General features: G+C 43.7%; 1 protein-coding gene across 2 annotated transcripts; it reads left to right on the top strand.

Annotated features, from left to right (window-relative positions):
- The first annotated feature begins 35879 nt into the window (after positions 1-35879).
- On the top strand, positions 35880-235953 carry pik3cb (phosphatidylinositol-4,5-bisphosphate 3-kinase, catalytic subunit beta). Of its 2 annotated transcripts, none has more exons than XM_078563678.1 (23): positions 35880-36231; positions 139260-139446; positions 142442-142670; positions 144374-144597; positions 148188-148370; positions 153155-153322; positions 155145-155234; positions 163601-163846; positions 165653-165749; positions 165868-165998; positions 170748-170801; positions 173627-173815; positions 191111-191232; positions 192664-192807; positions 198434-198533; positions 207224-207402; positions 207998-208107; positions 219309-219387; positions 223217-223384; positions 226194-226317; positions 227672-227817; positions 229319-229451; positions 232069-235953. In XM_078563678.1, the coding sequence occupies exons 2-23, from the start codon at positions 139294-139296 to the stop codon at positions 232204-232206; spliced, it is 3207 nt and encodes a 1068-aa protein (XP_078419804.1). In that variant the 5' UTR covers positions 35880-36231; positions 139260-139293; the 3' UTR covers positions 232207-235953. The 2 variants fall into 2 exon arrangements, with proteins under 2 accessions (XP_078419804.1, XP_078419805.1); XM_078563679.1 differs by lacking the exon at positions 35880-36231 and adding an exon at positions 36520-36733.
- Positions 235954-288358: the final 52405 nt, after the last annotated feature.

Consider the following 288358-nt stretch of genomic DNA (forward strand, 5'->3'; position numbering starts at 1 on the left):
TGCAACTTTAAAAGTATCTGATCCTTTCTCCGCTTTCAGCATCTGACCCCTTCAGGAGCACAGCGTCACTGGTCACAGATTGGGGGGCCAGCCCCACCTTAAAGGTGCTGAGCGCACACAGAGAGAATGACGGCTGCCCATAACATTCTGGCAGCAATATCAAGCACCATCGAGGCGCAGACATCAGTAATGTGTCCAGTGAGTGTGAGGCTGAACCATCACTTTGGTCTGAAGGCTGCACAAAGCACAGGGAAGAGGCCCTGGACTGGGACACCTGGCTTTATCTTGTGCAGAAAGGTTTCACACCTGAGTAACACAAATACTGCTCATCAGAACAAGGAGCCATAGGCAGGGAGACATTCTTGGGAGTTTATTGACAATAGTAAACAGTATCTGCAAGTGATTAATACCCGTACCCAGGCTGTGCAACTAATTCTCTTTAACTTTCCTAACCCTGCTGCACGTCTTGGTGCTCCCCGGCCATCCAGGAAGAGGGGATTCGGATGGGCCGGACACCCCCAGAGTCACCTGGATGGATGGCCCCGGAGTGTGCACCTGCTGATCCTCCTCCCTATTGGTGCCCAAAAGGCTGACTCCTTGAGGAGAAGGGGTAACTTGAGTGAGATCGAGCTGCCCAGCACCCCTCTCACGTACACACTGTTGGAGGCCAACTATGGCATCAGCAATGGAGTTGAGCCCACACAGCAGTGCAGGAGCAACGTCCTGGACCAAGTTCTCCATGGCGATGGTCATCCTACCAGTGTTGACCCTCGGTGCATTGGCATGCCGGTGCGATCTCCTCAGCCTGAAGGCGGATGGACTCCTTGAAATCTGACGAGTGCAGTGGACATCCCTTCCTGATGTTCCCAAGCTCGCTTTTGCAGCTCCAGCAACTGTGACATGACTGGGTCCAGATGCTCGTCATCTGATTCGGACTCAGCAAATTTCTGGCCTCCAACAGTCCTCTGAGTGCTGTACACTCTGCTGCAGATCAGATAGTGCAATTTGATCACCAGATTGAGATCCCGAGGCTACTGTGAAGCAAGTCCCACTGAGGTGCGTGTCTCCATGCTGGTGGAGGGTGTGGGCAAGTGCTGTGATGGGACTTTAAGGAGGGTGCCTCCAGATTCCTCTTCAGAGGTTTCTTTGGGGCTTGATTGGAGGCCCTGTGTTGGCTGAAAGCATGGGGAGATAATTATTGCATGGCAGTGGCCTGTGAAACAGGACACATCAGTGGTTGTCTAGTGGATGTTGCACTGCTGGATCCTCACTTAGTAGACCACTGCCGACCTCACCGTCAGCACAGAAATGGTCTAGGTAACTGTCGGCCAGCTGCATGACTCTGATTTCAAAGTCCATGAGGACCTTGATTTCAGGCATTCCTCCACCAGTCTGCGACCTCTCCCTCTTGTTGTGTGCTAGCTTATCATGCATGAATAGAGATGGAGAGAGTGTAAGCAGGCTGCCTGCCAGGCCAGATGATAAGTACGCCTGGCATGTGTGGGTGGTGAGTGGTCCCAGGAATGAGGTGAGGACAATGAAGGTGTGTGTGAGGGAGTGAATGGTGATGTCCCTTGAACTGGCAGTGAGTGAGGGCCCTGTGGATGTGTGATGGGTTTGTGAGTGTGTGAGTTGAGAGTGATGAGAAGAGTGACTTACCCTGGCAGAACAGAGGAGATCATTCATCCTCTTGCGGCACTGAGTGGCTGCCCTCTTTTGAAGGGCGTTGGCGCCGACCACCACTGCCACCACCTCCCAAGCCTGCTTGGTCATGCCGCTGCCTGTCCTGTGGCCAGAGCTGGGGTAGAGGACATCGCGGTAAGCCTCCACGGCATTGAAAAGGCGTTCCAGTCATTGAACCTGGGGGCTGCAGTCTTTTTGCCTTTCATAGACAGCTTCCCTGCAGCAGTCCTGGGCTGGAAGCACTGAGAGGCGTGCGTGAGGCTGGACTTTAAATATGGCACCCACCATGATGAAGCAGCGAAGTGATGACGTGGTGGGCGAAATGAGAGCCTGGCCACCATAGAAACAGTGTTTCTCAGGAACGCATAATTAATGCGGCAGGTTTGGGGCGATATGGTGTGAAAAGGGGAGGTGATTGCATTGTGGCATTGTCACTGGACTAGTAATCCAGAGACCCAGGGTAATTCTCTGGGGACCTGGGTTCAAATTCTGCCACGGAAGATGATGGAATTTGAATTCAATAAAAAACCTGGAATTAAAAATCTAATGCTGACCATTGTAGATTGTCGTAAAGACCCATCTGTTTCACTAATGCCCTTTAGGGAAGGAAATTTGCCATTCTTACCTGGTTTGGCCTACAGACCCACAGCAATGTGGTTGACTCTTACATGCCCTCTGAAATGGCCTAGCAAGCCACTCAGTCCTCCTTACTAACATCTGGGGGCCAGTGCCAAAATTGGGAGACATGTCTCACAGACTAGTCAAGGAACAGCCTAATATAGTCATCCTCATGGAATCATACTTTACAGATAATGTCCCAGACACTACCATCACCAGAGGTGGCTATAGAGTGAGGAGGGAGTTGCCCTGAGAGTCCTCAATATCGGCTTCGGACCCCATGAAGCCTCTTGGCATCAGGTCAAACATGGACAAGGAAACCTCCTGCTAACTACAATGTACTGCACCCCTTCAGCTGATGAATCAGTGCTCCTCCATGTTGAACACCACTGGAAGCACTGAGGGTGGCAAGAGCGCAGAATGTACTCTGAGTGGGGGACTTTGTGGTAGTCTGATGTGTAATATACCTTTAAGAAGAATGTTATAATAGAAGATCACATGATCTTATTACCAATGACAGAGTAGTATGGGCTACCTCAGTAGTCTGTAGTCAGTAGTAACTAGTCTAGAGTAAGAGTCTGTAATGTGGAGACAGGATTTAAGTTATAAGTACACAAGTATAGCTGCTGAGTTCCTTTGTAAATAAATACAATATGTCCTACATAAGAACTGTCTGCTGACCTGCTCTGTCTATGTTACCAACTCAGTCGTCAGGAAACAAGTGTGCAACCCAGATCCATTAGTCCAACTAAACTAGTGACCAGGATCCAACAAACTGGTAACGAGGTGAAAAAAGCAAGAAAAAGCAAAAAAGGACAAGAAAAAAGCAAAAGAAAAGCGAGGAAGGAAATCAAGTGAACTGAAATCCTTGCACGGTAATTTTAAATAGAGTTTCCGTCCTAATCGTCGAAGCAGTCCCTTTGAAGCATGCTGCAGTTTGGAAGAATTGATCCTTTCAACCCAACGGTGGATGATTGGTCTCATTATGCTGAACGTCTCGCGTTCTTTTTCCAAGCTAATCACATTGCGGGGGAGGAGAAGAGGAGAGCGATCCTCTTGTCCACATGTGGGAGTAAGACTTACAGATTGATCCGAAGTTTAATGGGACCCAGTCTCCTGGATTCAAAAAATTTTGATGATTAGTGAACCTTGTGAAGAATCATTACCAGCCCAAGCCCTCGGTAACGATACAATGGTTCAAATTTAACTCAAGAAATAGAGCCCCAGGGGAGACAGTTGCTTGTTATGTGGCAAGTCTATAACAGTTAACAGAATATTGCGAGTTTGGTACATTTATAAATGAAATGCTTAGAGATTGTTTGGTGTGCGGTATAAGTGAAGACGTGATTCAGAAGAGATTACAGGCTGAAACAAAGTTGGATTTTCAGAAGGCGCAGGAAATAGCACTGGCTATGGAAGGTGCAGTGAGAAACTCACAAGCCATACAGGGAGCGCAAAATGGCATTGTCCTCCATGTAGGGCAGGGAGCCCCAGCCAAAAAGGGCACAAAAATGTACAGCACTGATGAGCAGCGGGAAGCAGCCACAGCTTTCAGACAAATAAAAAGAAATGACTTAGCAGCAAAATCATGGAAAAATGGTAACAGAGGTGGAAACTTGTAATGAATCGAAGTTTAAGAAAATCTGATGTTTTTATTGTCATTGAAACGGAAACCTCATGAGACATTGAAAGGATAGAAGCAGGCAGATTTTCAATCAAAAGTAAAAATCTTATGAGATTCATAACATAGAAGAGTATTAAGTAACAGATTCAGATATTTATTCATTGTATAATTTAAAGGTAGGAAGAACAGAACCTATCTATATAACAGTGAGGGCGAATAACAGGCCTATCAGAATGGAGGTGGATACAGGAACTTCCTCTATGGTGATAGGTGAGCATACTTTTAAATACCTAAATCATAGGGAATGTAAATTGAATTTGGAAAAAACAGATGCCAAATTGAAAACGTACATGAGAGAAGACATCAAAATCAAAGGCATAAGCAGGATTACTGTACAGTACGGAAGTCAATCAGTAAAATTACCATTGATGGTGGTAGCAGGTGAGGGGCCAAGTCTCCTTGGATGAAACTGGCTGAAAGAAATTAAATTGGATTGGACTGAGATCTTCCAGCTGAGAGCCAGTGGGCTACCTGAGCTACTATAAAAATACACCTCAGTTTTCCAAGATGAACTCGGGAACATCCAAGGGCTACAAGCAAAAATTCATGTTGATCCAGATTCTACCCCCTAATTTATGAAAACAAGACCAGTACCTTATGCAATGAGGGAAAAGGTAGATGCTGAATTGGATAGATTAGAGAAACTGGGGGTGATACAACCTGTGCAGTTCTCGAAAGGGGCAGCACCAATGGTCCTCATACTTAAGCCTGACCAAAGTGTTCAAATTTGTGGAGACTACAAATTAACTGTCAGTAAAGTGGCTAAGTTGGACAGACACCCCATACCAAAAGCTGAAGACTTGATGTTAAGTTGGCAGGTCGAACCACCTACACAAAGCTTAATATGAGCCATGCTTATCAACAATTGGAGTTAGAGAAGGCCTCCCAAAAGTTTGTCATAATTAATACACACAAAGAGTTGCACCAATATACCCAGTTGCCTTTTGGTGTATCCTCTGCATGCGCCATATTCCAGAGGACAATGGAAAATTTACTGTAGGGATTGCCTTATGTTGTAGTTTATTTAGATGACGTTCTAGTGACAGGAATCACTGAAAAGGGGCATTTGACAAACTTGGAAGAAGTTTTGAAGCGTTTTTCATTGGAGGAAGTGCACTTAAAAAAAGAAAAGTGCACGTTCCAAGCGAAAGAAGTTAGGTTACTTTAGGTCACAGGGTAGATGCAATGGGCCTCCACCTGGCTGAAGAAAAAGCGGGAGCCATTAGAGAGGCACCAGCACCAAGGAACACCTCCGAGCTCAAATCACTCTTGGGGATGATCAATTACTATGGACACTTTTTGCCTAATTTGTCGACAGAATTGGTGCCCTTGTATTACCTACTCAGGAAAAACCAACATTGGTCTTGGCAAATGCCACAGAAAAAAGCTTTCACAAAAGTGAAACAACTGTTGCATTCATCCACCCTATCAGTACATTTTGACCAAAGAAAGGAGTTAGTTCTGACATGTGACGCATCTCCTTATGGAATGGGAGCAGTGCTCTCCCATCGAATAGACGATGGCTCAGAATGACCTATTGGATTTGTATCAAGAACGCTCAACACAGTGGAAAAGGGATACTCACAGATAGAAAAAGAAGGCTTGTCAATCATGTTTGGTGTCAAGAAAATTCACCAGTACATACACAGCCATCACTTTACTGTCGTTTTGGACCATAAGCCTTTACTAGGATTGTTCAGCTATACCACCCATAACCTCAACAAGAATACAGAGATGGGCTTTGATTCTGGCAGCGTATGAGTATACTTTCATCCACAGGCCTGGAAATCAGATTGCAAATGCTGATGCACTTGGCCATTTGCCTTTGAAAGAAAACAATGAGGATGCTCCAGTTCCTCAAGAATTCGTTTCATTATTGAACTTCTTAGATTTACCACTGGTATGTACTGGACAGATTAGAGATTGGACAAGTTGAGACCCAGTCTTATCCAAAGTACAAGAACAAGTTCTTCACAGTTGGTCACAAGAACAGGAATCTGACGAAATGAAACTGTATTTTCACAGAAGATATGAGATAACCAGCCAGGATGGTATCTTATTGTGGGCAGTTCGAGTGATTGTTGCTCCAAACGGACAAAAGCCTTTGTTAACTGAATTACATAGTGCACATCCAGGTATTTCCCAAATGAAGACCATAGCACACAGCGATCTATGGTGGCCTGGAATGAATGGAGAAATAGAGAGTTTATAAAAAAGTTGTATGCAGTGTCAGCAAATGCAAAAGTTACCTCCAACAGCTTCGTTACACTCGTGGGAGTGGCCAGGAAGGCCATGGGTACAATTGCAAATTGACTATTTGGGACCTTTTATGTGAACAATGTTTCTCCTTATTGTTGATGCTCACTCAAAATGGATGGACATATATGAGGTGAAGTTACCAACATCTTCTGATACAATTGACAAGCTACAATAAAGTTTTTCCATTAACAGACTACCAGAAGTGGGAGTATCAGATAACGGCACGACATTTAGCCGTGCTAAGTTTCAACGGTTTATCAGCCTCAGTGGTACTACTCATGTAAAAACTTCATCATACCACCCTTCTTCAAATGGACTGACCGAGCGAGCATTCAAAAATGATATGAAGAAATTAACTGGAGGATCCGTAGTGACCAAGTTAGCACGTTTTCTTTTCCATTATAGAACCACCCCTCACATGACAACAGATGTCACACCTGTGGAATTGTTCATGAATCGCGTTTCAGAATGAAATTAAGCTTAATAACGCCAAATTTAGTGGGGAAGGTGGAAAAGAGTCAGGGAAGTCAGAAAATTGTAATTGACTGGCATAGTCATGACAGAAAGTTTACCGTAAGAGAGACGGTATATGTGAAAAATTTTGGTGAAGGGCCTAAGTGGCTATCAGGTGAAATAAGTACATTTACTGGACCTCTTTCTTACCACGTGAAAGAAGACCGAGTCATACAGAGACATATAGACCATATAAGGAGGAGAGAAACAAAGTATCAGGAAACGATTCCTCCAGTGTTCACGACTGTGTTAATGTCTCCTGTTGAAAGAACTCAACTTAGCACAGATGTGTTTGAAGGATTGGCTGTACCTGCAAGAGTTGAGGAAAGAGATTTGCAGGTGCCCACCGAAGAATCTGATGTTAGGACAACACCAGAAAAGGTGATTCCTGACAAAACACCTGAAGCTGCAGAGCTGAGACATTCTACACACATAAGGAAATCGCCAGGGAGACTGAATTTGTAAATTACTCAGCTGTGTAAATAATTTGATATTTTGAGAAAAATTGCAATTGTAACTGTAACATATATTGCTGAGTAAAGGGGGAGGAATGTGGTAATCTGATGTGTAATATGCCTTTAAGAAGAATATTATAATAAAAGATCACATGATCTTATTATCCAATGACAGAGTAGCACAGGCTACCTCAGTAGTCTGTAGTCAATAGTAACTAGTCTAGAGTAAGAGTCTGTAATGTAGAGACAGGGTTTGAGTTGTAAGTACACAAGTGTAGCTGTTGAGTTCCTTTGTAAATAAATACAATGTGTTCTACATAAGAACTATCTGCTGATCCGCTATGTCTATGGTACCAACTTGGTCATCACGAAACAAGTGTGCAACCCGGATCTATTAGTCCAACTAACTAGTGATCAGGAGCCAACAGACTTCAATGACCATCACCAAGAGTGGCTCGGTACCACCACTATTGACCGAGCTGGCCGAGTCCTAAAGGACATAGCTGCTCGACTGGGTCTGCGGCAGGTGGTGAGGGAACCAACAAGAGGGAAAAACATACTTTACGTCATCCTCACCAACCTGCCTGCTGCAGATGCATCTGCCCATGACAGTATCATGACCACTGCACTGTTGTTGTGGAGACGAAATCCCGCCTTCACATTGAGGCCACCCTCCATTGTGTTGTGTGGCACCACCACCGTGCTAAATGGGGACAGATTTTGAACAGATCTAGCAACTCAGGACTGGACATCCATGAGGCACTGTGGGGCATCAGCAGCAGCAGAATTGTACTCGAACACAATCTGTAACCTCATGGCCCAGCATAACCCCCACTCTACTATTACCAACAAGGCAGGAGTTCAACCCTGATTCAATGAAGAGTGCAGGTGCGCATGCCTGGATCAGCACCAGGCATACCTAAAAATGAGGTGTCAACCTGGTGAAGCTATAACACAGGACTACTTGCCCGCAAAACAGCATAAGCAGCAAGTGATAGACAGAGCTAAGCGATCCCACAATCAACGGATCATATCTAAGCTCTGGAGTCCTGCCACATCCAATCGGGAATGGTGGTGGACAATTAAACAACTCACCGAAGGAGGAGACTTCACAAATAGCCCCATCCTCAATGATCGGGGAGACCAGCTCATCTATGCAAAAGAGAAGGTTGGAGCATTTGCTACAATCTTCAGCCAGAAATGCTGAGTGGATGATCTATCTCGGTCTCCTCTGGAGGCCCCCAGCATCACAGATGCCAGTCTTCAGCCAATTCGATTCACTCCACATGATATCAAGAAATGGCTGAAGGCACTGGATACTGCAAAGACTATGGGTCCTGACAATATTCCAGTAATAGTACTGAAGACTTGTGCTCCAGCACTTGCCACACCCCTAGCCAAGCTGTTCAATTACAGCTACAACACTGGCATCTACCCAGCTTTGTGGAAAATTGCCCAGGTATGTCCTGTATACAAAAAGGACAAATCCAACCCGACCAATTACCGCCCCGTTGGTCTACGATCATCAGTAAAGTAATGGAAGGGGTCATCAACAGTGCTATCAAGCAGCACTTACTTAGCAATAACCCAGTTTGAGTTCTGTCAGGGCCACTCAGCCCTGACCTCATTACAGCTTTGGTTAAAACATGGACAAAAGAGCTGAATTCCCGAGGTGAAGTGAAAGTGGCTGCCCTTGACATCAAGGCCACATTTGACAGAGTGTGACATCAAGGAGCTCTGGCAAAACTGGAGTCAATGGGAATCAGGGGAAAACTCTCCGCTGGTTGGAGTCATACCTAGCACAAAGGAAGATGGTTGTGGTTGTTGGAGGTCAGCCATCTCAACTCCAGAACATTACTGCAGGAGTTCATCAGGGTCGTGTCCTCAGGCCAACCATCTTCAGCTGCTTCATCAATGACCTTCCTTCCATCATAAGGTCAGAAGTGGGGATGTTCGCTGATGATTGCACAATGTTTAGCACCATTGGCGACTCCTCAGATATTGAAGCAGTCCAAATCCAAATGCAGCAAGGCCTGGACAATATCTAGGCTTGGGCTGACAAGTGGCAAGTAACATTTGCGTCATACAAGTGCCAGGCAATGACCCTCTCCAACAAGAGAAAGTCTAACCATCGCCCCTTGATGTGCAATGGCATTACCGTCACTGAATCCCCCACTATCAACATCCTGGGGGATACCATTGACCAGAAACTGAACTGGAATAGCCTTATAAATACTGTGGCTACAAGTGCAGGTCAGAGGCTACCCTGTGACGAGTAATTCACCTCCTGACTCGCCAAAACCTGTCCACCATCTACAAGGCACAAGTCAGGAGTGTGATGGAATACTCTCCACTTGCCTTGATGAGTGCAGCTCCCACAACACTCAAGAAGCTGGACACCATCCAGGACAAAGCAGCCCGCTTGATTGGCACCACATCCACAAACATTCACTCCCTCCACCACCAATGCACAATAGCAGCAGTGTGTACCATCTACAAGATGCACTGCAGGAATTCACCAAGGCTCCTTCGACAGCACCTTCCAAACCCACAACAACTACCATCTAGAAGGACAAGGGCAGCAGATAGATGGGAACACCACCGCCTGGAAGTTCCCCTGCAAGTCACTCACCATCCTGACTTGGAAATATATCGCCGTTCCTTCACTGTTGCTGGGTCAAAATCCTGAAACTCCCTCCCTAACAGCACTGTGGGTGTACCTAAACCACATGGACTGCAGCGGTTCAAGAAGGCAGCTCACCACCACATTCTCAATGGCAACTAGGGACAGGCAATAAATGCTGGCCCAGCCAGCGAAGCCCACATCCTGTGAATGAATAAAAAAATAATCTGCTATCATGTACAGTGGATAAAACATCATTTTACCCGCCCACTACTGCATTGAGTGCAAATCTGGGATGATTCTGTCCAAAGTGTTATTAACTTTATTCAGTGCAGTGGGACACAGAACTATAATTGGATAAATATGACTGGATGCAACTCCACTCAGGTAAATGTATACCAGTTTGACTAAAGTATGCTCTAAATTAGTGTTCATTTTTTTCCTGTTTTGCTGTAAGTTTATTTTCTGAACTACTCTGTAAGGTATTTTAAGTGCTGCTTGTGGTTGTAGGTATCTAACAACATTGCTCAGAATTGCATGATGGTGCAGCCCTACTGCGTGACCAAGTTTACAGTCATACCTGGATCAAAAGAATAGTGTGCGACACAAAATTATTATAGGATAAGTATGGTTGAAGGCACTCTATTCAGGTAAATATATACCAGCTTGACTAAAGTATTCTCCAAATTAGTGTTCATTTTTTTCTGCTTTTCTGTAAGTTTGCTTGCTGAACCACTCAGTAAGCTATATTTAAGTGCTGCTTGTGGTTACGGATACCTATTTTGATTAACAGCAATACTAGGTTTTGCATGATGGTGCAGACCTATTGCGTGACCAAATGCCCACTCATATCTGGACCATACAATAGCAGGGACACTATAGTGGGATCCATTCACGCTGCCGATATATTTTTTTTCTTTCAAGGGATTTGAGCATTGCTGGCAAACATTTGTTGTCCAACCCTAATTGCACTTCAACTGAGTTGCTATTAAGAGTCTGGAGTCACAAGTAGGCCAGGCAAGGTAAGGATTGCAGATTTCCTTCTGGATCTAGTAAACTAACTATTAGTAACCCAGCTGGGTTTTTAATGAACAAAAATTATCATTCATGGTCACCATTACTGAGACCAGTTTCATATTCTAGATTTATTAGTTGAATTTAAACCCACCAGTTACCATGGTGGGATTTGAAACCATGTCCCCAGGGCATTAACCTGGGCCTCTGGATTACCACAGTGCCAACTTCTCCACTATATATATTATAAGGCAGCAAGATTATGAATCACAAAAGTAAATTGGGAACCAGTTATAACCATTTGAACCTTACATGAAATTATTGGTTTGAAATCACTTCTATTATCCTTTTAATTTTGGATTGTTCTAGCAAAGATTTGGCACAAACACGATGGCCTGGATTTTCCATTCCGGGCCTAAATGCCGTGGCGGACATGGGAACCGAGGGTGTTTCACGCCGACCTGTGGGAATTCATGCCGAATCACACAATGCTGCCCTAATTGGTTATGCAGTCAGGAGTTTCCCAATGTATGACGTGCGCCCTGCTTTCATATCCAAGCGCCATATTAAAAAGGCAACCGGCCATCAACTTCTTTGTCACAAACCCAGCATGGAAGGAGGGGGTGGCCCAGCAATCCGAGGGAGCTCCAGCCCCCAGATTCAGCAAGGCTTCACTCAATGTGCTGTTCAGTGCAGTGGAGGCCAGGAGGAGCATCCTGTACCCTGACGATGGAAGGAGGAGACCGAGCTGTGTGATCAACCCTGCATGGGAGGAAGTCTTCAGGGTGGTCAGTGCCCACGGCCAACCAACGGGTTATTTGTAACAGTGGAAGCAAGAGAAGGATACCTGAAACCCAATTCTTCTCAACCCCATCTTTCTTTGCGCAGGAAAGGTTACGGCAGAACAGGAGAGAGAGAGAAGACAGGAGGGGGCCCGCCTGCCCTGAGGAGCCTTACTGAGTTTGAGAAACGGGTAGTCAAGCTGGCAGGGGGGGTAACCAGACTGAGCCTGTGCAGATGGAGATGTCAGCAGGCAGTCTCCATGCAGTAAGGATCCATGCATAATGTAGTCACATAGAAACCTAAGGGCCATACGTTCCTCCATATTGGAGGCAGTTCCTGTAGTCACTCGCTCACTCCTATCTCACTTACAGGTGCCAGCAGCAAGAGGGGAAGGCAGGAAGAGGAAGCCCTGTCCAGCAGCACCTCCAGCCCACAGAGGACCAAGGATGTTGTGAGGAGGAAGAAAGTGCACCTGTAGATCTATCACAGCAGTCACCTGCACCCTCCCCCAGCGCAGAGACACGTACATCAGTGGTACTAGATCTAGTTCAAGCAGGGTCTCACATTCTGGTGGTCACTGTACGGACATATGTCCGCAGCAGGAGGAAGCAGGGTCAGCCAAGCTCGCTGACAATTGGAGAACTGCTGGGGAAGAGGCATCTGCGATGTCCAAGTCGGATGACAAGCCTCTGGGATCGGCCCTGCACGAGATGCTGGAGATGCAGTGAGAGGTGAGGGAACATCAGGCAGAGGTGGCAAAGGTCCGCAACAGAGTGGCACATGTGGTGGAGGAGTCCATTCGCCTGCTCCTTGATGAAGGGGTTCCGACCTGTGCGCACATGGAGGTCTCCATGGGCAGGATGGCAAATGCCATAGAGAACCTCGTCCAGCAGAACGCCGAGTTTCTGTTGAAGTTGCGCGCAGATCTGCACTCCATCACTGTAGCCATGGGTGAGATCTTGCTGTGGCTAGATAAGAAGGGGATGGGGCATCTTGATTTCCCTCCAGGTGCCCCTTCTCCTCAAGGAATCAGGCAGAGGCCCTCAGGCACCCAAAAGGAAGAGGAACTGCCATTGGGCACCCCTGGGACATCCACTCTGGACCCTCTGAGAGTGTCCAGCTCTTCGGAATTCCCCCATGCCCGCGACCCCTTCAGCTTCATCCTCAGAGGGAGCAGCTGTCCCACAGCAGGACAGCCAAAGTAAGCTGGGGCCCTCCATGCCTCGGGTCTCCAGAGGACGCCTGCCAAGATCATCCAAGACAACAAGGCAAACTGGTCAGCAGGCTGCCTCCACCCCTGCTGTGGATGTCGGGAGAGCACCTGGAAGAAGTGGTAGGGAACGCAAGATTAAAAAGATATGATTTCACATGTGGATGCATGGTTGTTATGATTGTTAATGTTCTTACACTTTTGTGAATAGTCTACACTTGCACTTTAATGAGGTCTGATAAGGTTTAATTGCAATTCGTAGTCTTTAAGCCTGTGCACCCCTTCCCCCCATCTTCAGTGGGAGCCCCAGGCTGGGTCTATGTCCCCCGGTCCCCTTCAGTTGTCCAATTGAGCTGACCTGCCGCTTCGCCCACCCCCGATGACCTAGCTCCCATGCAGCATCTCAAGATCTCCACCTCGAGGCTCTAGATAGTTGCAAGCAGCCAAGGTGTGTGTGACTTTTCAGGTTGGATCCAACACGTTCCAACCTCCCCATGTGACCCACATCCTCTCCCTCATAACTATTGACCATCCCGGTGTGACCTTAGATGTTCCCACAGTCACCCTACAACTCTTCCCAATTACCCTCCATCCTGTGCAGGTTAATGCCCATGTCCTACCTTCCTGAAGAGCCGACCCCCATGACAATAAGCATGTTCCTCTCTCATCCTGCCAACCCACAGGATCCTGTTTTACTTCCGTGTCCCCTCCAACAACCCTCATCGTCCTTTCACCCGTCATTGCAGGATCCTCACCCTTCATCCTATTGGCTCCCACTGCCCCATTAACCCTTACAATTCCTTCCTATCAAAATTTCCCTGAATATGACCACTGATGCCTCCCTTTGAACCTCTTCCCCCCCCCACGCCCATTCACACCTGCACAACCACCCTGCCCACACTACAGCACGGCTCTTCCCACTCTCCCGCTCCATATCGCCTCACCCATTCCACAAAGCCCGCAGCATCTCTCTCTTTCTCCCACCATCCCCAACCTCCCCCAGCCCCCTCTAGACCTCCACACCTGCCCCATCTCTTCATTCCTCTCCTTCGCAATTAATCCAACCACCCCCCTCCCCCAGCACAGACCATCGCTGACCAACAGTACCTCATGCAGTTGACCACCTGCAGTGCAAAGATCCTGGAAGCTCCAGTAGCACAAAGACCTAGAGTATTGTGTTTAATTCTAGGCAGCACCCTTTAGGAAGGATGTCATGGGTTTCTAAATATTCAGAGAACAGCTCCTGATTAAAAGAATATTTGATACTAGATCCAATAGGCTCAGCTTTTTAAATTACAAAGTGGCTTATTTGATGGAATTATTGAAGGATGGTTACTAACTTATCAATGGTGAGAATCCATTTTTGGCTCCACATTCAGATAATTTTTTTATGGTGTATGTAATGATGTTAATTATATATTTCAATGTAATACCATAAAGCTCATTTAAAGTTTCATTTTAAAAATAATTCATACGTTAATGATCCACAAAGATCCATGTCCTGGAAGCTCCAGCAGCACAAAGGTCCACCCACCCACTGCTGCTGCGCTGTTGCAGGATCCACAGGCACTGGAGGCCTCCATCCTCCACTCCCCGCAAGCTGCCCCAGGCCTTCTTCCAAGTGCACACCACATGAATCTGGACGTGTCCCGGACCAGCGTGATATCCCACTGGAGGCACGGATAATTGAACCGGGGAAGATTGGACCTTCATCTGCATCTCATTAATGGCTTCACGCCGGCCTCTAAAGGGAATGGTGACCTGGCACGATGGGCAGGAGCGCACGTTCCTGCTGTCATTTCATGCCAGCGGGAAACCGATTTTTCAGCTCCCACTGCAATGTTTCCCTCCCCCCACCCGCTCACCATTACACCCGCCCCTGTTGGGACTGGAAAATCCCAGCCTATGATTCTAAGAAGTATTAAAGTCTCTTCAGTTTTGTAATGCACATTCCTGATTACGAGCAAGACAAATTTTGCAGGTTTACACTTCTCATTATCATTTATGATACAGGCATTACAGTGTATATTGTATTGTACTGAATCATCTGCTCAGTCAGGATGTTGAAAGTGAGCCTCCCATCTCATTCATCTCTCTAGAAAGCATAAATTCAGTTGAAGTAACGCAAAAATCCATTAAGGTATGAATTATTTTAAAAATGAAACTTTAAATGAGCTTTATGATATTACATTGAAATATATAATTAATGTCATTACATACACCATAAAAAGAAAATATATTATCTGAATGTGGAGCTAAAATGAACTTGCACCATTAGTAAGTTAGGAACCATCTATCAATTATTCCATCAAATAAACCACTTTGTAATTTAAAAAGCTGAACCTATTAGATCTAGGATCAAATATTCTTTTAATCAGAAGCTGTTCTCTGAATATTTAGAAACACCGTCTAAGCCTATGACATCCTTCCTAAAGTGTGCTACCTAGAATTAAATACAATACTCTAGTTGAGACCAAACTGGGATTTTATAAAGGTTTAGTTTAAATCCCATGCTTTTGTACTCTTACAAAGAACAAAGAACAAAGAAAAGTACAGCACAGGAACAGGCCCTTTGGCCCTCCAAGCCTGCACCGATCATATTGCCTGTCAAACTAAAACATTTTGCACTTCCGGGGTCCATATCCCTCTATTCCCATCCTATTCATGTATTTGTCAAGCTGCCTCTTAAACACCACTATTGTACCTGCTTCCACCACCTCCTCTGGCAGCGAATTCCAGACATTCACTACCCTCTGTGTAAAAGACTTGCCCCGCACATCTCCTCTAAAGTTTTCTCCTCTCATCTTAAATCTATGTCCCCTAGTAATTGACTCTTCCACCCTGGGAAAAAGCTTCTGACTAGCTACTCTGTCCATGCCACTCATAATTTTGTAAACTTCTATCAAGTCGTCCCCCAATCTCCGTCGCTCTAGTGAGAACAATCCGAGTTTCTCCAACCTCTCCTCATAGCTAATAACCTCCAGACCAGGCAGCATCTTGGTAAACCTCCTCTGCACCCTCTCCAACGTCTCCATATCCTTCTGGTAATGTGGCGACCAGAATTGCATGCAATATTCCAAGTGTGGCCTAACCAAGGTTCAACATAGCTGCAGCATGACTTCCCAACTTTTATACTCAATACCCCTGCTGATGAAGGCAAGCATGCCATATGTCTTCCTGACTACCTTATCCACCTGCGTTGCCACTTTCAGTGACCTGTGGACCTGTACACACAGATCCCTCTGTCCGTCGATGCACTTAAGGGTTCTGCCATTGACTGTATAATTCCTACCTGTATTAGACCTTTCAAAATGCATTACCTCGCATTTGTCCGGATTAAACTCCATCTGCCACTCCTCCGCCCAAGTCTCCAACCGATCTATATCCCGTTGTATTCTTTGACAATCCTCTTCACTATCTGCAACTCCCCCAACCTTAGTGTCGTCTGCAAACTTACTAATTAGCCCAGTTACATTTTCCTCCAAATGTATACTACAAACAGCAAAGGTCCCAGCACTGACCCCTGCGGAACACCACTAGTCACAGCTCTCCATTCAGAAAAGCACCCTTCCACTGCTACCCTCTGTCTTCTATGACCAAACCAATTCTGTATCCATCTTGCCAGCTTACCTCTGATCCCATGCGACTTTACCTTCTGTACTAGTCTGCCATGAGGGACCTTGTCAAAGGCCTTACTGAAATCCATGTAGATAACATCCACTGCCCTTCCATCGTCGATCATCTTTGTCACTTCCTCGAAAAACTCAATCAAGTTAGTGAGACACGATCTCCCCTTCACAAAACCATGCTGCCTCTCACTAATACGCCCATTTGCTTCCAAATGGTAGTAAATCCTGTCACGAAGAATATTCTCCAATAATTTCCCTACCACTGACGTAAGGCTCACCGGCCTGTAATTTCCTGGATTATCCCTGCTACTCTTCTTAAACAATGGAACAACATTGGCCATTCTCCAGTCCTCTGGGACCTCACTCATAGCCAGTGAGGATACTATTCGTAAAGCCATGGGTCCTGTACACCTTTTTAACAGTCTTCTCAACTTATCCTGTCACCTTCAAAGACTTGTGTACATAAAGTCCAGGTCTCTCTGTTCTTGTGTCCTTTAGGTGTGCATTGTCAGTAGTATGAGTGATTTGATTTGACTCAGTGGTAGCGCACTAGTTTCTAAATGACATAGGCCAGGATTTTCTGTTCGGCATGTAGGGGTGGGCCCCGCACGCCGACGGGTAAAATGACGTGCGGTGAAGTTGGGCGTGCGTCCCGACATCACTGCGCGTCATTCCAACCTTTTGTTCAGCGGGTGCGCACCGGAGTTGGCTGTGCACCCGATGAACTGTCAAAGGCCTGTTAAGGCTATTAATAAACTAATTAATTAATAAATTAATACTTAATGTTGGCGGGCAGGCGAAGAGCCCAGGCAGCCTTTGCATTTTTCATGAAACCTCATCCACAGGCGGGATGAGGTTTCATGAAGAATTTATTAATTAAATAAAAATTTTTATCAAAATTCATTAACATGTCCCAGCTCATGTGACACTCTCACACGAGGGGACATACTGAATAATTTTCTTTTTTCTTTTTTTCAAAGTTTCATTGTGATCTTAATCTCCGTGAGGCAGCTCCGTGCCTCAGGGAGATTTCTGCGCTCTTTAACGCACACGTGCGAAAAAGCGCAGGCCCCAACTCTCCCTCCTCCCCCTGCCTGCACAGGTAGCTCTTAATTGGCTCGCCCATGTAAAATAGCGGCACACAGCCGATCACGGGTGGCAATCGGCTTTGCGCCTGCCCGCACCTGCTGTCGACCAGCTCGCCTGACAGGGAGAAATTTGGCCCCATAGTTTCAAGCACAAAATCGAGGCTAATCTTCTCATCTAGCACTGAGGGAGTACTGCAATGTTAGAGGTGCCATCTTTCCTTAAGACATTAAATGAAGGCCTTTCTATCTGCCATCTGTGGTTCAAATGATGTTAAGGGTCCCTTTAAAGCGGAACAAGAGGTTATTACAGTGTCCTGATTAACATTTCTTATTCAACCAGCACCACAAAAAATAGGTTCATTGTGCTGTTGTTTGCAGATCTCACAATGTGTACATCAAACTAGTCCAGTAAATCTGGATTATTTTGAGAGGTTTATGAGAGAAGTGATGATGCTATGTAAATGCAAATCTTTTCTTTTTGCAATTGCTGATATTGGAATACTATCACTACTGATATTCCATGTGCAACTATAATGATCACATGTTGTATGTTTTGAAATGTTTTGATTAGTTTCCTTCCAATGTTGTAGAACTAACCCCCCAACAGGGCCAAATCCATTCTACACGTGGATGGGCTGAATAGAATGTATGATGTATTCCTTGCCACCTGTAACCTTGCTCCACTACCCAAACACTGTGTGGTACAAAGGAAATCCCAATAGCTTTAATGTCACATTGATACATAAAGTAGAAGGAGGTGGGATCAGCTAAATTACATGATAAATTATCACATGGCAAAATATGTTAACTGAAAGTAAGAAATGATGATATAATAAAAAAGATAGAAAACATAGCTTATTTTTCCAATTTTCATATAATGTCCACTGGCTGCTCTCTGGTGTCTTGACCATGTGGATATTCTTCATATATAACACTACACAATGAGATTTGGAAATTCAATCACAAAGTGCGTCACTGCCAAGCTTGATCTCATGTGATGCATGTACTTATGCACTTTCTAGTAGGGAACACTGGATGGTTGTCAGGGTTGAAACTCCAGTTGTGTTTTACCCCCTCTCAAATTTAGAGGTCCTGCAGCCTGACCTGAGCTCTCCCACTGCTGCACTAACTAAGATCAGCCAACTCAGAACAGAAACTAAGATCTTTCTGGTCTGGATAGCACAATATCACATAGGAAAATGTGTTTATCGAGAGCTGAATACAGCTCCCTTAATCCCCAAAATACAGTTATAGAGGTATAAAATAAATTTCTCAGATAATTCCTTACCAGTAAATGCTCTGGTTAAATGCATTGGGCTGTAGTTTTGTAATTTAATGTGCACTGGAGCTGCCACAATTGCCTTGTACACTTACATACAGACTGGTTACAATTTAAAACACTAATATCATAAGCCCTATTTTCAGCAGTGAAATATCAGCCTGAATGACTCCACTTAGATTCAGTTTGGTTTTGTGTTACTAAGTGTTCTGTGGAGGTCCAAGGCCAAAATGCAAATGAGATAAATATCATATCACTGTCACTTTACTGTCTGAATCTCTGAACCAAAGCTTTTTGCAAAGTAAGTACATTCTCATTTATTCAGTGTCAAACCAAGAGTGACTTGTTTGGTAAGGGGATCATTGATTAGATAGCTTGCCAACACTCACCATCTTGGCATATGTGAAGGCTGGCCATTTAGGTAACATACTTAGCTTAGATGCCTGTTGTTAACTTTAGAACTGTATCAAAGCAAATGCCAACATCTTCAAGGCATAAGAAAAGATGAGGAAAAATTGAGAAAAATCTGCTCACTTCCTTTCAATTAAAACTAGTGCTCAGCTTGGTTTAGTTGGCAGCTCACTCACCTGAGTCAGAAAGTCATAGCTTCAAGCCCCGCTCCAAAATTTGAACAGATAATTTGGCTTAACATGCCAATGTAGTACTGAGGGGATTTGCATTATCTAGAGTTGCTGTCTTTCAGGTACGATGTTAACCTATTTGCCTATTAAGATAGAATTAAAAATTCCACAGCATTATTTGAGGAACAACAGAGAATAGTCTCAGATTTATGGACACCGTTTCCCCCCCGCGCTAAAAGCACATTAGCTGACCATTGATCTCATTGCTGTTATGGTACCATGCTGTAGACAAATTGGCTGCCATATTTGTCTGCAAAATAACAATGTCTATGCTTCAACAAGTTATGAATTCAATATGAATACTTTGAGACATCCTTTTTTCCTTTAGTGGGATGTGGCTGTCACCAGCAAGGCCAGCATTTGTTGCCCCTTGAACTGAGTGGCTTGTTAGACCATTTCAGCAGGCATTAAGAGTCAACCACGTTGCTTTGGGTCTGGAGTCACATGTAGGCCAGCAGATTTCCTTCCCTAAAGGGACATTAGTGAACCAGGTGGGTTTTTATGACAATCAATGATAGTCTCAATGATGTTGACCATGAAACTATCTTTATATTCCAGATTTATTAACTGAATTCAAATTCCACCAGCTGCCATGGTGGGATTTGAACCCATGTACCCAGAGCATTAGCCTGGGCCCCTAAGTTGCTACTCCAGTGATATTGCCACTGTCTCCCCATGAACATGGAAAGCTTGTTCTTTCTAAGAAGGGCTCATAAACATTTTTCTTTGTGAGCTCTGTGGCATAGCTGAATGATAGTTTAGCAAAGTCAACTTGATTTTAAAAATATTAAAGATATCTTTGGTATATTAAATTGTTTCAAATAAAGGTTAAAATAATTATATAGGTATGAGGGGAGAGCTGGCTAAGCATGATTGGATAAGGTTAAATAGTCTCAAATTATAGCAGTAAATAAACAGTGGGGAACGTTTTAAAAAGTGATTCAGAATGTTTAACAACACTCCATTCCATTAAAAAACAAAAACTTAGCAAGAAAGTTCCACCTATGGTTTGCCAGGGAAGTTAAACAAGTATTAAATTGGAAGAGGCTTATTATGTTGCAAAGAATATTAGTAAGCCAGAGGATTGGGAGAGTATTAGAAACCAGCAAAGGCTCTCCAAAAAGTTGTTAAAAAGAAAAGAAAAGAGGGTATGAGAGTAAACTAGCCAGGAATATAAAAACAGTAAGATCTTATAGAGGTGTATAAAAATGAGGAGAGTAGCTAAAGTAAATGTTGGTCCCTAAGAGGCAGAGACAGGAGAAATTATCATGAGGAAATGGCAGAGATAACTCGCCTGCCAAGAGGTGCTGGCCAATCAGAGGCCAGCAGTTCTATTGAACAGGAGTGCCTTTGGGGAGACAGTGGCTGCTGCCAATGCCAAACCCATCCAAGGCCTAGTATTGTCACTACATCCCAGGTCACAGGTGAGTGATGTTGGGAGGGGGATTGTGGGATGGATTTTGGGGGAGAGGGGTCAGCAGCAAGGGCACTGGGCCACCCCTTTCTAATGGTGGGTTCATTGATCAGGCACTGAGTGCCTTTGAACAAGGGCCCACTCCAGTTGCCCACAAGTAACCCTGCACAGGTTTGCCTCCTGCATGGTGAGTCCCAGTCATTGGCTGTATACCAGCAGTGGCAGGATGAGGCCCATAAGTGGGCATTTGTTGTTCACTTAAGGGCTTCAATTGCCATCCAGGTTGGAAGGCCACAAGTATTCCTGCCCCAGGCCTAATCAGGGGAAGGTGATGACGCAGCGGGGTCTCTTCCGCCCCATCAAATGGCTGCCTCTCCTCTGGACCTGTTGGCTAAGATCAAGTGCAAGGAGGAGGCCAGGGCCTGTGCAGGACTTGATAACATCAACATCAGTCAACTCCTCTACAATTCTCTTTGCTGTAATATTTTGTAAAGGTATCACTTCTGGAAACTTTGTAGATACCTCCATAATTGTCAGCAAGTACTGATTTCTACCTTTAGTCTTAGGAGGGCCCCTACACAATCAATCAGGGCCCTGGTGAAAGGTTCCTCAAACACTTGAATCGGAATTAAAGGTGCCGCTTTAATCACTGCTTGAGGTTTTCCTGTCACCTGGCATGTGTGACATGATCTACAGAATTTGACTACACCTTTATGCAATCCAGGCCAATAGAGATGTTTTTGTATTTTTGCCTGAGTTTTCCTAATTTCTAAATGTCCCGCTATTGGAATTTCATGAGCTACTCTCAATATTGCATTTCTGTATCCAGATGGTATAACTATTTGATGTACTACCTCCCATTTCTCATCTGCTGAAACATGAGATGGTCTCCACTTCCTCATTAACACATTACCTTTAAGGTAATAACATTCTGGAATACATCTGCCTCTGCTTCCGAATAAGCTGTCTGATATAGCTTCTTTATTTGTGAATCCTTCTGCTGTAATTCTACCAATTTAATTGAACTAAATACTTGTACTTATTTTCTTCAACCCTCTCTTCCTGCACAATCTTTTCAAAGACTGATCCAGCTAATTGTATGTCAGCGCCTTTTCCCTGCCTTTTAAATTCCTCCTCTTCCTGTTTCAAGCTATGAGTTTATGATCATGTTATGGAAACAATCTAGGATGTTCTTTCTGCAACATTTCTGTTGAATGTACCGCCACAGGCTGCTCAACTACAGTAGGCATCATCAATATTTGTGGTCCAGCTATATCATTACCTAAGATAAATGGAACCCCAGCAAAGGGCAATTTTCCCACTATTCCAACAACCACCTCACCTGTTTTCCACTTGCTTTTTAAACTTACTTTCCAGAATGGAATAGGTTTCACATCTCCATGAATTCCACTTATTACCACTCTTTCCTGCAATACTCCCTCTGGACAACAAATAGCACTATCTTATAACATTAAGGATTGAATAGCCCCTGTATCCCTTAAAATTTTAATATCTTCACCCGCTCCATCCTGTACACATGGAAAGACTTTCCCTTCAAACGCCAAATCTGCACTTCAGAACTTCCTTGGGTAAATTATGAACGCATTCGCACTTCACTTCACTTACCACTGATTCTTCCTGCTTCACCTGTACACAAACCATTGGTTTTTCCTGCTTCTGGATCTCTGAACCCACAGTACTCTTACTTCCAGAGCTTTTCTGCATTCCAACTATTGCAATAGGTTTTGCCTGTAACCTCCAACACATTTACTTTGTGTGCCCCACCTTACTACAATGAAAACACCTCAGTTTTCAAGTGTCACTCCTACCCTCAGCACCTTCCTTTTGGTCTGAGGAGAAACTTCCTGAAAGTTTCCAACTGCTCCATCTCTTACTTGACTAACCATCTTTCTTTCGCCTTCCCACTTCCTATCATTCACGGATTTAGAAGGGTGACAAAAAAAAGTGTTTCGATCTATGAACTAGCTCATAATCATCAGCTATCTTTGCTGCTTGCCCTCTGTTCTTCCACATGAGTTCTAACTACCGAAGGAATTGAATCTTTAAATTCTTCCAAAATAATTACTTCTCTAAGAGCTGCATGTGTTGTCTCTACCTTTAATGCCCATATCCACCTGTCAAAATTACTTTGTTTTACTCTCTCAAACTCAATATAAGTTTGACCAGGCTGTTTCCTTATATTCCTAAATTTCTGCCTGTATGCCTCAGGAACCAACTCACATACACTCAAAATAGCCTTTCTTACTGCCTCATAATCCACCGATACATCTTCTGACAGCAATGCATATACCTCATGAGCTCTACCAACCTAGACTGTAAAAGCAATGTCCAGATTTCTTGTGGCCATTTCATCTGCTTATCTATCTTCTCAAATGAATTAAATTCCCTTTCCTCAAATGTTGGAAGCGCCTACACAAATTTAAACAGCTCCCCATTGGGTTTTAAGTTAAGAGTGGTCATTCCACATCAGAACCTTCCTCAGCATCTGTGATCTCTTTTTTAACTTCAGCTTTCTAAGCTGGTATTCTCTTTCCCTTTGTTTTTCTCTTTCCTCCATTGCTAGCTTCTCCCCCTGAAGGTCAAGTTTTTTTTCATTTCCATCTCCCTTTGAAATGCTCTCTCTTTTCCCTTTTCATTTTCTTCTAATTCAGGTTTTTTTCATTTTCACTGCTTGTTCAAGTTCAAGCTTTATCATATCCCTTTCAATTTCAAATGCTGCGCTATGATTTCAATTATGCCCGCTTTTTTGCCCCTATGATTAAACCTAACTGCAACTTATCTGCCAATTCTGTTAACTGTGCCTTAGTTACTTTTTGTAAACCAATCAGGGTTATATCTTCTACTCCCAGAAAAATCTTAGCAATGATTAAAGCCTTATTTGCAGTCTCACCACTCAACACCAACTCCCGAGTTCAATGTTCTTCCTGTACTCATACCCTTAAGATTCACCGACTCCAAGCTTGATTGTTTTGACACTCCATTAGTCACAGCCTGCCAACTTGAGAACGCCCCTTTTACACTTACTATTTGCTTCCTGTCGGTTATCCAATTTTCTATCCATGCTAATATATTACCCCCAAATTCATGCACAGTTATCTTACCTGTTAGCCTTTTGTGAAATTGAATGTCTATTGGAAATCCAAGTATACTACATCTACTGCTTCCCCTTTAGCTACCCTACTAGTTAGATCCTCAAAAAACCCTAATAAATTTGCCAAACACAATTTTCCTTTCATAAAACCATTGAACCTTTCCTGGCACTGGACCCAGATCCTCCGTACCACACCTGCTTCTGACAGTCTCAGCCATCTGCAGCCATACCTGCTTGGTTTAGGAGGATGGACTTCTCCTTTTGCTCTCTGGAAAGCGTGTATTCCTCCTTTCCCTCCCTGCCTCCAGAAGGATCTTGAGGTCTGTGTTGGAGAATCAAAGAGCGGCCCTGCCCCAGTTGACAGTCCTCTGCCACTCTTCCTGAGACTCTGGTGCATCCATTCTTTCAGTTAGAGGTCGCCACAGTGATGGCTGCCATGCTGTGCTTATATGGGGCGTGCACTTCTTCTGCCCTGTCTCCATCCCCGCCCATGTGGCCGATAGCTGACCACTCAACCTGTCCTCCATCCAATTAGTTAGCTCACCTCTTCAAAAAACTTAATGGTCCTGACATCGGTTTCCTGCCCAGAGGAAAATCCAGCCCATGATTTGTCCTGTCGTGATTGAATTGTTAAGTGAATTCTAAAGGCAGGTATACTACAAATGTTTGGAAACTGGTTATTTTGCAGTTTATAGAAACATTGATTCAAGTCATCATTTCCTGCCAAACTGGTTATATATTGCCATGATTAAAGGAGTATCTAACTTATCGCTTATACCAAATGATGGACTGTCTATCAGAAGCATGTTGCAGGCTAAACCTGTTGTTATGCCGCCATAGATATTTCCTGAAAGACTATAGCCATTGAAATTCTGCAACAGCAGGTGGTGTGGTGAAAGGACCGGATTTGTGCTGAGTATATGGAAATATTGGATAAAGTTGGGAAATGGGCATGGGGATCAGGATGGGTGATGAGCCCATGCCTATTTGGTCCAATGCAGGCAGCTGGTAAACTTAATGCTGTTTGCCAATTTAAATAAGAGGAGTCTGCAGCCCCGTGCTAAACACACTGTTGAGTGGCTGCACACCCACAAGAGTCAAGTTCACACAAGAATGGAAGCACTTAAAACTAGGATGATCTATTTAAAGCCAACTGGGGAAAACATTCTGAGCAGGCCCTTCATACAGACAAGGTAAAGGCAGTGGGAGCAGATAGCCGTCACAGTCAATGCCAGTCATATAGCCTGAGAATCTGGATTAACTGCAGCAAGAAGTTCAATAACCTCACACGAATAGTCAAGGTCAGTGAGTGCATTTTCAAATGCTATATCCTTACAATAGACTAACATACTGTTCAATTCATCAGCTCCCTCCACCCCCCCCAAACCCCTTTCTCACCTATCAACAATTTTTGCCAACCAGGATTCATATTTCACGTGCATAGCTTCACCTCATCCTCACACAATTATCACTCCTATAAGTCTCACAGCTGGTGCACACTGCCAATTATTCAATTCTGACAACCACATCACCCAAATAGGTTGCACTCCACACCCATTAAAACACTTCCCTGTCTCCTGCAGGACAAGGCAGCACATAACAGCAGACAGTATCACCTAACCTGTGGGTGACAGGCATGGTTGCATGTCCTCACTCTGATGGAGGAGTGACAGAGGCTGAAACCATTGAGGCTGACGGTATGTTCTTACCTAATGCTTATCCTCACGTCCCACTTGACACTCATTCCACAAAGTCTTCTAATTTGCTAGCTGCAGATGGTGTAAGCATGCACCTCTGGCTTTCTCCACTTACTTGACTGCAACCCTACCCTTGTGCTATTCTCCTTTTAGATACCTAAGAATTGCAGTCTGGCCAGACAGTGGTGCTGAAGCATGAAGTGCAAGAGGAACAAGGGACTAATGATGATGAAACGCTCTACATGCTTCTGGCACACATTCCTAATACTCACACTAATGCCCTCACCTGTTGGCAGGAATGTGCATGTGTGACCCAACACCATTTTGCAACCAAAACAGCAGCTGTAGTGCTGAAAATACAGGCACTACACAACTGAATTTTGCCATCATAGTCTTTTCTGATTCGTGATAGCAGACTGCTTTTGTAAAGAATCACTGTGTATAATAATAAAGGAAGATTTTAAATTCACTCAGTGGTTGAGTGCACCATGTCCTGTGGCATAGAGGCATAAAGGAATGAAAAGGAACTGAGGTTAATGTCTGGTGTATGTTTAATTAGATGATGTCAGGCAGAATGTTGATGGGGCACAATAATTTGACTGGCCTCGGTATACCTGGGCCAGTGGAGATAAAAGAATAAGCCAGACTTTCTAATCTTGATTTTTGTTCAATAGTCCAGGCTGGAAAATTAACATATATGCATGCTGGGTAAGAACTGGATTAAGCTCGCCACATAATGCTCCTTCCAGTTAACCAGTTTATTCACTCAGGCTTAGGTATTCCATTTTTACTGCAGTTTAGATTGGAATGTTTATTGGTGGCTTTTTAGACAGACTGAAATGAAAAATGTGATGTTGCATCCAATTTTCTGAGGTTAGATCACTTGCAAAGCTGGAGTGCAGAAAGCACGCTACTAATGGGAAAGGATTTTTGTACGCAAGTGAAATTTTAAGGTAAAACTGCGAATTAATCAACACAAGAGGACAGAAGCTCTGAAAGCCTCGGATGGCATCTCAATCCATTAGCAGCCTTCACCAAGACTGAAGTAGCAGGGGCATAAGAAATGACACCAAGTTCAGCATGCTACATCCTGTTTGGTAGCTGCTGACGTAAAGGTGGTGCAGTATGAGGTGGCTGCAAGGAGAGCTGTCCTCTGTGCAGTCTGAGGGAATCTCCCTATAAGCCAGCATTGCAGTATGCCTGCCCAAAGGTGGAGCAACACCTCAGCTCACAGCTGCCTTTTATTACCATTGGATGTGTCAGCGCCATCTTGCTTGGCAGCTATAGGAGTCCATATCTTACAGAAATGCACCTCGTCGAGGCTTCTTCAACAGCACCTTCCAAACCTGCAACCTCTATCACCCAGCAGGACAAAGGCAGCAGACGCATAGGAACACCACCACCTTCAAGTGCCCCTCCAAGCCACACACCATCCTGACTTGGAAATATATCACCGTTCCTTCACTTCACTGTGTTAAAACCTAGAATACCCTCGCTAATAGCGCTGTGGGTATACCTCATGTTCTGGGATTGTCCTTCTATCTGTAGACTCTAGGCATGGTACTTGGTTAGTAAACAGGCTATAGTCATACTCTGGTATCTACTTAACACTTGTTTATAAGTACTACACCTAAACAGGTTACAGAGTAGGCAAAAAGCTAAAAGCTACTGCGGATGCTGGAAATCCAAAACAAAAACAGAATTACCTGGAAAAACTCAGCAGGTCTGGCAGCATCGGCGGAGAAGAAATCATTTAACATTTCGAGCCTTCATGGCCCTTCGGCAGAACTGGAGCATAGTTAGAAGAAGGGAGAAATATAAATTGGTATAAATATAAATTTATATAAATTATATACCAATTTATATTTCTCCCTTCTTCTAACTATGCTCCAGTTCTGCCGAAGGGCCATGAAGGCTCGAAACGTTAACTGATTTCTTCTCCGCCGATGCTGCCAGACCTGCTGAGTTTTTCCAGGTAATTCTGTTTTTGTTACAGAGTAGGCATGTTGCTCCTAGGCATGGTGTCCCAACCCCTCTCTCTCTCTCAAGTCTAACACATGACTGACTGATGTTAGTGCTACATCATCGTCTATGTCATACATTGACATATACCATCAGTTAAACCTTTATACTACAGCACCCCCAAGTATACTATCCCAATTTTTTAACAACAACATGAAACTATGTCTTTAACTATTTACATTCCATTTCTGTAACTCCTTTTTACAACGACAGATCCTACCCTTCTCCAACTCCTACTCTTCACCTCCCCCTACACCCCACCCCAAGTCACAGTCCTGAGGGATCCAATCTCCCACAGTATTCTCAGCCCTTAGGGAAGATGTCTTGGAGACATGGGTGTTTACTTCTACATCTGGGAAGACATCATCTGCAGAATAGGACAGCAATTTAGCAGCATTGCTGGGACACAAGAGTGTAGGTTTCAGGATGACTGAACTGCAAGGACAAAGAAGGCTTTCCAATGAAAGACTGATCCAAGAGAGAAGACTAAAGAGACTCTCTGGAACTAGACGAGAAGAATTGAGGAAGTTGTTTCTCCCTTGGAGCACACAGGGAAAGAGCTTCAGAAGATGAATGATCTTCAATTTTAGGGAATCATTGAAGACTGAAAAGGCATTGAAGATCCGAGATTTCAATGAATTTAAATGATGGAGGCAAAAAAAGAAGGCAAAACTTATGTAAGCCTTTCAGGAAAAGATTAAGAGATGATTTCCTAATGGTATTTCAGGAGGACTGGCTACTTTCTGTAGGCAGTGGTAAGACAGCTGCACTTCTCTCTGTACAAGGTTGTTTACACTCTAGGAAATGGGAAGCATTGCTGAGGTAATGGAGGCAAGACCGCATCGTCTTCTGTAATGGGACCAATTCCCTGCAGACATTGGGGGCAAGATTGCTGTGCAGGATTCTGCAGCTTCAGAAGTGCTAAAGATTCTGCCACAGCTTCTGTGTTGACCCCCAGCCCTGAAGAGAAGGCGACTTTCAGCTGAAACTGAAAGTTCTGACCTGGCTTTCACCCCTGGAAGCTACCAGCTCTTTAGCAGTGTGAAGCTTTATGGACTCCAACATGGACTCAGGCAAGGCATCCTCTCTGGAAGAGTCTTCTTGGACAGCAAGAGATAGACTAGGCAATACATTGGTAGGTTCAGTGGAACAAAGATCTGCATGCTGCTCAGCCACTAGAAACACAGCTGACTCCTCTAAAAAGACAACAGAGATCTCAAATGGCTTGTCCATCAACTGGAAAGATGAACCACCTCTAGAACCTCAACCTCCAACAGGTCACACAGTGCAGCAAGGACTTCTTCATAGTTACTTTTTTCTAGGAAGAACCAATTCATACCCAGGGGGTCTTCATGGGGATGGTCACTGTCTGCTGAAGTGCCTCCTGTATCCGCCACCTCTGGCTTGACTTCATGAAGAACTGAGAGCTTCATAACTTCGATCTTTGCCCAGGGTCTAGTGGGTGGTGTCCCTGTGAAAGAAAGGAACTTGCTTCTGATTGTACAAACTTCCTCAACTTCTGCAGAAATGCTTGAAATATCCACACTTTGGCTGCAGTGGAAGCATTCCATGCCCCCTGCTGGGCACTCCTGGCATCCATATTGGTTTTTCGCACCACAATGAAAGCATCTCAAAATGGCTGCCGGTGTGGAGTTTCCTGCCCATTCACCTGGTTTGGTGCGGTTTCTGATAGGTGGGGACGCTGTCCATGGTCCTACCTGGTCAATAGAATCACATAAAGCCTCAGAGCTGCGCTGAATTATTGCCCAATTAAATTCTCTAAGCTCAACCTGCCTCGCATACTGGACTGCTTGATCCAAAGTAAGGTCAGCTTTGGCCTACAGAAAGTTGGAGAGTTTTTCATCTAGGATACCCACGACTATGTAATCACGGTTTAGCTTATCCTTCAGTGCTCTGCATCTGCAAGAACTAGCTAGGTGATATAGATTGGTTAGAAAAATCCAATCGATTCCCTGGGTCATTGCGACCTCTGGTTAAAATGTATTCATTCGATTACTAAGTTTTGCTTTGGTCCAAAATAAGTGTCAAAGGCTTTGAGTATGGTCCCAAAGTCCATGGTGGACTCTTCCACACCTTGCCTCAGGAGAACGTTGTCTGCTACTGGACCTACAGTATAAAGGAAAGAACTGACTTGGTGCTTTTGCTCTTTTTAGTGAAGGCCCGATGCCGCTCGATACTGCATGAAATAGCATATCCATAACTCCCACTACTAACCTCTCTGCATGCCCTCAAGGCAGTCAAACAGGTGGAGCATGGGCAGGGGCAGGGGTAGGGACTTTAATTCCTTCTTTCAATTTGTTACAAGCTACTATCAAGATTTTCTTCGCTCTGTGGGCCCTCTGATAACCCGAATAGATTTTTTAACATCTATGCTTCCACTGTAGCCGTTCTGAGATGGTCCTTCTATCCGTGGACTCTAGACGTGATACTTGGTTAGTAGACAGACTGTAGTCATACTCTGGTATATGTTTAACACTTGTTTATTGGTATTACATCTGAACAGGCTACAGTAGGCATGTTGCTCCTAGGCATGGTGTTCCAACTGCTCGCTCTCTCTCAAGCCAAACACATGACTGACTGATATTAGTGCTACATCATCATCTATGTCATACATTAGAATAACCCATCTGTTAACGCTTTATACTACACCTTGATCAGATGGACTGCAGGGATGCAAGAAGATGGCACATCACCACCTCCTCAAGGGCAATTAGGGATGGGCCATAAATGCTTATTGGCCTTGCAGTGACACATCCCACGATAGAATTTAAAAAAAAACTGGTTCTCTGGTCATCCATGAATATTTCTTCCCACCATCATTACCAGCTATTTATGTCAAGAGCTGCAGACATGATTGCTGACAATTTTGCTTGGGGTGGCCAATCCAAGTATGTTGTCTGTTAATAATCTCACCATGTCTTCTTTAATGCAATGACACTGAAATCATGATGTACTGTGATTCCATGATCATTGTCAGGTCAATTTGTCTCAGCCCGCAGATATGATGGATGACATTTTGGCAAGTGTGGTCAATCTGGGGTATGCAGGCTGCTGATCACCCCAGGATACCTTCCTCCCTACAGTGGCTTTGAAAGCAGGACACAATGTAATTAAAGGAAGCAACCAACATTGGATAGGCAGGCATTCATACATCTTAGTGTTGCCATCAATCTTGCATGCACTGTCAGCCAAAGCAAGGTTTGCTCCTCTGTCTGTTGATGTAGGTGTGAGAATCCCAGCAGGTGAGTAGAGGGCATTTTGTTTCCAACCTAACATCCCTCAGTAAGCTCTCTCATTCTTCCAACATCACAGATAAAGGCATTCCCTTTGAGAAACCCAGCAATGCCAGTAATTGAATAAAAAATAAATTGGCACAGAGGCTTATGAGGTCCTCAGTGTCAACAGCAAAAAATAAAAACATAAATGCCAGGAAGGACTGTAATATTACATATTCAGACTACCTACGTGTGTCATATAAACAGCTACCACTGCAACTAATTGCCTACAAATGCTGGATAACAATTTTAGATGGATAGCTTCTGAAATAATAGCTGACTAACCTGAAAGGTGGGGACTGGCATGCTAAAAGAATGCATCCCTAAATAGGAATTTAAGTGAAGCACCCGCCTATTTGGGGTGGATACATTTGGCTATTATGGCCCTAACCACCCCAGAAACTGCATGTGGTGTAAAGTGGGCAGAAAAGGCCATAATTATGGGTGGAGGAGGCGCTGACTTCAGCAAAACTTAATTTTTTCTATTTTGCAATGAATCTTTAAGAACCTTCATTGCACTCCTAAATTTAAGGCAAACTCATGAAGTACAAAAGTCTGCCTTTTCTTTTCACCTATCAATGCCATTTGCATTGCTTATTTGTATCAAATGTGCGCTGCTAGGATTTGTAGATCTGATCTTCGGAGATTTGCTTCTTAAGCGTTTGTTTAACTGTTTACAATTGGAGCTAAAATTTTAGTTGCCTTCTGGCTATCTTTATCACATTCTCCTTAGTCCTACCTGTTAGCCCCTTGTACTTTAAATTTGCATTTCAGACCAACATTTTTGTTATTGTTCCCCACAACTGTCTTGCTGACAGCCACTGTTTCACTTGCAGCTGGCAAACTGCTCTGCATTTGGATTACATCAGTTATTCCTATAGAACATTTAAATTGGGAGAAGTAAGTTTCTGTAAAGGCACAAAAAGGCACCCAGGGCATTTGGTATCCATCCATACCCTCACACTTATTGCCTAGCCGTTGCATGTTCAGACCTAAGGATACCTGCTTTATGCCAGAAAGATGTCTCTTTAGCCTCTATACCTCACAAGGGGGCTAGTCTTCAAATTGTACCATTTGGTTCCGCTCTTACCTATGCAATCATAACCAAAGCATCTCTAGCAATAGATTGCCTTGTCACCTGTACACCATCAACTCTGGAGATCCCAAGATTCCTTCTGTGGTCCACTCCTTTTCCTCATCTCAATATTACCTCTTGGTGATACCACCTGCAGACATGGGGTCAATTGCTACATGTAATGGATGGATTATCATGTTGCCCTGAGAGGCAGCTGCCTCATAGCCTTCCAGCTATTCCCTGGTGGCTGGGCTCTCTTTTAGCATGCTCAGTGATCTATGTGGGTACAGGCCTGAGGCAATAAATATATAGCGTGAAACCTGCAATCAAAGTTCTCTTAATTCAATCCCCTATATTTCTAATCTGGAACTGAGAAATCACTATAATTTAAAACGTGAATCTCAATAGCCTGCTTTTTTTATTCGTTCACGTAATGTGGGCATTTTTGGCAAGGCCAGCATTTATTGTCAATCCCTAATTGCCCTTGAGAAGGTGGTGGTGAGCTACCTCCTTTAACCGCTACAGTCCATGTGGTGTAGGTACACTCACAGTATTGTTAGGAAGGGAGTTCCAGGATTTTGACTCCGCAATAGTGATGGAATGGCAATTATATTCCAAGTCAGGGTGGTGTATGACTTGGAGGGGAACTTGCAGATGGTGGTGTTCCCATGCATCTGCTGCTCTTGTCCTTCTAAGTGGTGGAGGTCACAGGTTTGGAAGGTGCTGTTGAAGGAGCCTCGGTGAGTTCCTGCAGTGCATCTTGTAGATGGTATACACTGCTGCTACTGTGTTCATGGGAGAAACTGCATTTGGGGTTTGGCTGACTGCAGGTTCTTCTGCAAATGCTGTGAAGTTGCTATGCATTTTGTAAACTCTCCGTGTCTTTTAAACCATCCCTCATTGCTGTGGTGATGTTGGGCATCACTGCTACACATTGTACTATGGTTGTTTTAGGGTGCTCTCAACATTTTCAAAAGGTCGCATAAAGAACCTGTGTTCCCTTCCATTGGTGCCCCCCCATGAGGCCATGATCCCCAGTCCTGCAGCTCAGGAAGGTGCTCTGTGCAACTGGTTGCCAATCCCCCACTATCTGAATCATTTGCACTTCCTTATCTATGTCATGAGATGTGCTGCTATTACTTTCTGAAGCTGACTACCTGTATGTACTAAGGTGGATACACCTTGAGTAGGTGTCTGTGGAATGTGGGACAGATATGCATGATATGGACTCATTTATTATTTCTGGTACCAATGTCTTAATCTTGGGTGACTGCCAAAGGAACATTATGGAACAGAACCAGTATGAACTGGCTGTGGATAGATTTCAAATGTAGGTACATTGTGTGGCATGCTGCTGATGGACAGAGAATATTTGCATCTTAGTGAGTGGGTTTGAAGGGGCAGTAAGAAACCTAAATAATGAGCCTTGATGAACTGTCACCAGGCTGATAAGCTTTCACTAGCAAGTACCCAATTGCTTCCATTCCAACTATTTATCGGATTGCTTTTTCATATCCCTAAGTTCTTTCATGTTGGGCAAGCCACTGTCAGTTTGTCTTTTCTTTCCAAGAATGTGGTTAGCCGTCTTCAGCAAGATATACAAAACAATCTCACTCTCCGCCATTGGTGAATTGTAGCAGCAGTGTGTACCAGCCACAAGATGCATAACAGCAACTCACTGAGGCTTCTTCTACAGCAGCTTCCAAATCCATGACCTCTACCACCTCGAAGGACAAGGGCAGCAGAAGCATGGGAACGCCACCACCTGCAAGTTTCCCTCCAAGCCACACACCATCTTGACTTGGAAACATATCGCTTCAAAATCACTACTAACAGCACTGTGGGTGTATCTACGCCACAAAGTCTACAACGGTTCAAAAAAGGTAGCTCATTATCTTCTCAAGGATAATTAGGGATCAACAATAAATCCTGGCCTTTCCAGCAATGTCCAATCCCATGAACAAATAAAATAAAACTTACAGCTTTATTCTAATGAATAAAATTCATTATTCTAATGACTTTGGAAGGTGCAGAATGGGCCACCCTAGTACGAGCTTATAACTCACCTTGTGTGAATAAAGATCTCAAAGGTTGTGTCCGATTGTTACATGTTAATTTGTAGAAGATATGTCATATTGGGAAGACAATAGTATGCATCTTATGACTAAATACTAAATTATAATTGGTAAATTCTGCCCAGTCTAATGTTGGCATTCTTCCACAGGTCTGAATTGAATGTGGGATACTGTTCATTTGCAGCCCATCTTCTGCCATGCTTACTTCACATTGGAGAACAGAGAAAGTTTACCCATTGTTCCAACTGGTTGGAACAAAAGTGAAATACTGTGGCTGCTGGAAAACTGATCAGTTGGACAGAGAAACAAAAAATGTTGGAAAAGACTCAGCAGGTCAGGCAGCTTATGTGGTGAGAGAAATAGAGTTAGGGTGAACAAACTTCCTGAAAGTGTGGTGGAGGCAGGTTTGATTGAGGTATTCAAAAGGGAATTGGATTGCTACCTGAAAAGAGAGAATGTGCAAGGTTGTGGAGATAAGGCAGGGGAGTGGGACTAGGTGGAATGTTCTTTCAGAGAGCCAGTGCAGACTCGATGGGCCAAACAGCCTCCTTCTGCACTGTAAAGATACTGTGATTACCTCCTACCTACAATTATCCCTTCCCCAGATTCCTGCCATTGATTGCCCAATAGATCAATCACCACGGAGTCCCACCTTCCCATGGCTTTTCAATGTGTCCTGGGTCTGACTTTTGAAAATCTGGTCACCTGAAATTGAGTTAATCTTACTCACTATACTATCTGAAGTATCTCACCTAACAGCAGATTTATTAATTGTGATTGTCCAAGGTAAATTAAAGCTGTTTTCAAACTTTAGATCCTAAATTTAGAATTCCCTCCCTAAACCTCTCCTCTCTAACTCCCCTTCCTGTTTTAAGGGGCTCATTAAACCTACCTCTTTGACCTAACTCTGAGCGATCTGTCCTAAAATGGCCTTGTGTGGCTTCGTGTTTAATTTTGCTTGATAAATTCCTTGGGACGTTATATTACCTTAAAGGTGCTATATAAATATAGATTGTTATTGTTGGATGACATAATGGTGTATCTCACTGTGAACTATCCGCAACTGTATAACATAATTATTTCTTGGCTTTAGTGCGCATCTGCCATACTCTGGATGTCATAGTTACAGATGTTGCACTGTTAAAATAAATGTTAAAAGCGAGAAAGAAAGTCACTCATTTTATGCTGGATTATTCAGCCCAGATCCTAAATGTAATTGCATCCACAATTGTCTTCGAACTGACTTCCGGAATTCACAAGCGACGATAGTTACCTGGCTTTGCTTATTTATTCCATTTCTCCACAGACCTGAGTGAACAGTGACCTAAAGGGAGAAGACTGGTTAAACTCAAATCACAACCATACCAATGTTACAATAATATACAGTCTGCTACAACAATATGTATGGATCCCAAAATAATGCGAAATAAAAACACATACAATTTCCAGCATTGTGTATCGTAAAGACATTTTAAAAGGTTTCAAATTAAATTTACACTTTATTGTAATATGTCACAAAAAATGACCACATCAATTATAAAACTTTTGAGTGGTTTGCGAAAGAAAATCAGCTTGGGTGACATTAACTGCTAATGTACCTTTTAGCGAACGAACCATCTCAACTTGCTTTATGGGCAATCAATTATTAAATTGGTTTATATAAAACCACCACAGTGACGAGCCAGCTCTACCGAAGGAGGGCTCTGCGCAAATGTATTTCCGGGTGAAATCTCTGCTGATTTCCCTGGTTTGGACTCTGCGCTGCCGCGACCAAGTTTGGAATTGTTCTTGCCAGTTGGCCGGGCTGGTCAGTTTCCCTGTTAAGTGACCTCGCTAAAAGTAACCATTCAAACAGCAGGAAAAGTTACAAGAAAGACACACACACACACACACAATCCCCATAACGCACAGCCCCGACTGGCCGCCTGAAGATCCAGCAGTCACCGAATTAAAGAGTTTTACTGCAAAGTGCCGGCAAGACTATTGAAGATCATTGAGAGCCGGGCTGAACAGAACTCGGCACGTTCATTCGGATCGTTACAGAGAAGCTGTTCTTGAAAGGTATCTGTTACTTCTCAATTGTAGCGTTTAAGTAACTGCATTTTTAAGTAACTTTTTTTTCCCTTTGTGAGTGCAATTCAAGGATAGGCACGTTTACAGGATCGTCTCATGGGCAGTGTTTGGGTGCCTAAAGTTTTCTGGATCAAACTTTGTGGGGACCTTGTTGTGTATATATTTGTTTCTTAACTTCGGGCTGTAAGTGATCAGCATATGAGTGGCAGGACAACCCCGGGCGGGAGGGCTCGGATGGTATCCGCTTGGCTGCAGGTAGATGAAGCTGCAGTCGCCGAGCTCCGCCGTTCAGCTGCCGCCCCTGCAAGGACTCTGCGCCCTGCTGCACCCACTGTTTGCTGAACGCCCTTGTCTCTTGGGGCCATGTTCATGAAAACAAACGCTTCTCTGTGATAACCGCATGTCTAAAGGTTCGATCAAACCGGCGTCAACACTTCGTGTCTGCCCAAGTGTTGCAGAGACTGGTAAATCATTTCGTCGTTCAGACTAGGTTTGTTTTCTTTAACATTATTTTTTGCTAGGGTGCATATTTATGTTATTCTCTGCTACCTGTGGGGCTTTCTCGTCCTTTGCTTCTCATGGTCTCCTTTGCTCGTGTACATTTATGTCTCACTATCCGCCCTGGAACCAAGTAAACATTCGTGCCGGGTTAACTCTATCTTTACGGCGTGCCATCTCTGGAATGAGAGTTTGATTTGAAAAACAACGTGGCGCCCTCATCCTTTTGATCGTCAGCTGCCCACAGTGTCCGGTTTCACACTGTGTTAACGCCACCATTGGAGCGGCCATCAGTGCTCCCTCCAGGCTGATATTATTCCAGGACACTCACAAGTTAGAAACAGGACGGTGGCGGCTGTGCACCGACCTGTCGCGGTCCAGATAGGTTCTGATGTTAAACGCCGAATTTGTGTAACGTTATACATACTGACTAAGTGCATGAGATATCCTCAGACTGCGCTGCTACTCATGATCTCCTGTGATGATTGACGTTTGCTAATGAATGATGGAAGTTGTGTGCCACTGTTCTACCCAATCACTCACTCACTGTCCATTTTCTATTTTAAAGATGTATTTTTTTGATGGGGCAACATTATTTTTAACCCAGAATTGCTATTTTTTAAAGTGTGACTGGAATGATTTCAAACGCAGTGTAAATATTATAAAACTGACCTTGACGTTAAATTTAAAAACATTGCATTTATATAACACATTTCACAACCTTGGAATGTCAACGCACTTCACAGGAATCAAGTACTGTTGAAGTCTAGTCACTATTGTAATGTAGGAAACAAGGTTGCCAGTTTACGTACTGTTAGCTTCTAAAACCCTCAATGAGATAAATTATCAAACAATCTTCTTTAGTGGTGCTGGTTGAGGGATAAATATTGGCCAAGATATTGTTGAGAATCCCCCTGCTCTTCTTCAAAATAGTTGTGCATCTGAGAGGAGACAGGGTGTTATCCAAAAGATGGCTTCTCCAGTAATGCAGCACTCCCTCCGTACTGCAGTGTTAGCCTGGAGTGTGTGCTTATGTCCCTTGTGCTTATGACTCCGATGCGTGAGTGCTATCAATGTGTGTCGATCAATTTTTGTGGCCTTATCTTTTCCCTCAAGTCTCATGAACAGAAAATAGAGTTGGATGGTTTTGGATTTTGTGAACTTGCCATTTAATTCGGGGAGAAAAACCATGTACTGTATAGTAGCAAATATAAACATTAAGGAGCCAATTCCCGTCTTTGCTTAATTCACATTTGAACAATATGACAATTTTCATATGGAGGAGATGGAGCATCTTTGTTTTTGTTTTACTGGGGGTGGGGGTGGAAATATGAGGTTTCTACTTCTGTTCAAGTTATGCAACCTGATCACCCAAAATTTCCACAATTTCTGAGATCTAGATATGATTATAATTTACAATGAGGAAGAACTAATGTGCAGTTTTCTTTGGAGGAAGGAGCAATTTTGATTATTTTTTTGAAAGAAGAAATTGTTGAATGTTTGACACAAAAGAAGAATGCTGGTAATTCTTAGTAAATTGTTGTGGCACGGTTTATTGAATGAATACATTGTATAAAGATACCTTTGACCACAATCAGTGCATTTTAAAACAATCAAATTTATTGTCTTCAGGGTCTTTTTCAAAGAGTTTATTCTGAGTCACTTTGGCTATGGCATCATCATAAGGGCCCCACTCTGGATGAGATTTGGCACTTTCTCTTTCAGAATCATCACCCCAACAGCAAATCGTCATCTTCTCCATCCAGTGAATTTTTTGAACAATCTGATGCCACTTTGTGCATTAATAACATCCCACGATTTGACAATGAAATCACACAGCATATCAAGTGGGGCAGCATGCATATTTCCACACTTTGTGAAGTTTTTTTCTCTGTCAACCATCTACCTATCCCATTTGGCGTGAACATAATCCTTGAATGGTTTGTTGAGGCACACATCCAAACGGTGAACTATGAACATTAAATCCCCTGGTATAGTTGCAATGTGTGTGTTATTTCTTCACAAACACCTCTTGATCTTGATATTGGTTATATGGGATACGAACATGTCCCATTCTGATAAGCTGCATTCATTATGTAGGCCATCCACACTATTCCACACTTTATTGGTCCATAACTTCACCCCATCCTCACCGATCCAACCATTGTCACCGAGCACAAAAACTCCTGCAGGCAACTTGTTCAGCGTGGTTTTAGGTTTGAAAATTACCATAAGCTCTAATTTTATTCCTTCATCCATGTAGACTAGTACCCCCATGAACCTTGTCTTCTCATGTCCTGTAATTTTCACGAGAACTGTTTTTGAACCTTTCCACTCCACACAATTTGGTTGCTGAGCATATTGAAATTAATGGGTGCTTCATCCATGTTTCCGCTGTGACTTAATGGGTACTTGTGTTTTTGCTGCTGTCTGATGATGAACTGCTGGAAACTAGTACTGTAGATGTCAGAATGTAAGTCGATCTTTGAAGCCTCGAAAAATGCCTCCAAAAACGGAGGTCAATTTATATGCTAGTTATATAAGTGAACTGCTGGCATGGGTGTGGCTGGTTGCTATCATGAAATGTCACTGGTATCCGATGCAAAGAATAGGCATATCTTAACACCTGTGCATTCTTGTAACACAGCCCTTATCACCTGTTTGATCCCCTGCACCTAGTTATAAGGTACTGGTAAATATTCGCATTTGTGGGGTGAAAAATTGAGGCTGACTGCTAATGTGAGTATGGAATGTTATGACTGAATTGTATGCTTATATGCTAAGCATATAGGAGAAATATGATTTTTGGAACTGAAAAAGTGGGACCGCCTCATAAGCCTGGTAGACTTATGTGCCACAATTTACTTTAATTTTGACATTGAGGTCCCTTGATAGTCTCTGAGGCAATCTTGGACTTCTAGCAACACTAGAATGTTTTGTTCCACAAAGCAGCTACACAAACTAGAGCTGTTTGCTCTGAAATCTTTGCTGGATGCAGGATTTGATTTGGTCCACTTAGTACGTATACGGACATTACAGTTCTGGTGATGTAATGATTCCAGTGATTTTTGAAGACACATTCTGATACATGCATCTCAAGATCAGGGCAGAGACTGGTCCCTATTCTCATGGTTCATTTGTTCTTGGGCATTTTCTTCAGGGCAGATTCCTCCTTCTCCCAGTCTTATATCAGTTTTTCACCAACACCGAATTCCCTCGCTGCAGAACAGTTATTTGACAAGTTAGCAAATGTTACGACTTTTAGCTCGAAGGCAACGTCATACATCATTTTTTTTGCTGAAGGATCCATTTCTGTTCACCACTGACCATCCTATGTTCTGCTCCGTGTTGGCGTGCTTTAAACTCCCGCGCATCTTCTTCACAACACAGTCCATATCACCTGCTTGATCTGAGGTGCCGACTTACAGTACAAGGTAAACAACATTTATTTTGGGGGTGAAAAACTGAGGCTGACTACTATTGCAGGTAAAGCATGTTGTAGCTGGAAGAGGTGGATGGGGGGTCATGGTGGTCGACTCGTACACCAAGTATATGCAAGGGCATGGTTTTTGGCGCAGAAAGAAACTGGTTGTCTTATACACCAGCTTGACTTAAACACTGATCAATGGTATTTCAGTGCAATTTCTTTCTTCCTTTCACTCTGCTTGACAAAAAAACTGTCTGGCCTGCTAAGCATTTCCCACATTTTCTGCCCTTATCTCAGATTTATAGCACCGTCAGTATTTTGTTTTCAGCTGATGATTACTTACTTACATCGGATGTACCTGCTGTTTTGACCTTGGTTGTGGTCCTAATGAACAATTGCCACAGGGATTGTAAACATACTAAATGATTTATAGGCAAGGCATAATTCACTTGTGGACTGCAGCATCATAATTCGTTATTATTTTTATGACTTGTGTGCGCCAAGACCCTGAAAATTTATGGGCCATATAGAAATAATAATATAGAATGCTGAATATTGAATTCAACAACTTTAGATCTTAAACTCCCCCTCCCCCCCATCCCCACCCTGTTTCTCCCCCCTCCCTTTTTTTTCAATAATTTATATAGATTCTTCTTTTCCCACCTATTTCCATTATTTTTAAATCTAAAACTAAAACTTTGTTAGTCTTTCCACCCTACCCCCACTAGAGCTGTACCTTGAGTATCCTGCCTTCCATTCTTAATTAGCACTTTTCTTAGATAATATCACTACCTTCAACACCTCTTTGATCCTTTTGTCTGTGACATCTTTTGATTATCTGCTCCTATCACTGCTTGCTTATCTCCACAATCATCCCACCCTCAACTTCTCTCTCCCCCCGCCCCCCCATCTTAGACCAGCTTATTTTTCACCTTTCTCCTAACTATACTCAGTTCTGCCGAAGGGTCATGAAGACTCGAAACGTTGACTGATTTCTTCTCCACCGATGCTGCCAGACCTGTTGGGTTTTTCCAGGTAATTCTGTTTTTGTTTTAGAAATAACTTGCCTGCTCTGGTGTGACAATAGAAGGGGTTAGTGCCTCGTTTTATAACAGGCCATTTTGACATTGCAAACATTTTTTTTAAAGTTTTGATCTTCTCCCTCTTTTGAAGTGCATACTCTTGCTAAGGTCCAACTTCAGACCCCTGAACCAGGAGATCATTCTTCATGTGTAAGTTTAATAACAAGCATTAGCACTAGTCCACATGATGAGCATCACAGGTGAACTCATTAGTTTTCACCTAATATTTACTTGCACCCATTTTACCGGAGCCAGAGGGTAATGATTAGGAGTGGGAACCCTGCTTTTTTTCAACGTCTTCCTATTATAGGTAGGCTGTGGCCAGTTTTAAGACCCCAGCTGAGACCATCTAATATAGCACGAGGCCTGGTATCCTCTGGTCTTGTACGTCTCAGTAATACTTATTTAAGCCAGCTCTTGGAATGAATGGCTTGCGTGATATTGAAAATACCAGATCCAAAAAGAAGAATGTCAAATTCCTCCTTCAACAAAACAAACACTATATCCTTTGTCTGGTGAATCAGCTGTCTTTTCTGTGCACCCAGTTTTAAAGATTGGCTTCATTTTCACTAACACAGGAACTTGGCTTCATTTTCACCAACACAATCTGATAAACCGATCTATATTCTTTTCTTAAAAAAAAACCTTGAATTTTCAAAACTACATTCAATCTGTTTTTAAATGTGGCAGTCATTAAATCCTAACAATACATAAGACATCTTATGTTCTCCTCATTCCTAGAATTGAGAAATTATGATAAATCATATTTCATTGTACATAATCTATAATAAAGCATGCGCAGTTCAGTATTGGGAGCATTTTGAATATATTGGGTACAAGACATTAAATCATTTCCTTAACAGTCCATCATATACCTTCTTCCTAATACAGCCAATCAAAGTTTGCACTAAAATGAGGCAGCCAATTAAATTATTCAATTTGGGATAAAATTGCATTTTAATGTATTACATTTCTCCATGACTATCCTATGTAATTGCTTAATTGTAAGATCAGTGGGAAAGCTGGACTCGGGATGAAACTCCTGATTTACCTGGAATGAATATACATTTCCACCCATTGAACAATAAATCAGAATTATTCTGGTTTAAAATAAAAGCTATGCAGGTTTCTGAACCTGGAAACAAATAGGTATATGCTGGTATCAAATCAAGATTCTGTTACTGAGGCCTGCACTATGTCATGTTGCTGGAGTTGTGCTAGGGATGTCATTATTAACAGTTTGAATCATAACTGGTCTCATTCAAAAAGTGGATGTTATTCTGGATGCTGAAGGTGTCATGTTGCCAAAACAAAAACAGAAACAGAAATACCTGGAAAAACTCAGCAGGTCTGGCAGCATCGGCGGAGAAGAGTACAGTTGACGTTTCGAGTCCTCATGACCCTTCAACAGATATTTTCCAGGTATTTCTGTTTCTGTTTTTGTTTCGGATTTCCAGCATCCGCAGTTTTTTGTTTTTATCTCTGTGTGATGTTGCCAGACTGGAGATTTTCAGTTTCATGTCCTGCTCTGAATCTGCCATGTGTGGGTTTTAATTTGCACACCAAAAGAATTAACATAAAACAGGTGTGGTTATTGATAAAATTATATCCTATTGACAAACCAGGGACTGGTAAATCTTCCTTCAAAGCTAATAATCTGCAATGTCAAGAGTTATATAGGCTTGCAAGTCACAACATTAGTTTCAACTGATAGGATAGGAATGACTGTTTAATTGTAATTATTTATAGGTGTTAGTCATACAGAAATGAGCTGGAGGGTCTAAGTGGCTTCTTCACATTCCTGAATTTACACTCCATTTACTACTGACAGTGGCAAAGGATATTTAAACAGGTTATATATGGAAGATTTGTCTTCAATTTCTGGAGTAATAAGTAGTGAGGCAAATAGTGGCAGTTATAGCCATTAATTTTTCATAATGAGTTAAAAGCACTGTTTTAATTGTGTAAATTCATTATTTGTTGAGGATTTGGATAGATACTTGAAGGTGAAAAAATTGCATGAATATAAGGAATGAGTAGGGGAGCAGGGATAATTGGATTTCTAGTTGACTCACATCCAGTTTTTAAAAAAAAACAAAAACAAAAATTGCTGGAAAAACTCAGCAGGTCTGACAGCATCTGTGGAGAGGAAGACAGAGTTAACATTTCGAGTCCGTATGACTCTTCATCTTAAAAAAAACAACTTGCATTTATATAGCACCTTTCATGGCCTCTGGCTGTAAAGTACTTTGGTACATCCTATGAAGTATTTTGAAGTGTAGTCACTGCTGTAATATAGGAAATATAGCTCAAAACAAGGTTAAATTAGGATCATCGGATCTTGTATGTCCACCTAAGAGGGCAGACAGGCCTTCCTTGGTTTAATGTTTCATTTGAAAGACAGCCCCTCTGATAGTGCAGTACTCCCTCAGTACTGCAGTGGAGTGTCAACCTAGATGTTGAGATTGAGCCTCTGAACTCCAGAGGTCAACTCGAACCTTTGACTCAGAGGTGAGAGTGCTACCACTGAATCATGGTTGACATCCTTTCTGTTCCTGGTTGCCATTCCTAGCACTGAGCTTATGTAGAAGACAGTTGGGATTTAAACCTGCCAAATACGTCATCAGTGTGGGTCATCCTGGAGACAAGGCTGGATTTAATAGAGGTGATGGGGCTTATTCCCACTGGTTGGAGAGCTGGCGGGAGCCCTGCGCCACCTCCTTTGTGGACAGTCTGCCAAATTAAATAAAACTCAGGCAGTTAGCTGGACAGCAGCGGGCCTTCCCCAGTGCCAAGGACCCCAGAGCGGAGGTCATGCTTGCTGAGAGCTCCCGGCCAATCAGAGGCCTGCAGCTGTTTTGAATGGCAGTGCCATTCCACAGGTGGTGTCTACACCCACCCTAGGCCTACTATCATTGCTGGATCCCAGGCCAAAGGTTAGTGATGGTGAGAGGGGTTTGTGGGGGTTGTTGGGGAGAGGGGCTTGGCAGCAAGGGCAGGGGGAGATCTCAGTGAGCCCCACCCCTTCCTGATGCTGGGTCCCTCGATGAGGCACTGAGTACCTTTGAACGAGGGATCACTGTGCCATAGTATGCTAATTGAAGGATGAGATGTTCTTTTTATCCTGATTATCTCAGAACATCATAAGCATTGTTTGTAGATCAAGATAATTTACAAACAGATAAAAGCAAAATACTGCGGATGCTGGAAATCTGAAACAAAAACAAAAATTGCTGGAAAAACTGAGCAGGTCTGACAGCATCTGTGGAGAGAAAGACAGAGTTAACGTTTCGAGTTCCATATGACTCTCCAGAACTAAAGAGAAGTAAAAATGTGTTGAAATATATACTTTTTAAGCGGGGTGGGACAGGTGAAGCTGGATAGAAGGCCAGTGATAAGTGGAGGTAAAGGAGAGATTGCAAAAGATGTCATGAACAAAAGGTCGAAGGGGTGTTGATGGTGGTGATACTGGCTAAAGGAGGTGCCAATGGTGACATTAAGAGTAGAAAGCAGGATGAGCAAGTGACAGATGGTTCTAGTGGGGGTGGGGTGGGTGGAGGAGACGGTGTGGGAAAAAAGATTGAAATAGGCTAAAAGGTGGGGATAAAACAATGAATGGAAATAAATTTTTAATAATAATAATAGAAATGGGTGGGGAAAAATATACATATAAAAATTTAAAAATAAATATTTGAAAAAAGGGGATCAAAAAGGGGTGAGGATGGGGGATCGAGTTCATGATCTGAAGTTGTTGAACTCAATATTAAGTCCGGAAGGCTGTAAAGTGCCTAGTCGGAAGATGAGGTGCTGTTCCTCCAGTTTGCGTCAAGCTTCACTGGATCATTGCAGCAGGCCAAGGACGGACATGTGGGCATGAGAGCAGGGTGGAGTGTTGAAATGGCAAGCGACAGGAAAGTCTGGGTCATGCTTGCGGACAGACCAAAGGTGTTCCGCAAAGCGGTCACCCAGTCTGCGTTTGGTCTCTCCAATGTAGAGGAAACCGCATTGGGAGCAGCGAATACAGTAGACTAAATTGAGGGAAGTGCAAGTGAAATGCTGCTTCACTTGAAAGGAGTGTTTGGGCCCTTGGACAGTGAGGAGGGGGTAAGTAAAGGGGCAGGTGTTGCACCTTCTTCGATTGCATGGGAAGGTGCCATGGGACCGGGTTGAGGTGTTGGGGGTGATGGAGGAGTGGACCAGGGTGTCCCGGAGGGAATGGTCCCTACAGAATGCCACGGGGGCGGTGAAGGGAAGATGTGTTTGGTGGTGGCAACATGCTGGAGTTGGTGGAAATGGCGAAGGATGATCCTTTGAATGCGGAGGCTGGTGGGGTGATAAGTGAGGACAAGGGAGACCCTATCGTGGTTCTGGGAGGGAGAGGAAGGTGTGAGGGCAGAGGTGCGGGAGATGGGTTGGACACGGTTGAGGGCCCTGTCAACCACCGTGGGTGGGAAACCTTGGTTAAGGAAGAAGGAAGACATGTCAGAAGCACTGTTTTGGAAAGTGCCATAATCGGAACAGATGAGATGGAGGCAAAGGAACTGAGAGAATAGGGTGGAGTCCTTACAGGAAGCGGGGTGTGAATGAGTTGTAGTCGAGGAAGCTGTGGGAGTCAGTGGGCTTGTAATGAATATTGGTGGACAGACTATCACCAGAAATTGAGACAGAGAGGTCAAGGGAGGGAAGGGAAATGTCAGAGATGGACTATGTGGAAGTGATGGAAGGGTGAAAATTGTAAGCAAAATGATAAATTTTTCCAGGTCCAGGCATGAAGCGGCACCGAAACAGTCATTAATGTACCAGAGAAAGAGTTGTGGGAGGGGGCCTGAGTGGGACTGGAACAAGGAATGTTCCATATACCCCATAAAGAGACAGGCATAATTGGGGCCCATGCAGGTATTTTATTTGGAGGAAGTGAGATGAGTTTAAGAAGAAATTGTTCAGTGAGAGAACAAGTTCAGACAGATGGAGGAGAGTGGTGGTGGATGGGGATTGTTCAGGCCTCTGTTCAAGGAAGAATCGGAGAGCCCTCAGACCAATCAGATGGAGGTGTAGAGGGATTGGACGTCCATGGTGAAGAGGAGGTGGTTCGGACCAGGGAACTGGAAATTGTTGATATGACATAGGGCATCAGAGGAATTGCGGATGTAGGTGGGAAGAGACTGGACAAGGGGAGAGAGAACGGAGCCAAGATTGGGAGAAATGAGTTCCATGGGGCAGGAACAGGCTGACACGATCGGTCTACCGGGACAGTCCTGTTTGTGGATTTTGGGAAGGAAGTAGAAACGGGCTGTCTGAGGTTGGGAGACTATGAGGATGGAAGCTGTGGAGGAAAGATCTCCAGAGGCGATGAGATCAGTGACAGTCCTGGAAACAATGGCTTGATATATGGTGGTGGGGACATGGTCCAGGGGGAGGTAGGAGGAAGTGTCTGCGAGTTGACGCTCAGCCTCTGCAAGGTAGAGGTCAGTACGCCAGACAACAACAGCACCACCCTTGTTGACAGGTTTGATAACAAAGTCAGGGTTGGACCTGAGAGAACGAATGCAGCAAGTTCAGAAGGAGAGAGGTTAGAGTGGGTGAGAGGAGCAGAGAAATTGAGATGGCTGATGTTACACCGACAGTTCTCAATGAAAGATCAAGAGCAGGTAAGAGGCCAGAGGGAGGGGTCCAGGTGGAGAGAGAATACTTGAGGCGGGTGAAAGGATCTGTTGAACGGGGGGAGGACTCCTGCCCAAAGAAACGAGCACGGAGACGAAGGCGGCGGAAGAAGGGTTCAGCATCGTGTCGAGCCTGGAATTCATTGAGTTGAGGGCGTAAGGATATGAAACTGAATCCTTTGCTGAGTACTGAATGTTCAGCATCAGAGAGGAGAAGATTGGGTATGATGAATACACGGCCGGGACTGGGATTAGAAGACAGGATGGGGTCAAAGGGATGGGAAGGGGTGGAGGATCCTGGGTTGGCGTTGGTATCAGTGAGTTGTTGGAGTTTGCGTTCCTTAGCACCTGAAGGAAAGAGACAAAGTTCCTTGTTAAGGTGTCGGATGAGACGAAGAATAAAATGAAACTGGGGGCAAGGACAGCTTTGAGATAGGGTGAGTCGGTGCTGATAGAGGGAGAGTTTGAGGCCTCTGTCGCAACTGTTCCGATGATGCCACTTTCCAAAACGGCGCTTCTGACATGTCTTCCTTCTTCCTTAACCGAGGCGTCCCACAAACGGTGGTTGACAGGGCCCTAAACCGTGTCCGACCCATCTCCCGCGCATCCGCCCTCACATCTTCCTCTCCTTCCCAGAACCATGATTGGGTCTCCCTTGCCCACACTTTTCACCCCACCAGCCTCTGCATTCAAAGGCTCATCCTCCGCCATTTCCGCCAACTCCAGCATGATGCCACCACCAAACGCATCTTTCCTTCACCCCCCCTGTCAGGATTCCGTAGGGACCATTCCCTCCGGGACACCCTGGTCCAATCCTCCATCACCCCCTACACCTCAACCCCCTCCACAGCACTTTGCCATGCAATCACAGAAGGTGCAACACCTGCCACTTTATTTCCCCCATTCTCACCATCCAAGGGCCCAAACACTGCTTTCAAGTGAAGCAGGGCTTCACTTGCACTTCCCTCAATTTAGTCTACTACATTTGCTGCTCCCTATGCGATCTCCTCTACATTGAAGAGACCAAACGCAGACTGGGTGACCGCTTCGCGGAACACCTTTGGTCTGCCCGCAAGCATGACCCAGACCTCTCTGTCGCTTGCCGTTTCAACACACCAACCTGTTCTCATGCCCACATGTCCTTCCTTTGCCTGCTGCAATGTTCCAGTGAAGCTCAACGCAAACTGGAGGAACAGCACCTCATCTTCTGATTAGGCACTTTACAGCCTTCCGGACTTAATATTGAGTTCAACAACTTCAGATGATGAACTCTCCTCCATTCTCACCCCTTTTTGATCCCCTTTTAAAAAAATATTTATTTCTTAATTTTTACATATCTATTTTTCCCACCTATTTCTCTTATTTTAAAAAATTTATTTCCATTCATTGTTTTATCCCCACCTTTTAGTCCATTTCGACCTTTTTCCCCACACCGTCCCCTCCCCCCACCCACCCCTACTAGAGCCACCTGTCACTTGCTCATCCTGCTTTCTACTCTTAATGTCACCATTGGCACCACCTTTAGCCAGTATCACCACCATCAACACCCCTTCGACCTTTTGTTCATGACATCTTTTGCAATTTCTCCTTTGCCTCCACCTATCGCTGACCTTCTATCCAGCTTCATATATCCCACCTCTCTTAAACAGTATATATTTCACCACTTTTTTTACTTCTTATTAGTTTTGAAGGAGAGTCACATGGACTGGAAACATTAACTCTGTCTTTCTCACCACAAATGCTGTCAGACCTGCTGAGTTTTTCCAGCAATTTTTGTTTTTGTTAATTTACAAACAGATTGGTGTAAAAATGACGGGGTTATCTAAACACTTGATGTAAAACCAGCATGGTAGCCTCCAGTGAAGATAATCAAAATTCCTGAAATTGTTCTGAGCAACAGCCTGAGGCACCCACTGCTCTTGAATCTTCCAGTAGACCTCCAGTAATAACTGCTAATTGCACAAGCTTTGTTGCTGTAATTGGAAATAGTGACTCTACAATCAGATGATGAGTCGGGATTTACACTTCTCCATATTGTGAAAGCAATTTAAAAAAAATCACCACAGTGATTCTAATAACAAGCTTGTTGCAAGTTCAAACACAGATGTAAAGCAACAGCATTCCTTCACTGACATAGATGAGAATATTGATATCCTTATTTTGCCATCAACAATCTGCCAATTGAAAATAATTCTCCGTATTATATTTCGAAACTATTTCCCCTCCGTGGAAGAATTAAGTGGCTATCACAGTTAGATTCTGTGTGTGTGTGTGTTAGTGTTAATTGGATCACAGTTTTATGTTGTCACCACTTTTAACAGTTGTGGTCAGCTCACTGTTGCCTCAAGTTAAATCTAAACCTGTAAATCCCAAAAAGATTTATCTGAGAAAGGTGACTATCATTTGGAAAAGAAAATAACTTTAAGAGTAAATTTCTATTTTTCTATTACATTTGCCCCAGACTGCGAACCAGCGTAGCCAAGCAGAGGGGAAGTAATGCCGTCTTACCCCACTTATGGGTCTACACTGGGTTCTGGAGGTAGTCAGGCTGGGAGTGAGATTTCCCTTCTTCTCATTTTCTCTCTTTTTCCCCGTTGAGGGCCAGATGGCCTCTGTTCGGTGCTTTACTAAAGGATAGCAGCTGAGGTCTGGAATTGGGGGTATTGTAACCTAGATTGAATTTGCCTGTTATGCTGTTTTTTGGTGCGCTTTTTAAATGTGAAATAACCTTTGCTGAAAATTGCTTTAGTTGGGACTTGTATTAGTTTAATACTGTGCATTTTTGTTCTGTGACCCAATTAGCATTCCCTTTCTTATTGGTATTTAGTTTGTGTGATAAATGGATGTCATTTGCGTAAAATATCAGGTGTTGACATACTTAGATGGTGCTGGATTTCCTATTCCTCAGATGCCATATATTTTAGGATCAAATTAGTGAATGCTAAATTAATTTTTTACTTTGCTCTATATTGAATATGTAGCTTAAATCTTTTACTTCTGTTATCTAGCACAGTGATGTTATTCTGTAACATGGTCAGAATCAGTTTATGTCAAAGGTGCTTAAGTTTGATATTGTGATTGTGTCTGATATCTTTCCAAAGAGACTTTGGAGAAGTGTGGCTTGCAATTCCTGTGAACCTGGTTCAAGAGGAGGATGTATAATGACATACCAGCACAAAAGGAAAATGGTCAGTTTATTGATAAACATATCATAATTGAGTTCTATTAAATCCATAATTCTCCTCTAAATCAAAATGATTGAATTAAAGGCCCAAAACCTCCGATCAGAGCCCCAACCCCTGCGTCTGATGCTGATCAGACAGAAAACTACCCACTTACCTGCATATTTTGAATAGGCTCTGACTTTCGATCCACAGTGCAGAGCTCTCTCAGTGTAGGAATCCTCGTAGAGAGTAGGGAAGAGAATCTGTGCTGAAGTCATGACCTCTTTTTACAGCACTAGCTGAGGGGAGAGTTGGGGTGTCAGTGCATGGTTACCCAGGAGTAAGCCTAGGACTTTTCTGCCTAATATTTCCTGGGTACTTACCTATCCGGGTAAGTACGCCGGAACTGTCCAAATTCTCCAACTCCAACTCAGAGTTGAATAAATGTACCCATGCATAACTGTCATTTAAAAAATATAGTATAGAATGTTGGGAGGTCTTATGGCACAGTGGTAGAAGCTCTGAGTCAAGTCCCACTTAAAGACTTGATGGCCATGGAAAGTGCATGCATAACATGGTCAAACAGGTCGATTATCAGCTTGTAAATCCTTCCAATATGCCTGATGGCAGGTGGTAAAGTGCAGGAGAGTTCACCACTGCAGTACTTTGCCAAGCATAATTGTGGACCATCCAATGGAAGTCCATGGTTGCCAATGTCCTCTTAGGACATGGTACCTGAAAGAGTAGGAGGAGTATACAATGTTACCAAAAGAACATAGCCGAAATACTAAGGGCAGAATTTTCAGATTGTGTCAAAGGTGGGAGTGGTTGCAGAGGGATGAAAAGTTGGCATTGGAGAGTGATATGTCAATTTGCCTGCGTGTTCCCACCTTCAACTCGTTTTGGTAGAGGCAAGTTCGAGGTAATGACCCGGTGTATAGTCTTAAGCAATTAAAGGGCCTATTAAGGGCTCCTGTGACAATTGATGTCCAGTGCTTCGATCTGTATTGCACTCTCTGGCAGCCATGCATCTTGTGAGACGATAGTTTGCCCTTTGGTGGTCAGCATCGTTTTAAACCCCCACCCCCCCTCAGCCAATACACCAAGTTGACCACAGCTATGGCCACAGGCTGCCCTATGGAGGGATTTCACCTTCACAATGATCGTCACGCAGCTGGGGCCACTTTTTTTCTTTTGAAATATGATGAAGTATGTTCAGTGGGTATCTCCATCTTGAGGCGCCCTCTGTCTCTTCTGTCTACATTGGCAGTGCCCAGAACTGTTGATGGGGCTGCCCACACTCTCAGTGCTTGAGGGCCTCCCATTGGCCCTCCAGTTTTGGGAGCTCACAAGCCATCCTTATTTGGATGGCGAGCTGCCTGCTGACCATTGATTGACTGTCTTCTTCAAAATTGCCTCATGCATCAATGGCTGACGTGGCGCAGACCTAGAAATGTTCCAGACATCAAGGTCCTGACCTTGAAATTAATTTTGGCTCTAATCTTTGGCCAGAAAATCAGGTTTTAATACAATTAGTGCCTCCAATTTGCTTTGGTTGCCTGTTTCCCATTGCTCTGTACCCATTCCACACCTTCTCTCCAGTGTTGTTTTTTTGAATGTTACCTGTTTTGTTTGAGAAAATGGAGTGAAAGGTTGATCCAGGCCACAAAACATTTCAGATGCCTCTAGAGAAGATTGTCATGTTGGCTGGAGGAGGATGGTTAACTGTGATTGGCACTGCGTGGGATTGGCACTGCGCGGGAGATTAGCAACGGTGGCTGAGATGAAAAGCTTCCTGATGTAACCACAATAATGAGCCCAGGTGCAGCAACAGATATCTCTTGAGAAGCCAGTCATGAAATTTGCTTAAAGCCTTCAAACAATACCAGCCCCAGTAGCAGCATTTGACAGTGGCAACATCATATCTGGTGATGTCAGGGAAATGGAAACTTAACTCCTACACTACCTGTATTGTTAGCAGGCAGGTGTTCAACATCCTTCCCAGTATGTTATAGGTGGAAGAAAGTTAAAAGTACAGGAAAATTGCTACAATTTTTAAATGTAGACAATTAGATTTATTGGTAGGACGCTACACAAGGCCATTCTTAGTGATCTAGAGCAATACATTCCACAATACATTCCACAAGCATGCTACCATTAAAATACCATCCATAATCGCATCAAAAATAATGAGATTAAATTCAATGCTCCTGAAACTATTAGAATTCATTCTTATAAGATAAAGCAAACGTGGCTAATATAGGTGCAATTTGTGTTAAGTACAATGTGGAATAGATTTTTTCACTATTTCGGTGTTTTCTTTTCCAGCGTTTACTATATGTTCTTGCACAGGGACTTGTAGCTACAAGCCTTTACTCCTCTACTGAGTTGGTTTTAGTTGGCCCACTAATGGCTTTTAGATATGTTTGGCTGAAACTGAAGTTTAGAAGTTGCTGTTTGTTTCACAGTTCTCTGCCTCAGATCAGGAATTCCCTATATCCTCTAGCCTGGAATTGTTATCTGTTTTAACGCGTCAAAATAACACACTTGCTTATTTATAGCACTTTTTAAAGTTTCTAATTTAGTCATAGCTGACATGTCAGCTAAGCTAAGTTGGTAGCACTCATGCTTTGGATTTTGAAGATCGTGGGCACTAGCCGTCCTACAGATACGAGTGTTCTAGGAAGACACTTTAGTGGGGCACTGAGGGATTGGTGCATTGTCAGAGGTGCTGTTCTTTTGGATGAGATGTTAACCCCAGCCCCTCTTGTGCCTGCTGTTAAAGATGCCATGGCACAATTTGAAGAATGGGGAGTTCTCCAGGGGTCTGACAGCATTCTCCCCTCTATCAACACCACCCAATCTAGTCTTCCGATCATTCGTTATTTGCTGTTTGTGGCACCTTGCTATGTGCAATTTGTCTGCCGTGTTCACCCATACAACAATGACTACACTTCAAAAATACTTCCCTCATTGTAAAGCACTTTGAACACCTTAAGCACATGTTAAGCTATAATACATATAACATAAAACGTGCAAATTTGTTGATTCTTTCTGGTGTGCTACAAGCTTAGCTACAAATCAAGCTTTGGGAGAAAATAACTTTGTTTCCCCTTTTCTCTCTCTTTTCTGAAGGCTTTGCTCAGAGTTTTCAAGTATCTTGTTTTCCATGTGAGTCTAAAGGTCAATTATCAAGTGAGTTTACCATAGAGGCCATTATTGCTGGGCTAATCTTATCCTCACCTCACGTTCACAATGCACTTTGCAGCAGGTAATGATCAGGAGTGGGAAATCTGTATGATTTAGCCCCTCTGAAATGCAGGGCCACTGAAACTAACTATAGCACCTAATTTGCTGCCCTTCATCATATTCGCTAGCTAGATTGGTGTGTGAAATTTTAACAAACAAGCCTATGATATAGCCTGTGGGCAAGGCTTTTCTTGGGTGGGGCAGCAAAAACAAAAATGTGAAAGAAAACCAGTTGAATGCTTACAAAAGCAAAGCATCATGTAGCACACTCAACCTTTGTGCAATAAACAGATACTTCATTCTCAGCTTGGGATATTGCAAGATAGCAAGCACAGGTAGGTGTGTGCCTCTTATTTCTTCCTTTGGTTCCCTTCGTGGGAAAATTACAGGCTGAGCAAACACAAGTGAAGGTCTAGGATCAATTTAGTTGTCTGTTGAATTGGTGGGGTATTTACTTATTTATGGGATGCGGGCATTGCTGGCTAGATCAACATTTATTGCCCATTCCTAAATGCCCTTGAGAAGGTGATGGTGAGCTGCCTTCTTGAACTGCTGCATTCCATGTGGTGTAGGTACACCAACAGTGCTGTTAGGAAGGGAGTCCCAAGATTTTGACCCAGCGACAGTGAAGGAACAGCGATATATTTCCAAGTCAGGATGGTGTGTGGCTTGCAGGTGGTGGCGTTTCCATGCATCTGCTGCCATTGGCCTTGGTGGTGGAAGTGGCAGGTTTGGAAGGTGCTGCTGAAGGAGTCTTGATGTGTTGCTGCAGTGCATAATGTAGATGGTACACACTGCTACTACTGTGTGTTGGTGGCGGAGGGAGCGAATGTTGAAAGTTGTGGATGGGGTGTCAGTCAAGTGGGCTGCTTTGTCCTCGATGTTGTCCAGCTTCTTGGGTATTGTTGGAGCTGCACTCATCCAGGTGAGTGGAGAGTATCCCATCTGACTTGCACCTTGTGGATAGGATTTGGGGAGTCAGGAGGTGAGTTACTTGCCATAGAATTCCCAGCCTCTGACCTGCCCTTGCAGCCACAGTATTTACATGGCTAGTCCAGTTCACTTACTGGTCAATGGTAACCCCCCCCAGGATGTTGATAGTGGGGGATTCAGCGATGGTAATACCATTGAATGTCAAGATGAGCTGGTTAGATTCTCTCTTGTTGGAGATGGTCATTGCCTGGCACTTGTGTGGCATGAATGTTACTTACCACTTATCAGCCCAAACCTGAATATTGTTCAGGTCTATCTGCATATGGACATGGACTGCTTCAGTATCTGAGGAGTCACGAATGGTGCTGAACATTGTGCAATATTTGTGCTAGGTGTGGAGTTTTCCCCCTGGTTCCCATTGACTTCAGTATTGCTAGGGCTGCTTAATGATGCACTTGGTCACGTGCAGCCTTGATGTCAAGGGCAGTCACTCTCACCACACCTCTTGAGTTCAGCTCTTTTGTCCATGTTTGCACCAAGGCTGTAATGAGGTCAGGAGCTGAGTGACCTTGCTGGAACCCAAAGAGAGCGTCAGTGAACAGGTTATTGCTGAGTAAGTGCCGCTTCATAGCACTGTTGACGACACCTTCCATCACCTTGCTGATGATAGAGAGTAGACTGATGTGGCGGTGATGGGCCATTTTGGCTTTGTCCTGCTTTTTGTGTACAGGGCATACCTGGACAATTTTCCACATGGTCAGGTAGATGCCAGTCTTGTAGCTGTATTGGAGCAGTTTGGCTAGGGACATGATAAGTTCTAGAGCACAAGTCTTCAGCATTATTGCTGGAATATTTTCAGGGCCCATAGCATTTGCAGTGTGCAGTGCCTTCATCTGTTTCTTGATATCATGTGGAGTGAATCGAATTGGCTGAAGACTGGCATCTGTGGTGCTGGGAACCTCTGGGGGAGGCCGAGATGGGAAATCCACTTGGCACTTCTGGCTGAAGATGGCTGCAAATGCATCAGCCTTGTCTTTTTGCGCTGATGTGCTGGGCTGCCCCATCATCGATTATTGGATATTTGTGGAGCCTCTTCCTTCTGTTAGTTGTTTAATTGTCCACCACTATTCCCAACTGGGTGTGGCAGGACTGCAGAGCTTAAATCTGATCTGTTGGTTGTGGAATTGCTTAGCTCTGTCTATTGCAGGCTGCTTCTACTGTTTGGCACGCAAGAAGTCCCGTGTTGTAGCTTCACCAGATTGACACCTCACTTTTAGGTGTGCCTGTTGCTGCGCCTGGCCTGCCCTCCTGCACTCTTCATTGAACAAGAGTTGATCCCGGCTTGATGGTAATGAGTGAGGGATATACCAGGCCATGAGGTTACAGATTGTGGTCGAATGTTATTCTGCTGCTGCTGACAACCCACAGTGCCTCATGGTTGCCCAGTCTTGAGTTGCTAGGTCTATTTAAAATCTATCCCATCTAGCACGGTGATAGTACCACACAACGTAATGGAGGGTATCCTCAATGTGAAGGCAGGACTTTGTCTCCACAAGGTCTATGCAGTGATCAATCCTCCCAATACTGCCAAGGACTGTGTGGTGGTCACTCCTACCAATACTATCATGGACAGGTACATTTGTGACAGGTAAATTGATGAGGACAAGGTCAAGTAGGTTTTTCCCTCTTGTTGGTTCCCTCACCGCCAGCTGCAAGCCCAGCCTAGCTGGCCAACTCGTCCAGTAGTGGCGCTACTAAGCCACTCTGGGTGATGGATACTCTGTTTGCTTGTCACCCTCAATGCTTCTTCCAATTAGTCTTCAACATAGAGGAGTACTGTTTCATCAGCTGGTTGGGGGGGTGGTGTCGGTAGGTGGTAATCAGTAGGAGATTTCCTTGCCCATGTTTGATCTGATGCAATGCGACTTCATGGGGCCTGGAGTCAATGCTGAGGATCCCCAGGGCAACTCCCTCCTGACTGTATACCACTGTGCTGCCGCCTCGGGTAAGACGCTCCTGTTGGTGGGACATAGATGGCGATCTTTTGACTGAATTGATGAGGATTTCCCTTTTTACACTGTAATATCATGGTTGAAAACCCCTGAAAAAGTTTTGCCTTGTTAAAGAGGCGTAACAGGGTTTTTAACGGCATACTAAATCATCAGTATTGCTGAACAATCTCTAAAGCTCTGGAAAACTGTTATAGTTGTGTAAAGTCAAATGCTTACAAAATGATAAAAGTTCCATGGTTTTAAATTTTTTATTAAAGTTTGTTTGCTATTTCAGCTTTTAATGTGTATGTCCCAATCTTTATTTTGCTCTCTCTGGAGGAGTAGTGGTAATGTCACTGAGTTAGTAACCCAGAGGCCCGTGCCAGTGCTCTGGGGTTCAAATCCCAGCATGGCAGCTGGTGGAATTTAAATTCAATTAACAAATCTGGAATATAAAGCTAGCTTCAATAATGGCAACCAATCATCGATTGTTGTAAATGCTTATCGGGTTCACTCCTTTAGGGAAGGAAATCTGCTGGTCTGACCCACAGCGATGTGGTTGACTCTTAATTTCTCTCTGAAATGGTCTAGCAAGCCACTCAGTTCAAGGGAAATTAGGGGTGGGCAGCAAATACTGGTCTTGTTAGTGATGTCCATGTCCCATGAAAGAATAAAAAAAATGTGAAGGATAATCTGTGCATTTTTCTTTCCTGGTTTGCTGTCTGTGATAATTCTTCAATGAGATTGGCTGCTTAGCCTGCTTGATGACATCACTGTTACTAGGTGACTGCTGATCCCCTTGAGTTGGTGCCTGATTCAAACTGACATTGGGAAAGGGGAAATCCATGCTGCAGAAATCATTAGATCTTTGTGCACAGCTTTCTTCTAGGTCAGCGCCACTTTGCTGTTGACCACAAATCTGGGTCATATCATTGTTATTTGTTATGTCCCAGTATGACCAGTATTCCAATCCCTCATAACATTTTTTGAAAGTTGTTCTCAAGCACACGTGTTTCTGCTACATTCCTAATCTTGCTGATCAGGAGTTGCTGTATTGAGTTTTTGGAGGAAAACCCGAGGGAGAATTGTTCCTAAGCTTCCCTCTTGGACTTACCAGTTTTATATTAACAAAAGGCTGGAATGTAGATTGAAGTTGGTTTGGTGACATGGACAGATTGAGAAAAGTTAGAAGGGCGTGAGACTCCTTGAAGAGCAATTATATTTCTTTCTATAGTGTGTAAAATAAAAAAATTCCTGGTTTTCCAAACGAGTAAAAACTTAATTTAAGAGAAAAAACTTTGTGGAGTTTATAGACTTTATAGATAGCAAAGTGGCCATTCATATCGTGCCCAGAAGCAAATGTGAGTTTTACCTGAGAATCCACAAAGACACAGAAAATAAGTTGTTGAAATCTGGCAAAGATAAAAGGGATTTTGAATTTAATCATTGCCTTTATACTTGCTGAGATAACAATTGTGTAAATAATCCAGGATGACTGTTCAGTTGCAATGTCACCAAAAGCAATGTGATTTTGCCACAAAAGAGGAGCCTTTCAACAAACAAATGTGGTTGTGTCCAGCTGAGTGCAAGTGCCACACATCTGTTTACATGTTTTTATACTTGATACTTCCTCTCTGTGGAGTAAGCTGGTTCCAAGGTCAATTTTCCATGACAGTGCTGAGCACTGCATTGTTCTCAGTCTCCAAACTACATCACTTGACAGAGGCAATATTGATTTAATCGTAACCTAATTGCTGAAATGGCAACAATTCAAAAGTAGATTAAGGAAAAAGGTTATGTTACCATTAACTTTAAAGAAGAGTTATCAACGCATCTGATTCAGCATGTGAATGAACTGTAATGTAATATTAATGGAAGGCAAAAGGCAAAAAGAAACAATATTTAGTCCAGTATATGCTGCTTCAATTAATTTTAAATGGTGCTTAGCATAATTCAAATGAGTGAACTGATAGGTTATGATGGATTTTTGCAGAGGATTAAATTATTTGCATAAATTGCAAGTTAGTACAAGGATATTGATGATATTGAGAGTTTATCTTTTGTCCAAAAACAATTGTGTAACTTTCAGTTGTCCATCCATTCATTAAACATGAAGAATCAATGCATGTATTTTTCCTCTGTTATAATCAATGGGGTTTGTTTATTATGTTTGTGCTGCATATGAGGCAGTGGCATTGAAACACAATTGAATTCTAGAATTTTAAAGTTTTTAGGCTAGTTAGAAGTATTTATTTGTCAGAAATTTGCTGATTATTAAGCACACTAATCAAATTTCTATGCATAAACATACCAAATGTCACTTTATGTAAGGAAATGCTTGTTTACATGAACAGTTAATCTGATTCAAACCTCTGTTGTAAACCATTAACGACATGTACAATATTTTTTTTGTCCCATTCCCACATCCTGAGTGGTTACCTGAACCCATTCATTGGGTTATGGTTTAAAGAACAGATAGGCACATCTTTTTGTGATCTATGTCTAGCTGATGAGATGTGCCAGCAGTTGACCTGAGGTGGAAGTACATTTTGTTTTTAGTTTTTACTTTAAATTTTCCTCCCTGTGCACTTCGACATACAAAAGATATTCTTCTCATTCAATGCTGCTGACGACCTGAGTTGAAATTCCACCCTGGAAAGGTTCAGTGTGAATAGGAGCTATGGTTGAAGTTTCTATCCAGGTTCTATGCTGTTATACGTTGTATTAAAATGGCATGCTTCAGATCTCAGTTGGATTTCATTGCATCCACAAATCTCTCATAAAATACTGTGGGGGAAGGAATGAGCAAACCATATAGTGCAACGTAAAAAGCCCTATCATTCTATCCCAATGATATAATTAGGGGTGGGAGAAAATGTGTAGCCTGAGACAATTTAGAAACCCAATTTAGTTGTATTCATCCAGTGTTTGTCTAAGCCATTTAACAAGGAAATACCAGCATTTTCCGTTTTATTCTGTGCTGAATCACCTGAACTCAAGCTAGCAGTAGGGTGCCATAATTGGCCTGAATTATGGATGGAGAAAGTATGCATCAGGGTCATGGTTTTTGACTGCTATTTGGCAACTTCTGTAAATACAATATGTAGATATCAGGTGAGAACACAACTGAAATTGGCTGTGACGCCTTTTGTGGTCAATTAGCCTACTAACACTTGGCTGTCAAAACTCACATAAATAATAGTCAATGGATGAGGACCAGGAAGTTATAGGTATCTGTAGAATAACATCACAATAAGAGGTGAAGACCTTCAGGAGATGAGGGGAGTAAATTAGTGAGGAGGTTGAGGGGATGGTTGGGGAGAAAGCAAATTTAACAACAATATAATAAATTGTATTTATAGAGGTAAAGGTAAGAAAAAAAATCCCATTGTGCTTCAAAGATTTCTTGAATAGAAGTTTTTCACTATTAAGTGTGTTGGAGTGAGAACTGTAGTAGATTGCTAAAAGTTTATTTTTCAGCTCCACGTGGTTCCTGAGGTCTACCCATGGTGGATATTGGGCATAGCTATGGAGGTCTGAGGGGCCATATGAAGTATGTGGGAGGCATGAGGTGGCATGGAGGATGAGGAAGGGTGTGGGCTAGAAGGGTGTGGGCTAACAGTTCCTGAAACAACTGGGACAAAGTCATGAAGAACCAAGGTGAACTTTCTAACCAGCCCATCTCAGGACTCACCTGCCTCCATGGCCATCTAGGATCTGCTTCCTGGGCTGGTTGGCTTGACTCGATCTTGTCCCCGCCTCCCCAGAGTGAAAATTGGAAGGACAGAGGGCCTTATGGTGGCTTCTTTAAGGAGGGGGGTGATGATAGCAGCTTTAAAAGGAAGGGTGAATACATGAGGAGAGAGAACCATTTATAATGCTATTTAGCATGGGAACAGAAGAGAATTTGAGAGAGAATGGGAGAGAATTTAGTGGTCATCAGTTTATTGGGAATGCAATCAAGAAAAAAGGCTGCAGGTCTCATCCCTTTTAAGACATTCCTTTCAGCACTATTTGGTCTAATTTCATTTCAATTGGACTGTAGAAATTATAATATGTAAGTAATTAGAAAGAGTCAACTATGAAGGAGTGTGAAGTAAATTTCTGGCTCTAATAGTAAATTTGGGTTTTATGACTGTAGGACATGTGACTAAAGTCTCCACTTTCTCTCTGGAGTGTTTTAAATAATGTTAAACATTGCCTGTGATAAATAACAGTGGTTTAGTAGAAAATTTAACTTTCTGATTTCAAAAAGAAAAAATATACACGAGGGAGGCCACTTAACCTCCATAGAAGCATTCCATTTCCCCTCCATCACAGATACGTATAAGTCCACATAACTTACCAAAGCTGACCTTTCGTAATTGCTTTGCTTTTTTCAGTTACTATGCATGTTCTTATGTGGTGGCCACTTGCCAAAATGTAGCTTTGATTGTGTAGGTAGTGTGGTAAATGCATCTGGTTATCTTATACTACAGTGCCGCTTACATTATCTCTCTCCTCAGTTTTGGAAACTTTTGAAAGCTAAATTTATTGGACAATCAAAAGCTATCTTGTAAAGTCACTCCCTGATACAAGCATCTTCTAAAACTTCATTTAGCTTCCTGGGGCTATGGTAATGGCTAATTTTTGTAAGAGTGTTTTGCTATACATGCAAGGAAGCAAAAATCTAATGGTAACATCTAAAATGGTTTGTACCTACCTTGGTTCAGTGGTAGCATTCTTGTTGTGAGTCAGTAGGTTGTGGGTTCAAGTCCCACTCTGGAAATGAGTGCACAATCTAGGCTGCACTTTAACACAGTTACTGATGGTGTTCTGCACTGTTGAATGTGTTATCTTTTGGATGAGACATGAAAGCAAGGATCCTTCTGCCTTTTCAGGCGGACATAAAATACCCCTGGCACTATCTGAAAAACAGAGACGGGTTCTTCTGGTGTACTAGCTAACATTTATCACTCAACCAGCATGAATAAACAAATTGTCTGGTTGTTTATCTCTTGCTGTTTACAGGACCTTGATATGCATAAATTAGCTGCTGCATTAATCTACATTGCAGCAGTGATTGCGCTTTAAAGTACATGAGTGGCTGTGAGGTGCTTTGAAACATCCTGATGTTGTGAAAGACAGTCTAAAAATTGGACATTCCTTCTTTTGTTCTGTTCTGAGTCTCCATGAGCCTCAGTGCCCGTTGAATAGATCTATCACAAGATCCTCTACATCCTGCTAGTCCTGCTAACACTTAAGGACTTCCATTTATAGAACTTCCTGGAATCTGTGATGTTCATGTAGAATGATCTGCATTACACTGCAAGCTTGTTCTATATGTCAACATGTGTACTTCTAGATGTATTGGTGTCATATTCAGATGCACAGTCCTTTGCTCCAGTCAATAGTTTTCAATACATTGCTTCACACATCATTGAACTATGTGTGTTGATCACTTCTGAAGCTCTGGAAGGTTATTTAAATGAGATTTGGGTGTCATGGTGGCGAGCTAGGGCAAGCCATACCTCATTCCCATGTTCGCCTCTATTCAGTTAAAATTGGGACTATAAACTTTTCAGATAATTAAACATTTCTAAAAAAAAAAGCAACGGACGTGAGCTATTTCAATTCATCTTTCAATCTATGCTCTGTATACAAAGATGGCAATAAGTGAGAGGCAACACTCCAATAAGTCAAGGGACTGGAAGTAATTTCAATCTTGGAAGAGTGGAAATGCTGAGCTGTCTCTGGGTTACTGAGAAAATTAAGCTGTTCTCTTCCAGTGGGTGGAGGGCAGATTCTGTGAAACCATAGGCCTGTGTGAAACTCTACAATAACTGGAATATTTCCTTTATTGCAGTTTTGTTTTAAATAGGAATTAATACTCCAACACGAAGCATAAAGGAGAATGGCAGTGGTGCGGAAAATAATTTTAAACTAATTCATGAATGGTAACTTTAAAACTGAAGGAGTTGGGATTCAGTTTCACAACCAATTAATTGTATCATTTTATTGATCCATTTTCATTTTCTCCCGAAGAATGTAAAACAACTTGTGCTACCAATTAACCCAGCAACACCAATCTGTTTGGAGCCTTATGGAAAGGTTGACCAAGCCCAAATTTAACTCTGACATGTTTGGGTTGGTGGGCTTTGGGGAAGGGAGGGAGCTCCCTTGTTGAGAAATGAGCTTGAGTTCTAACTTTTAACTCACAGGCCTCAATTGAATTGTTCTGAACTGTTACCCACGCAGGATGGAGGAAATAAAAACTAGGCCGGTGTGCGAGAGCGGGATGCCACTGGCGACCCTTGTGACTAATCAAGCAATCTTCAGAATAAGACAGTGCTGTAGGGGTAGGAAGTGTTTCCAAATAGATGCCATAGCTGAGAGGAAGATGGAAGATCAGGATTGGCATGGGAGTTGGGTGGGGGGGTGATGGTGAGATTTCTTGTGTGGCCTGGAGAGCACTCCTATTCCTCCTAGCTCATAGGCAATTCTCCCAGAAATTATAACAAAATCATTATAATCTTAGGCCTTTGATGAGCACTCTGTTGCTTCCTGTCAAGTTATTCTGGTGGCTTTGGAGCCTTGCAAGACTCTCAATATTTCTTCTTAATATCACGTAGCAGTACAGGTTATACAGTCAAGTCGTGACGTTTGAATGTTAATTAGGGCCCTGCTTGCCTGGAGTGAGCTACCCTGCTTAGTTTAGTTAAAATGCAGCTGGGGCAGGAAAACATTGGAAAAATGAAGCAAACCCCCCTGACTGCAATTTTAACTACCCGCCCATCCTAATAGCGCTAAGTTGAGGTCAAGGCTTAAGTTCCTGAAAACCACAATGCAAGTTTCAGAGGTATATATGATTTTCAGTGCTTTATAGAAAATGTCTCCTCTCAATGGAAATGAATAGGTCTGCAACAGACACAAATATGACTTTGATGACTTCTTCTGTTTTCTATTACACCTATAGGAAAGACACTTATTGTTTGAAAAAGAAAATGCTGGCAAAACTCAGCAGGTCTGGCAGCATCTCTTGGGAAATTAACAGAGTTAACATTTCAGGTCTGTGACCTTGCATCTGAAACATTGGGTGGAATCTTGTGGAGGCGACGGAGGCCTCACTTTCTGGCTGGTGACCCAGTGAGACAACCACTTTAACTCCTTTGGGGAAGGCCTACTGAATCACGAGCCAATCAGGCAGTGGAAAGGCCAGCAGCAGGCCTTTCTCTGTGTTCAGGACCCCAAATAGGGGGAAGCCTGGCCTGTCAAGAGCTGCTGGCCAATCGAAGGTTGGCAGCTCCTTTGCTCAGGGGAGGTGGTGGATGCTGCATGAAAGACACCCACTGTAGGCCTGGGATTGCGGAGCTTCCCAGGCCACAGATAAGTAATAGTGGAAGGTGGTTCACAGTTGGGGGTGGCAGGGTAAGGGTGTAGGGGCTGTAGGGGAGGGGCAGCAAGCATAAGAGGGTGGCTCTCAGCAGGCTCTCCTTTCCCAATACCAGGTCCCTCGATCAGGCACTGAGCACCTAACCCTAACCTCTTTCACCATTACTTACTTGGCTTGGGGCGCTCGGCAATCCTGGGTCTCCAGTGGGTGTCTTTCATGCAGCACTCACCACCTCTTCGCCCACCCCACTTGAGATCCTGAGCCCAGAGAAAGGACGGACCCCAACCCCCCCAGGAGACAAGCAGTCTGTACAGATGTTACTTGTCATGCATGCCACATGGCAACGGGCCCACCCGCTGCTGGGTTAATACCATTAGCAGCAGGATGGGGCCTTTAAGTGGTCATTAGTTGTCCACTTAAGGGCCTCAATTGACTGCGGGGCAGGAAGGCCAACTACGGGCCTTGCTGACCCATACTTAATCAGGGTGAAGGCGAGAAGACGGCAGAGTACTCACCCGCCACTTTCCCACCTGATTAAATACACCCCCTGCCTCCAAATATGCCACTCAAGAGGGCAGAAGGTTCTGCCAGTTATCTTTGTTTGGCTCTCTCCAGATGCTGCCAGACTTGCTAAGTACTTTCAACATTTTTGATTTTATTTCAGATTTTCAGCATTCACTGTATTTTGCTTTTTGTATTTATTGTCCTGACTGATTTTCAAGATGAGAATTAACCTGAAACTATTGATTATGATTCTCTTTGACTTGTGTGAAATAACAATTTGATATCTATCATTTGAGTACTTTGGCTTATTAGGTTTGCATGCCCCTGCAATATCTGTTGAAATGTGGGATATGGACCACTAATTAATATATTTTTCAGGGGAGGTCAGGGAACAGAATTGTTATATCCTAATATAGAGCACTGACAATCAATTAGGCTGCAAGTTTGTGATTGAAAAAAATGAATGAATATTGGCTGGAGTGGATTTGAACAGTGCAACAGCATATGCCTGCTCTCGATTTTATAATGCTACATACAGATGGCAATTCTTGAGTTTTATTGCGATAGAACAGATTCTAATTCAAATCTCACCCATTATGGAGTTATGAATTTTCTAAAATGACCACACTTGACTGCTAATTTAAAGCACTTGGGAGTGAAGATTTAAAAATGCGTTTTGGCAAAAAAAAAATTGGTAATTTTCAAAGTAGCTGCACAAGGTGACTTGGTTGTGTGTTTTAGTAGGCCAACGTTACATTGGGCAAAATGTTTACCTCAGCAGGCAGGCGCACACCCAATGTCAAACTGCAGTCATGCGATATTTTGGTCGGTGGCGGGAGTCGGCAGGGCCTTAATTGGCCAGCCGGCGTGAAATCGCGGGCTACAGGCAGCTTCCCGACTGCCCCCGCTGAGCCCGCCCGACAAGGGCTAAATTCTGCCCATTATCTTTTCCTCTCATGTGCATACCTGTCTTGTTTTCTCTTCCACCTCCGACTCTGTCCTGGAGCTGTCAGTGAAGGTTTACAGTCAGGAGGCTGTAGATTTCCCAAGAGCCACTGTTTAGGGACAGGTGGGATACTGAGCAAGCCATACCTTATGGTCATATGAATGGATATTGAATAGAACGTAAATTATTTGCGGTAGTAACAAACTAATTCCAGCTTGCTGTCCTTAAGTAAGGGTTAAAGCAGTTTAGGCTGCTCAGCCATCTGAACAGGATGCTTGAGATTCATGAGTTGAAATGTGTTAACATCATGTCCTGAGTAATGGATATTGTTATTGGATAATAGGTGACTATAGATATATCATATTCTTTTGTTTTGCTGGATTTGTGTAAATCCTCAAACCATCTGTTCTATTTTTAAGATTACAACAGCCCTTTCCCACATGGCGATTTACTAAATCTACCTTGGTATTCGAGAGTTCAAGCTAAACTGGCCTCCTCTGAAATTCTAAAGTTTCTCCTTGTCTGTCATCCACCACAAAGCAGTCAGCCTTGCTAGACTAGATTTTTGCAGTTTTAATTGGCTCCAGGTTTATTTCCTCCATCTGAACTCTCCTGTTAAACTAGGACATTTTGTTAAAAGCAAAAAACTGCGGATGCTGGAAATCCAAAACAAAAACAAAAATACCTGGAAAAACTCAGCAGGTCTGGCAGCATCTGTGGAGAGGAGCACAGTTAATGTTTCGAGTCCGCATGACTCTTCAACAGAACTAAGGAAAAATAGAAAAGGGGTGAAATATAAGCTGGTTTAAGTGGGGGGGTTGGGACAAGAAGGCCAGTGATAGGTGGAGATAACCAAAAGATGTCACAGACAAAAGGACAAAGAGGTGTTGAAGGTGGTGATATTATCTAAAGGAATGTGCTAATTAAGGGTAGAAAGCAGACGGGCAACGTACAGATAGCCCTAGTGGGGGTGGGGTGGGGTGAAGGAATCGAAAAAGGCTAAAAGGTAGAGATAAAACAATGGATGGCATTTTGTTGCTTTCTGATATCAGGCAGTATATTTACTTTTATTTGGAAGAGGGGTAACTTCCTCATTTCCGCCCTTGCAGTTTCATTCACTTTCAAAGCAGCTCAGAAATTGTAATAAACTTGGAGTGCAGGGCAAGTTTCTTGTAAGAAACAGTGCGCTTTATTTAAGAGCTCCCGATGAAGCTACATGCTTTTTCCGAAACCAAGGCTAGAAAAATCCGCCCCCTAAGATTACCTGCGCTTAGGGCCGGTTTGTCTATACAGTCACATGATCCCCATAACAGTATGAAAGATTTAACTTACAGGTACTACATTCCTCCTCCTGTAATTTTGTTTTACCACTCTTATTTACAAAAATATCTTAACCCATATCATATATAAGTATATACAGTTCATGCAATTATAGATATAGCCTTTGAGGTGGTTTTCTGATTTGAATAGAGCGATGCAACTCTACAACTTGAGACTCTTCCACTGGATCGACTTGACCAGGTACTGCAGCTTTGGGGACGTCCCTAGACAATGGCAGTTCAGAATTATTCACTTCGACAGAGACATCTGGGAGTATGTTTATTCTTTGTCGATTTGGCACCTCAGGGATCAAAGTTTTGACTTCGATTTTGGGTGGATTAACTGGCTGTTGGAGTGTGTCTCAATTTCTGAGATGATCCACACGTTTTCTAACAATCCTGTTTTCGACTTCCACTTGATATGACAAAGGTCCTGTTTCAGAGACAATTGTACCAGGAACCCATCTCGGCCCAAAATTTCATACAAAAACTCTCTCTCCCATAGTAAATTCTCAACCTCTACTGAACATCATGATTCACTTTCTGACCACTCTGGTTTTTCTCCACCTCCCCCTCTAAATTAGGGAATACTAGACTTAATCTTGTATGAAGTCGACTCTTCATTAACTATTCTGAAGGTGTTAAACTAGTGGTCGCATGAGGGGTTGTGCAATAGTTGAACAGAAATCTTGAAATTCGTGTTTCTATCATTCCCTGGATAGCTTCTTCATGTCTGTTTTAAAGGTTTGTACTGTTCTTTCTGCTAACCCATTAGGTGAGGGATGATACGGTGCTGTTCTGACATGTTTAATCACATTTAGATTCACGAATCTTTGGAATTCAGTGCTAGTGAAAGCTGTACCATTATCTGACATAATGGCTTCTGGTAGACCATGTACACTAAAACATTGGCACAGCTTTTCAACAGTTCCACACAATGTCGGTGATCTCACTTCATATACATCCTCACTTTGAACATGTGTCCATAATAACAAGAAACGTGGTTCCTAAAAATGGACCTACATAGTCTACATGTAGTCTAACCCAGGGTTGACCAGGCCACTCCCACAGATGCAGTGGAGCTGAAACTGGCAACTTCAGCTGTTGCTGACACTGGAGACAGTGTTTCACCATTTTTTCTATATCACTGTCTATACCTGGCCACCAGATATAACTTTGTGCGAGTATCTTCATTTTCGAAATACCAGGATGTGCACCATGAAGCTCTGTCAATAGTGGTTCTCTTCCTTGCACAGAAATGATGACTCTTGCTTCCCACAACAAGATACCATCTTGACAAGTCAGTTCAGATTTGCAGGCATAGAATGGTTTTAATTCTTCAGAGACTTGTGCATTTGACCATCCTTGCAATACCTGTTCAAGCCTCTTGATAAAATTGGATCCTGGTTTGTCCAATTCTTTACCTGATTCCTGCAGACTGGTGAGGAGTCCAGGAAATTCAACACAAGCACCACCTCTTGAGGTACTAGAGCAGGTGTAATGCTATCAGGCAAAGGAAAACGACTAAGGGTGTCTGCATTTGCTATATGCACACCCGGATGGTGCATAAAGGTATACTCGTATGTCGACAAGATTAACGCCTATCTTTGAATTCTAGCAGAGGCTATTGGTGGAATTGCCTTATGTTCACTAAACTATCCTAACAGTGGTTTGTGATCTGACACTATGATGAAGTGTCAACCGTGTAAATATTGATGGAACTTTTTTACTCCAAATACGATAGATAAGCCTTTTTCAATTTGTGAGTATCCTTTTTGGCTGTAGAAAGGGTTCTGGATACATATCCCATTGGCCTTTCAGATCCATGCTCCATCCCGTGTGACAATACTGCTCCCACTCCGTGGGAGATTCATCACAAGTGAGTATGAATTCCTTAGATGGGTCATAGTGCACTAGCAGACACGATGAGTGTAAAAGCTTCTTGGCTCTTATGAAGGCTTCCTCTTGCTTTACCTTCCAGGACCATCTGTGGATTATTCTTCAATAATAAGTGTAAAGCGGCTAACACTATAGATAGGTTAGGCAAGACATGACCGTAATAACTTACCATGCCCAAAAAAGACTTGAACTCTGTGACGCTGGTAGGAGAAAGCACTTCCTTGATTGCCCTGCCTTTCTCCTCTAATGGTACAACCCTTGAACATCCACTCTGACCGAAATACGTGTCTTCAGTTGCTTAGAAAGTGCACTTCTCTTTTTTCAAACGAACGCCAGCCTCCGAAAATCTCTTCAGAATCTCTTCTAGATTGGCCAAATGTTCTGCTTCTGTGGATCCTGTGATCAAGACATCATCCAGGTACACTATAACTCAGGGAAGTCCTCGTTGTAGGTTTCCCATGGTTTTTTCGGAAAATCTCACAGGCAGATTTCACACTGAAGGGTAGGCATGTATATTGGTACAGGCCCTTGCATGTTTTTATGATGACATAACCTCTTGATGTGTTTTCCAGCTCTAACTGTTGGTATACATGGCTTATGTCCAGTTTATTGTGGGATCTTCCTCCTGCAAGTTTAGTATACAGAGCTTCAATCCTTGGGATTGGGTATTTGTCTAATTTCAAAGCCTTGTTCGCAATTAATTTATAATCTTCACAGATTTGAATTGTTTGATCTGGTTTCAGCGCAGGGACTATGGGTGCTGCCCATTCTGAAAACTGGACTGGCTGGATTATTCCTGACTTCTCCAAATGGCACAACTCCACATCCACCTTCTTTAGGGCGTAAGGCACAGGTCTTGCCTTAAAAAAAAACTGGGATATTGCTTCAGAATCCAAGAATATTTTAGCTTGTAGACTTTTTATTTTCCCCAACTCATCTCGGAATACTCTTGTCATACTATTTTCAACAACTCAGGAATTCCTCCTGTTCTGACTTGAAAAGTTTCTGACCAGTTGAGTTTAATTTCTTTCAATCAATCACAGCCCAGAAGGCTAGTTCCTTCTCCTGTTAAACAACAATTATTAGCAGCTGGGCTGTCTGATGTCTGTAGGATACAGGTACAGAGGAGATGCCTTTCACCTATATTGCCTCTCCAGTATACATTTTTACCTGAGCTGTAGTTTTGCTCCAAACTCAATGGCTGGGTGCCTTCTCTGAGGTATTTAAAGATGTGTTCTCGCACCACTGTGGTCGATGCTCCTGTGTCAATCTCCATGACCAGAGGCTTTCCATTTACTTGAAGGGTAACAGTGATTGGTTCATTTTCCTGGCCTTCGGATTATGTAGGGAATAAACATCTGTCTCAGCAGCTTCTGGTTCATCTATATTGTGCACTTCATTTAACTCGACCTGCTGTCTGAATGGCTGTCTTGGTCTTGTCCTGCACTGTTTTACAACATTCCCTTTTTTGTGACAGTAGTGGCATTCTGCCTTTTTAACTCTGCAGGTTTCAGGTACATGATTACCCCCACATCGGTAGCACTTAATTTCAGAATTACTGGTGAGCTGCTTCCAGTATTCTTTTTGTTTTTCTAGTAGTAGGGACCGTGTCCCGTTTCGCGGTATACTCGCTGGTCTTCACTGATGGGAGTAGTCTATAGGCCCCCTGACAGTAGTTATACTGTAGGACAGAGAATAAATCAGGACACATGAGGGCATGTAAAAAGGCAGTACATTAATCGTGGGTGACTTTAATCTTCATGTAGATTGGGAAAATCAAATTGACAGAGGTAGACACATGCAAGAATTGATAGTGTATTCAGGACAGTTTCTTAGAACAATATGATGTGAATCCAACCAGGGATTAGGCTATTTTGGATCTGGTAATGTGTAATGAGGCAGGTTTAATAAATGATCTGGGTAAAGGATCCCTGAGGAAACAGTGACCATAACATGGTAGAATTTAGCATTTAGTTTGAGAGTGAGAAACTTAGGTCAGAAACAACTGTGCTAAACTTAAATAAAGGTAATTACAATGGAATGAGGGCAGAGTTGGCTGGAGTGGACTGGGAAAGGAGTTTAGCAGAAAAGATGCTTGATGAACAATGGCAGACGTTTAAGAAAATAGTTCATGACTCTCAACAAAGATATATCCTAGTGAGGAAGAAGGATTCAAGGAAGAGGATAAACCAACCATGGTTAACCAAGGAAGTTAAGGACAGTACCAAATTGAAATAAAAAAAACATACAATGTGGCAAAGATTAGTGGTAAGCCAGAGGATTGGGAAAGTTTTAAAAACCAACAAAAGTTGATCCAAAAAATAATAAAGGAGAAAATAAACTTTGAGGGTAAACGAGTAATTAATATAAAAATGAACAGTAAGAGCTTCTTTAAATATATGAAAGGGAAGAGAGAGGCCAAAGTGAACATGGGCCCCTAGAGAATGAAGCTGGGGAAATAATAATGGGGAACCAGGAAATGGCAGAGGAGTTGAATAAATGCTTTGCTTCAGTCTTCACAGTAGAAGATGCTAATAGCATTCCAAAAATACTAAATAATCAAGGGGCAAAAGGGGAGGAGGAATTAAGTACAATAACTATCACTGGAGAAAAAGTACTAGGGAAATTAAAGGCCGATAAATCCCCTGGATCTGATGGGTTGCATCGTAGGATATTAAAGGAAGTAACTACAGAGATAGTGGATGCACTGGTAGTAATCTTCCAAGAATGCTTAGATTCTGGAAAAATTCCAGAGGATTGGCGAACAGCCAATGTAACACCCTTATTCAAAAAGGGAGGGAGACAAAAAACAGGTAACTATACGCCAGTTAGCTTAACATCTGTCATTGGGAAAATGTTGGAGTCTATTATAAAGGATGTAAAGCAGAGCATTTAGAAATACATAATTTAATCAAGCAGAGTCAGCATGGCTTCATGAAGGGGAAATTATGCTCAACAAATATATTAGAATTCTTTGAGGAGCTATCAGGCAGGCTAGATAAAGGGGAACCAGTAAACATAATAAATTTGGATTTCCAAAAGGCGTCTGATAAGGTACCGCAGTTAAGGCTACTTAATAAGTTAAGAGCTCATGGTGTTGGGGGTAGTATATTAGCATGGATAGTGGATTGGCCAACTAATAGAAGGCAGAGAGTTGGGATAAGGGGAATATTTTTGGGATGGCAACTTGTAACTAGTGGAGTGCCACAGGGATCAGTGCTGGGGCCACAATTATTTACAATATATATTAATGACTTAGATGAGGGGAGTGAATCGGCAAGTTTGCGGATGACACAAAAATAGGTGGGAAGGCAAGTGGTGAGGATGACACAAGGAATCTACAGAGGGATATAGAATGGTTAAGTGTGTGGACAAAAACTTGGCAGATGGAATATAATGTGGGAAAGTGTGAGGTTATGCACCTTGGCAAGAAGAATAGAGGAGCTGAATATTATTTAAAAGGAGAAAGACTGCTTAAGGCTGCAGCACAGAGGGATTTGGGAGTCCTTGTGCATGAATCCCAAAAAGCTAACATACAAGTTCAACAGGTAATAGGGAAGGCAAATAGAATGTTGGCCTTTATTTCAAAGGGAGGGAGGTATAAAAATAGGGAAGCCCTGATAAAATTATACAAGGCACTAGTTAGACCACACCTAGAATAATGTGAACAGTTTTGGTCCCCTGATCTAAGAAAAGATATACTAGCATTGGCGGCAGTCCAGAGAAGGTTCACTAGGTTGATCCTGGGTATGGAGGGATTTTCTTATAAGGAAAGGTTGATTAGGCTGGGCCTGTACTCATTGGAATGTCGAAGAATGAGAGGCGACCTTATTGAAACATGTAAGATTCTTAGGGGGCTTAACAGAGTAGATGCTGAGAGGTTGTTTCCCCTTTTGGGAGAGTCCAAAACCAGAGGGCATAATCTCACAGTAAGGGGTCGCACATTTAAAACAGAGGTGAGGAGGAATTTCTTCTCTCAGGGGGTAGTCAGTCTATGGAATTCTTTACCACAGAAGGCTGTAGAGGTTGTGTTATTAAGTATATTCAAGGCTGAGATAGACAGATTTTTAATCAGTAAGGGTTATGTGGAAACAGCAGGAAAGTGGAGTTGACGATTATCAGATCAGCCATGATCTCATTGAATGGCGGAGCAGACTCAATGGGCCGAATGGCTTACTTCTGCTCCTACGTCTTATGGTCTTATATTTTTTTAGAAGACTGATAGAATGTGTCCAAGCAACTCGAGAAATCAGTGTTTTAAAGTTAATGAGAAGCTTGTTAAGGATAGTTCCACGAACTGCTAAATCTAGAAGGCCATAATTTCAGTATCATTAAAGCTGCACTTCTGTCATCACTGATGTTAGCAGATCCTGTACTCCCTAATTTCTTTTTAATGGAAATGTCACGGAAGATTAGTTAAAATGCAGATGAGTGCGTGCAGCTAAAAAATAATTTGCCTCCAGCAATCCAGCCAGAAAACTATACCTGCAATTTTAAAGCCAAACCATTAGCTCTTGCCACTGCCTACCAATGGCATCTCCTGTCCCTTCAAGCAAATGAATGAAGTGACTGCTCTTTGCAAAATTTGCACATTACCAAAAAACAACAGCTGATCCACTGATCAGGAGCAAAATAAACAAGCAACGCTGCTGGCTTGTGGGAGCAGATGAGGCTGAAATGTGCCTTCTGCTTCCAGCAGTGCTTTTCACTTCAGCAAGAGTCTACCTCAGAAATCCACAATACCACTGTGTTTAATATTGGCAGCAGCTGATTCCCTCAAAGAACAGGCCTTAGTTGCTCAGTCAGGGCTGCTGGCTCTTGCCTCTGTTTCACCCTTCCTTCATTTCTGCCCCATCCCAATTTTCCCCTTTATCTCACTAACTGGCACGCTCTGATTGGATCTCCAGAATACAGCAACATACAGTGCAAAGCCCTGGATGTGCTAAACACCATGCAATTCAAAGCGAACATCCATTACGAGTCCTGTAAGAGTGCTTGAACATAAATTAAGAGTAAACTCTGTGTAGGTTAGGCATGGGGACCAAGAGACTCTAAATCACAGAAACAAGCCTTTGTATTTGTACATATGTGTAGCTGTGATTTTACTATGAGTATTTTGACTTTCAACTTTATCATTGTTGCTAATCCACGATATGACCTAATCCTGTTAGTCTAAAGTTGTTTTTGTACGAAAAATTGAATTCTCCCAGCGATTTGAGTCAAGAATGTAAGTTACGTAAGAATATATGAATCTAGTGCTAAAAATTTAAATTATCAAATAATTTGAGTGAATTAACTTTTGGATTAAGAGTGCACTGTATTCCAAGTAATTGTAATGACAAAATTTAGCTCTAAATATACTGGCCCAGATTTTCTGGTCAGCAATGAAAGAAAGGCATTTGCGATGCACCTCTAGAGAAACTGCCCACGAAGTTTTAGCAGGCTCTAGAGTGCAGACTCCCTGTATTCCAACATCAGTTTGAATTTGACACCTTCAACAGGGGAACTGGGGCATTCAGGAACATGACAGTCAACAAGGAGGCTGATTAACCAATCTGATTGAAGAATCTTCTCAGATAACAAAACAGGAAATACAAATTACATTTAAATAAGGAATAGAAAATAATTTATAGATAAGGGATAAAGCTAGAAACTTTAATAGAAAAACATAAATTTAAAGCAATTCTATATATCTTTAAAAACCTGCAACATTTTAATTTTCTTCTGAGGAGATGAGGCTCCAAACTTCTAAAGTTAATTTGTCAGGGCCAGAGAGATTGCTCAGCAGTAGTTATGACTTACTGCACAGTTAAAATCTCAGTTACTTCTGATTGAACAGTCTTAAGTTTTTTTTATTGGTTTTTAGTGTGATAGTAGTAAGTAATTAGTTTAAGTTCACACTTTAATCGTGATTTCTATGTGGATTCCATCTGTGAAGACTGTAACAGTACTTCCTTTGGAGGAACAGGGCATCTCTGACATGAGCTTCTGAATATTCATGTTTAACTGCACCTGTGCGGCCACCAGAAATTGCTGTCAGATTTACCTGGTAGTAACGGTGAGCAACCCTGCTGTTATTACTACAGCGAGTTCCAGGCCCATGTGATATATTTGCATTAGAAATACATATAATATGTTTTAATTTTATAATCATACAGGTGTGTATTTTGGAAGGTGCTGATGATCATGGGGACAGTTAATCTACTTGAGCAGCTTTAATATAATAACTTCAAAGGTTATTTTAAAGAAATGAATTCTTCGATCGTGGATATATTATTGCAGTTAGCAGCAGATGCCATAAATTCCAGCGGAACTGTGGTTACCTATCAGCAATTTATGACCTCAGTGGTCTGTTGATGAATAACTCATGCATGTAACAATGAGTTTATCTCCTCTTTCATGACTGCCCACTTTAGATGGTACCAAGGGCTCTAGCTTGCGATTGGGTTTTTCAGCATTCGAAGGAGGCATCTGGGAAATGATCCCCTCAAGCTATATAAGATGGTTAAGGGTATGGAAAAGGTAAATTCGCTATCACTTTAAATTGTGAGAGCAGTTCAAAGTATTAAGATTGTTTTAGGCCTGTAAACAGGAAGTTCTTCTCAACACAAAAGACAATCAATACGTGGAACCTCTTAACAGAAAGTGTAATCAATACATGGAATGAACATAGTGGGGATTAAAAACTGTACAATCGTTTGCGGACTAATTGGATGCTGCAGGTGGATGGGGCAATTTAAAGCCATTCTGCATGGATGGATTAAGGTGAAGGCTAATCGTCATATTCTCAAGATCTGGGAATGGACAATGAATAGTAGCCTCGCTGGTGATGCCCATGTCCCAAGAATGAATTAAAAAATAGGTCAGATGAAATTTCTCATCCATAATTATCTGTGATCTTGCATAATTATGTTTGCAGAAAGGTAGAAAGTGGTGATAAGTTTGCAAATTAAGTTTTAAGAGTTCTTGAAGAGTTCAGTAGTACTAGTTATCTTAGGAATATAGGAAATAAGAGCAGGAGTAGGCCATTCAGCCCCTGAGCCTGTTCTGCCATTCAACTAAATCATTGCTGATCTTCAATCTCAACACCATTTTCCCGCAGTATTTCCATATCTCTTGATATCTTTAATATCAAAAAATCTATCAATCTCTGTCTTTAATATACTCAATGGCTGAGCCTCCTCAGTCCTCTGGGGTAGAGAATTCCAAAGATTCACCATCCTCTGAGTGAAGAAATTCCTCTTCACCTCAGTTCTAAACGGCCTACTTCTTATTCAGAGACTGTGTCCCTGGTTCTAGGGCCCGCCCCCCCCAGCCAGGGGAACCATCCTTCCTGCATCTACTCTGTCAAGCCCTGTAAGAATTTTGTGTGCTTCGATGAAATGATCTCTCATTCATCTAAACTCTAGAGAATATAGGCCCAGTTTCCTCAATCTCTAATCATAGGACAATCCCACCAACCCAGGGATCAGTCTGGTGAACCTTTGTTGCACTTCCTCTATGACAAGCATATCCTTCCTTTGAGAAGTAGACCAAAACTCTACACAATACTCCAGGTGCAGTCACAGCAAGGCTCTATACAGTTGCAGCAAGACAGCTTTATTCCTGTACTCAAGTCCACTTGCAATAAAGGCCAACATGCCATTTGCCTTCCTAATTCCTTGCTGCACCTGCATATTAGCTTTCAGTGACTTATAAACAAGGATCCCCGGGTCTTTTTGGACACTAACATTTCCCAATCTCTCTCCATTTAAGGAATACTCTGCATTTCTGTTTCTCCAACCAAGTGGATAGAATTTCTTATTAATGACAGCAGCACTCTGGGCATGAACTGAAACCTGCTGGAAATTAACCCATGCTTTGTGTCTTGATCTTCCATATTTTCATCAGTGAGCTGCATGAAGGCAACAGGGGAATAGTCCGCACGTTTGCAAATGACGCAAAGGCATGTGTGCTAATTAGATGAAGAAAATAGTCTGTAGGTGAATTGAGGTCGATTGAAGGAATGAAGGGGCAACATGTTGCAGATGCCATTTAGTATTGACAATTGGAACATGATGTAGTTGAGCAGGCAGGGTTAATTCTTAACATGTAGATACATCATGAAGAGTTGTCCACTCAAGGGGGTGGATTTTCATCCTGGGGTTTGGAGCCTGAAGCCTGGATCCTTTCCAGGTCCCAGCCCTGTGCTGAGCTTGTGTCGCTGATGTGAATATGCAAAGCCCCTAATTGAGCCAAGGTGAGCTGGGTGTCCAGTTAGTGGCATTGTGTGTTGCCTGGTGACAGGAACTAGCTTTGGAGCGCAATGCCCAAAGGCAGAGCCAGATATGACTGGAGTTGCCATTGCCTTGCCCAATCGAGTAGGCAGGAGAGCAGAGGGCCAGCAGCGTCATGGTGCATACAAGTGGTCACACAGTTAATCACTAGGTACTTGACCTGCTCTGCTCAAGCAATGGCTACTTTACCTCGGTTTGAATAATCTTTTCTTTTTTTACAATACTTTAATTCAGCAGCAGCATCACATCGAGGCTCCTTGCTGTACCCCCAACTAACGTGCCCCATACCATTCGCTCTTCCTGTTCACTGCTTTGAAGCTTTCCTTCTGACCTCCTTGCTGTTAACAAGCTTTTCAAGGATCTTAATGGCCAGCTAGTTGGAGGTGAGTGGGTTGCTAGCTCCTACAAGCCTTTCCTACGTGTCACAGCCATTCCCCCCGTCCCCTCTGCCTCGATCTCTGCTCTCACTTTGAAAAAAGGAGCATGTTCCGAAAGACTGCACGCTAGCTGAAGTGCTATTATCAAAGCGCGTGCACACCTGACCATGCCCCCATGAATGTTTCGAATGGGAGAAAGACCTGGGAGGTATAGTTCATGAAACATTGAATTCTTAGAGCCAGTGAAGGTGGGGAAAGTGTAGAGGGGGTTAGGTTGCACAGCTAGGGCAATTAAATGGAAAGCTACAATTCTTGTACAAGGTTTTGGTTCAGTTACGTTGGTATATTGTGAGCAATTTTGTTTTTGCCATGAGACCTGGATGAAAGGCCCTCCTTGTTGCTTAATGTTTGGGCTGGTGGGTGGACTCGTGCCCAAACAATTTTAACCAGTCTCTTTTCACCAGTTTAGAGCTGACATCTAGCAGGTGGGATATAAATGACACCTGGGAGTTAAAATAGCCCAGACATCAAACTGCTAACATTTCTCCCATACACCATCAGCCTGAAACTAATTCCCACTTAAATTCTCCCACTCCAACGATTTTTGCTGGGTCAATACCAGTATATTAAATGTTGTGATTGTTTTTAAAAGTATTTCCTATAACCTGTTTTGAATGTCTAGAGTTTTGCTTTTGTTTTGATGGTATGACATCAGTCTACAGGAAGTTCCCTACTTCCTTATAGTATTGTCTTTTGGGGAGTTTCCACAACAGTCAGATTACATTCTGCCTGAAGGCAGTGCCAGCACAGGTTACAGTACCACAGTGTGATGGTGATTTTGAAATGGTTTGGAATGTTCTTCCAGATATTTTATGAATAAAGTATATTTTTCAAAAAAAACCCACAAATAAACAGGCATGAAACACTTACACCAATGCAGCTGCTATGGTTGCTTCGCTTTTGTTCCATAATATGGGCTGTGTATGATTCTCTTGCATTGGTCACCATTATGAAGGAACACTGATAAAATCAACACGTGTGCTGTACCATAGCTTTTACCAGATGGCGTCTCTTCAAAAATTGGAGCTAAATCATGTATTTATTTTAATTGTGTTAATATAACACTCACGTGTTTATAACAAAGAAAAATTGGCTTCAATTCTAGCTTCTGTTCTTCATGCCAGCCATCAAGTTGTCAGCCAGTGCTAGTACCAAGCAAAAAAGCACCCAAGCAGTCAACCTTTGGGAATTTGACACAATAATTTGCTGTCTCCAGTCTAACTTGAAAAATGTATTAATAAATCAATACATAGCATATATTTTAATTAGAATTTTATTTTTAAAAATTTAGCAATAGTTATGGACCAAGTGCTGGTAAATGGGATTAGGTTGGTAGGTCAGGTGTTTCTCACGTGTTGGTGCAGACTCGATGGGCTGAAGGGCCTCTTCTGCACTGTGAGATTCTGTGATTCTGAGTTTACCAATAGTATATCAAAAGATATGTTTCTCATTTGTGCAAGGTGTCATGCACTGTAACAGATCATGTGATGTGCTCTGGAAGCATAAACAAGTCTTTTTTTTTGAATAAAGATTTGATTTTTTTTCCTTGTTCCATGGTGTTAACACAAGGGAGCACAGGCATAATAATAATTTGGCCTCCCTTTCAGATTCTTTTAACAATTTTGAAAAATGTAGCATTTCAATGTTGGCCAGCAGTTACTTTGAAGATTTACATATATTGTAACAATATATTATATTTTTTAAATTAAAAAAACCTTTCCATTCATTGTTACAACTTTACGAAAGTTGCATAGTCAAGGTATCATGATCCAAGTGAAGAAACTCACAGCTTCTAGAGAATAACAATTCTTAGATCAATGTTTGAAAACAACTTTTTGACTTTCTGCACAAGCTGCCGGGGATGACATGGTTCCCAGTAAGGAACTTGACACTTCCAGCACATTTACTCTCTGAATAGGCAATCTGGGTGGTGCAGGGGTGTGCTAGTCTGTCTGTTTGCTCATTGCATTTTTTCAATGCAGATGAAGTGGTTTGTGATCAAATATTTAGATAGAATCTCAGCAGGCTAAGGAGAATTATTGCTGTGCCCCATTTACAAATACTTTCTTGCAGTAGAAATGAAACTGACTTTGGTGGAAAATGTACTTTGAACTGACTTGATATTCAAATAGCATTACATTTTAAATCCCCATTTATTTGTGGCATTGGTTGTCCAAGACTGAGAAACTTGGTTAGTAAGAAGGAACTGTCATTTAAGATCAACTTTTCTTATTCCCCAGGATCCCTGGAAATCTCATGGTAAACAGATAGGAGCTATTTTGAACATTGTGATACTAAATTGTGCATAAATATACAAAAAAGGCTTAAAATTTAAACGTACTGCTATGTACATTGTTATGGTCAGGTGGGAAGTGGTAGAATGGAACACTCTTTCCATCCCTCGTTTGACCACAGTAGGTTTTCATTAAAAGAATATGCTTGCCAACTCAGTGAGTGTTTAACTGTTAAGTGCTGTGACTGTAAAATGCGCACACACACAGGTTTTCTTGTAAATTTTTTGAAAAAGAGAATAGTATTTATTGTACTTAACACCTGATCTAAATAAAAAAAGTAGAAATGCTGTGAACCTCACTCACACATTCACACACAAGTAAGTTACAAAGTGGGAGGAGAGGTTAAATAGTTTTAAGAGTCGAAATAAACCCAGTTGTTTATGGATCCGGTAGATTGATGCCTTTAGATGGTTTCAGACTGGGCTCAATGGACTTCCCGATTTCTGTGTTGGAACAATTTAATAACATTGACGGATGAACTCTGGAGTCAGCAACTACTGGGATTTTATTTTTTGGAAGCTGCTCATGGCGTCAAACAACAGGCAGGGCTTAAGCTTGCAGGGTAGATGGAGAGAAAGAGAGAGGCCCACTCAGAGTCCTCCTTCTCCTGTGTCTCTTCTTCTGTTCTCCCTGATCTGGAGACAAGCAGTTACTTTAAAACGCAAAGGAGTTAGTTTGCTCATCAATTGATCTCCCCACGCCAGCTACCAAAACACAGTCACAACAAGTTGATTCCAAGTACGTAGTTTAGACATGATTAGATTATAGCTGGAGGAGTTCCCTTCTCAGCCAGGGTCCATTGTCCAAAGTCAATGCACCTGATGGCTTGGTCCGCACCCAGTTGAATACACAGGTTGTCTCAATCTGTTGTGAATGGTTTAGGAGATGGTTCGTTCATACTCTTCTAAGGCGATTGTCTCTGATGGGCTATCTCTAGACAGGCTGACTGTTTTAATGGCTTTGGAATTCATAGGGTACAGTTATGCAAATATTCGGTCATCTTAGAAGCTGCTGTTTTAAGTCACTGAAATGCTGCTGTTCAGTGGTTTCAGTCCAATAAATAAAGACATTTTCGATATAAAGCATGGCTTTACAACAACATAATAAAGTGAACTGAGCCATCTTGGTGTTTTTCATGTTCTTCCACTTCTCTCCCCTTCCAAAAACAATGGCAAATATTAATTTGTAAATGACTTAAAATATGTAAAAAGTTTGAAAATGCAGTGAACACAGGAACAAAGTAAGTCAAACTGTGTAAGGATAATACAAATAAAAATGATTGGATTAGTCAGGAGTAAAGCTGGTTGTAAACTTTGCCGAAAAAGTGTCATGAATTTTGGTGCTGTGTAGTTTTTGAACTGCTGATATTAAAGTTTTTAAATCTGAGGAATGCTCCAAAACAAAAAAAGGGTTTTCAAAATTCCACGAAACTAATGTAGAAAAAATGTGAAGGAGTATTTACAGTATGTGGTCATGACAAACCTTGTGATTGGGAAGTTTTTTAACATGGCTGCGTGGCATTGGCTGAAAGGCTGGAATGATCATCCCACATTAACCCTCAGACTGTGTAGGCAAGTGCAAGAACTTTCAGGGTCACTGGGCAGACCACTTTTTAAATGTTTTTCACCCTTGAATTGTAATGCTAGAACAAACACTAATACTGCAGTACTAGAGCTGTGCAGATATCAGCAACAGTTTTGTTACTATGGTTACGAAAGTTTTTAAAAAAGCATACTTTCACTGGACCTGTAATCTCTTTCTTCCTTCTAGTTTTCCATTTTATTATTGCAATTTTTAAACTCATGCATACCACCTTAATTTTTAAGCTTAAAACAGTTTAATTTCTTCATTTTGTGTATCCCCCTGGATACATGTTTTGGAGGTTGGAGGTAGCACAAATGTGGCTAGGTTAATCTTTCACACACATAACCAGGAAAGAGCTGCTGGAGCACAAGAAATTGGAGCAGATCAACAATGCTCAGATGAGCAGACTCGGCCATAACACAGGTTAAGGACAGACTGGTGTGTGTTATTTTTGATTCACACATATTGGACGTGATGCTATTGGAATGGCATGGATGAGAATGGCAGTGTCAAAAGAGTGACAGACACACAGGGCTGAGAAGGTGGCGAGGATTTGGAAGGATTCATAAACAAGATTTTGAAGTGAATACCCAGCATTCTTGTAACAGAGAAGCATTTTGCAATGGGGATTTTTTTCTTTTGCTCAGGAAGTGCTTCCAATTAACATTGCATAAGCCTTCCATAAGCGATGACTTCATTAAAATGTTCACCTGCATAAATGCTGATTTTTTTTTCAGACTTTCTTGATATTTTTCTAATACTAGGTTGTGTAAACTGTATATGTTTGCACGAAATAGTAGTGATTTGCTTCCCAGTGAGAAATAAGTTATCTTGGGCTAGAACTCGCTGTAAATGTAATGGTGAGGTTAATGGCACTCAGTATTATTTATGTGTAAATTGTGCAGCCATCTCAGCCGGGGGCAGATGCACGGTTAAACTCAAGCAGCAGCTGAGTGAAAACAGTATCTAGCTGTCTGCTTTACCATTGTAATACATTGAATAGTGGAAGGTTGCTGTGTTTGTGTGGTAAATACGAACTAAACTTGTCACAGAAAGTTACTTCTTGTCATTGCAATTGCAAGTGTCCTTTTAACAACATGATATTCACCAGAACTTTCAAACAAGCGTAAAGGTGTAGCTTGGCTGGTGCTGAGAAGGACCCGACCCATCAGGTCCTTCTTGCACACTCTGAGTCTCAACACCACCGCAGGCTGTCCTCGAGGCGGCTGTGATTGGGGAAGAGATTGTCTCTCAAAGTAAGGTATGGAAAGAGATTAAGACCATAAGACATAGGAGCAGAAATTAGACCATTCGGCCCATCGAGTCTGCTCCATCATTCAATCATGGCTGATAAGTTTCTCAACCCCATTCTCCCGCCTTCTCCCTGTAACCTTTCATCCCCTTGCCAATCAAGAACCTATCTATCTCGGTCTTAAATGCACTCAATGACCTGGCCTCCACAGCCTTCTGTGGCAATGAATTCCATAGATTCACCACTCTCTGACTAAAGAAGTTTCTCCTCATCTCTGTTCTAAAAGGCCTTCCCTTTACTCTGAGGCTGTGCCCTCGGATCCTAGTCTCTCCTAATAATGGAAACATCTTCCCCACGTCCACTCTATCCAGGCCTTTCAGTATTCTGTATGTTTCAATCAGATCCCCCCTCATCCTTCTAAACTCCATCGAGTATAGACCCAGAGTCCTCAAACGTTCCTCATATGTTAAGCCTTTCATTCCTGGGATCGTTCTCGTGAACCTCTTCTGGACCCTCTCCAGGGCCAGCACATCCTTCCTGAGATACGGGGCCCAAAATTGCTCACAATATTCTAAATGTGGTCTGACCAGAGCCTTATAAAGCCTCAGCAACACATCACTGCTTTTATATTCTAGTCCTCTCGAATTAAATGCCAACATTGCATTTGCCTTCCTAACTACCGACTCAACCTGCAAGTTAACCTTAAGAGAATCCTGGACTAGGACTCGCAAGTCCCTTTGCACTCCAGATTTCTGAATTCTCTCCCCATTTAGAAAATAGTCTATGCCTCTATTCTTCCTACCAAAGTGCATGACCTCACACTTCCCCACGTTGTATTCCATCTGCCACTTCTTTGCCCATTCTCCTAACCTGTCCAAATCCTTCTGCAGCCTCCCCACCTCCTCAATACTACCTGTCCCTCCACCTATCTTTGTATCATCTGCAAACTTAGCCAGAATGCCCTCAAGCCAGAATGCCCTCAGTTCCTTCATCTAGATCATTAATGTATAAAGTGAAAAGTTGTGGTCCCAACACTGACGCCTGCGGAACTCCACTAGTCACTGGCCGCCATCCTGAGAAGGACCCCTTTATCCCCACTCTCTACCTCCTGCCAGATAGCCAATATTCTATCCATGCTAGTATCTTGCCTCTAACACCATGGGCTCTTATCTTACTGAGCAGCCTCCTGTGCAGCACCTTGTCAAAGGCCTTCTGGAAGTCCAGGTAGATAAGATCCATTGGCTCTCCTTTGTCTAACCTACTTGTTACCTCCTCAAAGAATTCTAACAGATTTGTCAGGCATGACCTCCCCTTGATGAACTTTGCCCTATTTTACCATGAACTTCCAAGTATTCTGAAATCTCATCCTTAATAATGGACTCTAAAATCTTACCAACGATCGAGGTCAGGCTAATCGGCCTGTAATTTCCCGTCTTTTGCCTCACTCCCTCTTAAACAGGGGGGTTACATTAGCGATTTTCCAATCCTCTGGGACCCTCCCTGACTCCAGTGATTCCTGAAAGATCACCACTAACGCCTCCACTATCTCTTCAGCTATCTCCTTCAGAACGCTGGGGTGTAATCCATCAGGTCCAGGTGATTTATCCTTTCAGTTTTCTAGCACCTTCTCCTTGGTAATGGCCACCATACTCACCTCTGCCCCCGACTCTCTTGAACTTTGGGGATGTTATTCGTGCCATCCATCGTGAAGACTGACGCAAAGTACCTATTCAATTCCACCGCCATTTCTTTGTTCCCCACTACTACTTCTCCAGTGTCATTTTCCAGTGGCCCAATGTCCACTTTTGCCCCTCTCTTACCTTTTATATATCTGAAAATACTCTTGCAATCTTCTTTTATATTACTGGTTAGTTTACCCTCATATTTAATCTTCTCCCACCTTATTTCTTTTTTAGTTGTCCTCTTTGGTCTTTGTAGGCTTCCCAATCCCCTGGTGTCCCACTGCTCTTCGCTGCATTATATGCTTTCTCTTTAGCTTTTATGCTGCCCCTGATTGCCCTTGTCAGCCGTGGTTGCCTCATCCTCCCTTTAGTATGCTTCTTCTTCCTAGGGATGAATTTTTGCTGTGTCTCCCAAATTACTCCCAGAAACTCCTGCCATTTCTGTTCCACTGTCTTTCCTGCTAGGCTCATCTCCCAGTCAATTCTGGCCAGCTCCTCCCTCATGCCTCTGTAGTTGCCTTTATTCTACTGTAATACCGTTACATCTGATTCCAGCTTTTTCCTCTCATATCATATTGTGGTCACTTCCTTCTAAGGGTTCCTTCACCTTAAGCTCCCTTATCAAATCTGCCTCATTACACATCACTAAATCTAGAATTGCCTGTTCTCTAGTGGGCTGCACCACAAGCTGCTCCAAAAAGCCATCTTGTAGACATTCCACAAATTCCTTTTCTTGGGATCCACTACCAACCTGATTTTCCCAGTCTACCTGCATATTGAAATCCCCCATGATCACTGTAACCTTGCCTTTCTTACACGCCTTTTCTATCTCCTGGTGTATCTTGTGCCCCACATCCTGACTACTGTTCGGAGGCCTGTACATAACTCCCATTATGGTTTTTTTACCTTTGCGGTTCCTCAACTCTACCCACACAGATTCTACATCATCTGACCTTACATCATTTCTTGCTATCGATTTAATTTCATTTCTTACTAACAAAGCAACCCCACCCTCTCTGCCAACCTGCCTATCTTTTCGATAGGATGTATATCCTTGGATATTTAGCTCCCAGTCCTGATCCCCTTGCAGCCATGTCTCCGTGATACCCACCACATCATACCTGCCAATTTCAATCTGCGCCACAAGCTCATTTACCTTATTTCATATACTGCGTGTGTTCAGATACAACACCTTCAGTCCTGTATTTCCCGTCCCCTTTCTCATTGTCGTCCCTTTATCTGATGTGCTTGAAGTTAGATTCCTAGCCCTTTCCAAACACTCTGTCCTATTTTGTGTTGTAGAGACTTTAATAGCCTCTCCTGGGCTTTTCTTTCTTTTCAGTTTTTTCATAATTTTCCATGAAGTTGAATCCACCCCCCTACACGCTAACCTGCTGCTTTGTTTCCCATTAGTCATACCAGAATCAGTGATTTTTGTCGAGGTTCATCCCGAGCAGCTACTTAATGCTACTTGCTTATATCATAAAGGTCACAAGTGGGGATGCTTGCTGGTGATTTGCACAATGTCCAGCACCATTCGCGATTTCTCATATATTGAAGCACTATATGTCTAAATGCAGCAAGACCTGGAAAATATCCAGGCTTGGGCTGACAAGTGGCAAGTAACATTCACGCCACACAAGTCTCAGGCAATGACCATCTCCAAAAAGAGAGAATCTAACCATTGCCCCCTTGACATTCAATGGCATTACCATTGCCCACATCCCATGAATGAATTAAAAAAAACAATGCTCTGTTCCCAAGTACACACACTAAGACAAACATCAACTACTGTTAGAGAACCATCAGCTCAGCGAAGATGTTCTTTTGTCTTCCTGAAACCTGATGATCGTCCAGTGCAAAGAGCTGTTGACAACTGAATGATGCACTCTGGCACTTTGCAAGAGGGGCGCACTAAAGCTTGGGGTAGTCAGCATAAGGACTCAATGGAGAACACCCATGGCTTAAGGCCCATCCACCATACTATATAGAGGGACTAGAAGCTATGTAAAACCCCATGTTTGACATGAAATGTAAATGTATGTTCTAAATATAACCTATAATGGCAAGCGTAGTAAGGGACCTCATGCGTCTCTTGAATGAAAATGTTCTATATTGCATTTCATGTAATGTTAAATTAGAACTGTTTAATATGTTTTTTAAAAAAAAACTACATTAAGCCGAGGAAGAAGTGTTACTTTAATCAAGGAAGGAGAATTACTCCGCCTCAAGGGGAGGCGGTCGCGTAGAGGTATTGTCAGACTAGTACTCCAGATACTGAGGATAATTATGGGGACCAGGGTTCAAATCCCACCAAGGCAGATGGTGAAATTTGAATTCAATAAAAATCTGAAATTAAAAGTCTAATGATGACCATGAAACCATTGTCGATTGTCAGAAAACCCCAACTGGTTCACTAATGTCCTTTAGGGAAGGAAATCTGCCATCCTTACCTGGTCTGGCCCATATGTGACTCTAGACCCACAGCAATGTGGTTGACTCTTAAATACCCTCCTAGCAAGCCACTCAGTTTTCAAGGGCAATTAGGGGTGGGCAATAAATGCTGGGCCAGCCAGCAACAACCATGTTCCATAAATGAATAAAGAAAAAAAAATTACATCTACAAAATGGTGAAACAGGTTCACCCTGACACCTCCTCCAAGGCCATGAGCATATGAAAGCATTAGTGAACGATATTTTTGAGTGCTTCCCACCTGGCCCATTGCAACAAGCTCTATTTCTAAATATCTGAAAAGGAGGGATGTGGGGACTGGGCGGGGGAGTAGCAGTAAGTGAATTGCTCCTTAGAGCCAGCACAGACATGATGGGCTGAATGGTCTTCTGTACTATAACGATTCTATGCTGACAATCACGCTCACAGGGTACTGAAAATTAACTATTAAAAGTTCTTTCATGTATTACTTGTTAAGGATTTTAAAAATGCCAAATTTTAAATTTAACTTTTTCTTTATCTTTGTCTTTGTTTTTTTCTCAATCCAATCTTTCTTACCCTCTTTCTCTTTTTGTATCTGATTTGACATTGAAATCGTCCGCTGAAACTTACACTTACTTCTCGGCCCTTGTGCTGTTGAATTCACAATCCTTAAATTTGTTTGGCTAAGGAGATACGCAGTCCTGTTTGCTTGTCCAGTTCACTAAGGTCCAAGATGCCCTATTTCCTTTGCTGCAATATTAGCAGCTGGCACTTTCAGCAACTTGCTGCACAAAAAATGATAAATCTGTATATGCTTGTGTAAGTCTAACGAACACAGACACTGTTAGCTGCTGTGTTACAGGAAATTATGGCCTAATGTTTTGCATTTTTCATTCCAACATTTTTTGTGGAACTTTGCAAACTGAAAACCAAATGGTCCTGAGATGTCCAGAACCAAAGCCTGGTGAGTCACTTTTTTGAAACCAGTGTTCGTACCAAGAATTGCTTGAGCAGAGAACCTCACTATTGGTTAACATCGCGTGACCGTTGATTGACCACAGTTAGCAAAGTTCTACCAACAACCTGAGAGTTGTGGTTCACCCAATATTTTTCGCAGCCACTTAAGTTAGCTGGAGTTGACTTTGCTACATTTTAAGTAAATGTTTAGTTGTTGTATCCATTTCTCTGCTTTACTTGGCACCTTCTCTCCAGCAAGAGTCACAAGATAGCGATCAGTTACCTGATTCTTCTCTTTCCCAGATCACAAAACTCGGCACAGACCAGGGATCAAAACAGATCCCCCTGACCTATTTGTGTTTGGTACACACCACCTTTACCTATCGAATTATCAGGGGATTTATTAACTTTTTAAAACGGTCCTTCAATTGAATGTTCCAAACCAACTTTCACACGAATGTGGCATATTGTGCCCCGTCTTTTATCATTTCAATCTGTGATTAGTTACCTGTTTTTACTTTGCTATCCCCACTTGCACATGAAGGAGGTGAGAATCACTGTCCTTGACATCAAGGCAGCATTGGAATGAGTGTGGCATCAGGGAGCCCTAGCAAAACTGGAGTCAATGGGAGTCATGGGAAAACTCTCTGCTGGTTGGAATCATACCTAGCACAAAGGAAGATGGTTGTTGGAAGTCAATCATCTCAGTTCGGTGACTCACTGCAGGAATTCCTCAGGGTAGTGTCCTAGGCCCAACCATCTTCAACTACTTAATCAATGACCTTCCTTCCATCATAAGGTCAGAAGTGGGGATGTTTGCTGATGATGTGCACAATGTTCCGCACCATTTGAGACTCCTCAGAAACTGAAGTAGTCCATGTTTGAATGCAGCAAGACTGGACTATACCCAGGCTTGGGCTGACAAGTGCCACACAAGTGCCAGGCAATGACCATCTCCAACAAGAGAGAATCTAACCATCACCCCTTGACATTCAATGGCATTACCATCGCTGAATCCCCCACTATCAACATCCTGGGGGTTACCATTGACCAGAAGCTGAACTGGACTAGCCATATAAATACTGTGGCTGCAAGAGCAGGTCAGAGGCTAGGAATTGTGCAATGAGTAATCCACCTCCTGACTCCCCAAAGGCTGTCCAACATCTACAAGGCATAAGTCAGGAGTGTGATGGAATACTGCCCACTTGCCTGGATGAGTGCAGCTCCAACAACACTCAAGAAGCTTCCAAGACAAAGCGGCCCACTTGATTGGCACCCCATCCACAGACATTCATTCATTCCACCGCCGATGCACAGTAGCAGCAGTGTGTACTATCTGCAAGGTGCACTGCAGGAACTCGCCAAGGCTCCTTCGACAGCACCTTCCAAACCCTTGCCTGCTACCACCTAAGACAATGGCGGAAGATGCATGGGAACACCACCACCTGCAATTTCCCCTCCAAGCCACTCACCATCCTGACTTGGAAATATATCACCATTCCTTCACTATTGCTGAGTCAAAATCATGGAACTCCCTCCCTAACAGCACTGTGGGTGTACCTACATCACATGGACTGCAGCGGTTCAAGAAGGCAGCTCACCACCACATTCTCAATGGCAACTAGGGACGGGCAATAAATGCTGGCCCAGCCAACGAAGCCTACATCCCATGTGTGAATAAAAAAAAGGATGGTGACTTGAGCAGAGAGTTAGTGAGAAGCTAACACCCTTGGGAGCATGCCACAGCACATTAGCATCTTCAGTAGAAGAGGGGAGACTAAGTAAACTATCAGATGTTTGCTTTCCTTGATTCTCAACTGTATGGGTTGCAGAAAGTTCTGTTATAAATGCATTATTACAGCATTACTGCATTTACAAGCCAGAATGCTGTAGTGCAGTGATATCTTATCAGTGAAAGCTTAATTGTTAGCTGCCTTCCATAGACAATATTTTGTGCAATGTTAAAGTATACTTGTGCCCCAGTTCCTATCGCCCTAAATGTACTCCAGTGTTGAAATATGTAATCCGAGAAAGTATTGAGTGAAGGTCAGGGTATAGTTTGAATCAGGGAAATGGAACAAATTGCTACCTGAACTGAGTCAAAATGGACATGCATATGGATTATTTTCCCTTTTGGATACTAAATGTTTAATGTCCTATTCAGCTTATGTCCTACCCTACACACTTCAAATGGCTTGCTTAACTTAAAGGTGTCATTTTTTTAAAAGATAAAGTAATTTTAATAATTCCAATAGTTTGGGCTGTCTCCAAGGGGTAAGGGATTACAAATGCTTCCAAATTACAGATGCTCACCTCAACAATTGGCCTCGGACTGACTTTGGTATTTGTCCGTTTAGACTACTCCCCCACACTGAGTACGTGATCAGTGACATTGTAGGGTTAGGCCAGATAGTTCAGAGTGGCTGAAAATCACAAAACTGCTCCAACAAAATTTAATAAAAATAATAAATTTGTTTAGCAAGAGTGTTCTGATTTTTTTTTCCCTCGATTTTCCGTTGGTTTTGGCCAGCCAGTAAGAACTTGGGAAATACATGAAGCAACTTCTAAATAAAAAATGCGACTCACTTAGTTTAAGATAGTGAACTTTATTTTTGTGCATCTATTGTGTTGAATTGATAAACGTAGCCTTAAATCAATTTTTTTGAGATCCAGAATATATAAGAATAACAATGAGGCTAATAACACTCAACGTTATTAATATGCAGATCACACAGCACCTGCAGGTGAGGGCAGATGTGTAGTTAAAGATAAAATTCTAAAAGTTGCTCTCTGAGATGTGCTCCTCCACCATTAGCTTCATGAAAATGGCATTTTGCTGCTTCTCTATTGAAATGCCTTGGGTGGCATAAGTTTGTTGTATTTGCATGGTAGTTAAGAATTACACTGGCCACAAAAGTTAGGGTGTGCCCATTTCAGTCTAACTACCCTTTTTAATGATGTGATAAGTCTTAATTACCAAACAGCCTCTCTGGCACTGAAAAGTTACTTTTACCTTCAGTTTTTAATTATTGTTTGAGATTTTTTTAAAAAATTACTTTTTTTTTAAACTTCTTTCTCAATTGTTCTTCTCCTCTCTTTCAATCCAATATTTCTTTCCCTCACTTTCATTTGCTTTCTGTACCTGATTTGACATTGAATCCCAATTGACCCATCTTGGTTCAGACACTGCACTACTCGATTCTCAGACCATCAATCTGGTTGGTTGAGGAGGCACACAGCTGCTTGTCCTGTTTACACAGGTTCCAGATGCCCTATAGAGGGAGCAGCGCCATTTTGGTCTCCCACTTGCAGTGCAAAGCCATGAGATGGTTGATGGAAATTAAACAGGCAAAGACCGGCTACAATAGACTCTGGACCAATGGTTTAATATTGGTGTCGGTGTTGTAGATTTGCTGCTCAACACTATCTTTTTCTCCTTGGTCTTGTTATGTGCCAAATGTCTTGCCTAACCCAAAACACTTTCTTTTCATTGCAGTCTTCCCCCTATGCCTCCTGCCATGAAAGAGCCTGTCTAATTAATTCCATCTATTTCTTTCTGCCCCTTTTGAAACTGTCAATACCTCATCCATTCACAGTGCTAAGTACGTTGTACCCCTTCCCCTCCTTTACCTATTCTTGCTCACCAGTTTTTGTCTCTTTGCACCTTGTTTTGTGCCTTGTATTTTTCTGGATGGCTTTCCAGTGTTAACATTCAAAATGGCCCTTGAAACCCACCTTAACTTATTTCATGATGTTTCCCATTGTACTCTCTACATTTAACTACCTGAGTACAATAAATTCCTTACATTGGAGCTTCAATGCTAAAATAAATTTTCTATTCAATATATATTATCAATCCATTGAATGTTGCATCTGAGAAAATATGTTCAGCCTCTTGAGAGTAAAATTCTCCAATAACATGCTTCAGTGTGAATGACACAATAGGTGAGATGTACTGTGAGGTGGTGAGATTCAAAGATAAATGGGCTCTCTGAATTTTCTTCTGTGAAAGATAAACAGAAGCTGATATCCTCAGCTTAGCCCATTTGCAAACTGTATGGTTAGCTTTTAAAATGTTGTAACCGTATAAACTTTTAACAGTCTATTCGTAAACATTACAGACTAGATTTTCATGGAGTCAGTGAGACTCCGTGGAGGGGCGAAAATGGTGGCCAGGACCTGATTCCCGGCATTCCTGGCCCCATTCCTGCGGTATCTGGTTTTTAACAGTGCCGTTTAAGGATGCAGGCTGCTTTGGGTCATAAACCCACACCCTGCATGCCTGACCTGGCCTGCTGCATAGTGGGATAGGCATGTCCTAGTTCTCTGCAATTTTCATGAAGTTGGGCCAATTTTTCAAAGGTTTTGTGGTTCACGGCACCTCAGACGTGTCGTGAACTACAGTCTGCATGAGGACTTTTTAGAAGGCAAGTTCAAAAGCTCTTACCTATGCCACCTCATGCTTCTCCACCCACTCACCCATAACCCCTCATGACCCCCATGCCAAGCTATGGCACTTCTATGCCCATTCACCCAATGTTCACTGTATAGAACCAATGAACCCTATAGTGACAATAGGATGCATTAAAAAGTTTTATAAAACAGTCATTTATTCACCGCTTTTCACTCTATGCATTCTTAGCTGAGAGCCCAAACATCTATTAGACTTTCAAAACAGCTGAGGCCCAACGAAAACATTGCTGATTGGCAGCCCTGGCTCTGACCTCTTCTGCCAATTGCATAATGTTTATTTGCACAAGATAAAGAAGGTTCAAGTGCATTCTGTTTCAGCTATTGATACTTTAAAGGGCCTGGAAGATTGACAGTTTTCTTGACCTGTGGTGAAAGGAGTTTTTGGAAGAAAATGGAAAAACTAACTGCCTCACAGATGAAAATCTAGCCCAGCCTGACATTTACACCAATATTAACTCTTTTAAAAACTAAAGTTGTACATTTTTGAATCCCATTTTCCAATGATAGTAACTATTTGAAGTGGGGCATTGTGATAATAGATATTTAACTTTAAACATTCCCCTTATGATATAGCAACTTTGTCCATTGAGTGGCCTGACCACTTAGAGCAAGAAAGTCCCAGGTCCAATGTATGTATTGTTATCCAATTCCACCCAAGGAACTGACAGGGACACTGCAATTAGCCTCAACACTTTTGGTCTGTGGAGGACAAATTGGCTAAGGTTGCGATGGTGTTTTGTGTGTGTGTGTGTGTGTGTGTGTGTGTGTGTGTGTGTGAATCAACAACTAAATCCCCTGTGCAAAGCAAATGGATGTATAACTCTATACAAGCAATGACTCTGAGACACAATGGGCAGAATATTTGCTGTCGGTGAGCAGGGGGCGGGTTCCGCTCGCCGACGCGTAAAATGACACGGGATGACTTCGGGGGGATCTGTCACCCCACCCCCTTTAAATTTTCAGGAAGGCGGGGGCACAGCAAAATCAGCTGTGCGCCCGCCGACCCGTCAATGGCCAATTGAGGCCATTGACAGGATCAATTATACAATTAAAGGACCTGCCCGTCGAACCTTAAGGTTGGCGGGCAGGCCAGGAGCCCCTGCGAGCAATAGAAAAAACATGAAACCTCAACCACCGGCGGGATGAGGTTTCCTGTAGGGTTTAAAAAAGTTTAATACACTTATTATGTAAATTATGAACATGTCCCATCTCAGGTGAAATTGTCACATGAGGGGGACATGTTAAGGAATTTTTTTCTTCTATTTTTAACATTTTTAAAAGTGTCAGCGATCTCTCTGAGGCAGCAGTTAGCCTCAGGGAGATGTGTGCTCTTCCGTGTGCATGCGCAAAAGAGCACACTCTCACTTTTGGGGAATCTCCCCCACCCCCGCACTGGAAGCACATAGTGCTTCCCGCCGGACGTCATACTGGGCGGGCCTTAATTGGTCCGCCCACTTAAAATGGCGACAGGACCCACTTCTCCGGCAGGGATCGGCTCCTCGCCCGCTGGAGATTGGTTCGGGTCGGGCCCGCCCGCCCGACAGGCAGAAAATTCTGCCCAATGAATCTCAGTGGTCACAGGATCAAATTTAATTCAGCTTCAGTAAACTGTCCGTTCACTATTTAGTTGTTTCCCACAACTTGTGCAGCTGGTTGCAAGCCTATTCTTCAACCCATTGGAACATGAATTCCATTCTATCTATTTACAACTGTATAGGTTCATGTTAAAACTTGTGCCTCAACTAGAGATCTGAAATACCTGCAGTGTTCAATCAGGTTTACTGTCTTGACAGGACTCCTTTTAAAATCCTGGGCTCAACTGCAGTATATCTGTTTAAAATATACCTATGTTGTGAATTTAGCATTTTTTTCCCTCCAATTTAAAAGCATGCTGTGTACTTCCCATGCCCTCGTCACGGTGCCTTATTGCCGCTATAAATATTTGATCCTTTCAATTGTATTTTCCAAAAGGTTTTATTTTAGGGTTTTCCACCCACGGTGGTTGACAGGGCCCTCAACCGTGTCCGGCCCATCTCCCGCGCATCCGCCCTCACACCTTCCTTTCCCTCCCAGAACCATGATAGGGTCCCCCTTGTCCTCACTTATCACCCCACCAGCCTCCGCATACAAAGGACCATCCTCTGCCATTTCCGCCAACTCCAGCATGATGCCACCACCAAACACATCTTCCCTTCACCCCCCCCACCCCCCTGGCGGCATTCCGCAGGGATCGTTCCCTCCGGGACACCCTGGTCCACTCCTCCATCACCCCCCTACACCTCAACCCCCTCCCTCGGCACCTTCCCATGCAACCGCAGAAGGTGCAACACCTGCCCCTTTACTTCCCCCCTCCTCACCATCCAAGGGCCCAAACACTCCTTTCAAGTGAAGCAGCATTTCACTTGCACTTCACTCAATTTAGTCTACTGCATTCGTTGCTCCCGATGCAGTTTCCTCTATATTGGAGAGACCAAACGCAGACTGGGTGACCGCTTTGTGGAACACCTTCGGGTCTGTCTGCAAGCATGACCCTGACCTCCCTGTCACTTGCCATTTCAACACTCCACCCTGCTCTCATGCCCACATGTCCGTCCTTGGCCTGCTGCATTTGTTCCAGTGAAGCTCAATGCAAATTGGAGGAACAGCACCTCATCTTCCGACTAGGCACTTTACAGCCTTCTGGACTGAATATTGAGTTCAACAACTTTAGATCATGAACTCTCTCCTCCACCCCCACCCCCTTTCCGATCCCCCCTTTTCCAATAATTTATATAGATTTTTCTTTTCCCACCTATTTCCATTATTTTTAAATGTATTTCCATCCATTGTTTTATCTCTACCTTTTAGCCTATTTCGATCCCTTCCCCCCACCCCACCCCCACTAGGGCTATCTGTACCTTGCTTTCTACCCTTAATGTCCCCATTAGCACATTTTTTAGCTAATATCACCACCGTCAACACCTCTTTGTCCTTTTGTCTATGACATCTTTTGGCTATCTCCACCTATCACTGGCCCTCTATCCAGCTCTACCTGTCCCACCCCCCCTTAAACCAGCTTATATTTCACCTCTTTTCTATTTTTCCTTAGTTCTGATGAAGAGTCATTTGGACTCGAAACATTAACTGTGTTCCTCTCCGCAGATGCTGTCAGACCTGCTGAGTTTTTCCAGGTATTTTTGTTTTTGTTCTAGATTTCCAGCATCTGCAGTATTTTGCTTTTATGTTTATTTTGTTAGTTTTTTTTTTCAATTTCAGCAATTCATGGTCATGCTGCAGCAACCGAAGTTTTATTTTTCTCTGCCACTTTTTCTCACTGCACTTCTGAGTGTGTTGTCTCCTTGCTGAGTTATGATTGCCAGCAGGCAGCAAGTAGAATGATTTATTTGTGAGACAAAAATAAAAATACCTGGAAAAACTCAGCAGGTCTGGCAGCATCTGCGGAGAGCAACACAGTTAACATTTTGAGTCCGTATGACTCTTCAACAGAACTAAGTAAAAATAGAAAAGAGGTGAAATATAAGTTGGTTTAAGGGGGGGGGAGGGTAGAGCTGGATAGAGGGCCAGTGATAGGTGGAGATAGACAAAAGGACAAAGAGGTATTGAAGGTGGTGATATTATCTAAGGAATGTGCTAATAGGTGACATTAAGGGTAGAAAGCAGAACAAGCAAGATTCAGATAGCCCTAGTGGGGGTGGGGTGAAGGAATCGAAATAGGCTAAAAGGTAGAGATAAAACAATGGATTAAAAATAATGGAAATAGATGGGAAAAGAAAAATCTATATAAATTATTGGAAAAAAAAGGAGGGGCATCGGAAAGGGGGTGGGGATGGAGGAGGGAGTTCATGATCTAAAATTGTTGAACTCAATATTCAGTCCAGAAGGCTGTAAAGTGCCTAGTCGGAAGATGAGGTGCTGTTCCTCCAGTTTGCGTTGAGCTTCACTGGAGCAATGCAGCAGGCCACGGACGGACATGTGGGCATGAGAGCAGGGTGGAGTGTTGAAATGGCAAGGGACAGGGAGGTCTGGGTCATGCTTGCGGAAAGACTGAAGGTTTTCTGCAAAGCGGTCACCCCAGTCTGCGTTTGGTCTCTCCAATGTAGAGGAAACCGCATTGGGAGCGGCGAATGCCGTAGACTAAATTGAGTGAAGTGCAAGTGAAATGCTGCTTCACTTGAAAGGAGTGTTTGGGCCCTTGGACGGTGAGGAGGGGGGAAGTAAAGGGGCAGGTGTTGCACCTTCTGTGGTTGCATGGGAAGGTGCCGTGGGAGGGGGTTGAGGTGTAAGGGTTGATGGAGGAATGGACCAGGGTGTCCCGGAGGGAACGATCAATGCGGAATGCCGCCGGTGTGGGCCCCGGGGGTGGGGTTGGGGTGGGGGGGTGTGAAGTGAAGGGAAGATGTGTTTGGTGGTGGCATCATACTGGAGTTGGCGGAAATGGCGGAGGATAATCCTTTGAATGCGGAGGCTGGTGGGGTGATAAGTGAGGACAAGGGGGACCCTATCTTGTTTCTAGGAGGGAGAGGAAGGTGAGAGGGCGGATGCGCGGGACATGGGCCGGACATGGTTGAGGGCCCTGTCAACCACCGTGGGTGGAAAACCTCGGTTAAGGAAGAAGGAAGACATGTCAGAGGAACTGTTTTTGAAAGTGGCATCATCAGAACAGATGCGATGGAGGTGAAGGAACTGCGAGAATGGGATGGAGTCCTTACAGGAAGCAGGGTGTGTAGTCAAGGTAGCTGTGGGAGTCAGTAGGCTTGTAATGAATATTGGTGGACAGTCTATCACCAGAAATTGAGACAGAGAGGTCAAGGAAGGGAAGGGAAGTGTCAGAGATGGACCATGTGAAAATGATGGAGAGGTGGAAATTGGAAGCAAAATTAATAAATTTTTCCAGGTCCAGACGGGAGCACGAAGCAGCACCGAAGCAATCATCGATGTACCGGAGAAAGAGTTGTGGGAGGGGCCGGAATAGGACTGGAACAAGGAATGTTCCACATACCCCATAAAGAGACAGGCATAACTGGGGCCCATGTGGGTACCCATAGCTACACCTTTTATTTGGAGGAAGTGAGATGAGTTTAAGGAGAAATTGTTCAGTGTGAGAACAAGTTCAGCCAAATGGAGGAGAGTAGTGGTGAATGGGGATTGTTCGGGCCTCTGTTCGAGGAAGAAGCGGAGACCCATCAGACCATCCCGGTGGGGGATGGAGGTGCAGAGAGATTGGACGTTCATGGTGAAGAGGAGGCGGTTGGGGCCAGGGAACTGGAAATTGTTGATATGATGTAGGGTGTCAGAGGAATTACGGATGTAGGTGATTTATTTGTGAGCCTTGGCTGTATTGGGAGTATCACATCATGCTCAAGCCTGCCTTCCCTTGCTATAAGTTTTGCTGCTAATGCCCTCAGGAGAGGGAATCTTGGTTAATTTCCCTATCTGCGTGTCAAGCCAGCTAAGACAAGTGAGATGAGCTAAACCGTGACCAGCTGGAAATCAGCCGAGACCCTCTGATTTCATGGCTCAGCGAATTGCTGGATCAATTCACGATGAAACCATTTTATCGGTGGAGATTAAGAAAGTTTGTAGTTGGTGAGGTTTGCACTTTGTAAATTTATGATCCATGTAAGAACTATAATATCTGCGGAAGATGAAGACAGACACAAAGGGTGGAATCTAATGGAGGCATTGGGGGTCTTGCCTGCTGGCTGGAAAGACGGGGAGAGCCCTTATCACCTCTTTTCGGGAAGGCACACCGCAACTAATTGGGCAGCAATGGGCCTTCCCTACGATCAAGGAACCTGGCAACAGCAGTCCGTCTCACCAAGAGCTGCCGGCCAATCAGAGGCTAGCAGCTCTCCGTTGCTTGGCAGCGACACCAGGGAGGCAGTGGCCACTGCCGGTGATGCACCCACCTGAGCCCCAGGATTGACAAGGGTCCGAGGCACAGGAGTGTGATGGCAGGGGGGTGCGGTGTCATAGGGAGAGGGAGTTGGTAGCTCTCGTCAGCCCCCCTATTTTCTAGATCCTTTGATCAGGGACTGAGTGTCTTTGGATGACGGAGACCTCCCATGGCTGTCTGCTAACAACCCAACAAGGGTTTACTTTTCAGCCTTCCCGCAAGTTCACTGCCCACCACTGAGTAAATACCAACGGCAGCAGGATGAGGCCCCTTATGTGGGCATTAATTGCCCCACCTGCCACCTTCCTGCCTGATTAAATGCCCCCCCCCTTCCCCCCCTGCAAACATTCACTCCCCCCACCATTGATGCACAGTGGCAGCAGTGTGTACCATCTACAAAATGCACTGTAGGAATTTACCAAGGCTCCTTAGACGGCACCTTACAAACCCATGACCACAAGAAGGACAAGGGAAGCAAATCGGTGGGAACACCACCACCTGGAAGTTCTCCTCCAAGTCACTCACCATCCTGACTTGGAAATATATCGCCATTCCTTCACTGTTTGTGTGTGTGTGTGTGTGTGTGTGTGTGTGTGAGACTGACCAGGGATCGAGATATGTAAATTTGGTTTCTTTAAATTTGCTGAGCAGAATGGCATTGAGAGAGAAAATTTTGTTTATGCACAGCAGTTGCAAAATATTCATGACTAAGCTTCCTGTGAATACTAGTGAGCTGTTCATCTGAGTCAGTTTTTGAATTTGAGGCTGGAATGAGTGCTCATATTGCAGATCCTCATTCATTTTGGAAATGACAGAAATTTTCCCTTCCGTTTAAGGCGCTTGTCCTGTGCTTGACATGACATCCCATTTTAGAAGCATGATCTCTGTGCATTGCCATCCTGCTTTGGAGCTGGACTCTGCCTACACATTGGGTTGAACCCTCTCAGCCCTGTGAAGATGGTGTTGGAGGCAGGGTGGGTGTTGGTGGTAGGGGTGGGGTGCGTGTTGGTGTAGGAAAATAGTGGGGTGGGGATAGCCATGTCAGGATGGCTCCCCAATGCATTCCCGCCTCCAGGGAGCTTTTCCAGACATGAGCTGGGAACTGGGTCAGCTGCCTGCTCCATGGAGGTGAGCAGCCAATTAATGCAAATATTGCCCCACTTAGGGGTTATTTTTGGGCTGGTGCCAATATTTTCCCGCTGTCCTCGAGTAGAATCCCACTGTGTGCGGAGGCTGCCGGCCCAATCAAGATGGCCATCTAGCAGCAGGCCGAGGGCTATCAGAGGCTCCCTGCCCAAATGACAGGGCCACAGGAATGAAAAGCAGATTCCCTGTCTGTGAATTGGTATGCAAAGAGGTTTCCCCTCCATCTTGTGTCTTAATTGGCTTTGCGCCTCTAAAAGATACTTAAAGATGAAATTTCGCAATCAGTATTGTGAGATATCATTGTGAGCCTGTTACTTGACTTCCTTTTTTCTGAAGTGAACGGCTTGAAAACTTGAGGTTTGATTTAGCTGCTCTGATGGCTTCTGTAATTGAAAACAAAAACAAAAACAGAATTACCTGGAAAAACTCAGCAGGTCTGGCAGCATCGGTGGAGAAGAAAAGAGTTGACGTTTCGAGGAGTTTGCCTTTTCAGGTTGACTCAGCAAGCAGAGCTTGTCCTGGGAGTGAGTGAAGGCTCCTGTTTTCACTTTTACAGTACTGCAGTTGATGGTTCTTGGTAGCCTGATTTAGTACAATAGCTGGATAACTGTTACTGGATATCTTCTTCAGTCTCTCGTTGTGGAGAAGAAGTTTCTGTTTTAGGGTGTCTTTCTTCTGATGTTCATTTTGGTTCTAACACAAAATGGCTGTTTGCAACCAGACTTTATACAGGTCCGAAACCTAAAATGGCTGCTATCCCAAACTGTCAAATCATGCTCCCTTATTAGGTATTGGGTTATCCTGAGGGCATCGTGCCATCCATTGTCTTTTTAGCAAAGGTAATTACCTTTTAAATGTCTCAGTAATTAACTTCAATGGTTCCCATTCTCCCAGGCTTGAGGAGATGGGAATGAGCTATTCACACCTCCAGGGAGCCACAATGAGTTTTTGTTTACCACTGGGGAAATGCGAATTGGATTTCAAATGTCTTCGTATGTCTGGATATGTCTACCTACAATGCACTTAAAGCTTTCTGGAAGCTTGACCACATTGCAGTTGAAAAGGTCAAGTGACTTTTGGTAGCCAACTTTAGGGCTTCTTGTGTCCATTTTAAAAGGAAAATTAGCTTTTTTGCAAAATCTATAGTATCACAACTACATGTTCATGTGAATACCTTAATTGCACATTACCAGTATGTGTGGTTGTGTTATTATCTTTTTACTAAACTTGCTATAAGTTAATGGAAAGCAGTTGCTTTGCTCTAATTTTGAAGTCTAATGTATAGCAGATCACACTATGTATGCCTGACATTAAATATGAAATTCACTGTTTATTTCCTCCTCCCCACCACTCCCCACCCCCAAAACCCAAGGATATCTGATGGCTCAAGTTAGTGCATTGCCCCATGTGAAGCTGAGTTGTATAGACCAGGAAGGCTCACAACTGATCTCCAGTTTGTGAATATTTAGCTGATCTAGCTTGAGTGGTGATAGGATGCTGTAGTTGGTCTCAGCGTGCCTAGGATTGGATTCCTGTTCCTAATTGCTGTTTAATTGTAACTCATACTAGAAATTGTGTGAATACAGACATTGGGTGACAGTAGGATCAGGCTAGCCCTGGCCTAAAAGTCTGCTGGTGTTATCATGTTGCAACTTTTTAGTGAATAGGCAATTTGGCCCAACCAGCATCAGCTGTTTATCTATCAATTTGTAGCATTATGGATTGCCAACATATAACACATCAGCTGCTTTAATGTCAGCAACAGATTTGTTACAATGGAAAACGGAAAGACTTTACAGTGTTTCACTTAACAGCCCAATTCACTGCAAGCAACAACTTCGGGTAGTAAGGCACGTGAATCCTGGATGGGTGTACTTTGCAGGAGAGGAACTTGGATCATCAGAGGACTGGATCATTTTGTGTGCCTGGGGAGTGACATCGCCAAAGGTTCTAAAAATGTGAGGAGGCTGCACTGTATCACTCATCACTCTGCATGGAAACCGCTTTTCCCCCTCCCTACATTCTGGTTTTCCTTTCCATTGCTTCTCTGAAAATATGGAGTAGGGATAGTGAAATTGGTTGTTTGAAGTAGCACAAAGCAGGTGATAATGAATAGGCAGAGCAGCCCATTGAAGTGATTAGAAAAAATGTCAGGGAAGAGGGTGACGTGGCCCCTGCAGATTTGTTCTTCTTTGTTAGGCTACTGTTGGGGGCTCTTGGGCATTGCTGAGAGCTTTAACTGTCTAGGCAGAAAACGCATCTGGCCTTAATACACCACTACTCCAATTTACCTATTCTCTGCCTGCCTGAGGTCAGGTTGCTGCACACACTGGCAGTTGCCTGTTATCTGCAAACAGAATAAACAAGCTTGAGCTGGGTGTGGTCTGTCAACCTGCTCACTCTGGCCATTTATTGCCTGTGCTGAAAACACATGCTCAAAGTCGAGGGTGAGGTGAGGAAAGGGTACTCCTTTTTAGAAAGCAGCTGTATCACCTCGCATAAACTTGGAGTCTGTGGGCTCATATTTGAAAGAGCCCAAGAGTCAATTACTGGGCTGTTTTGGCATTGAGGATAGGACTGTAAGTTGTCTAACTTGTAGTAAATGTGAGCAATATGCACTATTTGAACTCAGGAGTGCTAACATTGTTTTGTCTGAACTGTGAGGACTGTTGGTGCTGTCTGATGTCTGAACTGTGAAGAGTGTTTGTGCTGTGATGTCTAAACTGTGAGGAGCGTTAGCGCTGTGTGATGCCTGAACTGTGAGGAGTGTTCGTGCTGTGTGATGAACGTGTGCATTTTGCCAAATAATGATTTTTAATCCATGGGCTGAAAATATGAGTGTAACTTCTAAAAAAAAACAAATTTTTTTAAAAACACAGACTAAAATGACTTGAACTCACAGCCAAGATGGCTACTTAATTTATATCACTGTACATTCCACATTCCAACCCCGTTGAGAGGGAGATGGCATGCCTGCAAAAAACCATCAAAGACAATGACCTCAGAGGAATGTGAGTAAAGCATATAAACCATATCTTATTAGTATAATGTCCAGATACTCAACTGGAGGCAAACCATCAAACCTATTCACTTGAACAATGGATCCTGGCTAAGACAGCAGATTCCCTGACCTAATCAAGTTACAATTGGAGTACATGACCATATTTGAATTACTGTTCAGTTGGAGAGGGCAGTCGCATTACAAGCCTTTGTATGTTTAAAGCACATGTTTTCTCAGCAGAACTGAAGACAAGCAGCTGAGAAACCGAAAGAGATTCTCTTGCTCCACCCAACTTGCAAGCTTTTGGGCCCTGTCTGCTATTGTTTGACTCTCTCTCCATGTACAGCAGAAAGAGATTCTAAAGAAAGAACTCAGCTCCACCGCTGTGTTTCCAGAAGAACAAATAGATCATCCATCTACAGTTTTAAATGCCTTGACACTGAAAGCAGAAGACCACTGAGTGAAAGCAGGAAAGCCACTAAATTCAGACTAAAGCCAGCTGAGTCACTGAATTACAGACCGTGAATTCCTTTTAACTTTTATGGACTCGAATTTGGCCAGCCTATCCTTCCCCACTCTATAATCTGTATTTGTGAGTGTGAAAGTCGGTGCGTATTTTATTATTTTACTTACCTCTTTCTTTGTTAAACTCAAGAAAACCTGTCCTATTGGTTCTTTTATGATCACTCTGTATAAGCAGTTAGTGGAAACTGAATTGGCAAGTATATCCTTTTCAAACAGAAAAACCTGTTGTGGTCAAATGAGGAGAGGGCAAAGAGGGGAGCCATCTGATCCCTTGGTTGTAGCAGCTGTGTGATGTCTAAACTGTGGGCAGTGATAGGACTGTGTGTTCTCTGAACTATGGAGAGTGTTAGCGATGCGCATTGTCTGAACTGTGGGGCGTGTTAGCACCATGTGATGTATGAACTATGGAGGCAGTTGGTGGTGTTTGTACTGTGAGGAGTGTTGGCACTGCGTTTTCTGATCTGTGCAGATTGTTGGCACTCTGCGACATCTGCACTGTAGGGAATTGTACTTGCAGTAATACTATGTATTGGGAACTATCCCTGCAATATCAAGGCTGCATTGCGTGCCTCCAGTCTGAGAGTCACCAACTGGATCAAATGACAAAATCCAGGTCACAGTTTGGATGACTGTGGGTGGAGCTTCCACATTGGCCACAATTGACAATCTAGGTACAAATTGTACAAAAAATTGCACCTGTTTTGAGAAGTGAATTTCTACTCATGCTCATTTGCATATTGCTAAGTGCAAAATCTGTTATGAACCAGAGCAGTGGGGTGGTAGCATAATGGTAATGTTACTGGACTAGTAATCCAGATGCCCGGACTAATGCTCTGGAAGCTTGAGTTCAAAACCCATGATGGCAGCTGGTGCAATTTAAATTTAGTTAAATAATAAAATCTGAAATAAAAATGCTAGTACCAATAATGATGATCATGAAACTACCATATTGTGGTAGAAACCCATCTGGTTCATTAAGGTGAACTAAACCTGCCATCTTTATTCAGTCTGGCCTACACCAATGAGGAGTGTGGAAGAGAGTGCTAGGAGCAGCACCAGGTATAGCTGAAAAGTGAAGCTACAACACAGGGTTTCATGCATGCTAAACAGCAGAAGCAGCATGTTATAGATAGAGCTAAATAATTCCACAACCAATGGCTCGGATCTGGGAATGAGCATTGACCAGAAATGTAACAGGATCAGCAAAATAAATACTGTAGCAACATGAGCAAGTCAGAGGGTGGGAGTTTTGCAACGAGTAGCTCTTCTTACATTCCAAAGTCTGTCCATCATCTACAAGGCACAAGCCAGGCGTGTAATAGAATGCTCCCCCCTTGTCTTAATGAGTGCAGCTCCAACAACACTCATGAACCCCAACAGCATCCAGGACAAAGGACTTGATCAGCACCCCACCCACCGCTTTAAATTTTCATTCCTTCTACCATCAGCGCACAGTGGATGCAGTGTGTACCATATATAAGATGCCCTGCAGCAACTCACCAAGGCTGCTTTGACAGCACCTTCCCAAAACTTTCAACCTCTACTACCCTGAAGGACAAGGACAACAGGTGTGTAGGAACACTGCCATTTGCAATTTTCCCTCCAAGCCGCACACCATCATGACTTGGAACTATAACCCCATTCCTTCACTGGGTCAAAATCTTGGAACTCCCTCCCTAAGAGCAATGTGGGTATACTGCATGGACTGCAGCAGTTCAAGAAGACAGATCACCACCTTCCCGAAGGCTATTAGGGGACAGCAAATGCTGATGCTGCCAGTGATGCTCAACCCTGTGAATGAAAGAAAAATCGGGCAGTGTTTTAGAATGCAGCTTAATTTTTTTAAAAAGTTGTTTTGTAAATATTTCTTGATACATTTAACCCCTTGGTAACTCGGTATAATTTTAAAAGGCTGAAGAAAGCTTTATTACCAAAAAACCCGTGAGTAACCTTATTTTAAACAACTAAACCTAGTTAAAGAACTAAAGTAGAACACTTTGCTAGTTATATGCATGAAGTCATTTTTTTTTAGAGAATTAAAAAATATATTTGAGTAGTTTTAAAATGTGCCTGTTAATGTCCTTATGTCCAAAAGAAGCAGCATAATTTTAAGGATCTCCTTGAAGACCTGCAAATGACCTGATTAGCAGAAACTTGCAATGGCGATTCATTTGACCTGGAGGATATGAGGGGATGGGGCCAGTTTCTAGTGCAGCATTTTTTAAACTTATGTCGAAGATTGAGAAACGTGAGTTGCACCAGACATGATTTGTGCTCGAAATTCCACAGTCTTTTGCCCTGGTTTGGCTGATTTCGGGCAAGGATAAACAGTGTCACCCAGCGTAAACTTGAGGCCCATATGTCCAGTTCCACCTCTCGTTTCCCTGCTTTGTCATACATTACAGCACACAAAATTGCCCATTTGCGCATTATTAAATGTTTTACAAAGCGAGAGAAATTACCAGTATGGCTACAATATTATGTCTTCCCTAGTCATAAGTTTATTCATGTAGTGAACCAGTAGTTTGGGTATTTGAAAGAATCTTTATTGAGGGATTAATGAGAAGGAAACTGGATTTGTTGACTTTTTTAAATGAAAAATCTTAAATCCCCAGTGAATTTTGGCAGAAACACACAAAATCTGTCTGCATGTGCTTGAATCACCATGATAATTGCTAAAATAATCTCACCTGACAACTCGTAACTCTTGCTAATATAATGGAAGAAAACTTCAAATTTGGTACTTGTTCTATTTTTTTCGTACCTGTGAGGAACCAGGCTGCATTGGGCTTCAGTAAAGTGACCTGGGTGAATAACCCATCTGCTACCCATTTACCTTTGAGATACTTTTGGTGTAGGATTTAAAATTTGCTATATTTAAAACAGCTTAACAATTAGTGAGTGTTTTATGATGCTTAAAATTGGAAGGAAATGGGTAATCACTGGAATCAAATGCAAACCACAAGAGAAAGGGCCTTAAACAGAATAATAATAGGTTCAGGCCAAGCCTATTAAAAAGCCCAGGAAATTCTGTGACATTTAAATACAGCATGTGATAGCATTCCCAATATAAAGGTCACATCCAGAATTGTCACTCCCTTAAACTGGATGCAAGTTGTTTTTCATCTTGCCACTGTCTGTTTACCCTGCCGGGGGTGCTCACACAAAGACGTTATTATTTAACATGAGATTTTCTTGTGTGGTAAATGAATGTGTTTTACTTTGTGGCTGCGGACAGAAAACTACTGTCGTTTTAGATTTTTTGACATGTCTGCATTACACAATCCATCATCTGTTGTTTTCTTTTTTTGTTCTTTCACACCACGTGCATGTGTTTATCTGCGATGTGTTCATTCTAATTGTGTCTATGCTAAAAGTCAAGTGTATTTGTCATTTCGTTAACTTGTTAGTCTTAACACAGATAATGGGCCTCAGAATTTATTTTTTTCTCTTTCTGACCAATTTTCTTGCCTCGATACCTGAAATTGTAACTTAGCACTGAGCTAAATTCACATGTGATCCTTGAGTGTGCAGGCCAGCAGACTGTTTGGCCCCTTGAAGATGTCACAAATTATGCCTGAACCAGTTCTCACTGCTGTGCATTTCTAGCATAGATCAACTGGATAGCGATAAAAAAAGAGTGAACGCTAACTGATTTTGCTCTAACTCAAGTTGGTAGCTCTCTCACCCTTGAGTCAGAAGGTTGTGAATTCAAGTCCCCATTTCAGGATTTGAGGTTGTCACTCCAGTGCAGTACTGAGGAAGTGCCGCAATGTCAGAGGTGCCAGCTTCTGTGATGAGACCTTAAACTGAAGTCCCCGCTTGCCCTCTCAGGTGGATATATAAGATCCCATGGCAATTATTTTGACGAAGAACAGGGAGGTTATCCCCAGTGTTCTGTCCAATATTTATTCCTGAATCAACATCCTGAAAAAAAACAGGTTATTTGGTCATTATCACATTTTTGCTTTTGGGAACTTTCTGTGTGCAAATTGACTTTTGGGTTTTCTACATTAGAAGAATGACTACACTTAAAGTATTTCATTGGCTTTAAAGTGCTCTGGGATGTCCTGTGGTTATGAAAGGCACTATATAAAAACAGAATTACCTGGAAAAACTCAGCAGGTCTGGCAGCATCGGTGGAGAAGAAAAGAGTCCTCACGACCCTTCAACAGAACTGAGTATAGAATACTCAGTTCTGTTGAAGGGTCGTGAGGACTCGAAATGTCGACTCTTTTCTTCTCCACCGATGCTGCCAGACCTGCTGAGTTTTTCCAGGTAATTCTGTTTTTGTTTTGGATTTCCAGCATCCACAGTAGGTTTTTGTTTTTATATAAATTCAAATCTTGCTTTCTCCCCTTTCTAACATGGTAACAGTTAACATAACAGTTGCTGTACTGCTGTTATCTTGCTAGCTCATATCAACAGAACCCATGAGCTGAACCCTGCATTTGCCTTCCTTTAAAATACAGGAACTCTAAGTACCGGATAAACTGAGCATGCTGTTGTTGTGATCCTTTTATACTGAACTTTGATGGACATTCATTTTGATTACTTTTTTATCCTGTGTTTCACTACCACCTACCCTGTCAGGGTGGACACTTGGTTATTACACTTCACTTTTTAATCTCGATGTTACATCATGGAGTATTAATATATAAATGCTAAATATGGACTGCCCAGGACACACAAAAGTGATGTTCCATTACGTCCTATCTTATCTATGACTGGTTCTATGATAACATGAATTGACCAAATGGTTGAGTGAGTTGCTACAACCAATTCTGAGTGAGTTTTTCACATACAGTGTGAAGGATTCCTTCACCTTCATGAAGACTACGCACGACCTGCATATCGATAGCAATGCCATGCCTATGCACCAGTTGGCTCTCTCTACGATCAGATTGGCACATAGACTGGATCACAATACAAATAGGTGAAAACGTCAAACTTTAATGCAGCAACCAAAACAAACAGTGCAAAGCAATGAGACAAGATGACCATGCCCGCATTGAAACCCCAGGCTACCAACCATCAGGGATTGATGACCTATAGTGGTAATGTGCTCTTCTGATATTGCAAGCCTACTCACTAATGTGCTCCTCAAGGAAGCCATAGACATTTGCGCCACGTCACTATACCATGGCAATCTAGATGCACCGCCATGCTTTGAATCTGTATTCATTGAACTTATGAACTTAGCAACTCACACGGTTCAGTTCAGCTTTAATGATACCATATATGCACAAATATATAGTGTTGCCACGGGATTCCCTCTAGGCCCAGCTCTTGCTAACATTTTCATCAATTTCCATGAGAAACATGTTTTCAATAGAATGATCCCTAACCTTCTACCCCTTGTATATTTCGGATATGTAGATGATACGTTTGCTATATTTGAATCTGCAGCTGCATGTAAGAATTTCCTTACACATCAAGTCAAAGAGACATGCTGTCTGCCACACAAATGGATAGTGGGTATTTGAATTTCAGTGCCGGTGTGATGCCAGGTACATAAGCCGTAAGTCCCAACAGCTGGCAGATCGTACCAAACAGCATGTCCTTTTGGCTGTCCACAATAGGCAGAGTACTGACTGTACTCAGCCAACCCATGCTTGCAAAATTCAGAAGATGATGCCTAACATTAGGTGCAGTTCTGCAATTAGACAGCACCTACTGAACAATCCCAAGTGTGCTAAGAATTACACTAACAACTAATTTATGATTATCTGTCAGGCCCGTAATGTGGCTCACTTATGTTTTCCATAATATACATACAATATATACAACCAGTCATAGATATGATAGGATGTAATGGAACATCACTTTTGTGTGATCTGGGCAGCCCATATTTAGCATTTGTGTATATATACGTACATACTTTCAAATGCAGGGACCTGTCCTTTAGCAGGCAAAAAGAACATGTCCAGGCAATTGTGCCTTTTTGAATTAAACAAAGACTTAAGGTACAATAGTGCCTGATGCATTCTCCATGGCAAAGCATTGACCAATCAGTCGACTTGCTAACCAATCAGCACCCTTTTCTCATGCAGTATAAATTGTTGCTCCCTTTGAAATTTGGCATTCTAGCATCTATCCTGATGAGTGCAACAGCATGTCTCCTTTTTTCAATAATACTCAAATGTTTAACTTGTTCATGTGAATTGCTTACTTATTTAACATTAAGTAGCTTATTTAAATTAAACAAGCTATTGCCTCTATTCAAACAGTGGAGGAAGGAGGAAGGCCTTCTGACCTTAACACCATCTTGCCATTAGTTTTTAAAAAGATGTACTGCAATTAGCCACAACATAATATTTATTTAAACAGTGAGTATTGATGGTCCCAATGGTTAAGTGCCCTGTTGGGTCACCAAATCCTGCTAATAGGAGGGAACTTAATCCATGAACATAAGTAAAATGACAGGATTGCTAAACCTAAATCCTGGGATAACTACAATAACATTTCTTGCTACTCGCTGATGTAATTCCTGCACACCATTTCTTAGGATTAACAGCAGCTCACTGCTTTTAAACTTATATTTGTATATTGTTTGCAATAGTCTGTCAAAAATTTGCATGTAGAATTTAAAAAAATGTATATCCATGTGAACAGCACATAAGGAGTTAACACCCAAAATCTCATCAAGAATTTCTCAGCAGACAGCCATCAGCTCAATCCAGCCAGTTTGGCTGCAAGATTTCTACAAGGTGCAAGTTTCTTATGGCCCATATAATGAGTAAAATGATAGATAATCACATTTGGAGCTTTATTTGCTTTCATAAATAACCCTGTTATAACAGTGTTAGAATTGACCTTTATTCAATACTGAAGTAAGGCGATTTATTCCAGTATATTTATGCTAGATTCAATTGTGTGCTCCTTCTATGTCAGGAGGTATTTGTAAGCAAAGGCCCTAGCTTGGGGAAGTAATGACTGACAGCCTTTTGGGAAAAAGACAGGACCATTGTTTGGTGGGAGCTTCTCTGAAAGACAACGAGGGGTCAGTGATCTCCTCATAGAGGATTATGTTGACAGTGCATGGCTGGTTTTGGTGGGTGAGTGAATCTCACAGCCAACATCTGCAATGTTGTGTGCTTTACTTTATGAAACTCAATGCCAGCTTAGCAAAGAGAAAATTAACTTAGTTGTGGCTATGGCCGGAAAACTTTTGCTTAAAGTGATTGGGGGTAATTTTAACTTGATCCAGTCAGCAGGAAACTGATGGGATTGGATTGATCATCTGTTTTACAGCCTGTCTGAGTTTACTTTCCATTGAAGCCAGTAGAAAATGGGTGGTTTGCCCTAAACCATCGGGTTCCTGCAGAGCAACTTAGATTATAATAGTCATAAAGCAAAAACAGAATTACCTGGAAAAACTCAGCAGGTCTGGCAGCATCGGCGGAGAAGAAAAGAGTTGACGTTTCGAGTCCTCATGACCCTTCAACAGAACTGAGTAATATTAGGAGAGGGGTGAAATATAAGCTGGTTTAAGGTGGGGGGGGAGAGAAGTTGGGGGGTTGGGGTGGTTGTAGGGACAAGCAAGTGGTGATAGGAGCAGATAATCAAAAGATGTCACAGACAAAGGAACAAAGAGGTGTTGAAGGTGGTGATATTATCTAAGAGAATGTTCTAATTAAGAATGGATGGCAGGACACTCAAGGTGCAGCTCTAGTGGGGGTGGAGTGGAAAGACTAACAGGGCATTAAAGGCATTATAATATATAATAGTCATGTTTGTTAAGCGGGAAAGCTAATGGCGACTGATTATTGACATAAAAACCTGGAAAATACCTGCATAAATAGCCAGAGACATGATGGCTGCTTCCATATCATCTAAAATAACTGTAAAGCTAAATATTTGTTTGTGAATTTCTGATGTGCGTCGTTATATCTGCTCACTGAATTCCGAGGAGAAATCTAGGGTGAGGCTTTTCCATGCTGGTAGGCCAGGAAAATTGCTGAAAGAGTATTTGGGCTGGGATTCCGAAGATTTCTCGCCTCCTGCTTTCCCAGGGGCAGGTAGGCAGTGAAATTGGGAATCCCTGTGGGTGAAACATGCAGCCAATTAAAATGGCAATAAAAATCCATTTTATGCCCACAATGGTTCTTTGCAAATGGGTCACATGTCACTCCAGCAACTTGGCAAGTTAGAAAGAGCGACAGTGTACAGTGGGAAAGTCATTAAGGGCTGAAACTGAGTTCAAACCAACAGCATGAAGGAGTAAAACAGCAAACAAAACGCTGGCCATAGTCAAAGGCCAGGATTTTCTGTGGCTGCTGGCGTTGGGCGTGTGCGGTGGACAATATGGTGCAATCGGTTTCAGGATGGCGTGAAATCATTATGCAATTGCCTGCTCAGCCCGCCGATGACAGGCTGTGTTTTCCACTATTGGACGTTGGGAACCTCATTGTAATTACATTGTAATATCATCATAAAGCCAGCCCGCCGGAATTGTCCCCTCCTGCTGGATCGTCCATCCACGTCGGCTGGAAAACACGCCAGTGTACAATGCGTCTTGACAAGTGTGACATGCAGAAGTCGGGACTTACCTGCTAGGGCCTTGCTCACATCGCGGACATCCGAGGAGCAGAAGATGCTGGAGCCCGACAGCAACTGCACACTGGAGGAATGTCCATGACATGCTGGGCGGATTCTCCTGGACATGGCTCTGCTGGTAGCTGCTCACGGACGTTGGATAACCATTGATGCTCACAACGGATGATGGTCGAGGGGGTAGGAGAGGAAGTGGTGTCCGGGTTTGAGATTGGGAGGGGGGAATGAAAATCGGGGGGGGGAGTTAGGAGGTTGGGAGTGGGGGGAGGGAGTACGGGGGGAGGAGGAGGTAACAGGGGAGAAGACGGTAACTGGGGAGGTAGGTGTAAGGGGAGGTGGAAGGTATAAGGGAAGGAATGTGGAGAGGGGAGGGAGTCCGGGGGTAGAAAGGAGTGCGGAGAGGAGTGGGAGTCCAGGGGGAGGAAGGAGTGAGGCGAGGGGGTCTGGCAGGAGGAAGGAGTTTGGAGGGGGGAGGGAGTAAGAGCGGAGGAAGAAGTAAAAGTGGAGGAAGGAATTGGGAAAGAAAGTGCAAAGCTGGAGGAAGAAGTGAGGATGTCTGAGGGAGTCAGGAAGGGGGAAGGAGTAAGGTTGGAGGATGAAGTGAGGCAGGAGGAAGAGGTATGGCTGGAGTCAGGTGGAAGAGCTAATGGTGGTTGAAAAAGTAAGCGTAGAGGAAGGAGTCAGGAAGGGGGAGGGACTAAGCGGGAGGAGAGGTGCCTGTTTCCCCTTCGCATTGCCACTGCAGGAACTCACCTATGGCCCCCACGATGGAGAGCTGGTCTGCACTTATCTCTGCGTTCTGCTGGACCAGGGTCTCCATGGCATCCACCATTCTCCCCATGGACACCTCCATACATGCACATGGGCACCAGTGCATCAGAGAGCAGGCGGACGCACTCCTCCAACTCACGTGCCACTCTGTTGAAGGCTTTCAAGAGCTCTGTGTGATGTGTCCCTGCCTTCTGCTGACTCGCCAGGATGAGTTGGAAGGCCAAATCCAGAGTTCCATCATCTGACTCGGACCTCACAGATGCCTCCTCAGCAGCCTTCCAAGTGCCGGGGAGCTCGGCTGAACCTGCCTCCTTCTGCTGCAGACACGTGTCTGTGTGGTGACCACCAGATTGTGAACCTGAGCCTGCTCTAGATCTAGGTCCCACCGAGGTGTGTGTCTCTGTGCAGGTGGAGGATGTGGGGAAGCGCTGTGACGGATCCTCCAGGCTGCTTATTCCACCATCTTGACTGCAGATGAGGACCTGGATGGAGCTGAGGGACTGCCTGGCTGAGGGTGTCGGTCCCTTGGCAGAGCTCCCTGTGAACCAAAGTAGAGACAAAAGTGCATGGCAGCAGAGTCAAAAGCAGGAGAGAGAGCTGAGAGAGGGATGATGTGGTGCAGGATCCTCAGGTGGGTGTTCGCCGTCGACCTCGCCATCGCTGCAGGCAGGGTCCACATCCTCACCAGTCAGCGCGATGGCACGCTCCTCAAAGTGAGTGAGGGGCCTAATGTGGGCCACTTCACCCCCAGCCTGGGACCTCTCCCAGCTGATGTAAGCAGGCTTCTCCTGTGTGGAAGCAGAGTGTGAGCAGGACACATCACACTGTGTGGAAAGTTTGTGTGGAGCCATGGATAGGATGAGGACACGAGCTCGAAAGGATATGAGCCTGCTGGAGATGTGAGGTTGTGTGTGAGAGTTAGTGATGTTGCCCCTTGAGGTGTGAGATCCATGTGGATGTGTGATGATTTGTGAGCGTGTGAGTTGAGAGTGATGAGAAGAGTGAGTTACCCTGGCGGTACGGATGAGACCATTCATCCTGTAGAGGCACTGGGTGGCTGTCCTCTTTTGCAGGGCATTGGTGCTGACCACCGCTGCCACTGCCTGCCATGCTGGATTGGTGATTCCGCTGCCCATCCTATGGTCAGAGCTGGGGGTAGAGGACTTCACGGCATCCAAAAGGCATTGCAGTGACACATCATTGAGCCTGGGGGCTGCAGCCTTGTTGCCTTTCGTGGACATCTTCCCTGTAGTAGTCGTGGGCTGGAAGCACTGAGAATGTGTGTGCACGGCTGGATTTTAAATATGGCGCCTGGCATGATGAAGCGGTGAGGTGATGACAGGAGGGCAAATGAGAGCCCGCCTGCCATGGAAACAGTGTGTTTCTCGGGAATGCATAACCAAAGGGCCGGGTTTAGGTCGATACGACATGAAAGCCCGCCATTGCGGATGGCGGGTAAAACATCATTTTACTACCTGCTAACGCACTTAGTGTAAATCTGGGATGATTCTGCAAAAAGTCTAGCACCAACAGCAGCAACTCCTTGAGGCAAATATATTAGATAGGTTTCAGCAAAACGAACTCGGTGCCATTCATTGAAGACACTTGGACAGTGAAATGGCTCCATGAAGCTTTACTCATGTGGCCTGACACAGGGATGTGGTTCCACGTACTCCAAAGTGGGGTGGCTTATTGAGGAGGAGCTGCAGTGTACTGCAGCTCAGCAACCACAGGGGCAGCAACCGCCAGACATGCATCTGGACACAACTGAGGGAATGGCTGAATGAAAGAGGCATTGCACTCTGCATAGGCCTAGGGTAAGCTTCCTGGACCTCTTAGAGCAGCAGTGCCTTCAGAGGCTGCAGCCCTCACATTTGGTTGTCACTGATCTCTGCACCCTCATAGAGTAAAACCTAAGGCCAGTAGGAGCAGGAAGCCACCTCTTTGCCCGTGATGGTTAAGCTGACCATAGCTCTCATTCTAGCATTCAGCCAAAGACACCTGCAGGATATCACAATATCCACAACCCATATCAGTATCAGCCAGGCGTTCGGTGCATTGTTTCGGTGGGCACCACAGTACATAAAGTTTTTGGCGCTGATGGGGTCAGTCAAGTCGAGAGGGCTGTTGGCTTTGCCCTACTGGCAGGATTTTTTAAGGCCCAGGCATAAAGGATTGCACCCATGTGATGATCAAGGCTCCATCGGAACAACCAGGTTTCTTTGTGAATCAGAAGGGGTTCCACTCCTTCAATGTGAAGCTACCATTTCAAGAGGATCTTACCTGTTGGTGTGCCAAGTTTCCACCAACAGTCTCGGGTACCTCTGCTCTTCACACCTCCACATAGCCTCAATGGATGGCTCTTGGGTAATAAGGGATACCTGCTGAAGACCTGGCTGCTGACGCCAGTGCATCACCCACCACAGAGGCATGCCACAGGTTTAGTTGGTGACTTATTACAACCAGGGCCACAGGAGAGCAAATCAGTGGCTGCTCGAAATGCAGTTCAGGTGCCTTGACTGATCTGGGGACTACCTCCCATTCAAGCTGGCAAGAGTATCCTGGACAATGGTGGTGCGCTGCACCCTGCACAACCTAGCACATCAAAGAGGAGTGGAGCAGGTGCCAGAGGAAGGTGGGAATGACTGGCATCACTGGAGGAGGAGGGGGAGGAGGAGGGAGATGGCCTGACTGGGCTTGACATCAGAGGCATGGCTGATGCCTGCTGTTATAGACCTGCCTGCCAGAGAAGTCCATGACATTCTCATCGAGGCACGCTATAACTGAGGACATTGTGTGCAGCATTGAATCCGTGCCATCCGTTGCCCTGCCCCTCAGTGTGGATGTACACATCACCCCCTTCCCACAAACAAAGTTAACCTTTGCGGGGAGCAGTCAACCCATTACATTCTCAGCTTTGTATTGCGATCCAAGAATCTCATGCCACTGCCCGACTTTCACCTGCTCGTCGTGAACTGGGAATTAAACAACTCTTGGCTCTTTGAAATAAAAATTTATCATTCACCATTAACATTGGAAATACACCTAAGTGAATCCCCTTGTGTTACTATGACTGTTTCAGCATCCTCTTTCTCTTCCTCCTTTGTGGTGTTACGCCTGTGGCTACTGCACTGCTGGAGGCAACCTGTCCAGGTTTTCTTTCCAGGCTTTCACACACTATATGCCCATGGTTGTCATTTTCTGAGTTTTGGAGCCTGTAAGGTCCTTGCCAAAGACTGTCCTACCTGCATCTGTGAGGGGCCAGCCTCATTCCTGGGGTCAGGAGTCAGCTTTGGTGCCCCTGTCAGAGGGGCCAGTCAGAAGGGCCGAGTCCCTGGGGTGCCTTGAGGAGATCCCCCAATCGCATCATCCCTGTCTCCCTCTTTCTCCTCAGGGTTGTCCTGCACTTCCCTGTTAACCAAGTGCAGGTAAGTACTTGGCTGCATTTGAATGTAGTCCTCAGCCATCAAGGCCATTGTTTGATCCATGCTTCTCAAGGTAACCGCTGTGGTTTGGTGGCCATTGTTATGTGTCTGTATCCACTTGTTGCCGTGCAGCGTATGACACTTCGTGAGGTGGGCAACTCTTTCAATGGAGGTGGTCATGCGCCCAATGCCTGAGACATCATAGCACTCATGGCTAAGATGCACTCTTCCATCTTTAGTGCAAGGGGCTGCACTGTCTCTAGGAACTCTGACAGATGTCTACACTTCTCCCTTTGCTGCTCCATAAGTACCTGCTTAGTTTATGACCTCTGAGGCTAAGCATCTGCCTCTCGGTGAGTATAGCTGGTTCCTGTCTCAGGCCTCCAATGGGGACTCTCTATAGCTGTGTCTGCCTCCGGCATCTGTTCCTCCCCACGTGTGAGGCGCTCCTCACCTTGTGCTACCCTTTCTATCTGTGAAGCTGAACCCACTGAGGTGAGCGTATCTGTGCTGGTGGAGGGCGTGCAGCTGTCATGTGGCAGTGCTTCCTTAAAGTGCTGCTCCTCCGTTGAGGACTGCATTGGCTTCACCCTCATCAATGCCTGCTTCTCACAGAATCACAGCATCTTAACGGCACAGAAGGAGGCCATTCGGCCCATCGTGTTCTCCAATGAGCATTCTGACCTAATGCCATTGCCTTGCCTTTTCCCCATACCCCTGCACCTTGTTTCAATTCAAATAATCATCTAATGCCCTCTTGAAGGCTGCCTCCACCACAATTCCAGGCAGTGCATTCCAGACCCAAACCACTCGTTCTGTGAAAAAGTTTTTTCTCCTCCGACACTGCCTCTGTGGGAGATAAGACAATAGTCAGTGCTGCACACAGGTGACAGAGAGATCCAGCCCTAACAATTCACTGATCATTTTCTTATTTTTGTGACAAGTGCTCCACATGGGTTATAGGTTGCAGCCAGCTCTAACTGTGGCCAGTTTATGTGGCGTCCACATCTCTCCATCAGTCTGCACTGCTGCCATGTTGCTGATTTCCAGCACATTCTTCTCCATTGCTGTTAGGATGGCATATGATTCAATTCCACCCCCCGGCCCCCAACAGTGGCTTTCACATCTTTCCTGGGAATTGTCGGCAGTCTGCTGCAATGAGAAAAGGCAAGGAGTTATGAATATTAGGAGCGTAGTCTTTGCTCAGGAAATTGGCACAAAAATTGAGGGGGGATGTCACTGTAGGTTGGGGAGTGCTGGGTCAGCAATTTGAGGGAAAGTGTTATTGTAGTCTATGCTGCTGCACAGCTAAATTGGAACCTGGGGAGGGAATCTTCTGTATGATTGCAGATAGTGTGCCTCGAATGATATCTGTAGGGACTGCTAGAGAAGTGAGAGAATGAAGGCTGCCAGCTGAGATAAAAACAAAAAGCTAAAAGCTACTGCGGATGCTGGAAATCCAAAACAAAAACAGAATTACCTGGAAAAACTCAGCAGGTCTGGCAGCATCGGTGGAGAAGAAATCAGTTGACGTTTCAAGTCCTCACGACCCTTCGGCAGAACTGAAGTATAGTTAGGAGAGAGGTGAAATATAAGCTGGTCTAAGGTGGGGGGCGGGGGGAGAGAGAAGTTGAGGATGTGGGGAGCTCTCTCCCCCCGCCCCCCACCTTAGACCAGCTTATATTTCACCTCTCTCCTAACTATACTTCAGTTCTGCCGAAGGGTTGTGAGGACTCGAAACGTCAACTGATTTCTTCTCCACCGATGCTGCCAGACCTGCTGAGTTTTTCCAGGTAATTCTGTTTTTGTGCTGCCAGCTGAGAGTTGAATAGAACCCACCTTTACAGATGTCAAAAGGTCAGTGAACCATTTCCTGTGCTGGATCCACATCCTCTGCACCACACTCTGGCCTCTCACTTCCTCTGTGACCCATATCCAGGTCTGTTTGGTGAGGCTGGCTGACCCCCTCCTGCCGTTGTCTGGAAAAAACCTCCAGGCCCTCACTGCCTCCAACATCACCTCCTGTGACACATTTGTGAATTGAGGGGCTGCCCTCTCATCCATGAACTCCCTCCTTTTGCGCCTGCCAATGAACAAGACACAACACCCAGCACTGCCACTGCGAGTGCTGCCAGTGCCCCTTTAAATACTCAGCTCTCATTTGGGTGCTTCTGACTCTTCATTCAAGCTAATCCAGGATGATAATCCAGGAGGCGGTCTCTTAATAGGCTGACCCCCACAAAAATCAATTGGAAGGCCCACTACTTGGAGAGGCAGGTTGCTGAGCTGGAAATGGCCCTGCTCTTTTGCCAGGAACCAAGTCCGCAAGGTTCCGCCCCATTTCTAAATGACAAAGGTTGGGTTTCTCGCGCAGTGGCTCTGTTGGATGACCTTGAATGTAAGTAACAAAGCAATACAAAGCAGCAACCTTTCAACTTCAGTATCTTGCAGTGAGCTTCTTCGTTGAATGTATCCGAAACTGAAATAAAATATTCAAGTGTACACTTGCGTAAAAAAAAAGTTCTGTAAAGGTGTTGCTGGTGATATATCTAGGTCAAATTTACCCAGAAATTGGTCAGAATTTAGCCTCCTATTTGGCACAAGAGTTTGGTAGAGTTTTTGTATTCTGAACTGATCTTGAGTAAATCAGAGAAGCGTCTGTGTATAAATGGACAGATAGAATATTTTTCTCACCAATTTTCCTGTTTCTCATTTTCATCTCTTCTCTCCTCTCCTGAAGGCACCTCCCCATTGTATCTTATCCAAAAGGGCATTTTTCGTGCCGAGCGAGCTGGCAGACTATTCCGCCACAGTAGGCATTACAGCCACGCTCAATCCTCACCTCACTAAATATGCACAGGTGCACCTTTTAGGCAGAGTTTATTGCATAGCTATTAGGACCAGGGTCATCAAGGGCAGCTATGCTGAGAACCCTTAACCTCTTCTACAGGATCTCAGCTTGAAAAAATCATCCTGGTCTTGTAATGCTTCTACTCTTTGGTGATTCACAACTGGTTTGTGGATGAATGGATTGCAGAGAATCTTCTAACCAGTTTTATTTTTCCATACTGCTTAATGCTTATGGTCTGGTTTAACAAAAACAGACTGAGAAGTCTGGAGAAACTTTTTCTGCATCCTTCTATTGTTCTAGCTATTCCAGACTTAAAATTATATTAATCACTTGTTTCGATATTAGGATATATTTTAAGTCATGCCACCACACAAATCTTGGCTGAAGTTCTGATCTGGGCAGTAGTTTAAAACATTTGCTGCAAATTACAAGTGAATTATGAGCAATTAGAGCTCAACCAGTAACATCTAAGATCCATGTGGCTTCCATACAATGGGCAACTGTACAGTGATCAGTTCCATTGCCAGCTTTAACTGGTTTGACCCCAACCTGTGGAAATGTTTATATATGTTTTGTGTCTGCAGATGTTATCATTCTAAACTGATGTTGTTTCACTGTAAGAACTAAACTCAAATGCTTTATACATACAAACAAAGTGACACAATTGTACTTGGCTTTTTTTCCAGTAAAGTGCACCTTATCTTTAGTTACCCCAACCTCCTTCCTTTGAGTCTGAGAGCTAGGGTGCAATTCTTGGTGCCACAGTTGAAAAAAAAATGTCTCCTGTAACTGGCTAATGGGAAAGGCATTAGCGTTGAGTAAAGTACAGTGCAAAACATGTTAACGTTAACAGTGTGACCCCCTCATGCAGACTCTTTCCATCTCTGTTAATGGGAAGTGCTCTGCTTCCCCACTCAGCGCACCTCAGATTCGGAGTCAAGTTAAATCAACTGCCTGTTCATCCCCCATTATGTCACTAAATGCTAGATGCCTCACATTCAGTTGTGATAACAAAGTATACTTTAAAACAGAGTTCATTAATGTTATAGTAAAGGAGCTTAACAACAAAAATGTTGACTATTTTTTACAGAAAATATGTGCTGATTGGAAATAGACGCCATTAGCTTCTGAGCCAATACAAATTGAGGGTGATGTTGGGCGATGACAAGAGGTTTTATTACATACATTAGAGGTAATTGGTGTTTTGAAACACAGCCATTCAATTGTCCAACATTGTAAAGAGGGAAATTTTGTATAGCGGCCTTATGGAGTTGTATACTGAATTGGATTACAGCATTGGGCCTTAGCCATCTTCCCAGCAGGTATTCTTGTAACACTTAACATGTCTAGCCCTGTGTTTTATTTAGTACAAGTGTATCTTTTGTCTATAATTTGGGTTTTACAATAATTTCCAGTGTCTGTGAATTATGAACATTTGCTCACAGCTGAGAAGCATTTTCCTGTTTGGTTCTTCCTTTTGCAATGGTGGGGGAGAGTGGAGGAAGGAAGGAGCCTCTGTTCCTCATTCTGTAGGATATATTTTTACATGTGATTGAAATTTTCACAATCTTGGGATAGAGACATTTGAGACTTTTGTAATTTCTAAAATATCTCAGCTTTTCATTAGTCGATTTATTTAAAAAAAACACAGGGCTCTTTATAAAAAGGATCACCTAGACACACAAGTTTCCCACCCCAGGACTTGATGGCCAAGGAAGGTGCATTCTTAATGCAGCCAAACAGGTTGAGTATCAACATGCAAATCCTTCCAACACACACCGATGGCAGGCAGTAAGAATGGGAAAGATTCCTGGTCAGCCATGTGATGGAAAGAATGTTGGAGTCTCTGCCAGCACTATCCATAGCTCTGGACTGCAACATGTATGTATAAGTGCATGTTGTCATAGCAACTCAGACTCCCTGGGTGAACTGTAACACACCAGCACCACGTGTGAGAAGAAGAACTTCCTGATATCTGTGGAACCTTCAAACCGGGTTTAAATAATGCTCTTGGAGTTCACTGAATGGAAAATTCCATCTTTTTGAGATTTGTCACTTGAGGTTTGGAGTTTTTCCACCAGCTTTATATCATATTTGATCCTTACATTTTGTTTTCTGTACTACTAGCATAGCAGTGGTTTTTATCCAAGCCATTCTTTTATGCTAGTTTTCACCTCCTTGCTCCTGAAGATGCTAACTAGTGCCAGATACAATCGATAGTTGCTGGCATTCCTTAGGATCTCTGACTTTCTTCATGTGTAAGTCTGTACTATACGTGACAATGGGCTCTCCCCTTCTAGAGATCACTAGAAAACAGCCTGAAGTATAAACTTCAGCTGCTTCCACCACCCCCCCACCCCGCCTCACCTCCTCTACCTTGAGGAAGTTCTTTGAGATGCCTCACTGCTCTTATTAAGATCAGCTAATTTGCCAAACATGAAGAATCAAAATTGAGTTCTTGTTTGACTGCACAGCTTAGCATTGTGCCATTTTGTGCAGCCACCGACTAAACCATTTGTCACATGACTTGCTTAAAGCTTTCTTCAGCATCCTGGATTGTTAAATTCACGTGGTGTTTTGCATAAAATTTAACAGTATTTCATGACTTGCGACACACAAGCACACTGGCATTTTTGAGGCTGTTTGGCAACTATATTCTTCAATGAGTAAGCCATCAGTTAATAGGACTACGTAGATCCTAGTGATTGTGCAAGGAAAGAAAATATCCTGACATTTCTGACAACTACTAAAAGTGTACATGCCAACCTAACAAATCAGTTAAAACTGATACAGCCAACAACAATTCCTTCATTCGTATTGCAGGAGTCAGAACACAAATGCAGAAAAGGGGAAATTAAAATGTTGAAGGTACAAATTGGGCTGCATTTCTATTGGGGTGGGATCCAATAAGACATACTCCCTCTTTCAAGCTGATACTTTTCCCTACAACCTAGAATTCATGGAGGCAATTGATGCTGGCACTCTCTTCTCACTTGCCCTCAGTTAATGCTGGCATTCTCCTTCCTCCTGCTGCTGGCATCCCCTCTCTTTCAACCACCCCACCTCAGCCCACCCCTCTGTCCCCCACAAAATGATGCTCCCAGCTCTTATCCTGATTCTGCTCTCCTTCATTTCTCTCCACCTTTATTGTCGATCACTTTCTTGCTATCTATTCCCTCCCTTCCCTGTACCATGCATTCTGTCGTCCACGACTGCATTCTTTCCACCCACCCCTCTTCCTCTTTCCTGTTTGTGCTTCAGACATTTCTAGCAGCCTGGAAGTATGGCACTTTTTTTGTAAAATGACAGAGTATTGCAACAGTTCAAGTGAAGTTGTAGTTTCAGTCATGATGTTATCACCCAGTTTGTGTTATATCTTGCTGGAGCAGGAAAGCATTAACTTAATCCACTTAATTTATCAATACTGGTTCTATAATTGAGTGTAGTGCATTCAGCAGACTGTTCTTGCTTAATTTACTTCTACTGATGTTAAATGGAATTTGAAAATTCCATTTTCAAATGGAATTGAAAAACACCACTTATAGGTGAACAGAATAGCTAGAAGCATTTCCTGTCATGTGTAATTTTTTCACAATTTGCAAACTATGCAAGTAAATTTTAAAAGAAAAAAAACAATTTAATAACAATGCAGGAAGTTTCCTATCAGTCACATTTTTCCTTGTTGCGGTTGCTGAAGGTTTTTTGGCATTGTTTTAGGACATGAATCATCAGTTTGGAAGAAGAGAGAGAAAAGGGAGAAGGCAAAAAGACAGGAATGTACCAGCTAGATAATATTCCTGTCAGGAATGTTGTGGACAAAACCTTCATAGATTTATACCTCTATTAAAACATTGCAATTTAGATATATATTGTAGAGGAAAATTTACATGACTGGAAAATATCCCACATTGGGGCTTAGGGGTAAGAGGCAGGTGAAACTGAAATATACATTCAAGAAGGTCCAAGTTCATTCCTTGGTGGTAATAGGATACTACAATTAACCATTGCATCCTTGGGATAGAGAAAGAGAAAAAAATAGCCAGGGTTCTTGCTCCTGATTGTGGTTGGAAGGATTTGCAGATATCCAATCAAGGAAGGTTGGAACCAAACCTGGCCCAAGTGATTGAATGGCAACCACTCAATTTCTAATTTCCTACATCAAGAATTAGACTGAATATGCTTTATAGAACAGGAACTGTTCTCTTTAGTAAAACAGGGTTGTTTCCCATGTGCTCATACATGGGCAGGTTTTAATGTCCTCAACCTGTGGTGAGCTTGGTGGTGGGTGTGCCTTTGCTCAGGCAGGAAGGTTGCGGGTGGGGGAATCCTGCCACCTCCCTGATTAAGTCTGGTGCAGGAAGGCTCATGGACTTCTTGCTACACTGTCAATAGAGGAACTTAAGTGGCCAATTAATGCCCTCTTAAAGGTCTCATTCCACTGCCATTTAGAATTAATCCAGCAGTTTGGGCATGGATTTCCCTTTGGGGAGCACGGGAAGGGAGGCCCCACTGAAAGCCACTTTCCTGCCTTGCCTGCCAAATGCCCTCACACCGGCACCCCTGCAACCCTCACTCCGTAACCCCCGTCCCGCCATTACACACCTGTGCCTGGGTCCCTCCTCGATCCAAGGCTATGGGTGGGCACAGTACTGGCAGCAGCTACCACCTCCCTGGTGACACTACTGAGTACAGAAGCTCTTGGTGGGTGGGACTTTCGCCATTGGGATCCTTGATCCCAGGGAAGGACCTGCCACTGGGCTTTAAAGTGCCTGAGTGGCACTTAATTTGGAAGTCTGTCTCTGAAAGAGGCAACGTAGGGCTCTTGCTGGCTCTCCAGCCAGCAACGAGAGACTCGTCACCTCCATTAAATCCAACCCCAACCCGAGTGAGCTGTTTTGCACGTGCACCGTCGGCTATTAGTTTGCATATTTCCAATTGATTTTTCACTAGTCAAATTGACTTTTTAAAAAATATGTTTTCAAGCTTTAAATTATTGTCTTCCCAAGCTTAAAAGAATGACCATTTGGGTAAGTTACTAGTGGGTGACTGGCAACTATGGAACCAACTGCTAGCAGAGTGGCATTTCAAGGAGAGGAAGGGAGAAATGGCAGAATGCTTCAACATACAGTTCTGAAAATATTCTAGGAAATGTGCAGTTGCTTAAGCTGTAATGAAAGGCGTTCTTATCCGATGAATGGAAGGTCATGTGGGATGTTATTTTTTGCCTTGTTTAGGATGTGGCCATGTTTTGAATGAAGAGATCGAAACAGCTAACACAAACACCTCTGACTTTATCACCCTCAAATAGTAGTTCATCTGTTTTTGAAAGCTGATTAAAATTCTTGTCATGTTACTGTTGAAAGCCCAGATGGGCCTATTGGCTCTCTTACAGAGCCGACAGTAGCGAGGAGGATTAGTCATTTAACCACATTCTCGCACCCTGGCACAGTTTGGCCTGTGAGTCAGGCTCACAGCTGTCCCGTGTTTCTGATCCATGCTATTTACTCTATAATAATCTTGCATGGAATTTGCAGGCTGTCATTTTGAGGTGATGATTATGTAATATTATTGGCAAAAAAAAGGAAGAGAGCATGGCAGTTCACCTACAGGAAGTTGTATCCAGACTTCGTCAGGCACCCCTTAACTAAATCTGAAAAGTTAGCAATTTTGTTTCTGCAAGGATATTTGTAACTTTTTTTTTTACCTCCCTGTGGTTCTTGTTCGACAAGCCTTGCATGTTTCATTTAAACCAGCTTATAATTACTAATCTAGTTTGCTGATACCTAAAGGCTATTGCTCACATTTCAAAAACTGTTTATGTTTTCTGTGTTGAGAAAATTGACAGATTTTAAGAGGAAAGAAGATTGGCTGAGCTCCTATTGTTTAATGGTTTTATTGTTTTCTCCCTCTCATGGCTCCACACCTTGCTCCAACTCAGTGTTACACCTGGCAGACTGTCCAACAGTGACCATTTGCTACCTCAAGAAGCCCAATGCATTAGAGTTGGCTCTTAAGAAAAATGAGATATGGAAAATCACCCAGCAGCTTAAACTAAACAGCCAGGTGCCACTGCTAACCAATGAAACCCATCTTGGGGAGATACTTTCCCTGAGTGGTTTCTACAATGAAGATACATCTGTATCACTGGCTCAACTTTGTTAGATCTGCTTTCTTGATTCTGGCTGCAGTGGCCTGAAGTTTTGGATGCCCATAAAGGACAGTTGTATACTTTTCACACTGGTGCCCTGCACACCTCCTTCCAACAGTGGAGAAGGCCCTTAACCATGAGTGACAAAGCCAAACTAGCAGGCATAAAGACTGAGCATGCTTTGTTTTCCTATTGCTGAATCCAGCCCACAAGAGCAGATTTGGCATCAGTGAAGCTGGCTCAATTAAAGAAGCAGCTCTGTACTGTAAAGTAGGCATGAATATCATCAACAGAAACTTAGATTTGCATAGTGTTGTAGGAAAACGCCTTAAGTCGCTTAACAGAAGCCCCATCATGTAGAAACTGGCACAGAGCCAATAAGGGAGAGATGAGAAGGGTTGGTCTAAAGCTTGGTCAAAGTGGTGAGTTTTACAGAGTGCCTTAAAAGGAGGGAGGGAAGTGACGTGAAAGAGAGGTTTAGGGACTCAATTCCAGTGCTTATAGTCTAGGCAGTTAGCAGTGTCAATAGTGGAGCAAAGGGAGTGGTATATGAACAAGAGGCTAGAGTTGAAGGGATGTTGAATTTTTGGAAGAGCTCAAGCAGCGACAGAGATAGTGAGGGCCTAAGCAATGAAACAATTTAAACATTAGAATGAGGATTCTAAATTGGAGGTTTGGGGGGTATCAGGAGTCAATGTGGTCCAAGTGAGTACAGAGATTAGGGGTAAGCAGTTGGTGTGGGATATGATATTGGCAATAGGGACTTTAGATAAACTGAAGTTTATAGGGTGTGAAGGATTGGAGGCCAGATGGGAGAGCATCGGAATACTTTTGTGGGTCGAAAGCTCAGCTTAAAGACAAACAAAACACTGAGATTGTGAACAGTAGCTTGTTCTAAAACAGTAAGCAGAATAAGGGGTAGAATTAGTGTTAAACATAAGGAGTTTGCAGTAGTTGTTAAAGATAATGGCTTCATTTTTCTTTAGTTGAAGGGGCAGCATGTGAATGAGGAAGAGGAAGGGGAAAAGGGGCATGATCTTGATAACTGTGTGGGCCAGGAGGATAAACTATTGCTGGAGATGCTCTGGCTATGTATGGATGGATAGGTAAGAGTGGAATCAATTGAGAGCAGCCCAACTTTGCCTAGCAACTTGATATTGTAGCTTACTGTGTCAAAGGCTGTACTTATTTGGAGAAAGAAGAGGAGGAACAGCTCACCACAGGCACTTCTACACCTATGTGCTTTGTAACTTTGGTTATGACAGTTTCAATGCTGTGGATGGGTAGAAACTTGATAGGAGACATTCAACCATGGAGTTTCTGGGATGATGGGCTTGGATTTGGGTGGTAACAATAACATCAAATATTTTAGAGATGAAATGGCAGTTGGAAATGGGTCAGTAAGATGCAAGGATAAACGGTTCAAAGACATTGTTTTGAGGGATGGAGTGATGACAAGTTTGAAATGGAGGGACACAGTTCCTAAGAAAAGGGAACTATTTACAATCTCAGCTGTAGAATGGGAACCAGTAAAGGAAGTTGGTTTGCCAGCATTTTTAGTGGGAATAGGGTTAAATAAACAATACTGTAGGTGGTTCTTGCATGCAGTCACTTGTATAACTGAAGATGATATATAGCTTTGTTTTAGGAACTTAATTTTTCATAAAAATATTTTCATAAAATAGTAACTGGCTGTACTGGCATTCATTTTCCATGAATTCGAAAGAGTTGATTGTCCCAACAGTTCCCAACAGTTAAACCGTCGATTGGCAGATCAGTAAATAGTATTCCTTGGATGCTTTTGAACTTACCTGCTAAGAATTCTGCCTGTCCCTGATAATGGTCTTCCTGGTGATGTCGTGATTCCAAAAAGTTCTCAATACTGTTCTGGCATGAATTTTCCATCTGTGACATTTTGGAACTATTATCCTACAGGGAATGAAACAGAGCTACAAATAATGGATTAAGGAAACAATCAATTTGATTTGATTTTTTTTCTCTCGATGCTTTCTAGGCTTGTTAATGCTGTTGGGTGCAGACATTGAGGAGGTCAGGCAACTTGGGTTACTTTGGGGGGAACAGAATCTGATAAATATTTGTTGGGGAGAACGTTTTGTCAGCAGCTGGAGTTCCTAACCTGTGCTCGTCATGTAGTTCTAATCATTTTGCATGACCGTACAAACTTCAACTAACCACAGTCATGAACACAATATAAAAGTGAGTGTGAAATTTGTTTCTTGTGCTATAGTTGCAAAATTATCAGATTGCTTATCCAATATCCAGTATTGGATGAGCAGCAATTTCCTCTAATTAAATATTGGGAAGACTGAAGCTATTGTCTTCACTCCATGTTCCAAACTCCATTCTCAAGCTACTGATTCCATACCTTTCTCTGGCAACTGTCTGAGGCTAAACCAGAATGGTCATAACCGTAGTGCTATATTTGACCCCGGGCTGAGATTCCAACCACATACCTGTGCCATCAGTAAGACCTCCTATTTCCACTTGCCTAGCATCACCCAACTTCGCCTCTGCCTCAGCTCACCTGCCCTGAAATCCTCATTCAAGTCATCCAAAACTCTTTACTGCCTGTTTCCTTCCTTGCACCAAGACCCATTAACCTATTACTCCTTTGGTTGCTGGCCTACATTGGCTCCTGATCATGCAGTACCTCAATTTTAAATTCTCATTCTTGTTTTCAATCTTTCCATTGCCTCAGTCCTCCCTATCGCTGTAATCTCGCTCAGCCCCACAACCCTTCAACATCTGCACTCATTTAATCCTGGCCCCTTGAACACCCCTGGTTTTTATTGCCCCGCCATTGGTGGCCTTGCCTTCAGGCCCTAAGCTTTGGAATACCCACCCCAAATCTCTCTGATTTTCTGTGTGAGCAGAGAACTTGAATCCAAATGCCTTAGCATTGTTTGGACAGTCCAGGGAGAAAAGATAAAAATACTTACAAACATAGATTTATTGTAAGTTATTGTTATTAAGGTTGGAAGTGTGACTCAAAAGGAAGACAAATAACAATGGAAAGGAAGGTTCATTTTTTCCTCCTCCAATTGTTTTGCCTTATGAGGGCTGTGGCACACACACACACACACACACACACAGACACCCCCCCCCCCCCCCCCACTTGGGTACAGTCCTATGGTTGCAGGTGTTCTTCTGTACAAAATCCCATTATCCATTTTCTTATCTCAGCTGGACTTTACATTAGCATACAATTCAACTGTGGGAAACTGCAGTGGGCTAGACTGATCGTCCCTATGCTTGATTTCCACAGGCCTAGGAGTTGGGCAGTAGTGATCATGAATGGACTTATTTAAATGTTTTTGTTCCTGAGATTGAGGGAACAGATTCATTATTGTGCCCCATTGCTGCCATTTCTGAGTTCACCTGAATTAAACGCTCAAGAGAGCTAACCTGAGGCTAACCTGGCCTTTATAGGACCACATTGTAAATTGCATTTGTCTCATACTTTGTCCGTGGAGTCAGGAAGGAAGTTTTGTTGATGTAAAAACCTCAGAATTGTGTATTAAGTGCTTCTAAATTAGGAAAAATTGTCAACCATCAATGTTACGACCTGATTAATGTAGCTACATATTTTCACAATGCAATCCTCCCTCCACCTCCTTATCCTGAAGATGCAATTCCACTGACATTGGTTATGCTCCTCTTCCTCCCCCAAATGAGACTTCCTATGCGTTAAATAGTTTCAAACAAACCAAGGTGACCTGAAAATGGTTTTCTTTGGGAGTTATTGAAATTCTATTTTGACAAATTGGTTGGGGGCAAAATTAGGGCAATATGTTGTTGGGAATGTTTAATTCTGAGTGCCATACATCGTACTCATTGATTACTTATATTTAGATTTGCTCAGAGTTACTGTTGAGAGGATTTTAGGCCATTTTATCGTTTTTCATTTTATTGTTGAGATTTCTTCACTGCTTTGGTCCGCCTCCGCAACCCAGTTCTGCCGAAGGGTCGTGAAGGCTCGAAACGTTAACTGATTTCTTCTCCACCGATGCTGCCAGACCTGCTGAGTTTTTCCAGGTAATTCTGTTTTTGTTTTGGATTTCCAGCATCCGCAGTAGCTTTTAGCTTTTTGTTTTTATCTCTATGTTCTCTCTCCTCTTAGCTCACTGCCCTCTTATCCTCCCTAAATCTCTCCGTCCATGTAAACCCCTCAACCCATATTGACAGACTTGATTGTGCCACCTCACATGTCTTGCTACTCCCATAGTTTGAAGCACTGTTAAGGCCATCTCAGATCACTCCCTTATATCACTTATTACCCATATTCCCCTTCCACACCCCAACCCTACATCCTTCTGTATCTCTGGAAAAAACTATCCCCTAATTCACTTACAATTGCACTTTCAAAATCCCTCATTCTCTTGTCTTTGTCCCTCTGTTCGCCACGTTTCTGCGGAACTGATTTACTCAAAAGCGTCCTCACCGCCACAGTTGGACCACTTTTTCTGTGGGGTTTTTATTCTTTAAGTAAATGTATATTGGCTTAGAATTAATTCCCTAAATGTTTGCCATTGTTTATCTACCATCTTATCTTTTGATGTAGTTTCCCAATCTACCTTAGGCAACTTGTCCTCTAATAACTACATGGTTTGTTTTGTTCAGAATTAAGACCATAGATTTGGACTTAACTAAATCACTCTCAAGCTCAGTATGAAATGCTATCATATTATGAATGCTCTTTCCTAGAGCACTTTACTAAAAGATACTTAATTAACTCTTTTTCATTACACAACATTAGATCTAAAATTATCTGTTCCCCAATTGGTTCCTCAACTGACTGATTTATGGAAGTGGCTTGAAAACGTTTTATAAACTAGTACTCTGCAAAGTTACAGCAAATTTGTTTTGTCCAATCTATCTGAAGATTAAAATTCTAAATTTTTTTTATTACCCTTGTTACATGCACTTCTAATTAGCTCATTTATAATTTGCCCAACACTACAACTATTGTTTGGGGTGGGGGGGGGGGGTCTTTAAATTACTCTTGCCAATGTTTTCTGCCTGTTTCTTAACTTCATCCAAACTGATTCTACTTCTTGATTTTCCAAACTAAGATCCTTTCTAAGATCCTTTCCCTCTACTCTCTTTATCCCATCCTTTTATTATCAGTCATTCCTCCCCCAACCCCCTTTTTTCCATTTTGCCTCTCTCTTCTAAAAAATAAAATATTCTGGAATATTCATTGGCCAATCTTGGTCACTCTGCAACTACAACTCCATGGCTATTAGATCAAACCTATTTATTTTCTATCTGTGTTATTAATTAATCTATTGTGAATGCTTTGTGTATTCAGATTAGCTTGAACTTTATTCTATTTTTCCTGATGTCGCCGTAGTCACTAATGTGCCATTACCTTTATTAAGCCCTGTCATGTCCATAAGGCATGAAAGAGATCATAAACTGTGTTAAATCAAACCTTACTTTCTGCTTATTTAAAAATGCATTTTGCTGCACCAAAAACATGGCTTCTACAGTTCACATGATGTGCAAGTTGGCTACACTACCAACAGTAATTACAGGACAAAGCTCAACCCTCACCCTTGTGGAATCTCACACCTGTCATTGGGTGGACACATTTCAATCACTGAAACAAGGGAGCAGCAGACAGTTGCTCCCCAGTCTGGACTTATAACAAAGAGAAAGCCATCAAAACTTGTTATACTTGTGAAGGTGCTAATAGCCACCATCTATCTCCTAAGGTAAATAATGGACTTTGACCAGAGACACAGAAACTGATTGTTAACCTGAAACTGAATTATCAGTGGGCAACACCACATGACCTAAGCTCCTTTGGCCTTTGGAAAGTTTTAATGTTACATTCCTGGACTCCCAGGGCAGTCTGCTGTTAACGTCCAACCTGCCAACAGCAAAGCAGGGCTCTAGGCTGCCATAGTGCACCGAGGGGCTGGGAATTCTATAGACCCCTCAGGCTGTACGACTCAAAATGAATGTATACAATGAATATATCGTAATTGTATTGAAGCGCCCTAGAGTGCAACCTAATGTATGTCAATACCATTGCACTATCTGATTGTCTGTAATGGCTATATTGAAATGACTGCAATGCTCATTGATTATATTGAAGCACCTTGTGATCTGTGTGGAAAAGTTGAATCTGATTGCACTTTTTGTGATGGCCATTTAGAAATGTTTTGTAATGTTCTTTCAGATATTTTATGAATAAAGCATATTTTTCCCCAAAAAAAGGACTCTAGGCTGATAAAGCCTGCCTCAAGTCTAAACCTCCACAAAACTTGGTTCTCAGGAAGATTCCTGCCTTTGTAGAGTGGACCAAATCTCTGTATACCAACCTCACCTTGCTGCATCACCAACTTTGAAGGAATTCGGCAACTCCTGCTTTCAGCTAGCTGAACCCCCCTGAACTTTAACGCCTACGTGAAGGAACTCTCACTGGGCTCTGACATTCACGTGAATTAATGTCCACCTCTTTGTTTTTTAAAGTTATTCCTAGGTGTAAAATTCTTTCCTATCTCCTTGTGTGCTTGTGTGGGTGTGTATAGTTGTGACGTCCATTCCTCGAGTTTGAATGGATGAATAAATAATACTTCTGATTTAACCCTAAAGAGAGTTTTCTGTGATTCACACTAAAATTGACTTCATGAACAAAGGGTTTGGGGAAACACGTCACAGCCTATTTCAAAAATTTGAATGCCCCTGTTTATGGACAGACAGCGAGAAAAATAAAGGAATTTAGTTTGCCTCTCTCCCCTTTCTGTAACTTTCTGTCTGTCCTTTCCTGCTGACCTCCACTTATTTTTACCCAAATCGCTATGCTACATCTTTGGCATTTCTCTTACTGCCTTTGAATTTACACTGTAGTGAATCCTAGTTTCGACTGGTCGCTCTCCTCCCCTCCCCTCCCCCTCCCCCCTCCCCCCACCCTCCACACACCCATTTGTTTCAAGTCCTATCTCCTGCTGCAGTTAATCAATTTGCCAGGATACTGGCTCCAACCTGGTTTTAAGTGTTAAGTAAAGTAGTTAAAATATTGATGAGAGCCTTGTTACTTTTTAATAATTCATCGACAAACCTAATGGAATGGATCTAGATTTTGAACGAAAGCAAAATATTGCAAATATATCTGAAATATAAAGTAAAAATTGCTGGAAACAGTCAGCAGGCCAGGCAATATACGTGGAATGAGGAGCAGAGTTTGTGGCCTGGATTTTAGCCTGGAAATGAGTTCTGTGTGGAAAAGCTGTTGTAAGGTCAAGAAATCTAGAGGAAGAGTTTCCTGAATGTCCTGCAGAATAAAGGCTACTTTAAAATTCTTTCCATGGGGTTCCTACCTGTGACAGGGTCAAGGGCTTTCAAGCAGGAAGCCTGGTTCACAAGGCTGAAGCATACAAGAGCAGATAGGTGTATTGGGGGTGGGAGATAGAGCATGGGTGGGTGGGAGGGGGTCCAATGGTGGGGGATAAGATGGTGGCCATAGGGCATCTACGATGTTCAGGGTTGTTTCGTGTGGTGTGGCATGGGGGGAACCAATAGATTGCAGGGATTGGGTGTATTTACAGGATAGCTTGATGAGCCTGGAGGAAGCACTCTATAATAATTATGGTTTTATTTAGTGTGTAATGTATCTTTAAGAATAATGCTTGTTAAGGAAGATCACATGATCTGTAGTAACCAATAGGAGAGTAGCAGGGGCTACCTCAGCAGTCAGTACAGAGACAGAGTTGGAATTGAAAGCACATGTGTAGTTGCTGCTAAATATATTGTAAATAAACTTAATGTTTCCACCCAAGAAGTGTCTGCAGATCAACTCTATCAATAATAGCACAACTCAGCCAACCTACAACAAACTGGCAACAATGATAAAACAGGATTGAACAGAAGAAATCAAGTTAAAAAGAAATTAGCACTGTACGTTGCCCAGTGATTGTAAGTAACAAGCTCCATTAGAATTGAACAAGTTATCCCCTCTCAAAATACCACAGTTTGGGAGAATTGATCCTTTTGAAGCAATACATAGAGCGCCTCACGTTCTTTTTTTCAGATTTGGGGGAAGGGAAGAGGTGAGCGATCCTCTTGAGTACTTGTGGGAGCAAAACCTACAGTCTGATTTGAAGCTTGACCCAGGGCCCTGGTTAGAATGGAAGTGGACACGGGTGCTTCCAATACAGTAATTGGGGAACATGCCTTCAGATATTTGAATAATGGTGAACATCAATTAAGTTTAGAAGAAACAGCTGCCAAGATAAAAACACATTTGGGGGAAGACATTCTCGTAAAAGGCATAAGCAGAGTAACTGTCCATTATGGAAGCCAATTGGCAAAGCTGCCCTTGATGTTGGTAGCAGGTGAAGGGCCAAGCCTCCTGGGGCAAAATTGGTTAAAGGAGATTTAAGTTAGAATGGGCTGAAATTTTCCAGTTGAGAGCAAGTGGGCTACCAGGGCGATTTAGAAAGCAAGCCACTGTCTTCAAGATTGAACTGGGGAAAATCCAGGGCCTGCAGGTCAAGATTCATGTAGATCCGGAAGCAACCCCTCGCTTTATGAAGGTGAGACCGGTGCCACATGTCCTGTGAGAAAAAGCCGACATTGAACTGAACAGGCTAGAGAAACTGGGCATTATACAACCTGTTCATTTCTCAGAATGGGCAGCACCCATAGCCCCCGTCCTTAAACCTGACCAAAGCATCCAAATTTGTGGAGACTACAAACTGACAGTTAAGCTAAGCTAGACAGACACCCCATTCCAAAAATCGAAGGCCTGTATGCCAAGCTGACAGGAGGGACACCGTATACCAAGCTTGACATGAGCCATACTTATCAACAACTAGAGTTGGATAATGCCTCCTGGGAATTGTCACAATTAATATCCATAAAGAGTTGTACCAGTATGCATGATTGCCTTTCGGTGTCTCCTCCACTTGTGCCATCTTTCAGACAACAATGGAAAGCTTGCTGTAGGGTCTGCCCCAGGTTGTAGTCTATTTAGACAATGTATTGGTGAGAGGATTCACTGAAGAAGAGCATTTGGCAAGAAGTCTTAAAAGAAGCTGGAGTGCGTTTAAAAAAAAAAGAAAACTGCATGTTCCAAGCGAAGGAGGTAATCTATTTGGGTCACTGGGTAGATTCACAGGGCCTCCACCTGGTTGAGGAGAAAGTGAGAGCCATAAGAGAGGCACCTGCACCAAAGAACGTCTCTGAGCTGAAATCATTCCTAGGAATGATCATCTATTATGGGCGGTTCTTACCCAATTTGTCTACAGTGCTGGCCCCCCTGCATTCTCTATTCAAAAAGAACCAATGTTGGCCTTGGGAGGCACCCCAGAAAGAAGCTTTCATAAAGGTGAAACAATTTTTGCACTCGTCCAATCCATTAGTGCATTATGGCCTGACAAAAGAATTGGTGCTGACACGTGATGCATCTCCCTCCAGAGTGGGAGCAGTGTTATCTCATCGGATGGACAATGGCACAGAACGGCCAATAGGTTACGTATTATGAACACTCACCACAGCAGAAAAGGGATACTCGCAGATAGAAAAAGGCCTGCCCATCGTCTTTGGTGCCAAGAAATTTCACTAGTACGCACATGGCAGACATTTTACAATCGTTTCAGACCATAAACCATTGCTAGGATTGTTTAGTGGGGACAAGGCTATACCATCCATAGCCTCAGCAAGAATACAATGATGGGCTTTAATTCTGGCAGCATACGAATACACTTTCGTACATAGGCCAGGCAATCAAATCGCAAACACCGATGCCCTTAGTCATTTGCCTTTACAAGAAAATAATGAGCACATCCCAGTTTCACGGGAACTTGTTTTACTGTTAAATTTCTTAGATTCCTCGCCGGTATGTGCTCGACAGATCAGAGACTGGACAAGTCGTGACCTAATCCTATCTCTACCCTACCCACCCTTCCTGAAACAGACCGGCTGATAGGGCGGTTCAAACGTTCAAAACAGGCATGAAAAGGCTAACTGGCGATTCCTTGGCAACCAAGCTAGCACACTTTTCTTATTCATTACAGGACTACCCCTCACACAACAACAGGTGTCACACCTGTGGAGTTATTGTTGAAATGCATCTCAGGACGAGATTGAGCTTAATAATGCCGAAAGGGAAGGCAGAAAACTAGACACAAGTGTCATAGTTGCGAGAGGAAATTTACAATGGGAGAGCCAGTATACGTAAAAAACTTTGAGGAAGAACCAAAGTGGTTACCGGGAGAAATAAGTGCGCTGACTGGACCTCTATCTTACCACGTGGAGGGGGAAGGCCGGATCATTTGTAAACATGTGGACCATTTAAGGAAGAGAAAGACAAATTACCAAGATTTGATCCCACCAGAATCATGACCGGGTCTACGTTTCCTGTTGAGAATACTCAGCTCAGGACTGACATGTCTGATGTTCCTGTAAGAGTTGAGGATACAGAAATGCAAGTGCCCACCCAAGCATCTGATGTTCAGGCACCTCTGGAAAAGGAGGTTCCTGACAAAGAGTCTGAAGTTGTGGAGCTGCGATATTTCACATGTACCAGGAAACCTCGTGAAAGTCTGAACATGTAAATTCCTTACCAGTGTAAATATTACGTTATTTTGAAAAATATGTGCCTGGAAATATAATATGTATAGCTGAGTTAGAGGGGGAGGAATATATTAATTATGGTTTTATTTAGTGTGTAATGTATGTTTAAGAATAACACTTGTTAAGGAAGATCACATGGCATCTTATCTCCTGTCTGGCGCAGTTAGGAAGTAGATATGCAAATTTGAGGATGAAAAACAACATTTGTTTCCGATCAAAGTAGATTGGCCCTTTTTTGTTTCTTGCCTTCTCTTGCAATACATTCAAAAATGAAATTTCTCTTTACTGATTGCAACACCCTATGGAAAGTACTTAATTCCGTGTATAAAAGATGAACAGCTGGATCACTTGCAAGCTGAGATGCACTAAATTAGACAACGTTCAGACAAAGTAGGTGTCACCCTCAAAGTCGGTGGGTCAGTTTTCTTCACCAGTTTAACCGCACAGTCTTGTTTACATGCCTCTGGTACATGGGATAAACTAATAGAACAGCCACTCTTCTAATTACATTGTTAATTCTTGGATGCTATTTTAATAATACCGTACCTACTTTAACTGATTATATAAGGTAAAGTGATTTAGAACTGTAGAGTTTCGGCAATGGAGTTGCCATTGTCCTCTGGAAACAGTCTGTTCTTAGGAACGGTTCATGCCTGAAATGTCAACGAGCTCTTGTCCTTTTGGTGGCTGCTGCCTGACCTGCTGAATTTCTGTTCCGTTTCAGATTTCTAGCCGCTGCAATATTTTGCTTTTTGTAGAACTTGGTGAATCTTTGCTTGCAGACATATATGCCACACAGTAAATAATGTCGTACAACTCCCCTCCATCATCTCCATTACCTCATGCAATGAAACAGAATCTAAATTGACGTCCGGCTCTTTTACTTGCCCAAAGGTTGTTAGGCATTTCTTTAATTTCCCATCAGTTCACCATCATCTCCCGAAACAGAATATGAAGTTTTTGGATGCCTTTTTGAAACCAAGCGCCATGATGATGGTGATGATGTAAGATTTGAAACTGGCCATCTTGTATGCACACCAAGCTTTGTGAACAGTTATTTGAGTGTTGAGGAGATATTTTGGTGTTGGTGATTTGAAGTGACGTGTTGATGTGGTGTAAATATTTTCTTAGTGCGTTTGCCAAAATCATGCCATTGTCAATGGTGAAATTTAATGGAAAATAGACATTGGGCAAATACCTTTGAGTTGACAGGCCCAGAATTTCCTCAGGGTTGCTTTTTTTTTCTTTATTCTTTCATGGGATGTGGACATCGCTGGCAAGGCTAGCATTTGTTGCCCACCCCTAACTTCCCCTTGAACTGAATGGCTTGCCAGGCCATTTCAGAGGACAGTTAAGTGTCAACCACATTGCAGTAGGTCCGGAGTCACATGTAAGTTAGACCAGATAAGGGTGGCACATTTCCTTCCCTAAAGGACGTTGCTCTGCCACTGTAGCTTCACCAGAAACTGAAGCTAAAGTCAATGAGATGGCTGAAAATTTGCATAATATTTTGAGCAGTTTTATAAAAGTCTAGGCCCTTAATGCCATTTGAAAGCGAGTTTTACCATATCTTCAAAGACTATTTAAAAAATGTTATCAACATGTGTTTTTGTAAATGAAATCAATATAAATCTCCAATTTAAACATAGAGGGTGTGAAATTTCCTTGTACTTTGACACCTCTAACACTATTACAGAGGCCTAATGCTTCTTCTGTAATGTGCCCTGCATTAATGGCTGCTTTCTATGTGGCCAATGCTACATTCTTGAGGAGAGGAGCATATGCAAGGACTCCCTCTGCATGTGCTGGAAGGCTGTGATTGGACTCTACCCTGACGCCACATAGTCCAACCAGCTGATGTGACACCAGGATGCCAAACTTGACCACAAAGATCCAGGTAACAAATTCAGAGATCATTCTACAAACACCAAGTGTTCTGTTGCAAGGTGGGCTCTGCACAAGTGTTATCTAAAGAGCGAGACACCCAACTTGCAGGTAAGGTGATTTGTAAAAATATTTTCTATTGCAAAGTGTCTAGAAGTACATTGGAATATTTTTGGACATATTATGGTGAGTTTGTGGGTTTGTCAGGGAATGGTCTGCAATGGGCACAGAGGAGTAGGTGACCTGCCATACAAAAGGCTGCTAGAGGTATGAGGACAGCAGGGTCAGTATCTCAGGGAGATGGCCCAGTGGCTGCAGCGATGACCAGCTTCACGCTGTGCCCTCTGTCAACTTGGAGCTGGACTTCTCCATGCTCCTTGACAGTGACATTGCCAATGTACCCAGCATCTCTGTATGTATGCCCATCAGATCGCTCCTATGTGCCACCTCATCAAGTTCCTCATGAGTTCCCTGTGACCTCATCCTATTGCGAGCTGGCAAACGAACAGTCCTTTACTCCTGGTCAGGTTGCAGCCCAGTCATGCTCGCCTGAGTCCCTATATGCTGCTCCCAACTTTATGTTCGTTTCCAAGGTATGTGCAGTGTCCATCAGCAGCTTGCTCATCATGCCAGATAGTAGGATGAGAATGAACTGGAAGTTGAGAAGGGGCATTAGGCAGGAAGATACCATCATTCTCGATGTTCTCAGCATGCCAGATGCCACATACTCCATCGCAGTGTGCCCCATGATGCTAAGAGAAAAGAAGGAATGACTTGTATTTATATAGCACCTTTCATGATCACTGGGCAAATCACAGCCACTGAAATATTTTAAAAATGTAGTCAGTGTTGTAATGTAGGAAACACAGCTGCCAAATTGCACTTAGCAATGTGATAATGACCAGATAATTTGTTTTTCACAATGTTGATTGAGGGATAAATATTGACCAGGATACTTGGGATAACTCCCCTGCTCTTCTTCAGAATAGTTGCATGGGATCTTTTACATCTACTCAAGCAGGTAAACAGTGCCTCAGTTTGACCTCTCATCTGAAGACGGCACCACCGATAGTGCAGCACTCCCTCAGCACTGCATGGGGTGTCAGCCTTGATTTCTGTGCTCAAGTCCTGGAGTGGGACTTGAACCTGGAAACTGGTGATTCAGAAGCAAGAGTGCAACCAACTGAGCTACAATTGACACACAACTTCACCATAGGGCTCAAGTGCCCTTGTCCCCCACCGGTTCTGCTCTGCACCCTTCTGTTGTGTGCCACCTTGCCTACAAGAGAAAGGACAGAATGTCAGTGATAATGCTGCACTGTGTTTGGATGCGTGCCACAGCTGAATAGCTGGAGGTATGAGGAAACAGTGGGAACTTGGTGTGAAGCTGGCAGCATTGCCATGTGTGTGAGGGTGAGGTACAGTATCTGGATGTTAGACATGAGTTTGAGTTGCAGGGAGTGCTGCTGGGTGAGCAAAGGGGGTTATGGTGCATGGAGCAGTGTGAGAGATCAGTGGCAGGTAGGACATGTCATGTGAAAATTCGTTCATTGACTTTGACCACCCACTTAAACCTCTGTGGCGCTGCTGCCAGATCCTCAGGTCCCGACTCGGAGTTGACATATCTGGCCATCTGCTCCCACTGACTTCTGAGGGTGGCACTTGAGGGCCTCTTGGCTCTCTGCCAAACTATGGTGTCTCTCCTGCCCTCCTGCATCACTCAAGCACCACATCCATCACCCTAGAGCCTTCTCTCTGTCCTGATGTCTACTTCTCCACCTATTTAAGTTGCAGTAACATTCTTCAGTTCAGCTTTCCATTAGGAGGGACAGCCTGTCTATAAGAAGAGTGGACTGGCTGCTGGAAATGATTTGTGAACAGCACTAAGAGGCAGCCAACAGCATTTTGAAGAAGGCAGCAGTGCAGGATCTGCTCAGTCACATGCTAAAATTTTTCAGATGAAGTGGCTGCACCAAGTTTGCATGGAACCTACTCTCTGCCTCAGAAGGCGGTAGAGGCCGGATCAGTGAATATTTTTAAGGCAGAGGTAGACGGATTCTTGTTAGGTAACGGAATCAAAGGCTATCAGGGTAGATGGGAATGTGGAATTCGAAACACAAGAAGATCAGCCATGATCTTATTGAATGGCGAAGCAGGCTTGAGGGGCCGAATGACCTACTTTTGCTCCTGTTTCGTATGCTCACATGTATCGGAATGAGTATGGGCACATCAAAAATCACGACCCTGCACCCGAAAATCAGGGCAAGCCAATTTCTAGCCCAAGATTTCTCTCATGCACCATACAAAACCAAATTTATCTCCACCCCATTGTACTACTTGCAACATGAAGCTTCTTGCCTTTTATATTTAAGAGCTCACTAAAATGTAAGATATATAACTCCTATAATTATTTTAAACTGTTTTCTTCATAAATATGGCACACTGTCAGTGAATTGACAACATTTCAGCATTTCACATCGAGTTAATGCACACTTTTGAATGTTACCGTGAGCTGCTGGAACAGTATCTAGACTAATACCAGATATCTTATGGGGTTGTTTGCAGTGTATCAAAAGATGCACTGTCTTTTATGTGTTCCTACTAAAGGCCAATAATTGCCATCTAACCCAATAGCGGTAGATTCCTGCTTCTCCAGCCCAGTGATAATTTTTCTCTCTGATGGCTGAATATTGAATGGAGTTGCTTCGGCTTTTGTTTACCTGTGTATTTTGTCTAAAGGATAATTTGTTGAGATGTTGCTTTGTTTCTTCACAGAGCCATGTGGTTGTCATAACGTTAACTTTTCACGATGCCTCCTGCCATAACTGACTCCTTGGATATCTGGGCAGTCGATTCCCAGATCCCAGCAGATAACTGCATCAGTGCAGATTTCTTACTACCCACGGGGATGTACATCCAGTTGGATGTGCCTCGGGAGGCTACTATCGAACATATCAAATCGGTAAGTAAGCTTGTCATTTTGCGCAGTGCTTTTTAAACTCTTGCTTCCTAGTAAAAGCAAATGGGCAGCATCATTCCCTAGACTTCCCCCCGCCTCTTGTGTCCTTTCCTTCCATTTCCCCTTCTCCTTGTGCAATTTTGACTGAGTGGAATTTGAAATATTAAAATGTGATGTAATTTTTGTTGTTTCCACACGTCTAGTATTAATAGATTGTCTGGCGATGGTCGATCAGCCTCAGCAGCATTGTATATAAACAAATGTGCCCTCATGGTTTGAGAATTATATCTCTTGAAATGATTGGGTGGATATTTGCACCTTTGTTTCTGATTGTCGATTCTGATATCAAACTGAGTGATGTTGTTGATTTTTGTTGGTGTGTCCACGTGTGGCAGATATTTGGAAAAGAACAAAGTTACTAAAATGATTGCAAATTATTGCACATTCCATCGGAAGTTCAGGAATGTAAACTATGGAAGGTTAACTTCTTAAGCCTTTTTAAGTTAAATAACAAAGAGAATGTTAATTGTGGTAACAATCAAATCCACTCTGTGAGGATCACCATAATTGCTCCTGTTAATTTTCAGTCATGGGTATTGCTTCATACTTATGATGAAACTCAGCCTCTTTAATACATCAAACTTCTTAAAGTTCAATGTGATTTTGACTTATTGAAGAAGAGCCCATGCAATTTTCCTTCTGTGTACATGAGGTTCTGCAGAAAGTGTGATCATTTACATTTTCGAAATAAATTCTTTGATTATTTTTAAATCACTCCACCATTGGTAGTTGTGCCTAAGCTCTGGAATTCCCTCCCTAAACCTCTCTACCTCTTTTTTTCTCCTTTAGGATGCTACCTCATTGACCAAGCTTTTGGTCATTGACCATAATACCTCCTTATGGGTCATATTTTGTTTAATGACACTCCAGTGAAGTGCCCTGGGACATTTTATTATGTTAAAGACACTGGCCAGACGTTTATGTTGATTGGGCGGGCGTGTGCCTGACCCGAACGCATGTGAAATTGCGTGAAATGACGTCGGGCGTGCATCCTAACGTCATCGTGCACGCGGGCAATATTGAGCTCAGCGGGCGCGCGCTGAAGTCGGACCCGCACCCGCCAACGATTAAAGGGCCAATTAAGGCCATTAAAAACCCTATTGTCCGCGATTTTACATTGCCTGTGCAATTTCCCACTCGGCGCTCGGACAAAACAGGCAGGCAGCCCATTTTTAACGAATCCTCATCCAAGGGCAGGATGAAATGTCTTGGGTGAAATATGACATGAAAAATATCTGGGGACTGCTGTTTTTTGAGCTCTGCTGTTAGGTGTTTGAATGTGCTGCAAAGATACAGTTTGGTGCATTTTTTCTTCTCATTTAATTTGCACAGGCCTGCAGCTCCCTGAGGCGGCTCCGCAGCAGCTGTCTGCCTTCAGGGAGCTTGCTAGATAGGCCCACCGCCCCCTCACTTTTCTCAGCACCCACCCTCTTCCCTCGCCCCCCCCCGCCCCGGCAGCGCTGAATCTTTCTCAGCGTGTGTTTCACGATGGATGGATGTTAATTGGCCAGCCAGCGTGAAATTGCATTTGGGGGCCGATCACGGGAGGAAGCGCATTTTTCGTCCACTTCTGGGCCCGCTGACTTGACGCGCACGCCAAGCATGAAATTCAGGCCATAATATAAATGCAGCTTGTTATAGAGCTGAAAAGCAATATAAAAATGGATTTCTGAATCCAGTAAATTCTGCCAAGGCGCAGCACCGGTTAGTGAAAGGATAGGTTATCAATCCAGGATGTATATTTTCCCTCGGATTGGCTGCTTTCTATTTCCAGCAATTCCTGTTGGTATTTTGCAGTTTACAGTCAGATTTGAGTTTCAAAAAGTAGATCGTTCAAAGTTAGTAGTAGACGTGACTTGCCACATATGGCTGGAGATATGACTATGATAAAGCTGTGGGTTTCCTCCACAATAAATTTACAAGGTGGATTTCTGACAGTAAACTGTTAAAGTGAACGCAGACTTGCGTAAAACACTTATGGTTGCAGCTTATATATGTAGTTAAAGTTAATGTCAGATGTACTCTATTTTAACTAAAAATCATCATAAATGATTTGAATACCCATAAATATGTAATTCTGTAATATTCCATTAAATAGCATCTTTTTTTTCTAATTTCTCTATCTCTCTGATTTTCCTCTTCTCCCCTCCATGACTTGGTGCTTCATGCTGGAGTATGGTCCCACAGGTACCTGCTATCCTCTCTTAGCTTGCCCATGTTGTACCTATAGGCTGGGATTTTCTTGCCCTGCCTGCCACAGGGATCTGCAGGTCCCGCCGAAAGTCGATAGACTTTTGACTGGCCCACCGCATCCCCCACGGTGGGTCCTGCCATGGTAGGACCGGAAAATCCCCGTCATATAAACTGTTCAAAGGTGGAGCACATCGATTGCAGTGCTGAAGTCCGTATCCACGCATATTTCCAGCTGTTCCCACTCAGTATCAACCAAGAATGATGGAAATTTATGCAAAATGAGATCCCACAAACAGTAATGAGATAATGACCAATGATCTTTTTATTTTAGTAATGTTGGTTAAAGGATAGACATTGACCAGGACACCAGGAGAACCCACTTGTTCTTCAAATGGAATTTTTTAGGTCCACTTCAAAGGGCAGATGAGGCCTCAGTTTAACATCTCATCTGAAAGACAATGTCTCAATAGTGCAGTGCTTCCTCAATACAGGACTGAAGTGTCAGCCTAGATTATATGCCCAAGTTTGAGGAGTGGGGCTTGAACCCTCGACCATCTGACTCAAAGGCGATAGTGCTGCCGCTTGGCCTTGGCTGACTCACTTATAGTTTGAGAATGTGCAATTTTTCTTTGACTAAAGAGCCAGCATTACAGTGATGAGCATTTACTGAGCTAATTTTAAATTGTATCTTCTAATTTGGCATTTAGCCCGCAGTGTAGGTAATCTTTCATCTGTTTTGTTGCAGCTCCTATGGAGACAGGCGCAGGCATATCCACTGTACAGTGTTCTTGGCGAACAGGACTCCTATATGTTTCAATGTGTAAACCAGTCAGCTGTGCATGAAGAGTTGGAGGATGAGTCTCGCCGCCTCTGTGATGTCAGACCTTTTCTTCCTGTTTTAAAGCTTGTAGCCAGGAACTGCAATAGATCTGAAAAACTACTGGATTCAAAAATTGGTGTCCTTATTGGGAAAGGTAAGTCAATTCCTTACTCTGCCTGAACAATGTTTTGTGTTTTGCTCATCTGAAAGCCAACAGTTATGTGTCATGAGATATGATCTTCCAGCTGAGCCAAAATGAAGGCTGATTTCGACTTACCTTGTCAGTTTATTTGAATGAAATTATCTACTACAGACATTATGGTAGTTATACTGAACTTTAAGGCCACTTCAAGTTAAATAATTCTATATGGCAACTATGCATATTGATATGTCCTATCAGTCTTTTCAATGTAACAATGAAACTCCTTTGTGATTTGGGCTGGATCTCTATCTTAAGCAATTATGCTCCTTTAATCTCTCTAAAGGTGGACTGAATAAACACTAGGTAAGGCATCTTTGCTTTGGTTTAGTTTGTAAGCTACTTTATTCCCCAATATGGTGAAAGTTACTATTATCAATTCACTGTCTATTCACGAACATGAGTTTTCCAGCCCAATTTGGAGGTGGGTGGGATGTAAGTATATATAAGCATGAATATTCCATGAGAAGTCCTGAGAGTCCACCTTGCCAACCTCCTGTTGCCTGCCTGACTGCCTGACTTCACAGCCAGAGCTTTCAATTTCTGCTGGGACTTCAAATGGGGAATATTGGATTGGTCTCCATTATATACCCTACCTGATTATTTTCATTGAAGTTGATTGAGAACAATAGTTGGCAAGTAATATAATCATAGGGCACACTCAGTTACACAAACACATTAAGCAGCAGTTTAAGTTACCATTAATTTCAGTTATTCTGTTCAAATTTTTAATCTATGTTTGTTCAGACTAGAATAATGATTCCAATCTGAGAAGGGAAGAATTTGTATTTTTTTGGCACTTAATTGTGTTTTCAGGATGGCTGGTGAACATCCACTGCCTTCTGGCTCCAGTGTTCATACACACATGCCCCACATCTCTCCACCATGATATATTTATATGGTGAGCTCTTGTGATTTAACAAGGTTTGGCTGCTAACACACAGTATTAATAATTGGTCTATGTCTCTTCCTTTGGCAACTACATTAACAAAATCATCCAGGTGTAATACAGGGCTGTAAGTTCCCTTATTGTTCAATAAGATCTCTATGCACTGTGTGAATGATGCCATGTAAGGGACAGCAGAAGGCCAGGAAATACTCTACAAAATGTAATGAAGGGCTGTTGTTTTCTATGCTCAGATTAATGTTTAAAATGTCTGTCGAGTATGGAATAGCTGGTACTTCCTTTTCTGTGCTACTGCTCCTCTCCCAAGACTAGTGTTTATGTGGCCATTTATTTATTGATTTCCCATTTATTTATTTAGTGCATGCATAGTTACAGAGCCAAGCAATAGCCTTGTTAGTAGCTAGATGGAGTTCTTTAAGCCTGCCTTCAAGCTTAGTCAACAGACACCACTCCTTGGCAATGTGGGTTAATGTTTGGATTGCACCACAGCTGCAGCCTGGATGGTCTTGGTGACCCTACTGATGTTGGGCGGGTGCACGGAGGCCTTGGCCAGTCTGGAAATGGGAGATCAAAGCCGGGTGGACAACCAGTGGGGTCTACCTATATAACCACTTGATTATATGGGTTCCTGAACCTGAGAACAGAGCACCTTGAATATCTGGGACAGACATTTTAAACATTTATCTGAGCAAAAAAACCAAGGTTCTGACTGTGCTGAGATGATTGCATAATAGTTGTTATTGGAATCTAGGTCTCCATGAGTTTGATGCACTAACGGACCCTGAGGTGAAAGAATTCCGCAGCAAAATGCGTAAGATCAACGAGGAGAACATGTTGAAACGTCAGGGGCTTTCCTGGATGGACTGGTTGCAGCACAATTTTCCTCCAGAAATTGAATCTACTGGCTTTAATATTGCTGAAGACAAGCTGCACAAAGACAGTTTCCTCATAGCCATTCGGTTTGAGTCTTGTCAGGTATATTGCATTAAGTTCTATAAATGTTATGAGTGAAGGTATTTACTATCTACAAACACACAGCTCTGCTTATAATAGTGATGTAAAAAGCACAGCTGTAAAAAAAAAAAGGACTTGACTTTGTTTTCAGTGAGGTCATGAATTATCTAGCCTTGCTCTATCCATTGTTGAACACTGAATGTGCTGTGAGTTATACTTGTGGCAGCATCACTAAAATGCTGCAATTCACTTAACAGTACTTCTGGAAGGGAACAATCTTTCTTTGGGCTCTGTGTTGAGTGTACTGTTTCTTTTTTACATTATACATTTTTCACCAAATAGTGCCTCTAATTTTGATTGCCGAGTGTATTCATATAGCAGCTTTGCACACGCATAGATGTCTCTTGTTTGTACCAGTGATCAGGAATCTACTGTACATTGTAAACAAGGCAAATAGCACAACAGGAGCCAAGATGAAACAGAATCACTTTGATATGAAAAGGCAATTCTGTACAATGTAAATGCAACATAAGACTCTTGGGAGGGGAAATTCAAGTAGTGCTAATTTCTATGACAATCCGTGTGATTGCAACATACGCTCAAAGATGTTGACCTATAAGCTCAGTTGAAATTTTGGAAAAATAGTTTTCATTGAGGTTGCTTGATTTAAGCTGTTCTTGGGAGCTGATTTGGCATTGTTAAGCTTTCTCCCTTTGACCAGGGTCAATTGGCCAACAATATGAGTTCATGGAGTTCAGTAAGTGACACTGGAAGACTTCAACTTGCTCCCTGCCCTGGATAAGGTTATTGTCCAGATACCTCTGCATAGTAGTTTGCTTTTACTTTGGGCACCATTAATACCATGCTAAAACATTTCTGTTCCATCAGGAGGATAGTAACACTTTGTAAAGAAGTTTTTAAAAATAAGCATTTCATTCCTACAATCTAGTTTGTTCTTAAGTATTTTTCATTGACTCCTGACACCTGCTGTAAATTCTTCAGTGGAGTTGTTGCCTTTGGCAGGGAGTGATTCAAAATCAACATGGCTGCTGGAGAACTGACAAGTGCTCTTACTTGCTGAAAAACATTTATTCAGGAAATATAAATCTTACATTCTTACAAGCTTGAGAACTGGTAGGGCAGAAAACCAACATTATTGTACTCTTACAGAGGAAAATCAGACTCTTTTCTACACAAACAAAATCCAATTTCACATAAGCAATAGCCATTGGCTACTTCCCCCTCGTTTTCCCCCTTCCCATTATTTTTGCCTCAGATATTTGCTCTCTGTTCAATTCCTTTTCTCCAGCCTTGTATTGCTCACTTCCTAATTATTTGACCTGTACTTATTTAAATAATGCTGGACTGACATTGCTAGACTACTTTTCTCTATTTTGAAAATCAATAGATTCCAATTTAATTTTCTGTTCACTGATTTTTCATCTGCCTTTCACTCTTACAAGTTTATTTTTACTTGGGCAAAATGCAGCCCTTGCTTCTGCTGAAGCTGTGCACATTATTCTGCTAGAATTTAAAGCCCACCATCTTATGTGGAAGAGGGAGGGGGAGGGTTGATCTAACAAAGTTTTTTTAAAAAAAGGGGTAGAAGCATAAACTTAGCAATTACAGGCTAGTCAGTTTAAGGTTAATAGTGGGGAAGCATTTAGAAACGATAATCCATGAATAAATAAACAATCACTTGGACAATTATGGACGGATAAAGGAGAGCTGGCATTGATATGATAATGGTTATCTCATCTTCTCTACTCCTACCACCATTTTTGCTTCACTCACTTGGTTTGTGCGAAAATCTTTTGAAGGTGGCAGGACAAGTTAATAAATCACAAGAAAACATATGAGTGATGCTAAACCTCTATAACACATGAATTGGAGCGTTGTGTCCGATTCTGGGCACCACACTTCAAAAAGAATGTGAAGATGATTTAGAGATGATATAGAAGAGAAATATTAGAATGGTTGCAAGGTTGAGGGTTTACAATTGCATGGATAGAGAAGAGAATGCAAGAGGGTGTTTTATAGAGGTATTTGAAGTCATGAAAGGTTTGGATCGAGTAAATAAAGAGAAACTGTCTTTAGTGCCTGAAAGGTCAATAATGCGAGGATTTAAAGCATGGATTTAACATGATTGACGAAAGAACATGAGTAGAAACATTTTTTCCTTACCTTGACTCCTTATTGAGCTGCAACAGCTCCCTCCCCCCACTCCCGGTACAGCCCAGCCTCCAGTCCCTTGCTCAAACGATGTTGTTCATGTGATTACAGTGGATGTCATAGCTGAGAGCTTTGCTGTCCTCATCCTCTGTCCACATGTTTAGGACCCCAGCAATATTACTGGATAGGAATCAGGAGCAGGAACCTCTCACCATCTGAATGCCTGGATCAATTCTTAGGCCACCATCATTAATCAAAATGAGATGAAAAATTTTCAGTATGTGAGAGTATGGTGGCAGTTAGGATTTGGAATGCATTGCCTGATAGAATGGTGGATACAGATTTAATAGTAACCTTCAAAAGGGAATTAGATAAATACTTGAAGGATAAACAGCTGCAGGGATATGGTGAAAGAGATGGGGAGTGAGATTAACTGGAGTCCTTTTTGAAATTTGATAGACTTAATAGCCTCCTTTTCTACTGCAATATTCTGAGTTCATTTTCCTAATAAGTATAATCCAAATGATTTGATTGAAGCTGATGTTAAAAAGTTAATTCTTTGTGTCTGTCTTCTGTAGTAAACTTTTTTTTAAGAGGAGCTACTGTTTTAAATGAATGCAATTGGTTTTAGTTGCATCATTAACTGGGTTAGTATTTGATATAATCTTCTGTTCCCAGAAGTAGTTACAATGATACTATAAAGTGAGGCTGCGGTCTTACAAATCTCTGTGCACTGACCATTACCATACACCTGCAGGTTTGGAAAAACAAGTCAAATTCTTGGCTGGTATGAATGACCTACTTTTGCTCAGTTTCTTTTGCGTAAACAAGACATATTTCAGAATGAAAGTGGAGCAAGCTTTTTCCACCAGTGTTCCCTCAACATTTTTCCTCTTTAACCTTGACTGCTTACTGAGCTGTGATCCCACAGGTACAGCTGGCATCTAGTTCCTTGTTCAAGTGAATGTTATTTACAAGTTCACAGTGAGAGCATCGCTCTCCTCATCTGCAGTTCACACGTTTGCAAGGCCGCTGGATAGTAGTCAGGAGCAGGAGCCCCGTCTCCATCCAAATGCCTAGGTTCGTTCATAGGCCCCTATTTGCTATGTAATCAAAACCATGTTCAAAATGAGTCTGCATGTGTGTATTGGAGGTTGGCGGGGCCATGGGTGGGGTAGTGGAGTAGACGGTTAGTACAAATAAAATGCCAATTTAATATCAACCCCTGTACAGTGACATAAAGATAATGAAATGGGATAGAGAGAAGGAGATCTTCTTCTCTATCCTACAGTCATGGTCACTACCCTTTTGATATTTCAAGCACTTATTATTTGCAGGTATAAATCACAACTTGCGGCCAATAAAAGCTGAATGTATTAAGTTTACAACACCCACCTTTCAATGCAGAGAAAATTTAAAATGACATTCTCTCCTTCTAGGACATCTTTAATTTCCAAGTATCTCCCGACTTGAATCCTCTTAACTTAAATGAGCTTGCCATTCGGAAGCAGTTGACTAACCACGGAAAAGAGAATGAGGAGTTCAATCCTAGAGATTTTGTGCTGCGTGTGAGTGGAAAGCAGGAATATGTGTTCGGTGACCAGCCACTGATTCAATTCCGGGTATGTTGGCTAAATTTACACCAAGTTCGGATTGTAATAATGTTTTTCTCCACAGGCATCACTAATACCGCTCACTCCCCCGAGTCTCTTTAAGCAGCTATCTACTTCCCTTTTAAAAAAAATTTAGGGATTCTGTTTAAACAATTCTGCAATCTATTCGTATTGCATAAAAAGATTTATTCAACTAATTCCATTTCAGTTATTTATGGTTATCTTAAATTTAAATCACCTCATTATCATCTCATTAAATAAAAAAATCGATCCTTATTCGCCTAATTTATAACTTCCAAATCCTGAATGGCTTGTCAGGGCACCTTTTTTAGTCTTCTCTGCTCCAGTGGAGAAAAAGCACTCTTAACTTCTCAAGCTTTTCTTCATATTGGTAATCCCTTATCCCTTGTAACATCCTAATGAATTTGTACTGCATCTTTTTGATTGTTTTCCTATCCCTTTCCAGTGGATTGCCTAAACCATACACAATATGCTAACTGGAGCTTGAGTAAGGACTTGTATTAGCTCAACATAGTTCCTTGTTTTCTGCATCCAGTCTGTTTTGTCCTTTAGGCCACACACCATTCGATACTTATGGTTGTAGCACAAAACCTACTGTGTACTCTTCTACCACTGCATTTCTACATTCACCTGTTTTGTCCATGTCAGCAGCTACTTTTGCCATGGTCTCACTGTATTCCTGATGGCTGTCCTATCCCACCCTTTTGATCAAGTACTCAGTATTGAAACTTCATTTGACCAGGGGATGCCCTCAGTCTCCCCTTTTGCTTCCTTCCTACATCTGTTCCCACCACAGTGGATGATCACCTCTTCCCAATCCTCACCCTCCATCGCGCTGTCTGTAGGTTGAGCCCTCTCTTGGACTCTGTGTTCCAGAGAGCGTTTGCACTCCCCATATGTGACAGAGTTTCTCCTGTTGTTCCTCAAATTGCATTACTGAGATTGAATAAACACATACTAGAGGTAAGTATGTTTGTCCTGGATGCTCAAACTATCCAGTAACTCCCACATCCAGCAAGATCGGTACAAAATGCATGGTCCCTGGCATTATAATCCTTTAACTAGTGTTATATAAATGTAGAAATGTGGTTATGAAATAGTACATGTAGTTTAAATTGCAACCCCAAGTTAGAGCAAACAACCTCCACAATCTCTCTCTCTCTGCTTTCCTCTCACTGATCTTGTGCATTATTCAGACACTCGGTCCACTTTTATATAGCCACTACTAAATTACACATGAGTTGAATTATAGAAGGTGGAGTGGTGGGAGCTATAGCTTTAGAACAAATGAACTTTAGAGCAGATTTCTGCTGCACTCTTGTCATTATTAACTACCTGTACGTTTCTGCATCTAATATCTTCTGACAGTCAATCAGTGACCCTATGTCTACTGTGAGTGGTCGACCAGCATCAGCTATGTTAAAATGATTCCTGCTGTTAAATACCAGATAATTTTAGTCTTGATCCCCAGTGGGATCCTCTCAACTAATTTTATATGCTCACATGTTCCAGTAATTACAGTTCAATGACTTAATTGCTGAGGGTATTACTATACTGCCAGGAGAGCTGTCGACAAATGGAGACCCTCAATGTCCGTGTACTGCTGTCTCCGTATTGTGAATCGTGCAGTTATTGCAGTCAAGCTGCTCTGAAAGGAGGGGGCCCATATCCTCCTACTAGAAAATAGGAAGACTTTGGCGCTGTGTTTAAATGAACACCCAGGGGCAGCTGATAGGACCCAAGAAAATATAGGCTTGCAGGTGTCCAGTATTCCTCTGCTTTGTATTGGTGTGCCAACAACTGCAGCAATATAGTGGCCTGGATTTTCACCAAGTTGGGTTGACTCAGGAGCCCTTTAAAAATGGCAGGCAGATCCCGATTCCAGGATTCCCGACCCCATTCCTGGGCTGTCTGATTTTTAGGAGTGCCTTTAAAGGGCATGGGCTGGTTCCTGTCAAAAGCCCGCATCCAACAGACCTGACCTGGCTGGCTCCATTGCAGACATAAGCATGCCTTACTCCTCTGCAATTTTCATGGAGTCAGGCCAGGTTTTTAAGAGCCATGATTCATGGCCCCTCTGGGGAGTTGTTAACCCTAGTCTGCATGAAATGACCTTTTAAAAGGTAATTTCAAAAGGTTCTCCTCATGCCCTCTATGCTGAGTTATGCCTTCCACCCACCCCCTGTGGTCCCTCATGTCACTATGCAAAGCTATGGCAAGTCCATACCCATTGAGTCACTGTACACGTTCTAGAACCAACGAACCCTATAGATTATGATGGGATGTGTGGGAAGAAAAGAGCTTTGATAACAAGTAATTCATTGATAATTTTCTCTGTTTGAAAAAAAGTCTACAGTACAGACTAATAAAAGTGTCCATCATTTAGACCCTTAAAGTCTCAAAAAACACAAATCATTGAAGCCACTCAACTTGTGTAAATGAGCATTGTGAAATTGACAGCAGAGATCAGAGAGACTGAGCTGCAAACCAAACAATGTTTCCTATAGGGAGCAGGTGTTCCAGTATTTTAACAGCTGCCTGAGCTCCCCAGAGGAAATATTGTTTGATTGACAGCTCAGGGCCTCTGATCTCTGCTATCAATTTCACAATGTTTGTTTCAAGGGTTTGTGGTTTTTGAGACTTTAAAGGGGCTGGATGAATGTTAGATTGTAGTGCAGACTTTTTTTTCCAAAGATAAGAGAAAGGTATCAATTAATTACTTTTTTCAAAGTTCATTTTTTTTACAAATACCACTATACACTTTTGGGTTCATTGAGCCACTGTACACTTTCTAGAAACAATGGGCATGCTAGTGCCATAGCTTGGCATAGGGGGCTTGAGGGGCCATAGGGGTGTGGGTGGAAGGGCAGAGCTTAGCATGAGGGACCTTGGGGATGGGTTGGGTATGAGAGAGCATGGATGGGCGTGTTTGGAGGGTGAAAGGGCTTTGAGGGTCCTTTGTGTTTTCACTTTAACTGGGACAAAGTCCCGCGGCATGGAGGTGGACCTTTTAAACAGCGCACCTTGGCACCTGGCAGTCCCTGTGGCTGCACCTGTACTTCTTCCCGGGTCGGCTGGCTCGACTCCAGCCCGCACCCGCCCCCCAGCAATGAAGATACCGCCTTTCTAGGCACTTTCTCCGGAGGTGGGCGGGCCGAGCTGGGAATTTTCCTGACATCCCATATCCATCTCGAGGATGAAAATCCAGGCCAGCATGTCTGAATTCAACAGTACTCATCTAACTTAACGACGACTTATATTTGTATAACATCTTTAACTTAATAAAATGTCCCAAGGTGTTTCACAAGAGCAATATAAAAGAAAACATAATGCCAAGACCCATAAGGAGATATCGGCTCAGATGACCAAAACTTTTAAGTATTGTAGTAAAGGAGGAAAGTGAGGTCGAGAGGCAGAGAGGTGTAGGGGGGGGTTACCAGAGCAGCTGAAGGAATGGTCACCAATGGTGGAGTGATTAAAATCAGGGATACTCCAGAGTCCAGAATTAGATGCGTGCAAATATTTTGAAGGCTTATGGGGCTGGGGGAGATTAGATATAGGGAGGGGGCCAGGCCACAAAGGAATTTGAAAACAAGAACAAGAATTTTAAAATCACGATGTTCCTTGACCGTGAGCCAGTGCAAGCAAGCGAGCACAGGGGTGTTAGGTGAACAGGACTTGGCGTGAGTTAAGACATGGGCTGGAGTTGGACACTGTCAAGTTTACAGAGGGTAGAATATGGGAGACCAGCCAGGAGTGCTTTTGGAATAGTCAAGGCTAGAGGTAATAAGGGCATAAGTGAGAGCTTCTGTAGGAGATATGCTGAGACAGGGGTAAAGTTGGGACATGTCTCAGCGGTAGAAATGGGCATTCTTAGTGATGGCACAAATATTTGTTACCAAGCTCATTTCGGGGTCAAATCTAACACCCAAGATTGCGAACAGACTGGCTTAGTCTCAGAACGTTAACAATGAAGCAGCTGGAGTCATTAGCTAGAGAAACGGAGTATGGAGCGGGGACCGAAAACATTGGCTTCAGTCTTCCCAATATTTAATTGGAGGGAATTCACCACCCTTCAAGTTCACCACCCCTCCAAGCCATTACCCATCCTGACTTGAAAATATACCGCTGTTCCTTTATGGTCGCAGGGATAAAATCATGGAACTCTCTTCTTAACAGCACTGTGGGTGTACCTACACCACAGGGACTGCAGCAGTTCAAGAAGGAAGCTCATCACCATCTTCTCAAGAGCAATTAGGGATGGGCAATAAATGCTGGCCCAGCCAGCGACGCCTACATCCCTTGAATGAATTTTTTAAAATCCCGTTCGTCGAGTTCTGGATGTTGATAAGCAGTCTGATAATAAGCAACAGTGGAGAAGTCAAGAGAAGTGATGGTTAGGTAGAGCTGAGTGTGGTCAGTTTACTTTGTGAAGTGACATACACTCCATAGATCCCATCATCTGCCAAGTTTTGAAATATTATATATTTCCCTGTTACCTGTTACAATTGCTTTAACCTATTCATTTAATTACTAATCCATCAATGTTATAATGCACTGAGCTTCATTGTAATCAACCATCCTCTAAATTTCTATTTACATATTGTACGTTTCATTTACACACCTGAATCCTACAGCTTATTTTTTTGATCACTGCACTGTCTGCACATCTTGTACTTTGAGTCTGTGCTTCTGAATGTGGGGAAGAAAGCTGCTGTTGTGTGTTAAAAGAACAAGGCATCCCATTAACCCTTGCTTTCTATATTTTTCAGTACATAAGAAATTGTGTGCTGAAAGGAATCCACCCTCAGCTGACTCTAGTGGACTGCAGCACCATTAAGGAGATGTGTGATCGCGAAATGTGCGCTATTGGTATTGCCTTGCATCGGAAATTATCCATGGCACCTCTTCCTTTGCCACCCAAAAAACGGACCATTTCTGTAAGTAATTGAGGAAGCAGCAGGAACATCTTGCTTTTATATACATCATTTAAAATAATGTGATTTCAATTTGTGCTGGAAGTCAAACATGCAACGGTAAGGATTTAAGTCTGTCTATCCCAGGTCTGTGCTGCATTATCTGACCCCTGCCAGAAAAGTGGTAGGGATACTATGATTGGACTTTATGCTTCTAGGTTTGGGGTGTGATTTTATTCACGATCACTACCTGGTGACCCCTGTCAGAAGCTGCACTTGTTGATGTCAGATATTATCGGACAGATGGGCTGCCCATGAAGGTATAACTCACAAAGAACCTAATGGCTTGTGAAGGGGGAAGAAAGGAGAGAACAAGTTGAAAAAATAACTGTGGTGTAATTACTGTGCTAAAATATATTGAATTACTCTTGGCAATATTCATTATGAAACTATTTCAATTAGTTGCATTCAGGACTAAGAATATATTGTGACCTGGAGATCTGGTAAAAAACTTCCTTACCTTACAGCTAGTGTCAATGATAGCTACGGCTCAGTTGATAGCAATGTCACCTCTACAACCGAAGACTTGAGCTGAAATATCGGTTGAAAGCAGCATTCTAAGTGCTGCACTATTGAAAGTGCCACCCATTAGATGAAACATTAAACAGAGGCCCACCTGCCCTCTGAAGTTGATGTAAAAGATCCCATGGTGCTATTGTGAAGAAAAGCAGGGGCGTTCTCCCTAATGCTTTGACCAATATTTATCTTTGCCCAATACCTTTAAACAGATGATATGATCATTATCACGTTGCTTTTTATGGGATGTTCAGAAGTGCATCCTTGGAGGTAAAGCACTTTGGGATAATTTGAAGTTGCTGTAAGCATTACATAAATATAATTTTTTAGCTTGGTATAAAATGGCAATGCTTTTTGGCAAGAGTTTGTGGCTGTCAAATGACAAGTGTTTTTTTTTTAAAGTGTAGTTCACTGAGAACCTATGGTTTCCATTGCCAATCAGTCAAAGCACAGTTATTGTATTAGACATTTTACATCATTGAACATAGGTTCATGAGTGGAAGGAAATGTCTGAAAATAGATTTGCTGCATTCAATGATACATACAGCATATCAGGCAATTGTCCCATTGTGTCCAGAATTAAGTGTTGAGTGCACAACGTTGACCTTGCAGAAAATTTGTCTGTTTCCATACTTCATTGTATAGAAAGTATTTTTTTGAAAATTATCTTTTGGGGTGATTTAAAAACCAGTCTCTGTAATCTGCTTCTTGTCCTTAATTTGGAGCATTAAAGCACCATCAGAAATTTGATGTATTTCTAACAAATTTCCTCCTTTCTGCATTTTCCCCCAAAAGTACAACTGAATTTAGCTAAAAATGACTCCTGCAGTAATTCCCTGACATATCATGTGTTATTTATGACTTCCTTGTTAACAGCAGAGTCATGCAAAAACACTTTGCCAGCTGTGCTTTTTATATGCTTCCTGAAGCAGCTTTATAGCTTATTTACCATATATAACTAATAGACCAAAGCTGAAATTGGTGTAAAATAACTGGTAGAAATTATGCGACTTAGAAATGCACCACTCCCTTGATTCACAATGGTTCACTTTATTTTAAATGCATTGTTAGTAGCTTTGCTTTAGTTTAGATACTTTGCTTGGAAACCATAGTTAAGTTTCCTTCAACACCTGAATTCTTAAATTGAAAATGCTGACAGCAAACAGATTTAACTTGGCAGAGTTTTTTATTTTGGTTGCCTTATTTAAAAGTTACTATTTTAATGTAAATAATTCCTTTATTTGTTTCTTTTCTATATCCTTTTTTCCAGCAAATGGCAGGTAATGTTTGGGATATAAATATTCCTTTCAAGATGGTTCTTGTTCGAGGGAACAAAATAAATGCTGATGAAGCACTGCGGGTAAGTAGCATAGATAAAGTCTTAAATTTGAATGGTGATAATGTGCATTCTAAATTGAAATTGATATAAGGGTGTCATATGTGTATAGTATTCTTGTACTGTCGCACACGCTTTAAACTGGGCTTAGTTACAGTGGATCCCTTGAGGGCTTGGAGATATACATAAAGCTTTGCTCTCTGGACAGCTACATTGTAATATTAAAGCAGGGTGAGAGCATCCACTTTCTCCTAACATTGTAACTGATTTTTTTTTTCCTCTTTTATGGTGACTGATGGATTGCCTGAGCACTTTTAAAGTGTGTCTTTGCTGACGTAACTCAATCTGTACTACACCTAGTTTTAACTTCAAGTACTGACACCATCCCCAACTAGAGGCAATTTGATATTTCATTCTTTAGTGCATTCAATAGCCAGATTTCTGACTATTGAGTTCTGGTGTCATTTTGAGTCACTTGATTGCCTGGAACCACTTTACCTTGATACAAGAATGTCAGTTTAAATTACTCAGATCATGTTTTATTATTAGTCTTCTGTAGATATTATAATGGATTTTATACTATGGGGGTAATTTTGTGAGGTTCCATTCCTAGCATTCTAGCTGCCAATCTGGCAGCAGGGATAGGGCTACAATACTCAGGCCCTGATATTCCAGTCTATTAGTGAGTGAATGTGCCAGGATTACAGTCTCATAACATTATACAATATGACATTCCAGCTTATGCTCTTATTTTCTGCAATATTCAAAATTAGCTCACTGTAAATTATCGGGGAGGCATCTCTGTTCTTCATTCTAGGAAGTAGAGCCTCAAATAATTGTATGCAGCAGCATCTAGCAATCGTATCCATGTGCACTCACAGACTAGTTGCATTACTCAGTGCTAATGTAAAATATCTTTTTGCATTGTCACAAACTGTGTAATGTAAGTAAGTGCAAAGTCACTCGAAGCATAGTAAGCTCCAGGTGTAAGCCCTAACATTTCAGTCGGCTGGGCGGCTGGTTTGTGATGCAGAGTGACGCCAACAGCGCGGGTTCAATTCCCGTACCGGCTGAGGTCATCCATGAAGGCCCCGGCCTCTCAACCTCGCCCCTCGCCTGAGATGTGGTGACCCTCAGGTTGAACTTACCACCAGTTGTCTCCCTGTAATGAGAGAGCAGCCTATGGTCCTGGGACTACAACAACTTTCAAGGTCTAACAGGAATATAATTGCAACCTAATAGGAAGTTCTCGGTAAGTCAACGCTGAATATTTATTTAATGTTCGTGAGAGGCAACATATTGTTGAACCTCTATTTGTAGTCACATTTAAGATGCATTTAGATTCTAGTGGGCAGACATTTCTCTCACCTCTTGAAGGAGAAATGCAGTAGCCGGTAGTATAACTTGGACCAGTTGATTTGCATTTTCCCTCTATGGGTGGAATCATTCCAGATTTGCACTAAGTGCAGTAGCAGGCAGGAAAAAGAACGTTTTACCCACCAGCCACAATAGCGGCTCTTCACACCATGTCGTCCTAATACTGCCTCATTAATCATGCATTGCCGAAAACATGCCATTTCACTGGTGGACGGCCTCTGATTCGCCAGCCACACTGTCACCTCGCCGCTTCCTTATGCCGGGTGCCACTTGTAAAGTGCAGCCACGTGCACATCTCTCAGTGCTCCCAGCCCAGGACTGCTGCCAGAAAACATGGCCCCGAAAGGCAGGAAGACTGCAACCCCCCAATTCAGTGACGCATCCCTGGGATGCCTTCTGGACACTATTGGAGCCGTCCGCGATGGCCTCAGGAGCCACATCAGTCTCACCACTCCAGCTTGGAAGGTGGTGGCAGAAGTGGTCAGTGTCAATGTTGCACAGAAGAGGTTGGCCATCCAGTGCAGAAAATGGATGAGTGATCTCATCCATGGCGCCAGGGTAAGGCAACCGTCTCATCACTCTAAAGTCACACTCGCAAGCCCATCACATATTCACTGGCATCTCACTCACTGCCAGGTTAAGGGACATCACCATTCATTCTCACACACACACACCGTCACATCTCCACCTGGCCTCATCTCCTCTGGAGACTGCCCCCTCAGCCCTCACCCTCTTGAGGCCACTTGCACAGATCAACATGTGTCCCCACACACACCCTGGGATACCCCCTTCCCCAGTAATGCCCTAGCCCTGAAGCCTCTTCCCTTGCTTGAGGCCAATTGTCCCCCTTCCCCAAACAAGCCATAGCCCTGCAGCCATTGAAAAGCCACCCTACCTTATGTCTGGTCTCATAAACAGAGACCTGCCCGTGATCCCCCCTAAAACTGATGTGGTGAAGCCTGGTGCTGATGACTGAGTGCTGCCTGAAGCAAGTAGGCAAACAAACCTCGAAGTCCCGAGTGAAGTGCAGCTTATCAAATGCATGTCGCTTATGTTCAGTTGTGAAACTGTTGGCATGCTCAGATGATACAGCGTGGGGGGATGATTCCCCCAAGTTGGGCTTATAATGATATGCAGATGTATTACAATGAAGTTCCCAACAAGCGGTGGCAGAAAGCATGGCCTGCCATGGATGGGCAGAGCTGACGATTGTACACTGGTTTCACAACAGTGTGAAACGGATTTTTGGCCTTCCTGCCATATTGTCCGCTTACACCCGCCATGATGCCCGACACCAGCGGGCACAGAAAATTCTGGCCTATCTCTTTTGTTGTTTTTCGCTCTCTCTGAACCTTTATTCTTCTTTTCCCATCTGTTTCTCATGTCCTCTGGCTATCCTTTACTGTTGCCTGGTTCCAGAATGTCAGACCATCTCCTCCCTTCCTATGTCTTAACCAATATCCTCCTTGGTGCCAGAAAGCCAGCTGGACTCTACTTCCCTGGCAGTGGCCAAAGTGCTGCAGTTTGCAGCTGACCCTTCTCTGGCTTGTGTTTCTAAAGGTTGCAAGTCAAATGCATCTTCAGGATCCCAAGATGAGCAGCATCAACAGCCTTTCACCAGCTAAAGAAGATTTTCAGTGCTGGAGAGGTTTTTGTTAGTATTTAAGACTTAGCACACCGTTCAAATACAAATACACTTGAATGGGCCCTGAAGTCTCTGACCCACCAGTGTCACACCATCTCTGCCAGGGAGGCACCAGTGCAGATACTAGCACTTCAGTGGGAATTAGATCATCGGCTAGTGTCCCAGGGCACAGCGGTGAGGGCACTTCACAGTTGCTGAAGGAGCTGGCGGAGACACAGAGTGCCCATGGCGCCAGCAGTCAGAGGACTGCAGGGGACCAGGAACATGCTCAGTCGGTGACTGATGATGGGCCTCTGGAGTCGTCCCTGAGGCAGCAGATGCTGGAAGTCCAGCAGGGTGTGCGGGAGGATCTGGCGGAGGTACATGAGGCTATGCTTGGCTTGGTCTCCGTGGTGGAGGAGTCCACGTGGACCATCGCCAGTGCAGTGGACCTCATATCCGAGCGCCATGCTTCCTCCATGGAGACAGTGGCGACTCTCATGGAGAGGCTCCTCCAGGAGACCAATCAGGGCTTCCTGGGGATGCGCTTGGACCAGCAAGCCCTCACATCGGCATTGACCTCAGCTGGTCAGTGCCAGTGTGGGAGATGATCTGGGCACCAAGTTTCCCAGCTCGGTGCCCATCCATCCACTGTGAGCAGGGAGGTCCATAGCGATCTCATGTCGGCGCAGCAGCTGCCTGTCGTCTCTGCGGGCTCCTCTTAGGGCAGCTCCTCCGCCCCTCTGCCAGTGACCGTTGCATCCGATAAGGCTCCGACGACTGGGGAGATGCCAGCTGTGGAACTGGCTGCTCCCTCCCAGGCTCCATGGGCTAGAGGACAACCGCCAAGGTCATCGAGGCCAACAGGACAGCACAGTGAGCAGGCTGTCTCAGATGCCAGTGCCAGCGAGGGGGCAGCACCTAGACGTAGCACCCAAAAGCGTAAATTTTAGGCACTTTAGGCACACCACGGGTTTCTCACTGGTGTTTTTGTGTTGGCCCTCAATGAGGTCATGATTAGTTGGTGAGCTGTTTAACACCTTTGTCATTTTGTTTCCTTAAGATCATTTTGTTGTATCATTAAATTTACACATGTCACCATGGCTGAGGGTGCCTCTTTTCCTCTGCAGGTGGATGGTTACCCATGATGTTATGAGTTGTGTGACATTGAGCTTTATTAACAAGGCTCTTAGTTAATGTTCCTATCCAGGCAGATGTAGCACTCAGGTAATGAGTATGGAGCCTGCAGCACAGGCTTGTGTTGGAGGTCCATCTGTGGTGTGCTAGCTGAAGGTTCATTGGATTAAAGCCTCCCGGGTGTCCCTGCCTCCCTGCAGTATGCCCGGGTCAGCGTCTACCCCCTCAGCATTTCCCTGTGCATGCTCATCCTCAGACTCACTGCTGGACTCATCGTGTGCAGCCACAGCAACTGCGTCGATATCTTCATCCACAGCGTCGCCTCTTTCCGGCGCAAGACTGGAGAGCGCAGCATGCAACCACTATCAGTGACACATGATCTGGGGGGTACTGGAGTGCACCCCTGAATGGCCCAGGCATCGGAAGTGCATCTTGAGAAGACCTATCTCCTTTGTTGTTCTCTCCACCACAGCCCTTGTGGAGGCGTGGCTCCTATTGTACTGCTGCTCAGCTTCTGTTCTTGGATGGCGGAGAGGCATCATGAGCCACCTTCTGAGGGGATAGCCCTTGTCACCCAACAGCCATCCATCAAGCCAGGCTGGAGCACTGAAGAGCCCAGGTACCTGGGAGTGTCTGAGGATGTAGGCATCGTGGGAGCTGCCTGAGTACCTTGCACAGACTTGCAGAATCAGCATCCTGTGATCACACACTATCTGCACGTTCATGGAGTGGAAGCCCTTCCTGTTGACAAAGGCACCGGGCTCACCTGCTGGCGCCTTGATGGCCACATGTGTACAGTCTATTGCGCCCTGGACGCGGGGGAAGCCAGCAATGGCCGCAAAGCCTCTTGCTCGCTCTGTCTGGCTTGCCTGGTCCCAACGGTAGTGGATGAACATCAATGCACGGTTGAACAGAGCGTCTGTAACCTGCTTGACACAAGTATGGACAGCTGATTGGGAGACACCGCAAAGATCACCCACTGAGCCCTGGAAAGAGCCAGAGGCATAGAAGTTGAGGGCAGCTGTGATCTTTAGAGCCACTGGCATGTGGTGTCCACCCACACAGTTAGTGGAGATCTCAGGGCCTATCACCTGACAGATATAATTGACTGTCTCCATTGAGAGACAGAGTCTCCTTTGGCACTGCATCTCAGACATATTGAGGTAGCTGCTTCGCTATCTGTCTACCCTGGCAGCAGGATAGTGGTGTCTTCTGCAGCCCCTTCCGCCTTGGACTTCCTGTTGGCCCTGCGCCCCTTGTGCCTGCGCCTGTCCTCCCAAAGGTGGCTCCCCTGGAGGCTGAATTGCACCCCTGGCCTCCTCCCCCTTCTGGCCCTCCCTTCCTCCTCAGAGGAGGTGCCTCCATTGGAGAGCACAACTCCCATTCCAAGGCTAAGCGAAGACTTCCTGCAACCTGCAGACCCCAAAAAGGATCTTCACTGTAGAGTGCTGATCTGAAGGTTGAGAGTCCTGTCCAAGCAGTTGTTATGAGTTTTGAAGTATTTCTGCTCACACAGGCAAGTAGCAGTAACTTTCCAAATTAAATATCTGACTGAGCACATTCGCGACCCCAGTGAGCCCTCTTATCCCGCCTGTGGATGAGGTTTATACAAATGTCTCCTACCTGCCTGCCCATTGCGCCCGTGCAACGACCTGAAGATCGCACAAGCCCTGAAAAATCACCATCAATTGGTGCCTCAAGGGCCTTAAGTGGCCCCTTAATTAATGGCAGGCGCGCATCGGAGACCATTGCGTGCCCGCCCACCGAAACATCGAGGTGGCGCGCAGTGACGTTGGGACACTCGTCCAACGTCTCCGTCCGTCATTTTACGCGTCGGCGTGTAGGGCCCGCCCCCGCACGCCAACGGGAAGATGTTTGGTGTCGAACTATTGGTTAAAGTACAGCAACTTTACACCCTTCCTGTATTTGAATACTAGATTTCTCAGCGAGGTACTAGTATACTGAAGCTTGTGGAGGAACCAGACCAATTGGACAGTAACTTCCTGATTTCTGTATTTAATTGTGCATATATGGATGTGGAAAGTTTCTGTTCAATTTACTCCATAATAGCTATGATGCTGGCTGTCTCACTGCTATTTCTAGCACAAAAGCCAGTCCAGTGTTCTTTGACGCAGGATTAAGAGTTTGGTGAATGATGTAATAAAAACTGTTTGTAGGGTGGGGTTTGGTGTAACTTTTCAAGGAAAGGGAGTGAGCAGGCCGCACAAAGTGTTCTGCTATTAACTCCCGTCTGGCATCCAGTGGTTCTCCTTCTAATTCTTCCTCACCTTCCCTCAAGTCTTCTTCGTGAGATGATGACTGTCATTGTTGCTCTGTTTTCTTCAAATGCAATCCTCTCTGGACTGCCAGGTGATGTAAGATGCAGCAAACAACAATGATGCAGAAGACATTGGCATTTATTGTAGGGAGCCCCCAGACCAATCCACACATCAAATCTTTTGTATCTGGAACACCAAACTGTTTTCCTCAGGGCGAGTAAGGCAAAGCAAAAATCAGAGACAAGCAATCTCGAAGCTCAAACATCCCTTGGAAATCCACAAAGCAGAACAACACACCCAAATCTGTTAAATCTGAGTGCCCTTTTAAATACTGCTTCCAGTGGCTTTCTGAAATCAATCCTGCTAGCTTTTACTCAGAGGGTTCAGTGTTGAGTGGAACTTCTGCTATTTTATACTAATATTACATTGAGGTCCTAAAAAGATGATAGGGCCTTGACCTAAAAAAAAGTTACAGAGGGCAGGATTTTCTTTATTTCATTTACAAGATGTGAGTGTCACTAGCTAGGCCAGCATTTATTACCCATCCCTAATTTCCCTTGAGAAGGTGGTGGTGAGCTGCCTTCTTGAACCACTGCAGTCCATGTAGTGTAGGTACACCCACAGTGCTGTTAGGGAGGGAGTTCCAGGATTTTGACCCAGTGACAGTGAAGGAATGGCGATGTATTTCCAAGTCAGGATGGTGACTGGCTTGGAGGGGAACTTCCAGGTGGTGGTGTTCCCATCTATCTGCTGCCCTTGTCCTCCTAGGTGGTAGTGGTCGTGGGTTTGGAAGGTGCTGTTTAAGGAGCCTTGGTGAATTCCTGCAGTGCATCTTGTAGATGGTACACACTGCTGCCACTGTGCGTTGGTGGCAGAGGGAGTGAATGTTTGTGGATGTGATGCCAATCAAGCAGGTTGCTTTGTCTTGGATGATGTCAAGCTTCTTGAGTGTTGTGGGAGCTGCACTCATCCAGGCAAGTGGAAAATATTCCATCACACTCCTGAGTTGGAATTTACTTTTGGCCACACTCCAAATTTTCCCATCCTGTCCACGCTGATGCCCGCCGATGGCGGGGCTGGAAATTCCTGCCCGTAGTAATTATGATAGCGGGTGGGACAGTTGGCGACTACAAGGTATAATTGCACCCGGGCTGTTTTAACCGTGTACGATGGGCGGGGAATTAAAATCCCTCTTCAAGTTTCAACTGCACTGCATGTTCTTCTAAATTGGAAAAAGGCTTGAGAAAAGACTTGATTTTGTATCGTGCCTTTCACAACCACAGGACATCCCAAACTGTGGTCAAGAAGGACACATTTTTGACACCGTGTCAATGTTCTTCCTATTAGATTGGAAAGAAATGACAAGTAACATTAAAATGGGCGTATTTGTCGGTTGGATCATTGAGTGAGGAGGAAAGGGGTCAGAGCAATAGCACACCTCCCGCCAGTCAGTCACTTTTGGCTAAAATGTCAGTGTCAGTATGGAATAGGATTCCCTGTTCTGTGTTCATACTCATAACCAACAGAGAGAATTTCACCCCCAACCTGTGAAAGCCCCCCACAAACTAATTGAATGTAAGACCAGATTGGCAAATGTCAATCATTCTTGATTTAGTTACCCATTTAATAGAATGCTTGATGCAAGTTTGTATCACCTACAGTTATTTTGAATTAGGAATTCAAGCCCAATTTTCCATTTTTATTTGCTGATTCCAATCCTGGAATCCCTGTTTAAAGGTAAAAAAGGAATGAGAAGCTGCAAGATTACAGCCAAACTTGGCAAGAATGTGGATGTTTGGTTAAGTTTATCTGCTGTAATGTCTTACCAAATGAGGCGTGTGCCATTGCAGTGATTTGTTTGTGGATAAAATCATGTGTAATCCTTCCATGAAATTGCACTGTAATTCTGAAACAGCCCCTTGCATTTTGTCACAGTCCAACTCTTATTCATGTACTTTTTTTGTTTGCTGTAGGTTCAAGTCAGGGCTGGGATTTTCCATGGAACTGAGCTCCTTTGTAAACCTGTTGCAAGCAGCGAGGTTTCTGGAAAAAATGACCTTACCTGGAACGAGACACTGGACTTTGAAATTAACATCTGTGACCTGCCAAGAATGTCCCGACTTTGCTTTGTCGTGTATGGAATGGTAGATAAAGTGAAGAAACAGAAAACGACAAAGAACGTGGCCAAATACCAGACCATTCGTAAAGCAGGAAAAGTGGTCAGTTTCCCAACTTTTTAACCTCATTTACACCTTAGTAGTCCTGCTAAGGCTGCATTTACATGGTTAACTGTAGCATCTGTGTAAGTGGTTTTACTTTGTGAAGGCATTGCAGTTAAATTGTAATTGTAGCCTGAAACCTGGGCTTGCACCTAAATCTCTAAAGCACTCTGCCTCTCCCCTCCTTTAAGGCGCCTCTTAAAACCTAGCTCTTTAACCAAGCTATTGGTCACCTACCCTGACATCTTATGTGGCTCAATATTAAATTTAGTTTGATATGCTCCTGTAAAAAGCCTCAAGACATTTTACTATATTAAAGGCTCTACATAAATGCAGCTTGTTGCCGTTGTTGTCACCAGAATGAAGTGTTCTGAGGACTGCGAGAAGAGAGAGTCTTGAACTGCTTTCCTTCAGGATCTGCTTAGTCTATCGTTTCTTACATACTCCAAAAAAAAGTTTAGCATTGGTATAAAGCTGAAACCACTTTACACCAATGCTACACTTGTGTGAATGCATTCTTAATGATGATGCATATTAGTTTTAAATCGCTTGCGATTGCATAAGCTATAATTGTGCAAGGCACAACTCAAGCCTTGTTTTGGAGAGCCTATGAGTTATTTGTCTCAATCATGTGCTGTGTGGCTTGAGACAGTATTAGAGGCCTGTGAATTTAATTCCTGGTAGGCTCGCTTCTCCAATTTACACTTCCTCCTTGCTAACAAGGAGACTTAGACAAGACAAAAACAGAATTACCTGGAAAAACTCAGCAGGTCTGGCAGCATCGGTGGAGAAGAAATCAGTTAACGTTTCGAGTCTTCATGACCCTTCGGCAGAACTGAGTATAGTTAGGAGAAGGGTGAAATATAAGCTGGTCTAAGGTGGGGGGGCGGGGGGAGAGAGAAGTTGAGGGTGGGATGATTGTGGAGGTAAGCAAGCAGTGATAGGAGCAGATAATCAAAAGATGTCACAGACAAAAGGATCAAAGAGGTGTTGAAGGTGGTGATATTATCTAAGAAAAGTGCTAATTAAGAATGCCTTCCATTCTGTTTTTGTTTTGTTTTGGATTTCCCGCATCCGCAGTAGCTTTTAGCTTTTTGTTTTTAGACTTAGACAAGAGCTGGCCAGCCCTCCATCTAGTGGATAAACAATGCCATACCAGCAGTTGATCACTAAATTTCACACCCACTGAATGACCACTTTCTTGCTAATTTACTCCCCCGTATTTGTACTCCCAAATCCATGTTCTGTACTGTCTCATTTTCCTGTGGTCTTCTTGTTGGACAGAGGAAGGAATTAAACCTGTCATTGCCTCAGATCTGGCGAGGAAATAGGTGAGAGTATATACAGAAAGAGCTAGAAGCACAAACTGAACAACTTTCTAACATCAATCGTAACGTTCCTCAGTGTGTGACCAATGCATAGAATTGACTTTTAGGTCAAGGCCACACCCTTCCCACCTCTGTAATCTCAAATTTATGCAACCTGTCATCATAATTAAACCAACTAAGCTCCAGTATAATCTGTTGAATCTACATTTAACTACTCTAAGGCCAATATATCCTTCTTGGAGTGCAGTGCCCAAACTCAGTACTCCCAGATTGAGTCTGACCAAGGTTCTGTACAATTAAAGCATAATTTTCTCTATAATTTTCACCCATGTCCCCACCAAACTGCTGCTGCTATATCTACCTATATAACAGTAACCCACACATTAACAATAGTTTATTGGCTATAAAGCACTTTAGTATGCTCTAAGATTGTGAAGGACATGATATAAATGTGAATCCTTCCTTCCTTTTCCATTAGCACTATCCAATTGCATGGGTAAACACTATGATATTTGACTTCAGGGGACAGCTGAAGAGTGGTGATCTCTCATTGCACTGCTGGTCATCTTTTCCTGGTAAGTGTTCTTCTTTGTGCACCTTATACCAACTAATTGTGAAAAGATAACCATTATGTCTTCAGAATCTCATTTCCAAAATACAAGTGATTCACAAATGAGTTATCCTGGGTTTCAGATGAACTGGAAGAAATGCTGAACCCAATGGGTACAATACAGTCCAACCCATACACTGAGAATGCTACATCTTTACATATTCAGTTCCATGAATATAGTAAGTCAGCAGTTTTCTATCCTGCGTTTGACAAGGTAGGCTTAACTTTTATCTTGAATGCATGAGATTTATTTTTTAACATACCTATAGGAAGTTGCTATTACCTGTGTTTGCAATTTGTTTCTCTCCCTTTCCTCCAAAATTTTGGTGAAGCCTTATGCTGATCTAGGGCTTTATTAAGGACGGAAATTTATGCCTTTGTCTTTTAGTGCTGCCTCATCCTATTGAGCATTCTGAGGTGAAGTGCAGCACAACCAGATGCAAAGTAAAGCTTCACCTCAGCTTCAGAAGAGCACCTTTACTTCATTTCTCTCATCCATTTCTCAATTTAGCCAACCATGCAGATTCTTTTCAGCTTACCCCGCCCACCACTCTGTGTAGTCAGATTCCTTCCCAGCCCTCACTAATAAAAGAGCAATGTCCTTCCTTTCTACATCACCTAGTCACCACCATGAACAGTAACTAACTAATGGGGGTCAGTAAGAATAATCTGGGAATATTCTCCCTTTCTTTGCCCGTCCTTTGCTCCGCACCTCTCAGTGGTCCTGGAGAGGTGAGGAATTTGCATCTATAAACACCAAACATTTCATTACCAAAGTGAATGAAAAATTATGGCTAGAACGAGTAGTAATTTTTTTTCCTCTGTGTTAAAGATAGTACATGTTGTAATCTGCAATTTATATGAAATAGTTAGCCTTTAATATTTTTAGGGTCTATTATGCATTGCTTTTAAAAATGGCATTCGGTATTGTCTGAAATTAAAACCAACAAGTCTTAGAAAAACAACTCAGACCCCTCAGCATTTCATTGAATGGAAACGATTATAGCATTGAAGGAGGTCGGTTGGTCATTAACTCCTGTGCTGGTGCCAGCTCTTCAACTTGAGGTAGTTTAGTGTAACCCCGTTTTCCTGTCCTTCCCATGTCTCCTTTATGTTGTTCCTTTCAAAATATCAATCTAATTTAATTTTAAATGTTACAATCTCTGTCTGAATAACAATGAAGCATTTTTTCTCTTTGTGTTTCTCTGGGAGGTATTTTCTATTTTCAGCTTCAATGCTTGGTTGATAATCTGGGGGAGAAGGTGCCCAATCATTGGTGCCTAGTTGATTCTAAAGTGATTCACTTTGCCAGATTACAACCCAGACACAGAAGGTGAAAATTACCCCCTCTTTTTGAGAAAGGGGACGGGAAATACAGGACTGAAGGTGTTGTATCTGAATGCACGCAGTATACGAAATAAGGTAAATGAGCTTGTGGCGCAGACTGAAATTGGCAGGTATGATGTGGTGGGCATTACGGAGACATGGCTGCAAGGGGATCAGAACTGGGAGCTAAATATCCAAGGATACACATCCTATCGAAAAGATAGGCAGGTTGGCAGAGGGGGTGGGGTTGCTTTGTTAGTAAGAAATGAAATTAAATCGATAGCAAGAAATGATGTAGGGTCAGATGATGTAGAATCTGTGTGGGTAGAGTTGAGGAACCGCAAAGGTAAAAAAACCATAATGGGAGTTATGTACAGGCCTCCGAACAGTAGTCAGGATGTGGGGCACAAGATACACCAGGAGATAGAAAAGGCGTGTAAGGCAAGGTTACAGTGATCATGGGGGATTTCAATATGCAGATAGACTGGGAAAATCAGGTTGGTAGTGGATCCCAAGAAAAGGAATTTGTGGAATGTCTACGAGATGGCTTTTTGGAGCAGCTTGTGGTGGAGCCCACTAGGGAACAGGCAATTCTAGATTTAGTGATGTGTAATGAGGCAGATTTGATAAGGGAGCTTAAGATGAAGGAACCCTTAGGAGGAAGTGACCATAATATGATAGAATCTACCCTGCAATTTGAGAGGAAAAAGCTGGAATCAGATGTAACGGTATTACAGTTGAATAAAGGCAACTACAGAGGCATGAGGGAGGAGCTGGCCAGAATTGACTGGGAGATGAGCCTAGCAGGAAAGACAGTGGAACAGCAATGGCAGGAGTTTCTGGGAGTAATTTGGGAGACACAGCAAAAATTCATCCCTAGGATGAAGAAGCATACTAAAGGGAGGGCAAGGCAACCATGGCTGACAAGGGAAGTCAGGGACAGCATAAAAGCTAAAGAGAAAGCATACAATGCAGCGAAGAGCAGTGGGAAACCAGGGGATTGGGAAGCCTACAAAGACCAACAGAGGACAACTAAAAAAGAAATAAGGAGGGAGAAGATTAAATATGAGGGTAAACTAGCCAGTAATATAAAAGAAGATTGCAAGAGTTTTTTTTAGATATATAAATGGTAAGAGAGAGGCAAAAATGGACATTGGGCCGCTGGAAAATGACGCTGGAGAAGTAGTAGTGGGGAACAAAGAAATGGCGGAGGAACTGAATAGGTACTTTGCATCAGTCTTCACAGTGGAAGACACGAGTGACATCCCCAAAGTTGAAGAGAGTTGGGGGGCAGAGGTGAGTATGGTGGCCATTACCAAGGAGAAGGTGCTAGGAAAACTAAAAGGCCTGAAGGTGGATAAATCACCTGGACCAGATGGATTACACCCCAGAGTTCTGAAGGAGATAGCTGAAGAGATAGTGGAGGCGCTAGTGGTGATCTTTCAGGAATCACTGGAGTCAGGGAGTGTCCCAGAGGACTGGAAAATCGCTAATGTAACCCCCCTGTTTAAGAAGGGAGAGAGGCAAAAGATGGGAAATTACAGGCCAATTAGCCTGACCTCGGTCGTTGGTAAGATTTTAGAGTCCATTATTAAGGATGAGATTTCAGAATACTTGGAAGTGCACGGTAAAATCGGGCAAAGTCAGCATGGTTTCATCAAGGGGAGGTCATGCCTGACAAATCTGTTAGAATTCTTTGAGGAGGTAACGAGTAGGTTAGACAAAGGAGAGCCAATGGATGTTATCTACTTGGACTTCCAGAAGGACTTTGACAAGGTGCCGCACAGGAGGCTGCTCAGTAAGCTAAGTGCCCATGGTGTTAGTGGCAAGATACTAGCATGGATAGAAGATTGGCTGTCTGGCAGGAGGCAGAGAGTGGGGATAAGGGGGTCCTTCTCAGGATGGCGGCCGGTGACTAGTGGAGTTACGCAGGGGTCAGTGTTGGGACCACAACTTTTCACTTTATACATTAATGATTTAGATGAAGGAACTGAGGGCATCCTGGCTAAGTTTGCAGATGATACAAAGATAGGTGGAGGGACAGGTAGTATTGAGGAGGTGGGGAGGCTGCAGAAGGATTTGGACAGGTTAGGAGAATGGGCAAAGAAGTGGCAGATGGAATACAACGTGGGGAAGTGTGAGGTCATGCACTTTGGTAGGAAGAATAGAGGCATAGAGAATTCAGAAATCTGGAGTGCAAAGTGACTTGGGAGTCCTAGTCCAGGATTCTCTTAAGGTTAACTTGCAGGTTGAGTCGGTAGTTAGGAAGGCAAATGCAATGTTGGCATTTAATTCGAGAGGACTAGAATATAAAAGCAGGGATGTGCTGCTGAGGCTTTATAAGGCTCTGGTCAGACCACATTTAGAATATTGTGAGCAATTTTGGGCCCCGTATCTCAGGAAGGATGTGCTGGCCCTGGAGAGGGTCCAGAGGAGGTTCACGAGAATGATCCCAGGAATGAAAGGCTTAACATATGAGAAACGGTTGAGGACTCTAGGTCTATACTCGATGGAGTTTAGAAGGATGAGGGGGGATCTGATTGAAACTTACAGAGTACTGAAAGGCCTGGATAGAGTGGACGTGGGGAAGATGTTTCCATTAGTAGGAGAGACTAGGACCCGAGGGCACAGCCTCAGAGTAAAGGGAAGACCTTTTAGAACAGAGATGAGGAGAAACTTCTTTAGCCAGAGAGTGGTGAATCTATGGAATTCATTGCCACAGAAGGCTGTGGAGGCCAGGTCATTGATTGTATTTAAGACGGAGATAGATAGGTTCTTGATTGGTAAGGGGATCAAAGGTTACGGGGAGAAGGCGGGAGAATGGGGTTGAGAAATTTATCAGCCATGATTGAATGGCGGAGCAGACTCAATGGGCCAAATGGCCTAATTTCTGCTCCTATGTCTTTTGGTCATATGGGGGGGGGGGTGGAAAATGCTCTCTAATTTCCTCCTTTATTCTGTTGCTAGTACTCAATCCCTATTCCTTTTGTTATCTGGAGAGCAAGAAGACAGGGTAACATTTTATGTGTAAATCCTTTGTCAGAACTGCAAAGGGAAGGTACATTTTCTGATCTTTTCTGCATTATTGAATGCCTGGCTTCTAAAATAACTCAGGTACGAAAACAATGGTGACATAAAAAGCTAAGTAATTGGAGAACAAAAAGCAAGTCCTTAAATGTGCACAAAAGCAAAATACTGCGGATGCCTGAAATCTGAAGAAAAAACTGCAAATACTCAACAGGCCTGGCAGCATCTGTGGAGAGAGAAACAGTTACCGATTCAGATCTGTGACCTTATTTTGGAACTGAATGGCGTGTTTACTTGACCCTGATGCATTGGAAACCAGACAGGGCTGAAGTTTATCTGAGGTGTAATTTTTTTTGTATCATGTGTGTGTGCTATTTCAGTAAGTTGAGGAGCGCTTCTGTGTCTAGCAAAGGAAAATCTGAATAGTGGATAGAAAAATGAGCTAATACAGGAAGCTCTATTGTCATGATTGCTTGGACAGACCCCATCTTTGAATGAAGCCCAGACAGTGTTTGGATCGCTGTATAGCTAAAGCAGAAATGTTTGTGGTTTGAAAGTTTAAGTATTTTACTTTTTTTTCTTTCTCTCCTTCCCCTGTCCAACAAAAAAGATATTGGAGAAGGCGGCAGAGATTGCACGAAGCAACGACACACTAAATACAGCAGTAAGTACAGAGCTTGAAAAGAGTGAGAGTAGCAGAGCATGCTGTGGTGCCATCTAGTGCTCATCAGCTTAATTATACTGCAGCAAACTAGAGTATTGTAATGTTATCAACACCCTATTCTGTTGTGAGGTGGCACTGACCATTTCATGGGAATGTAGTATATTTCATGCAGTTATTATTATAGGTACAAAAATTGTTAATCTGAGATACACTTTAAAGAATGTAGATTTGTGTCATCTATAAAGAAGTTACAATAAACACCAATATTCGTTGATCATGATGACCTTCATGCAGCTACCTGGATCTTGTAATCAAACCAACTTGAATCTCGATTATAAGATTTGGATGCCTATTTGAAACATGAAATGTGATTGGTAATTTGTTAGGGACTTGCTGGTGATGAGCAGGGGACTAAAACAAGCCAATTCTCCAAACTCAATCGTAAGTACTGAAGCTCAGTGTCAGCAGGCAGAGTCACACAAAGATAGTCCGATAGTATCGAAATTAGATGCTGCCTGAAAGAAACAAAAATGATATTGTTAAAAATGAGTACACTATTCCATTCTAACCCTGATAATTTAGGATTTATTTGTACTAAAAGAAATTGAATTATTCAGTAATTTGAATTAAGGATTGCAAATAGCAGCAAAGTGGAACCTTAGGTATTTAAAAAATAATGATTTTCAATTATTGCTGAAAAAAGAGGCATTTTGTCGAAGCTTTTCACAAGAATGTCAATGTCGGGGGAAGTCTCTACCAATCAGAGTCTACTTGCCAACCAATCAGTTGTTGCTATTGATATTTTCTAGCAAATTGTCCTGATGAGTGCAAGATGAAAAGCTTTGACAAAATGTCTCCTTTTTTCAGCAATACTCAAGTTCTGTACTACCAAACGACGATTTTCATTTAAGTGGACTTTTACTTATGAGCAGATTGCAATATGGCATTTATTATCCACTGCCACTTTTGAAGTTTGATCCATAATATCCGTCCTAAACTCAGTGACTGAAATAACAGCCACCCTCCAATACCTTGTCCAAGTCACTGAATCTCTGATGTCTGATTCAGTCCTATTCTAGCAATTCAACTAGCAGTTACTGGATAGCACCCGGGAGTTGTAACCTTGACTTAGACACAATTCCCTGTGTGTTTTCTTGCTGCCATGCCCTTTCTAGTAACTCATGTCAGACAAATAGGCTGAGGAGCTGGTTGTATGCCAAGCCCCTTCTGTCAGGAAGGGTGTGGGGCCCAGAACGTGAGAGTTCCTTTTAATAAGTTTCACATTCCACAAAAAGGAATTGCTGATATGTGGTATAGCTGCAGCATGAAGTGGGGTTTGAACACGTGGATAAGAATTTTAAATTGGTGACACTGGGAGACCAGGAGCCAATGGAGGTCAATGAGCACAGGGGTGATGGGTAAGCAGGACTTAGGTACATGTTAGGATATGGACAGGTGAGTTTGGATGAGCTTCAGTTTATGGAGGGCAAAATATAGGAAGCTGGCAAGGTGAGCATTGGGGTAGTCATTTCTGGAGGTGACAAAGATATGTGAAGATTTCTGCAGCAGATGGGCTGAGGCTGAGATGGAGGTGGAAGTAGGGAGCCTTTACTATGAAATAGATACGAGTCTGAAATTCACCTCAGGGTCAAACAGGATGCAGCGGGAGTGGACTGTTTGATTTGACCAGGGTCAGTGGCCAGAGAAGGGGAATGGAATCGATGGCGAAATACAGACATTTTGGCAGAGATGGAAGACAATAGCTTCGGTCTTCCTGACGATTAATTGCAGGACATCAAGGACAGGGTATCAGGCAAGCAGTATGACAGTGCAGACAGTGGAAGGGTTGAGAGAGGTCATGGAGAGATAGAGATGGCTGACTTCAACATACATGTAGAGAAAGCCTGTGGAACCGTAGCCATTTTTTTCAGATTATGTTACTGAGGACATCATATAAATGAGGGATGTGTATAGAGCTTTAGGGGACTCCAGAGGTAATGATGCAGGGGCAGGAAGAGAAGACGTTGCTGCAGATGCTTTGATAAGGTGAGATTGGAACTCCGAAAGGGCGGTTCCACCGAGCGGGAAAATGAAGGAGAGGCCTCACAAGAGGCTACTGTACTCAATCATGTTAAAGGCTGCAGACAAGTCCATGAAACTGTAGTTCAGAAAGGAATCCATGCCTTTGGGAGAGGAGTGAATGTAGGAGGAGGGAAAAAAGCTAGTGTGAGAAATTGAGCAAGCCATGTTTGGTGCAGTAAGGAGTGCTTTTGTGAGGTTAGTGTAAAGTCACATTGTTAGAGCTGGTGGCGACCTTTAGTTTGCTCCTAACCTTTCTGGACATTAATAGTGTGTGTTACAAATGATAAGTGTCCCATTGCGCCGTTTTGATGTCTGTTACTTTGAGCATAATTCATCAAACACATACAATGAGAAATACATTGTTGAAAGTGGTAGAATTTGACTTTTTTTTTGTAGTTGTTTTGCCTATATCAGAGGGACAGATACTGCCAGGGAATGTCAGTGCCAACTAACAGTGGACCCAATGACCTGTTAATGCAATTCTTCTTTGGGCCGGAAGGCACCCTATTTCCTGTTAGAACAGTCCAGCCAGGATCACCATAATTATCTCTGTAGGCGAAGCCTAATTAGTATCCTGGTTTCCTATTTTGAAAGTCCAGTTCTCTTGTGCTATATATTTCTAGGTTTTTTTAAAATTTTAAAACATTAATGTTGGCAAAGCAATTCTCTAGCCCAACTTGCACGCCAGATAAACTTACATGCATTACTAAACCTGTAAAACTGGTAACCGTTTCTTCATTCAGGGTCGAGGATGGAAGAAGTTGCATATTGAGCTAAGAGAAATCATGGAGCGAGATCCACTGTCTCAACTGTGTGAAAATGAGATGGATTTAATATGGACTCTACGATATGATTGTCGTGAAAACTTTCCCCAGTCTTTGCCAAAACTGCTGCTCTCAGTAAAGTGGAGTAAACATGAAGACGTGGCGCAGGTATGGCTATTGACTTTGGCTTCTCCCATCAAATGTTATGAAATTGTAATAGTTGGGTGTTTGTAGTGAAAAACAACCATTCCTAATGCCACCTAAAAATGTTGTCATGAGTTTCTCCTGTTGTGCTTCATTAATATGTTGCATTGCAACACTTTTTAATAAATTTCTATTCACCCGTTTACTTCCAATGTGTGCCTCTACCTGCTACATCACCCCACACTACGGCTGCCATGTTGGAAGTATGAGAATGGAATGTACGATAGAACAATTCTTTATCTCACAAAGAGTTTGTGGATGGGGCACTTGCTTTTGCTGCAAACGAGTCAACGTTATTCATGATGAAAATATTTTCCTTGTAAAAGAAACCCACAAAGATTTTTTTTTGATAAATAAAAACTGCTCTATGTTATATCAAGCCCTTGGCCAGCACATCAGGCTGCCCCAGTCGCTTTGCAGTCAATGAAGTATAGTTGCTGCTATAATGTGGGCAAACAGGGCAGCCAGCTTGCACAGTGCAAGGTGCAGCAAACTGCGGAGAAATAAATGACCAATTAATTTGCTGGTTTTGCTCAATGGTTAAATGCTGTCTGGACACTGGGGGAACTCGCCATCTCCCTTCAAATAGTTCCATGGTATCTTTACATCCGTCTGAGAGGGCAGGTAGAGCCTTAATTTAGTGCTTCATCTAAGAAATTGCACCTCTGACAGTGTAGCACTGCCTCAGTATTGCACTGAAGTATCAGCCTGAATTGTGTGTTTTATGTGAATTATGTGCAACTTCCAACTGGAACAGTCACCACAGCTGGTCAAGTCTTGAGGTGCTTTGGGAGAAGGGCTCTAAAAAATCACTTGCAAACTGTAAAATGCAAATGGTTTTTAACATTTTACCATAACACTTTGTTATTTTTTGAACAATATCCACAAATTCTTCCTGCACTCTTCAGGAAATTTCTTTGAGAAACGTGCTGATCTATTTTTCTTGTTAGTTTTAAAAAAAAACAAATTTAAAAATCTTCTAACCAATACTTTCATGTCTTCAGTACTCCATTAAGGCCCAGGCCTTTGCAGATCCCTCATTACAGGCACCACAAGCATAATCGTCACAGAATTGCAGGAGCCATGACTCAAAAAAATGTTGCTTTTTAAATAAAATCCATTTGATCTTGAATGTTTCTTCAAGATAAAACTGCATTGCCCTGAGGTCCTCCTTCCTTCTTGTAACTTTGTGTTTTTGGCTAGCAAACGCAAAAGTGACAATAACAGGAAACTACTGTGTAAGATGTTTTACTGTGAGATACCACAGCTTCAGATCACTAAGAAAATTCTGTACTAAATTTTAAAGGATGCTTTCCAATGACTTTCTCTTCTAATAAAAATCTTACAATTAACTTCCCTGTCTTTGACCTGTAGCTCTAATTTTTAACTCCTTCCTTCCTATTGATTCAAGTAAAACCTATTTGGCCTTGTTGATATAAACTGCCCTGATGGATGGATTTTTGCTGATGGCCAAAAGCAGGCCGTGTAAAGTTGATTCCCAATTTAAGAGTGCTTGTAGACAGAATCTTTGGGTGGAGTTGAATGCCCTCGCCCAAGATGAGTTTGGAGGCGGTGGGGGTGGCATTTAATCAGGTGAGAAGGCACAGGATGGAGAGCTCGCCAGCATCCCGCCTCTGCCTCAAGGCTGGGAAGGCTTGTGGACAGCCTTCCTGCCCCGATGCCAATTGAGGTAATTAATTAATACCCATGTTAGGGTCTTATCCCACCTCCGCTGGTGTTCAGCCAGCACTGAGAGAGGTAGTTGCCACACGGGGGAGTCCAAAAAGCAAATTCTATCAGGTTTGCCTGTGGGTTCTTGTGGGAAAAGGGGCACTCATTGTCAGACACTCGGTTCCTGATCGAGGAACCTAGCATTGGGGAAGATCCTACTGTGACCCCACCCCCTGCCCTTTCTTTCAACCCTCCCACCCCCCCAATTGCACCCACTATCACCTGTGGTCTGGGTCCCTTGCTGATCCTGGGTCTCTAGTGGGTACATCAACGGCAGTTGCCATTGCCCCCATGTGGTGCTGATGGGAATGAGGAGCTGCTGGCCTCTAATTGGCTGGCAGCTCTTGGGGGCAGGATTTCCACTCCCTGGCCCTTAATCTTGGAGAAGGCGCGCTGCTGGCTACTTAAATGTTTGACCGGCCTTCCCCAGAGGAGGCATCGTGGGTCTCTCATAGCTTTCCAGCTGTGGAATCCCTATTACCTGGATTAAAATGTGCTCTTTGTATCCATTTTCCAGTGTTCTGTATAATACTAGAATATACTGAATTGTTTAGTTTTCTCCTTGGTTATCCTATTGGGCTTCAGGAGAAAGAATTCCACTTTCTGAGTGAATGACTTGTTGCCTGTGTAGCCAAGTAAGAACAAGGTTTTGGTCAAGGTTCTGCATATTTTTCACCACCAGCGCTAAACTATCAAATGCCTGAGAATATCTATGTGCGAGTTGGTCAGCATCTAGCTTTGCAGTTTCTCTTTTCCCCTTCCTGTTAGTTTTCTTTTCCCTCTTCTGGAAGAATTGATTCCTTGTTGAGATACAGTTGCACCTTTCCCAAATGGCTCTAACTCTTATTTACTCAGGTACCTGCATGCTGAATGCCAGCTGAGCCCAATCCTGTCCATGGTCAACATTCACAGATGCACACATTTAGTGAGGGCCATTGAATAGAAATAGGAGCAGAAACCTTGGCTGATTTTTCTTTTTATCCCTTCCTAATCCTAAGGCATTGAGGCCAGTGTAGGGCATCTACTGCTACCCCATTGAGGTCAGCAATCTCAGCAAAAACTGCCAGATCAAAACAAGGGACTTTCCTGGCCTGAACAGACTAGCTATCTGTCACTTAAAACACTGACCTATATATAAAATTCTGAAATTAATTGAGATTACTAAATAGATTAGGTAAGCCTATGATTTCTGCTTGGCATCACCCATGGGCACAGTTTTATTTTGCAATCGTAAATGCTAGTTTTAGATAAACTGCTTAGCGGTGCGCAAACCTACAACTTGCCCAGCTAAAGGTAACATGGGAACAAGGAGTAGGTCATTCAGTCTCTCGCTCCTGTTCCATCATTAAACTAGATCATGACTGTTTACTTCTACTCAATTTACCTGCATGTGATCCATATCCTTTGATACCCTTATTAAATAAAAAATTGTTTCTCAGTCCTGAAAATTTCAATTGTTCTAGCCTCCACAGCCATTTGATGGAGAGAATCCACATTCCCAATACCCCTTGTGTGAAAAGGTGTTTCTCGATTTCACTCCTGAAGGGCCTAGCTGTTATTTTAAGATTGTGTCTCTTTATACTTCATTACCCTACCAGAGGAAATAGTTTCTCTGTAACTGCTCTATTGGATCCTTTTATAATTTTAAATACCACAATTGGATCACCCCTCAACCTCCTACACTTGAGGGAGTACAAGCCCAGTTTATGTAATACAAAGGCAAAACACTACAGATACTGGAAATCTGAAATACAAACAGAAAGTACTGGAAATACTCAGTGGGCAACATTTTCCCCCCGTTTGGGTGGTAAGTGCGGAAGCGGGCACGGGCGAGCGGGCTTCCGATCAGTGCCCCTGGTTGGGGGCGCGCTGCTATTTTACGTGAGCAGGCCAATTAAGGCCCGCCCAGCGTGATGTCTGCCAGGAAGCGCTGTGCGCTCCCTATGCGGGCGGGGGAAATTCCCTGAGCCGCGGGTGCGCTCTTTCGCACATGCACGCGGAAGAGCACACAGAGCTCCCTGAGGCAAAGTGCTGCCTCAGGGAGATTGGCTCACATTTTAAACTTTAAATAAAGCTGAGAAAAAAATTTCCCTGCCACGTCCCCTCATGTGGCACTGTCACATGTCCATAACTTTTATTTTAAAATATTGAGAGATTTTTAAATCCTCTTGAAACCTCATCCCGCCCGTGGATGAGGTTTCATACTTTTTCAGAAGCCTGCTAGGGCTCCTGGCCTGCCCGCCAACCTTCAGGGTGGACGGGCAGGCCCATTAATGACTTCAACCACTTTATTAATGGTCTTAATAGGCCGTTGACAGGTCGGCGGGCGCGCAGCCAACTCGAGTGCATGCCCACCGAACTGCAAGTCTGAAATGGCGCGCCGTGACGTTGGGATGCACACCAGACGTCACCCCGCGTCATTTTACGCATCAGCGAGCAGGCCCCGCCCCCGCTCCCGCTCCCTGACTGGAAGATACAGCCCAGCAGGTTAGACAGTGTCTGTGGAGAGAAACAGAACTAACCCATCAGGTCGTGTTGAGCCTTTATAGGGGGCATCACAACCTGAAACATTGGACGGAATTTGACAGCCCAGTCGCAGTGGGGGTGGGGCGGTAAAATACGGTGAGCCCTTCACAAGTCTGTTGACTTTGGCGGGATTGTCGAATTCCACCCGTTAACTCTTTCCTCTCCACAGTTGCTGTCTGACCTGCTGAGTATTTCCAGCATTTTCTGTTTTTATTGCAGTTTGTGCAACTTGTACTTATAATTGAAGCAATGTAAAGTTAACTATTTAAACGTAAAAAGGAGGAAACAAACAGCAGATGGGTTGAAATCATCAGTGAGGACAGACAACTGTTTTGGAGGCATGTCCTTTTTCAAAACTGAAGGTAAGTTATAATAATAAGTTAGTCTTATTATTTTATCAGAAAATTGTCCCAGTGATTGATGTTAGAGGATTTGCAGTTGTCCTTGGAAGAGAAAAACCAGCCAGTGTTCCTACTTTTGCTTGTCGATGCCATTACTGAAGCATGTACACATGTCCAGAGAGTGAGGACAGGATCAGACTCAGCTGTTGTACCCTTCCTGGATGAACAGCCGCTTTCGACTCACAGTGGACACTCTCGCACAATATAATGTTCATGAGGCACTGGAGGGCTTACCTAGGAGCTGCAACTCAGTAAGAAATCTCAACACCTTCACCGAGAGGAGGAGGAGGATCAGGGAGAAAATTGATGAAGTGGTGTGGGATCTGGATTTTTTTTTAGAAAAGGAACTTACTATCACAGGGTAGAACTGAAGACACACATCAGCCCACAGTGATTGCTGTGTTCCACTTTAGCTACCTCACACATGAGCTCCAGTAACCTGCAGTGCACTTCACATAAGGAAGCCATTTCCATAGGTTCAACCTAAGTTGTATTTCAAAACCAGTGAAGACTGCATGCAGCGCTGCAGTCCTTGAAGTGACAGCTGGAAAGTTGCTACTGCTGGCCAGTGTCCTAAAACAGATATTTTGGGGTCCATTGGCTCGTTGAGGAAAAATGTCAGGAGTTATCACCTGGCACTGTCTTGCCATTGCATCTGTCAAGGGGCAGGAACTATATTTTTCTTGCCCAGCACATTCCAGAATTAAAGCGGTCACCAGTTGCCTGCACTCATCACAGTTTACAGAGCTTAAAAAAAATCAAATTGAGCAATTGGACTGCTAGTCACTTCTATTGAGAGGAATTACTTTTCTAAATACAGTTCTCAGGGTGCAGCTAAATTGTACTGCCTGGGGAGGTCCCATTTTTGATTTCTGCTGTGTGCAAAGTTACCTGAACTAAAAGGCACGGCAGTGTGCCAAATACTAAAATTGTCCTCAGTGCCCATGGGAAAGGGGAAAACAGAAAATCCTCAGGATTCCCTTTCTAATTACAATACTGACAAAGGGCAAGGTCACATTTTGTGCACCTGATTCCATGAGATGAGTAGATGCGACGCCTGGCTGATTTTCATGGTCAGCCGTCATTAGGATAATTCCACCAAGCCGTCCATGCAGATTGAGTGTCACAGCTGGAGATGTGGGCGGTAAAGGGTGAGGTGGTGATGGTTAGGAGCCAAGTCAAAAATGGGAGCTGAAGACAGCGGGGGAGCAGAGGGACCAGCAGTACGTAAGGTGATTTTTGAATCCTCTTCTGGGTCCCACGCATAGGGCAGAATTTTGCCCTAGGTTGGCGGGCGGGCCCCTCCGGCTCGGCGGCGGCGGGCTGCCGATCACTGCTGCCGAAACGGGCCCCGCCGCCATTTTGAGTGGGCGGGCCACCCAATGGGAAGCGCTATGTGCTTCCTGTGCGGGGGTGGGGGGAGAGGGACTCCCCAACTGTCAAAGTGCGCTCTTTCGCACATCTCCCTGAGACTAAGTGCTATCTCAGGCAGAGCGCTGAAAGTTTTATAAACTTAAAAAATAGAAAAATAAAAAAATTATTAACGTGTCCCCCTCATGTGACAATGTCACACGAGATGGGACATGTTAATAAATATCACTTAAAGTTTATTAAAGTTTTTAACAACAGACACAAAACCTCATCCCGCCAGTGGATGAGGTTTCATGTTTTTTCAGAAGCCCGCTGGGGCTCCTGGCCTGCCCGCCAGCCTTAAGGTTGGACGGGCAGGGCCTTTAATTGGCTTAATGATCCTGTCAATGGCCTCGATTGGCCATTGACAGGTCGGCGGGCGGACAGCTGATTTCGCTGTCCGCCCGCTTTCCTGAATATTTAAATGGACCGGGATGACATCAGGGGTTCCCCCTGACGTCATCCCGTGTCGGTGAGCGGGCCCCACCCCCAGCTCGCCGACGGAAAAATTCTGGCCATAAATACCAAGGCCACAGCATTTCTAGTCATGTTTCCGAATTGCTTGCAACAGTTCCTTTCAAGGACAGCCTTTTCGCCACTGGGGTGCTGAGTTCCACTGGGCAGTTCATCCACTCATGTTTTAGAACCATAAGAAAGTTATGGTGCGGAAAGAGGCCATTCAGTGTGTGTGCTGGCCAAAAAGAGAAAAAAAGAAACCAGCCAATCATTTTAATCCCACTTTCCAGGATCCGGTCCATAGCCTTGCAGGTTACAGCACTTCAGATGCAGACCCAGGACATGGTCCATCTCTGACACTTCTCTTCCCTTCCTTGACCTCTCTGTCTCAATTTCTGATGATAGACTGTCCACCAATATCCATTACAAGCCTACCGACTCCCACAGCTACCTCGACTACAGCTCCTCACACCGCGCTTCCTGTAAGGACTCCATCCCATTCTCTCAGTTCCTTCACTTCCGTCGCATCTGTTCTGATGACGCTACCTTCAAAAACAGCTCCTCTGACATGTCCTCCTTCTTCCTTAACCGAGGTTTTCCACCCACGGTCGTTGATAGGGCCCTCAACCGTGTCCGGCCCATATCCCGCGCATCCGCCCTCACGCCTTCTCCTCCCTCCCAGAAACATGATAGGGTCCCCCTTGTCCTCACTTATCACCCCACCAGCCTCCGCATTCAAAGGATCATCCTCCGCCATTTCTGCCAACTCCAGCATGATGCCACCACCAAACACATCTTCCCTTCACCCCCCCCGGCGGCATTCCGTAGGGATCGTTCCCTCCGGGACACCCTGGTCCACTCCTCCATCACCCCCTACTCCTCAACCCCCACCTATGGCACCTCCCCATGCCCACGCAGAAGATGCAACACCTACCCCATTCACTTCCTCTCTCCTCACCGTCCAAGGGCCCAAACACTCCTTTCAAGTGAATCAACATTTCACTTGCATTTCCCCTAACTTAGTCTACTGCATTCGTTGCTCCCAATGCGGTCTCCTCTACATTGGAGAGACCAAACGCATACTGGGCGACCGCTTTGCAGAACACCTGCGGTCTGTCCGCAAGAAAGACCCAAACCTCCCTGTCGCTTGCCATTTTAACACTGCACCCTGTTCTCTTGCCCACATGTCTGTCCTTGGCTTGCTGCATTGTTCCAGTGAAGCCCAACGCAAACTGGAGGAACAGCACCTCATCTTTCGACTAGGCACTTTACAGCCTTCCGGACTGAATATTGAATTCAACAACTTTAGATCTTAAACACCCCCTCCCCCCATCCCCACCCCGTTTCTTCCCCCTCCCCCCTTTTTTTTTCAATAATTTATATAGATTCTTCTTTTCCCACCTATTTCCATTATTATTAAATCTAAAACTAAAACTTTGTTAGTCTTTCCACCCCACCCCCACTAGAGCTGTACCTTGAGTATCCTGCCATCCATTCTTAATTAGCACTTTTCTTAGATAATACCACCACCTTCAACACCTCTTTGATTCTTTTGTCTGTGACATCTTTTGATTATCTGCTCCTATCACTGCTTGCTTATCCCTACAACCACCCCACCCTCAACTTCTCTCTCCCACCCCCCCCCCACCTTAGACCAGCTTATATTTCACCTCCTAACTATACTTCAGTTCTGCCGAAGGGTCGTGGGGACTCGAAACGTCAACTGTTTTCTTCTCCACCGATGCTGCCTGACCTGCTGAGTTTTTCCAGGTAATTCTGTTTTTGTTTTGGATTTCCAGCATCCGCAGTAGCTTTTAGCTTTTTGTTTTTACCTTTTTAAATGAGTTGAGCATTTCAGCTTCAACCACCAGAGGCCCACCACCCTCTGGGTGAAGAGGTGTTCCTCATGTCCCCTCTAATCCTTCTACCAATCACCTTAAATCTATGCCCCCTGGTAATTGACCCCTCAGCTAGGGGAAACAAGTCTTTCCTGACTACCCTATCTAGGCCCCTCATAATTTTTTACACTTCAATTAGGACACCCCTTAGCTTCCTATGTTCCAAGGAAAACAACCCTAGCCTATCCAGTCTCTCTCCTCATAGCTGCAATTTTCAAGCCCTGGCAACATTCTTGTAAATCTCCTCTGCACTCTCTCCGGAGCAATTATATCCTTCCTGGAATGTGGTGACCATAACTGTACACAAAATTCCAGCTGTGGCCTAACAAGTATTTTGTACAGTTCCATCATTACATCCCTGCTTTTGTATTCTATACCTCGCCCAATAAAGGAAAGCATTCCATATGCTTTTTTGTCCACCTGTCCTTCCACCTTCAAGGACATGTGGACATGCACTTCAAGGTCTCTCACTTCCTCAAACCCTCTCAATAACTTCCCGTTTATATTGAGTATTCCCTTGCTGTGTTTTCCCTCCCCAAGTGCATTACCTCCTACTTTTCCAGATTGAATTCCATTTGCCACTTCTCCGCCCACTCAACCGAACCATTGATATCATTCTGGAGTCGACAGCTATCCTTTCCACTGTCAACTACATGGCCAATTTTTGTGTCATCTGCAAATTTCCCAATCATGCCTCCCACATTTAAGTCTAAGTCATTACTATTAACAACAAATAGCAAGGGGTCCAACACTGAGCCCTGAGGAACAACACTGGAAACCGTTTTCCATTCACAAAAACACCCATCAGCCATTACCATTTCTTTCCTGTCACTGAACCAATTTTGGATCCAACCTGCCACCTTCTCCTGTATCCCATGAGATTTCACTTTCCTGACCAGCCTGCTATGTGGGACCTTGTCAAATTCCTTACTGAAATCCACGTAGACAACATTCACTGCACTACCCTCATCAATCCTTGTTACTTCCTCAAAAGATTGTAGTAAGTTAGTAAGGCACGATCTTCCCCTACAAGTGCTAACTATCCCTGATCAAGCTGTGTTTTTCTAAGTGACAGTTTATCCTGTCTCTCAGAATTGTTTCCAATAATTTTCCCACCACCGAAGTCAGACTGACTGGCCTATAATTTTCTGGCCTATCCCTCGCTGCCTTTTACATAATGGTACAACATTCGCAGACCTCCAGTCTTCTGGGGCCTTACCTTCTCCTTTTAGGGAAGGGCATTGCTCAGCGGCTTCCTGGCCTGCTTTGAAATCATGGCGAGCCTCTCATCAATAGAAACAGGTCAGTATGTATGCACTCCAGGCAGATTTTCGATCTGGTACTGCCTGAACAACCTGTAAATGGGAACAAAAATTGACGCTTGTGTGTGGATAAGGATTTATGGTATTTGTTTCAAATTATGACATGAATTTCAGTAGCTTCATATATTTGAGGTAGGTTTGAGGCAATGTGTCTTAACATCAGCACAAAACAATATGATGATAAAAGCCCATTCAACCCATGGGTGAGACTGAATGCCCAGATCAATCAGGTCTCTTCAGAAATGTTTGGCTCAGAATAATCCAGTCAGAATGGACTGTAAAGTGCAGTGCAAACTTCTGGAGGCCTCACTGGAACATTACTTTGGCAGATCTGAGTTGGCAAGTGTGAATTATTGAAATGTAATCAGTCTCTTCCCATATCTTGGGCACTTGTTGGTCTATCTAGCTAATTGACAGCAGTAGAAATTCCTGAAACCTCAGTACTTTATTTATGTTACTGAACCACATTAAAGAGAACTTTGAGCAGGATTTTCCCAGCCTGCCACCTGTTTATCTAATGGGAACAATTTCCCCATAGAAGGGAGGGATGAAGTAACTAGATTGGCCAAACATAAAACATCTGTGCCAGCTTAGATCATGTCCACAGGTTACTCAGAAGTAACCTAATCCTGGTATCTCAACATCCAGAGCGTGCACCTTCCCACATGAGTCCGGAGGTGTCAGCTGTGGCTCAGTTCATAGCACCCTCGCCTTTGAATCAGAGGGTTGTGGGTTCATGTCCCACTCCCGGAAACCAAGAACTGTGATTGTACTCAAAAAGAGTTGCAACCTGTGACTGTTGATAACTCGAAAGAGTTTCCCACATGAGTCCTGGCGTAGCATTAGAGTAGAGACTCTGGAAGAACTTCCCACCAACGTGCCCCAACGCCGCCCCCCATTCCTCACGCCCATCTTTGTAACCAAGGACACACTAGAGACAGGCTTGGATTAAAAGTTTGTACATCTCAATGACAAATTGAGCCTTTTCTGTGGTCAGAGGAGGGGGAAATTGGTCACTTTAAATAATGTTCGGCACACATCCACATAATGTGGAGGAGGAGCTTCTAGCTGTCCACTTTGCACCCATAAAACTGTTGTTAGCCCTTTGAATTTTGAGTCACAATCTGTCACATCCTATTTGTGCTGGACACCTTATTGACTGAAGGGGTTTAAAAATGTTCTAAATGTTGGGGTCCTACATTGGTTTTAGGCATTAGTGCGAGGGGCTTGCACTGCACATGCTCTGTCAAGTCCTGCAGGTCTTCAGTTGCCTAACTCACATACCTTAAAGGTGTCAACTAGCTGGAGACCATTCAAAAAATACTCAAGAAGTTTTCAATTTTTACTTTTGTGGGCTCAGGAGAAGCAAGATTGCCCAGTTAAAAAAAAATTGCGTCCCACTGCCAATGTATTCAGGTTCCACCCCACCCCCACCCCTGCCCCTGCCCTGGGCCTGACCTGACAGCTGACCATTTCCAGATTTGGCAGGCCGTTCACAGGATCAGGACCCTGGGTGTGGGAAGACCTGCCCGTGGAGAGCTGCCAGCCGATCAGAGGCCGGCAGCTCTTTTGCTCAGTAGCGCCACTGGGGCGATGGTGGCTGCTGCAAGAAATACATCTTCAGGAGTCCCAGAAGCAAGCAGCGACCCAGATCAGAGGTCAGCGATGGCTGGGTAGGGATTTGTGGGTTACTATCAAGGGCAGCAGGGAAAGGCCCTTAATTCAGCATTAATTGCCTCCTTAAGGGCCTCAATTGGTAACGGGGCAGGAAGGACCTAATTGGGGCGGAGGTGAGAATGTGGCACCGACCCCCGCCTACCACCATCCTGCCTGATTAAATGCCCCCCCCCCCCCCCCCGCCCCCCCCACCTCCAAACTCACCATGAGGGCAGGCTGCATGGGAAGCGCAAAACACCATCCATGTCCCTTTTCAACTGTTTTCCTGAGAAATGGGCCACTCAGCATGTTTTAATTTGATGAGCTGTATGTTATAGGAAGTTAGCTTGAGTTTTCAGTAAACGTCCTTGCTGTTTTAGCAACATGAAAATGTGATTTGCAATCCTTTGCTTTGAGAATAATAAAGAGGGGTTCCATTTAATACCTTGGGAGGGAAAGGGAATGGGAGAGACCGAAGTATTCTGGTTAGTGGATAATCCCCAATTTCACTTGTCAGCAGCGGACTTCCATTAAACTTTCAGATAAGGAGCTAGCCTTAGCAGATCAGATAACCTGTGTACAATCTCTGGGGTGGAGGAAAACAATCACTCAGTAGGTTGGGTCTCCTACTCTGGGAAGAACCAGGGTGGGGGTGGGTGGGCCATTTGTACAGCTAGCTGCAGGGATGCTCTGTAATCCAACACGGAAACATCATATGGAGCATAACTGTGAGTAATTAGCTAAGAAAATAAGAACGTTTCAACCACCTCATTTTGTTTACATATAAAACCCAATCCATTAGTTAGCCCTTCTCCGGAGAAGCTGGTTTAGTTCATCGGTATTGTGAAGTTACATGAAACCCCAGTGTGAGGATGCAACTGAATGTGAACTGCATCAGTTCATTCCGAACTATGTGAACCCCAATTTTAACATTCACATCTGCATATTCAGCTTTTGTGTCTTGTAATGTTGGAATGAATGCCTCAAGCTGTGTGTCCCAAATACAATAGCAAACAAGTAGTTCTATTTGAACAGTTACTTTTAATCTCTTACTCTCTACACCCCCAAATGTTGCTAAATTCTTGATTTAAAAAATCCTTGACTTTAGAGGACGCGTAGCAGTTCTAAAGTGACAAATTTGATCCAGATGCAGTAATATACACTGGCCTGCTGTCAAAACACCCCTCCTGTTGACCTTTTGACCTGTGATTGTCATTGCCAGGTACCCACCCTGGTCGCTGTGTTCATTGGCTTGTGCTCTCCATCTGAAAAGAATGACTAGAGAAATATAAACAAACTACCCAGTATTTTTGGAATTTCTCTGGCTGTTTTTACAGACCTAGTTTCTCCTGAACTCATAGGAATGATCCAGGGGTGAATTTTCAGACTGCGGAATTACATTTTCTGCCTTGATTGTACACTGAGCTAGAAAATAAACTTAATGCATTGTCTCACTTGTAATTATTATTTTTTAATAGAGGAGATAATAGGAATGTCGGAAATGGGAGTGACTTGTCTGATATCTGAATTTCCTTTTGAATGAAATTTCTTTAGAACATGCATGTTGAGTAGCAATCAGCTCCAGTGTTGCACTGTTGGATCAGTTCAAAGCTTGATTTCAGTTGTGAACGTTACTGATGTTGGACTCTGCTCTTAGATGGTTGTGGTATTTCTTTGCTGGGCTACTGAATGACTGACTGACTGACAGCCTCCTGTTAGTGGAATGCTATTTCTCTTCCCCCACTCCCTATTCCCACCAAAATAATAATTAAAAAATAATGACACATCCTTTGCACAAGAAATTACTAGCGCTCAAATTTTCAACTAAATTCATGTAAAGCTGACTTTAAAACTTCACAATATTTGCATTGACTCTAAGGCCTATGAATTTTGTTGTAAATAACTTGTTTTACATGTTCTTCTCCTCTCCTACTGCCCCCCTCTTCAATGCTAACTGAAGGGCCTCACTGATGTGGCAGTACAGTTTGCAAGCATGAGCCACTCTCTGGTTTCTCACTTAATGGCCCAGATTTTGTGGTAGAAATTTTAAGAAATCTTCAATGGAATGTTGGTGCCAGCATTTGCTGCCCATCCCTAATTGCCCTTGAACAGAACTAGGCTATTTAAGAGGACAAATTACTGTGGGTCTGGAGTCACATGTAAGCCAGACCAAGTATAAGGACAGCAAATTTCCTTCCCCAAAGAACAATAGTGAACCATAAGGGTTTTTTATAACAATGATCATTTCATAGCTTTCAATTCCAATTGCCATGATGGGATTTGAGCATTAGCCTGGGCCTCTGGATTACTAGCCCAGTGACATTACCGCCATGCCACCGTCTCCCCCCTAATGACAGCAAAACTGCCAGCATCCGACATCGTTACTCCTGCGAAACTGACAGCAACTTCTGAAGTTTTTGCATGGGCAGTTAAACATGGAAATCCAGAAGTTGCTGCCACTGATTCTACACTTCTCTATAGGGCTCATTGTTGAAGTCCCTGTAGATGGCAACCAATTAGAAATCATTTAACTGATGATAACTTCCCATTTTGTGCTGTAATATTGCTGTTGAAAACCCCCCCAAAAGGTTATGTCTTGTTGATGAGATGTAACTGTTTTTAATAGTACACTAAGTTCATTATTACTGCTGAAGCACCCTTCTGCTCTAGAAAACTAATTTTATAGTTGTGTAATGCCAAATGTTTCCATCGTGATAAAAATTCCATAGCTTTATAAGATAGGTTTTTAAAAAAAAATTATTTGATATTGCAGCTTCTAATGTGTATGTCTTAATCTTTATTTTGCTAAGTGAAGAGGAACCAGTGCATTTTACTCCTGGGTTTGCTGTCTGTGAGAATCCTTCACTGTAATTGTCTGCTTACTTTGCTTGATGACATCATTGTTGCTGGATGTCTGGAGATCCCTTTAACTTGGCACCAGATTCAAACTAATGTTGAGAAACAGAATATCTCCACACAGAGGTCAAAAGTTCTTGGTGGGCAGTTTTCTTTGAGGTTTTGGGGTGTTTGGGGGTTGGATGGCACTTCATCTCTGCGGACAAAATCCAGGCCAATATGTCATCTGTGAGCCAAAACAATAAATATTGGCAGACTATTTGACTATGGACAGGCATTAAAAGCCAATTCACCTGACATTCACACTGTCAAGCTTTACCCCTCTCTGAATTTCTTTTCCCTACCCTTGAGCTAAGGGCAGTAAGGTCAATTGTAGTGTCATCCATGCTGACAGATAATGAATTCAGGGGTCACCCTGGAATTGAATAGGACCTTCCTGTTCTGTATGGCTCAGTTCGAGATGGTGTATTCATCAAGTGAACCGTAGCCTCTGTTGCAAATAACTTCAAATTGTTAACTTTAGTGAAAACTTGAGTGGATGTAGCTTGCTGCTTTTATTTTGCTTTGGAACTTTTTGAAAATGTGATTCTTTAAATACTTTTAAGCTGGAATATTAATTAACTTGAATAGTTCTAATATTGTTTTTCCCCATAAATAGCTTTTTATAAAAAATGAAGCTCATTATTTTTATTCTGCTCCCTCCTTTTGAGGTCTGTGGATTCTTCCCTTGTACATTACACATCATATTTTAAATGTTTTCCTTCAGATTACAGTATCATCTTGTGCCCTTTTAGCTTTCCATGTATCAATGAAACATGCAAAAGTTCAAAAATGCAAAACCTCCAATGATTCTTTAAAACATAAACTCCATGTTTGTCATCCCTGATCATAGCTAAATTTAATAGTGGTGTATCCTAATGCCGAAAACAATACTTGCCTCATGTAGCTTCTGCTGGAGTCTGTCAATAGTAGGATTTATTTAAACACCTATTATAAAAATCTAGTCTCTACATTATAAATAACTGAGGAGTGATTACAGCCGTGTATTCTAATCTTTGGATTCAGCTGCCATTCGTAAACCATTTTCTCAGCTTTACCTTGAAGTTTCTTCTCCTAGATTAGATTTAGATCTGATCATATATCTCCACCTCCCCCCTACTCTGTCCCTGATCATTTATCTTATGGTCAGAGGGGCTACTGTACAAAAAGTTTAAAAACGTGATGGCAATTAAGTCAATTTGGATTCAGAGACCTACTTCCTGAGTGTGAGAAATTGAGTATTGCGGGAATATAAGTGGTTTAAGAAAGGAATCCCTGCAAGTCCAGGGCTAAGGAGGAAGGGCCCATACTGTTAGATCAGGAACAGGCTGTGTTGCAACTCTTAACATGATCCCACAGAAGCTTTCATTTAGCACAGGTATATTAATTTTCTGCTTGTACAATTACAGTACACTTATGTAAAGAAATGGAAATATTTCTCAAAGATGGATATTTTAGGGGATAGCTAAGAGTCAGGCTGACTGACCGGACTGACTGCCGAGAAGATTGTGTGGTAGTTGATGTCTATCTGTTTTAACCCTGGAACAATATCTGTTTGTTTAATTCATTCACTTAACTCATTTATGTCAATCTGTGTGAGAGAAGGTCTCAGCTGCAACTTGTAAAAACGAAGATTGTCGTCTAATTAAAATGGTACGATAACAGATCAGTTAGCCTCCTTCTGTCATTAATAGAGAGCAAGAGATTAAATCACACAGTCTCGACTTGCAGGCTCCTGTTCAATTTAGAATGTATTTGGAAAAAATTAGTGTACATATTGCATACAGCGTGTAAGGGTCTGCACATTGGACTGTAAAGTGGTTACTTTTTGTACAGGGCTGATTAGATCAGTTATCTATATAATACACACACGCACACTTAATTTCACTGACAGCAAAACACATTTGTTTTAGTGTTGTACCCTGGTTATAACAAAAGCAAAATTAGATTTTAATCTTTACAATGATTATAATAGACCACCCCTGTACAGAGTGGCATTTGGGAGCAATCCAAAAAGTGATTTGTAAAGGGAGAAGAGACTGCTTTTCAATAGATTCTCTGTTTGTGTAGAAGCCACAAAATGCGTTGTCAGGGCCCGGAGTACATCTGAAACTTGAGAGAGTTTTGTGTTTGGTCTGTTGAAGAAAAAGAGAACTTGCACTTATATAACACCTTTACAAACTCAAGGCATCCAGAAGTGCCGTTTAATCAATTATGTACTTCTGAAGTGTAGTGACTGTGAAAATGCAGCACCAATTTGTGCACAGCAATTTCACACAAACAGCAAGCTGGAAGCATGGAATTGGTATGGGGGGAAAAAAGGTGATATTTGTTTCCAAGGGTCCACTCCCAAGACAGGCAACAGGCTTCTTATTTACATATGGAAAGAGCCTATAACTCCCATTGGAGGCCACTGCAAAATTGCCTTGTCCTGAGGCAGCTCACATTACCTGTATTCAGGAGAAAAGGTCTCTGTGCAGCCTAGACAAGGGTCCTTTAAAGGAGTTGCCATCAAAGACCAATCCTGCTCTTCCAGCTACACATTGAAATCATGTAGGCTACTGCCAGTCATCACAGCTCCAGTCATGAACTTGAAACTCCTTCTCAATCGTTACTTTTGCAATATGACCAGCCACGTGTGTTTTCCAATAGCTTTAAATTGAAAGAAAAAATAATTGAAACTGGGTAAAAAAAAAACAGCAAGGCCATTAGCATCTGAAAGTGAAAGAAGGCAATATTGAGATGGAATTATTTTCCCAAAGTCACAGCTGCAATGCTTGCCCTTCCTTTTCTTTTCACTTGTTGTCTGGCCAAATGTACGCCACTGTTTTTATTTGTTTTGTAATACCTCTTTAGTTTACTGGTCCATTTGTTGAAATTTTCCCTTTAGAACGAAGAAGCTGAAGAGTAGTGATGTCTTTGTATTGCTGGTTTTCTGACTTGATCTCTGGTCTTTTGGTGCAGCTCCAAGCATTACTCCAAATATGGACCAAACTAGCACCTAGAGAGGCATTAGAATTACTGGACTTCAACTACCCAGACCAATATGTGCGGAAGTATGCTGTGGGATGCTTGAAGGAAATGAGGTTTGTCTGGTACAATGCCCTAAAGATATGGTTATGTGGATATTTGTGTAGAAAAATAATGAAAATAAATATTGTTGCCTGTGAGTTATATTGACAGACCACCAGCAGTAAAACATCTGTTTATACAATATTATTGAGTTTAAAACTTGTTTTAAATTAATTTTCAACTTGATGCTTGATCGATTTTAAGCAGATGTGCCTTTAGAGAGGCGTTATGGACAAAGTATCAATATGGTGTCCCATGAAACTGTCAGATTGTCATGATGTCCTTTAGGGAAGGAAACCTACTGTCCTAACTTGGACTGACCTGTATGTTAGTCCAGCTCAATGCTTATGTAGTTGACTCTTAATTGCGCTCTGAAGTGGCCAAGCAAGCTACTCAGTTGAATCAAACAGCTGCAAAAAAAACTGGAAGACCCACCACCATTTTCTCAGTGTCACAAGGGGTAGGCAATAAATGCCAGCCTTGCCAATGGCATATCACAAAAATGAAAAAAAAGCAAGTATTAAACTGTTCATCGGCAGTAATTGGAGGAGAGGTGAGGAAACATTCTTAATGTCATCAGAATAAAGCAGGTTCACTGAAAGAATTGCATTTGCCTTGTTCCTGTACACAGACTGAATGTTTTTCATACATCATATACATGGGGTCACATATTTAGACTATTTTCAATCACACTTGTCTGGGAGGTTAACTGTGGTCTTGCTAGTGTACCAGCCTGAGTACAACATCTGGAAGTGGGAAGTGCATTCAGCAAAATGTGCAGGCTACAGTTTTTATTTTGCCGGCCACGATAGAGCTCTGCGGATTTGTCTTTTCGTGTATGCCCTAAAGCTCTGCTTCCCAAGCAGCTTTTTTCAAATGTTGGGGGAATGCACATGGCTGTGTCCACTCTGTGCCATTTATGAGGCGCACAAGCAATCTGTCAGTCTGTTAGAATAACTTTTATACCCAACTTTGCACAGAGTGCAGCTACATTGTACCAGTGCTAAGTCAAAGAGATGTGAGACACTCTCCAACTGGTGGTTTGGTTTAATGTCCCTGGGGATCAGATCAGATCTCTCTCACTCAAGTTTTTATGTTACTTTCTCATTGATTTTGCGCCCAAAAAGTTTCACAGCAGTGTGAAATAGATGCAACTTGAGTTTAACACCCAGGTAATACAAAACGCAGCTACTTTAATTCGATGGAACTTTGTGCTCATTTTAAATATGTATTTTAAACACTCGGCTTGCATTAAACACACATTATACAATGGGTTTTTGAAGTGGCAATTCACTTTTGAGTCTTATCTAGCTTCAAAAAAAGTCACATTGAGACAACTGTAGTGTTTTAAAGAATTAAAACTAGAAAGCATCTGGACCAAATGAAAAATATGTGCTCTTGAACAAACGTTTTAATTTAAACTGCCAATGTGTTTTCTCTTCCAGTGATGAAGAACTTTCTCAGTATCTCCTACAGCTGGTACAAGTACTGAAATATGAGCCTTACTTTGACTGTGCCCTTTCCAGATTTCTTTTGGAGCGAGCGCAAGCCAACAGAAAGATAGGTCACTTCTTGTTTTGGCATCTCAGGCAAGTTGGATCAAAGGAATTGCATGTATAATTGAAACTTGACAAATGCCAATAGAATAGATGCATTTGCTAGGACTTGGCTTATGATCAGTGCCCTAGTTTTATCTCTATACCATGAACACGGTATGTGATTTGTTGAGACATATGACTCATCACACAGAAACGAGCATTTTCATTGTGCCTCTTTAGCTTTTCAAGTACAGTTGCAGTGCGCAAGCTGCAAATTACACAATGCATGGTAAGTATAGAAATTTGTAGAAAAATGTGTGTACCAGATCATTATCCTAACTGAGTATTTAGGCTTTTTTCCAATGCTGCCGTAATGGCTCCATTGCCTTTTGAGTAGATGGCAATTGTTTGCTGTGCTATATGCCAAAGAGTAGCACTGGGGGGTCATGTGGTAACCTCTGACCCCTGACAATCCAACCCATGTATAGCCCAGGCAACTTGGTCCTATTTGTACTTAGTTCCTATTTGCTAATCTTTCCTGTTTGGATTTTGTGTACCAGGAGATTTATAAAGAGCTGTTAGTAATTTTGTTGCCCTGTTGGTCAAATAAATTATAAATCAAAACGCACAGATCTCTATGTATCAGCAATTTAAGACCTGTGTAAATTAGTGGGAATGTGGCTTCAAGCTTTATATATGGTCCCACAAGGTTCCATGATGTGTACCGAATGCAGTGACATGAAGGCAAAAAGCTTACATACCCCTGCTATATGGAGTATTGTTGGAAACACAAGAAAACACAATTTGTCCTTTTTAACTCCAGCATTATCAGTGCTTTTATTCTAAGTATCTACCCTCTTTATTTTTATTTTAACATGCGAGGAACTCTTTTAATTCTTAATTAACCAAATGTAATATGATCCTATTGTTGAAGTCTATTCTACTCACCCTGACAAAGAACTATAGGAAGAGAGCTGAAAAGGCACCAATTTTCCCAAACCCCATGTAAATTGTTAATTATGAGTCAATTGGGTGTTAGTTGTACTCAGATGGTGGGTATTAGTAGGGGATTCATCTGTGTTCATAAGCTGAAAGAGGGATTTTGTGTGGTTGGAGATGCACAATATGCCATGCGTTTCTCTGTAAATACAAGTTTGTAAGGGGAGGCGTTGGCATAGTGGACGAGTAATCCAAAGACCCAGGGTAATGCTCTGCGGACCCAGGTTCAAATCCCACCGTGGCAGATGGGTGAAATTTGAATTCAATAAAAAATCTGGAATTAAAAGTCTGATGATGGTGATTATCGTAAAAACATCTGGTCCTTACCTGGTCTGGCCTAAATGTGACTCTAGATCCCTTCACTCTTAAATGCCCTCTGAAATGGCCTAACAAGCCACTCAGCTGTGTCAAACTGCTGGAAGGTCTAAAAGGAATGGAACTGGATGACCCACTCAGCATCGACCTATGCACCGGGAATGACTACGGCAAACTCAGCCCTGTTGACCCTGCAAAGCCCTCCTTGCTAACATCTGGGCGCTAGTCAAGCATCAGCCTGACATAGTCATACAAGCGGAATCATATCTTACAGACACCACCATCACTATCCCTGCCCTGTCCCACCGGAAGGACAGACCGAGTACTGTGGTATCGAATTGGGAGGAAGTTGTCCTGGGAGTCCTCAATATCCACTCTGGATCTCATGGCAATAGGTCAAACATAGGCAAGGAAATCTTCTGCTGATTACCCATCAGCCAATGAATCAGTTGAACACCACTCGGAGAAAACACTGAGGGTGGCAAGGGTGTAGAATGTGCTCTGGGTGGAGGACTCCAATGTCCATCGCCAAGAGCGGCTCGGTAGCACAACTACAGATCGAGCTGGCCGAGTCCTAAAGGACATAGCCGCTAGACTGGGTCTGCGGCAGGCGGTGAGGGAACCAACAAGAGGGAAAAACATACTTGACCTCATCTTCACCAACCTGCCTGCCGCAGATGCATCCGTCCATGACAGTATCGGTAGTTTTTCTTTATTCTTTTATGGGGTGTGGGTATCTTTGGCAAGGCCAGCATTTGTTGCTCACCCGTAATTACCTTTGAACTGAACACTTCAGAGGGCAGTTGAGTGAACCACATTACTGTGGGTCTGGAGTCACTTGTAGGCCAGACCAGGTAAGGGTGGCAGGTTTCCTTTCCTATAAGACATTTTTAGATGGGCTTTTACGATAATCGATGATAGTTGTCATGGTTGCCATTACTGATACTATCTTTTAATTTCAGGTTTATTAACTGAATTTAAATCCCATCAGCTACCAAGGTTGTATTTGTACCCATGTACCCAGAGCATTAGCCGAGGCCTCTGGGTGACTAGTATAGCAACATTACCACGATGCCGCTGTCTTCCCTGCACAGTCCTTGTGGAGACAAAATCCCATGCTTATGTTGAGTATACCCTCCATCGTGTTGTGTGGCACTACCACTAAATGGGATAGATTTCAAACAGTTCTAGCAACTCACGACTGGGCAGCCATGAGGCACTGTGGGCCATCAGCAGCAGCAGATTTGTACTCAAACACAATCTGTAACCTCATGGCCTGGCATATCCCCCACTCTACCATTACCACCAAGCCAGGGGTCAACCCTGGTTCAATGAAGAGTGCAGGAGGGCATGCGAGGAGCAGCACCAGGTATACCTAAAAGTGAGGTGCCAACCTGGTGAAGGTATAACACAGAGCTACTTGTGTGCCAAACAGCACAAGCAGCAAGTGATAGACAGAGCTAAGTGATTCCACAACCAACGGATCAGATCCAAGCTCTGCAGTTCTGTCACATCCAGTCGTGAATGGTGGTGGACAATTAAACAACTCACTGGAGGAGGAGGCTCCACACATATCTCCATCCTCAATGATGGAGGAGCCCAGCACATCAGTGCAAAAGATAAGGCTGAAGCATTTGCATCAATCTTCAGCCAGAAGTGCCGAGTGGATGACCCAACTTGGCCTTCTCCGGAGGTCCCCAGCGTCATAGATGCCAGTCTTCAGCCAATTCGATTCATTCCACGTGATATCAAGAAACGGCTGAAGGCACTGGATAGTGCAAAGGCTATCGGCCGACAAAATTCCTCAATAGTACTGAAAACTTGTGCCCCTAGCCAAGCTGTTCCAGTACAACTACAATACTGGCACCTACCCAGCAATTTGGAAAATTGCCCAGTTAAGCCCTGTATACAAAAAGCGGGACAAATCCAACCTGGCCAATTACCGTCCCATCAGTCTACTCTCAATCATCAGTAAAGTGTTGGAAGGGGTCATCAACAGTGCTATCAAGCGACACTTGCTTAGCAATAATCTGCTCGCAGATGCTCAGTTTGGGTTCTGCCAGGGCCACTCAGCTCCTGACCTCAATACAGCCTTGGTTCAAACATGGACAAAAGAGCTGAACTCCCGAGGTGAGGTGAGAGTAACTGCCCTTGATATCAAGGCATGATTTGACCGAGTCTCGCATCAAGGAGTCCTAGCAAAACTGGAGTCAATGCGGTTCAAAGAAAAATCTTTCTGCTGTTTGGTGTAACACCTAGCACAAAGGAGTATGGTTGTGGTTGTTAGAGATCAACCGTCTCAGTTCCAGGACATCACTGCAGGAGTTCCTCAGGTTCCTAGGCCCAACCATCTTGAGCTGATTAATCAAAGACTTTCCTTCCATCATAAAGTCAGAAGTGGGGATGTTTGCTGATGATTGCACAATGTTCAGCACTATTTGTGACTCCTCAGAATACTGAAGCAGTCCATGTCCAAATGCAGCAAGACCTGGACAATATCCAGGCTTGGGCTGACAAGTGGCAAATAACATTCGCACCACACAAGTGCCAGGTAATGACCATCTCCAACAGGAAAGAATCTAACCATCACCCCTTAACATTCAGTTGCATTACCATTGCTGCTGTATCCCCTACTATCAACATCCTGGGGGTTAACATTGACCAGAAACTGAACTGGACTAGCCATATAAATACTATGGCTACAAGAGCAGGTCAGAGGCTAGGAATCGTGCGACAAGTTACTCATCTCCTGACTCCCCAAAGCCTGTCCATTACCTACAAGGCACAAGTCAGGAGTGTGATGGAATACTCCCCACTTGCCTGGATGAGTGCAGCTCCCACAACACTCAAGAAGCTTGACACCATTCAGGACAACTCAGCGCGCTTGATTGGCACCCCATCCACAAATATTCACTCTCTCCACCACATGCAGAGTGGCAGCAGTGTGTACCATCTACAAGATGCACTGCAGGAATTCACCAAGGCTCCTTAGACAGCACCTACCAAACCCATGACCACTACCATCTAGAAGGACAAGAGCAGCAGACAGGTGGGAACACCACCACCTGAAAGTTCCCCTCCAAGCCACACACCATCCTGATTTGGAATTACATCGGCGTTCCTTAACTGTCACTGGGTCAAAATCCTGGAACTCCCTCCCTAACAGCACTGAGGATGAACCTACACCACATGGACTGCAGCAGTTCAAGAAGGCAGCGCACCACCACCTTCTCAAGGGCAATCAGGGATGGTCAATAAATGCTGGCCCAGCCAGTGATGCCCACATCCTATGATCGAATAAATTAAAAAGTGAATAAAGACTGGACTCCAGTATTCTATCCTTCATCACCTGGCTATCTGAATTTTGACCTAGATGCTGCTTCTGAATTATTAATTATTACATTGTGTGGTTGAAGCCAATTTTACTCCATATGGTAAAAGCAAAATACTGCAAATGCTGGAAATCTGAAGAAGAGTCATACAGACTCGAAACGTTAACTCTGTCTTTCTCTCCACAGATGCTGTCAGACCTGCTGAGTTTTTCCAGCATTTTTTGTTTTTGTCACTGCATATGGTGTTTAGTGTGGAAACATTTTGTGAGATATTGTGGTGTAAAAGTATCAAACTTGTGCCCAGGGCTGATGGAAAGAATTGAGGATAAAGGGCAGAGGAAGTGAAAGGAAAGGGATGATACTTAGTCAAAAATAGAACAATTCATAAAATACTAATTAATAATTAGTAATAACCACATGGGTAATGAGAACATTGTAGGTTCATGTTCAGAGCTTCCAAATCTGTCCTTGTTTATTGTATTGTAGCATTTCCCCAGACTGTTTCTAATGTGCGCACATGCCATATTGACCGACAAAAGCATTTCATGAAATGAAACTCCGATAGAGGAAGATTTTCTCTGGGCCCAAGTGTAGCAAAATTGTGAACTTTTTCTTTCCGAATAGGTTTCAAACGTTACCATGTGGTTAGTGCATTGTGGAAATCTCCCTCTTCCTGACTTGTAGAAGAGGTGTAAGCTCATTGTAGTTTAAAGCGGCAACAGGAAACTACACTTTATTGCTTGTAATGGGTTGTGAGGGGCCGGTTAGCTCAGTTGGCTAGAGAGTGGTGCTTAATAATGCTGACGGCGTGTATTGGCTGTCCCTGTACTGGCTAAGGTACTTCTTGGGACTTGCCTCTTCTCCTTGTCCCATTGTAAAATTATGGTGTAGAAATATGTGGAGAACCATTACTGGTAACCGCCAGACACTGAGAACGCCATATGAAGAGAGAGGGTGGGATGTGGCCTAAACACGCGTGACCCTAAAGTGTACACTGATGTTTGTAATGTGCATCTTCCTATTGCTTCCAGGTCTGAAATGCACCTACCTGCTACTTCACTGCAATTTGGATTGATTCTGGAGTCATACTGTCGAGGAAGTATCACCCATATTAAAGAGCTTTCCAAGCAGGTAATTACTAGTTTAGTTTTCAAATTCATCTAGTCAGAAATATTCATTCAGTAAACGATTGGACATCAGGTTCAGAAGTTTTGACTATGAAAAATCATGTCAGGAATCAAGGATTGTAAATGTTGGTGCACCGGAGAGAGAACAATTCACTAAAGAGGATAAAACTAAAGGGCTGAGTGAGTCATGTTGACAGGAAAGGGAGAGGGGTTGGATGGATATGTGTTCCCTCAGTCTGCCCCTTTACCCCATCAAAGCCTTTCTTCCATTATTAATGTGTACCTCCCACAAAAAAGATGAATGGAATTACATTTACTCAAGGTTCACAAACCACAAAAAAAAACAGCTACAATATCCTGAAGTTGCCACTATTATTCTTCACAATCTACAACTTTTTTTGATGTGCTAGTGCTCTGTTGCCCATATCCTATTCCGCTCACCCAGCTCCCATGTTGTCAATCGCCTACATTGGTTTCAATTTCCCTAAAGCCTTCCATTTAAAATTCCCTTCCTCATATTTAATTCTCTTCATGGCCTTGCTCCCCCCCCCATACGCTGTAGTCTCTTGCAGGTGTACGATTCTACCCTGCACTCTTCATCCCTCTGACTTTGGCCTCTTGTACATCTACCCCCTTGTCCTTTGCCTTGTCTTTGGAGGCCCTGACTTCAGTTGTCAGGTGTTGGGGCCTGGAATTCTCTCCCTAAAACTTTTTTTCCTTTTCCATTTCCTTCTTCAAAAGCCTCTTTAAAACCCATCTCTGACCAAGCTCTTGATTAATACTCCTGATGGCTCATTCTATCTTTTGCCATCCATTTATTTTTTCTGATTCCACCCCTATTAAGCAATTTGAGACCATTTTCCACTTAAAAGGCGCTATATAAATGCAAGTTATTTGTTATTGTTGCATTGCTTCTGTACAGTCAGCAGTTCCACAGATGTGAAAAAACTTACCTCATCCAAGTAGTAAATACATCGAAACAAGACTCAGCCCCTCCTGCCGCTTTCAAGTTAAAATTCTGCCCATTGATTCAGAATTATGGCAAGAGCAGAATTGATTTCAGATTGAATTCTCCAATGTGTTAATGGAATCTGGAAAGATATTGATATTCGATAACTGATACGCATTAGTCACAAAGCTCCAGTTGATCATCCAATTTTATTTTTCTTCTTTGCAAATTATTCCTCCAAATTTGACTAACTTAGATATACTTTCTCCTGAGTAGGCAATTGATAGGTTTGCTATCTGAGTCAGCTCTTCATATCCTTTTGCAGTTTGTCGCCAGGAGGCACTAGGAACTGCCATACACAACCTTCTCCTCTGATATTCCAACTCTACTGTAGAGAGATACAGCAGTGTGCACTTGGTATCTACACATTAGGCATGGCTCAGATTGAGAACTGAGCCAAGCAAGTATTGATCTTTTGCTTTTCTCACACTCCATGGTGGTAGGGATGAAACGATTCAAGACCCAATGCAACCCGGAAGGCTTTACATGGGGTGGGCAGTTCATTAGAAAATTGCAGGTGCACTGTCTGTAATTTTCTAACCATTAGCGTCAATGGGTTTCACAATAAGCACCTACAGCAGGACTTTGGGAGTATTGCATCCTTATTTGGGCAGTGAGGAGGAAGGTTGATTTATATTTTTCCCAATTAAAGTAAACGTGATGGGATGACACCACAGTGTCACCAGAGGTTATATTTCAGATAGTTTTGAGAAATCCGTAAAAACCTCATTATACCCCTGAGACCCTCAACAGTTGAAGTCCATATTCCAGTGTTTAAAGAATAGATTTAAAAAAGTATATAAAAGCTCTTTTTGTTAATGTTTTACATAATATCTTTAAAAAATGGTAAAGTGCAAAGGGAGCCCAATTTTTAAATGATTACATGTGTCTGCTTAACTCAAAGCTGTACAATTATCCATTATTACTTACCTGGTTACGTATCCTGGAAATATGGAAACGAGGAACATGTGGAAGATACTCCACACCTTAAGGCTTTTGAAGGATCTATTTTTCACCATTAAGATTGAGTCAATGGAAGTTATATTTTTGAAAAAGGCGCAGGGAACTCTGCTGTCAACAGAGTTGAAGAATGCCCAACTGTGCAAACACGGAAGAAATTCAAAGCACAAATACTTCAAAAAGTTCCTGTTTGTGCAGTACAGATTCCATTTTCTCCTTATCGGATGTGTTTCTCCAACTCAAGGGCTGGTGGAAATGTGGAACAGTGTTGGTTTTAACAGATGGTTGACCTGGTAGATTCCTACTGTCAACATTCCAGAACCAAACATACAGTTTCCACAATATCCTGTCTGCTATAGCTGTAAATATCTGAAGGAATTTATCCAAGAGGATTTTTTTCCCCTCAAACCACCGTTCTGTTTCCAAGAACAGAGACCTTTTTACAAAAAAACTATTCTCAAATTTTATGATAAACTGGCACTTCCTTTATGCTAATCTCTCATATTTTTGATATTGAAATTTCAATCGGTGCAGTAACATCCTCATATTCAATGAGGAAAATATACTCCTATTGATCAAATGTGGGAGCTAATCAAAAGCTGAATACAATCATATAGATGTTGTAAATTGACCCAATTTCATATGAGGAGTAATTGTCTTAACATCTTGGTATTGGATAACTATATTTCATGGAATAAACCTTGTCAGTTATAACTCTGCCTGGGGCTGGTGGCACAGAAATTGCAGCTGATTTAGTTATAATTCCTCTACATTGCTACTTTTACCAATGCCCTTGTCCCATTCTCTCCCCATGCCCTCCCCACACTCACCTCGTTAATAAAATCCACTTGATGGCAGAGCTCAGCATGTGAGTGCAAGAAGCAAACCTAAGGGGTTTGCAACCACCTTCAGCCCAGAGGGGCTGAGTGGGTGATCCATTGTGGCTTCCTTTTGAGGTCCCCAGCATCACAGATGCCAATCTTCAGCCAATTTGGTTCACTCCACATGATATGAAAAACATCTGAGTGCGGTGGATATGGCAAAGACAATGGGCTCTGACAACAGTCTGGCTGTTCTGCCGTTTAGTTATGGATGGACCTACATAGAATTAAAACTCTCAACTGGAAGGTTTTCCTGTCACTCAATGAATTCTTGTTCCTTTCTCACACTGTCTGTTCACATGGTTAACTTTGAAACGTGACTGACAATTAAAGTTGACTTTTTTTTAATGGAAAACTGTAGTTTTAACACCAATATATAGAATCTCTAGGCGAATCTTGTTGAGGCATCGAGGATCTTGCCTGCCAGCCGGAGAGCCGGCGAGAGACGAGCGCTGCCTCTTTTTGGGAAGGCCTACTGAGCCCCACACCAATCAGGCAGTGGTGAGGCCAGCAGCAGGCCTTCCCCTGGAATCAAGGCCCCAGAGCGGAAGTTTCACCGAGCAAAGGTTGGCAGCTCTTGTGCTCAGCAGCGTCACTGGGCAGGCCATGGCTGCTGCCGGAAGGAGAGGCACCAGTGACCCAGGTCGCAGCTAAGTAATGTGGGGAGTGTTTTCAGGGGACTAAGCAGCAAGAGCAGCTGGGTGGCTCTTAGTGCCTCCCTCCCAATGTCCCTCGAGGATATCCCCCTTCCCCGTTCCCCCTTCCCCGTTCCCCCTTCTCCGTTACCCCTTCCCCCCTTCCCTGTTCCCCTTTACCCCTTTCCCCCCTTCCCTGTTCCCCTTTACCCCCTGTTCCCCCCTCCACCCCCTCCTCGGAGGTGGCAAACTGGCCGCACAGTTTTACCTGTCGTGCACACCTGTCGGGCCTACCTGCAGCTGGGTTAACACCAACGGCAGCGGGGTGAAGTCCTTAAGTGGTCATTAATTTGCAACTTAAGGACCTCAATTGGCGGTAGGGCGGGAAGGTTGACCATGGGCCTTCCTGCCCAGAACTTAACCCTGGTGGGGACAGGAATGCGGCAGGGTGCTGGTACGCCATCATAAGTCTAAGTAAATGTCCTTCCTGCTTCCAGGATCGCCACCAGAGAGAGCACAAGATTCCAGCCTCTGTGTATTGATCCACCCCTGTAGACACAGGCAATCTGGCAACACACCTTCAGGTTTTGGGATCAGGAAGAGGGAAGATGAGTGAAGGAGCCTTCACTGTGCTATTCTTCCAGTGATACTATGGGAACAACCCTATGCCATCCTGTTTAGCCCAGGAGTTGCATGGCCCAGAAAGAACATGTAAGGGAGAAAACTTAGGAGTAGAGGGGTGCAAAAAAATTCTTGTTTGAATTAAATCTGTTGAAGTTAAAAAAAAGTATGAAACTGTAAATTTTAGCAAAAAGGTCAGTATAAGTTTTTTAAAAAAGGGATTTCACTCTTGGATAATTTTTGAAAGGTAGTTTGTGCATGGAGACAATCTCATTAACTTCTTTGATATCTGAAAGAAAACAGTCTTGAAATGGAGGTGATGTACTTGATGATATCACTAAGCCTTATTTTGTGTAAAATCACCGTCATTGAAATGAGCCTATTGTAGATGTTTGCCAAGTCCTTGCATTTGAGGATAGCAGCTTTCTAACAGCTCATTTAGCTCCAGATTGACCATTCTTTAAGTGAAAGCCTAGGCAGGAAGTCTCAGCACATTAGTGAACTATGCAGAACTGCTGAACTCAATGCAATCCCCAGGAAGGATCGCTTGATGATAATTAGTTTCAACCAGTCCGTTGTTTATTCATGATGGTACTGAAGCCAATTGTAGCACTTCAGTTGCTGCCTAACTGACATTAGGTTGCTGAGCATGTACTGGGATTTGAACCTGGAATCATCATTGCATTGGGCGGTGCTTTCACCCACTTAGGCCATCATTAGAGGTCCTACACAACATTTTAAATGTTTGCATATTAATCTGTTTGAGGCTTGCCAAACCACAGGTATTCCTGTAATGTACTTTCTCCAATGAGAACATATGCAGACATGTTGTGATGGGCAATGCTATAGATATCAACTGTTGATAAAACTAAGTGTTGATGTGTTTTTTAAGTGGCAATGAAGTGAAGAGGATTACATTGCAGATAAAATGGTTACTTACAATTTGAGTTCTTGGGAGAGGGGGGAGTGGTAAAATAAGTGTTTAAACTTTTGCATTTTGCTTGGAAGTTTAGAGTGAAGTGTGTGGCACCTCATACTTGTACTCTTTACCCTCTTTTGTGACTCATCGCTCTCTACACTGTTTACCAGTTGAGAAGATTGGTACGTGTTCAGTCCCAATTCAGGACTGCTCTTTGTCTTGCATAAATAGCCCTCACTATGTTTCTGGAATGACCTCTTGCTCTATACAAAGTAACTGGTCTCTTCTGAATCTCCTCATTAAGGCCAGGGGTGGGTGTGAAGCCATGCCAGACCACGCTTTAATGTAGCCTGCATCGTACTTTTTAGGCAGAAAGTTAAGCTTGTGAACGTGAATATTTTTATACCGGTCTCCCAAGTTACGCAGTTCTATTCACAGAATCATAGAATGGTTACAGCACAGAAAGAAGCCATTCAGCCCATCGTGTCTGTGCCAGCTCTCTGCAAGAGGCATTTACCCAGTGCCACTCCTTCCCCTTTTCCCTGTAGCCCAGCAATTTTTACCTCTTCAGATAATGATCCAATTCTCTTTTGAAAGTTACGATTGAATCTGCCTCCACCACAATCTCAGGTAGTACATTCCAGATCCTAATCACGTGCTGTGTTACAATGTTCTTCCTCATGTCACCATTGGCTCTTTTGGCAATTATCTTAATCTTACTCATTTTCACCTTGCCTTGTTTTCTCTCTATATAAGACATGTTGGAAGGTATTCTGGCTGCTTATGATGAATTAGGCTCTGAAGGGGAAATTTAACCCCAAAAACTGGTTGGCGTTAGATTAAAAATGTTAAAAATCTAAAATCCGCTTCCAGCCTACCTGCTTCCAGTTTTATCAGAGTGGGATTGGGGAGGGAGTGGTGCAATCAGCCCGCTTGCAGGGGGTAAGTTAGTCATTTAAATATTATAACAAATATGTGTGCCTCAAAATTAACAATATTTTAAGTTTAACCCTATCTGAACCTACCTGTAATATTTGTTAGATCAGTCTCACTGAACTATTATCTCACCTTATTCTTCAATCACTTTCTCCAGACAACTAATTATCTTTTATACACATTGTTTAACATCCTTCCTTTATTCCACTATACTACTACTTATTAGATTAAAGTTCCACCTGATTTAGCCCTTCTGCCTCCTAATTCCTGGTTGTTCCCACTATGTGCTAGATTTTGCCTTCATTCTGGGAGCCATGTAAGGTAATGTGCTCGCTGTGAAGCTGTCGTCGACAGAACAATCCAGAAGTTATTTCTGAGTGGTCTCCTATTGGGATGAATATATGCGCTCTTGCTGCCTGTGATGCAAGGTCAACACAACTGAGAATTTTATATTGTGCTGAAAAATGCTTTGGAATTAGTATGCTATCTTTGTCAGTACAGCACTCAGTTGAGAAGCATTTGGGTTCAGGGATCGGGCAGCTTTACGAAGCTCCCCACTGAGTCTAGGCTCCGCCAAACATTTTCACGCAGGTTAGAAATGAAAATAAGAAAAGTCACTTTTTTCTTTGTTAAGCAAACACAGTGAATTGTGTACTGTTTCCCTTTGGCAACTGTCCATTATTTGAGTGATAGTCAATGGGGTTCTTTACAAAAGTGTCATTGTGGGGCACAGTTTTTAATTGAGACCAACTGTAAATCGATTGAGCATGCAGGGAAAAAAAATTCTCTGCTTCAGATTTCTCTCCTTACCCTGTCTTTTCTAAAACCATGATTTGAGGCTGCCCTTGGTACCTTATAGAAATGATCATTCTCATTGTGCGAGTATTAATGGGTGAGCACTTTCAGCCAGGATCATTGGAACAGGAGTAAGAACCCAGGCAGCTCCTGTCCAGGCCCCATCACTTCCCCATGGAGTTCAGTAGGAGGCTAATCCACCTCCAAACCCAGTGGTTTTAAAATCATAGATTGGCAGGGACAGGGTGGGAAATGGAGTCACTTCATTTTAACTGCTTCCCCACTCCTTTCCAGCTGATTGAGGAGAGTTAAGATACCTACAGATGTCATTTTCAGTCTGTGTTTTGTCATAGTTCCACAGGGGCTGATTTGCTTCATCTAAGAAGGATCAGTATGGCAACATATTATGAATAGGATAACATTTGTCATGTAATAGTCTAATCCAAAGTCATGGTGCACAATTCAATGCCTGGTATATTCAAGACTTCAATTGGGATTTTACAATTGACTTCAGTAGCATTAAACACAGTGAGATTTCCATTCTTGGTCACTTCTCCGGTCTAGGGACATCAAGTGAGATCTGAATTCAGCTGTGATATTTCCAAAGGTAAATTTCCTGCTTTTACACGCTGCCTAGACTCTCAATGCAGCCCAACACAAGCACTGCCTTCACAAGGGGGTGGGTTTGGGGGTCAGTGAGCAGAGAAGGAGAGAATTGGCACACCCCAAATATTGGCATTCATAATATTTCTATGCAAAGCCAGATTAGTGGAGCTCTCCATTTTAAGTTAACTGTTGAATTAATTTTATATTGAAACTGTTGATGCCTGTGGGAAGGGAACTGATGAAAATCAATGTTCGTCTGTTACAAGATTTAAAGAGTGAAGTTATTTCTGTTTGTATTACATTAGGATAGTCATGGGGCATCTCATAACAATTATGGGCTCGAGGGGGCATTTTTCATGTCCATACTTGGCTACTAAAATATCTTCCTCCATATTTTAGTTGCGCGTTGTCAAGACGTATGCTTCCAGATATACTTGTGGTCAAATGCACTGTATTGTACCATCTGGATCAATGAAGTAGGAAGAGAATATTTGTAAAGGATGCCAGGACATGTGGATTGGATTGTGGTAACTTTTGGAACCTGCCATTAATGCAGACAAGTAACTTTTGAGTGGGGAGGGATGGAGGGGTGGGGGTAGAGGAGAGGAGAGTCACAGCATGATAATCAACACGAGCTGAACTGTACTCTTGAGCTAATTATAGTTTAATGAGCTTCAGCAGTCAGGTTAGTCTGTCATTGCTCTTGTCTTGCCCTTCCTCCCACCAGCTGTTGATGTGGCCTCATCCTCTCCAAAACAAATTGACTCAATTAATTTTGAGACCTCCGCATTAGAAGAGAGTTAGAAATTGGTCTAGTGGAAAAGTTGAATCTGTGATACAGTATACTGACAACTTTGCCATCTAAGTTTTTATTCTTATGAATGTTTTTTGAAAAATGTGTTGGAGTTTTTTTTTTAAAAAGTTAAGTATTTTGAAAGCTGTTAAGACTGACGAGAGGAATGGGTGCTCGGAATACATAGCTTAGTCTGGAGCAAGCAGGTTAAGACCATCAATTGTGCCCTTAGACATAGATACACTCAATATGTGCTTTTATTTTAGCATTTAACACCCAGAATCTATATGGTTATAGCCAGAGTGAAGTTATACTCTGTGCCATCAGTAATAATAGCGTTAAGAATACATGGTAAGGAATTATTTAAACAAAGATTTGGAATAAACAAGTTAATGCTACTGTTAAAACAGTAGACAAATGAATTTCAGATGAATATATTATCAACATATTTGTTGCTAATATCACACTAGACAGACTTTTTGGTTGTTTTTAATGAATTTTGTACGGTGAGGAACAGAACATTGTTTTTCTGATTACAGATGGAAGCCCTGAGTAAAATGAAAGCTATCAACAATCTAGTGAAACTTAGCTCCCTGAAGGTTGCAAAGAATAAAATGAAGGATGTGATTCATGCCTGCTTAAAACAGCCTGTTTACAAGGAAGCACTCTCTAACATCGAGTCACCACTGAATCCCAGTGTTATCCTTTCAGAACTGAAGTAAGTCTGCTCATTTTCTACTTTAGAAAAAAAATCTGCTATCTGAAATTGTTCCAAATGCACATTGACCTAACTAGAATGTCATGAGCTTGTAAACTTGTTGCAGACTGAAGGAGGTCTATTAACTCCCACAGATAAACTGGTCATGAATGCAAAATGTACGTTCACTTGTGCAGTCGATTATCCGTTTTCGGCAACATGTATGGGATATTACTGATTGAGCTCTGCAATGACTTACTGTGTAAGGCATTACCTGTTGTGGGGCTGAACCATACAGACCAAAAGGCTGCAAGTCCCTAAACTGTTTTGAATCATCTGACCACAGTCCGGGCAACAATTGAGGACTTGCATCTTCACCAGCATCACACTGGAGTTACTGAAATTTACTGCAATAAGGGTGGGTTTGAAGAACTTTGTTGGGATAGAGTAGAGGTCACTTTCATCACCACCAGATATTTACTGGTAAAACATATCTCTTCTCATTAAATTCTTCTAAGATTTTCTTCCTTTAACTTAACTTTTTGATGGCATTAGGTGATTTGACATTTTTGCAGTGTACCTTTGGCACTGATTTGTTCTTCCTTGATTGTCATAGCGTAGACAAATGCCGGTATATGGACTCCAAAATGAAGCCTCTTTGGATACTGTACAACAACAAAATGTCAGGAGGAGAGCCAGTGGGACTTATCTTTAAAAATGGTGACGGTAAGTTTTCCCAATTTCAAACTTAGTGTAATTCTGAAAAGTTCCAACAAGAATATGATGGTGGGTGCATATGTTGTCCTTTTGTATGTGTATATGTAATTATAAGCAGTGTAATTTTAGTAAGTTCTTCGTCATATTGTCCTTTCACCCAGAGAATGGTTTCTTATAACGCATTGTGGAGAATTTTGTGAGAAGCGATAGAATAACATTGCTGTCACCTGAAGCCACCATCCCATCATTTTCAGGTTCAGGCTTAATCTGGAAAATTTGCATAAACTGCCAAATATTCAACAAGTGCTATATAGGCAGCTCACCACACTGGGGTGAGGGGGGTGGGAGGAGGAAGCCCTGAAGGTCTATGGGTGGGTAGAGCTGGAAGTGAATAGTAGCCAGGAAGGAGGAGTGGTATTTGGGGAGGGGTCTACCCAATAGCCAGCTGCAGGCTGCAGTATTTTTCTGGGGTCAAGAAGGGCATTCCTGCTTTCCCTTGCCAGACAAAAATCCCTCCAAATTCTTTCAGGGCCATTTTTTTTGGCTTTCAGGACTCCCTTTAAAGATCACTGGCTCACAGTTCTGATTTTCCATTGCCAGGTCCCCATTTTTCAGACAGGAAATGGGCAGGCTGCAGTAGCAAATCATCTCCATGATGATTTTGTATTTCTCACAGCTAAAGCAGACTTCCTACAAAAAAAAAATACATTTTGAGTAAAGTCTGCTTGAACTGTGGATGGGGGTGGGGGAAAGAGCCCATAAATCCAGTTATAAATTGAATCCTTCCAAAAATTGGGTTTTATCCTAAGCATTTTGAGAGTTTTTACACTAGAATGCTGTTGGTATAGGACTGACACTGCTTGAGGCCATGACTCGAGGATCATACAATTGAGTTGTATTGGTATAAGTGTGATTTACACCTGTGTGTGGGTGTTTTTGAGCTTCTTTCACATTTTTCATTCTGTGTTCATTGGTGATATATTCACAAAATAATTCACCGTAACTGTATCCTGTCAGTTTGTTTGCTTACGTTCAAATGATCTTAGACTCCTAAGTCCATGAATATCAGGATATATTTCCTTGGCTAAGGTGTAAATTGTGTCCTCTGTGCACAACCTGTTGCTTCATATCATCTCAAGCATCGATGACAGTTTGTCACCATACTTCTGTAAAAAGTTAACAGCTTTATGGCCTCTGTTACACGGTTAATTGTTTACATTGTTGGATTGGAATGGAAAGAGGCACACTTGAGCAATACAGCTGGATGTAATAGAGGCCATTTGGCTTTGTTTTAAAATTGAAAAATTAACATTTCTTCAAAAGCAGACGTTCAGATAAAGGGAAGCAAAATGCTGTTGGATCTGTTGTTAATGAAATGCAGCAGTGACCTCTCCTGGCCAAAAAATGAAATCTTATTATTCTTGTGTAACACTTATTCCAATGTGAAGAATGAGTTGCCTATTCAATTTGAAAAAGGTTCTTTTTTTTATCCATGCACTAGGAGGATGATAGCAAAATGTAGAAAGGATTATTGCGAAGTAGTCGAGAAACGTAGCAACTTTTGCTACATATGACAAACATATTTTTTGACCTCCCCAAAGTAGTATCATAGAACAGTACAGCATAGAAGGCGATTCAACCCATTGAGTTAGTGCTGGCTCTTTCATGTGTGTCCCCTGTCCCTCACTCTTTCTCCATAATCCTGCATTTTCCTCCTTCAAGTATTTATCATAATATTGGCAAGTATTGAATCTGTATCCACCAGTAAATCGAACAGTGCATTCCAAATCCTAACCACACATTGGGCAGAGTTTTCTGCCTGTCGGGCGGGCGGGCTCAACCTAATCTCCGGCGGGCGGGGAGCCGATGCCCGCCGGAGAAGTGGGCCCCGCCGCCATTTTATGTGGGTGGGCCAATTAAGGCCCGCCCAGCGTGATACCCGGTGGGAAGCGCTTTGCGCTTCCTGTACGGGCGGGGGGAGTCCCCAAATGCGAGAGTGTGCTCTTTCGCACATGCGCACAAAATAGCACACATCTCCCTGAGGATAATGCGCGATCACATCGGGCGAGCATCCCGACGTCATCACGCACTCGCATGATGTTTCGGCCGGCGGGCGCGCGTGAGAGTCGGCAGCATGCCTATCGACAATTAAGAGGCCTATTAAGGCCTTTAAAGTATTAATTAACTGCTATTCTTTGTTCCCCGTCCAACCCTATAGTTGGTGGGTGGTTGAATCAGCCAGGCGGCCTTTGCATTTTTGAGGAAACCTCATCCATGGGCAGGATGAAGTTTCCGACATAAATTTAAAAAAAGACGTTTGACATAATTTTTATTATGTTTCTATTTATGTGATTGAGTCCTATGTGGGTCATTTGTTCCCGATTTTCAAAATCTTTATTTTTGATTTTAAAATTCATCAGCTCCCTGCCTTTTTTAAAATTCATTCATGAGACCTGGGTATTGCTGGCTAGGCCAGTGTTCATTGCCCGCCCCTAATTGCCCTTGTTCAGAGGGCATTTAAGAGTCAACCACATTGCTGTGGGTCTGGAGTCACATGTAGGCCAGACGAGGTAAGGACAACAGATTTCCTTCCCTAAAGGACATGAGTGAACCAGATGGGTTTTTATAACAATTGGCAATGGTTTCATGGTCGTCATAAGACTTTGAATTCCAGATTTTTTTTATTGAATTCGAATTTCACCATCTGCCTTGGAGGGATTCGAACTCGGGTCCGCAGAGCATTACCCTGGACCTCTGAAATACTAGTCAATGACAATACCACTATGCCACCACCTCCTCCTCAGGGGGCGTTTAGTGCACGCTCCCCCATGCACGCGCAGACTTTTGTGCTCCCCCTCCTCCTGCCCCCGCCCTGGCGGCGTTGAGCTTCTCAGCGCGCATTTCACGTTGGCTGCCCGTTAATTGGCCAGCCAGTGAAATCGCGGTCGGGAGCCAATCGTGAGTGGTGGGCCATTTCCCTGCTGCTCCAGGGCCTGCCCGCCGCACCTGCCCGACGACCTGACAACCCGAAAGTCCTGCCCAGTGTCTTCACTTGCTCTATCTAAACCCTTCATGATTTTAGAAACCTTTTAAATCAAATCTCCTCTTAACCTTCTCTGCGCTACGTATGGCAACTCCAGCTTCTCCAGTTTATCCAAGTAACTGTAATACTCCCATCCCTGGAACTATTCTAGTAAATCTTTCTTTACCCTCTCCAAGACGTTCATGTCCTTCCTGAAGTGTGATACCTGGAATTGGGCAGCTGGGGCCGAGCTAGTGTTTTGCATAGGTTTAGCAATTTCCTCGATTTTTGTACTCTGTGCCTCTAATTATAAAGTCCAGGATCAGATGGCTGCAAAAACACCTCCACGTTCTCTCACCCCTTTAGCGCTATCTTAGTATCACTTAGCTTGTATTGTCTGTCCTCACCAAAATGCACCGGAACATTTATGAAGTATAATTATAATAGGCCTACATTCCTTACCACAATAAATTAACGCTGTAGGTTTACATGATAAATTACAGAGACCAAAGAGAGACAACGGCAAATTGGACAGCAGAGAATGAGTGAAATCATATACTGATTTAGGCTGAATCAGATTTTTTTTTTAACCAAAGTTATGGAATAACCATCGGATCAGGATTTATTGCACGAGATGGGTAGTTAGTTCAGACTGGGTATTGTCCAAAATCACCTCCTGTTTCTATGCATATTCATCATTCAAAAGTAAATATTGTACATCTATTCTAAATGTTATTAATTTATCGATCAAGCCCCTCATTTCATATTTGGATTGCTGCCAATATCTATAGTCCTCCATCATTCAAGCTGGTTGTGAGATGATGACACTCACTTCCTAGTAGCATAACATTGTAATTAAAATTCATTCTTGGAAGTGCTGGGGGACCTGCATAACTGAAATTTTCAAAATATAAAAAGCCTCCAGACCAGTTTCAGCAAAGAACCCAAGCATTTGTAGATCTGTTATTTAACCAGGACACTATTAAATGCTCAAATAACACAAGGAAAAAGGGGAGCTGGCAATTTAAGACCACTTAAATACTTTACAACACTTACACAAATCAAAATGGATTCCTTTAAGCTATGGCTACTGTTCCCATTTTATCTTTGACAGGCAAGCATTTACAAATCATCTGAAGTTCCAATATAGGCCAACTTGGCTAAGAATTTCTTATCTTTTTTTATCAAAATCTGCTGTAAAAACATCTTTTAAGGATAGAAAAATACCTGACCAACTTTTTTTTTCTATATAAGATAATTCCCAGTGAAATGCACCATTGTATTGTATTCAATGTATATGGTCTGTGGCTTCTTTCTTTCAGTGAAGCCACAGGTTAAATGGAAAGAGAATACAGCTAAATATTTCCAACATGAGTTAGACTGAGTTAGACGGTTATAGACAACTGGGCTGGGAAATGACAAATTAAACTTAACATTAGTCAAAAAAATTCACAATAGATTTGGGTCAGCACAGGGAAATTTAGATATATGGGAGTAACAATAGAAAACTTATCTTCAATATGTAAGTAATAAATCTAATAGAATGCTAGAATTATAGAACCAGAACAGTAGAATACAATTCTGCATAAGTTCTGCTAAGGTTTTACAATACACTGGTCAGACCACACTTGGAGCATAGTTCTGATCATTGTGCCACATAAAAGATATGCACATGTTGGAAAGGCTACAGAGAAAAGCAACAAGACTGATCCCAGTTGTAAAGGGCATGAACTATGAGAAAAGATTAGAGATTTGAGCTTTACAGTCTAGAAAGAAAGTGGTTAAGGGAGGAGGGAAGCTTATCCAGATTACTTCAAAGTGAGCCAGCGAAGTAGGAACGGAAGACATAAATAGAAACTTGTGAAAAATAATTTTAAACGTGTCAGGAAATACTTTGCTCAGACATGGTACGTCTTTGCAGTCTGCTTCAAGTGTTTGAGCTTATGTTATTTGCAAAGTAGATTTATCCTTTTTCTGCCCCCTGTTTTCCTTCCACTCTTGTCTCTGTCTCATTCATCCTCCATCTCTGTCTTCCCCTATGCCAGCAACCTTTCTGCTTCCACTATCCCTGTCCTCCCCATCCTCATGCCTTCAGTTCTGAAGATGTCATATTCAGCACGAAATGTCAACTCTGTTTCTCTCTCCACAGAAGTTACCAGACCTGCTGAGTATTTCCAGCACTTTATTTATTTCATCTTTACTCTGCTTTCTCTTTCCACTTTCTGTCTCTCCACTTATTGGTTGCCTTCTGTTCTTCCCTGCCTTACTGCTGTCCAACTCTGACCCTTCCACTTTTGTCCCCCCCCCCTTCCATCCATCTCTGTGTCTACCCATTGACTTCTTCATCTTTGTTTCCCCTCCCTCTTTTTATCTTCCTTTATCTCTCTTGCTCTTCCCCTCCTCCTATCCACCCCCTTGTCTCATCCCCCTGTCGCCTCCTGCCTTCTACACTCTGCCTGCCTCCTCTCCTTTTTCCTCCTTTTCCCACCCTTCCTGGCTGGCCTGTAGCCTTGTGGCTCACCCTTTGTCCTGGTATAATTATACTACCACAATTTAACTCCACTTCTTCTGAAGGCTAGTATTGGGGCAGGATTTTCATCTTCAGTTTGGGAACTGTGAGTCATTTCATGACGTTGCGGTGCCGACTTCTAAAAGTCCGCTCATTCACCCGGTATTTTGGTGTCCGGGTGTCGGGTGCGGGCTAGAGTCAGGGCAACCACCTCCCTAGACAGCAACGGAGGCAGGCGGATGATGAAGGCGGTAGGTTAGAAGGCCTATTTCCATTTACTGGGACATTGACCAAGTTCAATTCATGGTTGTTAGGCCCTCTAGCACTCATCCTCCATGCCCCCTCATATCTCCCACGCCCAGTCCTTGCCCCCATGCATCCTCCATGCCCACTCACCCAGTGTCTACCAGGTACTCATGAACCATATAGTAACACTGGTAAGTCTTTGAAATGCTCATGCTCAGCCAAGCATTCATCAGCAACTGTATTAACAAAAGCAGGTTGAACAGGTGACTAGGCATCTGTTTTGCCTCATTATGAATGTTTGGCTGAGCTCGAAGATTAACTAATGGACTTGGACCGTTAAGGGCTTAGTTATTACAGTTGTAAAAGGACTGCTAGCTTTATTTGTTTGACATTTTTATGAGCATCTTTGAAGCAGTTTTTCAATACCGGTGTGTTTATTTGGACAAGATTCAGAGATGTTAAGAGGACTTCAATGGGACTTTCACTGGCTGTGTTTGATAGTTTTATGAGAATGTAAGGGGGAATTTTATTTTCAAAGGGAATGTTGGATGCCTTATTGTTTTTTTAAAAAATTCATGAGCATTTCAAAAGGGCAGCCTTGTTATATGGCCCATTGGTTCTGTACCTAATGGATACTAGAAGAATGTTTCAAAGGCTCAGCAGATGTCAGGATATTACATCAATGTGAAAATTAAATCACAGGGTCCCTTATGTACATTCATATATGATCCTCCATACTGTGGAAAGCAAAACGCGCTTTATCCACTGAAGAAAGAACTCTAATGCATCTGAATCCTTACACAGTGCTGTTCAATTCAGTGGTCTCTTACCATCCCCCAGGGTTCACAAACTGACTTACCTAGTGTGGATCCCATAACCTTCAGGAACCCATCCATGAAAATAACAATGCCAGGGAATCTTGAATATGCAGCAGGCATTTAATTGGTGAAACTAATGTTACTTTAAGTGAGCATCAGGTGTGACCCACCACGTTTCCTGACCTGTTGAAATGACGGGTGGTGGGCAAGGTTAAAAATGCAGCCCCACACACCTTCTGTTTTATCCTCCCTACGCAGTTTGCTTAGTGTTGGGAGATGAAAATTCAGCCCTTGGTCTTGATTTCCTGTGATGAATGCCACAGGAGATTGATTTGTAGTGGTTAAAAATCTTGCCGAGGGATGAAACTCAAGAGCTTAAGAGCCTAAGCAGCTGAAGGCACAGTTACCAATGGTGGGTTAATGAAAATTTGTGAGGCGCAAGAGGCTACAATTGGAGGAGTGCAGAGACCTCCGATGGTCGTAGGGTTGCATGAGCTTACAGAAGCAAATGGGCAAGACCGTGGAAAAAATTGAAAACAGTGATGAGAATTTACTAACTGAGTTTACCCATCAAAATCTCTGTCTGAACAAATCTTCTCTCACAAATACTGACCATGTCTCTGACCTTCACATACAAATACCCTATGTGCAATGCATGGGCAATCAACTGTATAATTTAATTTTACATTAAGATATTCTTTGCTTTAACCTTAAAAACTAATGAGGTAATCGCCACTATTTTGAAAAATGTTTGGTAGGTTATCATGAGATAACACTAAATGTAGTAAACAATTACTACAAATGGAGCAATTATTAAACCCTTGGATAAAGCACTTATGTGGGAACAGATAATGGAAAAGCAACACTTCCAGATTTTGGGGCGAAAGATTTGCCCACTGTTAGACTTTTGAAAGTAAAGGCCCAAAATATTAACAGTTTGCACATGTTGTTTTGTCAGGCAGTCTTGCTGAAAAACTTGTGCTGAACAATGCTTTAGAATTATCTGTTTATAAAGACTCGTGATTGTATATTTTTAATCTCCTATGAGTGCTCACAAGACAAGGTTTTTGGAACATGTTCAAAGCGGTTTAATGATCTCATTCTGGGGAATTATTTGAAGGTGTCACCCTCTTAGCAATTTACCAATCTTACTTCTGCTGAGTTTCTTCTATTTGTGGCTGAAAATATTTAAAAAGAGCAAAAGGAGGTTACATATATATATACAATGTGCAGTCCAAACTGTAGCATGCTTGCAGACAAGTGTGTACATTGTATGCATGAATAAGGTGGGTCATATGGTTTGCACGGGCCAGTAGTAGAGAATAAAGGTTCACAGGTTACACAGCTGTAAGATACGTTCAAGGCCCCCATGTTAGATGATATCTAAGCTCACTTAGCCAATGTGAGATTTCTTCCAATTCTGAGCCAAATTTACAAGTGGTGAGGCTAATTATTTTAAATTGCCGTGTAATTTTAATGATATGTTTACATTACAAAAAAACTTCAGGAGGAAGCGGGTGCTCAGGATTCAGCCCAATTTATATTAATGGGTGGATTCCAAACAGTAAGTCAAGCAGTGGTGCATGTGCAAACTTGCAAGTCATAGTTTTTGACTATCTTTCTGGTAGTCATGCCACTCCCTTGATAGCTAGGTACATACCAGCAGTCAGGAATTCACATTGCTAGCTTCATCCAGGAAGCTGATTGCTCAGCCCACTGATAGTCAAAAATTGAATGATGCCCTGTGCTACCAGAGGCAGTACTGTTTAATTGCTGCTTTACTGCCGTGTCTGGAGACTACAGCAAGAAAACCCACCTGCTCAGGCGGGCCTCAATAACTTGAGATGCAGAAGCACCACCTCATTTAACTTACGTTGCTTTTATTAACTGCAACACTGTAAACCAAATACAGCAGAAAAGTGTAAGAATACAGTATAAGAATGATTACTGTCAGTGTGCTAAGATTAATTGGTTCCCTCTCTCACTCTTGCAATTCTATTGAATTTATTTCTGATTTCTCTTGTCGGATTATGTGGGCATTGCTGGTGATTAACTGCATTTAATTGGTTCTGAGCTGACAGCACTGTAATACAGGTACACAGTACTTTTTAGCATAAAAGAATCTAACTCACTGAATAAGAAAATCCTCATACGTTTGGCATCCAGTGGGGACAGGCTTGGAGAGGCTTTAGTGTGGGAAAGAGATAACAGATCAGCTGGTTTGCCTGTAGATTGCTGCTTGCACCTCTCTCTGCCCCAGAAAAACCTTTGTAATCACAATTTTTTTTTAATAGTAGCATTGGGTGATGCATCAGTGAACCACCACTTTTCAGTTGATTTGATATGGTCATGATGACATGACATGTACAATCTTCTGATGTATAATCCAGGAATAGAACCAAAAATGTGAGTGGACATAGCTAATTTCTTTAATTGATGAAGAAGTTGGGTTTGACCACTGCCTTACAAATAATGTATTTTAATTCAGAAAGTTTGCTCTTGGGTAAAGAAAGGAATAGCCATAAAGCTATTTGGTCCACCACCACCACCCCACCACCCCACTCCCCACCCCCGCAATCACCCCCCAGCATGACTTTTTATAAAAGAAATTCCTCTCTACTGATTGTGCCAGTGTATATGATTCAGGTTGGGAGAATTTTAGTGAATACTGACAACACCTTTCATTTCACTAGAAGAAAATACATGTCTTCCTGCAAAGTCACATTTTCTTCCCGGATATCAGAATTTTGATCCTTGTTGAAATTAAGTGACAAGAGGCTGTCAGGATTGGATTAATCCAAATAGTTAAACTGCTCCCTCGATACCTATGGAGAAAAAATTTAAACGAGCAGCTGTGAGAGGGAGAAATGAGAGGGAAGAGGCACAGGAAGGGGTAAAACCTGCTGTGTTGTGTCAATGCTGTCCTTCACAGAAGTGCTCCAAAAGGGTAACTAGTGAAGCTTTGCGGAATCAGAACCCACTGGGCACTGCCACAAGTAATAAGCAGCACAGCATTAGCTCTACTTCTTGGAATCAAGGGGTAAAAAAGCAGAAATGAACTGCTGGGATTATAATATAGTAGATATTAGATGGGACAGTGCTGGTAACTCTTGACACTGCTGTTTTAGTGATTGGTCTGTGGGGAAGTGAGATTGGGCAAGGGATAGTGAGTAAGTGGTTACCACAGTTTTATAGTTGATTATTATCCAGTGTGAGCCAAAGCTGTAAATGTAAAGAAGCAGTAGGAGAAACCTTTCAGGCAACCTAAAAGACAGGTGGGCGCTGCCAGATGCAGGAATAACCCCTCCCTCTCTCCCAAGGGCACTCCAATCTGCTTGTCATTTGTACTGAGTGATCCAAAAACTATTGGTAACCAATTTGCTAATCCACCTACTTGTCCATTTTCTTAATATAAAGTAGGATTTCTGCAGTCTTTTAAAATGTAAGATAGTGGGTAATTTTAAAATAGCTCGATGTAAAAGAACCGCACTGATTTAACAGCACTGGTGGTAGAAAACTATAGAAGAATGTGGTGAACATTTCATTGTTGACTGTTGATTGGCAGAGGATGAAAATAATGTTTTTATTTTACCAATGTGTTTGCAACATTGCCAGCTTTTCAATTGGGGAGCTCACTCACGACTAAACCTACAGGGAAACTAAATCTTGAATTACCTGAAATAAAAACAAAAAATGCTGGAAAAACGCAGCAGGTCTCAGTGTCTCTCCCATTTCAAGTCTGTTTGACTCTTCTTCGCTCTGAAGACCTGCTGAGTTTTTCCAGCAGTTATTGTTTTTATTTCAGATTTCTAGCATCTTCAGTATTTCGCTTCCATCCTTGAATTATCTGAACTTACTGATATGCAGTAATAAGTATTTGCAATGACAGACAAACATCAGTGTCTCCAAAGACTCTTCCCTTCATTGCCCCCACCCAGTTAGTGTGATGAATGATTATAAGTTTTGATTGGACTTGCTTAACTGATGATTGATTCAAGAATTAAATAGCTACCTTGAAGTGCAACAGCTCATGAAAGAATTGCAGTTATGTAATGTTTGTTCTTTCTGTATTTTTATCCAACCATCAGCTTTGTCCCAGTTTTATGAATGCTCTATTAGACTTTAAAAATTAAAGCTTAAGAATGTCTTACTCAATTATGAAAAGTTTCTGTTGTTCAGCAATAGAAGGTGGCATTGTGAAATCAAGAGAACAGAAAACACTTTTTGTAAAGTTACATTCATCGGCACAGTGCGTGTGGCATGTATTTTTTTGGGAGTGAATGTTCATCACACCAATGAATTCTTCTGGCATAATGGATTCATTATTGCCTAACATATACAGTGGTTTTGCTCTACAACCGAATTATTAATGATGCATGTTGAGAGACAAAAATAGGAGGATGTGCTGCACATGAGGAAAACTTGTTTATGTATGAGACAACTTGCACTTCATTAGAATTGAGTGCCATTATAAAAAATGGGAGTTAAAATCTACACAAAATTGTGACCTGGCTCATTAAGCATAATAGTCTAATACAACTTCGTATTATGTACAGATTTGCCACACACTGCGAAATAACCCACGAACCTGTGCTGCTTTCTTCCTTGTATTCAGATCTGCGACAGGACATGCTGGCTCTGCAGATTCTACATTTGATGGACATGTTGTGGAAGGAGGCAGGCTTAGACCTCAGGTAGGCCTCCCACAGTTCACTTCCTTCAGCTGTCTTTCAACTGGCTTTACAAACTTTACAAACCAGACTGTGGCAGTGTGTGGATGAACGTTTCCAGTTATTCCATCTGAAAATTTGAAGCACATTTAAAGGAAAACACTGAGCGGAAAAAGGAGACAGATTAGGCCTTAAGGCACAGTTAGCTCAGAAGAGTGCATATGGGCTCATTATGTGGGAGCCTAGACTTAACTTTGATGTGCTCACTGAGCTGGAGCATGCTTTTTCCTGAAGAAGATTTTATAGCATGTACGCTGTGGTGCATATTTCCAGAATTTAATCCTTCCACAACAAAGCAATCCTGAGCATTTTGTCAATCTACCCTTTTCTTTTGGTGGTCAGATAACTTAATGGTTGTTCTGTTATTTTTTGATAGTTCGATCACCCATTGTGTGGCACATTGCTACTATCTAGCTCACTTCCTTTCTAGCCCATATATGATCTGAAGTATAGGCTTTTAAAGCATAAAGAAAAATGGACCCGTTTAATACAAAAGACAAATTCGATGCAGCTTTGTTATAAATATCAGTAATAGTATGTCAGGGCAAAAAATATCACTGCAAAGGGAAATGTCAAGTAAATCATTTTAAAATACAGTTAAAGGAAGGAAAAAAAAAACCTTATTGCCAAGAATTGCTTGTAGTTCTGACAGTCTTTTTTTTTTAAACCAAATCGACAAAAATTCAGCAGTCGAATTGTTGATAAAAAAGGCCAGGATGAGATGGACTGCACCCCGAGGACATGTCCTCAATTTGACTCCTGTCAAGTTGCCTTTCTGACCAGGATGTTTTTTCCCCTCACGTTGACCCTATTGACCTCTAGGGCTAAAAATCCTTTCATCACAGCTTGCTTTCGGAGGGGAAGTAGTTGGAGGTGTGCCCAGTGGAGCTGTAAGTAGGGTAAGTTGAAATGCCATGGAAAGTTGCCAATTCGCCCTTTGAACTTCATGTACACTTGGCGTGCAGTTGTCACGCTGTGATAAGATAGGCAGTGATTTCCAGTTTCATTATAGTGAACATTTCATTTAATTGGCCTGTAACGCCTTTATTACTTTCCTCCCCCTACCCCCTCAACCCCCCTCCCCGACAAAAAAGGTCTTGTTTCTGAAACAAGATGCTTTACAAAAGTCATTATTCACCGTCTTTGGTAATTATTATTCAGTTTAATCTTAAAGCCTAATAATGGTCCTATTTTAATTTAGATAATCCTAACTAAAATGCATGTCTCTCTCATTAACCATACAGTAGGTTGGGAAAGGCAAGAGACACAGATAAAATCAATCTCAAGTACATTTTTTTTTCTCTTTTTACACCCACCTGATGCAAATATTCCATCCTCAGTGTTGTCCAATTCTGAGTAAATAACACAATCCTTCTACTGGGATCATTTACTGCAAACTTTGCAGCAATATATTTTTTTTTAAAATTGGTGTAAAATATGAGACTTTTAATCTTGAAAATATGGAAATGTTAATTAATTTAATCTTGCCATTCAAAGGGGTTTTACAGCATGATTGCTGTTGATCTATCTCAAATTTAAACACTAGTAATTGTTTTCTTTCTGTGCTGTTGCAAATACCTTGCTAAAGCATTGGCAGCTGAATTGTGCATACTGAAAAGGTAACGAATACTTGGGATTTTAATAGTTTGCTATACTTTTTTCCTGAACTGTGAGAAGCCACAGAAGTGCTGCTCGTGTGCCAAAATATCCAGGAAAAAAGATTAGATAATCTCCTCAGCATCTGGAATCTGCAGACTTCCTTGGCACAATTTCACTTTCTAAACCTTGGCCTTGCTGCACTTTTTATTCTGGATGAGCATATGGGCAGAATGCAGCGCCATCTGTTGCTGTTCCAGACTGATTGCAACTGTAGAAATGTTCCAAATTTCTGAATTTGGCCGATAGCTGATAGGAATAATAAGATTTTGTTTTTGTTTTTCTTTTGATGGGTTTTCCATTGGAATTGTTGCCGTAGAGGTAAGCCATGAGTCAGGAGGCAAACTAGTCATAGTAGAGGACTTGATAATGCAGAGTGCGTGCTCTGCACCGCAAACATCTAGAGCACTGTTTCATCGCAGTGACTTGCTGACAAAAATATCCAGCTTTCAATTGCATTGACATCTCCTCACTGTACAGCAAAACCTGTCTGCTGCATGTTACTGGGAGGCATCTGACAAGCAGGCTCTTTTAATCAGTGAAAATGTGTGGTTCACTTCCAAGCCATGCAGCATCTTAACTTGGACATATATTGTCACTGGGTCAATAATTGGGAACTCCCTGCTTAACAGCGTTGTTGGAGTACAGTACATGCACCACATGGACTTGAGCAGTTCAAGAAAGAATCTCACCACCACCTTCTCAAGACAACTAACAACGTGTTAGTCTGGCCTTGCCAGTGATGCTCACATCCAAAGATTTTTTGTTATATCAATGTATTGCATAGACCCGTCTGTCAGGTGTCAAGCTGTTTACTTGGCTTCCCCAATGAGCGTAAATTTTTCCACTAAGATACAGACTAGGAAGATCCCAAGTTTAATGTTCTGAATTAGCCAATCCCAATCAGGGTAGAGATAGGGATGTAGTCCATCAACAGCTGTGGAACTTTGCTCATGTGTCACTGTCATTTGGGAACAGGATCGAGCTCCAGCTCTGGCTCCACCATGATACTTCCCAGCACAGTAATCTGTCAATGCTGACTAAGCTCCCTCATGAAGAATGTAGGCTTGGCTGAGATATTAGGGGGGCTGTTGGAGTCCTTGGAACTGTACCCTAGCAGGATTCAGGAAAAGCTGGGATAAAATTGTCAGGGAGCAAAATGTTGCGATAAACGTAACACTTTTCTATGTGAGGTATGCTATAGAACCAATCTTTTCAACAGTGGGTACCAAAAAAAAAACCAGTATAATTAAAATCGCAGCTTAACACCAAGAAGAAGAACTGGATTTTATATAGTGCCTTTAACATAGTAAAATATTCGAAGGTGTTTTACTAAGAATTTGACACCAACCCCATAAGGAGATATTAAGCAGATGACCCAAAACTTGGTTAAAGGGGTAGGTTTTAAGGAGCACCTTAAAGACCTTAAAGGAGGTGGAGAGGTTTCAGGAGGGAATTCACGCAGCTGAAAGCAGAGCTGCCAATTGAGGAATGATTAAATTCAGAAATGTGTAAAGAGGACGGAGTTGGAGGAGTGTGGAGATTTCTGAGGCATGTAGGGATGGAGGAGGTTACTGAGATCGGGAGGGGCAAGGTCATGGAGGGACTGAGAATTTGAAAATTAAAGCTTTCCTCCTTCAAGCCACTTCTTAAAACCTACCTCTTTGACCAAGCTTTTGGCCCTCTGACCTAATATCTCCTTATGTGGCTCGGTGTCATGCTTTGTTTCATAATGTTCCTGTAGAGTGCCTTGAGACATTTCATTATGTTAAAGGTGCTATAAGTTGTTGCTGTCACTTAACTGGGAACTAATGAAGGTCAGCAAGCATGAGAATCAAGCAGGTAATTGCCCTACTGCTATCTAACTGCAGCCTCCCCTCTTGCATCCCTCCCCTCCTGCAACCCCTCTATCCCATTGCCTGGCTTTACCTAGGTAGGAGGAGTTAAAATTCCCCCTCCCTCAGTACTGTCAAACTGAAGCCGTGCGAGTCAGCCCTTCACCATTTCTCTCCAGTGTTATGTTGCGCTTTAACTGTGCTGTGCAAACAGCATTATAGCTGTGATATATTTACATCCTAAATTACCATTGCTTCCTCCTTAGTATTGATGTAAAATTTTGCTTTTAACTGTTTTTCAGAATTGTGCCTTATGGGTGCCTTGCAACAGGAGATAAATCTGGTGTCATTCAGGTGGTCTCTGCTGCAGAAACTATAGCCAATATCCAGCTAACTAACAGTAATGTCGCTGCTACTGCCGCCTTCAACAAAGATGCTTTGCTGAACTGGCTTAAGGAAAAGAATTCTGCGTAAGTTTTTGCTCTTTCCACTTGACCTTCGTATGTATGTCTAAAAAACATATAGACAAAATTTTATGAAGATGCATTGTTTGTAGCTCTCTTTTTATGCCAATTTATTCCCTTCTTTCCCCACACCCTGATGGAAAGTATCATAAGATCATAAGAAATAGGACCATCGAGCCTGCTCCACCATTCAATAAGATCATGGCTGATCTGATTGTGGCCCTAACTCAACTTTCCTGCTTATCCCTCATAACCATTGACTCCTTTTGTCAATCAAAAACCTGTCCAATTCAGCCTCAAATACATGTAATGACAGTCTTCATTGCTCTCTGTGGAAGAGAATTCATAAGAGCAACAATCCCCCAAGTGAAGAAATTCCTCCTCATCTCCGTACCAATTCTTTACTAGGATACGACCTGACACAGATGTGAGGCACAAGTTTATTGATGACGGGGTTTCCTGCCCCACCACCGAAGAATCAGTGGGGTTGGCAGCTGCCCTGCAGCCATTTAGCACTCCCAAGAAGCATCAACTGGCAAGGGGTGACAATCCGGCCCCTCACTTGGGAGGAAGCCCTGCCTCAGAGTCTGTGGTCTTTGTGCGAAGAGAACTCCCTACTGTGGCATGCTTCACCTCTGGAAGGGTACGGGGGTGGGGTGATGGGGTCACATCTCCATATTTGCTAACACAGCAGAGCATTGAACTTAGCTGCTGTGCAAAAGTTTAACTTCCTGTGGTTCATGGAGTCCAGAAAAATGTTTTTTTTTACTAAATGTGGTTCCAAACTGTGTATCATTAAATAAATAATGGCAGGATTGTTCTGTTACTGCACTTTTTATTGGAAGCAAAAGTGCATCTGGATCGACCACTATTGTCTGTATAGTAAATGCATGCAAAGCAGAAAAATATGGTTGACACTGGGCCCTTTACATAAGGATAGACAATATGAGCTCTTGTCCTGTGGTAGCTGCTGTAAAAAACTTTTTGGATGATCTAAAGTTTGGGATGGCTTGGAAATCTGGCCAGAGTTCTAAAGATTCCCTTCTGTACATCTGAGAAAAATCACTGCAACCATTGGAAGAATTTAGAACAGACTCTGTGACAAGCCTCTTCACTCTTTACATGGTGAATTGTAACTTGCAATGGTAGTTTCCACAGATGCATGTCTTCCTTTGTAAAAGTCAAACTAAATATTGGAAACAAAAACATGGTCGTTGTCATAACGACCTGTTAGATGTCTGTAGATCTTTAATGTTAAGATTGTTCTTGACAGTGCAGTTTCTCAATTAATGTCAAATCCCTCCATGGACTTGCCTTATTCTAATTCCTTAAAAAAGGCCAAGGCAGTTGGCCAGGTAGGAGCTTGCCCTCTGCAAACTATGTTGGTTTGGTTATTTTCATGTAGGTAGTCAAGTATATTCCAAATTGATTTTATTGTTTTGCCATTTGTTGCTGTAAGATGAACGATTAGGCAAATAGGTAGCATGTTGACTTGAAAGTTTGACAGTGCTGACAGCCATCAGGAAGTGAGGTCCCATAGATATTTGACTCTCTCATCATGACTGTGAGCACTATATAGATTCTATATATATTCATCTCCAGGTATAAAGCATCTATGCCTAGGGATTTCTTGTAGTACTTTATATGTTCGTTCTTGGGATCTGGGTGACAGCAAGGCAGTATTTAAAACTTTGAGATGAGGGTGTATGGGGGAACCCTGCAACAGGGCAGCCAGTGGCTATGCCCGCACCCAGGCAGGCAGGGAGGGCCTCTGGACCTGCCTGGAGCACCAGCCCCCAGCCTGCTGCCAGGAGGCCACCTAAACTGGCATCCGCCGCCTGCAAGAACCTGGGGCTGCCTGGAAAATCCCAGTTGGCCTCCTTTAATTGGACTTAAGGGCTCTTAATGAGACATGTCAGTTATCTGCTATGTACAGGTGAGTTACCTTACAGCTCCCAAACCTTCTTCCACCCCTCCCCTGCACTCACCCCATCTTGCCCCCCAATAAAAAAGGCTTGGAGGTGGGGTGGAGTGAAGGATCTGGCATGCTGGCTTATGGGACTTTTTAGCTCCCACCCACTTCCTATCCAGGCCACTGCGGGAGTTGAAAATCCAGCCCTAATATTCAGTAGCATAGTCTGCGACTGGAGTCACATAGGACAGATCAGGGAGGGGTGGCAGGACGTCAGGGAACTAGTTGGGTTTATTGCAACAATTCAGCAACTTTCACAGGAACAGCCTGTAAATCACCAGATTCATTGAATCCTGTATCACAGCTTTCCGTGATGGGATTTGAATTTACAACCTCCAGATTTCTAGTCCTGCAACATACCAGTTACAATTAATCTTTACTTCCTCCTTCCAACGCTGCTTTTAGATTAGTTCTTGTATTCCCCCATTCCACCAATAGAGACCAATCCTTCAATCACTACTCCTCTGTCCTCTTAAAAACTCTCCGAAAATCACTTTGCTTTACTCTTTTGGTTCTGGAAAAGCCTTTAACTCTGTAAATCTGTACTCTCTCTTCCCCCTCCTTACAATTTCTCTCCTTTCTTCTGTTTGGTGTCTGACAAGTTATATGAAGCTATATGTACAAGTTATATGAAGTAGTAATCTTTGCAATCATTTACAATTTATTACTGTATCCTAGTAATTCTATAGATTTCACATGAAAGCTTTTATAAGCCCTATTTAAATATCTCATTCTGAATCTGAAATGTATAAACTGCTGTACATTAATTTTTATCAATGCAGCTGCAATTGCTCCAGTAAACAAATTGTTCAGTGATTTTATTCATCTTCTGTTTGATTACAGGGAAACTCTTGAGCAAGCAATTGAGGAGTTTACTCTGTCATGTGCTGGCTACTGTGTAGCAACCTATGTGCTGGGGATTGGCGACAGACACAGCGACAACATCATGGTCCGAGAATCTGGTCAGGTATGATCTAATAATGTAAAGAAGTAACTCCAAATAGGAATGGGAATGTGATGGTGTGACTTCACAACAAATTTTTGCTGTGTAGGATTCATTCCTCATTTCAGGTAACTTTTCAACAGGAAGTTAGATATGCTTTACATAACTAAGCTAAGATTTAAATCTGGGGCCTGTCATTCCTGTTTATCAGGAATGGTAGGATGGAATGGATATCCCTTTAAATCTGTATTGGTCTAATATCATCATTTGAATGGTCAAAGGTTTGCAGCTGTCTTATTGACTATGAGAATGGCAGGAAGAAAATCTTTGTTTCAACCTGACTGAGTATCCCTAATATTCTTCATCTTCAGGTAGCACCCTTGTTTATTCAAGGGTTGCTGAACCATGGCTAATGCCATGATTTTGTTATGGGGCAGGGGGAGGAGGCAAGCCCCAGGTCCACCTAGCCAGAACAGGAATCAAACCCCACGCTGTTGCCATTATTCTGAACCACATGCTAGTAGTCTAGCCAACTGAGCTAACCAGCACCCCCTCCCTAATAATTTTGTTAATTTAACCAAAGTGTTAAGGAAAATCAATAAGACAGTTTATGGAACCTAGGATGGGTTCAAAATAAGTGCTGCTTTTCTGACACTGAGCAGTACTTCGGTGAAATCTGCATGTGAAGTGCAATCTGAGAATTATGCAGATCTATAAAAGCCCATTATGCAAATGTTCAAAATCCCAATACTAATAATGCTCCATCATTAAATTTAATGTTTGTTGTTGCAGCGTTTAAAGCATTGAGCCTTAATAACAACCTCTCGTCTAATTGCCCCTTTATATTATAATGATGTCCCCGACGGGGACCCAGTTTCAGAAAGTATTATTAGATAAATAAGGTGATGTTACTACTGAGAAAGGAGTCAAGAATCGCCTATGGAGGTAGCAGTTCTATTATAAATGGCTGTCAGTAGCTGTGTTGACTTTTTTGGTTCTGGCAATAGGCTAGCTCAGACGTGTTGCAGTGCTGGCCTTTGTGGTCCTCTCAACATGGGTTAAGGTCCAGGATCAGTGAACTAAAGTCATGAACACAACTTAATTTACAATTGTATTTATTTTTGCCACAATGTGTATGGATGTTTCCACAGCAACAAGTCACTTGGCAGAACTACTTCAAGTCAAAACTGTATACAAATAGGGAAAAGACCTGTCAATCTATTAGACTGTGAATGCATTGAAGATTGAAATATTTGGAAACTCTGCTAATAAAATACCAGTTCTTTCATAATTTAATTTTTGCCATTATTTTAGTTTCAAAGATTGGAGAGAGATTTTCTAAGGGAATAATCCTGCTACCTTTTTTTTCTGTTTCAAGCTCTTTCACATTGACTTTGGACATATTCTTGGCAATTTCAAGTCTAAGTTTGGGATTAAAAGAGAGCGTGTGCCTTTTATTCTTACCTATGACTTCATTCACGTCATTCAACAAGGAAAAACAGGAAACACTGAGAAGTTTAACAGGTAATTAAATAGTCATGTCATAAGTGTTTTATCATCGTTCTATCAGAACATATTCTCAAAGAGGAATACAGCATTTTGTTCTGGGATACTTGTTAGATTTATATTGCCATCCCAACCTGCTATGTCCTTTCTCAGACCAGTCACAACTGATATGCATTGGCTTCCTCTTCCTACTTATACTCATTCAGCACTCTCTCTTTTCCCCTTTCCCTGTCTTTTGTCCGTTATGTATAACTGACATTCCTCTTTGTGTAACTAAGCAATTATACAATAGTTATAAACAAATATGCAAATACAGAAACTCCTAATATGTGCACATATGTTTGACAGATCAGAAGTGGCTTGTGTGGTGTGACAGTTGCACTGTTACTGCTCATGTGGTCTAAGCTGTTTAATGTCATAATCTCCTATAATTTCCTAGAAAGAAAAGTATTCTCAGCAATTGGAGTTTCAAGTTATTTAATTAGTAAACTTTGAGTTTATTCTTAGGTTTAAAATAAGTTTAATATGATAATCAATGTTCAGTGGGTAACTGTATAAAATATTTGTGCCTTATGAGTGAGGACTAAAACTTACTTGTGCCTTTACCTGTTCAGTAAAATATGCTTAAAATCCTTAGTGAGCTCGCTTGGTAAGCATTGGAAACATTGCCATGAGCTGGAAACATGCAGATTTGAGCCTACCTTTGCTCATATAGAATTCCTAATATTGCTATTGTGCGGAACAACAAGGGAAATTAGAACAACTGATTCGCCTGCCCAGACTCATTTTTGTGGGCCTCCCTATGTCCAGCACAAAGATAAAATTGGCCTAATCCCGGAAAAGGTGACTTGTCCTCCTATTCTCTTTTAGGAAGTGGACAACATGTATAGGGTAAGCTTTATTTGACAATAGTGGAGTAAACATTTTCATATGTAGTGTTGATAATCATAAACTCAGAGAATTTTAATACTCATAATTAGCTTTCATTTCTGAGAGGTGTTTGGTTTTTGTTTTGGAGTGATCAGGTGGAAGAAAATTTTCTATTGTTAGTGTTTATTTTAATAGCCCCTTGGGTTAATTACTTTTGTTGGTCCACTTAACCAGTAACACATTCCCCCTCATAATGTAATAATGTTTCATAAATTTAATTAAAAAAATTTATTTTGCATTTTGTAGCACTTTTTGCTTTAAATGCCAACATTTATAGTCAGCATTTTGAAATGAAATGCAAAAGTAATCTTAAATCTAAAATTTTCCTCCTTTTAAATTTCATCATCCTTAAGGGTTATGTCAATATTATAAGGAGTCAACTCGAGCCTGACAATTACTGTTATAGGAAAGCTGATTCATTTATTTGACACACAACAAAGTGATACCTGGCAAACAGGTGAATTAACTACCCAGAGTTAGGTAGAACAAAAAGTATCTAGTAATTTATATTGATGTATAACTGTCCTTTTATCTCCTCATGACATCCAGAAAGTTGTGCATTTTGTACTGTGTTATCTATTTTTGATAGGTTCCGGCAATGTTGTGAAGAAGCTTATTTGATTCTGCGCAAGAATGGAAACCTGTTCATTACTCTGTTTGCGCTAATGTTGACAGCAGGACTACCTGAGTTAGGCTCTATCAAAGACATCCAGTACCTTAAGGTGAAACCTTATTTCTAATACTTCCTTTATTCAATTAGAATTACTTCAAAAACACGTTATAAAGTGAGGCAAAAGCAAAATACTGGAGGTGCAAAAAAATCTGATATATAAACAGAAAGGCTGAGCAAGCCTGGCAGCATGTGTGGAGAAAGAAACAGAGTGAAAGTTTCAGGTCGATGACCTTTCATAAAGTGATGTCTTTTGAGCCAGCTTGGTAAGCAATGAGAGCATTCCCATGAGCTGGAAAAATGCAGATTTGCACCCAATATTGCTTATTCTGTGGAACAACACAGGAAGCAAAGATTAAACATTTCCCCACAACAAGGACAGGAAATTGGATCAACTGATTCCACCTGCCCAGACTCATTTCTGTGGGTCTCCCAGTATCCAATGCAAGGATAATACTGCAGTAAGATATCTTTTTCCTCTTTGCCTTATCCAGCAGCAGTAAATATGTCCCAGCACTTTATTTTTCCTCCAGTCTCTTCCTCCTTCCTACATCCCATCTGATCGACTGGAATATTTTTTATTCTTTGATGGGATGTGGGTATCACTGGCAAGACCAGCATTTGTTGCCAATCACTAATTGTCCTTGAATTGAGTGGCTTACTAGGCCATTTCGGAGGGCACTTAAGAGTCAACCGCATTGCTGTGGAACTGGAGTCACATGCAGGCCAAAGCAGGTAAGGGCAGCAGATTTCCTTCCCTAAAGAACATTAGATATGACTGCCAATTCTAAAGCACATGCCAAGTGGCATTCAAGTGCCTACCATCACCAGTGCCAGAATCGGATGAATTGGCAATTTGCGTGTCATTGCTTTCCTTATTTTGCCAATGGGAAGGCCGTTTCCCCCACTAAAGATCCAAGATGGTCCAGCTGAGAGTGACAACTCAATATGTTGGGGGGGATCAGTAAATTCCATCTATCCCCTGGCACAACTATGCCACTAGGGTCAAAATGTTATCCTTTCGGATTGTGTGAAATCACATTTTATTATGGGTGATTCAAAGGAACAGTTCCTTTGTGTTCATTGAAGATTGCAGTATTGGTGCCATTTAATACTCTCAAAGACTGAAGTGTATGCCTCCTGAATATAACCACTGTTTTTGTAGAAAGTTCTTGCACAGAGGAAAGTTTTGTTTCAATTGCTGTATTTCTTCACAATTTTTTTGGCTGAAGAAAAACTAAATAATAAGCATATTTATATAAAAGAAGGGGATTAATACTCTAATGGTAGCCTTCAGGCACCACTAACCATAATTCCATTATCATTAGTTGTTTTTTCACCAATCCCACTATACAGATTGTGTTTGTGATGTTCTACCTTTTAATAAGGCCTTACAAATAAACTAACCTACCAGGCAGCAGTGGACACACTATGGGCTGAATTTTCCTGATCCTGTGGAGCTGGGGTTGGAGGTGTTGGAGGGGGTGGGAACAGAAAAATGAAGAGGAACCAGCTCAGGATGGCTACCCAATGCATTCCTGTCTCCAGGGAAATTTCTTTGGGCAGGCTGGGAGTGGGGTCAGATCCTGCTCCATGGAGGTGGGCAGCCAATTTGGGCAATTAGTACCCTACTGAGGTGCTATTTTGTGGTGGCGGTGGTAGTTACCCACCATTGATGTGGTCCTCCACTGAGTGCGGAGCCTGAAAACTCACTGGTGCTCCTGCCATGGGATCATCAGAGCCAGAGGCTTCATGCCCCAATGACCTGGCCGCAGGGATGAAAGGTCACAGCCGCACCTGAAACCCATCCTGCAGAGAGGCTTCCCTTCCACTCCAATGGCCCTACTGGCTTCAGGTCTCCTTAGCTGACTCCAGGGAAGTCTGCAACTGAGGATGCTGCCATGTTGAGGCATCCGCGTGCTCGTCTTCCTGCTGTACCTCTCCTGGTGGGACTGCCAACCGTCCAGAGCTGCAGGCCTCTGATTGGGTCTCCAGCCTCGTGAGCTTAATAGGACGATAAGCATGGAATTTTGTGCTGGCAGGCACACTATCAACATGGCTGGGCCGGGGACTCCTATATTGGCCCAATGTCAGGGTCCCAAAACTCATTTTAAAAAATATGGGTGGCTTCAGTAACCCAAGGCTGTGGAAGAGGAAATAATGGCCTGGGTGCTCAATCCTCATTGCTGTTACTTCCCCTAAGCCTTGAACACTCACCCCCACCTCTGCTCACCGCTCTACCCCTCACCCCATCCTGACACCCAACACTGGTATGTGTGAAGGTGAAGAAATGGATGAACTTAGCTGTGGTTATGATCAATTAGCTCACTGGCACTCTGTATTGGTGCTGACATGACTTTCCAGACAAGATCCAGAACTGTAACTCGGCTTCAATCTCAACCACTAGGAAAAGAGGGAAAGAAAATGGGGAGAAAAGCACTTTGCATGTTATGACTGAAACACACATGAGAGGAAGTGGTGCAGATTGAAGCTTAGAGATGATCTATTTTTCTGCTTTAAAATACACATAATTTCAGGAATCCAAAGTTGGATGTTGTATCGATGTAATTTTAAACAAATTTCCTGATCACTTGCAAGATGTAGTGTGATGCATCATCAAAAAGGATGCAGCCCCGTATTTTTAACAAATCTCCTCCTTTTGGCCCCAGGACTCTTTGGCTTTAGGAAAAAGCGACGACGAAGCCCTGAAGCAGTTTCGACAAAAGTTCGATGAGGCCCTTCGTGAAAGCTGGACAACGAAAGTGAACTGGATGGCTCACATTGTGGCCAAAGACAAAGGGTCCTAGCGAATTTACAGCAATGCACTGAAATAACAACAGGCTGTTAAATGAGGGAACAGCTGACTTCTGGACCAAATTGCAGGAGAACTCCCAGTTGTTACACTCCATGCCTTCCAGCTTCCAGTGCAACTACAACATTGTGTAATATGTATATTCTTGCTGCATCTTGCTGACTTTGCACGCTGCAGGCTACTGGTTGTTTCACCTTCAGATTTCTAAGGATATGGTACTAGTGAAATAGGTATATACTTCTCCAGACGTTGGGGCTGACTGATACCAAATATTGAGCACTACCAATACAGATACTGTATGATTGGTATTGGGTGTTGTTCATATTCATATGTTTATATTAGATTCATTGCTAAGTCGATATTTTATTTTAAATCAGTAAGGCTAGACTGAACTTCGCATGATCCAGTGAACGAGAATTGGTGATAGTTTTTTTAAAAATTATTTATATGAGTCTGGATATGTAGCTGAAGCCAGTCTATCCCTTAGTAAAACACCAACCTTAGTATCAGTCAATCCCTTCTTGGACACTGTAGCCCCTGTTTGATCACCATACTGCTACAGAACTTTTGTTTTAAATCCAAGGAGAATGATTTCTTTTTTCACTTAAAATCTTGAAAAATAGCTTGATGTTACATAGTTGGGTCTAGGAGAAAAATAAACTGGTATTTTATACCCAAGGCACGTCTATCTACACTACTCATCCTGAATCCTTGTAATTTCATGGATAATTTATAAATAGCTGGTAAGTGAGCCTAGAAATTATCATTTTATTCAGCATCCATTCTGTTGTGATCTTAGCACTGAATAAGGAAAATGCTCAGTAGTAGCAGATTTGTCAATTTCCTTTTTAATGTGCCACATCAAGTTGAGTTTTCATGAGCGATTTTGCTAGATCTTTATGGTGTGTTTCAGGTGACGTTTGTAGAGAGGGTTAGCAAGCTAGCTTCGATTCTGCACCATCAGTTTAAGAGCCTCTCTGGAATTAATTCAAAGGGCTTTAGCTGGGTTTTGCAGCCTGTGATATCCCAGGAATGATAAAGCTGTGCTGGCTTGACTTATTTCCTGTCACTTTAGCAATACATAAGATAAAGTAAAATCTGCTTTGAAGTTTCATTCTCAAGTGTAGTGGACGTGTATCAATGCTGTCTACTCAATGAAAGGCAACAGAAAGCGTACTTATAGGGGAAAGAATTGCTCTGATCATACATAATCATATCGCAAGCATGATCTTTAAATGCATTTCTGATATTGCAAGACATAGCATTTGAGTTACCAAGGTGGTTATACATATATGAGCACAGATATGCTTAGTTGATGTGTTGTAATGGGATTCACTTTTTAATAGTTATCAAGTTTTTGAGAATCAAAGTCTTGAGGAAATGCACCTCATCTACCCGAACTGATCCTATACCTACAGCTCAGATGAACACAGAATGCATTGATGTTTACAAAGTATAGAATGTTTAGCAAACAACATGGGTTTGGAGTACAAATTTTGTATTTTTTACATGATCATTGAATCATACACACTGAACTGCCCTGCAGTGATTCTGACCTGAACTTGCATTGAGAAACCACTGTACACTGTAGTCACCTGAGCTCAGCTGTGGAGGACTTCTGTAGTTCTATTTAGACACATCCAATACACACTGAATCCAAATTGCCCCCACTGAACTAAATCACATAAAGAAGATCATTTGATTCAATCTAAATTTGGATTCTTTTGACCCTGATGTAGCCAGATTTATTTTTCTGACTCAGCTATTGTTAATGCTGCCTTAATTTGACTTAATCTCCAATGCTGCTCAGTAGAGGGGGAAAAATGCAACAAGATAAAAGTGGATGCTGCAGTTTTGGTGCACAGGTGGAATGGTACTGCATTTCCTCTTCCCTGGTGCTATGAAGGCAACTAGTGCAATACAAAAATGCTTGTTTAAAAAAAAAGGCCACAGTTGCAGGCATCAAAGCATTAGTGAGGGAACCATCCTCACTGCCGCTGCCTTTTCAGGCGGGGGACTGAAATGGCTTTAACTATTAGAAATTTATGCTGATGCCTTTACTCGTTTTTTAAGCTGAAAATATATTAGGAGTATTTTGGAATAAGATGGCTTTCTTACCAGAATTGGGCATGAAATATTATCAAGATTCAACTGGGTGGAACATTTTATGGTAAAATAGATGTTCAGAGCACAGATTATCTTTTTTGAAATATTATTGAGTTCTCCACTGTGCAGAAATCTGCAGTTAAGAACTGAACGACTTCAGCCATTAGGCTTCATATGAAGAAATACTGGTAAGATGAACAAGTTTTAAGTTTTACGTAACAGAGTAAATTGAAGTGGTTTTGTTTGCACAGTTTAACCTCAATGCATAGATAGTAATACTTTAGTGCACTTTAGCAGATAGTTAATATTTCTGGCCTTTGGATAGGAACATAGTGACACTTATCTCAGCAACGCTACCTCTTTTGCATGCCTGAGATTGACATGAACATATTCCAGCTTCAGTCCTGAAATCATCACTGCTTACTTTCTTTAACTGGTTAGATTGGATGTTCACAGTAATACTGAAATATCTCAATAGCTATCAACTTATTGACAACTGATTATTTATTCCGGAAAATGGATTTCAACAATAAGAAAACCTAATGAGGAGCTCTGGTTTACTTTCTGTATGTATATTGTGAAATAGTTAATCAGTCCAAAATAGAATACATAGGCAAATGTTATACAGGCCTGGGAAAAGCTGCAGTAAACTTTCAAATGTAAACAAAACTGATTGAAAAAGCATTATGGAAAATCAAGTGAGTATATTGTTGATATTGGCCAGAGGTTGTGAAAGGGGAGCGGGAGATAGAGGAGGAACCACAATTGTGTTCTAATATTCCATTGATGGAGATAAACGTCTTGCGTGTTGGACCCACTCTGCGCAAAGCCTTTAAGCGGTTGTGAAATCTTATTTATTTGTTTTCAATACATTTTCAATGTTATTTTTAATGTCTTCCCACCTGTACATCAACCTCACCCACCCTCCCTGTTGGAAGCGTGGGATATCCTGAGCTGCAGACTATCCCATGGCTGCTGTCGATGCTGCTTTATATCTGTCTAAGATCTACATTTGGCAGGGCAGTTTGCACGCCCATGTCAGTCTTTTTCCCCTCTCACAGGTGAGGTGCTGTACCACAAGAGCAGGAATGGTCTCCACCTTGTGACCAACTAAGAACCATCAAAGCTTGTCACCAGCAAGAGCCATGGTTGAATGCCATGTGAGGTTAGGATTGGGATTTGAGCCAGTAACCTTAATGCCCTAGCATCAATGCTCCGTTTTACCCTTTGTATGTTGTTTTTAATAATTGAATGCTTGTTGCTACTACTGAATTGTGTAGATTTGTACAGAATTATTATAGGATTTTAAAAAATAAGATTTGTTCTTCGTACGGGCTTGGGCAACACTCCTACAATATTCCAACAAATGCCATACAGACAGTGGATTTATTTAATTCCATGTCCTTGTAATAATAAAATAAAATGTACGATAAATGAGTGGAATACATACAGGAAACTGTGCCCTTAAAGATTTGCTACAGATGTTGAATGTACTGATGTTAAATGAAATGTTTCATAAGTTTTTTTTTGCTGGTATATTAGACCAAATGTGACATTTCGGATGGAAAAGTGCGAAGACACACTTACTAAATGGCTGTAAAATGTATATTTTGCTTTTAAATAAACTCTTTTTTTAAGAAAACTTCTTTTACACTATTCTGGCCGGGATTTTCTGCTCCCTCCCGTGGCAGGCATCATGGAGAGAGGGGGCAGAAAATATGGTGAGAAGGCCAGAAATCGCTTTCACATCGTGGGAAACGTGTTTGCCACGGTGCGCTGCAGCATTCAGTGGAAAGCCGCGTTCAATAAATTTGCATCTCATTATAAGGACTGTTCACCAGAATCGCGCCCCCCCCCTCCCCACCACGCTGGATCATCTGAGCACGTCAGCGCGCGATTAGAATGACGTGCTTCACAGTGTATACAGCGAGTGCACCTGGCGTCCTGCACTTTGCCCGCGACGTCGAGGTTTGTTTGCTTACCTTGCATCGCGCGTCGCTCACGGTAATCAGCAGCAGGCTTGGCAGGCAGCACCACATCGCTTTCAAGGGGTTTTCACTGGCAAATCTCTACCTCCCCGACCAGTGGTAAAGCGGGGCTGGCTTTTGATGGGCTGCTGGGTTAGGGCCCCACTGGGGAAGCGGGGGGAAACCGGCCTGAGATAGGGGAAGGGGCTGCAGGGCAAGGGCTTAGTGGTCAGAGTGGGAAGGTTCCACTCAGACAAATGACTGGGAGGACGGGGTTATCGTCCTTGGCACCAGAATGGGGAGAGAGTATGTTACAGAATGACATAAGTTACTTAGGGTCAGAATGGGAGGATCGCTGAATGAAGAAACGCCTCAGTTTACATTGTTGAGCTTGCAAAGACTGTCTTTGTCCCAGTCCAGGGAGGGGAAGGGTTTGTCAGTCCAGTCTCAGTCATGCCCAGCATGTTATGTGCAGCGCATTGCCGTAACATCATGTGCCTCAGACCCTGGGGTTTTTGGCATCAAAATGGGGTGCAAATGGCACACTCAGTCAGGGGAGGCATCTACAGTCTACGGATGGGAAAACGCATTTTGGCGGCACCCTAAAGGTGTGGGGGTGATATATGTTTAACAGTGCAAGTTGCCTCAAGATGGGGAGGGGTGAGGTCCATGTGGGGCATAAGCACATCCCCCTCAAAATGTTTAGGGGCTAACTAACATATCCAGCACAATCACGATGGGGTTAAGGAATACAGGGGGAGGATTGAGAGGCCTGTGAAGGAGGGAAACCTGAACATTAAGCTCCTCCAGTACAATGGATGGAGTTTCCATACACACACATGGTGGTCTGGCAGTGAGAGCTCAGCACCATCTTCCAACCTGCAGCGATAGCGCAGCACAAATTTAAAATGAGGAGTAACTCTGCTGGTGAGGGCTTGGAGGATGGATTGGAGGACAGGTGCATGCACTGGGGGGCCGATTAAAGGGGCACCCAACTGAACTGTGCATTCCCAAATGGGAAGAGATGCACAGCTGAGACATGTTAGGAGTCTTTTAATGACAATGCAGGGCATCAGGAAAGTGAAGCAATGATGTACATTCATGCGAGACTAATTCCTCAAAGTGGCACTAATTGATCTTCTCGTATTACCCCTTGTTCACAACGTGGAAATACCTCAGAGTGATAGCGAACTCCAGAGCCATTGGGCAACAGGACAAGCTTAAGAAGCTTCATAGAAGAGAAACACAGGGCCCCCTCAAATATTCTCATTTTCCATCATGTTTATTCCAAAGATTTAGTATGAGAGTACAGTGAACGTGCGCCTGGGCTGAAAGCAGCACATCCAAGCACCCGGCCAAAGAAATCTCATTGCAGTTGGTCACGTAAAGAGGGGGGTTGGGGAGGAGCACCTTGAAACTTCTCCCGCACCGGCCAGCATTTCGGGGGTGAATAGTTGCCGACACTGGAACAAAGCTCTTGAACCCACAGTCACTGATGAGTCATCGGCAGAAATAGGACCTTTGGAGACTAATGCTGACTCTTGTCTGATTCTCATTGAAGCTGCAGAGGGGAGACCATCAGGAAGATGGAGCCTGGATTTATTGCTGCTGCATAATCACATACAGGCAGGAGAGGAGGAGAAGATTGTGATGGAGACGCCCAGCTCACCAGACGATGGAGCAAAACCTTCAAGGCCAAGGAGCAGCAGAGGATGAGGCTCACAGAGACACCATGCACAGAACCGAGGGTATACAGAACTCACATGTCTTATCCTCCAGATGAGCGAGAGACAGTGTCACCGACACCTCCACAGATCCAGGGATCTGGTGACTCATATTTGCCACATTCTCCTGGAATTGGCGCCATGGGGACTGGGAGGGCATCCATTGCCAATGGCCCTAAAAGTAACGGCCATACTCAAACTTCTATGTGAATGGATCCTTCCAGGGCTCCACTGGGAACCTCTATGAGGTCACAGGTGCCCTTTTTGCCAAGGCCCACAATTACGTCAGCTTCTACAGAGATTAAGCAAGCCAGAACACTAGAGCACTGGGCTATGCTGAGATTTCCAGATCCTTACAGGTGCAGGGTGTCATCGACTGCACACATGTGGCTATAAAACCTCCCTGACAACAGGGACTCTGAAACATGAACAGGAAAGGCTACCACTCGCTCAATGAACAGCTGCTCTGCAACTGTAAGAAACTTATCATGCAGGTTTGCGCCAAATACCCAGGAAGCATCCATGGCTCATACACCTTGAGTACATTGCAGATCCCAGACATATTTGAGGGAGCACACAGGATCCAGGGCTGGCTCCTCAGTGACAAAGGGTACCTGCAAAGGACATGGCTGATGCAGCGGCCTCAGAATCCTGCAAAGGGAAGGTAAAACAAAGCTCAGGCCACTATCCGAACATTGGTGGAGCACACCATAAGGATCCAAAGATGCGATTCTGATGCCTGGACAGATCTGGCGGAGCACTCCAGTAAACTCCCCCGAGGGTCTCACGGATCATCATGGCTTGCTGTGTGCTGTACAACCTGGCACTGCAAAGGGGGGAGGACTTGCCAGATGCTGACATGGAGGAGCTGCACGTCTCTTCCAACGAAGAGGACATCGAAGGAGATTAGTACGTTGAGTTCGAGGAAGCCAATGCTGCAGGTGAAGAGGCCATAGCATAGGCCAGATGAGGAAGGTATGCACGTGGTGCCCTCATAGCCTCCAGATTCCATGAGGAGGATGATGAGTTTCAGTGGGTACCCTCTTGCCCTCCATCATGGGCCAACATGAACACCAGCATTGCCATTCCTCTCATTTCAACCACGCACTTCAATATATGAGAGTGAATAGTTACACATCAGGCTCACACTGTCCTGATCATTTGAAGGATGGTGATTCCTCAGGAGCATGTGTCCTTGCTGAGATGAGCTACTAACTGGAGGAGGGCGTCCCGGCATCAGATTTCAGAAGGTGCAGCCTCTTCAAGCATCTCTCCAGCATCCCAGTCGCAATGGCAGTCTACAAGAGGCAGGAGCTGTTCCACTATCCTCAGTGGGCTCGGAGCTATATGCCTTCAATGTGACAAAGCTCCTCAATAATGTCGATGGTGAAACTGTTAGGTGACACTTGGGCCAAAGCAACTGAGGATGTTCTGCAGGTGTGCACCTAATCAGAGATGACTCAATCCTCTGTGTTCGTCTTCTTCTCTATCACATTAACATCCAGCACACTCAGTTAGGGATGCTGGCCGGCTTTTATAATCACCTTCCTATGAATGTGGACCATTTGATGATGACGACGTTTGACCATTTACATGCCAGACATTAAATGTCTCCTCTTTAAGACACACATTGTGCCCTCATAGTCAGCCCTGGCCTTTGCAAACTCCAAAATTGTCAGACACCATGAAGCCCTCCTGGTCACATTTCGTTGCTAATAAAAAGCAGACTTCGGCTTCAGTACATCCTCGCTCCTATCCCATTGCTCCCCTCAACATTGTCTAAAGCTATGATGTGTGCTTCCAGAGCATGCTCGAAGGCTCTACTGATCGCCAAATATCACCATTTGCAATTAGCATCACTTACCTCAGCGAGTGTTTAGGTGATGGGACGCCCGGCGCTGCATCAACATTGTGACGAGAGCCTTGTGGCCACAATCCAGACAATTATAGGTTGAGAAATGCTCAAAGTTGTAGGTTTGAGCACCAGGGCAATAATGTGGCTGAGAGGGGCAGAGCTTCGGCACCTTGAGGTACAAGGTGCTCCCACTTATTGGTGAGTTTAGCAGATGTACACTCGGAAAGTCAGAAACGCAGTTGGCAGACAGGAGCGTACACGAGCTCTGAGTTTGGATTCATAGCATGAAAACCCTGTGGGATGACAGAGAGCACATGGAGTTGCACAATATATAACCCTACTCCATGTGTAAACACATCTCTCCTTGTACACTACACCTTCACCTTTCAACAATGCAGATGAGATAGGAGAACACCTCTGCCTCAATCTTACGCAGCCAAGAATAAACATGACCCTGCAAAGCATGTGAACAAGGTTCCTTCCACAAGCACACTTAACACTAAGGTCAAGGCATCACTGATGTCGAGAATGATCTGGAAAAGGGGCACACACTATGGTGATATGGAAGCACACTACATAGACGAGAGGCCCATGAGAGCGACATCTGCGATAAGTCGGGGGATAAGTGATATCACACCTGATTGTCAGCAACACAGCTCATCATAAAAAGGAGGCATACACAAGAGGAGATGTGAAATGGGGGCGGTTCTATTTATACTTGTGAACATTATGTACACGTTGTGAACAGCCATGCCACCATTGTGCGCTAAAATTTTCTTGATCTTCCTAACCCTGCTGCTACATCTAGGTGCTTCCCCGCCATCCACAGCAGAGGTGGAGGTACTGTGATGACTACTACGTCTATGATGACTTTGGCAGGTGTCTTCTGGAGCGCTGAGATCTGGAGGGCCCCAGCCTGCTTTGGGGCAAATGGATGCTCCTTGGTCTATGGAGCTGGAGGTGATGGGGTCACAGGAAGAGGGGATTGGGATCAGTTGGGCACTCCTGGAGTCACCTGAATGGATGGCCCAAGGGTGTCCATCTGCTGGTCCTCATCCCTTTGGGTGCCTGAAGGCCCCTGGCTGACTCCTTAAGGAGAAGGGACAACTGGGGTGAGATCTAGGTGCCCTGCCCCCCTTCGCATAGCCACTGATGGATGCCACCAATGGCTACAGCGATGGAGTTCTGCTCCTGGATCAAGGTCTCCATGGCGGCCTCTATCCTGCCAGTGTTGATTTTTGTTCATTAGCGTGCTGGCGCTATCACCTCAGACTGAAGGCGGACAGACTTCTCCATCGTTTGTTGTAATCTGAGGAATGCAGCTGACATCTCTTCCTGATGTTCCCGCGATTGTCGCTGCAGCTCCACCAGCTGATTTAAGACCAAGTCAGGAGGCTTATCACCTGACTCGGACTCCGCAGATTCCTGACCTCAAAGAGTCCTCTGACTGCCGACAGCCTCGGATGTCCCTGCCTCTGCCTGCTGTGGGCCAGATTGTATGCTGTGCTCACCAGGTTGTGACCCTGAGGCTGCACTAGAACTAGGTGCCAGTGAGGTGTGTGTCTCTGCATTGCTGGAGGGTGTGGTTGAGCACCATGACCTGTGTTCAACACTGCTGTCCTCGGGTTCCTCATCTGAGGTGTTGTTGGGGCTTGAGCTAAGGGCCTGGCTGATTGAGGGCCTCAGACACTTGGCAGAGGTGCCTATGAAAGAAAGTAGGGATGATTCGTGCATGGCAGGCAACTCCAGAACAGAACGAAGCACTCACAATATGGTTGTCTGAGGGATGATCTGTTGCAAGATCTCACATGGGTGTTTGCCGTGGACCTCACCGTCACCGCAGGCATGGTCCACGTCCTCTCTGGGCTCAATGACTCTGTTCTTGAAGCCAATGAGGACCTTGAGTTCCAGCATTCTGCCCCTGGTCTGGGACCTCTCCCTGCAGTTGTAAGTGAGCTTGTCCTGCAGAAAGACATAGAGTGTGAGCAGGATGTATGCCAGGTCACATGATAAGGATCAAAAACAGAAAGTGCTGGAAAAACTCAGCAGGTCTAACAGCATCTGTGGAGAGAAAAACCGAGTTAATGTTTCGAGTCCATATGACTTCTTCAGAGCTAAAAGACTTTTAGCTCCATTTTTCTCTCCACAGATGCTGTCAGACCTGCTGAGTTTTGCCAGCACTTTCTGTTTTTGTTTCAGGTTTCCAGCATCCACAGTATTTTGCTTTTACCCAAATGATGAGGATGCCTGGCATGTGTGGTTGGTGAGTGGAGCCATGGATGGGATGAGGACACAAGCTCCAGAGAAGGTGATGTCAGATGGAGATGTGAGGGTGTGTGTGAGAGAGTGTGTGATGATGTCCCTTAAGCTGGCAGTGAGTGAGGTACCAGTGAATGTCTGGGCTTGTAAGTGTGTGAGTTGAGAGTAATGAAATGATTGACTTACCCTGGTGGCATGGATGAGATCATTCATCCTTTTTCTGCACCGGGTGGCTGACTTCTTCTGTGCTGTGTTGGCACTGACCAACGCTGCCACCGCCTGCCAAGCTGGAGTGGTGAGGTTCATGAACCTCCTCCAGCCATCATGGAGGTAAAGGACATCACGACGGGCCTCGACTGCATCCAGCAGGCGTTCCAGTGAGACATCGCTGAATTTCGGAGCAGCATGTTTCTTCCCTTTGGGAGCCATGTCTTCCGTGGAGCAGTCCTGGGCTGCAGACATTAAAAAAGCTGTTTTTCATGTTTAAATATGGCGCCCAGGGTGAGGAAGCAGTGAGCTCACAGCAGGGCTGGTGAATCAGAGGCTACCTGCCCATGGTCTGGCCTTTTCCCCGTGCGTGCATAATTAACATGGTGGGAAGTGGACAGTACAGCGTGCAAACCCGCCATTGCGCCCGTGGGTAAAACACCGTCTTTCACACTCGCCGCTGCACTTAGTGGAGTGAGGGGAAAATCCCACCCTTGGTTTCTGTATTAAACAAGGTTTGCATCCAATTGATATGCTGCCGTAAAATACTTCCCTTCCTCCTCTGTGGCATCACCTTGAAAGTAAGGTGGACCGCACCTAAAAATTAGAAGCTTGTCAGGAATTTTTAACATGCTTATTCGAAACTGAGACACTGTTGCTGTGGTCTAGTGGCTGCAGATAGTTCGTAGCACAGGTACTTATTTTTATTGAGAAATCTGGGTTTAGGTTCATAGTTTAGGACAATGCCAAGGTTTAAAATGAGTAGGAAAAGTGTTGAGATAAACCAAACAGTGATACAAGGCTTGTGTTTTTACAGCTGGTCAGGCTGTGTTGCTTGTGGTCTTATGGTATAAATTCAAAAACATGTTCAGAATAGTTACCTTTGGAAAGGGAGCTCCAACTGCTGACAAGTAGACTTTCACAAACTTATTTTGACAGAATATTTTAAATTTTAAGTGCCAAAAGGGTAGATGAATCTATCCCGTGTATAATTTATGTGTTTACTATATCTTTTTAAAGAAAAGAGAGACCTGCATTTATATAGTACTTTTCATGACCACCAGACATCTCAAAGCACTTTATAGCCAATGAAGCATAGGCTTCATCGCTTTTGAAATGTATTCACTGTTGTGGGAAACACAGCAGCCAATTTGTACACAATAATGTCCTACAAATAGCTATGTGAAAATGCATTGGTCGGTCTCAGCAGGTAACTGGAAATGGGGGTGAGAGTGGGAACTGCAGTGTCGAGTTTTGACAATAGTTGAATGAACAGGTTGCCTTTGATGTCAGATAGCAGCAGTGGTAGTTCTGGAAGTCTCAGTAGTCTGAGGCCCAGATTTTCGCTCCTGAGTCAGGTAGCGCGAGTCAGGAAATTTCCCAGCTCGCCACACCTGCCTTGGGAGAAACACCTCTGAATGGTGGGATCTACATTCTGGCGGAGGGAGGGGCCATAATTAACATGGAGTCGGGCCCGCTGCCCCCGGACGCAGGTAGGACGCAGTCACAGGAGGTGCAGAGGTGGGCTGTTTAAAAGGCTCGCCGCAGTTCTCTGGGACTTTGACCCAGTAATTTTGTTAAATATTAGGCGCTCTAGTTTTCACTCCCTCACTCCCAACCTACTCCATGTACTCCATCCATGCCAACATCGTGCTAGCACATGCCCTCCACTCACCCCCAATGGTCCCTTACACCCTCCATGCTAACCCATACCTCCCACCCATTCCCATGGCCCCTTATAGCCCCCATGCCGACTAATGCCAACTCATCCAGCACCCTTTGCACTTACACTCTCCATTTCAGCTTCATCGATAGACTTTGCGAGTCTTCCCCCTGCATTCCCGCACCTCCCCCCACCAACGTCACTAGCACGCAGTTGAAGTGATTTTGGAGGGAGAAGCGTGTGTGTGTGGCAGGGCCTTTCGGAGCCTCATGCAAGCACTGTTATCTCACTGTCCCGAACATTTGCAATGTTGCCTGCTGCGGTTCTCTTTCATCTGAGCTGAGCTGCATCTCCACCCACCCACTGATCGCACTCCCATGCAGCACCCTGTGCCTGTCCAGCATGAAGCTGCTCTCACTTTCCATTTCTACGAAATGGTAGTTGTCAAGTTTATCATTTGCTACCCCGTCCTTACCCTTCCCCCAGTCACCCATGTCCTTTCCTCCATCACTGTCAGCATCATCTTCCACCTCCCCACTGTCACCTACCAACTCAAACCCTTGTCATTCCAGGAGGTCCAGGTGAACATTCCCTACCTTCCTGAAAATCCCAACCCCATCCACATTGACCTCCCCGACCTCCTCCTTCCCACCCCCAGGGTCTGTGCCTGCCTCCGCGTCCCCACCAACCACTCTCACCGTCCCTTCCACTGTTACTGATCACCGGCTCCCTCTGCCGCCTCTCACACTCACCACTCTCCTGCCATGACCACCCTCAGTTCGTTCCCCAGGAGGCAGTCATTGACTCCACAGACCCCTCCCTTGCACGTTCAGCTGGACATCCCCCACTTACTCCTCCACCTTTATTCCCTTCTCCCCCCCCCGCACAACGTCCCTCCTGTGAACTACCTCCTCCCCTCGGACACCCTCCTCCCCCCGCCCTTCCGAAATCCCTCCCTTATGCCTTCCTCCCCAACTTACACCTACCTTCTCACATGCAGCATACTCTCCCATTACATCCTCCTGCCTCTTTGCTCCCAACTCACCACCCCCCCCCCCCCCCCCCCCCCCCCCACCCACCCGGGACCCTTCCACAACCTCCAACCTCACCCTCCTCCCAACTCTCATCCCCCACACTTTTGTTGGCCCCCCCCGCAACATCAGCCCGCCTGACACCTTTATCCCCCCCCCTTCCCAACCTCACCCCCCCCAAGACCTTCATTCACCTCCCCCCTCCTAACCTCACCCACCCCACCCCTGATACACCTTCCTCTCCCGCTCACAGATGGATCTTCCTCTCCCCCACCTTCGTCGATCACCCGTAGCATGCCATGGCCAAGACTATGATGTTCTGAAGTAGACCCGGAGCATTAACGGAGACCTCCCACCTTCCGTGAGCTGCTTCGCAGCGTAGCCACGTCTATGAGAACCCACCCAGCATGCCATGCCCATGTTCCTCCGGGGTCCGGTAGCTGTAGGGCTCCAGCATCTTCTGCTCCTCAGATGACCACAATCTGAGAAAGACCCTAAACGTGAGTCCTGACTTCGGTACGTCACGCTTGCCCAGGCGTGTTCTGGTCCTGCATGTTTCCTGTGCGTGCAGCGGTAAACCGGGATGCAAATCAGGTTCACGGCGGCCTCCAGCAGGATTCGTGCTCAGCCACGGCGGACACCATCGGATGATCCCGCCCTGATTTCTCGCTGGCGTGAAACCGATTTCTGCCCCTCACGCTGAATTGCCTCACCAACCTGCCAAGATGCCCGCCACCAATGGGACCGGACAATTCTGCCTTAAGTGCGAGATGGCATCAGGAGGTCCGCCTACCTGACCATGCTGGCGTGGGAGGAGGTCGCCAGGGAGGTCAGCGCATGTGGACCCCAGAAGAGGACTGCCTTACAGTGCAGGAACAGCGTAAATGATCTCATCCACTCCACCCGGATAAGTCAACCTTCTCGTCACTCCAAACTCACACTCTCATAAGGGCTTCAGGCAGTCTAAGGGTTACAGTCCACAGGGATCTCATACACTACCAGCAGAAGGGACACCTGCACTCATTGCCTGACAGACACATGAACATCACCATCTCCGTTAACATCCTGCCCAAGTGGCATCTCCAGCCCTTACTGGGGAGCACTCAGCACATGCAGCAGGCGTACATGCTTCTGATCTGCTCTTTCATTTGTGGTGCTCACAGTCTATTCATCTGTCTTTAAGCAGGACAAGATCGCCCACAACAAGAGGGAGAGATCTCAGACAGGAGGGGGAATGCCGGAGTTGAGGCCACTCACCCCATATGGGAAGCAGAACTGGCTGGAGAGGACAGAGACCATTCTTGCCCAGAAGGCAAGATTGGCATCTCCCAACAAGCCAGTGAGGGTCTGAGCAGTAGACCTCAGCCACATGTGGACAATGATTGTGAGTGACTTATAATGTAGGTGACTGTCCAGCCAATAATCTAATTATCTTTGTTCCCTATTCCAGCAACCAGCAAGAAAAGGTGGAGGGAGGGCACCAACTAGCATATCAGCCCCACCCTCCAGGACACCTCGGATCCTGAAGAAGTATCTGAGGAAGACCGATCACAGCGCTCACCCACACCCTCCACCAGCGCAGAGACATACACCTCGGTGGGACCAAGTTCTAAAGCAGGGTCGGGGTCACCACCTGGTGAGCACAGCACAGAAACAAGTCCACAGCAGGCGGAGGTAGTGACAGCCAAGGTCTCTGACACTCGGAGGACTGCTGGAGACCAGTCCCCTGCTGAATCGGAGTCCGATGCCGAGCCTCTGGAATCGGCCCTCAGCAAAACGTCGGAGCTCCAAAGGGAGGGGAGCAGCAGGCAGGGTTGTCAGAGGGCTTCAGCAGATTAGAATGAAGGATGGAGGGGCTCATCCACGTCCGGTCTGATGTCGTGGCTCCGGCATATGAGTGCATCGAGGTCACCATTGGAGGGGTGGCGGCCTCCGCGGAGACCCTGGTCCAGCAGAAGGCTTAGTTTCTGCTGGATCTGCACTCGGATCTGCACACCATTGCTGTAACTATGGGCAGAATTTTCCCGTTGGCGCGTGGGGGCGGGCCCCCCACGTCCACGTGTAAAATGACGCATGGTGACATCGGGCGAGCGTCCCAACGTCACCACGCGCCATCATGATATTTCGCTGGATGGGCGCACAATGATGTCTGACGCGTGCCGCCACTTAAGGCCCTTGAGTGTTCAATCAATGCTGATTTTTCGGCGCCCGTGCAATCTTCGGGCGCAAAAGGCAGGTGGGTAGGACACATTTGTATTATCCTCATCCACAGGTGGGATAAGAGGTCTCACTGGGGTCGTGAATGTGCTCAGTCAAGTATTTATTTATGAAATTTATTGAAACTTGCCTGTGTGATCTGCAGTACTTCAAAACGCATACCAGCTGCTTTGTCTGGACTCTTAACCTTCAGGTCAGCACTCTGCAGTGAGGAATCATTTCTGGGCCTGCAGGTTTCAGGAAGCCTTCCCTTAGCCTGGGATTGGGAGCTGAACTGTCCACTGGAGATGCCTCCTCTGAGAAGGAAGGGAGGGCTAGAAGTGGGAGGAGGCCAGGAGTGCACATTCAGCCTCCAGGGGAGTCATCTTTGGGAGGAGAGGCACAGGCACAAAATGCGCGGGGCCAAGAGGTAGTCCACAGAACAGCCGCAGAAGACACCACTATCCTGCCACCAGGGTATACAGACAGCGAAGCTTCTACCTCAATATGTCTGAGGTCCAGTGCCGAAGGAGGCTCCATCTCTCAAGGGAGACAGTGAACTATATCTGCCAGATGATTGGCCCTGAGATCTCCCCTAACTGTGTGGGTGGACACCCCATGCCATTGGCTCTAAAGGTCACAGCTGCCCTCAACTTCTATGCCTCTGGCTCCTTCCAGGTGGGTGACCTTTGCAGAGTCTCCCAATCAGCTGTCCACACTTGTGTCAAGCAGGTTACAGATGCTCTGTTCAGGCGTGCATTGACCTTCATCCACTTCCACTGGGACCAGGGAAGTCAGACACAGTGAGCTAGAGGCTTCGCAGCCATTGCTGGCTTCCCCCGCTTCAAGGGTGCAATAGACTGTACACATGTGGCCATCAAGGCACCAGCAGGTGAGCCCGGTGCCTTCGTCAACAGGAAGGGCTTCCACTCCATGAATGTGCAGATAGTGTGTGATCACAGGATGCTGATTCTACAAGTCTGTGCAAGGTACCCAGGCAGCTCCCACGACGCCTACATCCTCAAACACTCCCAGGTGCCGGGGCTCTTCAATGCTCCAGCCCAGCTGGATGGATGGCTGCTGGGTGACAAGGGCTATCCCCTCACAAGGTGGCTCATGACACCTCTCCACCATCCAAGAACAGAAGCTGAGGAGCAATACAATAGGAACCACGCCTCCACAAGGGCTGTGGTGGAGAGAGCCATCGGCCTTCTCAAGATGCGCTTCCGATGCCTGGATCGCTCAGGGGGTGCATTCCAGTACCCCCCAGATCGTGTGTCACTGATAGTGGTTGCATGCTGCGCTCTCCGCAATCTTGCGCTGGAAAGGGGGGACGCAGTGGACAATGAAGATGTCGATGGAGTGGCTGCGGCTGCACACGATGAGTCCAGCTGTCAATCTGAGGATGAGCATGCACAGGGAAATGCTGAGGGGTAGACACTGACCCGAGCATTCTCCAGGGAGGCGGGGCACCCGGGAGGCTTTAATCCAACGAACCTTCAGCTAGCACACCACGGATGGGCCTCCAGGATAAGCCTGGGCTGTCGGCTCGACACTCGACACCTAAATGCAAATTCTGCCAGGTTAGCAACAGTAACTAAGGGCCTTGTCAATAAAGCTGAATGTCCAACAAAACACTCATTACAGTTTTGGAAACCATACACATACAGAAGAAAAGAGGCACCCTCAGCCATGGTAACATACCTGAATTTAATGTGTCAAGCAAAGCAACTTATTACAAAAAAAAGACAAATCAAATAAAATCATAAGGGCCTCATCTCGGGCCAACACAAAAGCACCAGTGAAAAATCCGTGGTGTGCCTGAGGTTCCTTATGTTTTCGTTTCCGGGTGCTACGTCTTGGTGCTGCCCCGTCGCTGGGAGTGGCATCTGAGTCAGCCTGCTGACTCTGCTGTCCTGTTGGCCTCGATGACTTGGTGGTCGTTCTCTGGCCCGTGGAGCCTGTGCTGGCCCCGCCTGGTAGGGAGCTGCCAGTTCCACAGCTGGCATCTCCCCAGTTGTCGCAGCCTCACCGGATGATGCGGTCACTGACAGAAGAGGAGCTGTCGCCCTCATACAGAGTGCCCTGAGAGGTGCCCGCAGAGATGACCTGCACTGACGTGAGATCACCTTGGATCTCCCTACTTATCGTGGATGAATGGGCACCGAGCTAGGAAACTTGGTGCCCAGACCATCTCCCACACTGGCATTGATCAGCTGAGGTCAATGCCGATGTGAGGGCTTGCTGGTCAGAGTGCATCCCCAGGAATCCCTGATTGGTCTCCTGGAGGAGCCTCTCCATGAGAGTCGCCACTCTCTCCATGGAGGACACATGGCGCTCGGACATGTGGCTCATTGCTTCAGCAAGCGTCCACGTAGACTCCTCCTCCATGGAGGCCATGACAAGCATAGCCTCATGTATCTCCCGCAGATGCTCCCGCACATCCGGCAGCATTTCCTGCAGCTGCTGCATCGCGGACGATTCCAGAGACACATCATCAGGCACCGGCTGAGCATGTGCCTGGTCCCCTGCAGTTCGACTGCTGGCGCCAACGGCATCCTCTGACTCTGCCAGCTCCTCCTGCGACTGTGAAATGCCCTCACCGCTATGCCCCAGGACACTAGCCGATGTTCGAATTCCCACCAAGGTGTTAGTATCTGCGCTGGTGCCTGCCTGGCAGAGATGGTGTGACGCTGGTGAGACTTGAACAAGGTGTGAGGATCTGACAGGAATGAATCAGCACAGGATAGGGTCCAGCAGCTCACTGACCGTCTGTGTGGACAATACACAGGCTTTAATCTTCTAAATATCCTCAGCAGCCCCTCCAGGGCTCTCACATCCTCCCTCATGTGTGGTGATCAGAGCTGGATGTATTAATCTAGCTGCTGCTCCTCCTCCCGGCCCTGCTCCGCTGATGCTGAAAGGAAGAACAAGGACAATGGATCAGTTAGTGTGGAGACAATGACAAAGTGCATCCCTGTCCCCCAGATCATTATGCGCTCGTCCTTCCATACCCAATGGTCAAGCCATGTTGCAAAATTAAATCAATCAATATTCAGCACTGCTATGGCTGTTGGGAGAACAATGCTGACCTCACTGTTGGGCATAAATATCTATCCGTGGCACCCCAGCCTCACCGACACCAGTGGACCTGGGTGCATGGCGCTTCTCCAAATCCAGGGCCTCCTGCTCAAAACGGCTTAGAATGGCGATCTGCGCCTGGCCACCACCAGTCCTCACACGCTCTGTCGTGTTATGAGCATTCTTCTCCTGAAAATGAGAGACGAACATTGATTAGTAAAAATTGCACATGGACTCTCTTCGTGAACGGCCCACCCCAACCAGAGTGGGACATATCAGGGCTCCAGTGCCTCCTCACCCCGCTGCTGCCGAACACTCACACAAAGATGCAAGGCCAGTTCCCCACCCCCCCTCCCCCCTGACCTTGGACACATGCTGCCTACATCACATTAGGCACCACACGGTACATCCTTCCATAGCAAGGAGGCGCAAGCACTTGGAGCGCAGAGGGCAGCAAATGGTTCGTTGCCACCTTGAAGCTCCCCTCCCAGCATGTCATCACCCTGACTTGGACATGTCCTGCAGTTCAAACACGGTGCCTAGGTGCAGCTCCTCCAGGTTGCCCCCAAACCCGTCATGTAGGACTCAGTGTAACACATGCTGCGGGGGCAAAACACATCTCTTCACCACCCTCTCAGGCTGACCTCAGCATGGGCAATATCTGCTGGCCCACCCAGCAAAGGACACATGCCGTCAATGATTCAATGCAGTCACTACACTCAGACTTGAGGGGGGGAGGGGTGAGGAGAGGGGGAGGAGGGGAGGAGGAGGGTAGGAGGGGGGAGGAGGGGGTGGGGGGGGGGGGTGGGGGGAGGAGTGGGGGGGGATGGTGGCAGCAGGGGGTAAGCTGACCTGTTGGGTTAAGTGACCAATGCAACATTGTCCTCACCCTGCCAAAGTGCTGCAAGTCGTTGAAGCGCTTGCAACACTGGATCCAGATGCGCTGGAGCGTCGCAGGAGCTCACCACCTCCCCCCACGTACGTTTTGTCATGTGGCGGGGGGCCTCCTCCTCCCATCCTGGGAGACCAGCACCTCCTGCCGTGCTGTCACCTCCTTGAGGAGGGCAGCAAGGCAGTCATCAGAAAAACGAGGGACACACTGGCTCCCCCGCCCTACCCTCCAGCCTGACCTGTCCCACTGGCCTACCCTCCAGACTGGCCTGTCCCACTGGCCTACCCTCCAGACTGGCCTGCTCACCAGAAGCCCTCTGCTTTGGCCTTGCACTTGCCATTGTGAGCAGCCTAGAAAAGGCTGCCAGGCCTTCATTTAAACAGGCTGCCAGGTCACCATTGGACCCGGCGGCCTGTGCATGCCCGCTGCCGTCTACCCACTTCCGCTATTCCCGGGAGTCGAGAAATACACTGGACGGGCCTTAATTTGCCTGCCCACGTAAAATGGCAGCGTGGACCCAATCATAGGCGGCGATCGGTTCCACTCGCGTTCTGGGCCGCCCAGCCAACTGGAAAATTCAGGCCTTTGAGTGGGATCAATCATTGCCTAGGCAAGAGAGGGATGGGGCACCTTGACTTCACCCCAGGTGCCCCTTCTCCTCTAGGAGTCAGGGAGGGACCCTCGTGCACCCACAGGGTGGGAGCATCAGCTGGACACCCTGGGTACGTCCACAGAGTACACTCCAAGAGTGTCCTGCTGCTCCAGATCCTCTCTGCCAATGACCCCATCCACTGTCAGGCCAAGGAGGATGCATCAGACACAGAGCTAGAGACCCTTAGCAGGCCGAGGCCCTCTAGGCCTCGGGCCTCCAGAGGATGTCCACCAAGGCCATCTCAGATAAGAGGGCATAGCAATCAGCAGGCTGCTTCATCTTTGCTCTGAATGTTGGGGATACACCTAGATGTGGCAGTATGGTATGAAAAATTAAGAAGAAGTGAGACCACAATGGCGGCACCTTGATCCAAATCTCCTTCAGCTAGGCTACCAAATAAAAACCACCACCTTATGCCAGGGCTGCCACCATCATCTCTTTCTTTGGCTCCCAAGATACACTCAAGTGCTTGTGCAATAAGAGACCCACATCCAACATTAAATACTGGCCTATCCTGCCCCTACAGAACAAATGAACCATACTCAGGCCAATAACACAAAATCAAATGTCATTTAATGTTGGAACTCTCAGATTCTTGAACTGAACAATTTCCACTGTTGGTAGTCACACCATTAAAAAATGAAAAGCTAAATGGGGGAACAAAAGATCACCCGTGACCATCCCCTCTTGTGTTTAAGGTTCTTTAAACTTACGTTTACAGGTGCTACCCCTGTGCTCCTCCATCACTGGCAAAGGCATTGCAGCCAGCCTGCTGACTCTGCTGTCTTGTTGGCCTTGGCGGTCGTACTCTGGCCAGTGGAGCCCATGCTGGTGTCGCCTGGGAGGGAGTGGCCAGTGCCACGGCTGGCATCTCCCCAGTCTTCGCAACATCATCAGATGCCATGGTCACTGGCGGAGGGGCGGAAGAGCTGCTGCCATCATCCAGGGCGCCCTGAGAGGAGGCCACAGAGGCAACAAGCAGCTCCTGTGCCCAACGTGAGGTCGCTCTGGACCTCCCTGCTCACCATCGATGGACGGGCACCTAGCTGGGATACTGGGTGCCTCATCCATCTCAGACACGGACACTTACTGTGGTCATTGCCTGTGTGTGGACTTGCAGGTCTGAGCGCAACCCCAGGGACCCCTGATTCTATTCCTGGAGGAGCCTCTCCATGAGAGTTACCACTGTCTCCATCGGGGAGGCAGAGCGCTCGGCCATGAGGGCCAATGCAGTGCTCATGCTCCTCAGGGACTCCTCCAAAATGGAGACCATGGCATGCATACCCTCATGTATCTCCACCAGATCCTCCTGCACACCTTGATGGCCGTCCAACATCTGCTGCCTAATGGACAACTCCAGAGGCACATCATCAGCCTTTGACTGAGCATCATCTTGGTCCCCAGTAGTCATAAGAACATAAGAAATAGGAACAGGAGTAGACCATCTGGCTCCTCGAGCCTGCTCTGCTACTCAATAAGATCAAGGCTGATCTTGTGTTTCAGTTTCCATACTCCTATCTAACCCCGATAACCTTTGATCCCTTGCCTAACAAGAATCTACCTACCTCTGCCTTAAAAATTTTCAATGACCCCGCCTCCACTGCCTCTAAGGCAGAGAGTTCCAAAGTTGCACATCCCTCTGAGAGAAAAAATTTCTCCTCATTTCTGTCCTAAAAGGGTGACCCCCAATTTTAAAACAGTGCCCCCTAAGTCTGGACTCACCCACAAGAGGAAACATCCTTTTACATCCACCTTACAAGGCTGTTTAGGATCTTGTATACTTCAATCAAATCACGCCTCACTCTTCTAAACTCCAGTCTGTCCAACCTTTCCTCATAAGACAACCCACTCATTCCAGGTATCAATCTAGTAAACCTCCTTTGAACCACCTCCAATGTATTTACATCCTTCCTTAAATAAGGAGACCAAAGCTGCACACAGTATTGAGGTGCGGTCTCACCAATGCCCTGTATAACTGGAGCATAACATCCTTACTTTTATGTTCAATCCCTCTCGTAATAAAGGATAGCATTTCATTAGCCTTCTTAATTACTTGCTTTATCTGCATACTAACTTTTTGTGACTCGTGTACTAGAACACCTAGATCCCTCTGCACTTCAGAATTATGCAGCCATTCTCCATTTAAGTAATACTCTGCCTTTTTTGTTCTTCCTGCCAAAGTGAACAACTTCATATTTTTCCACATTAAACTCCATTTGCTAGATCTTTGCCCACTCACTTGTCTATATCCATCTGCAACTTCCTCATGTCCTCTTCACAACATACTTTCCTACCTATCTTTGTGTCATCTGCAAATTTAGCTACCATGTCTTCACTCCCCTCATCTAAATCATTGATGTAAATCAGAAAAAGTTGAGGCCCCAGTACAGACCCCTGTGGGACTCCACTCGTCACATCCTGCCAATCAGAAAAAGACCCATTTATGCATACTGTCTGCTTTCTGCCAGCCATCCAACCTTCTATCTATGCTAATACATTACCCCCTACACCATGCACTTTTATTTTCCATAATAATCTTTGATGTGGCACCTTATCAAATGCCTTCTGGAAATCAAAGTACAGCACATCAACAGGCTCCCCTTTATCCACTGTGCATGTTACTCCTTCAAAATACCCCAAATTTGGTTAAACATGATTTTCCTTTCACAAAACCATGCTGACTCTTCCCTATTGTCTTGAGCTCTTCTAAGTGCCCAGCTATAACCTCCTTAATGATCGATTCTAATAACTTCCCCATGACAGATGTCAAGCTAACTGGCCTATAGTTTCCTATTTTCTGCCTCCCTCCCTTCTTGAAGAGAGGGGTTATATTTGCTACTTTCCAGTCTGATGGAACTTTTCCAGAATCTAGTGAATTTTGTAAAATTAACACCAGCGCATCGACTACCTCATTAGCCACCTCTTTTAAGCCCCTAGGATGTAGCCCATCAGAACCCAGAGACTTGCCAGCCTGCATGTCCGGCAATTTGCTCAGTACCATTTCCCTAGTGATTGTAATTTCACCAAGTTCCTTTCTCCAGTTCACCTCCTGATTTGCAGCTATTGCTGGAATGTTTTTTGTTTCCTCTATAGTGAACACTGAAGCAAAATATTTGTTCATTTCTTCCGCCATTTCCTTATCATCTACTATTAACTCCCCTCTGTCACTCCCTAGAGGACCAACACTCACTTTACTTTTTACCTTTTTAAATACCTGCAGAAACTCTTGCTATCCGTGTTTACATTTCTAGCTCCTGTCCTCTTATACTCTAATTTCTTTCTCCTGATTAACATTTTAGTCATTCTCTGCTGTTCTTTATATTCTGTCCAATCATCTATCCTGCCACTCATCTTTGCGGAGTTGTATGCTTTTTCCTTAAGTTTGATCCTCCAACTGCTGGTGCCCTGGGCACTCTCTGCCTCTGCCTGCACCTCAAGCGAGTGCAAAGTGCCCTCACCAATGTGCACCGAGATACGAGATGGTGATCTAATCCCACCGAGGTGCTGGTATCTGCGCTCGTGCCTGCTTGAGAGAGCGGGTGTGATGCAGGTGTGTGGGAAGCATGGTGGCCCTGCGGAGTCAGGGGTGGCCCTTCAGGGCCCAGGGTGCGAACGCCTGCTGGTGAACCTGAAATGGAGAAGAAGAACATGTCATTATTGAAAGTCATCACACTGTCACTGTGCATGCCAGGCACTCTGGTGAGACAATGGAGATCTGCATCATGGTGCCCTCGCCTTTTGATTATCAATGGGGACTCCATGTTCGAGGCTCACATCAATGAAGGGACTACACTAGAATGGTTGCACAAGCCGAAGTTTTCACCTCAGTGCATTGCACTCTTATCTTCGTCTGACACCCCAACCTCACAGCGGCCGGTTGACCGAGGTGCATGTCACCTCTCAAGCTCCAAGGCCTCCTGTTCATAATGGTAGAGGATGAGGAGGTGTGGATCCCCCGGCAGTCCGCAACCTTTCAATACTGTTATGGGATGTCTTCTGAAAGGATAGAGGAGCGTTGAGTCATCCACTCTCTACCTGCAGCACCATTGCAGCCAGGGCTCAGCCCCTTGCCCAACTCCAGCGTGATTGACAGTTGTCACTCAGGCTCTAGCACCCTTGAGGTCCATGGGGGATGCCCAGCCTAAAACACTTCAGCCCATGCCAACATGTACTCACCTTTCCTCAGCGCAGCAGGCCATTGAAGCGCTTCCAGCACTGGAGCCAGATGCGCCGCACCACATCATGGCTGCTCACCCGGCTGCCACCTTCTCTCATGCCTTTTTGGTGAGGCGCGGTGGCCTCCTCCTCCTATCTCTGGGGACAAGGGTGTCCCTTTTGGCAGCCACCTCCTGCAGGAGGGCAGCGAGACACTCATCGGAGAAACGTGGGGCCGACTGCCCCGCCAACCTCACCTCCCACATAGGTTCGCCCTCCTGGGTCACAGCCATGTTGCTGTTGCAAATCCAACGCAGGCAGCCTCCCTGGAGCTGCCTGAGCCACTTTTGAATCAGCCACCGGGTTGCCATTGGACCCAGCAGACAACAGGCCCCCGCCCGCCCCTTTTCGGTGGTTCTCCAGCTGGCTTTCACGCTGGGCAGGCCTTAATTGGCCCACCAGCGTGAAATCGCCTTCCAGCCTCGATCGCCGCCACCCACCGAGGTCAAAATTCTGCCCATAGACATTAAACAAACACCAGGCAAAGCACATTTGACCATACGAATTCAAAATATGGTTCCTTGCAATCTGGTTCCTTTGCAGACACAGTTGTAGGCTTACAAGCTGGTTAGATCTGAAATGCCTCTGTTACACACACAAACTCCTTTCTGTTTATACCTAGCTTCCCCTTTGAATGTAAATTTTTCATTGTATTACGAGGTTTTTAAAATTTTATGTCTCCTAAGAGTAATCCTTTCATTCCACCAATTTTATTAGCAATATAAGCACACTGCTTGGCGTCTCCCAGCTAGGTGCAAGGTTTTACGCATTCTTTTGAATGGTTTAGTCAACAAATGCAAATTGCACTTTACCTCCTTATGTCTATCTAATTAACATCTCAAACTACTATACATCAAAGCACTCAGACTAGCTGGCTTTAATCCAGTTAAGAGACACACAGACACAGACCCTACTACAAGTCCAATTTAAAAATAATTTCCAATAACATAGGCATTAAAATATGACATGACAATATCCATGACAGGCTGAGTCTCTATATTAGTTCCCACTCTCCACACGTATGATGCAGAGCAATAGAAGTAGTCTGCACTTGGTGACTCCTGAAATGTCTGCTAGACAGCTATGAGTATGCAATGTTATAGGTGTGTGCCTAGCCTCATGATGCTGGCCTATTACATGTGAGGAGACCCGTCTGATCGGTCCAGACATCTGAAACACATCTTCAATATGCCAATAGTCTGCTCAATTAAGGAGCGTGTCACAGAATGAGCCACATTGTACCTCTCCTCTGAAGCACTCTGTGGCTGCGGAACAGGCATCATTAGCCATGTCTTTTGGGGGTATCCTTTATTTCCGAGGAGCCAACTCTGAACGCGCTGAGGGTCTTTGAAGATCTGTGGCACCTGTGAGTGATTCAAGCTGCCTGAGTCGTGCAAGCTCCCAGTGTACCTCGCACAAACCCGCATCATTTGCTTTCAGTGATCACAGATCAGCTGCACGTTGAGAGAGTGGAAGCCTTTTCTATTGATAAATCTTACTGGCTGCTGCCAGGGAGCTCTTAAGGTCACATGTGTGCAGTTGATGACACCCCACCCTTGTGGGAAGCTGGGGATCTTTGCAAATCCCACTCCTTGGGAAGCCTGACTAATTTCATCCATTGAGAAGTGGACATAATTGTGTGCCTTATGAAAAGGGCATCAGTGACCTCCCTTATGCATTTATGAGTGGAGGATTGTGATATTCTGCAGAGGTCCACAGTGGAGCACTGGAATGAGCCACTTGCAAAAAAGTTGAGTGTGGCAGTCACCTTTAGAGCTACAGGCAATAGGTGGCTTTGCAGTCCCTGTGACGTCAGATCCTCCCAAAGAACTTAGCAGATATGAGCCACCATTTCCCATGACAAGTGAAGGCATCTGCAGTACCGTCTTTTGCTTATCTCCAAATATGAGAGGCATCTCACCAAACGTCTCCATGGAATTGGTCTCTCCTCCTCAGCTTCAGGGTCTTCGTGGGGCCCATGCTGGCCCATGTTCCTCAGGGCGAGGCCCTTCCCTGAGCCCTGCCAGATGGCAATGAGCCTTCTTCTCCTCCTCAGTCACATCCAAGCCATCAAGAAGGCAGCATTGCCTGCAGCTTGCATTCTGCACTCCTTGTTTCTGTGGGCAAATAGATTAGAGACATGATTGCACCTTACCCTGCAATGATCACCCTCCATTTCCAAGCTAGGAAGCCCTTGTGAGGTCCTTGTGCTGCCCTCATTCCAACATGTCACCCCCAGGTCCGCCCTTGCAGCTGAAACACATCCTGAAGGATCACAGGTGGCTGAGCATCCCCCACCACCCCACCGACATGACAGTACGTTCGCAAAGAGGCTTGGATGTGGGTGAGCACAGCCATGTGCTATCAACTTCAGTCAGGACATTGTCAGGCTGCCTCCTATTGACTAGATTACAGCCCAGTCTTGCGCTAATTTAATGACTGCAAGCATTTGACCCTGTAAGCTATGAAAATCCCAACAACAATATGTAGGGTTGTCTGGAGTATGTCGCATTTGCCTTGCAGCCATGGCCCCCTAATAGATTGATCCTTCTTACCTTTCCGCATTCCTCTATGATGGACAAACGGTCAATCAGACCAAATCAAATGCTGCCCCAAGCCCTAATGGATTCTCACAAGAATGCGCACTATGTGTTAAAATGCTCAAACCCTTTAGCTGACTCAGCTTAACCTCTCTCTGCTAAGCCTTCATCCCCTTGTCTCAAACGAATAATTATTAGGGTGTCCCTTCAATTGGCCCAAAAGTGCAAACGCCCTCAGACTCCTCCCCTTGTGATATTTTCCCAAAGTTATTTTTCTACTGCATCATTCCATCGGTTGTTGAGATGGTGCTGCTACAATTCTACTTCGGGACCAGCTTCCAACCCTTCCTGTTGCCATCCAAGTCCCTCCTATCCTCTTCAATCCTCACCATGTCCAAATTTCCATTCCTCCAATCACACTCCTGCCTCCTTTTAACGCTGGAGCCTATTGTCATTGATGTCAATATTCCTGTTGTCCTTCCGAACCATTTTCTGCGGATGTCCCCATACCCCATGTCGGCCTCACCCCTTCCCTTCTTGATGCCATATGCACCATGACCTACAGGGAACACCCCCATGAGACAATAACACCCCGCTTACTTGCCAGTTCCCCATTTACAGGTTGCAGATGCCTCCCCTGACCATGACTGTGACATCTGTTGCCCAGTACCAAGCCATCAACTTTCAGGACCCAAATGTGTGAAGGACTGACCACGCCTTGAACATGTGCATGACCAACACTGCACAGACAGGCCTTCCCCCCCCTCCCTGGACCAGGACCAAGAGATGCGTGCCAGGCATATTCCTGTAGCATGGTCCACACAGTCCCAGGACTTCCTCTTCATTCTGCCCCGACCATGTGGTCTACACAGCCCCAGGACTAACTCACACTTCTCCTCCTTCTTCCTTTAAACCCCCCCGACCCTAAACATCCATCTGCGTCTGCCTTTTCCCTCCCTTGCTCCAGTCAGCAACCTCAGTTATGCCTCTGCCTTCCACCCCTTCCCTTCCCTAAGGTCTTCCCTGATGCTGAGCAGTCTTGGCGCTGAATCAGAGCAGCTGTGAGATATGGCAGCAGTGCAGTTAAAGGTAGGTGAACGCTTCTTGTAAAAACCTCAAAGTCTTGAGTGAAGTGAAGGTCGCCAGGTGCGTGCCACTTCTCTTCGGTCGTGAATCAGGCCAGCCTAATTACCCGCTGGCGGGGCAGTTCGATTTGGAGGGAGAATGTAATTCCGGTGTGCTGGGTTTTTTAATGAGTATTCATGATATGGAAATGCATGCAAATGTAGTTCCCGACATGGATCAGAGCGAAAATCGACCCGCCATTAGCCTGCCATGGAAGTCGGGACAGGAAAATTCCTAACTATTTTCCACCGTCCGAAAACGGACTTTTGCAATTGTGCCAAATTTTGTGCCCACGCCTGCCACAATCCCAACCGTTGGCAGGACCAGAAAATTCTACCTTGGGCACTGCGAGAGGTAAGCATATGACTTTTTAATCAAGCTTTCTTTCAGGGCACAGAGCTGATTTTAACAGCTCAGTTAGTGCAGCCACATGTCTCAAAACTGAAATAAAATTCCTTGGTTAATGACCACAGATTGCCTAAATTTGCAGTGAATAGAGGAGATCTTTTAAAAATTATTCGGAAAGTTAAAAGGCACTTGGAAAAATTATTAAAAATTAATGTAATGTGGCCTGAGAATATGAAGTAATTCAGGGAGCTATACCTCCCCCTTTTAAATTTCTCTGTTACCCACTACAATAGTGGGAGTCCAATTAAGTGAATAATGAAAATTGACATAATTGAAAATTCAGAACTCCTGTTTCAATATATGCTTTAAATTATTTTCTCTTCTTTAATTCTTTTTTTTATTACATTTTGGCAGCCTGGATCTCCACATTGTATCATGGTCCAAAAATCTCTAATGCACAAAATTTACGGCAGATAATCAATAGCCTGGATTAAATCTAATTGCTAATTGAGGTATCAAATCTTTTTAATACCGCAAGTAAAATGAAGCAAAATAGAAAGAACTTGCATTTAAATAGCACCTTTCACAACTGCAGTATATCCCAAAGCGTTTTACAGCCAATAAAGTACCATACAAGCATAGTCACTGTTGTACTGTAGGAGACATGGTGGTCAATTGGAACACAGCAAGGTGATGCAAACAGCAATGCGATATTGGCCAAGTAGTCTTTTCTTTAGTGGATATTGTTTGAGGGATAAATATTGGCCAGGACCCGAAGGAGTACTCCCCTGCTCTTTGAAGATAGAGGATCATGGGATTTTTTTAGGCACCTCCGAAGTGCCGGTCTAGATTATGTGCTTTAGTCTCTGAAGTGAGACTTGAACCCACAACCTTCAACTGCAAGAGTGTCAGCCACATCTACCTGAAAATGAACAAGCTCAGGTTGATTTAATCCTTTCAACACAGTAAAACAGCTTGAATCAGATATTTCAAGGGCCATCTCATGCATGTGATCAATAAAGGTTGTTATTAACTGTCAAAGCTACAATACATAAACCCAAGCCATTTAAAAATAATTTCAAACATCATTTATCAGTTGGTTTCATCTGATCAGCAATCAAATAGCTTTGAAGTTTTTTTTGAATATCCAGTTTCTCTTCCTTGGATGATTCAGTAAAGTAAGGACTGATCCTCTTCCAACTTAATTCTTTTTAGCAGAAACCTGTCAAATTCAGGAAAATCAACATTGGCAACATGTCGTTCAGAAATATCTGCAGGGTATGTAGAAGGTTCAGCAACAGTTCAATTTTGTCAAATACTGGTACAAGTAAATACAAAGAGTGCAACAGCTATCTATATTATGAAAACACTGGGCTGATTTTTGTTAGCCTGAGGATGTCCCACTGGCAGAGATGAAAGTGGGGCTGATCCCGCTTTGGTGGGCAGCAGGACCCAGGGTGGCGTTTTGCCAGCAGCAGCCAATTAACAGAGCATCGCCAAGGCAGCCATTCACTTGAGGGCCAAGCCCTGGAGGTATGGGGGTGGGGCTTGTGGAGCACTGTTAATGCCATTGCTGTGGGAGCAGCCATTGTTGCAAGAGGTCCCCTCCATAGGCCATGCAGCACCCACCAAAGAGGACCCTCCCCTAGAAACCTTCTGGGAAGTTGCTAGGGTTTACCCAGATGGCCTCCCAATGTTGAAACAGGCCCTCTGAACATGGACAAAACTCCCCCCTTCCACCATCATATTGCCAACCCTCCAACTGGCCGGGAATATTCAGCCATGTGTGTACTTCCTTTGCACCCAGGAGATGACTTTGTTCCATCACAATTACCTATTGTGCTTATAGATATGACTTCTGTATGGTAGGTTACTTATTTATAAAGTGTTACGATCCCTGTTGGTTGACTGTAAACCAAAATAACCAAATTTACTGAATGATCCCCAGCGAAGAAATTACCAACAAGATTTCACTTTTTGTAACTTTTACTTTTAACGCAAATCAGAGCCAATGCAAATTAAGTATGAATCAACAGGCAAATAATACTTCAAATCTAAAGGTAAATTTAATTTTAAATAGTTGATACAACAAAGTTACATCTTGCACAATCTCAAGCATTTGCATCACTCCCTGTACAAATGTGGGACTACGTGGCTACACATTTCCACAAATGCTGTTCTTTATTTATACGGGGTAGATTAGGAGTCCTATCTGATAACAGCCTTCATCTTCAAGTTTCACGGGTACGATTATCATCAAAAAGGCACAATTCTACAAATCTTCTCTCCCTTGGGTCATGACAGTCCTGATGCTGTAGCTTTCCAGAGTTCCTTTTCAACTGACCAACCAATAACACCCCAGTTCACCGTTTGGCCATTTCTGGGAATACGTGCTGCTCTTTAGCATCTCCAAGCTATTCACGCAGCTTTCCAGGTTTTCAACAGTTTTAGCCAGATTCCACAATCACCTAAGAGCTCCTGTCTCCTTTTCTGGCAAACAGAAAAACTGACCTCTTTCTGAGAATTATTTACTTCTTCTCACAAGACTTGTGTGTTCCTCTTTCTGTCTCTGTCTGCTTTCTCTTTCTCTTTCTGTCTGCATCTGTGTGCTGATTGCCTTCACCCACCAACTTCTCTACCTGTAGCTCTCCTTTGTGTCTGCAGCTCCCCATTTGTGTATTTTAGCCATGTAGCTTCTTTCTGAACTTCTTTCCTATTGGTACTATTTCAGGTCAATGGTTGCCAGGTAACATGTTCCAGTATTTCTCATTATCCAAGAAAATTACAATTCATCCCTTTACAATTGATGCAGACTCTTAAAAGTCCTTCTCAAACATCCTTAAAAACAATTACAGATTCTGCAGCCCTTTTAAAGAAATTACAAATTTTTCATACTGTGCTGCTTCTGAGTTAAAGGTCATCACAATCGATCAATATATAAATGGTGTTATACAGAAGTCAGCCAATGATAGCGACTAGATTCCTCACCCCTATGCATGACTCACTAGCCATCACCCACCTTTGTGAAAGTGTAGAAGAGAAGGATAACAAACAGATCCATGGAGAAGAGGAGAGAATCAGCACAGGTCAATGTCAGACAGAAAAAAACAGGAGTGAAAATAAAACACTGACAATCCAAACCTTCCATTATACTCCCATCGTAACAGGACAGAAGCTGCCTAGGTTAGTGTGGAACCTAGGTATTAATTCAACAGCGGACAGGGGACTCGCCATGCAGGGAGTCTGGAATTTCTATGGCGTGGGATCCAGCAAAGAGATCCTGGGTCTCAGGTGGGTGTCATACTGGCAGCAGACACTGCATCCCCGGTGGCACTGCTGTTCAATAGAGTGGCTGGCCTCTGATTGGCCAGCAGCTTAAGGCAGGCAGGACTTGTACCCCCAGGGTCCTTGAACGTGGAGAAGGCCCGCTGCTGTCCCGTTGGGTGCCTGAATGGCACTTAATTTAGTGGGCCTTCCTAAAAGAAGTGACACGGGTCTCTTGCCAACTGTCCAGCACTTGGGCGAGATCCCCAACTCTTCCATTAAATATGGCCCTAGGTTTGTTTTTCTCTGTCATCCAGTTAAACAAAAGACTAGATATATTTTACTTCTAATATGCACATTAATTAATTAATTAAATAAATAACTTTTTCCAACCCACTTTTTAAAATAAAATCTGCTCCTTTGCGTCTGCTCTGAATTAAATTGACATATGCATTTAATATGGATGCAGCCAATTCTGAGTGATCATTCAAATGAAATATTATGATACTTGGGATAAAAGGGTAAAATTGTGAGGACATGTTGCAGAGGGTAAACTTGTCCTTCCTTGAGTATAGAAATTAAGAGATGATCTATTTCAGGTGTTTAAGGTGATTAAAGGATTTGATAGGGTAAATAGAAAAATGTATTTTCTCTGGTGGGAGAATCCAGAACAAGGAAACAGTCTTATAACGAGAGCTAGGCCATTCAGCAGTGATGTAAGCAAACACAACTTCTTATGAAGCGTGGTGGAAAATTGGAACTGTCTTACTCAAAATGTTGTTGAGGCTAAATCAATTGAAAATTTCAAAACGTAGCCTGATTTTCTTTTAGGCAAGGGTATTAGAATTATGGGTCAAAGTTAGGTAAATGGATTTAAGATGCAGATCATCTTTGATCTAACTGAATGGAAGCACAGATTCAAAGATCTTAGATTCAAAGATGGCTTTTCTTCTCTTTATAACGGGAGCAAGCAGCATGCATATGATTGAATATGGTCAGCGTTGCCCTCTGCTACCTTGCTTTCTGTTTATTTACCGTTCTGAGCTGTGCTGAGTGGAAAGGCATTGAATAAAAGCTGCAATGTCTGTAGCTCCATCACGTTAAGGTACAAGTATTATAAGAAAAGCACAAGTTGCGTCTCAGGGAACAAGAGTAAATGATTTAAGGAATATTCCTATGGTTTATCTTCAAGTATTTGTAAAAAGATATTCCCTTTACTGAATACTTTGAAAGAAATATATTTTAGTGAACCTTTCTAAATTTAACACATGATAAACTACCAGGAATATTGAGGTGAATCTTATGCATCACCATGCCCACATGGTATCAGACACATGGCCCATGTTTTTCTAATGTGTGCAAGGCACTTCCAGTGGCTTGGGTTCATGCAGAATTTACCCTACCAATAGGGCTAGGGTCAAATTAACTTGAGTTAACATTTTTTTGTGGTCAAGTCATTTGTGCAATTAACATGAAATTCCAGCACAAGCTTTTAGCCAGTTATTACTCCAATTGATATGCAGCAAGTCTCACTGCCAGCTGAACCTAAGGGCAAGTTTCTCCGCACTGAATGCTTATTGCTTCAGGCACATAAAGGTTCAAAATAGATTTTTTTCAATTCATTCACATTACGACAGCAATGCTGATAAGGCCAGCATTGGCTACCGATCCCTATTTGCCTTTGAGAAGGTGATGGTCAGCTGCCTTCTTGAACTGTTGCAATCCATGTGGTGAAAGGTAGGAAGGGAGAGCTCCAGGATTTTGATCCAGCAACGATGAAGGAACAGCGATATATTTACAAGTCAGGATCGTGTGTTACTTGGGGGGACACTTGGAGGTGGTGTTTGTCTCATGTACCTGCTGCCCTTGTTCTTGAAATTGTAGAGGTCAAGGGTTTGTAAGGGGCTGTTGAAGAAGCCTTGGTGAATTGCTGCAGTGCATCTTGTAGATGGTACACACTGCTCTCACTGTGCACTGGTGCTGGACAGAATGGTGGATGGGGTGCCAATCAAGCTGCTTTGTCCTGGATAGTGTTGAGCTGAACACATCCAGGCAAGTGTGGAGTATTCCATCCCACTCCTGACTTCAAACCTGTGTATGATGGAAAGATTTTGGGTTGTCAGAAGATGAGCCACTCATTGTAGAATTCCCAGACTCTGATCAGCTTTTGTAACCACAATGTGTATTTATCTGCCTTTGCAAAGATTGGGAGGGGAGGTAGGGAAATGAATGTCACTAAAAATGAAGTGAAAGGAAACTCAATGGAGTGGCGTGAAATGGAGTCTGTGGCCTCATAGTAGAGTTTTACAGCACCCTCCTACCTTGGAAACAGGCTGTGTCCCTTTGAGCAGGGTTCCCCTTTCCACCAGACCTCTGTGCCAGGTTTAACACCTGAAAACAAAGGCAGGAGCAAATGGTCTTGTTATTGCAGACATTCTGTCTTAGACACTGAACAGTAACAGGGAGAATGAGTGAGTTCTGGAAAGACAACAGTGGCTGTGAGCAGTAGGGAAAAGGCTGTTTTATATTAGCTACCAGGCAGAATGCAGGTGGAAGCTGGCTGAAGAAAGGAAACTGGCAAGAATTAAGAACACTGAAAGATTTAGCCGTGCATGGCTGAGAGGAAAAGAACCATTGGAGTGAACTGTGCTCCTGGAGGTCAGTTTGGGATTTTTCGGAAGACAGAGAGAATGGAAATTTGGAAATGAAAGGGGGAGAAGAGAGCCCATTGCAGGCTGTGAGTAACTTTGAACTGGGTCATGTAAAGACTGTAATTCTGTGAAGAGCATGATGTAACGTATAAATGCAGTGTAGGGTTATCAATTGTGTTAAGAAATTAATCAAAGTTTAGTATATTAGTTGCCTAACAAGTAATGTTTATTCAATGTTGCTTATCATTCGTTTGTTAAAGCAAAAGTCTTAAAACTTGAAAACCTGTCATGGAATTCCTTTGAGTCAGTTACTAGGAATTCAAATCTCTTTTTAAAAGTTATCAGTCTCTACAGGGATCGTAACAGTGCGGACTGAGTGAGTGAGTATTAGGTTATGGACAGGGGCATACCAAACGTGAGATACAGTTACACATGTCACTCTCTCCCCTAAAATACTATTCTACATCTAGGAGTGCCAAAGGAATTTCCTTATCCACCCACTATAGGTGCTACAAGTGAAGGAACAGGTGAAAGTGAAATGTCTGTAAAAAAAATGAAGTTAAGAAATTAAATACCTTACAATGCAAAAAAAGGGCCAAAAAAGCTGCAAAAATGAATGCGCCAATAAAAATGCATGTATTGCCATACTACAGATGAAAAAAGAACATTCCAACCTGAACTGTAAAATTTAAGAAGCTTCCTCTTACAGACCAGGCTTTTGACACACTATTGTCTTTGTTTCTAATGGGGGACAATGCTGTTGGCAAGAAACCTATGAGACCTACTGAAGTAACATTTGAAAATATTAATAGCTCACAATAATTGCTGCAATCTTGAAAATCTCAGCACAATATAGCATGTTGCAAATTCCTGCAATTTTGATTTGGGTGCCTGTGCTTGACCTAAGTGAGGCTTCATGGTCATCAGTGGAACCTCACAAAATCGGAGTCTACATTTCAATACCAAGAATAGTAAATGCCACCCAATTAGAAGGCCAGACAATGAAAAATTAGGTGCTGTTTTCCCTCTGTTTCTTCCCACTTACCTCTCCTCCAGCAGCCATTTTTCAAGTGTGAAAATGATTAGTATCGGTGTTTTTCTTAACCAGCGAGGGTGTCATATGTATGCCTAACCTCGTTAACGTTTGGGGTCTACACTTGCACATTGACCAGCAGAGAACAAAAGGGGGAAGCCCTGATAGGTTTCCCCCAGTCCAGCACAAGGACAAAGGTCACCTGTACATCTCCAAAGCACTAATCTGAAACCTACTCATCTGTAGATGCAGGGCATTAACCCACCGATGGGAGGGAATTAACAGTCTTGGGTAATGAAGGGAACATTTTTTTCCACAAATGCTGAGAGAAAACACCATTGTAGGCTGTAAAACTACTGTATAAAACTCTACTTACTCTGTAAGGGTAGCTCCAATCACTTACTCCCGAGGCAGTAATTGCACGGACCCTGAAGATAGCTTCAGAATTGGCCTTCAACTGAGTCTCAAAAGAAGAGGCATCTATTCCAGAAAAGGTCACACCTACTTGCTGTGTAGTAGCTGCTCCATTATTGTTACCAACCTCTTGCAAATGCACATCAAAAGAATCCACAAGGTCATATTCTGGAACCATCCAAAAAATCTGAAAGAATTAAGATTCAGGTTGTTTGCACATCCTATAGCATGCCCTTTGCACAGATTTCTGGGGTGAGGAAAACGTATTATCCTAAGGCATTTAAGCAAATGAAATGTACATTTAGTTTAGAATGCAATCCCATAATTTAATGGATAAATTAAATTGTAACACTCTCTCTAAAGCCAATTCTCTAATAAATAGCACATTTGGATTTAAAATGTAACATTAACTACACATGTCCTTTATTAAATTTTACAATATTCAGAAGTTTGAATCCTGAATGTGCATGTCACCCAACTTCTGGCACTTGACTTGCTTTGACCTACGTTATATTCAACAACATTCTTCTCGGAGACTTAAATTAGATATCATTGGAAAATAAATCCACATTTATCTGAATAAACTTCAATGCTGTAACGGTAACATTGCAGCTGATGGGTGAATTATCAAAGAGTAACAAATCAGTGGGAATAGAACATTTTTCAATATACTTTAACCAGGAGCAACATGAAGTATCACTGGTTGACGACACAGTAAGGGTGTAGTAATGTTGCTTGACTACCTCCTTAACTCTAACCCTCAATTATGAGCATGGCAGCTTTCCACAGCTCTAGTTCAGGCAACGATCATCAAGAGGTTCCCAAAGGGATGGACCGTGTTCGTAGCCAGATATGACCATAAAAAAACTATAAGGAGGGAGAAGATTAAATATGAGGGTAAACTAGCCAGTAATACAAAAGAAGATTGCAAGAGTTTTTTTTAGATATATAAAGAGTGAGAGAGAGGCAAAAGTGGACATTGGGCCGCTGGAAAATGACACTGGAGAAGTAGTAGTGGGGAACAAAGAAATGGCGGAGGAACTGAATAGGTACTTTGCGCAGTCTTCACGGTGGAAGACACGAGTAACATCCCCAAAGTTCAAGAGAGTCGGGGGGCAGAGGTGAGTATGGTGGCCATTACCAAGGAGAAGGTGCTAGGAAAACTGAAAGGTCTGAAGGTGGATAAATCACCTGGACCAGATGGATTACACCCCAGAGTTCTGAAGGAGATAGCTGAAGAGATAGTGGAGGTGTTAGTGGTGATCTTTCAGGAATCACTGGAGTCAGGGAGGGTCCCAGAGGACTGGAAAATCGCTAATGTAGCCCCCCTGTTTAAGAAGGGAGTGAGGCAAAAGACGGGAAATTACAGGCCGATTAGCCTGATCTCGATCGTTGGTAAGATTTTAGAGTCCATTATTAAGGATGAGATTTCAGAATACTTGGAATTGCATGGTAAAATAGGGCAAAGTCAGCATGGTTTCATCAAGGGGAGGTCATGCCTGACAAATCTGTTACAATTCTTTGAGGAGGTAACGAGTAGGTTAGACAAAGGAGAGCCAATGGATGTTATCTACTTGGACTTCCAGAAGGCCTTTGACAAGGTGCCGCACAGGAGGCTGCTCAGTAAGATAAGAGCCCGTGGTGTTAGAGGCAAGGTACTAGCATGGATAGAAGATTGGCTATCTGGCAGGAGGCAGAGAGTGGGGATAAGGGGGTCCTTCTCAGGATGGCGGCCAGTGACTAGTGGAGTTCCGCAGGGGTCAGTGTTGGGACCACAAATTTCACTTTATACATTAATGATCTAGATGAAGGAACTGAGGGTAACCTGGCTAAGTTTGCAGATGATACAAAGATAGGTGGAGGGACAGGTAGTATTGAGGAGGTGGGGAGGCTGCAGAAGGATTTGGACAGGTTAGGAGAATGGGCAAAGAAGTGGCAGATGGAATACAACGTGGGAAGTGTGAGGTCATGCACTTTGGTAGGAAGAATAGAAGCATAGACTATTTTCTAAATGGGGAGAGAATTCAGAAATCTGGAGTGCAAAGGGACTTGGGAGTCCTAGTCCAGGATTCTCTTAAGGTTAACTTGCAGGTTGAGTCGGTAGTTAGGAAGGCAAATGCAATGTTGGCATTTATTTTGAGAGGACTAGAATATAAAAGCAGGGATGTGCTGCTGAGGCTTTATAAGGCTCTGGTCAGACCACATTTAGAATATTGTGAGCAATTTTGGGCCCCGTATCTCAGGAAGGATGTGCTGGCCCTGGAGAGGGTCCAGAGGAGGTTCACGAGAATGATCCCAGGAATGAAAGGCTTAACATATGAGGAACGTTTGAGGACTCTGGGTCTATACTCGATGGAGTTTAGAAGGATGAGGGGGGATCTGATTGAAACTTACAGAATACTGAAAGGCCTGGATAGAGTGGACGTAGGGAAGATGTTTCCATTAGTAGGAGAGACTAGGACCCGAGGGCACAGCCTCAGAGTAAAGGGAAGACCTTTTAAAACAGAGATGAGGAGAAACTTCTTTATCCAGAGAGTGGTGAATCTATGGAATTCATTGCCACAGAAGGCTGTGGAGGCCAGGTCATTGAGTGTATTTAAGACGGAGATAGATAGGTTCTTGATTGGTAAGGGGATAAAAGGTTACGGGGAGAAGGTGGGAGAATGGGGTTGAGAAACTTATCGGCCATGATTGAATGGCGGAGCAGACTCGATGGGCCGAAGGGCCTAATTTCTGCTCCTATGTCTTATGGTCTTATGGTCTTAAAACATGGATTGATAAAAGACAATCCAATCCATCAAACCCATGCTTTCCCAATGAGCATGCAGCAGAACTACCAAACACCATCTTAAATGATGGATTTATTTGAAATAATTATTGCAAACGAACAGATGGTGAGAAAAAGGTATTATCCTAAGGCATGTAAGTAAATGGAATGTGCAAATCTACTAAACTTTATTTCTACAATACTTGGTAATGCTAAATCAGGGCTGAATTTTACCAGCGCCCAGGAGGTGCGAAGGGAGACAGGCAGCCAAATTACATATGTAAAGGGCCATTTGACCATGCCATTGGCATCTTGCTGACAACAGGGCTATCACCTCCCCCAACCACCAGCACCCCCCAACATCCTGCAACAACACCTCCCCCGCCCCCCCCGCCCCCCCCACCCCCCCACCATTGCTGAGGAGGTGGCTAAATGGAGACAGCCTCCCAGTGGTAGCCTGGCGAGATGGTGTTTTAAAAGCAAAGAGGGGACTGGGGCAGGGAAGAAGGAATGCATCCCCTGCAACCCCAACAATATCTCCAGAGGGGTTTCTCCTCCAGCACTCAGCCTTGTGTTTGTTTATAAAAATTTGTTTGCCTCCCTTCTGGCAGCTGCGGGGCCTCTGCCTGCCTCAGCAGTGGCCAACACACTCAGTGGTGCTGCCAAGGCTGCTGAGCTGCCAGATCTCTGATTAATTGACTGTTGCCTGTAAAGTTCATGGGAAGTCCTGCCAGCTGCCTGTGTGTACTGTCAACGCACATTTCTTGCTGATGTTGGGCCATATGCCCAATTGGTAAAATTCAGGCTAGAAATGCTAGTATTTATGCTAACAGTGTCAGTGATGGCACCGCTGTTGTTCTCCATTTTCATAAATGGATTGGACTTGGAAATCTGACGTACAATTTCAAAATTTGCAGATGACACCGAATTGTGAGATAGCTAATACAGAGGAGAACTGTGGCAAAATACAGGAAGACAATAAAAAAAATTGCAGAATGTGTGTAATTGGCAAATTCACTTCAGTATAGATAAACTTCAGGAGGTACATTTTGGCGGGAAGAATAAGGAGACCACATAGTCCTTGGAAAGAAAATGTCTAAATAGGATAAAGCAGTGGAGAGAGATCTGGAGAACAGATACACAACTCATTAAAAAACAGCAGGCAAAGCATCATGTTTCTTTCATATAAGAATCAATTTGAAAAATAGAGAATTATGTTAAACTTGTATTGAACCTTGATTTGATCAAATTTGGAGTACTGTAAACAGTTCTGGGTTCCATAGTATAAACAGGATATAGAGGCAACAGAGATGGTGCTAGAAGGAGTTACTAGAATGATTCCAGAACTGAGAGTACCTTATGTGTATCCTGAACGATCGAACAGGCTCCGGCGCTTTAATCTCGAAAGGAGAAAATTGAAGGGTCACCTGGGTCTTCAAGATGCTGAAAGTGTTTGACAGGTTGTTGAAAGAGGGAAGATCAGAAGAAGGTTCAAGAGAGTTAGCCTAGCACCAGCAGATTAAATTGTGATTCAAAGTAAGTAAGTTGCTCATGATGAAAGTTAAGTCTAAGCATGAAAGCAAATTTCTGAGGGGAAAGCACAATATGAGATCATGTGACAAAAGGGAGTTAAAAAAGGAAAACAAGGGACTTGGGCAGAATGTGTAGACAAGCTGCAATGTTTAGTTTTTAAGTGTACAATACCCAGAGGTGCCTGGTGTAGTACCTGAAAGATATCTAAATCCGAAGAGTGCATGACCATGCTTGATTGCACTCTGCTTGTATCTCTTCATGCTGACATTAATAAACGAACACAAGAAAATGCTAATGTCTAAGACTCGCTCTTAATTCAACTTTGCAATTAATGAGTAATTCAACATTGGTGAGGTAACGCCAATGTAAACTTGTGACTTTTTGAAAACAGGGGACAGTTGACACTGGACTGAAGTAAACATTGAACCACTGAGAGTTCAATCTGACAAGCCCTGGGAGGGGGAGAGACCTCTCCCACTGTCGACAACCCACAGTGACAACACTGCAGCAAGGCACAGAATAAAGCACGCTTACGCATGTGAATGTAACCAAGTTGGGTAGAGAAAGTAAGACAAGTAGAAATTTAAATTATGTTGCATTATGACATGCTAGTGGCTTAGGAAACTACTTAACTAATTGCACATTCCTCAACTCTTATAGTCATCTAGATAGGGGGAGTTTTTTTTAGGGGTAAATGTGTAGTATGGGAGACTACATATGAGCTGGATCCAAAAGGAAAAGCGCATTAAGAATGTCCATTTGATTAAGAAATGGAGAATGTCTGGACAAAACTGTGTGTGGTCTAATACATAAAGGGTATCAGTATTTGTAAAGTGTGTGGTTATGCTTGATTGTACTCTGTCTGAATAACTTCTTTAGGCTTCTCGTTGACTATTTATTTTCCAGTTACTCCTGCTCCTAATTCATATGTTTCTATGGTGGAGGCAGGGTTACTGAATATTTTAAGGCTGAATTAGAGAGATTCTTGATTGACAATGCAGTCAAAGGGTATAGGGGGTAGACAGGAAAATGGAGTTGAGGCCACAATCATATCGGCCATGGCAAAACAGTCTCGATTGGTCGAATGGCCTACTCTTGCTCCAAATTCATAGGGGAGAATTTTCTTCCTGTTGGGGGGCCTGGGCGGGAGCAGATGCGGGCAAGTGCGCAACCGATCGCCGCCTGCGATCGGCTGCATGTCGACATTTTACATGGGCGGCCAATTAAGGAATGCCTAGTGTGACACGCACCCGGAAGCGCTCAGCGCTCCTTGTGCGGGCGGCAGGAGAAGGGAGAGTCGAGGCCTGCGCTCTTTTGCGCATGCCGCGAAAGAGCACAGAAATCACCCTGAGGCTCAGAGCTGCCTCAGGGAGATTAGTTTGATTATCAAAAATTTTAATAAAGAAAAAAAAAATTTAAGACATGTCCCCTCACGTGACAGTGTCACACATGAGCTGGGACATGTCAATGAACTTTAATTAAAAAAATTATTTGAATTATAAATTCTTCATGAAACCTCATCCCGCCCGTGGATGAGGTTTCATGATAAACGCGAAGGCCGCCTGGGCTCTTCGCCTGCCCGCCAACCTTAAGGTTGGACAGGCAGCTATTTAAGTACTTTAATTAGTTTTTAAATGGCCTTAATAGGCCTTTGACAGTTTGGCTGGCATGCAGCGGACTCCAGTGCACGCCCGCCGAACTGAAGATCTGAATGACGCACAGTGATGTCGGGACACACACCGAGCCGAAGGTTCTGGCCATAAATCTGCGTGATCATGACAAGCTTAATAAATGTGAAATAAGAAACTTCTGGCATCTAAGCCTCACAATTCAATTTTAATTAATGAAAATTCAACACAGGGCATAGAGATGTTCCCATTTGCATGGGAAACTAGAGCTAAGGACCAAAATATAAAAGAATCACTAATAAATCCAATAGGGAGTTCAGGAGAAATTTCTTTACCCAGGGGGTGGTTAGAACATGAAGTGCAATTTGAGAAAGGGTAGGATGTTTTTCTGGTTCTGGCCAACATTCTTCCTTCAATCAACACCACAAAAAAACACAATCAGTTGGTCATTAATACATTGCTATTTGTGAGACATTTCTGCATGCAAAATGGCTGCTAAATTCAGGCAGAATAAAAATGGCTGAAATTCATTGTATGTGAAGTATTTGGGATTTCATTAAGCATCATTTTTCATAAATGGCTGTCTGCCTTTCCTTTCTGGCTCTGGTGAAGGATCTGCTCCCCTTGTGTTAATCTATCTCTTTCTGCTGAAGGCTAATCTCTGTCCTTCCAATAAATTCCTGCCTGATTTGTCATCCTATTCCAACCCTGGATGACTGGTTTCCTCAATGTGAAGCTTTGGACAAAACCTCAAAGCTAATCTGGAAATCTAATGGAACACACATGGGAGGGAAATCATACAGAACTGACTTCAACCAATTCATCATTCCGCACGCTTTTGTTACCCTTTATGGTGCATTGTGGAGGCCTCTACGGTCCTCAGTATCGTTTAACCAAGGAAAACTGCTCTGGAAACTGCTAAAATTGAATGTCTATATCAGTACCTTTATGCTAAAAGAAGCTTTCAGATGCTGATGTTGTGATATTAATTATCTTCCTTTCAAAGATATCCCCTGTGGACTAGTGGAAGCAATGGAGGGAATTTTAACTTGTTCAGGTGGGTGTGTTTCTGTTCAGGCAGCCGGTATAAAACAGCTAAAACAGTCGACATGTCCAGAAGGCGGCAAGAACACACTGAGTTCCGCCTTTAACTGAGCTTGTTCTTCAGTGTCTGGCTGACTTTTGTGGAACTGGTTGAACTAGGACATGTAAAATGTGGAACTGGAACATGTAAAATGACCACTAAGTGCTGTTTTAATTCAGAATTCTGATTTTCCTCTGTACAAATTCCCTGAGCTTTGTGGAACTTGCCCTGGAAAACAAAGCAAGAGGACAGTGGAAATTAATGGGGTTGATCAAATAACTGGCTACAATGGTCTTAAAAACACCTTCTTCCTTGCCTAATTGAAAGACTTGCTCACGAGACTTGTTCTGAGAGCGTGCTTTCACTGCTTTCAGAGGTGATTTCCAATACTTTGAAGGCTTTATTTGTTTTCCTTGATTTTAGTTGCCTTATCACACTTCTTTGTCACTGCAGCATGGGAGCAGCTTATGTGCTTCTGGGCCTCAGATGAGGAACAAGATGAACAGCAGCAGCATCACCGACAATAGCTGAAGCAGCAGCTAGAGCAGCAGCAGCAGTCAGAGCAGCGGCAGCCAGAGCAACAGCAGCAGCAGCCAGAGCACCAGCAGCAGCAGCCAGAGCAACAGCAGCAGCAGCCAGAGCAACAGCAGCAGCAGCCAGAGCAACAGCAGCAGCAGCTTTCTCCATGACCACTTGCTGCTCCACAGGACAGAGAGATGAACTAAGAACTCCAGCTTATAGGAAGCAATCGCCCCAACACAGCACGTATAAGCAGAGAATCAGCTTCCTGGGCATGAGTGAGCACCAGTGCCTCAGGAGGTTCAAACTTTTCCATCAGGTGGTCACTGACATTTGCAGCCTCCTGGAAGAATACCTCCTGCTAAGTTGGGCACACAATTGCCAGTAGCCATCAAGGTCACCACATCCCAGAATTTATTTGCCTCCAGCTCCTTCCAGGATGGTGAAATTTGTGAAATTTCACGATCTGCTGCCCACAAGTACAACCCCCAGGTGACCGATGCCAGGTTTTTCACTTATGTGCACTTCGCCACTAATGAGGTCCATTAGAGTGAGCGAATCTTCAGATTTGCTGCTGTAGTTGATTCCCACAGGTACAAGGAATTGAACACATGTGGCAATCAGGGCACCCCAACACCCAGATAACCTAGGAGTATCCATCAGCCAAAAGGGATCCCAATCTATCAATGTTCAGCTGGTCTGCAACCACTGAAAGATTATCATGTCTTTCTGTGTAAGATTTCCAGGGAGCTGCCATGATACATTCATCTTGCACCAGTTGAGTTTCTCACAGACATTCACACCTTGAAGCAGAGTTAGTGGATAGCTCCATGGAGATAAGGGCTGCCTTCTGGAGACATAGTTAAAGACACTTATGAGGATCACAAGCACTGCCGGTCAGGAATGGTGCAACAGAAGCTCCAGGAATAACAGAGGTGTAATTGAGCAACAATTGGGATGCTGAAGATTTGATTCTGGTGCCTGGACAGTTCTGGTTGCAACTTTCAGTCTGCACCAGTCAAGGTTTCCAGAATGGTAAAGGAGCTTCAAAGGAAGAGTAACTGGAAGAGGGTGAAGATGAAGAGGAGGAAGAGAAAGAGGAGGAGGCACATAATATGCTAAGGGCACGTGTAGCCACAAACATGGCATCTGGGGATGTCCAGGACAGACTGATTCAGGCATTTTTCAGCTAATCTGAGGCAGTGCAGCCATCTGACAACCCATTCTGAACCCACTGTGCCCCCAACAACCAGCATAGAGCAGTCACACAAACCCCAGTTCATCCCTTTCAGGGATACCCAGTACTCATCTTCTGTTCTTGTCACGTTATGTTTTCACAAGACAGAAGGTCATTTGGCAGATGGCAGATAAGTGGCAAGATGGGATTATGGAGCAGTGAAGTTAATTTACTGGTGCATGAAGATGAGTCAGAAATGTGACATTTTGTTTAACATATAAATGAATATGCTTGTCCAATGACAAATCCTTCATCTTTTTTCTGCTAATTTTATGTCGTGCTGCTCTTTTGGCTTCAGCACAGCTAGAGGCAGGCTGCTCTGACACCTCCTCTGACAGCTGAAATGTTCATTGTCGATGTCCTCTGGCTTTAGGAGGCCAGAAGGGCCCTCCAAAGTCTGCCCTGCCCGCACCTGTGCAGTGCCAGATTTGGCCATTACAACAGGGGATATCATGTACTGCTCTGAAATGGGGAGTTGGAGGGCCAGGAGGGCACAGGCAAGGGGACGGGAGTCAGAGTGCTTTGAGCAGAATCCCCACCTCCATGTTCCCTTTCTTTTCCTTTTGTAGGATGTGGGTGTTGCTGGCAAGGCCAACATTTGTTATTCATCCCTAATTTCCCTTGCAAAGGTGGTGGTGAACCATCTTATTGAACCACTGCAATCTATCTGGTGCACCCACAGTGCTACTAGGAAGGGAATTTCTAGGATTTTGATCCCATGACAGTGAAGGAATAGTGATATAGTTCCAAGTCAGTGTGGTGTGTGGCTTGGAGGGGAACTTGCAGGTGGTGGTGTTCCCATGCACCTGCTGCCCTTGTCCTTCTAGGTGGTCAAGGTTGTGTGTTTGGAACGTGTTGGTGAAGGACAGGTGAGACCTTTCTCCATCCTCCCACTTGTGGCCCATGCACACTTTTCTGCTAACCAAGAGCTGGAGAAAATGTTGCAGCACTTCAGTGAGGTATGCTAAACAGCCAAGGTGGGGTTTTCTCAATCTTTTTATTAAGATACCATTCAGGGTGTGCATGCCATGCACTTAGTTGAGTGCTGCATCTGATGCTTCATGCAGGTGTCACTTTTTCACAGACATAGCCATCAGACTGAAGGCCTGAGCTATTATGGCACTCATGCTAGATAGAGATGGTCTCCTCCAATCTATCTCCAATTGTGAGCTTGGAAATGGTGCCTGCATTTCCCACATATTCTGCTGCTGCCCCAGAAGAACCCTCTTTGTTCCTGTCCCTGAGGTCCTGTGCCTAACAAAGCAGAGATTGGAGGATCCTGCATCCTCGGACAGTGACTCTCCATGTTTTATCTATCCCCACTATCCACCCTTGCTCACTTGTAATAATGTGATTCGCCATGTGACAGCTCAACTACCTACTTGGCAGCTGAAGTGTATGAATCTGATCTCCTGGTCGGTGCACGAGTTGTGTGGCGTCAATAGAGTGAGTGACCTCCTCTCAGGAGCCTTTGTTCTATCTGGCATTGCCTCTTGATGGATGCTTGAAGAGCCTGTGTGAGATTAAAGACATGAATTAGAACCAACGAGGTGAGAGGTTGCTACGTCCCCATTGTGCACATGATCATTTTCCATTGCCTGCTGACATCAAGCCAACATGAGTGAGTGTTATGCACCATGTGGTTGTGTTATATTTAACTCTGTGATCAGGTAATTAGGGGGCCCCGATCTCTCCATATCCAATGGCCATACATGCCAGGACTCTGTGGCTGGAATATTCTGCCCTCATTGGCACCGGGTGTCATGGTGGGCATGAGCAGACAATATGGTGAGAAGGCCAAAAATTGGTTTTACATTGTTGTGAAGCTAGTTTGCGATTGTCCGCTCCACCCATCAGTGGTGGGCTGCCTTTCTCGCCATCCAACATCAGGAACCTAATTTCAATGCATTTGCATCTCATTATCTTGCCTGCTTGCCGGAATCATTCCCCATGTCAAATTTACTGCCCGTGTTGGCAGGAGAACACACCAGCCCAGAACACGTCTTGACAAGTGTGACATGCAGAAATCTTGACTTAACATTAGGGCCTCGTTCAAATCGCAGACATCTGAGGAGCAGAAGATGCTGCAGCCCTAGAGCTACTGGACCCTGGATGAACACATGCATTGCATGCTGGGTGGATTCTCATGGACGTGGCTCCACCGTGAAGCAGCTCATGGAAGGTGGGAGGCCTCCGTTGATGTCTGGGGTCTGCTTTGGAACATCATGGTCTTGGCCATGGGCTGCTATGGATGAACAGCGAGGGGCGTTGGGGGGGGAGAGGAAGGTCTAGGTTTGACTGGGAGAGAAGGTGTACTGGAGGGGGCAGGGTGAGTTGGGTGGGCACAGGTACTGCATGGTGTGTGATCAGTGGGGTGGAGATGCAGGTCAGTTCAGATGGACAAGTGAAAGAGAACCCCAGCAGGCAGCATTGAAAATGCTCAGAACTTTGAGATGTGTGATGGGGAAAGGCTTCAGCAAAAAGTGGGAGAATGCTGGCACGGGGCTCTGAAAGGCCCTGCCACACACACACTTCTCCGGCATAGAACTGCTAGTGTTGGGGGGCGGGGGGGGGGGGGGATGCAGTGGGAGGATTCGCGAAGCTGTCAGTGAAGCTGAAAGACAACATTACACATTATTCAGTGAAGTGAATATATTTTCAGATAATAAAGTGACAAAATGTGTTCACCTGTCCAACCCCTTGTGATTTGTGATCAAAACTTTTCTAGGCCTACCACTTCTTCTAGGTGCTGCCCTGACATCCACAGAAAGGGTGGAGGTAGCCTGTGCAATGGTTGGACCTGTTGCCTCTGGTGAATTCGGCATGGGTCTCCTGGAGAACCGAGGCTGGGGTGTCCAGTGCCGCTCCTCCCCCCCTTAGGGTACCCGAGGGCCCCAGCCTGACTCTTTGAGGGGAAGGAGCACCTGGATGGATGTCGAGGTACCCCATTTCCCTCTCACGTTGCCATTGCAGAAACTCACCCATGGCTACCGCGATGGAGTGCAGGTCTGCGTGTACCTCTGCACTCTGCTGAACCAGAGTCTCCATGTTGTCCGCCATCCTCCCCATGGAGACTTCAATGCGTGCTCATGCGGGCACCACTTCATCAGAGAGCAGGTGGACGCACTCCTCTGATTCAAGTGCCAGTCTGTTGAGGGCTTCCAACTGCTTTATGTGATGCTCCCCCACCTTCTGCTGACTCTCCAGGATGGGTTGGGAGGCCGAATCCAGAGGCTCAACTTCTGACTCGGACCTCACAGATGCCTCTTCCCCAGCCATCATCCGAGTGCCGGGGAGCTCGACTGAACTTGCCTCCTCCTGCTGTGGACACGTGACCGTGCGGTGACCATCAGATTGTGAACCCGAGCCTACTCTAGATCTAGGTCCCATCGAGGTGTGTGTCTTCGTACAGTGGAGAGTGTGGGTAAGCGCTGTGATGGGTCTTCCAGGCTGCTTATTTCCAGCTCTTCAATGGAGGAGGTGTCCTCTTGGCTGGAGGTGAGGACCTGGATGGAGCTGAGGGGCTGGCTGGCTGAGGGGGTCGATTGCTTGAATGGAGCCATGGACGGGATGAGGACGTGAGCTCCAGAGGTTATGAGTCTGATGGCCATGTGAGGGTATGTGTGAGAGTTAGTGGTGTTGTCCCTTGTGGTGTGAGATCCCTGTGGATGTGTTTGAGAGTGTGCAAGTTGAGAGTGATGAAAAGAGTGACTTACCCTGGCAGAATGGATGGAAGCATTCATCCTCTTCCTGCACTGGATGGCTGTCCACTTTTGCAGGGCATTGGTGCTGAGCACCACTGCCCCAGCCTCCAATGCTGAATTGGTGATCTTGCTTGCTGGTCTTTGCCCAGAGCGGGAGTAGAGGACATTACGCTGCCCTCCACTGTGTCCACTAGATTCTTGAGGCAGAGGTTGCTAAATCTGGGGGGCAGCATGTTTCCTCCCTTTGGCAGCCATCAGTTCCCAGCAGCTTTCTATCCCTTGAAGAGTGCTAGCTCTGTCCAGGGGTGATCTTTAAATATGGTGCCCAGTTTACTGAAGGTCGGAGGTGACAGCAGGGTGGGCGAATCAGAGACTGCTCTGCCAGCGACCCGACGTGTTTCCTTGGAATGCATTATTAATGAAATGGGACGCACTGGGAATGGGACAATACGGCACGAAAAGCCGCCATTGCGGCCAGTGGGTACAACGTTCTTTTTTCTGTCCGCTACCGCTCTTAATGCAAATCTGGGACAACTCCACCCTGTGTATCTCCATTACCTCCTCCTCTGCAGCTGTCAGCTGCCCCGGTCAGTGTTGAGTTCTGTCTTCTCCTGCAAGGAGAGAAAGAGAGACCTATGAGTGTAAGCTGTGGAATGTTTTGAGAGTGTAGAAGGCCAAGATTGTGGGAGATCACTGTGAGGGATGACTGTGGGTAAAATGTGCCAGTGTCAGTGGTACAGTCAGATGGGAATGTGAGGAGTTCCCTCAACAGAGAGGGATGGGTGCACCTGCAAGCTGTCTTGGTATGAGGAGTGATGTGCAGGAGAAGGGTTGGGGAGACAGAATGAAGGGGTTTGTACTCAAATGTGCCATGCCACTTACCTTTCCTCCCTTGATTAGATCATTGAACCTCTTGGGCTCTGTATCCAGGAGTGAGGCACCACATCCCTGCTGCTGATCTCCTCAACCACCTCCAACTATGCTTGCTTGTTTTTGGTGACAATCTTCTTCCTCCCACCTGTGGGGAACAAAATCTCCCTGTGGGCCCTCACAGGCTGCAGCATTATCTCTAGTGACACATCATTGCTGCCTTGTCACATTAAGCCTCTATTTCTGAAATTCTTTTAAAACACCATCTACAATGTTTCAACGCTGATCCTTGCAGAACCTTTTTAAATATTAGGGCTGAATAGACTGTTGCAGGTCAATATCGCAATCCCTCGCACTATTGGTCAAGAAACCTAGAAGGCAGATACAAATGCAGCAATTGGGTGTAAAAAGCCACTGTCAAATGCGCTGCTGAAAATTCTGGGAATCCCACAAGCTATTAGCTTCCCCCACTGCCAATGGGCCTGAAAGTTAAAGTAGAGCTCAATCATTTTGTCCGCTTTCCCAGTCTGCAAATTTGCATCCATGGTCATTTCTCAGGAATGGTAGCCCAGCTGCCAAATTTAATTTGATTTGATCAGCTTCAGAATGCAGACAACAGCACCAACAAAAAAGCCTTGAAACTATGAATATCTCTGGACAATTTTATGTATTGGTTATCCTGTCATAAAGAGATCGATTCCTGGGATGAGCAATTGTTCTATGCAGAAGTATTGAATAGGCTAGGCCTAGAATTTAGAAGAACCAACAGTGATTTCTTCGAAAGATATAAATTCTTAAACGGCTTGAAAGGGTAGATACGGCGAGGATGGTTCCCCTGGCGGGGCAGTCTAGAACTCAGGGCCACAGTCTCAGAATACGGGGTCACTTATTTAGGACTGAGCAGAGGAGAATTTTCTTCTCTCAAAGGGTTGTGGATCTTTAGAATTCTCTACCTGAGAGAGCTGTAACTGCCCAGTCTTTGAGTATGTTCAAGAGAGAGATCAATAGATTTATGGATACCGAGAGGATGAGAGCTATGGGAATAATGCAGGAAGATGGAATTGAGGTAGATGTTTTGTCATGATCATATTTAATGGCGGAGCAGACTCAAAAGGACAAATGGCCTGCTCCTGCTCCTATTGATTATGTAACTCATGTAATAAAGGTTTTAGGTGGCTATAGCTGTCTAAAGCTAATTTTTAATTGACATTTTACCTGTCTAACATAAATACTAAAGAAATCATACAGAGAATTATCTTATTTGAAACAGAACATAATGAGACTTTTGTCTCATTTCCTTGCCCCATTAGACCTTGCACAAAGGGATGCTGTTAGCCTTTACCTGAGCTGTGTTTGATATTCAAATGTTAGATTAAATTTCAGAATTTCATAGCTGGAGAAATACTGGTCATAATTTAATGTAGGCAATGGGGACCTGCCCACTATTTGGAGAACTGGTGGGACCCCCACATCGCTTTTCTCCAGGAGGCTAGATTCAATCACCAGGCAATCAGGCCTCCGACTTAATGCCCAAGTAGAGTGGAAATCCTGCCCCTGAGAGCTGCCAGTGAATCAGTGGCTCGCAACTCTGCAGCACCAACAGCATCACTGGAAGCAGTGGCCACTTTCAGTGCTATAGTGGGACCTACCTTCAGGATCGTCCATGGATCCCCAGATAGATATGAGCTTGGGCAGGATGGAGTTGGGGGAAGAGCAAGGGGGTGGCTTCCTGTGAGGTTATCCCCCTTCCCGATGACACATCCCTTTATAAGCTCCAGAGTGCCTGTGAATGAGGGATGCCCCACCATCCACCCATCAAGAAACAACAAGAAAGCTACAGGGTTTGCTTGGTAGCCTGGCCAGATGGCGAGTCCCTCACCAGCTGCTGGTTTTATAACAGCAACGGGGTGAAGAGACCCTCAGGTAGACATTTAAGAGCCTCGATTGGCCTCCGAGTAGGAAGGCCGCTCACAAGCCTTCCTGCCCTGGACTTGATCAGAGGGAGGTAGGAAGGCAGGGGATCCCCATTCCGCACCCTCCCACTTGATCACACAGCAACCCCCTCCCCCACCTTCAATCTTGCCTCTGGGGGAGCATTAAATGCTGCCCATTAAGTCTGACACATCTATAGTCACCCTAAATGGAGAAAGCCATTTTGTATATGATGCAGAATTTAGCACATGGCATTAAATATAAATTGTAAATGTTACTCTTGACAGGTGAGGATAATAAACGTTGTAGCCCCACATAGCAGAACTTACAGTTTATTTGCCTGCTGTTTTTCTCTGCAGATGAACAGCTATCCTACAAACAACTGTGTTTGGAAGAAAAATACCAGAAAAGGGGCCCCACAGGCATGTACCCTCATACAGTCCAGGAAAGCAAACACCAAAGCAAAAAGCAAAATGTTGTAGATACTGGAAAACTGAAATAAAAATAGATAATACTGGAAAATACTTGGCAGATCTGGTAGTATCTCTGAGAGAGAAACAAAAGTAAAGTTTCGGCTCTGTGACCTCTCATCAGAACGATGAAAAGTTAGAAATACAAAAAGTTTTGAGCAAGTGAAAGAGGGGAGGTTGAGGAGAAGAACAAAAGTGAAGGTCTGTGATAGGATGGATCAAATTGCCTGTCATTATAATTCTCCACCTTGATCCCACTCTGACCTTGCTATCCTTGGCCTGCTATAATGTTCAATGAAACTCAATGCAACCCCAAGGAACAGCACCTCCTCTTTTGATGCAGCATCTTACAGCCTTCTGGTCTCAACATTGAGTTCAACAATTTTAGATTACAACCTCTGCCCCCCATTTTATTTTGTGTTCCTTTCCTGGTTTGATTTTTTTTCTCTTAAATTTCCATCATACCTTATTTACTTTGTGTTTGGATGGCAGCTATTCAGGATCCTCCCATTCACATCTCCTTTGGAAACATCATTTGTTTCTTTACTTGTTACCACTCTCATTGGCCTTGCAACCATGAAACCTTTTGGCATTTAATCTCTTCTGCCTAGCACCCTTTTATACAGCTTAGTTGTGCTCTGAGGCCTTAGTTAAGTGCAGGCCATGGTTTCTTTGATTAGTGCCCTGTGGCAGCAACGCAAACATAACAATTTGTATCCCCAGCCCAATGAGTCAAACACTTAATTATTGGGGATCAGGCCCGGCTGTGATTCACCCACAGTCAAATGTTCTTGTCTTCAAACACTGTTGGGGAATGGTTACTGAAGGGCTAGTAGTGGCGAGTGTAGAACTATAAAGCAGCATGAATCATTAGCCACAGTGAAGAAGGAGTGGCTATCTAGCTATACAATACAAAATTAATGAGCATTTTTTTGACCCATCTCATTGATGATAACTGACCTTTAAAACAATCTCCTTAATCAAGAGTCGTAATGTGATCATGTTGCTATCAAGTGACCAACCTGATTATTTTGTGTTTGATTGACAGAGCTCTGGATCAGGCTATTTAAAGACATGTTAAGTAGATTTCTACTTAAACAGTAATGAATCATTGGCTAACTATGGTTGTTTTAGTGGCAGCTGCTTTTCATTCCCAGAAGGAAAAACCAGTTAAACCTGAGCCAGGATTTTTTTGGATGGTGGAGTTTCCCTACCAGCCATCTGAGGAGTTGGCGGCGAATGCATTGCCTCGATAGTGGCAACGCTCCAACGAGTGTAAATTGGCTGGAGGCAGGACTCATTCCTTACTTGGGAGGAAGTCCCACCTCAGAGCTTGGGAGGAAGTCCCACCTCAGAGAACTGCTGGTCAATCTGATTGGCCGGTAGTGCTCTAACCCCAGCAATGCCAGAAGCTGCGGTGGACAGGGTTGTCCCCAGGGTCTAAGTCTTGGCAGTCCAGGACCAGGTAAGTTTTGGGGGGTCTCGAGTTGGGAGGTGAATTGAGGCCTGGTGTGGGGTGGGCAGGGGGGCGTGGGGTGGGGGGGGGGGCGGGGTGGTGGAGAGCGGGTAAGGGTGTTAGTGGAGAAGCCAGCAGGGCGGAAGCACCCCCTGGAGCCAGACCTTGTGGGGAGGCGCCATTTGTTGAAAGGAAGTTGATGGAGGCACCCAGCCATCTTCCTGCCCGAGGCCTGAGTAGGGTCACTTTTCAGACCCCTGAATTCATCCCACCAGCCTGAAAATTGAGGCTAGGTGGGAAACGGCTCTTAAGTGGTCATTAATTGATTAATTAGTTGTGGCAAGGCCGGTGGTGGGGGTGGGGGGGGGATAGATGGTGGGCCGGCCTAGGCCTCACCAGTCTCACTGTAAAATTGCAGAGAGGTGGGTCCAAGTGGGAAGGCCATTCAAAGAATTTTACAGGCACCCCCTGGCAGGGGAACTTTAAAACTACATCCCTGGAAATGCCTGGTGCTGGTCCAAACTGGAGTTCCATTTTCAGGGAGACAAAACCAGTTCGGTCCCATACCAGTTACTTCCTAAATTTTACTGTTTTTACCTCCTGGGTTGGATTTGAGGTCTGTCATTAGCCTGGAAAGAAAATGCAACCAAAACAAAAGGGTAGATTTTCAAACTTTATGTGTGTAAAACTGTGTTGCAGATTCTCGCCCATTATAGAAACTGTTAAATGTTCTTTTACAAAATCAGATCCTGCCAGGGCTTGACCGATAGATGCTGAGAGTCCAGAATTAGAGGGCATTGCCTCAGAATAAGCTGATCATCATTTTCAGATTGAAATAGGGAAAGATTTCTTCATTCAAAGGATTGTGAATCATTGGGATTTTCTAACACAGAAAGCGGTGGATGCTCAATCATTGAGTATACTCGAGGCTGGAATTGATAAAATTTTTGAACTCAAAGGGCAGAATTTTCTGATCGGTGTGCAGGGGAGGGCCCAACATGCTGACGTGTAAAATGATACGCGATGATGTCGAGCGTGCGTCCCAACGTTATTGTGCGCCATTGCGCTCCATCGTGATATTTAGTTCGGCAGGCATGCAGCCAGAGTCGGCTGCACGCCCACCGCAATGTAAACAGCTTTTTAAGGCCATTAAGAAATTAATTAAAGCACCTTAAGGTTGGTGGGCAGCCGAAAATGCCAAGCGGCCTTTGCATTTTTTAGGAAACCTCATCCACGAGCAGGTTGAGGTTTCCTAAAGCTTTTATTAATTTAATAAATAAATTTTCATAAATTTAAAAACATTCCCAACTCATGTGACACAGTCACATGAGGGGACGTGTTTAAATAAATTTTTACATCATTTATTCAATTGTTTTATTATCCATTCAATCTCCCGGAGGCAGCTCCGTACCTTGGGGAGGTTGCTGCGCTCTTTTGCGTGCATGTGTGAAAGAGCGCTGGCCCCGACTGAGTGCTACCAACCACTTATTAATTGGCCCGCCTGCGTAAAATGGGGGTGTGGAGCCAATCACGGACGGCGATTGGTTCCGCGCCCACCCCACCCACTCCCACCCATCCAGCCCACCATAGGAAAAACCCTGGCCAAAAAGAATCAAGGAATAAAGGGATCGGGCAGGAAAGGAGGTCAAGAATCAGGAATGATTTAATTAAATGGCAAAACAGGCCTATTCCTATTTCTTACATTCTTATAGGTTTATTCATAGCCTTCTGGGGTAGAGAATTCTTATACTCATTGGAGTTTAGAAGTAAGAGAGGTGATTTTATTGAAACATTTAAGATTGCAAGAGGGCTTGACAGTGTAGTTGCTGGGAGGATGTTTCCTCTTGTGGAGGAATCTAGAACTAGGGGAGACAGTTTAAAAGTAAGGGATTTAAGATGAAGATGAGGAGGAATTTCTTCCCTCAGAGGGTCTTTGCTCTTTGGGATTGTCTAACCCAGAGAGTAGTGGATGCTGGGTCATTGAATATGTTCAAGGCTGAGTTAGACAGGTTTTTAATCAATAAGGGAGTTAAGGGCCATAGTGCCAGGCAGGAGTTAAGGCCACGACCAGATCAGTCATGATCTTATTGAATGGTGGAGCAGGATCGATGGGCCAAATGGCTTGTCCTGCTCCTATTTCTACTGATCTTATGAAAGATGCAAAACCCCTGGGAGAAGAAATTTCTTATCATCTCAGTTACAAATGGTTAACTCTTTATACTGAGACAATGACCTTAGTTCTAGTCTCTCCAGCCAGGAAAACAATCAGTCAGCCTCCATAAATATTATATATTTTTCAATGACATGACCCTTCATCTAAACCCCAAAAAATATAGGCACATTCTATGCAATCTGTCCTCATAGTACAGCCCTTTCATCCTAGCCCAATCAATCTAGTGAACCTTTGTAGAACCCAAACTGAGCTAAGTACTAAGTCCTTCCTTAGGTAAGTAGACAAAAACTATCCATAGTACTCCAGGTACGGTCTCATCAAAGCCCTATACAATTGCAGCAGGACTTCCTTACTCTTATATCCCAGTCAACTTACGACAAAGGCTCACGTACAATTTGCCTTCCTAATCACTTGCTGTACCTTCATGTTAACATACTTTGATTAGTGTATATGCACACCCAAATCCCTCTGAATCCCAAAATTTTCTAGTCTGTCACCTTTTAAAAATAGTCTGCTTTTTCCACTCTTCCTACCAAAATGAACAACTTCATACTACTCCACATTATACTCCGTCTGCCACCTTCTTGTCCAATCACTTAACCAGTTTATATCCCTTAGCAGCCTCTTTATGTCCTCCTCGCAGCTTACAGTCCCACCTGGCTTTGTATCATCAGCAAACTCAGGTGCATTACACTTGGCCTCTTGGCCTAAGAACCTGATATAGCTTGTAAATAGCTGAGGCCCACGCATTGATCCTTACATTCTGTCATTGTGGAAATGTCCCATGTTATTCCTACTTCTGTTTTCTGTCAGTTAACCAATCCTCAGTCCATACTAATATATTATCCCCAACCCCATGAGCCCGACTGAAAGACTTCTGAAAATCCAAATGCACTACATCCACTTGTTCCAAATTTTACCCCTAGTAGTTAAATCCTCAAAAACTAATCGATTGTCAAATCATAATTTATAATTTCCCATAATAAAATGATGTTTACCCTGCCTCAATCATAAGAAACCTCTGAAAAATGCATTTGAGCTTACCTTGGCTGTACTTCCCCATGCAATATGATGGTAAATAGTTGGTGGCACTAGTACATCAAGATTTGCTGTGTCTCCTTGGCTAGTCTTTGAGATGTTTCTGTCTGGATTACGCTCACTTTCAGTGCCAGCACTGTCTTTCAACTCTTGCTGATCTTCACTATTGGTTTCCTGGGACTCTTCTGATGGAATTGAGATTAATTCTGTTTCCTTAGTTTCTGGTTGTTTTTCTGCAGGAACATCTGTTTTCTTCTCATTTGTGGGCGATGCTTTCTGGCCTTGCAACAATTCATAGTTTTTCGTAACTGGTGAAAAAATCTCATTCATTTGAGCTAAAATGTTTTCGAAGTCCAATTTATGAGGCTCAGCGGGGTTTATCATTAGCTTGTGCCCAGATATATTAATATCTGCCACTTTCATCCTTAACCGTTCTACCAAATCGTTAACAGTTTGCAAAAGTACAAACTCATTCATTTCCTTCACTGCTTCCTTGGCATACTGAATCAAACC

Source organism: Cetorhinus maximus, chromosome 19, assembly GCF_964194155.1.
Source record: "Cetorhinus maximus chromosome 19, sCetMax3.hap1.1, whole genome shotgun sequence".
Lineage (NCBI taxonomy): Eukaryota > Metazoa > Chordata > Chondrichthyes > Lamniformes > Cetorhinidae > Cetorhinus > Cetorhinus maximus.

Coding starts and splice junctions, on each gene's coding strand:
- pik3cb (XM_078563678.1), top strand. CDS start 139,294: ATGCCTCCTGCCATAACTGACTCCTTGGATATCTGGGCAGTCGATTCC. Junction 165,999..170,747: donor TCTATCCTGCGTTTGACAAG/GTAGGCTTAACT, acceptor CCAACAAAAAAG/ATATTGGAGAAGGCGGCAGA. Junction 227,818..229,318: donor AACACTGAGAAGTTTAACAG/GTAATTAAATAG, acceptor TATTTTTGATAG/GTTCCGGCAATGTTGTGAAG.